We start from the raw sequence: 203,529 nt of genomic DNA, 5'->3' as shown, positions 1-203,529 counted from the left end.
GTGTGATTACAGCTACAGTAATAAAATATAATTCTGAATGATTGACATTTTGAAACATTTTTTGATCTTCAACAGATTGAACGTGATATACATCATTGTGTGTATTAGAATAATCACCAAAAATACTCCATAGAAAATTAATCGAATTAGTAGTAGGTGAAGATATCCAATTTTGAAAATAATCAAAGAAGCTTAATTCTACATGAGATTCCTCAATTACTTCATTAATTATATTTGTTTTTTCTACATCAAAATCAATATTTGCTGATTGTGAAGTTTCATCTGAGTTTGCTTGTTTTTGAGTAGGATTTATTGGTGGAGGTTTAATTATTTTTTCTAAATTTCTATTAAATTTAAGACATTTAACACCACTACAAGAATCTGGATGACCAAAAGATTCCACAAAACTTTTAGGTTCATATTTTTTTAATTGTTCGTTATCATTTGGCTTTATATTCTCATAGACATTATCAGACGAAATTTTATTTTCTAGTTTACTTTTTTCAATATCATACTTTTGGTTACTTTCTATAGAATGTGAACATCCACCTTCTGATGCACATTGATCAATTTCTTTTTTGTTAGCAATAACTGGATGAATTTCAATTGTGTTCATTATATCTTGTGTTGGAGATGAAGATGTCTTACCACTAATTTGATCATTATTGGATGTGATAGGTTTAATACTAGGATCTTTAGAAATATTTTGAGATTCAGAATCAATTTCAGTTTTGGTAATATCTGGTTGATTTTGAATTTCATTAATTACTGATATGTTATTATAATCTTGCAAATTATCACCATTAAAATCTTTGGACATATTATTTTTAATTATTTTGTCTTTTTCATTTATAATTTCTATTTTTTCTTCTGTTGATGACAATTGCTTGGAATTATCATTGACTGATTGGTTATCTATTTGAGTTATATTTTCTAAAGAACCATTATTTTGTAGTGTTTCATCAATTATTTCCTTAGAATTATTATTATCTTGTATTTCAGATATTTTAATAGAGTTTTGAGATGATACAGTTTTAGCTTTATCTTTTATATTATCACTAGAGTTCTCAACTTGATGTGGTGTATTTGGTACAAAATCAGTTTTTTTTTTATGAACACTATCTGAAATAAATTCTTTTGTATTATTATTATCTAATGAATTATCATAAACTTGGGATTCTCTTTTATTGGCTGAATCATTTACTGTGTTTGACGTTTTTAATTTTTCTGTATCATTATTAGTATCTTGTATATTAACTGTATCTTTTATATTATCATTAGTGTTCTTAAAAAGTTGATGTGAAGCATTTGGTATAGAATCAGTTTTTGTACTATGAAGACTATCTTCATTAGTAGGAGAAATATTATTATTGATTTCATCAGTTACTAATTTTTCATCGAGTTTATTATTTTTTACAGGATCTAAAGAATATTCTTTTGTAACATCATTTTCTAGGTTTTTAGGACTAGTAGATTGAGTAATATTATTTTGGTTAATTTTTTTATTTAAATCAGTTTGTTGTTCAATGGGTTCAAAGTTAAAATGTTGATCAGTATTTATTGATTCATATTGTTTTGTCGTTATATCTGGATTTAATTCATCTTCAGTCTCAATATCAATAATATCATCAATATCTTCATTTTCAGTTATGTTTAACTTATTAGTTTCATTGGTGTTATCGAAGCTTTTTATGCTAAGTTCTTTACTAATTTCATCATTTGTTTGAATATTTTTTTCATCTGTATTTTTACTAATTTGAGCATTGTTAAAATCATTATAACTTTCATCATTACTTTGATTAATAATTTTTGGTTCACATATTGAGAATGTATTTTTATGGATATTCACTTTATGTTTCCAATTTTGTATAGGATTCCAATTTTTTATACTTATTCTACTTTTTGGTTCAATTGATAATATCTAGAAAATATATTTTAAATTTTGTGTTAACAGTTTTTATAATAATTATTCAGTAAATGTTCAATACTCTATTTAAGATACCAGACACAGTGGCGCACACAGGATTTTTTTTTCTAGGGGGGGGTTAAGGTAAAAATATAACACATTTTAAAATTAACAAAATTATGCAAATCCTTTATATATTTTGACTTAAATAATAGCATTGATAATAGAATAGACCAGGGGTGGTCAAACCACGGCTTGCGTTATAGACTTTTGCGGCTCGCATCTTATCGTAACATTTAAAAAAAAATTTTTTTAATATGAATTTATGAATTTAAAAAAGTATAATATTTTATTAAATTACAGTGTATAGAAAAAAAATTTGTAAAAATAAAGTATTCTTGATATCATTTTTCTTAATTGACTATTTTCTTATTTGTTGCGTGTTTATTTTGCTTGTAAGCTTTTTAAAATCAGGACTATATGTTGTTAACGCAGTCCTTAACAATTCAATTAAATGATCACCCGTTAATGTTGATCAATGTTTAGATTTAATCATTTTCATGGTTGAGTATAAAGACTCGCAAGAATATGTTGTTCCAAAAATCGATATTAACTTTTGAGCACAAAGAGTAATTTTTGGATATTTAATAACAGGCACATGTTTCCAAAATTCCAAAAAAGAATGACAACTGTATTTGAACTGCTTCAGTCCTTCATCTTCCAATAATTCTAAGAGTTCAATTTCTAAAGCTGCCATATCCATTGAAATTGATTTTAATATTGGACATTCATTTTCAATAACGTTAATTACAAAGGGATTTTCTAGAAATGCAATCGAAGGTTTAAGTAATTTTAAGTCTTAAAATCGATCTTCAAAGTGAGTTGATAAACACTTTAATTTTTGTACATAATCTTCACAATTAAATTTTGTTGCTATTCCAACCAAATAATCCTCAATTTTTTTTAAATACGGAAAATGGTTTAAATTATTTGTTCTTAAGTCTCTTTGAAAAAGTTTAAGCTTATTTTGGAAACTAAAAATGTCTTTTACTAGGTTATTTATAAATGTATTTTTACCTCGAAGAGACATATTTAATGTGGCTAAGTGATGCACAACGTCAGTACAAAATGACATATCTCTTAACCATTGTGGGTCTGAGAGTTGTGGAAAATTTTTATCTTTTTCTTTTAAAAATGTTTTAATGGGTTCTAATAAATCGAAAAATGTTATTAAAACATTATTTACCGATAACCATCAAACTAAACAATACCATAGAACATCATTTGGAATATCATCCTCTAAACTTTCAATAAAGTTTTTAAATTGGCGATGTATTTTTGAACCTGAACGTATGTAATTCACAATTTTAAGAACAATTTTTTTTAGTTAGTTAAATTAGTCAGTTTTAATTAGTTTTGTTCTATGAAAAAGAACTCTTCTTCCCATTGTAATTTGAATTCTCTGTGTTCTTCTTCATACTTGCGTTTCTTAGACATAATAATTATTTTATTAATGTTGTGTTGTTACACACATGACGTCAAAAAACACTATGAAGACATAATATCCATTATCCATGTGTGTCTATGATATTGATATATATATATATATATATATATATATATATATGTCTATATGATATTTTGATATTTATGATATTTATGAAGATAAAATTTAATTTGAGATTATTGTACAATTATTGTTATCTTATTCTTCACATTTTATTAAATACCATACCTTAACTTATCTTATTTACAATAATACAATATCATGTATATAAATTATATAATAATATGACCTTTTTTTTTACATTTTGGTTCTTCCATATTTATTAATATATTTGGTGGCTCGCAAGTCTTTTCTCGCTGGCCACCCCTGGAATAGATTATTCTATAACCAATGATACTAGGTATTCAATATTAGCTCTTCATATTTCAAACTTGTAAAATTTGTAAATTTTAACCTAGACATCAGAGAAAATTTCAGAGGGTTACAATTCCTTAATCCCCTCCCCCTGCGTGCGCCACTGACCAGACATACGAAAAATCGATCGAACTTGTACATGCTATCTTTATCATAATTAATCGTAACACCAATCTACCATATACGATAACAGTGATTTTTTTTCTAAATAGAGTATTCATAAAGTAAATAAAACAAAAAAACCATTTACTTTTTTATTTTTAATCAAAAATAAGTCGTCTTCAGTATAACCCAAAATGTTGACTTCATCATTTGGTTTAGTTAATAATCGACCAAGTATATGTTCATCTAAAGCAAACAAATTTTAATAAATGTATGTAAAATTTTTAAAAAAAATATAATTTAATGGTTTGTTCTTTACAGATAAATAGTATAAATAGTATATTGTGTTCCAAAAATTCCATGATTAAAGATAATGGTACATATAATACTTATTTTAAAATTTATAAATATCTTGAACCACAATAAGATTGTAAATTTACAAATTGTAATAATAAAATACAATTTTTTTTATTAATACAAAATGTTGAGCAGACCTAGTTTTAACTGCAGAGTACTTACTTTCCACCTTACATTCTGGATGATGACAACTAAACTGTAATACATCATTAGAGTTGCATTGCATCGCCGAGAACCCGATGTTTAGTATTGCAGATGAGATTACAATTATTTTTAATACAAACATCTTCAATGCCAAGGATTAAATTTTCTGAAAAATTGACGAGGAGAAATTATAAAAAATTGCGTTTCGTCGTACCTGAACAATTGGTACGGAAACGATTAAACGTCCAACTTCACTCGAAAAAACAACGCGTACAACGAGATCGATGTATTAAATCAATATCAATATTAATACGATTACATGTTTTTGTATTTTCGACAAATGAAAGCAAAAAGGTACGTGCACGACATCACAGCGAAGTAGGTATCCACTCGATGTTGATAACATGATTAATGATAATACATACGTTATCCGAACACGTTGGCAAATAGTGATCAGCTGTTGTCCCAAAATCAGTAAACAAACAAGTTGAACCCGATATTATAGGGTATATTCCGTTTCTGCCAAAAATCCGGTTCTCTGATTTACGCATAGCCCTATTTCGCCAGAAATGAAAAAGGTATGATTCCAGTTTCCGTCAACATTTATTTTTGTGAAGACGTTTGGGAACTATGTACAATTGTTACATATTCTTTCATTATAAATTTTAATACAAGTAGATAATAATAATATATTAGTCGAATATAGGCACAATTTTATTAGAGTTTTTAAAATATTACATAATTTTATATTATAATATGTCTATTTCATTAAACTATTTATAAAGTATAAAACAATTAAAGGTCAAATATTGTCTCGATAGAGTTTTGAAAAAACATATATCGTCATTTTTAAATATTTAAAAATGTCACAAAAAATATAAATTATAATACAAGTATATATCAAGTTAGTGTTAGTGGTAGTTAACATCAGTGCTTGACTTGTGGTGGGACGCAGGGGGATGGAGTACCCCAACTAATTTTTAGAAATTTTAGCGTCCCCCTACTATTATCACGTTATAAATATAACGTTTAACAAGTCTTGGAGACGCTATTTTCTTTAAACTAAACAGAGTCCCCCTTCTTTATTTTTGCTAAATCAAGCACTGGTTAACATAGGCGGTTGTTATAGATTGTGTACATATATATTTCTGAAAAGTAGTAGGACGTTAAAAAATATATATGGTCCACTAGGAACATCAAAAATAGAATGAACGTATATTAGAAAGAAGTTGAAGATAAATAAGCGAACAATAAATATCATTGATTTCACTAAAAAAAATCACTAGAAAAACAATCATAACTGCTCAAAAGATTAGTGATATATATGTAATTTATTGTTACAAATCTTGTACCTTGGCAAGATTAGTATACATAAGTATCAACAACAGTGTAAAAATATACTATTATAAGTATTTTTTTTTTTAATTAAATTTCTTATTAAGCTATTATTTAAATGCATTTTGACAGGAAGTTCTTAATAAAGTTTCTTATCACACAATAAAATTAATTTACACGTGACAGTTTTCCAAAAGTTAATTTTACAGCGCGACACTAGTCGGTTGTACTTTATTAGTTATTATTAATTATTAATCCTGGTCTTATGTATTACATCTCTAAATATTAAAATATACAAGATTTTGAAATAATTATTTATGTATATTTATTACCTGAATTAATAATTAAACGGGTGTTGGTATTTACTTAACGGATAATAGATACACGAAATAGCGTGTCCAGAGGTTAGGCCTGGTAGGCCCGGGACTACTTTGTTTTCAAATAGTTATTAATATTTTTTACATCCTTATTATTTACTTTTTAATATCTATAAATAGGTATTATTAACAAGTCAAACAGAAAGAATTGTGTTGTATTTTATTATATGATAATTTTTTCTAATTCAATTTAAAAATCGTATGAAAATATGTATAGGTACCTATATAAATTTAAACAATTATAACTGGGCCTGTCCTACATTTTGATCCTAGGTATGCTTCTGGATACACGGCCAATGAATATTAAATACGAGTACAAGTCTATAGGTAAAAAAATATCCTTGTATTAAAAACACGGATCTTAATATATTCTTAGGACATGAGTTCTATAATAGCCGTGTATAACCCGACCCCTTTAGTAAATATAGAAAATACAATTTACACACACATGCTCGCTATTATTATTAAACATAATGTAGATCATAAGATCATATAGACAAGGCAACCCGCAGAAATTTTTCTCGAGGGGGGGCAGTGAAAACCACAATTGTATATGGACCATAGAATTACTCTATGATATGGATACATACAACCATGATTAAAACCAATTACCGAATAGTGTTATTGAAAACTGACGAACAATTTTATGTCACCTTATTGAGCCCTCCAAGCAGGACCGTCCCGAAGGGGGATCTTAGAGGGATGTCTCATCACCCCAACGAAAACACCAGTCAGCAGTCGGACTTGTTTCATTATAGCCTAAAAGGACCTTATTTTACTTGCGAAAAATAAATACCTATTATATATTTCGTAATACAGTGTATACACGAATAAAATTTATATAACAACTTATTATACAATATAAAATATTATTATTATATATATAATTAAATTGTCAAGTTCTTAAAAAAGTAAAAATACGACTAGATATAGTTCATTACACTACATTACTTATATTATTCACCCCCCTCTTGATTTTCATCTTCGGGACGGCCCTGCCACCAAGATTGCTTTATAAAATGTAAATAAATGCAATAAATTGCTATACAAATTATTATCTAAAGATGCCCTCCCCTCCGGCACCTCCTGTGGGCGGCCTTCAGGGCCGCATTTAGGGGGGGGGGGGCTGGCTACAACTGCCCCGGACGCTAGTTTTTTAGGGGTGCCAAAATTTTGTGGTTGGAAATTTGCTCACTTGTGAATTATTGAACTTTTAAAATTATTTTGAAATTATTATTAATAATAGTATTATAAATTAATGTTAGTGTATTATGGCTGTTTGGAACTTAAAAAACTATGAACTAATGGATTTATAACAATATAGCTATCAGCGATCAGCGATCCAGAATATTATTAATACACCTAATATTAGTTAATAATATTTGTTGTGAAAATGTCAATAAACATAAATTATTTATAATAATATGGCGTATTATGTTATCATGTGCGGCGTGCAGTAGCGTGCCTAATACACAAAAATAGCATTGATTTTAGAATACCTATCTAAAAGGTTCATGAGGTTCATCTATCCATCTATATTTTCCGTGGGTAGGCCCCTTAGAGGGGCGCCAATTTTTTTTTGCGCAGGAGCGCAAAATGTCTAAATGTGGCACTGGCGGCCTTGCATATTGATCAGTGGTGTAGATACAATATTTTTCTAGGGGGGAGGTGTTTAAGAGTCAATTTATAATATTCTTAGTATATCTTAATACGAGGTCCTATATAATAATACGAGTATTACATTTAAAATTGTATTATTATTATGCCCTGTATTTAATGAAAATGATTTTGTTACTTAATTCTTAATATATACCTTATTATAGTAGGTAAAATGAAAATATAATTTTACTACAATATGTAAATATAAATAAATAATAAATAAATATCATAAAAAAAAAAATCTGGGAGGTTGAAACCCCTTACACCCCCCCCCAATTCCACCCATTGAAACTCCTGATATAGATCGTTAAACTGCACAATATTGTAATATCGAACACACGAATTTTTATCCAGTACACTATACCGCACGCACGCACGTGTGCGCTTGCACACAAACCACATTGACACACACATGTACACAAAGTCTGTACGCGATCGTGATAACTGATAAGATCGAGGAGAAAAAAGTGAAACTACTACCGCCGCCGGTCGACGTTCGTGGTGCTAAAAGCAAACGGGTGCATATCAGGTAACGACGGACTCGCATACGGCAATGTGCGTTAAACGGCCTTGGAACGCGAACTTCATCATTTCCGAACGCGTATTTTTTTATTAAAACAAAATAATACGACTTACGTACTGTAACAGACGATCGGTCCGAAATGACGTACGTATGACTGGCGTGTGTCACCGCTGCATTTGTCCATGGACATGTGAATTGAGCGCACGTGACCAGTGGATCTGTTGCTGACCGACGACGACACTAGTGTGGCTGAGGAGGTATTGTCATTGAGATGACTGACAGCGACAACCACTCGTCGTCCATGGTCATTGGCTACTGGATGTCTGACCGCAAAAGCCAGAAACTCAATTGGATAGAGTTTGGCAAAGTGTGCAGGTGAGAGATCATTGCTGTTGTTGAACTTATTTGGCATTTGGTTACATTTGTTGATTGGTGTATAGGGTTTTTTTCATTCACTCCGATCACTATAGAATCCGGTTTGATACGGTCACTGCCATATATTGCATTAAACTGTAGCGTTTTTTACACATTTAAAAGTAAACATATGATAATGAGATGATAACAAATGTCTTAATTGCCTTATTCAATATGCAACAGTAGTGCAGTACCTAACTGTAACAGTTTGATATTACGTTCTTGAGTGATCTTCTTTATTTTAAATGTTACTTTTGTATTTCCCTTATATATTGCATGTCCTATTTTTTTTTTATTCGTTTTTTTTCTAGTGTACATTTTAATATAAATTTATAAATGTGACAAAATTTCAACTAATAACTAATTTTTTTTTAGCCAATTTCTGTGCATAAAATGATTTTATGGCAAATTTATTGATATATTTAAACAAAAGTTTTGAGTACAAGCCAAAAAAATATTTTTCTAGTATTTTCCTCTGTTATTTATTAATATTTTAATGTTTTAAATACCAAATTTTGTTAGTACATATTGTATTATTGTATTCAATAATTAATTCTATAACGAATTGAATAAGAACTTAATATTTAAAATTCATGTTAAAATATATTTTTTTATGAATCATTTCATTTACATTTATAATAAAACTTTACAAATTATAGATGATTAAAAATATGCTTAAGTAAATAATATTTTATTTTTAGATGATATAAAATAAATAGTTTTATGTATTTAAATAGTTAAAGAGTGAATTTAGTTTTGTTTTGATTTTAACTAATTATAACTAATTATTATTAAAATAAAAATTTTTATAATTTGTTATAATGAATAAAATAGTATATTTTTTATCTCAATAAATAAATAAATACCGGTATTTTTAATTAAAATAATTAGTCACTTAGTCAAATAGATGTACAAATATTATTTAAAATTGTATGAGCATTAAATTTAAATTTGACTATAATTATTTATAATGTTACAAATTTATTAATCTTATATGTAATAGTTTAGATTACTAATAGAAAATATATTTTTATTTGCAGGCAACATGGATATGAATTAGTGAAAGTAAGAAGTTACTAATTTTTTAACTTTTAGTTTTTGTATTTCCAATTTTTCTATGATTTCTAAGTATTTCCCTTAATTGGAGGTTTAGGTTTGTATTAAAATGCTCATATATTTTTAGGAAATATATTTCTATAACTATATTGTGTACAAGTTATTATAATTATTTTATAGTTATATTATTAAATTATAAATATTTTGATTTGTTAGGTTAGCAACCTAGATTTGTTTATAATAATTTGATATGTCTTCTCTCAATACAAATAATGCAATGTAGTGGTGAATACAATTTGTCTACGAGTGTTGCATACTATGACCTATAAGTTATTAAGATTTTAGTTGTAGAAGATAAGTAATACTATTTTAGAACTGAATTATTTCATAGTCACATAACATGATAATGCTACAACTTCAATTTTTTTATTTAAATGAAATTGTATCCAGGCCAACAATTTATAATTATGAGTAGAAAGCATATATTTATAAGTACATTTAAATTTTAGTAATGGTTTAATGATCTTAGTATTAATTATGGCACTTTAATTTTTGTTGTGATAAGAAAATCTGTTAAAAATTAATCCCCGGTTTGAAAAAAAAACCTTTAAAGGGTTAGGTTAGGGTTATATATATTTTTTGTAGATCAAGTTAATCAATTCAAAAATTTAGTAGAATCAAATGTTTTTAATTAAAGGTATTTTTCTTTTGAATAGGCTAGTCCACATTTTATACGAGTTCCAATATTTGTAATTAGTTGTAACATTATTACAACATTTGTTTTAAAATATTAAATTACTGATATTTGTTAAAATTAATTTATAAAAAAAGTATGGTATTGTTATAATATGATATTTTATTTCAAAGTTGGATTTGGATAAGCCATTAGAAGATCAAGGACCATTTGCAGTCATTTTGCATAAACTTACTGAAATAATTGCAAGAAATGATAAACAGGTGTGTTTGCATCAGTAATATGTTTTTTGTATTTTATTAAATTCTTTATTTTATTTTCAGGCAATTCAAATCATTGATAGAATTGAACAGTATATAAAAGATCATCCAAAAGTAATAATTATTGATCCATTAGATAGTGTACGTACCTTGCTTGATCGCTACAAAACATATAATGTCGTGTTGAACACCAGCTTGAACAATATTGGTACACCAATATACAATTATTATTGTAACTAGGTATTTTAAGTTGTCTAAATTATTTTGGTTCATTTACAATATCACACTAAATAGTACCTTGACCTGGGGCAGGGGACTTGTATTGTATTGTAAAATCATATAAAGAATACAGTAATTTAAGAAATGACTTGTTTATTAGTTATAGTTATAGACATGTTTTTGAAATCCTGTATTGTATAAAAATGTTTAGATTATTATGTTATGTTATTAAGAAAAGCTAATTTACTGCTATCTAATAATTTCTAATAGATTTTTCGGGACATCATATTATACTGCAGTTCTTTGAAATCATTATCATTATTTTCTATTATATTTACACATGTCCTTTAGACATGTGTTTTTATAGAATGTGGCTGAAGTTTTGTTGTGTGATTTTTAACAAAACGAGGTCTTTAGTATAATTCCTGACTTATTTAATTTTCTATTGATTTTTTAGAAAATAAAAGAATAAATAATAAAATAATAATAAATCAACATTTATTTATATTAAAGTAAACTTAATGTAGGTTAAATATAAATATAAATAGTGAATAATTTTATAAGTAATAAATTAACTAAATATAGTTGATTTAATAAATATACTACATTTTTATTTTTATTTCATGTTGGCACCAATACAATTGACAATTTACTATTATTATATTTTGAGCTAATGTCTCATAAGCAAATTGATTAGCTAAAATATAAAATGTTGCCAAAATCATTTGGCTTATTGCCACTAATATTTTTAATTTTTATGTTAAGATGATGTGAATTTAATTTTTTTTAAAAAATAAATTGCTGTTTTATCCAATCAATTTTACTATTCAAAAATTGTAATTCAATTGTTAGTTTTATGTTTGTTTATATATATCATAAAGTTGGAAATAAATATTAGAATATATATATGTATAAAATATAAAAACACTTTAGAGTATAATAAAACTTTTGAGGATGCTAAAATCACTTATGTTATCTTTGTTTTACAAATGTACAATATAGCAAATATGTGCCTAGTAGAACTAATTTTGTGTTGTTAAGTTTAATATTAGAAGATAGAATTGACCTATTATCAAAGTTTAAAGAAAAAACATTATATAATATATATATAACATATTATGTTTTCTTTTAAGTTTTCTACCATATTTAAATTGTTAAACGAGTTATGAATTTTTTAAATATTAATATTATACATAATCATAATTTGCTTAGAAATTAAATAATCGTTAAAAAAACCTTTGAGAAAACAGATGATGTTCTTCCTTTCAAGTTCAGTATTTATATATATAATTCTATGGCAGTTATTGATTTACTCTAATATTAAAGGTAAAATTTATTCTACCGAATAAAGATTTTTTATGTTGCATGCTTGTAAGATGGAAACAGACCAGTAAATGTGGTATTCTCTTAACATTCATGATATATATTGACAAAAATAAAAAGTTGATATTTAATAAATTGTCTAACAAAAAGTTAACTTGCTTATTTAAATATTGTAACTGTATTCACAAATGTTCATTGTATACTTAATAATTTCAAATGTATACAATTACCATCATAATGTATCCCAGTCAAGGGTCTTATCTTGTCCAAGATTATTTTAGGTTATTAACAATTTTATAGTAATTTTATTTATAATACTTGATAAATTATTTAATATTTAATTTTAACTGTGTTTGCCTATTGTATATATTAGATGTTTTTACACCAACATTTGTGGAAATTCTATCAACGGATGTGAAAGAAAATATCAAAAAGCTGAAAAATGCTGGAGTTACCTTTCCATTTAGTAAGCTAGTAATATATTAATATTTATGAAAACGATTATGAATTATGAACGACTTATGAATAATGATGAATATTGTTATTTTAGTTTGTAAGCCCTTTGTAGCACAAGGAACAACTTACTGTCATCAGGTAATTTATTAAATTAAAAATTAAATATTTATAACTATAAACAAAAAGTATACACAAAAATATGAATATATTTATTTTTTTTACAGATGTCTGTAATTTTCAATGAACGTGGTGTAGCTGATTGTAAACCTCCATGTGTTGCTCAGTCGTTCATTAATCATAATGCAATTTTGTATAAACTTTATGTTGTGGGAGATCATTATCAAATGGTTGAGAGGCCATCGTTAAAAAATTTTTATTCATCAAATGGTAAAATATTTATTTATAAATTTGCAGTCAATATTTAATATTTCCTTTAATTTGTTTTATTAGAAGATCGAGATACTATAACTTTTGACAGTCACTCTGTGTCAAAATCAGATTCAAGTAGTGAACTTAGTGTACTTGATCCATCTGAAAGTGCCAAAAGATCTTCTGTGGATCCAATAAAATTACATTCTATTGTTAAAACTCTGGGTAGTTACTTAAACATGTCTCTATATGGAGTTGATATTGTAGTTGAAAATGATTCTAATCGGCATGCAATTATTGATATTAATGCATATCCTGGTAAATTTTTCTATTTGTTATGAAAATTAATTAAAATCTAATGTTATGGTGAATTTAGGTTATGATGGATTCCCAGACTTTTTCGGTAAACTCATAGACTGTGTGGTGTCACGACGTGCTCAATCGTTGTGCTCTAAAGCATATTTTGAAGACTCTGGATTTGATACTAGTGATTCAAGCGACGATAAGAAATCTCGTGCAAAATTAAATTCAATTAATCAATATAATTAAAACTGATCAATTAAATGTTGTCTAAGAAATGTATACTCATTTATTGTCTAAATTTTATATATTTGTCAATCTGATTTTTAAATCTGATAAGTTAAATGTATTCATTTATATTCATATGTGCTAATTTTTTTAAGTGTTCTTAAAATATTATTCTATTAATCTAAACTGTTCATTATGTAAGAGAATATTAAGATCGTAAAGAATCTTGGAAAAAATAATTGATAATATTTTTATACAAATTATATTTATAGTAAAATAATAAAATTTGAATATGTTTACAACAACAATTCAATATATATATATATTTTTTTAATTAGTTGATAAAATATTTTGTATTAAGTAATCAAAGAATAATCGCTTGCCGACCTTGCAAGATTATTTATTTTTACAACTGCTAATTTTGTTACTGATTTTGCATTGTTAAATTTTATTTCGTATATCCATTGGTATGTTTAAATTCCTACTCTATCACAGTCAATTATTTAATTGTTTACATTTGGAGTAATTATTTGAATTTACTATGTAATAAGTATAATTATAACTTACATCAGTATGATGTTTGTACAGGATTTAAGTCGTTTAATATAATTTTTGCAAAATCAAATTTAACTGAATAAATATATTAATACGTACATCTTATGATCATTAATGTTAAAACCTAACAATATATTCAGTTGTCTAAAGTTTGTGTTTTTAGATTCACATAATCATAAAAAACTAAAAAGCTTAATTACTTATTTAACTATTAAATAAAAAATAAGTGTTTTCTTAATTATTTTATATCATCTATGGAACTAAAACTTATCAGATATATGAATGATATGAATATCGTTATGATGTTATGTTAATATTATTATGTCAATATTATCATTATATTAATTTGATGTTTCTGAATAGTGAGTCTATGGTCAATTAGAAAAAAAAAAGTCAGAATAAATTTATCATTAGTTATAAGTAGAGCCCGAATTTATATGCATTTAAAAAGTGTCAAATATGATGTAAATATGCAATTATATGCATTATGTTACACTTTATAAAATGTGATTTTTTTTTAAAAACCACACTTTTTTACCAAATAAAATTCTAAATATTTTATTAAAACCAAAAAAAAAAATGTGATAATAACCACTGCTTCATATTTCAAATCATATAAATCAATCTAAAACTTTTAGGAAACTTAAAAACGAGAATACAAATAAAAAAAAACAACTAATAATAAATATTTTAGATCATTTGAAGTTACCTACTGTCAGAAAACTAATAGAAAACTTAAAAAAAATTCAAATCTTAAAATACTATTTTTTAAACGTAATACTTATCATGACTATTAGTGCTCTATTCGAGGTGATTACAAAATTAACTGTAAATTAAAATAGTTAATTTATTAAATACCCATTAAATATGCATTTATGAATAAATATGCAATGACCCTCGAAATATGCAAAATATGCAATATAAAATTTGGTGTTTAAATTCGGTGAGATATGAATCGTGGACATTTCAAACCTCCATAGACGTGTACACACTTAGTACAAACATGCAAATGCATATAAATCCGGGCTCTAGTTATAAGTTAGTGATTACAATACTCTTAATTATGATACACGCATGGTTAGACTTAAAATTATGATTCAATTGTAATGAAAAAGTACTGAATGCAACAAACAAGATTAATAAGACTATATATTTTTATCTACATTATTCACTATGGTACTTACTTAACATTTTCCATTGTAATAGCGTTACTCGAAATTAAAACCAAACCATAAAAAAATTCTTGACAGACTGTTATTAAATTATAGCCTAATTACTACCTACAGTTGACAGAAGCAATTCAAATTGGTCTACATTTCTCGTCGTCGTTGGATATTGATTACATAAGTACACATTTGTTATTTCTATAATCTTGGGATGGAAAGGTCCTACACCGAGGCGTCCCTACAATTGTATATGTAGTGTAGTGTTTCCTTCAATATTGACTAAGGTCAATTAAAAACTATAGTTAGCACATTATTGAAATATTTGTAATCACTCTTACAATAATTTTCACTATATTCGTCTTATTCCTTTTATCAGTTTTCTAAGCAATGTTAAGTAGAAAAATTGTAAACCCCAACGTGTTACCATCAAATTTGTCGATGACGTGGGCGTGAAATCGTCGAGTGAACGAATATGTGACGGTGCAGGTTTTCGAATTCGCCGCTCCGCGGTCCGAAAGTCAACGCGCGATTGTTAGGCCACTGCGGCTTATATTTTCATTCACAATCGTGCCTAGTGGTTAGATAGGCGAAGAGAGATGAAGCTTCGTGTCAAAGCTGTACACCTTATAAGCATTTGCAATAGGGAAATGGTAACGTTGATGCAGGGGAGTATTTTAGAGGAGGGGTGAAGGGCGATCGTCCCTTCTGAATCTGTATTTAAGAAATTGATTATATGTGAGATACGTATATATTTTAAAATTTTTTAATGTGGATTATTTTATAACGAAATTAAATTACGCGTGGCTGTGAATACAGAATTGGGCATTTTGTTGGGTCCATACTTAGTGAAAAATCAAATAAAACACAAACGTTACTTTCAAAACACAGACAGGTGTTAAAAAAGAACTACACAAAAGTCGATTCTAAGTGGATCCGGCATTAGATTAAAAAAAAACCACAAATATTAAAGATCCACCTGATTTAAATATTACTAAATATTTTACTTGTAAATGTTGAGCTTGAATTAAAGAAAAAATTTGAGTCCCCCCTAGAAGTAAGTCTAAATACGCCCTTGCGTTAATATCCATCGGTGCACGCTCGACATGCGTGCACACAGCTCACCAGAGGTGGATCGGCCGCGGCCTATCGGGGATTTGGGAGTTTTCCCGGCGGACACGGCCGTAATTCAACGACCGTGAGTCTATCTACTTTTACCATTCTCCCGCAATGAAATGTTTTCCCGATCCACCCTTGCAGCTTACTATTGATTGGGTCGAAGGCTTAAAAAACACGTTCATCATAACGTGTATATTATATATTGTATTATGTATTACGCGTATATTATATATTAGATAGTTATATCGATTACCAAGTATATTTGTTGCTTTATATGGTAGGTACATAATTTTTTTAAAAGTCTCGATTTCGCGTGTTTATGTCATTCTCGTCCTGAGGTGAACTTAAGGTTTTTTTTTATGTGACTTTTGTTCTTATTTATTATTTTACTGCAACATTTATTTACTAAGAATAATGTGTACTTACATCATAGGCGCAACTAGGATTTTATTATTGGGGGGGGGGTTATTTTTTATTTTTATTTTATATCGATTTGTTTAATGACCTATTTTTTAATTTGTATTTGTGTTTATTATATTAAGGATGGATAAATATTTGTGAGGCTAGATAAATTGTACCTGTAAATTGTATCTCATTAATTATCTGGGGAATCTAAAATGCCCTTCACAGACCACCTGGATTTGAAAATACAACGTTGGTAATGTTCATATACTTCAATAGCATTTTAAACTGTATTTAATCATATAGGTATTTTATATTTTATTCATACATAGGTATAAAATTCAAAGTTAATTTAGTTATCACGAATTCTATTATTGAATAGTAGTTCAACGTTTTTTTTCACAAAAATTGTTAGTTAAAACTTAAAAGCTTCTATTCATTATAAAATATAATATTAACAATTGTATCATTATAATTAAGAATTTATGAGTTAAACAATGATATACATAATATTATACATATATAGAATGATAAATTAGAATAATCAGACAACATATCTAGTATATGTTAATTATTAATAATTAATCGAAAACATATAATAGGTATTAAAAGTAAAGTTACCATTTTGTGAATATTTTATATTTATTTTCCGTATATAAATATAAAAATACTAAAAGTAAAGTAAGAAGAAAAGAAATCAATAATAAAGACATTTTCGATTTGCTCTGGTGCTATATATAAAAGACAATTACCATTTCGAGTTATTGCCGAAGGGTTGCAATCGAAAAAAATGTGATCGAAATCTAAAATCTCATATAAGCCGTGTCGGGACCAATGAATAAGAAAAGGAGTCAAGATTGAACAATAAAGCCGTGAGCAAGTGCAAATAATGATTATACTCGAGTTTAAAAGTTAAGCTAAATATACGCTAGAAACCGACTATTATTCACATGCATAGAAATATTGACACTTAAAGAATAAATAACATGAAGGTGAGTTGCAAAGAGACGTGGGTGCCGAGTACTCATATACCTCACTTACATAGCATGAGTAAAAGACAACTGTTATCGCAACACTATCGAAAAAATTTAATTTTAAGTATTGATTTAATTGAAAATTTATAAGTAGAATAAAACAAGATTAATATCCATTAAAAAAAATGTTACGCCATTATGTTTAATTATGAATTATTTTTACATTGTAAATATTATGTTAGAAAGAGATACATCTGGTGGGTCCATTGTGAATTATAAATTATCTTGTGGAAAGATTTTAAATGGTGACAAATTGGCAACAAAATTATTTTTATAATTTACGCATGATATTTTTCATAAATTCAGTATTTAGATAGCGGTTACCAAACATTTAGTACAATTTGACATATTGCACGTACTTTTTATACATACATTCAAAGATTTAAATTTTGAAAAAATTAATTTTGGACATAAATAATTTTTTGTGATTAAGCTAGGCTATAAATATGTAATAATATTAGAAGTACTAATTTCTTGTAATACTTTCATCACATAGGAAGTAATACGAAAAAAATATTATGAAATATAACTTTTGACGACACACATCAGATTCTCTTGAATTATTTATTCAGCCACTAGGGTTATCGTTGTCAATCTCATTTCTATAATGTATATAATATAAGCTTGTAAATAATATTTGATATTTGAGATAATTATCATTATTTTTCTCACATAAAATGTTATTTTAAATCTACGGGTTTTTTTTCAAAAAAATAACTTAACGGGACTATAAAATAAATTTTTAAAAGTAAGAAGTTACTTAAAAAAATAACTTGTGAAGTCAGAAGTTATTTAAAAACTAGTTACTTATTTTTCCAACTTAACATTAACTTTTTAACTCTTTAATGCCCAGTTAATGCCGTATTGAAATATCTAATGGTTTACAATGGAAAACAACGTTTAGAATGAGGATCTCGGAGTACAATTTTTAAATTAATTATATTTAATATTAAATCTACTGTTATTTTTAATATAAGGACTTCCACACAAACCTGTTCAGTGGAGCCTATTACTTTTAGAAGAAATAAAAAAAATAACATTAATATTTGGTGAAAAATGAAAAAAAATTCGGATACAGCACATAAGATAATTTAATTTTTGTTTACAACTATAAACATTTTTTTACATACTAAGTATGTTATATTAAATACAAATTATTATAAATAAGTAAGGTCATGATAATAGACAATGATTAAATGGTACCAATTTTTTTTTATTCTTCAATGATGTTCTCAACATTAACGTAATTAACCATTGACAATTTCATGTTTGGAAACATAAGGTCATTCAAATGGTCATATTTTATGGTGGATCGAAGTTTAATTTTCACATGAATGAGTTTAGAAAATAATCTTGCACAAGAAGCATTAATTAATTGAATCACACAAAAATCTCTAATTATTCTTATACAATTATTATAAGTATCTTTACAGAAATAATGTTACACGATTCATTTATGTGCCCCATAGTATATCTTATAATATAACCTTGATCTAGGTGACAAGTATAGCACCCCTTTGTGCGAACGACAACGGCATATAGATGCAGTGCTGAATCTAGGGAGTGAGCAAATGGGTATGCTTGCTCCAGGCGCTGTTGGTATAAGGGCGCTCTTAAGTTTATGAAAAATAAAAAAAGTTATGAACATCATACCTCGTATTTTCACTCACATAAAGGCACTGCATTTTTATTAGTCCCGGGCGCGTCAAATTTCCTAGATCTTTAGATAAATGTTTGTAATCGTATGTACGTTGTATGAAATTATTATTAGTCAGATATTAAAAACGTCACGATGTCAAATTTTGGCTTGTTAATTCCTTATAATATAATGTATTGTGTAAATCGTTGTATAAATATGTATATGAATTAATAATGTTACTCGGGATTGCAAATCGGTTAATTAGTGTATCAGCGACAGGGTAAGTTACGTACATATGTACGTGCGTACATATTCATTATTAATCGTGAACATAGCGTGGAATTAATTCTATCCTAAGTCGATGATGTATAAATGTATGTGTACAATGTACACTGCACATACAGGAACAACAAGTGTGCGATAAACCTTCGATTGTTTGGTTATTTCGGATTGCGTTTGTCATCTGCAGTAGATGAAACACATCCGAAACAGACGTATATATGTATATAAAAATGAATACGTAATAATAAATTGAAGTAATTTTTTTTCGTTTGCCGTGTACGCTTGCGTAATTTATTTATTATGGTCGCTTATAAAAATGTATCATGTATTAATAATATGATATATGTATAATTATGTGATTGTCACAAATCGAATGAAACAACAAGATATAATCAAAAAACGATAAACGTGTGTGTACTTCTAATAATTATTAACGACATTGACGACGGGTATCCGTTTGCGATTATTTTCGTTGGTAATACAATTATGTACTCAATGGTCTAATACTCTAATAATGCATTCGATATTATTTTTAACATGATTTTTAGCGACCGTTTGAAAGCGTTTAAAACTGCGACGACTTAGATGACTTAAATATTATTGTTTAAACTCTAAAACAAATGTTATGTATTAAAACATTTTTATTTATTTTTTAAATATATCTTCTTATGTCTATTGTACTTTCAATTTTGAATAAAAAATAAATATTATTGTTAATATTTAGATGACTAAGATAATAATATCTTACAACCATGTTTTAAACAATTTGGAATGCTGGGCTTAATATTCTATACTCTTGCAGCCAGACTAGAAACGTAATTCAAACTTACCTCGACTGCACAGTATGGATCTAAATTTCTAAATTTATACCTACAAAATCCTTAAGGATAAAGCAGTCACCACTCATAACAACTTTGGGTGGCATTTAAAGGCTTTGTACAGCGTTATAAATTATGTCTACAAAAGGTCGATACTACACCTTTTGGCTTTTGGTAAAGTCACGTTTACGTATATAAATTGCATGCATCTTATTAAACTCGGTCATTCGGACTCAAGTGAATATTGTAATTATTCTATTGTGGATGAAAACGTACTCTCGTCCATTGCGTGGTGTTTGTATAATGTAATTATAGTAATCGCCACGCTCACGGTTTTTCTTGACGGAGAAATGCTATTGCGTTTTAAAAGAGTTTGTTATTAGTTATTTTAACAGATTAAAATGGTCTTTCGTATAAGTCTGAAAGTGAGAAAGCGTACACTGGTTATTGAACGACAAAATAGATCAGCACACGTGATGCTATTCCAACGATTAATTACATTTTTCAACATTTTTCTCGTATACGTATTCAAGTTGATCGTAAAAATATAATGTTTAAAAGTAATCTCCTCATCTATGAAATTGTTCTATTTAGTACTGATGAGAAAAATTGGTTTTGGTCTTGGTCTTGCTAAAAGATCAAGACCAAGACTACAAGACTACAATAACTCTGCGAGACCGAAACAAAGACTAAGTCTGCAAAACCAAGATAAAAACAAGACCCATACCGCAAGTCATGTGGTCTAGCAATTTTTATTGTAATTTTTTAAAAAAAAGTGTTCCTAGAAAAACACATTTAGTGTAGATAAAATTAAAATGTTATACAGTAAAACTCGCTTAAGACGCTTTTTAAGGACCCATCTTATTAGCGAAAAAGTGTATTATGCAGACATTGAAAAAAAAATTAAGTAATCAAATATCGAGTTTATTTTTTTATTATTGAACACAATTAAACAATTTAACTAGAAAGATATTTATAAATTATAATTACATATACTTTTTGCTATTGAATTTTAATTAAAAGTAAATAGGTACATACATTTATACAATATATATATTTATTATTATTATTTTTCTATTTTATTGCATATTAAAAAATTATCTATTTTTGTTTGTTCAAGATTCTGACAATGCGTAAGAAAGTTTTCTATTTTGTTGACACAACCTAATATTTCTTCGGAATTTTTTACGGAGAATAAAACTTATCGAATTTATAATAGGTGTTGCAAATCAGAAGCTATTGTAGTCAATATTGTATTGTCTGGATCTTTTTCTTCTTGATTGTTTTAAATCTCATAATACTTACGATAAAATACGTACTTACTTGATAAAATATTGTAGATAGTACAATAAAATAAAACGATATATACGATAAGTACATGTAAACGAGTAAAATTTTTATTTTTATCTTCACATAATTACTAAACTTTATCGTTATCTTCTGAACAAAAGAGCGTGTTATCCTATTAGATAGAGAAAAAACAAGCATTGTAACAGGTATTTTTTAAATTGATTAGTAGGGGAAATGTCTAGGGATCGACGCAAAATAGAGTTTTATACGGGAAATCCCTTTAGAGAGTGTTTTAAACGAGTTTTATTGTATTATATTTGGGAGCAACCAAATTAGTTCCCATTTGCTCGAATTGGTTCCCGTTTGAAAAAGGTATTTTATTAGGTTGAGGTTCCCGTTTGTTTTCTGGTCAAATAGTTACTATTTGAGTTTTTAATTTTTTATAATTAGTAGGTTATACAAACATATTTAGTACAAAATATAAATGTATCTAGACTATATAGTATATACGCAATAAAATGGCAATATATGTTGGAGGTTTAGCAAAGTATCGCTGATATTGGCAGATATATATAATAATATATGTACAATAATATCAAGATATTGGCACTTACATCGCTATATAGGCAGTGGCGCATTTAATACATACGCGCCCCGGGGCAAAATAATTTTTCCGCCTTTCCCCCTTACCAAAAAAAAAAATTATATATATAAATAAATTCAAAGTTAAGTAATAAAAAAATTAATTTTATGAAACAAATTATAAATTAGTTGTTTTGCGTTATTGTATTATATAATTTTATAGTAATATCATTGATTTTATATTACATATATTGTATATATTGTATATTATAAAATAATTGGTAATACATATCCTAACGCTAACTTAATTTTTTTTTTCAGTGAATATTCTTTTCTTAAAATATATATATATATATATATATATTAAATATAGAAAACGGAATTTATTCTTATTATATGCACAAGGATTTGTTTATTATTTTTTATTAGATTAAATATATTATATATAATAAAATAATCGATAGCTTATAATTTTTTTCTTGACTTTTGAGAAGAAAAATGTTCAATAATATCATTAAAATTAATAGTTTTTGTTAAATCAGCTTCAATGTTGTGGGTTGTTAAATAATTAAGACGATTTTCTCTCGTTGTTGATCTTAAATAAGTTCTGACCCTTTTTAATGTAGAAAATGATTTTTCCGTTGAACAATTACTTGAAGGTGTACATACATAGTAGCATCCTTAGAGCAATATCAATATAAGGATATACTTCAACTAAATTATTCTCTTTTATAAATGCTAAAATACATTGAACATTTTTAGGTACAATTTTACTCCTTTTGTAAACTTTTTAAATGTGCCCTAAAGTGAATACCGCGTTCTGTGCACCCGAGTCTTTATTATAAACATTGAACGAAAATGTAATATCTTATCGAATAATAAATTTAATATACCTATTTTGCTATTTCACTATTACCTAGGTGACTAAGTATAGTATAATTTTTTTAATTTCTTATTAGATGCTCAACAATATTTTTTAAAATACTAAACAATACTGAAAAAGGTGTGAAAATTAAAAAAATCATAAACACATCAATAATAAAAGTTAGAATATTTTGCCGCTCCCAAAAATTTGCTACCCGTGGCATTTGCCCCTTTCGCCCCTCCTTAAATGCGCAACTGTAAATAGGTATGATAATAATGTTAGTGAGCACTCTACAGTTTCGAATAACACATCGTAATTTATATAAATTTATTTCACATAAACATCGATCATATTTTAATTAATATTTTTTTTATAATTGTTCATTATTATGGAGTTTATATATAGTTGAATGGGAACTAAGTTGTTGATTATTGACGATTGCAAATTCGGATTCTAAAAGAACCTTGCAGATGATAACATACAGAGGTGGATATCTACAAAACGAAAATATAAAGCTTACGTGAAATTGAACGGAGAATGTTTATGTGAAGAAGTCTTGAGTATGTAAAATTAAGAAGAAAAATGTGGATAATTAAACGGAACCAATTTGGCTGAACTTAGTAAAATATCTTTTTCAAACCGGAAACAACTCGGTAAGTGGGGTTGGGGCTCGGGAACCAATTCGGTACTAGTCTTATATTTAACTTAAAACGTGACGATCGGTGAAATATAGAATAATTGAAAATGAGATAAGAAATAGGTGGATATAATATTCATTATAAAATGGTTTTGTAACAAATAGCAATCTCAGAAAGGTAATGTAATTCTTTTAAGCTTATAAATGACACAAATGTTGATTTTTGGGCATAAAAACATGTTATAATAATAACACCAATGTTACCAATACGTTACACTGGTCACCACTTATAAGACTCACTTTGGGACCAGTATAGAGTGAGTCTTAGAACCGAATGAATCTTATAGACGAAGCAGAATTATTTTTTTTAATTAATTATTAACTTAATTTTGCTCTTTTACTTTTATCACATATAATATATTGTATAATACGTATTATAAAATAAATATATTATTATTAATTAAGTACATAGGTACATTAGTATTATTATAATTTATTACAGTTTATATTATTTGTTCAGATGAAGGCATTATTTCTTATATGCAACCAAAACTCAGGATGTGCAGGTTACTTGGTCATTCCTTTGAAGTGACAAAAGACTACGTGCTTCGAGGGCTACAGTCTCGAGAACTGGCTCTGTATGCTGTTGGACGAAGACGATTTGTTAAACGACCTCTTGAGTTGGAGAGGATGTATTCGCTACATGAATCAATGGAAAATAATCTCAAAGTGAATGTGCAGTCAAGTGGGAAGGGTGCTTCTTTCCGACGACCACAGGATGGAAAATTTGTTTCGGATGGATTACATTTAAATGAAAAGGTTGGAACTGCTGTTGCTCCACCTGATGACCCGCGAGAACTCCAACTCAAACTGTCAGCAGTTGGGCATGCCGTAAGACTAGACATCTGTCTCGGAACTGTCCGGAGAAACAGAAGTGGAAGACTGTATGTTTTGGCTGTGGAGTCTAAGGGCATATCTGCCCGAACTGTCCTGATAGAAACCAGAAAAGTGTAGCGGTTGTGTTCCGTGAGACGATTAGTCATCCTTACAGGCGGACCGGCAGTATTAATGATCGCAAGGTCGACATTCTTCTAGATACTGGTAATCACCACACTCTTGTAAAGGCAAGTGTTGCTGTATGGTGTAGGACCCCAACTAATCCTGCTTCTCGACCTCTTTATGGTATCGGGAGTTTCACCGTGCCTTCTGTTAACGTGGTTGGTGAAGCTGAGGCTGATCTAATGGTGGATAGAGTGAATCCTGGGAAAATATTGATGTTGATGGTGCCAGATTCAGTGCAGAATCTTGATGTGATAGTAGGAAGATCATGGCTGGACCAACCGACAGTGGCCTATCGTAAGGCAGATGGACAACTTCATATTTATGAAGCAGAGCTGAGTACTGAAGCTGTGACTGTGGGAGCTGCGAGCCATGATCGTGAATCTGACTATTTTAATTTGGTGGAATTGAGTGGTGAGCCACCTGTACGCATGCCGTTAGTATTAGAAGATTTTGGGTATGTTAATGAACATGAGACTGTAGAGGAAATGGATCATTTGATGAAGCTGCTGAATGAATATCGTGATTGTTTTGCCAAGTGCTTGGAAGACTTGGGTTGTACACCTCTGATGCAGGTAGTTATCCATGAAATTCCAGGGAGCACACCCGTTGTGTGTCGTCCATACAAGAATTCTCAAGTCGACCGAGAAGAAATCCATAATACTGTTGCGGACTGGAAAAGGTGTGGGTTGGTCAACGAAACGATTTCTCTCTATGCGAGTCCTGTATTTCTAGTAAAGCAAGGTAGGAAGAGCCGGCTGTGTGTGGCCCCAACCTAAGAGCGATACTCGGAAACTTTTAACTGATAAGGATTATTGGATAGGTATAGAAAAATATCTAATGGGCAACAACCAGTGGCGTAAATAGGATCTTTTTCTAGGAGGTGATATAACCTTAACTATTCTGTAAATTTGGAGCCAAGGGGACAAATATCTTCTAGGAGGATCTTGTTATCATTCTTTTCCAGTTTCCGTAAAGTGCACGTTTATATAACATGATTTTATTTAAAACCATACTAACATTAATAATATTATACATTTATTTTCATAATAAGTACAAGTTAGATCACAAAATAATGTCAAAATTCTGTTCACCGATCTGTTAATTTTAAACGAGACACGATTACACGAAAGGACTGAGAGCAAATGTGAACACTGAACACATGGTTTACGTACTATCGATAATATAGTATAAATTAAATAATCACAGATATAATGATTAATAGATATATTAACTAACCATGAACATTAGGATATTAAACTATAATAATAATAATAATAATAATAATAATTCATCATGATTATTTTATGTTCACGATTTTCTTGAAACTAATAATAAATATATTGTCTACTATTGTCTATGTCTACTATTAACTTCTATTGATAACAGACTGATGGAATACTAAGAATCCATTACGGATCAACCGAAATTGATCAGCGCTCTAACCTAATGGCCGAGAGACACTGATACAACTGAAAACGACAGACGACGCGAGATATCTAATGTACGACGATGATACGGCGGATGACGATTGACGCACCGAAGAGTACAGCTAAAACATTACTAGCCGAGCGAGTGACAATCCTCTAACTAAAAGCCGAAAGGACTGTGCACTGCTAACTTCGTAATGTGATAGCAGCATGCTCCGGAACTGACGATTTGCCGGTGTGTTCGATGGGTATAAATAAATCATCAACGTATGTTGACGATATTCGCGGATCCCGGGTTCTGGTGTATTTAATACTTAATATTATTGATGATTGGTATTCATATACCATGTTGTTGACTCTAACTGTGTATTAGTTGTGTTATAATTGATAATTGTCATCTTTGTGGTGATAATTAACCTTTAATCGAATTAATATTCATCATTAATAACAGTTTTGAAATAAGGGTACTGCATATACGCCATATACCATCAAAGGCCCTCTGTACCGGTTCTAGAGCTTTGTAGACTCCCCAGTAGGCTATCCTCATCACCGCTACTTCCCCAACCGAAAACTTGAGTTTATCGTGTCGGTGCCCATCATAGCTAGCCTTTCTTCGTTTCTTTTCCCATTCCATCTATCCTCTGATGGCAGCTCTCAACTCTTCAGGTGGCTCCCAATCGTCTACTGTCTTAGACAGTTCCCTCAATACGCTCTGCCGGAACCTAGATCGGTACCCGTGCAGCATCTCAAAAGGCGTTGTCGAGATAACCTCTGTCTTGCTGTTGTTCAGCAGTCTCTGAACCTCCGGCAATGATTCGGCCCACTGGTTGGGCTCATTTCTCATCGTCATCAGAGACGAATAAGAAAAGTGAAATTAATTAAAAAAAAAAGGTTCTGGGGAGTAATATATCACTCAGTTCACCCCCCGTAAATACGCCACTGGCAACAACAATAATGATTATTTCCCCAAATTAATATATAATATTATACACGAGTACAACCCATATAAATATAAATTATATGTAAATAGAAAATATACTATCCCTGACTTATAATTTACCTAAAACACAGATACTAATAAAAATTAATCATTACAGGTTTGATGTATGAAAAAATAAATCGAGACGACGATTTTTGGAAAAATAATATGGAAACTAAAATTAAAACATTTTATTTAGAAAATCTTTTACCCGTCTTAACCAAAGAGAACTTACTCAAATAAATTTACCTAATATATTTTTTTAATCTTTAAGATATATATTTTATATATATTATAATAACTCATACTTATAAATATATCAATTGTTTTTACATCATTTATTTGTTCACTCTAAATTGTACCTACCATCATACATATTCATATAATATTGTTGTACCATGCACACTAGAGGATTGCCTATCAGGGTATTGTTTCATATAGTTATTGTCGCTGCTATCAGCTCTTATAAAAATAAATAAGGGTGCCTTAATAGCTGTATAAAAAAAAAAAATGTAAAATGTAATAATATGCTGTGTGAATAAAAGAAATAGAAAAAAATAAAATTAAGCTTTAAATGGATTGTATAATTTAATAATAATAACAGTAACAGTAATAAAAATAATGCATTAGATTGCCTGGTTGGCACAACGACTATATCAAAAGTTGTAGATGAAAAATGGTAACTTTAAATAATAATGTAAAAACAATAAAATAAATAAATGTAATGTATAATAGAAATATAATATAATTTCAGATTGGCTTTATCGTGGTACAATCAAAATATATAACAATTAAATAATATGCGGCCCACACGTGGCTGATTTCATCCACGCGACCGCACCAACTCTGTGATTAGATAATTGCCTACGACGGTACACCGCAGTGTATAAATAAAAAATAAATCACAGAACTGGTACGTGCGACCACCCACAGTCACCAACGAAAATACTGCAATGGTCCACAGCCCTGGACAATGACACAATGAATGAAAAAAACCACGTTAATCACAAAGCGACCGCTGGTAAACTGAAAAAACAATGAATTACTCGCTAGACAATATCAGATTGCCTCGAACGATACGTTACCAGACGGTCGATTCACAAACGAAAATGACACGTGGTTTGAATGAAAATGGCTGTGGACGTACGAAGATTTGACAAAAAATGAAATTAGATGTGCACACCACGAAGACATACAGAAGAGATAGAAACGGTGCCGTAGACATTTACCACGAAGACTCTGGCCGCCGGACACCAAAATGAAGATAAAATGCCTCAGTGCCACCACACAAAATTGAAAAACACTCGAAATTAATGAACTTTGTGGCACTGAGAGCATGACTTGCTTGAAATTTACACGAAACATAACCGACAAATTCGAAAACGTGGAATAACGAATACATTTACGTGCGATGATAACAGCGCGATTACGTACCCGGCCGGTTGCACACGGAGGCTTATCGCCGCCGACGGCAATGGCCGCAGATACGCACCGCACCGCTACACATCGCACGAAAATGATAATATGATATAATAAGTGTTCGCATTGTGAACAGTTATACTTACCTAATATAAAAAATAAAGTTATGTAATAACGAGAAAGCCGAGATAGTGAGTACTATCTAAGTACTATGGGTACTGTACGTACCAGACGCGGATCTAGAACTGATTTACGGGGGGGGGGGGGGGGGGATCTTAAATAAAATTTCGGCCTGATAAAAACAGTGTACATAATATGCAAGCTAATAGGTAAACATTATAATTTAAATCCCAGTTTATCAGTACAAAAAAATAAATAAAATGAAATATGAATAATTCTTAGGTTAAAATAATTTTACATGAAATATAAAACATTTTACAAAAAAAAAATTAAGATTTAGATACAAAAATTTAATTTCTTCAATAACACATTTTTTTTTTTTAAGAAAATTTTGCATAAAATTGGTACTACGCTTTGACATTTTAATAAAATAATAATACAACTATTCACAAGTCACGTTTGATGTTGATTATCGATAGTTACAGCGGCTGTGTGCGTATTGTATCGTACCTATATGTTAACTAACAAACTATCATTACATGATAATATCGTTAATAATAAAAAAATTAGGTACTACAAGCAGCCAGACATCTTATTTTATCAAACAAGTTTAGATATTTGATTATATTAGATTAGCTTTTGACGGCGACCGATAAAAACGAACATGGCCGAAATGCTATCGACAAAACAATGCATTTTATGTGCTGCCGAAAATAGATATAATAGAAAATTCACTAGTCTACGAGGAGGGGGACTCTTTTAATTGTTTAAACGTTATCACTTAAAGTTTTAAAGTTTTCACAAAACTCAATGTTTTCTTTGGTGATTTTTAACTCTTGTGGTACTTAAAAATTCGTTGTCTGCAATTTTATAACGACTACTAATAAAATATTTAAAATGTTATTTACGAAACGGATTATAATAACTACAATGATACGAATATAAATTTAAATGTTTTAAAATACTATATAATATTATTTTGATATATATATTTTCATAATGTATACCAAAGTTAATTGTATTTACATTAATACGCGTCAAAATGTTCAAAGCGAATAACATGCTCAAAAATTTGAATCAAAATAATAATTGTAATATATAACGCGATTTACAACGATATATAATTTGATTAGATGTGGTTTAATGTACCTACACATACTACACGAGTATACAAATACTCTGAACTCGAAGGATTATCGTCGGACAACCATGTCTAAGCGTAGATTAAACATAATAGTTTATTAATATAATGATATTTAATCGATGGTCTAGGAACCTAGGTCACTGGTCTGTAGTGTATTAAAATTCATTAAAAAAAATGTGCACGTCACTCATCATATCATGCCAGTACTCTGGGCTATGTGTAGCAGTGCACATAAAATAGTATATCTACACATTTACGTCCACAAGTTAAAATACACTTCAGTGTACTAAAGTATGTAGCTATGTAAATACGGTTATGCACGCAGTAAGTTTATAAGTAGGTATACGAATCATGTTTTCAACTCATATTTATGCATTTATACGTTTTTTTTAATATTTAAATTCGTCATTGTAGGTATAACGTATTTGAGATATTATCATGTTTTCTACGTGTTATTTTCTTTGTAATAACTGATTTGTGGTTATTTACATAATCTAAATAATAGAGCATTAAAATTTGAAAAATTATTGCCTGCCACTATATTTCCATTTTAATCTAAACTTTATCTACTTCTTATTTAATAATAACTACTGCGGGTTCAATATTCGGTTAGAATGTAAAGAAAATTGTCACTTGTACTGCTGAAAAATGTGACATTAAAGATAATTATATTATTATGCTGTCGTAAAAAAAAAAGTAAAATTCAGAAGAAAGATTACCATAAAAATACATAATAATAAACATATTTTTATATTTAGTTTTTAGTGAATATGTTTTGTAATGACATAAAAAAAAAAAAAAAAAAAAAATGCTGAAAAGCAAAATAAGGATAAAGACCTGTTAGATAACCTAACTTGTGTGTGCTAATAAATCGGGATAGAGTACCTATTATACTGATGAATCCATATCGTTAGAATCGGAGATTTATAGAACAATTTATGACCTTAGGATAAAATTAACACAGCAGTCCATTTTGATTTGAATACAGCGAATTATTGCAGTAGAAATAATAGTTTAATATGCAAAAAACGAGGCTGTATCAAAGTATCAGCATTGTTCAATAGAATTTGATTTTTCGGTTTTTGCGACAACGATGACGACGACAACGTTGCGGTTTTTATAAAATCCTGTCGACTGTCATCACTTCAATACGCGATTACAATCACTAATTCTTTGTAATCTGACACGATAGAGCTGTTCTGCTTCCATAAAAACGTATAATATTACATGCACACTTAACACACACGCACAATGATTACCGAAATACCACGTGGTTAATAACGCTATTACAAAGTCGGTCAATTCCAAATGGGGAAGCCAAATAAGATACATTTTTGATATTGTATATCAGTTCTACGTAAATTACATATTATTCACAAAAATTGTTATTTTCGTTTCCATGTATTTCAATTATAAAAATTTTATTTTTTTATTTTTTTAGCCGACGACATTAAATGTCGTTAAAAATTAAAATTTTTAATTTATGTATGAAGTTTGAATTTATTTTAGCTAAAATAGTTGATACCGAATTTGTAAACTGAAAACAAAACAAACATAAAAAATTATAATATACATTACAGGTAAGTATAAAACAATTATACCTAAAATGTACTCCAAAATGACATGAATAATGTGTAAATAAATTGCTTCAACAAGTTCAATAGGTCAAACATATTAAGAAATAATATTTTCAAGTGATTAAAAATTGTAATTGCTTTCAGCTAAGTGATGTTATAAAGTTCATATTTTTCTTATACATTTCAAATTACAACTATAGATGACTTACACGTGTTTTGTTATGTTGTTGTAATGACTGTGTTAAACAATAATACGTCTCATGCAAAATTATGATTTATAAGGATTATATAGTGAAGTTAGACACTATTTGACTATAATATTATGATAACATGATAATCTTTAATTGATCTTCAATAAGACCGTGGTTTCCAGTTTTCCACTTCTATGTCTTAAAACATAAAAACACGGTTATTATACGAGTATTATTTATAATGTCTGCTATAGTACGCCAGTAAAAAAATTATAGTCATTATTTTCGTGAGGTTATTGAGTAGTTTTGATCGATATTATTTAATTTCTTAAAACCTTTGAAATGTACAATTATTATTTAAAAACGGTCTTTACTTCATTGTATCCAATTATTATTAATATAATAAAAATTTAAATTTAGATTTTTTACTCGGTGACTGTAATATTATTATTATTAGTAATCAGTTTTTTTGTTGAGTAATATTATAAAATATTAAAATGTGATTCATAATTTTTTTTATCATTTTAATAATGTTATTTTAAATGACGCACTATATAATAAAGACAATTAAAAAAACAATAAATGAATTAATTATTATAATAAATAAAAATGATACAATAAAAAAAAATTAAAAACATAGCAATCCCTTTATTGTAACAAATTAAACAACTAAAAAAATAAAGATGAATAAAGATAATAAATAAATAATAAAAATAATAATAATAAGATAATAGTCTTTATAAATAAATTATATCTAATATACTCGTATTGTATTATATTATTATTTATTATATCTGATTTATCTCATAACAAAGTAAAATATGTTTTATACTTCTAAAAATATGAAAACTATGTTTATATCGGTAGTCTGTATTCAGTATCTAAAACGTTTGAATGTATTAAATTTTTAATTTTGATGACAAATTAAAAAAAAAGTTTAAAAATTGATCCAATTTAATTAACGTTACATTTTTATACTGTAACAGAATTTTATTTTTAGTCACAATTCTACGGAAATGTTAATAATGATTTTTAACTTTTGTCTTTACTCACTATAAAAAAATGTTAAAATTAATTTTACACTATAATCATTGATTTTTAATTTAATTTTAATACAACTGATAATATTTACATAACTTTTATAAAATTGGGTGACATTTATATAAAACAGGGTATTTTCATATTCATACAACAATAACTAGAACAGTATATCCAAAAAATAAAAAACATGCTCATGATTGTCACAATATAGAACATAGCTTCATGGCTTTTATCAGAATTGAAAAATGTATCAATAGTGTCGTCAAAACATAATTCATACTTTGTTTTTTCTTTTAAGTAACAAGGATTAATAACACAGGGTGAACCGACAAATAGTAATAAACAGTACAATAAATAAATTAAAATGTTTATGATTAATTTAATAGTTTCATAATTTATAAAAATGTTGTGTTGACTTAAAATATGAATTAAACTTGCAAATTGAAAAAACTAAACAATCAAATTTTAAATATTTTAAAACCAATTTATTTTCGGCAAAATTAGAAAAAATACAATTAACGTCTGTTAACATAGATAGCGCTTTCTATTTTATTTGCTACAATAAATTAATAATTAATACATTTTCTATAATTTTCCAAATATATTAAATGCAACTATACAATTATACTATTATATTTTTTAAAGGAAGGGTTAATTCTAAAAAATAATTGAACTATAGTTCTATTATCATGACAATTATTCCGTATAATTCAAATAAAATATTTTAAATATTGAGGTTGAATTATTTTCGCAAAGTGGTAAGAAAAACTGTATACTATTTATTTAATTCGTGTGATAGCTTTAGGCTTTTAGTAATAAATGAAAAGAATGAAGAGAACCAAATAAATAATATGGATTAAGGCGTTAAACAACAATTGAGAAAAACGGGTCCTAAATTATTTTTCTCAGTCTATTTTACAATTTCAATAAAATAACAAAGGATTATTACATTTGTCTCCTACCTTGTTAAAGTGTAGATTAAATTCTTTGATGTTCTTTCTTCTTAATTTTATTTTAAATAAAAGATTGAAATTATAAGTGATATAAGAAAATAAGAATTATGATTAAAAAATAATAAATCAAATAAATACCACGTATTAAATTAATGTATTATTTATAACATATGTAACTCCTTATATTTTAGATTTTGAGTGAAACAAGGATTGTATAAGTTTTACCACGATGTGTATTTTTTATTTATTTGTTGTGTCTGTATACATTCTACATTTCATTACAATTTAATGATGTATTTCATAGAAAGTATATGCATAAAGACCAAAAAATATTTCGTTCTACACTTAATTAATTGAAATAAATATATAATTTATCAACATTTAATGAATTTCGAATCATAAAATGCTAATATTAATTAATCTAATATATAAATATCTCGTGTCACGATGTGGTCATACGTGTGATCGTATTCTTCTGAAATGACTCGATTGATTTTAATGCATTTTTTTGTATATTTAGTAGGTATGAGAATAGGTCGTAAAGTATTTTTCACCATCTTACCCTCTCCTCTCCATTTTTTTAATCACGATTTTAGAATTTTTGTATGAAGTCACGTGGTAATGAGATGGTAGTAACTCGGACGACCGATCTCCTTATAATCGGTTTCCTCAGTAAAATACTAAAATAATATACTTGTAAATATATAAAATAAAAAAATTGGAATACCGTTTTTATCAGTAATAAATATCAACAACTCAGACGTTGACATTGACAATCGTTGAGTGGTACCGTATTCGTCTCTGCTAAACAAAACATTCAATGCCCATATTAATTTTGAGTTCTACAGTTCGGTGAATGTGTTTGCAATTATGTAATTAAAGACAGCGATATGGATGTGTTTCAAATTCAGAATACCGATGTAAATGCATCGAGGAGCATCGATTGAATAAAAACAACGAAATAATGCTACCAAATTGGCCAGAATATCAGCTCCAATGAAGCTGCTGGCATGTCTTTAGTTTCCCAATTCATGAAAAGCAGTTATACATTTAGCCGTCCATCTTGAAAATGGCCAGAGCGTATTTTTCATCAACGAGATAGCAATTGTAATATGGAATCTATCCTCAACTGCGAATAATTTGTGTCCATTGTCGTCGTATTTGATGTAACCGGCCCGGTACAGCTGTCCTGGAACAGAACTGCGACACACTACAGAACACTTTCAGTTTCAAATTTAATATTTTACTTTCGACTTATGTTTGATTTATTTGATAATTTACATAACAAAACAATGTTTGACGGTTCAGCTAGTTACTTATATAAAATAAGTTAATATAAAATACAACCAAATATTTCGGAATGGAACACTGTTTAATTTAGAATCTAAACTATCGAAGATCTGTTTATCAAACTATTAATTAATACAATAATTTTATAATACAGTTCATGTTCTACATAAATAAATGTACGTTCAAATGGTGTATTGTATGTTGCCATCTAAAACAACTGATATTTGTGCCAAAATGTGACATTTAATAAAAACATTATGTACTAATACAGAATTAATATATGAAATTTTATATATAATAATTATTATATAAGTATATTTCAAAATATACTTATGAATTTTGAATTATCTGCTCATAATGATCATAAATGCTTATAATTTTGCGTATTTTTCCATATGCACAAATTAAATGTCGCCGGGTTCACCTAGCATAAGTTTGGTACAGACAAGTTGGAAAATTGGGACTTAAAATTGAATATGACAAAAATGATTTAGAAATTTCAAATTGGTTAAAGTATTTTTTTGGATTAACTTTTTTACCTTTCACTGAAATATTTGATGAACTATTTTCTATTGCTCCTGACAATGATAAGATTTCATCGTTTTCTGATTATATTTTAGCAAATTTTATTGAAAATGACAGCAGATATCCATCGCACTTCTGGGCTGATTCACCTTCAAATGAGCCAAGGACTACTATTGGTCCAGAATTATACCACCCTCATTTGAAAGATCAATTATACAACCCATATCTATCAATTTATAATTTTATCGAAGTTATAAAGGCCAAAGTTTACTTAAAAATGCAATCAAATGGGCGAAAAACCACAAAACGCAGCTCTAAAGTCAACTCCAATATAAATGCAATGAACATGTATACTGAAAAAAAGATTTGCAGATTAGACTATTTGAAAAATGTTGGCTTCAAATTTCAAATTTAATATTAATATTTATTTAAGGTATTTATTATAATATTATACCTACTATTTATACATAATTTAAATTTCAAATTTTTTAATTAATTTTATAATCACTAAAAGCTTAATAATTATACGATTTTAATAAAATATACTTCCTTTTTGTAAAATTGATTTGTGCTTATGGGTTGTTAAAAAGGTAATTTTTTTTTGCGTTTTTGGGTTGCGTTTGGGTTATATTTTAAAAAAATAATGTATACAATACATACTTTCTACATTTAATTTTCATATACATGCACTCAAACTTATTACCTATTAATTCACAATTTTCCATCCCAATTATTACAGGCTTAGGACTGTCAACAAATTATCATTGTTGGCTTAGTTAAAAATTGTTTTTTTCTAAATTACGTGTATGCTAAATGTATATACTGACATGATCAATAGTCGAAATTTTTTTTATTAAAAATTATTTTTTTTTTCTTAACTGATAGTCATTAGTCGATATTATTATTATAACTATTATTAGCTCAATTAACTTTTCATATCGATTTAGAAAAAGTGAATTTTGTGAATTAATATTTTCAGTGCATGTATATGCAATTAGATGTATTGTATACAATATTTTATGTTGTACATAAATTATTATACATAGTATATACACATAATTAGGTGCGCAATTGTATTGTGATTTTATCAGGTAAAAAGGGATCGGGGCGCAATCGTGTTACAAATTTTTTGCGTAATCGTGGTGAAATTAGTCGAGTCAAAAAAGGAAAAATTGCGCAATCGTATTGTACTGGATAACAATATCTCTGTCAAAATATCTCCGGTAATAAAATATCTGGTACAAATAATTTTAAGAGAGAACAATGAATATTTTTAATGTAGATATTATACCACAGCATATTAGTAAAATATAATATAACAAGTATTAATAATATAAACCGAATAAGAGTATTTTTAAGAGAAATTTAGAAATGTATTATGTTTTTAATTATAACTCTTTCGAGGTTGTTTCTTGAAGGAAAATTATCGTTTATCTATATCGTTTTGCCGATAAAGACAAGCTGAATTTAACAACATCAATAACATTTTAAAACAGTATGAAGCGTGAGAAAATTTTAAATTTATAATAAATAATAATACATGTTACTTAATTAATGCATAATGGTGAGATAATTTAATTTTACATTTATAATAAATTATAATAAACTATAATAATTAAATCTAAAATATTTTTTGCGGAGATATTTTGACGGGGCACCCTTTTAACTAATGAAATTTACACTGAATACATCATTTACATGAATTTTATATACTTAATGAAATACCGTAAATTATTTAAGAATGTACAATAAGCCACTTCAATAAAACAAAAACAATAATGTATAGTATTCCTATTCCATCCAAAAATAGTGTGCTAGAGGCTATAATTGAATTATAATGTAATTATGTATACGAGTAAGATCGTCTGCTGCAGCGCACCAATTATAATTTAGTCGTATAAAAAAACTAAATAATTTTGAAATTAAAGCAAATAAAGGGTCGCGTATAGTTTGACAGTAAGTACAGTTAAAACAATATCACAAAACGCTCTTTTAACACCGTTAATTCTCCTGGGTTATCACCTTTAAGTAATTGCTCCCAGTAAATGGTAAATTAACGTGTTTAAAAAATAAGGAATTAAGTACCAGAAGATTTTATAAATATCTTAATAGCTTTAAACAAAATCTAATTAATCAGAGCAAAAATAATATTCAATTATTCTAATAAATAAAACCTTTCAAACATTTTATACACGTAACATACTACTTTACAAATAATGATTCAACATTTAAATAAAATTCTTTTGACTAAAAATAGTGTTTTTTAATACGATTTTAGATTTTGTTGTATCACATAATTAATGATTATGTGCGTTACATTTTAGTGCAATTTATTTTTACAATATCAGACTTAATTTGACACCAATGACGATGAAAATATGTTATTGATACATTGACATTATTAGCTCATTATTGCAAGTGTCTAAAATAAAATTACTGTAGAAAATTAAACTTATAGTATAATATATTATTATATTTAAATTTTGAGTATTATATTCAAAAATACATTCTAAATCAGGGGGGGTTCAACCTATTGTGGTAGGCGGGCCAATTTACACTTTCGTAAAATGACTAAGGGCCGCCACTGCTGCCAAAAAAATAAATATATTATCCAGTAAAACCTGCAGTCAATAATCGCCACCTAATTATTCCTATTATAATAATAATGACTTTCACGATTTCTCACCACAAGAAATCGGATTTGCTGTGGCTACTATAAAAAATAGTGAACTGAATTCAATCATGGTTTTGGACGTTATTTATTACACGTATATTTACGTTTTATAGTAAAAAATATAAGAAGTATACAGTCGTATAACGATTTTGCTATAATATTATTGTTTTTTTTTTTAATATAAGTCCTATGGAAGAGGACTAAAAAAAAAAGTCTTTGAGGGTCGCATGCCTGCCAAACTGTTACTCGAAAAACGAGACAATTTTCTGATCTTTAAAAATATATACACATATATTATATTCATTAATATTACAAATTTGGATGGATGTTGATTATCATTATTGTAATAAGGGTTTTAGTTATAGAATGGGGTGTTAATAAAACTATAGGGGCTATTATCTATCATTAAAAATATAATATTAAGGTTAGTTGAAGTATAATACTAGTCATTTATCAAATTAAAAACAATAAAATTATTAATTGAGATAGAAATAATATATATATTTTATACTACATTATTAATATATTACAGTAGATTCTTAATATGTCGAACGTCGATATCTTGAATTTTTCGTTATCTCGAACTACTTTGAATTTCCCTTGAAACTACTATTTCGCTTAGTAGTGTCTTTCGATAACTCGATATAAAATTAATCGTTTTTCGTTATCTGGAGTTCACATATAATATTTTTATTACGGTTAAAAGAGGAATTGTGCAGTACATTAGTGCAGTACATTGTGCAGTTTAGCGATTGTGATTTAGCGCGTTGGTATGTAGTCTTTCATAGTTCGTTTGTAGTGAAATGGAAAAGAAGCGTAAATTAAATCTTCTTTCAATTTCGGACAAAGTTCGTTTAATACAGTTAGTTGATAAAGGTGACGGTAAAAATGTGAAATCGCCAATGAATTTAATATTCCACCAAACACATTATCGTCAATTATTAAACAGAAAGAGAAAATAATGAAGTTCAAATGTGGAAATATGAAAAAAATGAGGATGACTTCTTATTTGGACATTGATAAATGTTTACTAAAATGGTTTACTCAGTGTCGATATAAAAAAATACCAATAAATGGAACAATTTTACTTTAAAAAGCAAACGAATATGCACAACTAGGACATACTAATTTTAGTTAATAGTGAATGGCTTATAAATTGGAAAAAAGACATGATGTAATTTTTCGAACTGTTTGTGGAGAAAAAACTTCAGTAGACACACATTGTTGTTCAAATTGGATTGAAATCTTCCTGACGTCTTAGCAGATTATTCTTCTAATGATATTTTTAATGTCGATGAAACGAGCTTATTTTTTAAATGCTTACCAGATAAAACATTAATGTTAATAGGTAAAGAATGTTCTGGTGGAAAATACGGTAAAGAGCGCATTACAATTATGATAGGAGCAAATATGTTTGGAACTGAAAAACTAAAATTATTTGTCATTGGTAAAGCAAAAAAGCCTAGGGGTTTTAGAGGAATTAAATCTTTATCAGTTGAATATAGGTCAAATATAATATTCTAAAACAAATATTTACGGTTAAAAAATAATTCAAATATTGTAAAAATATTAATATTTTCAAATTGCTGTGTAAGTAGCTGAGTCTCATTTATAGTCACTCATCGGTGTGTCTGTAATCCACCGCAGATGAATTGCCTATTTTATAGTATGTTCTCGTAGGTACATTGTCCGTGATACAACGCAGTTGCATTGCCTACCAGGTTGGTTGAGTTGCACCGAGTTACATCCAAAAGGAGTTGAACAGTCACAAGTTTTTTAAGAGTTGTTATTTTTTATGGGCAAAGAAATGCGTGATCAGATTATTTATATAAAAATGTCAATCAAAAATTCTTAATATTTATGTTAACTCCACAATGCTAACTGCCATTCACCTTCCAGTACACCAAATATAACTTTCAGTATTAGTTATATTTTCTTTTTCTTTTATTACTTCATTCAGAAATAGCTGGTATAAATGCGGATGTTTGGAAAAAAATTGCGGACAATCTTAGTGTGGGTCTTACGGATAAAATTACATCTGGATCAGTTCGTATGCGAGTATGCTGTGATGGAGGAAAGCTACTTGAAGTCTTGGGTTTGGCACCAACATCAAAATCTACCAAAACTGATGGCCAATATAATATCGGTTCAGAATCAATTTCAAAGTATAAATTTGTTTATCTTCTTTATTAAGAAAAATTGTTCATGTTTTATAATGATTTTTTATACTAATAAAAATGTATAGGCAATTGTCGCCTTACATAGTGGACGAAGCTTCAAGTAATGAAAGTGATTGTAGTTCGCTGCAGGAAAAAATAAATTTTGATATAACGTTCTCAGTTGAAGAATGGGAATTAATAAAAATACCATAAAATATAATATAATACCAATGAATAACTTTCTCTATAACAATTTATTAATAAGTAACAAATATTTAATCAAGATTTAACCTTAAATTTAAATTTATATATTTGTAGAAATAAATGTTGAACATTTTTTTTATGTATATAATTTTATCATAAATTTACATACATTGAAAATGCTAAAGTAATATTTATTATTACTAAGTAATTAATAATTCTTGGTAAGTTTGAAAAAATACTATTTCCATACATTTTACTTGTTACTTTTCCGATATAGGTACTATCAACTAATAATCTTATATTTATTTAATAAATATTCATTTTGTAATTTATATTCGTGTGTATAGGATTTAAAGTATAGATATTATATTTTAATATTATCATCCAAAACCCTAAATAAATAACCAGGACATTGAATTAGTTTAAAAAAATAGTTCTTCTTTAGTGTTCCTTTAAAATTCGTGTTTATTACTTCCACTCAGTAAATTTGATAGTTAATTGAACTGTGGTGTCATCTGAGAAATTGGTATCTGGATGTCTAGTTATTATTTGGAGCATAATTTATGTCTTCTGTGTTTGTGCAGATAAATACTCGTAGAAGTCGATATAATATAGAAGATATAATATAGAAGAGCCCAGACGAAGAATGCAACCTTGTTGACGCCAGACGACGGAATTTATACACTTACAACCGGCATTTTTACAGCCCATGAGTAGTACATACATATGTACAGAATAAACACATAATTTACCGTAGAGTTTTATAAAGGTTTTAAGTTGATGTATAATTTTGTTAAGCAACCACTTATATAATCTTATCATTATGAGTTAGGGTTATTTATACCACTTACTAAGTGATGAGGTGTGCTAATGAGTATCCAAATAATTCAGTACCTTTCAGATTATCTATGTATTTTGGTAACCATAGCTATGATTTTAAATTTACGTTATGGTAGTAAACTTGTAACTAGTATTTAAATAAGTAAACGAACTTTGTATATTACATAATAAATTACCGAAGGGCGTATTTACATTTTAAGTTAACAGTAATAATCATACTTTGTTCAGAATATGTAACATAATTAGTCGTACAACGTGAAAACAGATTAGATTTAACACTATTATCCTTTTTATTTCAATGAAAAAGTAATATAATTTAAAAATGAATCAACTCATTAAAATAAATAAATATATTATATAAGAACATTATATATTGTATTGTATTATGTATTCTAATTAAGTATTTAAATTAAAATTTTACTTTGATATTCTAAGAAAAATAATTAGTTTGAAAACGGTTTTTTGTGATTATTAATATATTTTCGTGTGGGAGTACTTTAAAGCTTTATATTCAATTGTACATCGTAATATATTATACAAGTTTTTTATGAATTTAATTTGGAAAATGATGGCATTTTAATTTTATTAAGTTAAGAAAACTTAAAAATGTTGTCAAATATTAAAAAATAATCATAAAATTTACCACAACATTTCTGTTCAATATTAAATTTAATTAAAAAGTGATTTATTACATTCGATTTTTTGAGTATGAAATCATTAAATAAAATACAATATTTTGTTTAAAATCAACGAATACCTTTGACAGTAATAATAATATAAGAATTTATATGTTGGATTAAGTATCCAATTAATTAAATTTTTTCATGTTATTATTGAATATTTTTTAATAAGAACGTAGTTGAACATGTCTAAACAGAATTTGACACATTATGGATAAAAAACATATTAACGTTTTAAAATTATGATATCATAAAAACTGTTTATAAAAAAATCATTACCTACTTCAAGTATGGAGCAAATTTTTAAGTGTTAGAACACACATATTACACTGTTGACATCATATTATTATATATTAATTTAACATCACTTGAAGGATGTAATTATACAGCTGTGTATAACTATATATGAGTACATGTACGTATTATTTTTATAATAAACTCATAATATGTAAAGAACATTTTCAGTCTAAAGTCAAACGGAATGGATACAATCAAACATAATATAAACTAATATATAAATATACTATAATTTGAAATTATATTTTTTGATATTTAAATAGATATTTACATTTTACTAAATATAAGACTTTTTTAATAATTATATACAATTTAATAAAAAAAAAAACCTTTCCTCTATAAGTAATTTTATTTTGTTTATAAACATTCCTTGTATTTTTATATAATAATTAATTTAAATAATTTTTAATTTTTAATTTGTCTTACTATTATTATGGTGTAACCTAATAGTAATATTTTTAGAAGACTAATTTTAATTTATATAATTATTAAATTAATCCATTAGAGTAAGTACGTAATATGTATTGTAGATGCTCGGTAAGTAATACAAAGTCATCAGAGGGGGGGGGGGGAATGGGATAATTTTGCCCTAGGCCCCAGTCTAGGAACATTAAAGTGGACCTCTTAAAGTTCAGATTGATTAAAAATACTTAGCGTTTCTCATTAGAGATAATTGATATTATTTCTATTCCTTTATGAAAATTAATAAATTAAATTAAATTAACTTAAATTTATATTTAAGCGCTATTATACAAACTTTATTTTCAGTTATTCTAATTTCTAAATAGTTTTAGTTGTAATTTATTATGGTTATTGTCGAAGTGTGAAGAATGACCAAATTTTATTTAAACGTATGTAAAAAATTATTAAGTATCGACGCGACAATATTTAAGTTCTAAATTTCTATTGCTGTTTATAAATTACCTAGGAATAAATACATTTTTTATTAAATTTAGTTACTAGTAATACGTTGTTAAGAAATTATAAAAATTTAATTCTTTACATCAATACACTTAAATAATCTTGATTGGTGGAAGTTTGGAAAATTAAATTAAATTAAATTACTAATATTTTGTAAACTTGGTGTGTATTTTTAATATCATATTCGTGTATTTTTGTGATGAATGAGGGACCTCAGAATTATTTTGCCCATAGGACCTAAAAATCCTTAGGACGGCTCTGAATTAATATATACTAATTATTGAATGTACAAATAAATAAAGTTAAGTAATTAAAATTATATTATTATTGTGAATATTTTAATTTTCAGTGCCTGCTAAAAAAATTATTTTCGCGTTAAATTTTAAAGGTACTAGGAAATGTGGTGGTTATTAAGTACTTAATTATAATTGTAATGTACATTAATGTATTATGTTAAATTTCGTATTTGTATGTGAATAACCTATAATATGTTACATGTTACAAATTATGTAGTAATACATTGTACCATCTATTAAAGTTAACTACGAGTATTTATTATTAAGTTTTATAATAAGTGCTTATATAAAAACAGTTTAACTGATATTACTTTGTTTTTCTATTGTTGATTCATTGTTTAACTTTCGTATTTTTCATTGCATGCGAATTGAAACCTCATATAGTATAGTGATTGAAGATATTGTATGAACACAAGAACAACGATTTCCTTTTAATTTGATCTAATTGTTTTCTTGTGTTGAAATTTAAAGACTTTTATAAAATGTTTCCATGGACGCATAAGACTTTAAGGAAATTATCAAACTATATAGAGATTTTTTATGGTATTTAATAAATAAAATATATTATGAGTGTTATGAAAAGATAATATTAGCTATTATTAAAAAAAAAAAAAATTAATAATTAATTTAAAATAATTTAAATGGAAATATTTCTTGATAAAATAATACTAATAATTTTACTATTTGTTTTATAGAAAAGTAAGGCAAATGGATATTTTAGGTCATAAATTTATGTGGAAATTTAATTTGTGAAAAAAAAAAAATATTAAAAGTATTAAAATATTTTTTGAATTTATGTAAATTATATGATCTCATATTTGTAAGGAAATGTAACAATATGAAATATTATTCAGGAAATAAGTTATAGGCTGTGACTTGAGACATAAAACTTTGTAATTGTATATATAGTTTTGTAAAAGGAATGGTTAATTCAATTTTTTTTTAAGGTTATAAAACATAAATTATTAAGATTTTTTATTTACGCATGTATGATGCGTGTAAATCATGCGTATGTAAAAGATATGTTTGAAATCATTATTCAAGACATGGGAATCATTGAACAATTTCATACTATTTTCATTAATTTAAAATACTTTTTTTTTAACAATTAACAAATTAGATTTGGTTATTTAATTACAATTTAATACTTTATTTTTTATTTGTATTTAGAACTTTTGTTTAGATAATTAAACTCAAAATTTATAGAAATACAACAAAAATATTTCTCAAATTAAATATAATAACTATTAACTTGAATTATTTGAAGATTATATATTTTAAATAATGAAATATTTTGGTAGGAATGGTTAAAAAAATAATATGAAATTTTGATAAAATATAACTTTATCCTGTTCTTATTTAATATGATTTATTAATTTTACTATTTAAAATAATACATTTAATTATAAAACAACTTCAATTTTATATTAATTATAATTAAAATTGGAAAATTAAGCTCCATTCGTTATTTTTAGGTTTAAAAGGTTAGTACAATATTGTTTTCATCGACCATTGTTTAATGATAAAAAAACAAATTTAAAAAAACATATTTTAAAGGTTTAAATGACTTAAATTGATATTACTTAAAAATCTCTACAAAATCTACAGTTTCAGATTCAAAAAAATATGAACGTTTCAGAGTAAAGAAAGTTTCCTTACATTATAATTTTTTTTTTATTTAACTTTATTCTAAAATGATTACTTACAATATTTTATGAATATTAAAATATTTAATCTAAAATTAATATAAATTTTAACCTAACCTTCATAATAATTTTCTGTTTGATATAATTCAAGATTTTTATTAATTTAAATTTAAACTTCACAAGATCAATCTAATTTATTTTATATCTGTATATTATGGTGGTCTTTAGTTATAGAAATCAATTTTTTTTTTTAAATTTGATGACAAGTACCCCAAATTTTATTCTATGTATTAAAAAAATAATTATGATAATGTCTGAGCGTGATAAGTCTACCCCTTCCCGTGCCTCAAGGGGGTTGTAGTTTTATTAATTGGGTATGAATTACCATTTTTTGTATTTATTCTCTTAAATATTGATGTTACGCAAAAAACATTAAGTACTATTATTGTAGCTATATATATTTACTAAATAAAAGTTTCTTATAAATATGTTGTGATGTTGATGGTTATCCGTTAATTTAAAAATAACTGGTCTAATTTAATGTTTTAGGAAATGTTATAAGTTTTAGGTTTGTCTTCTAATCTCTTAAATTTTAAAGTTACCTAAAAATCATATATATATATTGTTTAGAACATACTATGCTGTATTAAAAAGGTTTCTTGATCATTTTTCAAACATAAATATTTTTTATATAAAATAGATAAATAACATTTTTATACTGTTATTATTTGATTTAAAAAAATTAACATTAAAAAAAAAAAAAGGACACAAATATAATAACTTTACTATTCTGTTGCATCCTTTGTAACAATCTTTGCTACAACTTGGATATTTTTTACTGTATTCTTGTTCTACCTAAAAATAAAAATCTTAAGTGACACTAGTTATCTTAGTTAATTATTAAAATATAATTTATCTTCAATACGATTTGCTTTTGATTTTCATTTTTTGTAAATTTTGTTTTAAAATTTTCCATCAATTTGACTCCACGTTCGGCTGTATCATTTATGATGCTCAAATAGTATAAAATATTCTTGGCCTTTGTATAACTATAGATATTTGGCCAATTTTCTGGATTTTGATGTAAGAACTCCATACTTCATTGGAACCTTCGGAATGTATTTTTCGATTTAGATGTCAATAATTCAAGTGGTAAGTCTTGTTTTAGAAATTGTGAGACGTCGTCAATTTTTAATAAATATTTTTTTGAATTTCTGTGTTAAATTCATCGTCCTCATGATCGTCATTTTCTAATAGTTTTTTAGCCATTTGTTTTTTTACATAGTTATCAATCCTGTCATCAAATATCGAAAAACAAGCGGTTTCTTCTCCAAGACACCATAAATGATTAATACATTTTTTTATAGCGAGCTCAGCCACTTCCTTATCATCGGATTTATAGTCTTCAAGTTTACTTAAAAAAATTACATCATTATAAGGGCTTCAATGGCATTAGGATACCTAAACCAAAACTCTATGTATTATTTTACAATAAAACAACATATAGTTTTCAATGAAGAAATTTTTGCTCTTGTCATTTTAAATTGTTCTTGAAATATGTATATTTTCAAACAATTTATTTCCTTACACATCCATCTTGCTAGATGATAAGTTCCTGGACGTTTAAAATGAATACCTTTAGGTGGTACCCCACTCAAAAAAATTATTACCAATTCCAAAATTCTTTGTAATCATCCCTTGGCAGATTTTGGTTTAAAGCATCTTTACAAAATAATATAACATCATCGGCTATTTTATGCAATATTTTTTTTACCCCATTATCACTTACCAAGTACTAAATTTAGTTTGATCTATTTGATTCCAGTTATTTTTAAAACGTTTAAAAATAGGAATTTCGGGACCGGATATAGTTGTAAGTTATGAGTATAAGAAAACTGATTGCAAAATAATTTCAAATATGTGTTGTCCATTAGCCAAAAACAGTATTGGCCTGTTTAACATTTGTTCTAATAGCACACATGATCCATTTAATTTGCCGCTATTGAATGCTGTTGTATCAAAAACAAACGCTTGCACTTTTACCAACATATTCCAATCTTTTAATGTGTCATACACTGCAGAAGACATTTCCTTTCCAGTACTAGATGACAAATGTAGTACTCCAAGAAGTTGTTCTACGTTTGGTGCTGTTATAATAACTGGTAATCTGTCTACATTTTCTGTTCCTATCAAATTAGGAAGTATTTTTGAGTCCCAGTGAACAACTACAGAACTTAAGTTTAATTGATGAAATGCTGTTTTAATTTCGAAAGATATTTGGTAACGAAAACTTTCACGAGTTCTTTTAATCAAAGAGCGATTTATTGCATAGTCATTTACATCTACATTAAGTACCTCGGCACATGCTATTAATAAGTGAACTGCATCTTTGTCACTAACTTTACATATGTCTAAAGTTGATGCTGAACGACTAGTCATAATTTCTTTCTACCTCGTTTATTTTTTACTGGAATTATACTTTTACAAATTTCGAAATCTTTAGAGTTAAGCATATTACGTTCATCATCGCTTAATATTAATCGCTTAATATCCTAAACATCAACACAGTTAGATGGGCTAAGAAAAATATGATACAAATAAAATAATAGATATAGTCAATTTTATATTGTATATTAGGTAAATTATTGTTATTATCATTAGATAATTTTTTTTTTTTAATTACAAAATTAATTTACCCAGTTCCATAATTGATATTTGTTTGCTTAAATAATTCTCTCTGCTCTCATTCAGATCTTCGTTCTTCAATTACACATAATTTTTTGTCCACACATGTCATATACCCAACACGACTTTCTTGTCGTTGTAATGTTAGAAACTGCCTGTCTTCTTCAATTTAAATTATATTGAAAGCATCTTTGTGGGCAATATCAAACAAACTATTTAATGAGTTTTGAAATTTTTTTTTCATTGTACTGTTGTGTTGCAGACTTTCTTGTTTTATTTTTATCTAAACTTCGCCAACTTTCATATACATTTTTTTTATTTTTCGAACTATATCACAATGATATTAAGAAGGAATTATCGCCTTTTTCCAAAACAATAAGCATTCATCAGCAACAAGGCCCGAACTATCATTTAAATTTAAATTTACAACGCGCATGTTATAAAATAATACCCGAAGGCAGTCTCCATTGGAAGGTAATGTATTTCCAGTAATTTGATTGACCATATTACCTAAAAGAAAAATATATTGACGGAACATTTTTAAATCAAACATAAAAACTAAAAAATAAAAAAACGTATAACACTTAGTGTAGAAAAGTCGCACAAACTTATGACACAATTGTGAACACTGAACGTCTAAACAAACTGACAGATTTACCGATAATGGCAATTTAATATTATGTTCTATTTCTATAAATCGCTTATTAAATTTATTATAAAATATATGGCTATGGCATGTAGATAAAAATACGAAAAGTGTTATTGTCAAAGATATAATGTGTTTGTGGTTCTATTGACTAAAATACGCAATAGTCTAAATGTCTTATTATCGGAGGACAAATATCAATGTATCGATATACCGTCACCAAAAATACTAATATATTTTAAAAACAAAATTAGAATTATTTATTTACAAAAATTAAGGCGAATTGACCCTGTCAATGAAGTAGATTTGAATTCAATTTGTGATTGTTGTAGCAACACTTTCCAATGTATACACAAGACCCTACATCATGAGGGAGTAGTCACACTAATAGTATTAGTATTTAAAACCTTTATATATTAATTGTTTGAACTGCATCGTTGCATGGTAGAGCAAATAGCCATACTACTTAATTGTGTAAAATATTAGCATGTATTATAATATTATTATAATAGTACCTATTGAAAAACAATGTCATCTGTTGATTATAAATCTAAGCATCGATAAGTCATTTAAAATTGTTGAAAAAAAGTCTTGGCTGATAAATGGTAATTAGTTTTGTTAAACATTCTGTTTTTTTTTTTAATTAACAGGAAACCATCAACTTTACAACATATTAATAAGAAACTTTTATTTAGTAAATTAAATAGCTACAATAATAGTACTTAAAGTATTTTGGGTAACATTAATATTGAAGAAATAATAGGTAAAAATCTAAAAACTTATAAAATTTCTTAAAACATTAACTTTGATCAGTTTTTTTTAAATTAATGGTAATCCATTAACCTTACAATATATTTATAAGAAACTTTTATTTAGTAAATATATGTAGCTACAATAATAGTACTTGAAGTTTTTTGCATAGCCTCAATATTTAAGAAAGTACACTCATAAAATGAAAATTCATCGCCAATTACAAAAACTTCAACCACTTTGAGGCACGGAAAGAGGTCGACTTATCACGCTCAAACTTTATCATGATTATTTTTTTAATACTTAGAACAAAATTTGAGGTACTCATTAAATTTTTCAATTTGAAAAATAAGGACCATCCTACTGTACATAAATCCTGCATCCTGTTAGTTATTTATTTTTTATTTTAAATATAATACAGTTTAAAAATAAATTAAACTAAAAGTAAAAGAGTTGTTTAAATTTCTATTGTGTAAACAAATACAAATTCATTCTAGGGTTTTTTTATAGCTCAAAACGACATGCATAATATGGTAGCTAAGTTATTGTTGGTCAATAGGGCAGGTGTATATAAATGTTCTTATTTCCGGTGACGCCCGTTCAGTCATTGGAACAGTTATTTTTTATTATTTATTTACATCCTGTAGATTTTTGGAAGTTGTGTTTCACCTTAATTTCTATATTGCATTATATATTTAGTATTTCAGTTTGTTTTATAATAATCAGTGTAGGGCATTATTTAGATAAAATTGTACTCGAATAAATGATCATTAAGATGAATTGTTCACAATTATTCGAAAAAAAAAAATAATTTGAATAATTTTAAAATGTATACAAATATCAGTAAAAGCTCGTTAAGACGCTCCGGAAGAGGAAGTAGTAAAACCGTGTATCATATGAGATGGCGTAATAGTCCGCAATAGGCCACCTGATACTCTTTTAAAGTGTTTTAAATGGGATGCAGGACAGAATAAATTAATATAATAGTTCATGGTGATGCTATGTTATGTATTACATTATAAAACAAATACATCACTTACAAATATAAAAAAAAAAACACAAATTAGTATATTATACAAATTTATGTTTTTTTTTTGTTATATAAATATATAATATTGATGTTTACACATTTACAAATAGTTATTACACAAATATAATTTAATTAATTTTTTTCTTTATATTAATATTTTCTTAACGTAAAATATTTCGCCATATTTTTAAAAGTAATACTGTTAATTATCATTATCAACCAATAATATTTAAATATTTAATAGGTAATCTGTTGAGGAGTGCGCTATGCCAGAACACATACGTAAATAGTAATTTGTAATATACTCGTATATTATATATATTTGTACAGTACATAGATATTTGTGTAAAACGAAGATTAGATAAATGTATAAGATCATTGAAATTTTTATCGGCGTATAATTGAGATTTTTTCCATATTAAAAGGTACGAGTGGTCAGAAAAGAGAGCGTATTATGCGGGATTACGTATTTAGTTTATCTATTTACATATAGGAGACTGTTCCTATTCACTCATAGATGCCCAAAGTAAACCACTGGGTTTAGAAACTTGAAATTTTGTGCAGAGGTTCTTTAAGCAATGTAGGTACGTACTAAGAAAGTATTTTTCAAAATTCGATCTCTAAGGGGATAAAAGGTTTTTTTTAAAAGTTTGTTTACATTTTATATAGCTAATATATATATACATTTAATGATAGCAGGAATTGACTTGAGTGATGACTGCTTTACACATGGGCAATTTTATGTGGCACGCTCCAGAATTAGTTCACCTATAAGCTTAGTAGCTTAATCATTCTTATACCAAACGGAAAAACAATCAATGTAGTCTATAAGGAGATGCTTTAATAATAATAAAATAATATTCACAGACTATAAATATATATTAACAATGAATCTAATAGTGCTATAAAAATTACACATACAATCACAAATTGTGAATTTCACGTAATATTAACACAAATTAAATACTGACACACGGCCTATGAAAATGCTAAAAAATAAACACGGGCAACGCCGTGTCAAGTCAGCTAGTTAAGTATGTATTTTTCGATGCTTTAAGACTTATAGGTGCTAGAAACCGAAAGAAATTATTTGTATTTTTTGTAAATTTAGAGCCCTTCAATCTTATGGCTTACGACAGCACTGCATGGAGTTCAGATTAAGTATTGGATAGCCGTTTTTTTTTACATTTAGTTGCTAACTTTTTCCAAATTTCACAAAAACAAAATTCAATAAATATATTATATGTTATCTTATATGTATTATGTATATTTATGTATATTATTCTATTATATCGGTTTTTCATAAAAAACATTAGATGTATTAAACGAATGATATGAAATTTAATGATATACTTACCTATAATTCAGTTTTAATTAGAAAAAGTATTACACGGGGTTTCTATTGAACGTCTTAAGATATTTTAGAATTAATTTGACGTATAAGTTTATTTCAGAGTTAGAAATTCTAAATTGTGGGCATTATATCTTCTATAAATGTCAAGTTTATCGGTATCTCAGCTGATTTTTATTTTATATTCTATGGATAAAATACAAACAGCACAGTTTGGAGGAAAAAATTATACTCCCAATTCACGGTACAGACTATGGTAATAATGATACGGATTGCCGTCTAAAAATGTAGTGACCTGCGTTTACTACATAATTTATGAGCCATTATTATCTAAAATACAGTAACACGGCTCATATAAATTAAGCGTACGGTCTTTCTGAGATTTTCACCCCATCAAATAGCGCAGCTAGTATTATTTTTTTTTCTCGACTTCATTGGTTTTTTATGGCGTCCCATCCGAAATTGTTTGTGACGTAGTAATATTTATGACAATTCTTTTTTTATCGATGTTTTACAATGTTTTAATAATAATATGAGTAATGCATTCTGCGGCCTGCGTATTCCTAAACTCTTGCTGGACAGAGTATAGTGCCGATAGTATTTAAGTAATAATGATGACTTTTGTTAAATTTCGATGTAGTACTCATCGAATTATTTTATATCACTTTCTTTATTATCGTTATCATAAGTCATAGGTATTATCTTTGATAGCAGATACTATTCATAACCTTAAGTATTACGTGTGTATTGTTATACTTAAGTTCACTGAAGTGCATCCGCTTATTGTTCAATATTTTATTAATAAATAAGGCTTAATCACGACTGTTCTTAATGTTGTAGATCATTTTGTATCTAAGCTGTTTTGACAGCATCTGGATAATTATTTAAATTGTAAATTAGAAAATAGGAATTTATTCTGTTTAGTAAATTAGTTTAGTTAATATAGTAGTTAAATCTGTTTAGTAATTATTTTTTTTCTCGTTCATATAGATACAACGTTTTTAATTCCATATACTTAATTAAAGTATATAATATGTAATTATTAGTTTTATATAGAAGTAAAACATAATATATACTTGCTATAATAGTTTCTATGTATATATTGGTAGGTATATATTTATCTGAATCGTATGATTGTAATACCCTGTCATACTTATATTTAAAATCGAAAAAATAATTAACACTTATATTTTTATTATATTAGATTAATTAATTTTTTGTTTACTGTTGGCCGGATGTTTATGTAATCAGTGTAGTTAGATATAAAATATTGAATATATATATATTTAAATATTCAGTATTTTGTGTATATTTTACATACATATATTATATTTTATTTAATAGTTTTAATATTACTTTTTAGACTGTTACTTTAAAAGTATCGTTTATTGAAAAAAAACATAAATAACAAAAGCAATATCTTTCTTATTATTATTATATTAGCTCTCTATGTTTAGGTCCATTTTCGCACAAGACGCAATAACCAAAGATCTCTATATCCCTTTTTCATTTACTAGTTATTCTCCATTTTATACTTTTATGTTCGATTTTCATCTTTCAGCTAGAGCAGTAATGCCCAACCTAATTTCCTCTGCGGGCCACTTTGGTAAACAATTATCTTAGAGCCGGTCACTAAATATAGAAGTATGAATAATATTAATATTCATTTAATATTGTTATTTTGTTATACGTAGTTGGTATATAATATATATGTCATACATATTGAATTTGTTTTCAAATATTTTATTGACTTCTGAAAAGATTATAGATTGAGGTACACGCTGTAGGTACACATTAATTTGATCAGTACGTTCTTTTAAGTGCACGGGTTACATTGTGAAATTTCTATTTGAAAATGATCGAAAATAAATTTATTGAATTTAAAAAAAAATCGTTTTTTAAAATAATTTCTAAAATTTTCTTAGCGCAAGCTATGGTAGATAATAGATCTAAGTTGGGAAAATATTGGAATGATGTGCATAGTTTTCAGTTTTTAAACATTAATCTTTCCTTTAATAACTCCTTGAGTTCAAATTTAAATTCTCTATAGGAACACTTTTGTAAGAGACTTTAATGTTTATTATTTATGTAAGCATTCATTGAAGTACCCATCTGTTTAGTAAGATAATTAGTAGTACCAATTAAATTTTTAATTATTGGATGTATTTTTTTATTATTCTTTATGAAATTTTAGACAAAAAAATAACACCGAAATCGATATTTCAATAAACTTAGTTACTTAAAAATGTAAACAAACAAGCCCACATAAATACTCACACACACATAAATTAGAATATTATAACTACAGCTCAGTTGTTCCCAACCTTTTTCATCCTATACCCCTGGTAAATTTTCAAAAAAAATTCCCCCCTTAAATTAGAATAGAGGCGATTTTATGTCGTAAGAATCGAACTTTGTATTTAATTAAATGTGAAAAGGTCTATTTGCTATCATTATAAAATAGAATTGTTATCGATGCCGAATAATCTGAAAATATATAGTGACTTCAATTTTACACATAGTAAATGTAAAATAACATAATTATTTTCGTAATTTTGTCATCACTATATTCCTTCTTCGAGACAATTCTAAATTCCTCTTTGGGGGGAATTCTCCCCCGGTTGGGAACCACTGCTATAGATTATAAGCTCATTCCTAAATAACCAAGTAACCAAAAATCAGATTTATTATTGTGGACACTAGTACTACGGTATTCTATACTATAATGGGTATTATATTTATGTAAATAATCTACATATAAATATATAGGATGTACAATGTGAATTTATTTTTAGGTCGTATATAACGTCTTGAAAAAAATGTCGGACGGAAAAACAGCGTGTACGTACATAAAACTATCTGTGGAACGACGCAAAATCTAATTTTCGGACGGTCATCTCGAAAACAATGAGCCGACAAGGTTTGAGGTCGCGAACGTTTAATTTTTCCTTCGTGTACACCCGTGCAATGTTTTTGGAGGGAAACGTGGTACCAACGCCGTAGTACGATCTTGACCTCGGCCCTCAGCGGCGGATGGTAGCTGCGGCGGCATACCGGTTTCCCTGACACGAAAACACAACAAATTGCGCCGCCTCCTCGAAAACAGGGAAATCAAAAATATTAAAAAAACCCGCGCTACGCTTTAATATGCCGCGCACTACAAGTTCGCTATCATAATAAATAATAATAATAATTATAATAACAGAGAGAGATAGTCGAATTGCTCGCGCGGATCGGGGTGACCTACAACGGTGGCGACGTGGTCATAAACACCGCACCGACGTAAATGATACACGATGAGCGCGGTGGCGAAGAGTCAGAGTTGCGTGCGCAGACCGTGCGTGCTCTCGATGATCGGCAGGCGTGCGAAGGGGACACGGGTAGAAAACGCGGGCCGAACCGGTTAAGCGACGTTGCCGGGCTGTGCGACGTTTCTGACCGGAACGCGTTCACCGGTCGGCGTGGGGGAGGGAGCGACTTCACCTCCCACCAGGTGTACGCGTGCGGTGCGTGCGAACGTGTTCGTCCGTTTGTGGGAACGTCTCTGCGCGCTTGTGTGTATGTACCCGACGGTTCGCGTGTACGGCCGAGCGCGATCGTTCTAACGTGTGTGCGTACGTGAACGTTGTTCTCTCACCGCCGCTCGTGTCCTACCTGCGTGTGCACGACGGACGTCGACTGCCGTAGCCGCGCGCGCGATCAGTTTTGTAACGTGGCATCCCCGAACAGGTATATCTGTGCAGTCCGTCTATATTTTTTATTTTTATTTTTCCCCATCTGAAGTATAAATAGTAAAAATAAAAATTACCGTGTGTTTCACCCCTGCACCCGTTTTTCGTACGTTTTGCGTACGTGCGTACGTGCGCGCGCGCGCGCGTGTGTGTGTGTGTGTGTGCGTGCTCGAGCGTCGTATTTGTCTGTGCGTGTGATATTATTATACAGTGCGCGTGTGCGAGAGGGTTCGCCGCGTCGTACCAGTGCGAAATTTTCAAAAAATACCCGTCGTTTTGTTCGTCCGTCCGCCGATTCTTTGTTGTTGCGCTATCAAGGAGATGTCAATATAAGTTCGGATTTTTATATTATTTCGGTCCGTTTCAACTGCGGGTTCAGTGAAATTTCGAATTTTTCGGTTTTTTTCTTCCATTTTTTATCTCTTTGTCTTGGTTGTGTTGTTGTGATTGCCTTCGGGTGCTAGTGATCCGAGTGCTTTTTTTCTTACGGTCGCAATAATATTAATAATAAATTACTATTTCAATAAAATTAATAATAAGAGTAATAATATTAAATAAATAATAAGTATCACGCGCGCGGCACCGGTGTCAATAACCGGCAAGTGGGACAGCGCACACGTCGGCAAAGAAGTTTCTCCTTTATACGGAGAGAGACATTCTACGCGCTGCGTGTACCGGTCTGCAAAACGGTCAGTGTACACGAATTTTATGTTTCATTTTTCTGAACTGGCGGAATGGTACTATGTTGGTCGGGTCCTATTGCGGACCAACCGATATTGGGATCAGCTGGGATGTCCATATCACGCGGACGACCTCGGTCGACTACGTCATGTAGGTTTTATAAATAATTAATGTCACTGTCGACTAGTTTCATTATTGCTTACAAATAAAATACTTTGGATGTTTTCGTGAACAAAAACGAAAGGTCATGTTCGATTATTTTATCTTGCCCTGTGTTATTATGTTTCTCGTATGGACATGTCAAGTACCGGATTTCTGTGAAATTCCTTAAAATCCTATTCTACTATATAATTTGTAAAATAGTTTACTTTTTTTTTAATCGGTAACCATAGTTACCGAGTAACGGTTACGGTGACGTTAACGTCATTTGGAGTGAAATCAGATTTCTTATATGTTAAAATCTCTCTGACGAAATCATTAATGGTTCGAAATTTTTTTTGTTTTCTGTGAAATTAATTTAATCAGGTGTTTATGTGTATCTTTAATAGTACGACATTTGAACTATTTTAGTTTTCGCTTCGGTCTTCGCGCATATTTTGCCGATTGACATTACATTTCTCTTTCAGATATGAGCAAAGTATTGTAAAATAATGCGAATTCTGGTAAATTATTTGTGGCGTAATTTCTTAAATTTGGAGGCAAAGCCCCACAAAATTATTATCTGGAAATATTAATCTCTTGATTTCATTAGTTTATTAATTTCCTTAGGAAAAATTAGTATTTGATAAAAGAGGGTTTAGCTCTTGAAGTTACTTTTAGTTGTGTTTATAATGCTGAAAAATATTAATTATAATCAATTATCAGTTTTATGGTGTATTCGATTATTCAAGTCTTAGATATTATTTTATTTTGAGTTCTTCTTATTTAAAATATTTGGATACTATTTTTAATATTTAATAATAATACATCAAAACTTTAAGATGTCATTGGAACTTTAAAAAAGCAGTTAAGATGTAGCTCTTAACTGCTAAGAGTTGGACATTTGATAAATTTATTGATAATATTGGACATTGATGGTTTATTACCAATAAATGTGATTACTAAATAGTTTTAATAGTTAATGTCTATATTTTAAAAGTCTGTACAAAAGAAAACTAAGATAGTTAAAATATTTTCTACAGCATTGAAAATGCAATTAAATATTTTTTTCTTAATTATTCATCCAGAACATAAATATTACGTCTCCGTTAGAAAATAATAAGTAGGTAATTTTTGTTATAGAAGATTTCGTCACTTCGTTAAGTTAAACTCTAAATGTGATTTAAAAAATAATATAATAATTTACTGTTATTACATTACATTAAATTCTTGATTAAATTATACTCCGAAATAAGGGTAGACTTGAAAGAAAAATTAAGTAAAACCGATGAGTCATAGTTTTATAATATCATATAACCTCCATTTCTAATTCCCCTCTTATATTAATAACTCACGGGTAGTATTTTTTTCCGTGGTGACATTTTTTTTTTATGATTTAATTATGTTTTGAAAGTTGTAAAGGATCACGATTATTTTGCAATTATAATTACACGGGAGTCTCAATTTAGATTTATCTCATTTCTGATCTAAATTAAACATTTTCACTAATTTTTTTGAATGCTTTTAATTTAAATGTAATTTAATTCTGTAATTTCAGACTTAGTTTTCCAGTAATCGAATTTAATTTAATGCTCATTTTACGATTAAAGACTATCTCGCAAATATTTCAGTTTGACATTGTTTATAGCTCTGAATTATGCTCTAAACATATTTGACGTATTAGCTATGTATACGACGGGCAAAGTTTAAAAAAAGAAAATTCCACTTCGGGTGTATTTTCATTTTCCAGAATGATTCAACTTTTCAGGTCAAAAATGAATGGATAAATACGATTTAAAAATCAATTTAGTCTTATTGTAAGGAAATATTTTTCTTTATCTCTGTATGGAACGGATTCATCTAATTTTCTTAACATTTTATTTTATTTACTTCACAATCCCTAAGGTTAGCTGAATACAATACTTTTCCCTTAAGGATAGTTATGATTGTGATTTATGTCATTCATTGTATATTTTCATTGTATTTTTCATAGAAATTAACCTGTCGCTCTATTCTAACCCTTTTTGGCCTTTCAAATTTTAATTACTATAGAATAAAAAAAGACATAGTAGGTATAAGACCTGTGTTGATCATTGACAAGCTATATGTAATTTTGGTAAAACATTTTTTCTTTTTTTATTAATTTAGTGTATGAAAGTATCAAGTGCATTATAATTTATTTTTACCATAGTTCTAATCTATATTTTAAATAAGGTAGTAACTTATTAATGCATGCTTTAAATTTGTTATAATTACTTTATCTTAACGAAAAGGTAAAGGTAACGTAAAGGTACTTTACGACGAAAAGGTATTTTGTGTGACTTGTAATTTTTCAGGTAGGTGGTTGTCTGGTACAAATAGCTATCAACTATTCTGGATGATAGATCTCTAGTCTCACGAAGAGTAATTAACTTATTAAACAGATAAAATAATTATTTTACTTGTGATATACTTATTTTAAACTGCTGAGTAAAACTATTTCCTGTTGTAAATATACTATTTATAGTCGCATTAGTTATTTTTGTTACTATTATTATTGTTTTTGATGGTATAAATATATATTATAAAATACAGTTACGTCTATCAAATCGATTGAAATCTAAGCTGGAATCTGATTTAACAATTTAAAGAGTATAATTGTTCTTTTGATACCCTTATTAAATTAAATTAACTTTTTTTTTTGTTTTTAGTTAAAGCCAGTGTATTTTTTTTTTTCATTTTGTCATTACTTAACAACATTTTTAAATTATAAAAATATATTTAACTTATTTCGAAAAAAATCGTCATCAATTTTTAGTATGATTGCGTATTTCATCTATATTTTTTATCGTTAGAAACAGTTTTCGAAAGAATAAAGTAATCATTTTTTATTTAACAACAGTTTTAGAAGAAGTTATGGTTACGTTTATGCAAATATAACTATAAAATAGTTATATTATAACTATAAAATCTCTAAAATGGTATATTTTAAAACTCTTAAAATACTACTAAAGACGGTTTTGTTTCTCTGAGATCAGCCTTAAGTCTTAACTCTAAATATAGGAATTTATGATATGAAGTTTGTATATTTATGATTATTTTCGTTGTTTATTTTTGAACTGACAAAATTATCAAACTGTTATTGTTATTGTAAATAGGTACTGTTTGAAATGCAATACAATTTTTTTTATATAAATTATAATTACGTTAATTTGACATTTTAGTATTTAATTATCAGTTTAAACTAATTCAAAAACTTTTAAGATTTTTAGTTAAAAATTTAACTATAAATATATATTTTTCCTTACTTATATATGTTGTAAAAAATATGAGTATAAATTATTAAGTTGGGTACCGTTTTTTATTTTTAATACTGATTGAATCAACCTTTCCAATAATTATCCTTATAGCTTTTTATTTTCTTAGCACGATTCGTAAATACTTATTACTTATACGATTGATATACATAAGTAAATTTGTAGCATACGGAAATTTAATTCCAGTAAAGTATTTCTGTATTTTTTATTTCAAATTTCTTTCTCTATCGAATTGTCTGAAGATTAATTATTTATGTTTGTTTGAATGAAACGAACTGAGTAAAAGCTGGTTTATATATATATATATATATGTTTAAAAGCTTGTTGATCGATGTACAAACTTGACATTAATTAAAATAATCTGATAGCAGAGAGATTTCTACTCAAGGTTGAATAAAGAACTAGTGATGTGAGATGGTAAATATTGTTTTTACTTAGCCGTGAAGGATAGGTATTGTAACCACGAAAACAGTCACTCTTTTCTGTTCTTGGACAGTCACTTTTCACACCCACAGAAGTAAAATTACTTAATTTTGAGTTCCTCGTATACATGTATAGGTACTCGTTAATTTTACTTGCTTGGGTTTTATATATTTCATTAAAAATACCCAAACATATTTCCAATTATAACTTTTAATTGGATTACAGTTAATTTGATTTTGTAAATAAATTAATATTAATATTGTTTACATAATATAGGTTTATTAGAAATATGTTGTTTTCAACGTATCATGTTAAAAATGTTAACATATTTTAAACATAGTATTTATATTAACACCTATAACAGACCACGTATCTCATTTTACGCTTAATAGTAATTTTTATCTTTAATCAAGCTCTTAATTTTACCTATAGAAATCTTCTGCAAACACAAGATATATTTGTTATATTGATCGATTTGTTGTGTTTACTTGTGATTTCGTTATAATTGATTCCATTTATTTATTATAAATTAATGATTGAAATTCTATTCACTGTGATTTATATATATTTTTAAACCTTACTCAATATAATTTATCGAACCGCGTGCACAAATACTTAGATTATGAATTATGAATATTATGCGTATAATATAGGTGATTGTGGAGCCGGAAGAGGTGTAAACGACGAAGAAAAATGAGTGAGGTCAACTTGTGTGTCAAAGTGTCGGGTTTCTTTGCGGTTAAAAAAACAAATTACCAAATAATTGTGTGTCACACCGAGTCCAAACACAATGAGTCCCGCCAAAAAATTCGAAATGTAAAAAAGGATATAATATATTACATCTAGTGAACGGGTAAACGGCACCATTTCTATGTTCGCTTGTGTTTATTTGAAGTTCTCTGGAGGCCAAACTGTATAATGTACTATACGCACAATGTGTTTTGTGTGTGAGAGTTATTTTTATTTTATTTATTTTTTTTGTCGTTGAGTTAAGTAGTAGAGCGGTGAAGAGAGGTAAGATGTGAATTTTTAATCGTACTCCGGCGCGGCTGCAGAGAGAAGTCTCCTTCACTGCCATCGCTCGTCCGTGTGGAATTGACATTCTCGACTGGTCGACCTTGGCGTGCAATCCATCGGCAATTGTATTGTCTGCACAACTTTGGTACCGGTCGACCAATAGACTGATTCGCTCGCGCACTGGGCCTTTTGTATAGTAGTAGATTAGTGAATGCTGATTATTGTTGTCGATACTTATAATAATAATAATAATAATAGTTACATGTATTTATTATTTGCTATTATTGCTCCGTGTTTCTTCTAGTGTTCATTGTTTTTTCACCAAAAAATATTATTACCACATTCGTAAATCCTTGATTTAATTTTTTTATCCTTCTTTATCGTGAATGAACCTAATTTGGTGTGTCCAACAATATTCATTCTTCGAAAAAAAATCCTTAAAATATTTCATATTTAATTTGTTTACATTTTTTTAATAAAATATTTTGAATATATATATTTAAATATTGTCGTTTATTTTCAATAATACTAAATAATATGAATACTGTATCATATTGCTGTATCAAATAGTAAAAATAACTGAAAATGGTTTTTAATATCGGTATTTGACCTTACTTATATACTCAATGAAATGTATCTTAATTATTTTAGCTTATTTACAATAGGTATGATATAAGGTATAATTGTTTTCTTAAAATACAAAGTATACATACGATAACTATACTACTCGTACAACTAACATATCTATCTACATTTTCAAGTTCTAATTTTATTACATGTATATTTGACTTTAAGCATATTGTACCATATTACCCATTCTTATTCTTATAGAATTTATATTTTTTGACGAAGAGCGATATAATCTTGCTTTAAATGACCAAATAATGTAAACAAATGAAATAAAGTATAACAAAATGGAAAGTCGATAAAATAGTCGTCTACTTGGTTGTAAATGTAGCTATATTTTACAATAAGATATTAATGTCAGTGTAAGAATCTTAAACTGTTACTCATTCTTCTATATATTGTAATACATATGTATGAAGATCATTTGTCGGCGAGTTATATATTTTTTTCATTGTGCAGAGGGAATCTAGAGTAAATTCTTTGATAGCCCGTGAACAGACTGTAAATATTGTTAGAATGTATTTCATGTATAAAATTCGGCGTTTTTTATACGAGTAATTTGATAATTTTTAAAAGTATAAAACTCCGACATAATATTACTCTAAGGTTTTTAAAAGGAGTATAATATGCATAGATGTTGTCTGCTTTATGGTGTAAACCCCAATTTTATTAGTTACAGTAAATTTATATTATTTTTATTATACTGTTATAGGGTAAAGTATATATTTCTATTGTTAAAGAATTTTCATCGATTATTTATTTAAAGTTAAAAATATGGGTGAATAAATTATAGTTTAATAGTGTCAATAAAATATTTTTAAAAATGTGAAATTCATATAATTTAATTAGATTTATCCAAATTTAAATTTAAAAACCATTTTTAAATGTAATTTTGTTTGGTTATTCTTATCAAAGTATTTTAATGTATAATAACGGAAAATTGTTGTGTTTGGTGTTTTGATGTGAACGTTATTACTATTTGATAAAATTAAGAGTAAAATAATTTTAGACTGTGATTATACCCTTTTATAAAAACAAATAAATTGTGATCTACGGAATTTTAATGTTAGCTTATACTATTGTAGTTCGATTTATCCATGATCGAACACTCATTGTTTAAGTATCTGTACGAGTACAGTTTAAATATTTATAAAAATAAAAAGTATGTTGTTAACGTGTTTATGTGCGTAAATAAATGTATACATTCTTATTCATATATCACAAACTTTAGTATAATTAATTATAATATTATATTTAGTATTATCAATGGCTTTTTCAAGGTTTTTTTTTCGTATTTCGACTGAAGTCGAGAGTTTTCCAGTAATTTAAGATCATAATTTTATTTCCTTGTTCAATTATTACTATTAATAATATTATTAAAAATATATATTCACTATTATCTAGATTACTATATAAAATCGAGTGACTTTATACCTTTGTATAATTATCAGTGCTTAAACTCGGTCTAAATCATTAATGGTATATATTTTTTAACCTTTATCATATAATTTTACTTATTTTAATACAAATCAGAAATCAAAATAAATATTTTTAAGGTTAGAATTGTATAATAATTTCTCTTTTATTCCATCAAAAATCGGACACGGATAAATATATCGAAGGGCACAATTTAAAACGGTGTCTACAAGGAAAACTGTTGGAGTTCTTTCTGAGTTTCCCTTGATCATTTATCGATTGAACGTTTTTCATTTTCATCTGGTTAAATCGATTTTTTTATGAAAAAAAAAAAAAACTACTCGAAATAGTATACTGTAAAACAGTATTTGTAATGGTTATTAATAATAAATTACAACATTTTCCAACTTTATACTTATATATAGCTGTGGTGTCGTACAGTATAATAATATTAATTAATATATATAATGGATACTTAAGCGTTTTATTTATACTTTACGAATAAATCTTATGCAAAAACGTTTAAAGGAATTAATAATTTATAAATTAAATACATGTTTTAATATTTCAAATAGTTTATTTATTCTAAGATTAAAAATTAATAACGTAAAATGTATAATTCATAAAGGTATATTTTGTAACATACATGTTTTTAAATCGTGTTTTAGAAATTATGTAGTGCATAGAAAATTTGTTTTCTATACTATAGATTTAACATATTTTAATTTAGGTGATATTCTGGTTAATATACTTAGTATATTTTTAACGATATCTGTTGATTGTTAAGTTGATTATGTACTTTTATAGAATTATTGAATTTATTTTGAATACAGATTGAATTCTATTTTTTTCTTTCAAGAAAAATATGTTATTGGTTTATACACTAAGTGATTGATAATTTGTTTTATATATTATTATTTATAGGACTACATAGCTTTGAAAGCTATTATATTATATATAATATATAGCTTATATTCTCTTATATATTACATAGATTGATAAGAAAAATACACGCAGCTCTACATACATATGTTAATTGTAATAAATGTGATTTATTTAAAATAATATTTAATTTTGAAATAGAATAATAGGCAATTTATTTATTTTCAATTTATTATAAAAATTTTAACAAATATTTATAGGTATATTTAAATAATCAAACATATTTCATTAGTACTGATGTCTATTCATTAAAAGTAGATTCAAATGTGTGTGATTGAACACGCTATCATGTAAGATTAAACAACGATTATTATGATGTTTTCGAAGTATGATCCTATATTTAAAATTATTATTACCACGGGATATAGGAGTTTTATAAAATATTTGCTTTAATAAAGTGCAGGGCGTATTAATTAGTTTATTTATAGAAAAATGGTCATTATTCCATATTAATTAATTTAATAGATAGTGTATTCATTTTAATTATACTGTGCATGATTATAAACAATTTAAAAGTTTTTGAGAGGTGTTATAGGTTAGGTCATTTTCAAAATATGTCATTGCTGTGAACTAAATATATTTCCAGAAGAAAAAAACGTAAGACTACTTTCGATTCTTCATAATTTTTCTTTGATTTATGATTGGAAATGCTTGTATGCAGTTTTATTTAAGTATATATTTCAAATAGTATAGTACTTTTACCATGTGTCTGTAAGCTATGTTAAAGGGTTGTTACTTGATGTCTCATTTATATTCTTCTGTGTAACCATTAATATTTATTATAAAAAATATATATGACTTAATTTTAATCGAAACTTTCTTAAGTTGAAAAGTGTTTGATTATAATTAGATCCTCAACGATTTCTTTAGAGTTATCATATAATTTTAGTTTCCTTAACTTATAAAAGTTTTTATATATATATATATATATATATATATATATATATATATAACTTGAATTTGATTATGAGTTAAATTATCGATGCATGAATTTATAAGATTTCAATTATATTTATCGATTTATGTAATTTAAATAGTCTGCTATATAGTTCTCACTGATAAGTAAGACTGAAATTCGGAGTTACATACATTAGAGAGAGCTATAAGTTAGGAATACAACGATGATTTAAAAAAATTGGACGATGTTGGTAGACTACTTGATTTCATGTGTTAAATCCTTTGCATGTAAAGGAAATGTTTATATAAATGTAAATGTTTACCTCTGTAGAGGTGTTCGTTTTTTTATTTAACAATAATAAATTTAATAAATTATAGTTTTTAGTACAATTCATACTTCTATAATAATATTTTTCAATAATTTTCAAAAATATTTAATAAAACGTTCAATAATTTTAAGCATATGTTTGCTTTTTAGGTACATTTTATTTAACTCAAAAATATGTATTACTTAATTTTTTTTTAATTTGGTCCTTCCAATTTTGTGCATAACTCGGTTATATTATAGCGCATTCCTTGATTATTTTGTACAGCAATTGTAACTAAGGGCTAACGTCATTCAACGGTAAAAAATGTCTCTTTCTCGAGCAATGACGGCAATAATTTTTACGGGGTTTCGGGCATAATAAATATACCTTAAACAGGGATTTTGAATACCTTATAAGGCACTTAAAACTTCAGAGGTCTATTACTACGAGTGTGTCTAGAGAATGTTTGCTTTAAAACAAATACTTTCTCCTAAAATTTAAATAAGCCAAATAGTTCCCGGAAGACTATTATCCCTTCAAACATAACCGTGCTCTCATGCACTCGATCTATACAATCCTTCGGTGGTGCGTTTATTCGCCGTGTACATTACTACGCAGGTCCTATCATTAAAATCCAATAACACGTCACATACGAACAATGGGTCTAATGGAAACTTTTCCTTAAGCATCCGATTTGAATCTGTAAACTTGCTCGCATTTATTTATGCGTTCTGTCCGTTGCCCGACCTTTTTCGGTCCAATGGAAATGACAACAGACGTCCAAGAAATAACGTTCAGCAATCAATCACGGGTACGCCCTCGTGTATGTGTTCGAGTGCGCGACGTTGCCGGCCGGTCCTACGATAACGCCACCAGACGTCCCTCGTTTACCGTATCCGTCCGGGATACCCATACAAAAATGTCGTACACGCGAGTGCCGGTTGAATGTGTGCTTTTTTCCTCTTCACCCCACAAACTAACTTGCATTTATTTGAAAAATAAATTATTTTTTGCTTTGCTTTATTATTTTTATTTCTTATCGTTTTTTTAAAAAAACATAATTTAACACAATTCATTTGTTTATATTATTATATTATATTTATATTTGTATTCGATTATTAGTTATTACTTAACGGCTTTCACAAGTTTGTTTTTAACCACAAATTATATGATATCATAGTTGTTCTTCAAAATGAAAAAATACAAAGTATAATTTGTTTCTTGCATTACTTTTGGGAGAATATATACTCACAGTCCCTTCTTTTTAACCCCCAATTTGAACTTTATGTTTAATAAATATTATTTATGTGTGTGTGAGTGAGTGTAATGTAGTAGTACCAAATATATATTTAAGGTATACTTAATATAAGTTGTGTAGCATAACTAAATATCTATTTCGGAAATTCTCACTTGTTAAATAAGTATTATATATTATTTATTATTATTTTGTATTATTATAGATACGTCGAATTACCCTAATTTGTTTAAAAGTTATGTTTTTAGTTTTTTTTTTTTTTTTTTTTTTATCCAAGATAAAATATTTATGCAAATATTGTTTGTGGGTTATATATAATTATTCGGTTTTTTTGTTGCCTTTTATATTTCTATAAAAGAAAGCGTGAGAAGGAGAAGGAAGCGAGCCAAAGAGAAAGAGAGTGAGAGAGCGACCTATTTGAGAGAAATCCGTTTAAATTTGTTGGTCCATTTTAATGTAACTTGATAACTATTATAATTCAAAAATTTTTATATTAAATATATTAATTTTAAAAACTTTCGTTTTTTTTTTTTTTTTTTTTTTTTAGTGAAACTATATGTATTATCTTTATTGAAATTCGAAATCCTTTGTAAATCCTTAGTAATTAGGCTTTTAATTTTTTTCACATTTTCGGTAACGTGTTAATGATTCTATTTGTTAACAAAATAATTAGTGGGTTTTAAAGGTGATGTGAGATTGAATTTAAAAAAAATTATAGTGTATTTTAGAAAATTCATTTATTGTATATTGAATTATTCTGTGAACCATTTGTAAATAATTTATAACGTGTATTCTACATATAATATTGCATTTTTGGGTCTTGGCGTGTATAACTATAGATATGATTTATTCAAGTTAAGTAAAAATCATATCATGAATTTTTTTTTTTAATTGGATGAATTGACAGAATATTTTACTATTTAGATTAATTAATAGTATATTTTGCTGGACAATTAATTTTTTTCATTTCTAAATCAATTTATTACTTTTCATTATTTATAATTTGAATTGTATTAAAAATAATATCATTAAATAAAATTATGAATTATGTATATAAATAATGTAATTCAAATAATTAATTAATTTAATATTAGTTTAATTTAATAGTTGTATTTATGTTACACATGTTGTCAAAAAGTAAACAGATATACCTACTTACAATATCTTACTAAATTCTTGTTTTGATTCAAGATGAAAATTTTTCTAATTTATGGTCGGTAAAAATTACCGTGATAATTAAATGAAATAGGTACCCATTAATATTTTTTATCTTAGATAGTTTCAAACTAAAATTATTACAAATTATCCTTTAAACATTTTCAAATTATGAAAAATGAATTATCATATTGATTTTAATAGCTACCTAGATTTAATTAAATTAATAAGTTGTTCATGATCCTATTATATGATGTTTCATGATAGAATTCTTCTAAAAATAACAATTTGTTTGTTGCGCACTTTGTAAAAAATAATCTGATTTGACGATAATCACATTTTTTATTAAAATTCTGTTTGTAAATGTAAAAAATATATAAATAGCTGAAGTATAAATAAATCATTAACTAAATTATTATTCTTTTTAACTTAATAATTTTTAATTTTTATGTTCAAAAAAAAATTGTTAAAATGTCTTGATTATATAAATATTTTCTTTGAAATTTTTTATATGGATAAAATCTGCCCCTAATTATTTTAACCTCACCTCAATTTTGAGCCATAAATAAAGAAACATCACTGAAAAATGTTTATAAAGAAAATTATTTTGCTGTATTTTGTCCTTTATCTTTATTGTGATCCCATTTTTCATTGATAATAAACGAAAAAAAATTATTTCTGGCTATATACCAAGTATTGCTTTTGGCATATTTACATAGTTTTATTCATTATATATATATATATATATATAAGATAAAATCTAGATTTTTTTAAAAAAAATTATATTAGAGGGATGTTACTTAAGGTATTAATCTAAAACACTTTTTAACTAACTTTAATATTACAAATCATACATTTGTAATTATTAAGGGAAAGTACAGTCCAATGATTAATTAATGTTAAATTATTAAATTAATGATTAATCCAACGTTTGTTGAATTTCTAAAATAGTACAAGAGTTAAATATTTGATCAGTTTTATTGTTCCATAATGAAACTTGGAGCTTCTCTTATAAATGACTATCTTATTTTATGTTTTTAAGAAGTTGATAAAAAAATTACATTTTATTGACTACAGTATGTAGAGATATCGTACCATTTCTGAAAATCATTTCTATCAAACTTGAATTTTACCGTTTGTGGTGAAGATATTTATAAGACCATATTTTTTGGTAAGATATTTAAAAACAGCATGAAAGAAATTTGAAACATATTTATTTTAATAATTAAAAATATAATTAGCTAGTATTTTAATTTTGTAATATTAAATCTCTTTATAGTATTCTTTGTTTTGAGTTTATTTGATCAACATAAACTTTTAATATTGCATATTAAATAATATCAATTATTTTATAAAAATTCATATGAAAATATCATTTTTACGAATTATTTCATCTATAATACAATGAAATATTACCTATATATATTATATTTAAGAATTAACTATTGTATTTTCCCATGATATGTTTATTAGTTTGGAAAAAGTATTTGAGATTCCTAGTCAAAGTGTAAATATTTTATGTCGATTAAGTAACATTTTAATGGTTATTTGTTGGACATTTAGAATAACATTTTTTTTTTTGTTATTTTCACCAATTATTAGTGTTTCTTTACCAGTAAACTGTAAACTGTCATTACCTTCGATAAAGTTAGCGGATAAGTATATATACCGTTTTCTCACTTAAATCTTGGTTGGATTAAGGTCGGACGTGATTTGAAAAATCAATCGATTTCTAACGGACACTACCGTACGTGATCGGAGAAGCTTACTGTTTTGATTAATAAAGTACGGTATTTGTAATGCGCAGAGTATGTACAACGTAAAATATTTATTTTCTAGGCCATCACAGGATTATCTCTAAAGTACATAATATTATTCGCAAATAACCATATATGGCTTTGGATAGTTTTTCTGATACCATATATTCATTAAGAACGAAACTAAATACAAAAATAACAACGTGTTAAGCAAGATAAGTTTCTAAATTGACTTCTTACAGTGATTCAGTTTTAACTATCACCAACGTGATTATTAATCACGTTATTGAATGTAATTGTTTCTAACTGTTAGGCACTGCATTTGACGTTAACTGACTGTTGATTTTCCTAATAGTATATGCATTCGGGCATTGGAATTTAAATTTCCTTTATCTATATAAGCTGTTGTTACTTTGTTAAAATATACAAGCTTTTGGTCAACTTGGCTTTTGTTCAGATTTTTGGCGTATTAGTATGGTTTGTCAGAAATATTGTTAGGGAAGAATAAATAGGTTTAGGTACTTACTGTACGAGTCTATAGTTTATGGACCGTAAAAATAATAAAGTTTATGTAATCATTTATTCTACAAAGATTTTACTTATATTTTTACAGGAGTTATGAAGAGACGACATTCACAGGCCTAATGGAATGAAGGAATCTACAGGTTTTTTCGGCGACCCGGTAAGCAATTTATACATATTTATATACAATTATACTTATATTGAACGCATACATTTTAAATTGACCGACTGTTTTTGTTAAACACACCGAAATATCATTAAATTAATTTTACGACTTTTGGATTCAGTAGTGTAAGTATTTTTCATTGAAAATAAGAATAACTTGTTCGTAATAATTTCAATTGTAAAACTGGTTTGAGTAACATGTTGTTTATAAAAACACTAACATAAAACACTTAGGCCTATGAATTAAGCTTGTTTAGTTTCCTGCCAATATTTTTATATTAAATTGAAAAGTAAAATTACATTTTTCATTAAATTTTACATTTCGTAATTTATACTAATCTTGTTACTTGTATAATTATATGCTTTATAGATAGAAGTGTTTGGTGATTTTCAGTGTGTACCGATACCAAAGATACCAAATATATTTAATAACTTAGTTTTATTTTCTTACTATTACTCGTTTAGAAATTGTATCATATTTAATTTCGGTTAATCAATTTTAATATGAGACTTAGAAAATAAATTGGTAAGGTATGCGATTTTCTTTTAATAATACGTATTGTTAAGTTGATATTTAGATTACACAAAAGTAATCATGAAAAACTATAATATTTTCGACCATAATATGTTAAAATATAATTTATAAAATTACCAGTGTGTGTGTTTCTTGAGTATGCTCAGTAATGTATATTATCATGGTCTTTGTATTTATATTTTATAAACTAGAAATTCAAATTTCGCGACTAGTGTATTGCAGTGTTTTATTTATTGTTTTCCTCCAAGTTTCAAGCTACATACGGTCGTACATTGTACCTATTTTTAACAAGTTAAACGGATGATAGATGTGGTTCGATTGATAATATTGTATGTATTTCAGTATACTGGTTTTGTGAAATTATCTTTGTAGCACATGAATACCCATAGAAACCTATTATTTGTATACAGAGCAATTACTGTACGTGTCCGAAAGTTGGCCAACCGCAGCGGAGACCAGCGAACCGTTGTGTGTTCTTATGTGTGTTGCGATCATATTGCGGACGTGTTCGTTCTCTTCCTTTATATATTTAACGAAAACGAGTGAACCGAAAAATTCATGCACTCGAGTTAACATTTCTAAAACAAAACTAAACATATAACACTTTTATTTCAACAACATTTTTATAGTATTGCTTTCAAATACTTTCGTTTTCATAATTTATGAATTTTTAATTTTCGAAATATTTCGTATCATAGTTTGGGTTTATTCGGGTTTAAGATAGATTTCATAATTAATTAATAACTCATCAATAGTAATTTATAATTTATAATTAGTCGATTTGATTATTGGTTTAGGAAAATATTAAAGTGGATTGTATTGCGAATTCTAGTAATAATAAAATCATTTAAATGGTGTGCTCATGCGGTCTTTCGCAGAGTAATCCAATTTTTTTTAATTTGATTTTTAATAGTGTCCTCCCTTTTGTATTTAATACTATTCTCTTAATGATAAAATTTTGTGCTGTATAGTTATATTTTAAATAATGAAACTTAAATATACTTAAACTATAAAAAATAAAATATATGTATTTGTAATTTATTGACTATTATGTTCAAAAATTAAAATGTAACTAATTATACAATGAATTGGGTGTGGACATTATTAGACTATCTTACAATATCTTTAATAAAGTGTTGTATTATGTATTGATTAATAAAAAATCAATTGTTTTAATTTGTTACCTTAAAATAAAATTCCATCATTTTTTAATGCCTTACGTTGTATATGTTTTAAAATTAAAGTAATAATAGTACTTATACATAATAAACAAAACAAAAATGTACTTCTGAACTAATTAATTTCCTTTAGTTTTGTAAATTACTGATTTGCTTAGTTGATAAAATCAAAAACAATTTAATTAAGAATTTTTATCATATTAATATTAGGCAAATAAAAAGAACAAACTGTTTGATAAATATAAATACTTTTTAATATTTATATTGATTTTATTTACAATGTTTCTTTATAATTTTTATTTTTGTCAACTGTAACGTTATTATTTGTTTAAATGCGAAGAATTGATTTTTCTGTTCTTTTGTATGACTTCTTGATTATATTAATTTTTGATTATGAATAGCTATCTATCTATCTATACTATATATAAAATTGTAAGGGTTTTTCTTCGACCGCGCTAACCGAGAAAATTACTGAACCGATTTGGCTGAAATTTTTGTTGGCTAAAACCCTGCTGAAGGTTTTAGTACCACTTTTATCAGCAAAAAAGTTCATAAAAAATTAAAAACAATTGTAGAAGAGTTGCGTGTTAGCGGCTTTGTAAGCGGGCCGCGGGTTTACAGCTACCTGCAACTTGACCTTTGTATAGTGTTTGATATCTAACAGGTCATTAAATGATTTAATTGACATTCATCAATAGTACACGCGCAACCAAAAACATTTGCCGAAATTAATAATAGTTTTAATATTATAAGAAGATTATGGAAAATATCGATCACGTTTTGCGTTATCGAAAAATACTCTTATGTAATAATATTCTTGCCAACGAACGTGTTACCATCGATTATGAATAGTATTTATTAACACTATTATTTAATAGTGTTACGATCTGCCTGACGCCGAACGCGTTTTTCCGCAAATAGTGTTTTATCTATTTTTATACCTACATTATTAATCGCTAATATAATATGCAATACCTACTGCGGGTAAGTGGCCAATTCATTATCATGCCGAGAGCGCAAAGAGCACGCATTGGCAGAAGAACTGTCAATGCAACTCGAATGTATAACAGAAGGCAACAAAATAACACATCAGAACGTTCTCAAACACTTGTACAGGAGCAACGTAACGCTTTGAGTATGAAATCTTCGTTTAATTATCAATCCGAGATTGATTATTTAAATATTAAAGCGCTTCAAATTGGACGAATGACTATATTATGTCCTAAGTGCCATGCAAAAAAATGGAAAGATGAAACCCATGGACTTTGCTGCGCTGACGGTAAAGTTGTTTTACACTGATTTGAGGATCTTCTAGACCTAATTAAAAGTTTAATTGATAATTCTTACCCTCTATCAAAACATTTCTTTGATAATTCTAGACGGTATAATACTCTGTTTCAAATGACATCGTTTGGAGCAAACGAAATAGCTGAAGAGAACTTCATGCCCTCTTTTAAAATTCAGGGTCAAGTGCATCATTTAATAGGTAGTTTATTACCCGAAATTGGAAATAATGCTAAATTTTTACAAATATATTTTATGTCAGAGTCGGATCGAATATCTATTCGAACAAATATGATTCCAAATTTAAAAAGAGGTCTCATTGAATCATTGCAAACAGTTTTGCGTGAAAATATCACCTCATACAGAGCTTCAGATCTAATCTGGAGTCGAGGTCTTTTGATGAGTCGCAAAACTTTAAGTTAATTATTCATGCTGACAGAGTTCCTCAAGATGAACACAGAGGTCAATATAATGCACCTACTATCGATGAAGTAGCTGTATTATTAGTTAATGAAGATAAAGGTCCCTGAGATATAGTTCTGCATGGTCGGAGTGGACACTTGAGTCGAGTTTCCGAATTGAATAGATCTTATGATGCACTGCAATATCCATTGATGTATACTAGAGGCGAAGACGGTTATCACATTAATATTTTACAGAAAAATAACCAAAATCGAACAAAAACTGTCTCCTGCATGCAATTTTATTCTTATAGGTTTATGGTTAGAGAAACAAGTCTAAATCATCTACATTATTACAAAACATTATTTAGCCAATTCGCCGTAGATATGATGGCAAAAATGATTTCTGAAAGGTGTAATAATAAGTTTATGGGTAATATAACATTTGTTTTCGCTGGTGATTTCCGTCAAACCTTACCAGTAATCTCTAAAGGTACTCGGGCTGATGTCGTTAATGCTTGCTTTAAATCTTCTCCTATATGGAACTATGTTGAAAAACTTTATTTGCGAACAAACATGAGAGTTTATTTAAGGAGAGGGGACGATATTTTTCCAGCACAGTTGTTGAAAATTGGAAATGGAACTTTAGAAAATGAAAATGGTTACATTTCTGTCAATCACACGATTGGACGGGTGGTCAATAAAGTGGAAGAGTTGATTTCTACAGTTTATCCTGACATTTTTAATCTGTCCAATAAATCTTATCAGTGGTTATGTGAAAGAGCTATTATCTCTCCGAGAAATGTAACAGCAGGAGAAATTACTGATATCATCATTGAATAGAACATCGATGGACACTCACGTGAATATCTATCTATTGATACAGTTACATCAAAAGATGATGCTATTCATTTTCCGCAAGAATTTCTCAATTCTCTTTCTCCTTCGGGATTTCCTCCTCATAAGCTAAAATTAAAAATGGGTGCTCCAATTACATTATTACGTAATCTTCAACCACCGAACTTATGTAACGGTACAAGATAACAAATAAAATCGTTGCGAAATAATATTATAGAAGCCGTAATTCTTACAGGGCCAGCAAAAGGAGAAATTGCATTTATTCCAAGAATTCCCATGATTCCCTCTGACTTGCCGTTTTTTTTTCAAACGGCTTCAATTCCCGGTTAAAGTTTCTTTTGCCATTACCATAAACAAAGCGCAAGGTCAAACATTCAAGTACGTTGGCGTAGATCTTCGTACAGAGTGCTTTTCACATGGGCAATTATACGTGGCATTTTCTCGAACTGGGGACCCGAATCATCTTATGATTTTAATTTCAACAGGAAATATAACAAAAAACATCATATACTCAGAAGTCTTATAAAATTCTTATTTTAATTCTTTTTTTTTCTATCTTTCTTTTCTTTTTTCAACCATAAATTATTTCTTTTTTATCTGTATTTATTTTTATCATTTATAACGTTAGAAAAATTTCAATTCGTTTTCATTAACCGTTTTTTTATATTTACTTTCCGATCACATTAAACAATAATATTTGAATAAAAAATTAACGGAGTTCACGGGTGAAGCTGTGACGGGTCGGCTAGTTATTTATAAAAATATTATGTGATTCGCCAGAAAAAAATGTAGAGACTATACTTTTATTTTTATAAATGTTGCTTTTATTGTAAATACATTTTGTAATCCGTTGGTCAGTGTATTATATACTCGTATTATCGAGAGTCTGAAACTCTTGGCTGGAATACCTTAACCATTTAAATCTAATCGTGGTTAGACCACTACCGATATTTAGTATTTTGCTCGGTATTTTGTTATGTATATCTTTATTTTTAAAACATTTCATATATTATATATTTATGTTAATGTTATTAATAAAAACTTAATATTAGTTGATTAAACAAGTAAAACATGAATTCATCATGTGGTTTTCTTGAATTATTATACGCTTTCTTTGTTTTGTACACAATTTATGTTGAATAATTTGCCGGAAAAAGTGAAAAATTCACACTCATAAATCATTGCGTTTATTTTAATTTATTATTATTAAAAAAAAAAAAAAAAAAAAAAAAAAAAAACAATAATAATAATTGTTGGATGATGCAATTTACTAGAGGTAGCTAATATTATTTTTTTTTGTTATTCATTCCCAATAGTTTTTTAATGACTAAGATCTACTGACTTTGCCAAATGTAAAATACAAAAAAATACTGAGTATTTGAAGGCCATATTCGATGATGGTTATTGAGCGTATACCTACATTATATGTCAGTATTTAAACATTTGTCCTTGAATAAAAAAAAAAAAATATACGTTAATTTTGATTAGGAACTTAAAATAAAAAGTTAAAAGAAATTATAAACGTAAATTAAAAAAATGTTATTTTTGGATTTAGAAATAGCTTAATGATAACGAATGACTAAAAAACCTGTTTCATAGTTGAAGCAATGTGTTTAAGTGATAAATATCATGAATAGTATGTATTTAACATTAATACATTTCTCAATTTTTTTACGTATTTTACGGGTTAATATAATGTAGATTTTTGTAAAATAAATATTTAACTATGAATAAAAACGTATTTTTGGTGATATTAAAATCAATTAAATTGTATTCTTGTCTATAAAAAATTTAATAATTCTTATAGAAATTTATATTTTATGGATATTATTTGAATGATTTTTCAAAAAGTGTATCGGATGTAATGTGGAATTAAATGAGCTGTGATGGTTTAATTTTATTGATTTTTATTTTTATTTTTAATGTTTGAAATTTGATATTTAAATTAATCGATACTATGAAAGATATTTTTGTGTGAAAATTTTATGAAATTTATTATAGCTAGTAATGTTTTGCATATTTATAAATAATTAATTTGATTAATAACGCATTTTCTTATGCATTTTTTTAGGCTTAAAAAAATGAAAAAAAAAACTTATGGAAATAAGAATTGCAAATTTCTTTACCCGCAGTTAAAAACAGTACCTATGATATTGTTTGTTTTTTGTTTCAATATATTATTTGTATACATTTATTTAAAGGTTTTTGCTCAATAGTTCTTTATATAATATTTATTTATACTGTCAGTAGTTATTACAATGCGAATGAGAGTATCAATATAAATGTAAAATAAATACTAAAGAGAGCTTGAGGAACGGTTAAACATAAACCTCGACAGAAACATGCACAAATAATAAAAAAAAAAAGTTTCGGAATGCAAATACACTTAAAACCCGTAAGTATTGTTTTCCGCTATTCTTGCAGTGTAATTTTTTCGTCGACCATCATTATAAACCGGTTGTTAGCATATTAATTTTTTTTTGACTAGATAATTAATGAGTTGATATTTGTAAAAGTCATTAACAGTTTGTTTAGTCATCGTAGGTCTGGACTTTCCTATAGTTATATTCTATTGTTACAAGATGTTTAAATTTAATAAATATTTGACGATGTAGCAGATATTTTCTGAGTACTTATCCGAATAGCTCAAATTTTACTTCAGGATATTGCATTAAAATCTGTGTGTAATTAAATAGTTGATCAAAGTTACAATGATCCCGTGATGTAAATTCTATCGTTAGTGTACCACATATATATAGTTATAGTTAATACTATATAGTTACAACTATAGTTAATATATCACAAGTTAACCTAAGTTATTATCTTAACGTGAGGAGAATATAATATAATTTACGGGCTTGTGAAAAATAGCGAAAAAAAAGGTCTACGAAAAACTGGATTCAATCCGCCGGAAAATCTTTGAATAAAAATAACGATATTTTTCTCTTTGCTCGATGCGAACATTATGCCATGACACCTGTAACCAGCGATCTGTGAGTAAATGATTCCGAATTGTAGAACTAGGAAAATGCCAGCAGAGAGGTTGAAATGTGTATTTTATTTTTTAGTACTATAGTAGTTATTTTCGAGTCGCACTTATATCCGGGGAGAAACAAAAATCTACTTCGGCAATCACTTATCAACGTTATTTTAAATTATTATTCGTATCGTTTCTTAAGCAATACGTTTTCGTTGTCATTTTCATTTTTTTTTTTTTTTTTTGAAACCAATTAATCGTGTGCACTTATAGTCGTAGATCTCCGGTGTGTTTTGATTTCTTAGACATATTAAGCACATCCCCAAAAAAATTGACTCGACTTCGTCACCGAACAACAATAACAATAATAATGAACGATGCACGCACTCGCATGTGTGCGTACAGTAATAATAATAATAATAATAACGTGATGTTACTGGCGGTCCGCGGACGACGGCGACGTAAAAACACACACACACACACCGGCTGCGGCAACTCACCGCGCGCGCAGGCCAACCTTGCTCCACACAGATGACCCTCGACCGCCGTCGCGGCGCATTCTTGTTGGATTATTGGAATTCCACACCTGAACGGACCGCAGATGCATGCGGTGCGTGCGTTCGCCCCACCCCGGATCGGCCGCGATCTTGTGCGATGGTGCGACGAGGAAGGGGCGCGCGCGAGACTGGTGGTGCCGGCTCGGTCGGCGGCGACGAAGGCGATCGTTGCTGTTCGCGGCGGCTGTCTTACTCTTTTACGGCACCGTATCCGCACGCGTGTCTCGTACGGTAATAGTTGTGCGCCGCGTACCGGTTCCCAAACGTATCTGATCGCGTGCGCGCGTTCGATCGCCAGACCGTGTGTGCGTTTCGCGTGCACCGACTGCGCGCATTTCACCGCACCGACACCGCGTCCGTGCCTCCGTTTCCACCGCGTTTCGGGGCGGCACGATTAGCCGTCGTCCCGCGACATTAGCCACTATCGCCGCCATCGCCGCCCGTGTCGCGGGTTCCCGCCGTTTGCGCTTTGTTGAATGCCGTCGGTACGCGATCGTTGCTGCAGCAGCCGACGCCGCTGCCTCCGCCACCGCCGCCGCCGTCGTCGGAGACGGATTTGCCGCGAAACGCCGCCGTCATGGGCATGTTTCGGTGTCCGTTGATCAGGTTCAGTCAGCGCCGCGCCAGACACCGGCCGCCGTCGGAACAGCAGCGATTACCGGAAGAGACACGGCCATCCAGAGGCGAGGCTACCAAACGTCCCGGCGCGACTGTCCAGGCTTTCCTTCCGCCGACAGCCGTCCGCACCACCACCTGCACCGCGTACACCGCCGCTACCGCTAACGTGTATTTCGCACCTAAAGTCAGTATAATGTCGTCAAAACTCACGTCCTATACGTACCTTGTAAAACATTTCAACGTGACTTTTAATATTTTATTACGTTTTACTTCACCCTTATCCATTTCAAATTTTTTCTCGGCCCCGTTCTTAGTGAAGGCCCGCTAGGCCTTTTAAAGGAAACTTTAACGCTAGGAGCGCGCAAGTTTAAAAACAGTGTCCATTGGTTATCAGAACGTTTTCATAACGTTCACGGAATGTGACGTTTATCCTTACTTGTATTGTGTTGTACCTGTGTAGTATCATATTATGTCGTATTTGATGTGTGGTTTTTGTTTTCTGTTGACGTGGTTTTTAACAATATTTTCTGTGCGTTGCAGTTTAATAGTTTCCTCGTTGGTGGGCATTTTGAAAAGTTAATTTTTTTTATAGATTTTATCGATGAGTCGTAACATTTCTCAGGAAACCTCAGACGTTTCTATAGTTTAACATGTAAAAATATTGGCCGAAACGATTTATTAATAATGTATCATATCGCATTGCTGTTTTAATTCATAAGCTTTAGGTAATTGTTGTCATTTATCTTGTTGATATTGTTTTGGTGGCAAAGGTAAACCGAGATAGAAACACTTAAATACTATCAATGTATACATTTTCCAAGTTTAGTAATTTGATATTAACACCGGCACGTGACATTTGTAAGGCAGTAGGTTTCTGCATTGGAAATTACAGTTGATTACACGGTAAATTGTTGTTGTATCAGATATAATCAGTATATAATAACGATATGTATTTATGCCAGTGGTGTTTTAAAATTCAATTTAAATGCCAAAAAACACGAAATTAATTTTAAAATTTACATATTTATTGACCGTTATCGTTTGTTTTATTAATTTTTTCATTTAGCTTGCTACCATACTCTTTTAATTTTAAATAAAAGTGAACTCTGTACGAATGTATCATAATATTATATATTACAATCGTAAATGCATAATTATTGTGTATTGTGATTATAAATATGCTCAATATTTTCTTCTTATAAGTCAGCACTCGTTTGAGATGCGTAAAACAATATTTAATTATAGATTGATATAGAAAAACACTGATTTTTTTCATAAAATATTAATTTTCATTTCTAAATTATGTTAATTTAGTCCACATTAAATGGTTTTCATTCGAATGGACTACACGGTTTAGTGTAATATGTAATGTGTGGGATTCAAAATTGGTCTAGAAAAATGTATGATCTAAATTATCGAGTATAAAATAACAACTCTATTATGTAGATCCAATGGCATTGATAAACATGTGTTGTTGTATGTATACACGCGCGCGCGTGCAACAACCAACGTTCGAGAATATGCGTGAATAAGGATTGACGTGTTTATGACCAAATCGCTGACTACACGTAGGTACACATATACATGTGTGTGTGTGTGTATCAACGACATCTATAATATCTGTTATTTAATGGAATAATGTAACGCGAAGATCTCTCTGTAAACAACCAACACGCCGTAACGTTTCCAGCCATGCACCCTGTATACACATTACACGTAGACACATACACACATGCGGTACAATATATGGCTTTGGAATTTCACGTCGACGCACCCCCGCCTACCACTCAAGGACCCTGTTGGACGTTTAAAAATCCATTTGTGTACCTCGACGAAGGTTCAGTATTTCCAAAACCGGTTACAACACGTGGTTCACGCTGTGTTAACCATGTGTGATTACCTTTTCCATGGGATTCCGTAGCAACAAGTCTACCGGGAGATTTGGGTCCATGTTATATTTTTTCACTTCTTACTATTATATTACTTTTTCTTTTTGGCGCCACACCGCACGCCAATTGACTGACACAATGCAGTCGTTTACGCCAAGAGGACAGAATGTATATCAAGTATTTACAAAAAAAAAAAAAATGCGGCGGGTAAATCAATAAACTCCAAATGGAATCTATCTTTTGAATGTATGTACTTAAACTATTTTAGTAATTTTAATGGATTATTTTAAAAGAAGAAACCGCTATACGAGTACATAATTACGGAGAGTATTGAAAACTATTAATTTAATGACAGTTTAAAGTATAATTTATTATCGATGTGGGAATATATGCAAGATATTATTTTAAGTTATTTTTACTATTATAGTTACAGTTGTCTATTTAGTGGGTTCGTAGTGTTTTTATTTTTATTTCTAGGATTGTCACAATTATTTTTAAAAAAGACATTTACTGATATAGATTTGTTAGTGATTATAATTATAATTAAATTTTAATCATTTAATTTCGGTGAAATATTGCTAAAAATTAATATTTTTATGTAAAATGGTTGATGTTTTTCATTTTCATTATTAAATATCTTTCTTTTAGTAAACCATACACGAGTATTTCAAGATGAAAAAGTATAAATCACTGCAACATATAGTTTGAACATATTTGCCTTCTTTAAAATAGTTTCTTTTGTCTGTAGTTGTATAGTAAATTATTTTTGATTTATTTCAATTTGTTTCTTTATATTATGCAAATATAAGTTTATAATATATTAAGATATACTTTTTGAAATATTATTTTATACCTCTTTACTTATTAATAATTAATTAGTATTTTAATAAAAATGTGTACGATAAGGATTAGAATGTTTTATTTTGCCAGTACGGACCACTATAAAAAAAATTTAGTAGTATATAATGTATAATGTAATACATATTCTATTTTATAATATAATTACAGAAAGATTTATGAAGTCATTATTATTATTTTAAACTATTTTCTGAAAGTCTAGTAATGAGCTAGATACTTAACTATTAAAAACCAACTAAATATGTATATATTTACATGTATATGAAATTATAAAAATAAAAAAAAAAGAACTTAAAATATAAATTGTCTAACCATAATTATTTTTTCAACTATTATCTAATAAATAAAAAATAAATAAAATAGGTACCTATATTTTATTTTATACGTTTTTCTGTTTTTTTTTAAAAATAATTTTCATTTCACTACATTAAAATTGAGTTTAGTTGTATTTCCATGTGTGAACTAAATGCAATATACTAACTTAAAGTTAAACAACATATATCTTTATTTTAATTTCTATAAGATGTAATATTTAATAAATATTATAGAAAAATGAACACAGCACAAAAAACGTCTAAAATCTATAACAAATGGTATATTAATATTATACTTTTCAATTGTTTTTAGCGATTTATTATTTTAATTTTAATTTAAACCTTTTGATTGATTTTATTTATTTAAAAAAAAAACAAAGTTACCAGTGAATTGAAACAACTATTTTATGATGGATAATCGATGAAAAGATTATTTTGGCAGTATATTAAAAATTATTCAATTTTAAGTACACTTGGTACTGTGAGTAAATAATGGTGTTTACTATCATACAATTATTTTGTTTCTGAGAGATTTATCGGTGTATTATATTTTTTAGTTATTTTCATAGTTGCTAGGTATACTTTCGATATTTGATTTTATTGTCATTTATCGCTTGAATATATTAACTTTGAAATGAAATGAAATTATTGAGTTAAATTGATTGACATTTATAGTAAATATTATTTTATATCGTAAGCTATTTTGTATTGTAAAGAATAAATCATATTTTTATTTGTATTTATTTTAATATTGTTCTTTGATCTTGTAAATTTGATATTTTTTATTCATTTTGAAGACCCGGTTTTTATTAATAGTTGTAATGTTTTCGAAGATAGCAGGTAGGTATATTATTTGCTTCGGAAGTCGTATACCCACAAAAAAATGTATTCCTCCAAAAAGGACCAAGAAGGTCAAGTATTTATTTCCTGTATCGAACAAAAAAAAAAAAAAGAGTAGTGAATTTCAAAACAAATTACAATTTGTTTTTTTTTTACTTATTGTAATCCTTTATTGTGTTATCTTTGATTTTTATTTTTAAGTGTAGTGCTATTTTTGTTTGTTAAAAAAAAAAAAAATGTTTTATTTTTAATAAGTTTTAAATTTATCCAGTAAACTTTAATATTTATACCTTCAAATAGTTAATTATTATTGTTCTATAGTTAAATGATTTATCAACATTTTTAATTAATATATATATATATTATAGTAGCATTTAATTTAGTTCTTTCGATTTAAATCGGTATTTTATTTCCAAAGTTAGCTATTGTTTTCATTTTGATATATTTATTTATTTATTTAATAAACGCCCGATGGGCATAGAGTACAGAAATATACATAAAAGGTATTTTTAACATAATAACATAATAAACGCAATTAAGATAAATACAAAAAACAACTATTAATATTTAAGATAATAAATGTAAGGTAATATGCTCTTGATTATTACTTAATAAACTTTTAGAAAAAAAGATTGTTTTTGAGCTTTGTGTTTGTATTTGAATTGGCTTTATGTTTTCGTTATTAACCTGGAGAAACTTTCGTGCGCAATATATTGTGTTGATACTAGGGATTGGTTACAAAGGAAGGAGTACCGCCTAACACTTATTTTTAAAGTGTGTTTCACGTTGACAATTTAAAGAAGACCGAATTAGACCCGTCTCCCTCTCTAGTTTATTCCACCACGTCCTACGTGTCTTCTTGCTGATACACACCAGTAGGTTCAGTTAATTTTTCTCCTGTTGTTGTTAATGATCCGTCGCTGTTTTCTGGTCCTGATTTTTTCTTCAGTGGTCGACAACCAAGTATCTTATCATTTTTTTTTTAACTTTTTCATTGTGCTGACTGTTTTGATAACGCCCAACGATGACAAAGAGAAAACTAAAATTTAAATTTACACAATAAGTGACGGGTACAGAAAAAAAAAAGATTTTAGGTAGATATTTTATAACCGGAAACGTTTTTTGACCCTTTGTATCATCCTTACACTAGTACATCCACATAAACAGTGATATTTTTTTATTAACCACATTTTACGTATGACTATTGTTTTATATTTTTATTATAATTAAATCGCCGAACAAAGAGATAATGAATAAAACGCACAATGAAATATCCATTAGCATTGAAGGGCCATGTGGATAGTTTATACATTTTTTGCCTCTGGGCTTTAATAACAGATATCATACACTTGTATTTTCTTCATACATCGTTTGGCAGTCAAGGCAAGTAAATAATTTGTTAATTACGTTTACTTTGTAAATTATACATATTGTAGGTTCTAATTGTGAACTGTTCTTATGTGTTTGTTGTTGCCTATTGTTTTTCCTTTTAATTTTTGACGTTTTTCATATAGAATGTTAAATACATGTTTTTTTTATTATTTCTTATGTATTCCATTAATTATTTTCAATCAAACATTTCATATGGAATTTTTAGCGTTCAAAATTTAAATTGCTTAATACATTATTAAATGGCCTTGAACTCGTAATTTAAACCTAAGAAAGTTAGTCTAATGTTAATAAGTGTTTGCATTTTTTTTAATATTTTTTTTTCGTCATTCTAACCTAGAACAATCTGGTAAATGTGTATATAATCTGTATACGCTAAGATAAAATTATAAGTAATTTATTGATGGCTTAATTTATTTGTATACAATTTTTATAAATGTGTGTAAACGGTAGAAAAATTTTCTGATTATTCATGACATTGTCTTATGAATTTTTTTTTATAAAAGAGTTATAATTTTATTAATGATTTTGTTTTATATTTATAAAATATTATGAGAGAAATATTAAGGTTCTATTGTTTTAGTTTATACAATGTGTTTAAGATATTGAATGATATTTACATATAACAATCTTTTTAATCATTATTACTTCTAATATTATTTACATACATAGGCTATACGTATATATGTATTTAAAACTATATTTTAACGCACGAACGTAAACATTCACTTGTCGGACTGTTGTCGAGGTCGTAACCGCATCTTTCCGTTCCTATCCTTGCTACGATGTTATAGAACGTCCGTAGATGACTCACTATACTCGTCTATAAAATTCTTTCTCATCGTTTTAATAATATGGCATGTGCATCAATTGCTGAATCGTTGGGTGAAGAGGTTCGCCGAATGAAACGCACGCTCAAATGGTCTGGATACAAACACGTGAGTTTTCTTTATTGAAATCAAATAATTTAATATTATTTTTCTTACTAATAATACGTAAAAAGAGGTAGTAAGAAGAAAAATAAATTAGAAGGAAAATCCGTTGAATAGAAAAGAGAAAGTAATTTTTTATCGGAAGGTTTATGATACGGATATAATGAATTTTCATGTTGGTGAAACAATTATACGGTGCGGAGGTCCAGAGCGAAAATTGGTTTTGCTTTGCCTATTTATTTATGAAGGCGAGAGATTGGGGAACGATGATTGTTTTTTTTTTACCTACCGCTACTGGTTTCTCTGCCAAATATGTAAGAGTTCAAATCTTTAATGTAGGAGGACACCTACATATACCTTCATCGGTGGTCTAATCTATACGGCTATACTGATAACAAAAATATTTGACAAAAAATTATGTGCAAAATGAGTTTTCATATTTTATTCCAAAATATAATAAATTTGATATTAAAACTTTTATTATTAACATTATAACGTGAAGTAGTATTAACTATACTGAAGATAAAAATAAAAAATATGTTTTATGATTCCAACATTTTCCTCAAGTTTACGTAAACTCTTATATGGTATTTATTACAGCAGTTGTTCATATGTATTAAGAAAATGTATTTAATGTTATAGCCAATCATATAGATACGGTGTAATTAACATATTTTCATATTTTTCTTTGTAGTGAAAATAATTAAGCATTTTTTAAACTTTTCACTAAAATTACGGTTCTATACCGATCTACGATCTATGATTGATGATTATTAAAACATTAAATTCATTTTAAACTCATTATGGTTTCTTTTAAAAATTTAAAACTCACCCCTCATTTATAAAACAAAAATATATTGAATCGTAATTTTATATTCAATTATAAATTAAAATAATAAATCACAAACTGTAGTTACTATATTCATTTTTACAAAATTAATTTTTTAACCAAAAAATGTTTAAGTAGTCTAATTAAATTATTAATTTTAGGGTAACCTTATTTCGTAATTAAGGTTTTGGTTATTTTAACATGAAGTACTTTATATAAAGTTTCTCCTTTGTGTAATATAATGTTAACTGACCATATAATGTATCAGGCAATACTGCGTTTAATTTATTAACGGAAAAAATTACACTAGCCTTAAGTTTTGTATTATAACACAATATTTTTTTCGGAAATTATTACATTTTTAAAACTGAAAACTAAGGGTTCAATTAATTAAAATATTAGATTAAATAATTGTATTAATTATTAAGAATTTTTCATTTATAGAAAACAATTAAATAATCTAGCTGAAAATGTATGATACAATGATATATTTAGATCTGATTTTTGAATTTGGAAATTGAAAACTTTTTTGTTGAATGATTTATTTTGTAGCTTTTCACATTATAACGATACAACATTTTTTAATGAATTTCCAATTCTTTTTCTTCTGAAAAATAGTTTAATGCACAGAAATTATTTTTGTCTTATAATCTTTTTAGATTTCAATATGATTATTTTTGACCATTCATAACAATTCTGTTTGTTCATAAAAAAATTAACAAAGCGGATTTTACTTTATAGAATGATAAAAATGGTTTTCAATTTTGCATATGGAATAAAAGATCCTATAAATATAATCATGGAGCATTGCTAACTCGTATAATATGATGTATCTACCTATATTATAGGTTTATTGTTCTTACATATATATTTTTTCTTACTTTCTTCTACAAGATAAATTGTTATCGACTTCAAATTTTTTACATGCTAAATTTTATCTACACATGTCATGTATGTTCGGTAAAGTTGGACAAACTGTAATTTGTATGGTTCTTATTTTTTGTTAAGGTTTTATTTAAATATTAATTGATTTTGGATGAATTTACCATGGAACAAAAATATATTTTAGTTCTGAGTTTGTTTTTCTAAATTGTTTAAAAACAAATTAATACCTATCTTATATAATAAAAAATGAATTGATAGTCTAATTCAGTGGTTTTCAACCTTTTTAACAATGCGGCACACTTCATCTTCAACAAAATTTTTGCGACAACCAATTCATATATTATGTGAACCATATTTTATATATATATATATATATATATATGTACCTATACTATTTACAGTCTACTCTATTAGAGGGTTATTTATTGTGAAATATATTAATACAATCGATCGATCGAGACGGCTGTGACGGGCATACTTACAATAAATAATATTATATGTATCTACGATTAGTTTGATCAGTTTTCATCTCGAATATCATTAATAAGCTGGTAAATACATATTTATAAAACAATTTATAGATTCATCGCGGCACATTTAAAGGGCGCTCGCGACACACCGGTTGGGAACCACTGGTCTAATTGTATGCGTTATTGTTACTTATTATTTTAATTATAGTTTAACATTTTTGAATTTACTTTTTACTACGATTATATTATTTTTGATATAATACATGCGTGTTGTAATATTAATTTATTCCAAATGTTTTCTTGTCATATTTAAATTTATTTTGGGGTAAATGTATTGTTTTATTGTATTATTTTGAGATTGAAAAATAAGTGCGTTACTATAGAACCGTAAGTAAAATAATAATTTCATCTGGACGTTTCACAGTTGACTTGTAAGACATGTTATACTAGACTAAGCGGATTAATTTATATATTATTGTGGTCTGGCTGGGGAGATAAAACACCGGTTTTATTCGATAAACGAATCGGCTTACCAATTGATTACTATAGAAGTTAGGGTGGTGCATTCACAGACAATCCAACACAGTGTTTGTGAACATTTTTGGAATTGCATCGTAAAGAGGCTAAATGTACAGGATTATCTTTCGCTTTATTCTTTATAAATAAGCTTTTGTTGTCGCTTATAAAATATATATATATATATATATTTATAGTATATACTATTGAAACTAGTAAGATATTCATGAATGAGAGAGTACGCGCTCATTTATCATTTATCGAAACTTTTTGTTAAACTCGTGATTATTTTTATATCTTATCATTATTGGTTTGTATAATAACAATGGTTGTGCCCAAAAGTATAATAGTGTTCGGTAGAGAAAAAATGTATGATCATACATTGTATTATTATATTTCATAACCGTGTTTGCGTATTGCATTCAATTTTGCATACATCTTTTAAATATAACGCATGCTGTGTTAATGAACTCTTATAAATATATTGTATAACTCAACGTTGTGTTATCCATAAGAATGTCGTTCGGCAGATCTAAAATAAGTGTACTATTATTATTAGGTATACATTATATTTATAGGCGAGCCGAGATTTCTGGTGTGTGCGTGTTTGGAGGAAGCCAAACATACGAAACGTGAACCTTCCCGCGCGTCCCACACATAGTAAAGGTATATTATATATGTATAATTCTTGTTCGAAGTGTACGCGTAGTATTGTATTACAATAGACAAATATGATGAACACATAGCAGGATGGTCTTAAAAACATACACTGGAATTCATGTCAGTGGCACGCCCAAAAATATCATATACTTCTGCTATTTTTCTCTTATTAGCTTTTGCTTCTACTAGTTTATACTAGTTATCAAAAAAAAAAAAAAAAATTATGTTTAAATATCTGATGGATTTCGAGAGAAACGTCTTTTTTTTTAGTTTTTATGCCGATTACATTTGTATAGTAATATACGTATATAATTTATCCACAGTTATTACGACCTGAATCAGAAAAAAGTATATGGTGATGAAAAGATTTTTGTGAGATTAAAGTTCTTATAAAATCTAAGTAAATTGTTTTTGCTGTTTGATTCGGTGTTCGTTATATTTTGAAGTTTTTATTTTAGTTGGCGTTCATGATATGTTGACGAGGAATAAATTTGATAGTTTTCTGAATAATTGAAATTTTATGAGTTAATACATATAATATTTACATATTTAAATACTGTATGTATATTTAAGCTTCAGAAGATAATCATATAAGTAAAGTTGGCCAAAGTATAATGTTTTACATATGATTTTTAATGGATACTCAAGGTTGTCTTATATTTGGTAGAAGTGCTTGTTACTGTTTAAGTAAGAAGAATGTGATGGTAAGAATACATCTGTAGTTATCTTGATTTAACGATATAAATGTGTAAATTGAGGATTTTCGATCTTATTTAATAATCAAATAAATATTAGTATTTTTTAAAGCTGGCTTTGCAATTTTAAAAATTTTGGTACACACTCATTTGAGTCCTTGTGATATAGTTTTAGATTTATAGAGGAATGAGAATATGAATGTAAGTATGAAATTTTTTTCGACATACATAGTATTCTCTGTATAATATTGTATTATAAATCAACAATCATTGTCATAATGATTGTCAGTTACAATTACAATTAATGAAACTTTTACTGACGTAGATGAGAGTGTATTCGTATATTACAGTATTTAAAAAATCGATATCACTAATGACTACAACGGTATAATCGCTTTCGATTTGGAATACGTATTGTGTATTGATTAATTTTTTTTTTCGTACGCAAGTCTGAACTTTTTTATGATCAGATATTGATATGAAGTTGGTCAGATGGTTATGGGTTTTTATAGAATTTGCTGAGAAAAAAAAATGTTCAGTTAAATTATTATAATATTATTTGTAATATGTAATTTAATAGATTACATTAAATGCTATACATTTTCCTACCGCTTAAACTGTACGTAAAGCACTTTTACTCTAAGGCCGTTTGCACATAATCCGATATTATCGGTGATTTTGTCGGATACATCAATAAAACGTTATTTTAAATCAATCATTTGCATACTAGTTCCGATCCGATAAAATGTTTGATTTATTTCACCGATATCGTTGTGCATGTCGGACAAACGACTAAAATCGGATGATACTTTATCGGTCCGGTTTTAATAATTACTAAAAAAAAAAATGGTTAGTTTGCACACTCTTCGATATTTATTGGAATAATGAAATAAAATGTAGTTTTAATTCATCGCATGCATCAAGTAGACGTATTCAATATTTTTTGAGTAAGAAAGTGTTGTAAATTTTGAAAAATGAGTTACTTTCCCTATGATATGCCGCTCCGATTGAATTAGTGGAATCAAGGCCATGGCTTTGGGATAAAACGATAAATGAGTATACAAAAATCTAAAAAAAAAACCATGGGAATTTGTTTAACGTGTAATACAGCTAAGAGAGCGATTTTCTTTTTATAATTCATTTTTAATTGTTAAACACTAGAAATAGTAAGAAATTAGTAATAGATATAAGCGTAATAATTTGATTTTTATTATTTTATCGATAATTTTGACTAATGTGCAAAATAGATCCGAATTATTACCGTCACCGATAATATCGTCCGATGTTATCGGATTGTGTGTAAACGGCCTAAATCATATTCTTTTGCATCGAAATGTACAAATTACTAAACTATAAGATATTTGAATGAAATCGATAAGGGAAAACAAAAACAAATAAATATTTTTAGAAACTTGATAAATAACTCTCCATGTCCTTGTCAAATGGCTCAAGAAATCTTTGATAAAGTTTTTGGTTGAAAGCGTTTAGTCTGTATCAGATAAGATATAATTATTCATTTGCTGTTATGTTTATGGTGATATTACAAAATTTTATATTAATTTTTTTTACTTTGGAACACGATTTAAGCCATTAACCCCTGTTATCTTTTCGATATTTTGAGTTGTTATTATTACTTATTACTAATAATTATTTAAGTATAATATATGCATAATTCCGAATAAATTTAAAGTAGATATTTTATATTCTTTTAAAATATAACGGATAAAAGTAAAAACGGGTGATTCTCCTTGGTTTCTCTTAGGTCGGGTAAGATATAGAGATAGGTTCTGTGTTGATATTTTAATTTTTAAACCGTTGTACTATTGTTCAGAAAAAATGGTTCTGTGTGATAGAAGTTCAGTTCATATTTCTAAAGATGATTGATATAGAGTTTTATAAATAACTGTATCATTCTTCGAAAAATAGCTAAGAAAACAGAACATTTTCAAATATTTAAAAATAGTTTAGAAAATATACGAAATGTTTTAAAATATACTATCCATTGCTAACAGTGATATAATCATTCAGTTACAATTTCAAGTGTCTATTACAATTATTTTAATATGGTGCAGGATTTGCATAATGGTAGATTTTTAACATTTTCTATAGTCTGGCTATTTAAAATTAATTTGGCGTCACTGCAGTCTCTCACATTACGTTTGAAGTTAAAATCAAAAATAAAACCAATGCCCATTTTTATTATAGTTGAGTAGTGGCCATTAAGTGGTTAAAGTTAAAGTTCGGTAATTTGAACTCAGTGGTTGTTGACATAGAAGTCGACCGAAAATGGATAGGAGTTTTAAGATAATTGGTCCACTCAGATTAATTTCTGGGGATTAAAATAGTTACCGAGGCCTGATTAATAAAAGAGTCTATATTTGTATGCTGACTATTCTACTGTGTCCGTTATAAAGAATACAAAAAGTGTTCAAATTTTTATTTTATATTAATTTATTTGTTCCTTTTGAATTCGAAAAATGTATGGTATTACGTATATATTGTAATTGGTACACGCCTATTTTGTTGACTTTTTACTGTAGCCCTGTGTATTAAAATAACATTTATTTATGCTCATATATTTTTTTTTCATTGTGTTGCCTCAGTTGATGATAGTTATAGTTATAAATATTCGTGGGTTTAATGAGAAATATTTCGATAATATCCTGATCTCTTGGCTGTATAGTCAGATATTCAAAGTGCATATGTATATAGAAATCCGTAAAAGAGAAACTAGAATTTAATTAAAACTCATATCAAGCAGTGTTTCAATGGTGGAGAGTGGTACGTGCTGCCAGATAGGGTTGGAAGATATTTTGCGCATTCCAAAATTTGTAATTTGGAGGAGAAGGACAGTATAGCCAGGAAGAATGCAAAATGTAAACAGGGATGCAAAGAAAAAAAACAATTATGAATACAATAAACGTTGAAAATATTACATTGGTTTAATATTAACATAATTGATAGTATTTTAAGGGAGATCATTATTGTAATTTTGTTGGGAAATATTAATTTATATTTATATGTATGTTAAATTAAAACATAAGTTTTTCATTGAAATAATTTCAATGTTATGAAATAAAAAACTTATTATAAGTGTAAATCATTGGTATTAATACTATAATTTTTATATCTTGGTGTATTTTATGTGCGTTTGCTTGAATTCCAATTTTATATAAGCCTTTTTAATTATTTTTAATTATAGTAGTATGATTTAATTTGTAAGCATCTTAAAAAAATATAATTTTTCACTAATTCACAAGAGTTATATAAATTTAAGATTCTAAGTAAAACGAGGAGGTTATTGATAGGAAATTATATCTAGTTGGAATTTGGGAGGAGGGAAGTAGTAATTTTTTATATTTCTAAACTATTTTCCAGTTAGTTGAAATAAATGGGAAAAAATGATAAAAGTCTAACGGTTCACTGGTTTTTATTATTAGTTATTCCCAAATTATAACTGTAAAAAAATTATTATTTTGACCGTTTATTATTATTTACTTATAATCTAAAATTATAAGTTTAATTTTTTTTTGTAATCTAAAGTCATGCATAGTTTGAACCGTTAAGGGGATTAAAAGCCATGATTTTCTTTCTCTTTCTATCATACGCGCATTATAGGCATTTAGACGTTTTCTATTTTCAATGTACCGATTAATCTATTAAGGCAATAAGAATTTTGAAAACTGATTTGAATTTGTCGAAAAGACTTATTTAGATCGACTTTCTCACATTTTTTAAATTTTGTACTTAATATACCTAAAAATTAATTTTTGTTAATTTTTATGTTTCCAATTTATAAAATTTTGGAGACAAAATCAAAAAGTTGGAAGTCGATCTAAAGAAGCCTTTACGATGAATTTAAATTAGTTTTCAAAATTCTTATCGCATCAATCGATCGGTACGTTGGAAATAGAAAACATCGAAATATACGGTGCGTGTGATAGAAAGAGAAAGATAATCTTGCCTAGCAATCTCCCTAACTGTCAACCATTAATATTTGAAATTAATAAACAAAATAATTAATATTTTCGTATTTTCCATTGAATAATTAATAGATACGGTTGTATTATATTATTATAAAGTGCAAATCTTCGCTGAACGATTTTTTATCTAGAAGTATAAAGTTATTTTCATATTTATATGTGAATATTGTACCAATAGTATTTACGTATGCTTACAGTGTAGTATAGCTATAAAGATTTAATTTTTGTGAAATTTTTTTAGTTTTTACTTCTTTATTTATTTCGTTGGTAGTTAAAAATTATAATAAATATTAGGACCTAATGATCTAATTGTCTCACAAATTACTTATATTTAAATAATATTTCGGTTGGTTTATGTGTATTTGTTTTTACAATGAAGGTACCTATCTTAAGAAAAACATTTAAATTAATTAATTTGATGGTCCATATATTTTCATCTGAATTTTATTTTCTGTATGGTTTTTATTTGTTGTATTAATTATGTATTAAACGCGAGTAATATAATTGTTTTTAAAATCATTATTTTAATACTGATTATTATCAGTTATAAAAATCGGTGATATACGATTGTCCCTTTTAGTAAAACGATTGTGTACGTTTTTACGATTGCGTACGATTTCTCTATCTAGGCCTTAAAAACATTACGATTGCGTACGAAAATGAGTGTAACGTTGCCAACATGACTATTAAATTAAATGAAATTAAAAATAATAATAATATAATTTAAAAAAATCATTATTATAATATTATAGTCAATTAAAAACAATATAAGATATTTAGGCATAAAAAGTACAATAAAAATACACAATATATGTTTTAAATTAAAACCTTGGTATCGATAACCAGTCCCTAATAAAAAAATTAATATATTACCATCTATTTTAAATTGGTCGTATAGTTTTATTACATGGTTAATTTTTTGCATATCTTTAGATGGAATAGCTTTGGATATATTTTTTTGCGTAGTGAATATTTTTATATTGATTTCAGCCTGCATTTCTTTCAATGCCTCAAGCATAAACTATATTGGTGGATATTCGTTATAGAATTGAGCGTTAAAAGTTCTGTGGAAACTCTGGACCATTTGTGTTCTGACATTAAAATACGTAAAAATTACGGTATTAATAATGATCTAAATATTTTATAACACTTTATTTTTATGTATCAAAACATAAATTTTAAAGCTATATTGTATAAGAATACTTCAAAATTTTTCTTATAATTTATAAAACTGTGATACCTTTTATTTATTGAAGGTTCTCCAGCCCATATATTAGTTGGAAATATACAATTTGGTTGTATATAATTGTTGTATAAAAATTTATAAATTATATTGTTTATAAAAATTGTATAAAATATAGGCAATCGTTTCCTAAAATAAGTTATATTACACATTTTCACGATTTTGAACAACGGCAATATTGCACTAAGTATTGGTAGGTAGAATGTACGGAATCGTAATGTTGAAAAAGTCTATACGGAATCGTATCATACGCAATCGTAACGCACCCATAAAAATGTACATGTATGATATTATATTTTTTTGACTTAGATGTTATTTTTATGCTTTTTATAAATATTTGTTTAAAATTTGTTTCGAGTGATTTTAATGCAATGCTAGCGGGATCAATTTCAATATTATTTTTTTAAATAGACCTTTATTCAATATATTTATTCATTATACCTTAAGTTATATTTTTTCGTTTTCATCCATGGTATAAAAATGTTCATCTTATTAACATGTTTTATCTGTTAAAATATTGTATTATGATTGATTATCTATATCAAAAATGTATTTATTTGTAAACATTTAGTAACACTTCTTTATGAGAATTTATATTTTAAATTGATTTATTATGGTATCAAAAACAGATTTCAATATTAAATTGTCGTGTATTCGTTGTAATCTGTGTTAAGCTTTCTATTGTTTTAGACTTAGACCTTTCGAGAAAGACAGGATTAGTTTGACTTAAATAGCTAAAGTTTCACTTATAATTCAATTTGCTTTTGAAACATGACGTGTATTTTGAATAAGTAATTCGCAGCGTTATTATACTCGAGTGCTATTATTCAATATAAATTATTGTATATTTATTTTATGAGCGAAAATACAAATAATTAACACAATTTTTAACAATAGTGGAATATAATTATTTTTCAATTGAATATGTACATTTTAAAGTCATGTAAGTGATAAACATTATTGTTATTTACCGATTTAAAAATATCTATGTATGCAATTGTATCAACATATTATTGATTTATGTTTTGAGTCGATTGATAGCGAATATGAAAGTTATACTCGTATAAGATAAACAATCTAGTAATATTAGTATTTGCTACATAAAAATTTTATAATATTTCTGTATTTTGTAAATTATTTATTAAGCCTATGTATGTAGTAGTAGATATCACAGTGTTGATTTTCCATTACCCTTTTGTGCTAGTGAAAATAATTAAATATATAAATTAAACTTTTATGATTAAAATATTATTACTATTATTATACTATTATTTATAATAAAAATAAATTTAATTATAAACCCAATTGTCTTAAATATTAATATTTTAACGTTCATGAGCATCTATTTACTTATAAAAACTAGTTATAGTTGATAAGGTTATTTATCAATAATAATTTCATGCAATATCAGTGTTTTAACAGTTTATTTGTAAACATTAATTTAAAAGTTATTTCTAAATAAGTGTTTATTCTAATATTATTGTGAGAAAAAACCTTAAATATTTAATACTTAATAAATTCATATAAATAAATAACACTGAATTTTAGTTACATGATCATTATTACAATTTATGTTTGATTTAAGAAATCTATGATTATTTATATTCGCCTAATGGTAATGGCTTAAGAAATATGAAACATTATTGTGTAAATATTCTAAGAATTTAAGCCTTTGTTAATTTTTTCAATGTGAATGTAAATGTAGATTCTTCTTTATCTTAATTTATTTATTTTTTTATAATTTTGTGCGTGTTGAGTATCCGATGAGTTTATTATTTCCAATTCAATATAATTTTTCCACTATAAACGAAAAACAAGATTCTTTTAGATTACATATAATAGATTTTGAGATTTTTGTATGAGTAGAATTCTCGGTTTACCCAATTTACGACTTCTGATCAAATATTGAACACGGTCAGGGGTTGTTCTTAACGAATAAGGAAAAAAAGCTTATGACATAGACAATTGGTTTAGGGGTTGACGTCCTTGAAAGTGAAAAGTACAAGGGAGGGATGGAAGATAAATGATAATGATCATGGTACATTCATGCGGAAAATACAGTGCCTGGGATCAGCTATTGGGTTTTTTTTCCAATTGAGAGCACTAGAATTTTTCTGTTTTTATATGTTGGTCTGTTGAACCTTTTTCAAAAATAAATCCGATGAACACAATGGGTGCAAATTAGAAATTGGATGTATATAGGTCTTTTTTAGTGTCTTGGTATACATATATTAATAAAAAAAGTCGTGTCTTAAATAAAGTAATGCAATAATGGCTTTATACTTTTTAATCAATCAGCTCATTTATATTTATAATACTTCACTCGGGTATTTTTTTTCCACAGTTTATATAAACTTGTTAAAGAAAAAATATTGCAAGTTTTTTGGTATAGCAAATTGATATTTTTTAAATAAATTATTGGTTTTGAGAGTTATTTTATATAAGTTTTTTAAATTATGATAAAAAATGAATCCTTACATATGTTCATTGTAATTACGTAATAAAATAGTATTTTATTAATATGAATACTTATATCGTTTAAGATTAAAATATTTTGTTGTAATAACTATGTATAATTTGTGTTATTTTACTTCTTAAAATGTTACTAAAAATATTTTAAAAGTTTTCTTGATTAGTACGTAGTTATAATAATTACTGATACTTAAAATAAAAAAATAAATAAAATAAAATAAAATTAAGACAATTGAACAATTTTAAAAAGTTTATTTAAGTGGATATGTTTTAAGTGCATACAGAATTCTAAATTTTTAATTATTGTTATATCTTAAAAATGTTAATTAAATCGTGTGAAAGTATTCAAAATATCAAATGGTTATTAAATATTAAATGTGGCTATAATTATAACTAGTATATTAATTTTTTTTTTACCGATAATATGCATATTTTTATGGATTATTAATTTGTAAGACGTGTAAAATTTAATTTCTTGCATTTTATCTATAAATATTGAATTCATTTTTATATTATATTTATATTTCATATATTATTTAAATTTCGGTGTATAAAAATTCAGTTTAAAAAACATAATTGGTATTCGATGATTGAATGGGGAAAAATAGTGGTACTCAATTTTTAAAAAGGGATAAATAGAATAATACATGTTGTGTAACTGTAATATTTATGTATGTGAAGTTAGCCTTCCCCCCACTATGAAAAATACTTTCCAAAATAATTGTAACCTTATTTTCTTAATTTGTAACTATTTGTACCCAAGTTTTTAGAATTTGTAACCTCATATTTTTCAAACTACGGGTACTTTCTCAATGAGGGGCTAACTTCACGCAGCCCCCCCCCCCCCAATTCAACGAAATCGCCCAAAACAAATTGTAACTTATAAAATCCAATTTGTAACTATTTTTAACCAACTTTTTGAAATTTGTAACCTCTTCAATTTTGAGTAGTTATCGATTTCCCTATGGAGGGCTGCCCCCTCCAATTCAATGAAATCGTCCAAAACAAGTTGTAACTTATAAAATTCAATTTGTAACTATTTGTAACCAATTTTTTAGAATTTGTAACCTCGGCCCTTTCGAATAATCGTAAATTTCTCAACGAGAGTCAGGTTAATGCACGTACAGAAGCTGTTACACGTGTTTTCTGTTATGGTTTGTCTAAGATTCAATACTGTGAAATGAGTTTGAAGATTCTTCAAGATAAAGAAGATGGTTTAATTGTTCCAAATTCTAGACTAGATATTTATGTGCGTTTGTATATTGCCCATTTTTTTAAAATGATTGGTAGATGAAAATATTTTAATATAAGAAGTCAGGGAAAAATTAAAGAATTTTACGTTAGAGCCATAATTCTTTTTATAAAAATCAAAAACACTTAATTAATTTAAAACAATTTTAACTGCAATTTTAGTCATTGCATCTTCAAAATTTGATGGTAATATAGAAGGTACAAAATATTACACTTCGTCAGAAAAATGCGGGAAAAATATTTTAAAACAAATCGAAAATGTTGATTTCAAAGGAAATATAATTTCAGATGACAAAGAAGTTCCAGAAGAAAATGAAGAAAAATAATGTTACAAGTTTATAATATTCAAAGTCTTAGTAATATTTAAAATAATATAGATACATTTATTAAAAATATTAAAGAACGTGTAGCAGTTTTCTCCGATGCATGTTTGAATAGGTACTTTTTACCTGGTTTATGTGCTTCTTTTCTTCATATTATAAAAAAAATTTCTTCTCTGGACAAACATAACGGCTAGACACTACAAATCAAAATACGAAAATGCCACTTCAGCACCAGTCAAAGGATATTTTTCTCATGCCAAAAATTAATTGAGACAATTACTTAGGACCATAGACCGTTTTGTTAGTTCACATTTATTATCAATAAAAGGAGAATTGAAAATGGCCAGATCATTAAAAGTCAACAAAAATCAAGAATATAAATCAAAAAATGATATTAAATCAAGTAACAGTTCTGATATGATATATAGTAATTAAACAAATAGGGAAATTGATATAAATAGCAATGTAAGTAATAATTTTGAATTGGAATTTTATAGTGATGATGATATTTCTATCAATTCAGATTAATCTGATATCAATATAATGATAACAGATGAACTAATGGCACAAGAAAATTGGAGAAATAAAGCAGACCGACTTATCAAAATTAAAAAAGAGAAAAAAATTCCAAACGATTTTCGAAATGTACAAGTCCATATTCAATTATTCGCCAAGTACTAAATACTTCAGGATTATAATCAACTTCATTATTAATGATAATAAATGGAAATCTTTTACCAGCTCTTAAGTAAATAAAGAAAAAATTCTGATACTTAATTCGTGTGTTTTTGATTCACTTTTAGTAGCTATAACAGTAATCTACATTGATAACAAAAGGTATAAGTTGTATATTGATAATATTAAAATGAATCATTGTATAAAACGATGAAAATATATCCTCTTCGTGGAGTTACAAGCATAACTTATGATCAACTTGTTAATTTGCTGGTAAAAATTGAACTTTTTAAAATGTGACCAGTAGAATCTGAACCTCAATATTGGACGCAAATATCAATGTTATTGCTCTATGTAACAAGTTTTTTTCTGATATACCTAGCAGTATACAAATATTGGAATGCACCATTTGTACTGCAAAAACAGTATTTTATAATGCAACAATATTATTCAATGAATTGTTACATAGTAGTGGACGCTTAGAAGATGTAAATACATATTTAAATAAATATGTTACGGAAAAAAAATAAAATGGTGACCAAACTGCGAAAATATAAGTAGAAATTTTATAAGAGTACTGCAGGAACATATTATATTGGAAACAGATATTTTTAAGGATAATACGATAAATGAAAATAAAATCTTGGTCAATAATATACTATCATATACCAATCAAAGTTGTTTGTTGGAAAAGAAAGGTAAACAGTTAAATACTAAAAAGAACTATTCATATATATTTTAGGAGGTAATTTATTATATACTACTAAGTTTTCACTGCAGTCAATAATTTCATACATTGGAGATGTAGATATAAAAAACATGGGCCACTACGTATCACACCGTAAGCGAATTAAAGGTTATTGGGAAATACATAATAACTTGGTAAAAAAAAGAACAATATATAAGTGTACAGAATCCAAATATGTGAAACCAAATTTATTATTTTATAGAAAAATGTCAGATTAAGTATGTTAGATTTGTAAGCGTTATAAAATTGTATTAATTTTTTTCTCGAAATTTATTTTTTTATTTATTTTTGTGAGGTTCTAACAGGTATATATTTATTTTTAAAAATAATTTTAATTAATCATTTTAATAATTCAAAGAAATATTTACATTCATTTACTTTATAGTTTATTTTATATTATTGAATTAATAATGAATGTAGAGAGGCTTCTTATAATAAGATATGAGTGCTAACAATTTATTATATATGTTCATAAATTGAGTATGTTATAAAAACATTTTATTTAAGATTTTAGCCTAATCGAATAAAAATAAAAGTAAAATTCTAGTTAATTAAGACATACTTAATCAATTTAGATTTTTTTTTTTATTAAATATAGATATCTTTCTTCAACTTACGATATATTCTAGGCGAATTAATTTAATTGGGTGATATTATAAATTATAATCTTAACTTTTTTATAAAGATATCATCTTAGGGAAATCCATTGGGATTCAAAATTGATGAAGTTACAAATTCTAAAAACTTGGTTACAAATAATTACAAATTGGATTTTATAAGTTACAATTTGTTTTGGACGATTTCATTGTATTGGGAGGGGGGGCAGCCCCTTATTGAGAAATTTATAATTACTCGGAAGGGCCGATGTTACAAATTATAAAAAATTGGTTACAAATAGTTATAAATCAAGTTTTATAAATTACAACTTGTTTTGGACGATTTCATTGAATTGGGGGGGGGGGCAGCTCCCCATAGGAAAATCGATAACTACTCAAAATTGAAGAGGTTACAAATTTCAAAAACTTGGTTATAAATAGTTACAAATTAAGAAAATAAGAAAATAAGAAAAATAATAAAATACAATTATTTTGGAAGGCTATTTTTATATTTAGGGGGGGGGGGTGGCCAACTTCACATACGTGTAATATTTGTAATATTTTTCAGTTTTAAATTATTTTATTTATTCAAAATATTATGATATTGTAATGTATATACTAAGCAAATGTTTTATAAAAAAAAAAAATTTTCTCAAATGAAAGTAATCATATAAAACATGAAATTGTTATTCATAAACATTTTTAGTATCGAATAACATTATAAACGTTTTTATTTTACATAATTAAATCATATGATAAATTATATTACTGATATAATATATTCATATCAAACATTTTGATAGTAACTTAAACATTAACTGATTTTTTTTTCGAATTATTTAATCCATATCGGTAAATTATCGGAAGAGGAACAACTATAAAAAATTTAAATATGAAACCAATTATCTTTTGTGCCGTCAATATATAATATAATGATTTTCCCGATATATTATATCTAAATACATTAATTACATGGAGTATATATTCGGTTACAAGTTACAACTAATAATACTAATAATTTGTTGCAAATATCACCTTTGAGCCTAAATAACTGTGGAGATTTTTATACAAAGAACTGTTTTTGATTTATTTCTCAAGAATTCCATAAAGCTTGTAACCTCGTTTAAGTTTGTATACAGCAACACACACATCGATAATACGTGCATATTTCAAGCTGAATTCTTTTTTTGTTTGAATAATCATATGATTAATTGCACTGCGAATTAATGAATTCAAAGTTAAAAAGTAAGAATTCACTTAAATTATAAATAGTTCAACTCATCAAAACATCAGAGTATGAAACTACATCCACTAAAGGTGCGATTCAATGCGTTTTTACTAAAGCATCTTTGAAACGTACGTTAATCCATTTTTGTGAAAAATCTTCGTTTAAAGTAAATCCTTACTTTACTTAATTTTTTATATTCTTAATGACGCCAAACACATACATCTATAATATTAAAAAAATATAAAATATTTTTCCATACGTAGGTACCTCTTTTGATAATATTCAATGTGCAAATATTTATCTAGTGTAATTGTTACTGTAATAACAATTTGAACGTGCTTTTGATAAAGTAACGGAAAACTTTTTACGTATTACGAACATATATATGTATATTAGATTATTTTGATTTGAAATGAATGTTATTGATTCCGTACAGAAATTAGGAGGAATACTCGCTATGCTCGTTAAACATCAATTGACTGTGTGTTCTTTTCCTAACTGGCTCATAAAAAAAAAAACTACATCATCAAAAGCCTTTGGACCCGCGTACACATATTGTTATACTTTTGATTGGGTTGTAATTCAATATAAATAATTATGGTGAGTAAACACAAAATGTACAGTTTACTTTCCTTAACTACGGTTATTCGTAATCGAAACTGCGAGCTAATTCAAACTCGAGATATACGATTAATACGTGTGTATATATGTATATATATAAAGTTTCAAGTATGTTTAGATATATATATATATATATATATATATATACGTACACAAATATACGTGTCTCAAGAATCGTTGCGTACTCATAGGTATTTAACGAGCACGGTCAAAGACGTTTGGAAACATACGAATTTCTCTTTCATTCTCACTCCCATTTTAAGTATGGTCTACATACACAAACGTAAACACGCTGAAACAAAGTAGTGCACAGAAAAAGATGGATGTATTTTGAAGTGCACCTTGGTGGTCCGTCGTTGTCGAAGACTATCTTCTAAGATGGTAAGCAACAACGGGAAAGTATCCGTGAGATAGTGTCCTAGCTATCCTCATCAGCGCCTCGAGACAAAATATATATTTCGCCCTACCTAATATAAATTAGACTCTTCGATCTTTGACATTAAAACTTTACTGTGACCAAATTTATGTTTTTTATTTATTTTTTATATAAAATTAACCCAACCATACTTATATCACATTAAACATTTAATCTACCTGTACATTTAATAATTATATTAAAATAATTAAATAGATAAATAAAATTTATCATATATTATGTGCACCCCAAAAAATTTTGCTTTCCGTGACAACTGTTTCTGTTGCCCTTGCGGTAACTACGCCACTGCTGCGAGAAGTCTCGTTCCTACACGTTTCATGTACGCCTATACGCAGAGCCGGTATTTGTTGGTATAGACCATAAATGGTATACTGTGAGAGGCGCGCGCTGTGCAAAGTGCATTTTTATACGTTGTACGTGGGGATCAAGGAGAGCGGTGGTAGTTGACAGGTGCGTGGGTGGGCGGGCTGAGACAGTCGTCGGTAGGGGGAAGAGGAACTGTTTGAACGGTTGGAGGGGGCTGGTCGAATTGCACGCGACTGATAGGGTTCACTCATCGTCGCCGCACCGGCCGCTACGGTTACACTCGCCAACCCCCGTCGCGGCGCGGGCGTACTCGGTTCTCCAGTGACGTGTGTACGGTTTTCAGTGTTGCGTCGACCGTACCAGCGAACAAAGCCGAGCAGCGCCGTGTGCTGCTCTCGCCGTTGCCGCTGTCATCCGAAATATTCGCGTGCGATACGACATGGGCAAAATCGCGTGCAACCGGAACCGGATTGCAACCACTGTCCGGCAGTCTAGCCACTACGCTCTGACGCGCTCCGAACTATTGGCGCGCATCTCGAAAATGGTTAGAATTTCTCAGTTTTTCTCTCATTTTTTTTTCTCCTTTCGAAATAATCTAAATATACGACAGAGCTCAACCGAACGTTGTTTTTCGCTCTGCTAGAATGGTCGGAATCGGATTTCTATTAGAAAGCGCTTAAAGAAATAGAAATTAAAGTCCGTTAATTATTTCTTGAGCATTCCATTACACCAAGCATACTCTTCGAAAGTGTACGATATATTGTTATTGACATTATTAATTTATAAAATACTTACTGCATGTTTGTGTATGTGTGTGTGCTTTAGTGTACGTATTGGATTTCTACTACAATGATATTACTACTTGAAAAACGTCGCTTGAAAAATATAACTCGTTCGGTTCTTACGAGTCGATAAAATGTTCCGTGGGATTTTTTTAAATATATTTTGTACTCCGACGTTCTGCGGTTGGTTCAAAAAGTTTTAGTGCGAACGTTCTAAGGTTTCGACTTCTAGATTTATTATTATATTTTTCATCCTTAGAAATTTCTTGCAATATAACTCTTCGTTTTCATTTATTCTCTAGAGAACAAGTTTTAAATTACGTTAAATTTACACTATAGTTGGGCGTTTATAACGAATGATTCAAGATCAATTCCATATGATCTTGAACAGTTTTGCGCCTTTTAAAAATTTTCGTTTTTCTTTGTAGTTATAAAACATCTTAACTGCACAGTGAAATATTTTAACTATTACAGCTACAATTGTATTCTGGACTTAATGGTGGAATCTGGGATACCAAATTTATTATATTATGTCATATTATAGATTTTTGCTTAATTGTTTTTTTATCATAAATCTCAGAGATAGAACTTTTTCCATTATTCACTAAAAACTATTTAAGTTTTTGTACCTTTGTTGCGAAGTAATTGATACGAACAAATGAAACATACTATTTGTTGTTTAATCAATTCAATTTTTAAGATGGCTGTAGCACTAGGGGGTGTTAATAAAATAGATATCTTGCAGTCTTTTTTTATTTTTGTTTTAAATGTAATTAAAAACTAGCGACTAACTTAATTAAAAATTCGTTTGAACGGTTAACGGATGGCCAATGAACGAGCAGTATTATATATATATATATATATATATAAACCATATTATTATTATTATTATTATTTTTCTTTTTTGTTTTCTCGTGATAACGATAAATTTAATTCATCGGATATGCGGCTACTCTGCGTACAGTGTATTAGAATCCATATAGCGGAGTCCTAGAAAAATGAATTTCTAGATCCCAAAAATGTGATTTATGGACGTAACTTTGTGCATATAAATTAGTCTTTTTGCGGTTTTTTCGTTCTAATTAATTTACTCTGGCTATAATATTTTTCTTTTATAACACTTTTCTATTCAAATATTTTCGTTTGTTTTTCTTTAATTCGGTTATTTAGAATTTCTCAATAACCTCTAATCAGTTGATGAATACGGATAGTAACCAAACTTGACGTTGTTAAAATAGATAATATGATTTTTACTTTTTTCTTAATAAATTGTGATAGTATTGCTTAATTTTAATAATATAATTATTCTAAAGTTTTTATAAAATAAAATAAAATAGATACATTTTCCTATGAAATATTGAAGTTTATTATTCTTGTTTTATAATTTGATTAGAAGTATGTAGATATTAATTCCACCGTTTTACGTAAGAAGAAAATACAATTTCTAATATAAAATTTGGCGTTCAGAAGAAACTACCGAAATTCATTATTTTATTTACAGCGACAATAGAGTTTACCAGGCGTTTTAAAGTAGGCAATTCAGCTACTTTCCGGTATTTATTATACCAACTTCGAAATTGAAGATTTTGATGGGAATCATTAGGAGGACCTTTTTGTACTATTCGATTTAAAACTATGAACTTATTCGCTTATTTTCTTGATTACACTTTTAAGCATTCAACATTTGTCTGTTTTAATCTAGAGATTTAATAAAATATTTAACGGTAAATTAAATCTGAATGTAATTATTCGATTTAATCTAAAACGTAGTTAATATATAAAATATTTTAAAATATTCATTATTTTGTGTTTTTTAGTTTTATTGTAATAGGTTTTCCATAAATATATTAATGTCATAAATCTTTAGTATTTAGAAAAATACTATTTTAATTTATATTTGGTGTTAATTACGTTGTGTTGTATATTACGTAAAACGTTGTTTTAAAATTAAATTCCAGACACATTTATCGCTAACTGTGGTTTCAACTTTTTGTTATTAATTGACCGTAACTGAAACTAATCTTTGTCTACCTGTTACCTAATTTTTAAATAAGTCTTATTTACATTAAAAATGGGTTTTTCTCGAGTAAAGTCGATTTCTACATCAAAATCGTTACAAATTATATTTTATGATATAACATAGTTTTCAGTTTCGCCTCATTTTAACGGGTAACCGTTAATAACCAGTGATCTGACAAATAGCGTGTTGCGTGTAATTTATTTTGCACCATATTCCGCAACTTTACAACCTATTTTAATAAAATAAAACCCTTTCCTTGAATTTGTGTATCAAAGCCACAATTATTTATTACAGTTCTCTTGACGTTAAAATAAATCGGTGAGATGAATGTGCCACAGAAAATTTAACTCGGGCCAAGTGACAGTTTATTTAAAATGTAGTCTTCATGAAATGTTAATCTAAATCATTGAGTGTGTTATTCATTAATCTCAATTATCATTACTATGAAATTATATCTAAATGAAATTATAGCTGTAATTTTTCTCTTCACCCATTTTCCGTTGTGAAAAATTTTGTTTGAAATGGATTTTTTTTTTTTTTTGCAAGTTTATTATGCACGAATAAAAATGATATAAGTTATCTCGATTTAAACATTGTGTCTACGATTTTCTGAAATAAAATTTTTCTACCAAAAAATATCAAAATATAATTAATATTTCAATTTGAAAATCGAATATATTTATATTTTTTATAAGTTTTTCTGTTTGATTGTACACGCATAAATCAAACAGTATAATAGTTAAAACCTAAGTTTTCTAGTTAAAATTATATTAATAAACGGTGGTACGTACATCATATTGAGTACTACAATTGAATTGAATTCTGATATGTAATAGAGTATAATGATTTAAAATAGATAAAATCATCGTTTGTTTTCAGTTTTATTTCGATGAAAGAAAAAAAAATAATAAAAGTAAAACATCTGCTGATCTAAGAATATATATTTACACACATATAAACCAGGTGTCAACGTTTTAAAGTTTAAACCTAAACCGGTGAATCGACGAGATTATTTTCGTCCCCACGAATACAATCCATGCGTGTACAATATGTGTTTATTCAATGACACTTGCTAAAATTTCGACGGCGTCCCATATTTTTCTACGTAAACAATTAAATCATAACGTGTATGTATGCACACGTGTGTACACCATTTCTTAGCGGGATGTTTTTTCTTTACTCATCCCAATAAAGTACAACTAAACAAGCGTATAGTTATTATATTATTTTATCATTGCGTAAATATATTCATATATTCTTGTTGTGTGCGTGCGTGCGTTTAACTTAAAATTTAAAAATAATAAGCCAAAGATGTGCACACACAATCGCTTTTTAATGTATATATATACGTACACACATGTATATATAATACACGTATGTGTGTGTGTGCATATATTATATTTATAGTCTCAAGAAATGGGTGTACGGCCAGAGCGGAGAACGTGTATGTATAGTAGGTGAGAGTGCGAGTGCGCTTGTGTACATGAGTTTTATTTACGGTCAGTGCCATAGAAACCGATGGTAAAACAAAACGTTAGTCTCGAGTCCTTTTTTCCTATACACGTATGTATGATATACACGCACACGTATACTTTACATGTATGTGTATATGTTTAATACGCTATTAACTTTTCTACGGCGGAAAACTTGAACTTGCATTGTTCGCGATGACGATGGTGACGTACTATGTACTCGTCGTTTTCGGTCGACACCTTGATATAAGTATATTTTTCTAGTCCGTCCGATATTGTTAAACTCGTGACAGACTTTTTTCATACATGTATCTAATTCGTCCTTGCTCTATGTACACGTCCGCAGTCGTTGTCTTTAGCTAAAATTTTGGCACTTGATTTCCAATTGTTTGAATTTGGATTTTAGGAATAATAGAAGCGGGATAGATTTAAAAAAAAAATTTATTTGTGAGATAAATTGACCGAAACTGACGCGAAAATATACAATAAATAAACACATGTGAACTTGTATCTAACGTACAATTAATAATTTTGAAAATGCTTGTACGCACACACACACACACACACACACACACACACACACATGCAGATTATACGGTGAGCGGAAAGGGCTAGAATTTGTGTTTTGGGTTCGTAAGTTATGTTAGAATTGCGAAAAGCATGCTGTAGGTGGAGAAGTAGATAGAATTTACTGTGTGACTATATGTATAAACGCGTTTGCTTGTATACCGTGGTATACCTATAGTACCTGTGTGTGTTTGTATATATTTATAGGTGTGTATGTATATATATATATAAATTTGTATTGTATAATACATAATTATGTATACGTGTATGTACTAAAGATAATAAACGTATGCGGCGGGTGTATTATCGTCGCCTCCGGTATGATGACGATGGTGTAACGTGTGGGCGACATAAATTTACAAGCACCGTCATCAAGTGACTGAGTGCTCGGTCGGATTTAAGTATTAGTAGTCGTAGGTAAAAGCAGCCCCCCGAAAGTTTGGTTTTCCAATCGCATTGATTACGGCACTTTTAATCGAAAGAAATTTTAACGGATCGTCATCGTTGTCGTCACACCAACTATATTGTATACATAAATGGCAGAATCGCATTACTCTGCAGCTTTTGCTCACAACTTAATTCTTTTTTGCACATATAAGCACTTAACGTGAAACGAATATAAATGATTCGGTATCAACGGCAGAACCCGGTGGTAGGTTTTTATCACTAGGTAGATTTTTATTTACTTTTTTTTATTGTTATTGTCATTTTGTCTTTTTGCACCATATGAAAAAAATACTTGAACATTCTCTAGCACGGTACTTGACATCCATACAATATGTTTTCACGGGTTCACGTGAACAACTTTTACCGTTATAGCGAATCGATAACGGACCAACTTAAACTAACGATAGCCGTTTTATTTCAATTTTGCCACAATATTAATACGATATAATATATAATATACGAATAATTCGAGTTTTTAAACATTAACGTTTAGAGTTCATCATTTCCAATGCACACGTCGTTAGGTGCGCACGCGTTTTTGTTGCTCTCGTGAAATGTTCAGTTTAACGTATCTAATCTTGACAGATTTTATCGAGTGTCATACCTATCGGCTCATCTTCTAAAGCGGCACAAGTTAGCATTCTCAGCTGACTTCCACCTTCCTTCCGAAGAATACAAGTAATAGAAACTTAATTTGACTATTATAATAAATAAATAAAATCCAACCGTATAATACCAACAAATTTAACATTCTCCGAGGCACCGTCCACACGGTGACCTTTGGACTCAGATAAGATATACTCATTATGTCAGCTAACAATTCTACAAAACCGAAGCGAACCGTATCGCCTATACAAATAATTAACAAGTAGTTAAAACTAAGCCCATAATGAATAAGAATAATAATTCTCAATCACAATCTGAAAATAAACGATCGCTTCCGCAATCACCAAAAACTCCCACCTCTACCACCTCCGCTACCACTTCCAAGAAAACAAAATACTTTATCTCTCCTAACCGATACTCTGCTCTCGCCGAGACTGACCTAGTGACGACCGACACCGCTAATGTAAACAATAATAATCAAAATGATTTTGATGCACAAAATCAGGGGTCACATTACTCTACCACACATAGGTACATTAAAGAAAAAAGATTTGCCACCACCAATATTCATTAAGGGTGTAATACATTTCTCTGAATTAAGCAAAGCATTCTCAGATTTAATTGGTCCTGATAGTTTTAGTTGCAAGTCAACTTCTACACACCTTAAGCTCCAACCCAATACACCAGAAAATTACAGAAAAATAATTCATTTCCTTAATGAAAACGAGGCTCAATTTCACACGTGTCAATAATTATTAAAATTATAATGTATATATTATTATAATTTAAATATATACCAATTATATTCAAGTATATTGTAGACAATATTTTATAAAAAGATTTAAAGTTAACTTATATTTGTATACCTATATTTTCATAAAATTAAAAATTATATGTGTTAATAAACTTTAGGCCCACTAAGAGCATTTGATATTTTTTGTGGCCCTTCAATAAAAAAGTTTGGAGACCCCTGATCTATATTTTTAGTTGGTTGATTTTTGTTACAGATCCAATATAAATGTATTTATTCAACATTAAAGTTTTTTTTCGTCATTCTCGTGGTATTCTGCTGCAGTGTAATTTTTGTTACGCTTAGACGTGCGTATCTATATTATAATTGCATAACAGTGCCGTTTTACTTTATTCAGCCTTCTTAAAATACTCTCCATCTGTATAAGTGGCGTATAAAGAAAATATTTTCGGGAGGGGCTACTATGGACAGAGTTAAATTACCATTGCTTTCTAAGAATTACTAACAAGACACAGTAGGCATTTATCTACATTTCATTTACAGAATGTCCCAAAACGATTTGACGTTAAACGCAAATTTTAAATAAGCATAAAGCACCATTAAAATATAACATACGTTAAAATAATTTTTAAGTTTTTTAAAACATCTCAGAGGAGGAGACTGTAGCCCCGCCGCATATATACGCCACTGGTCTGTATACAGCATATCAATTCGAGTGATAATAAGCAATAATAAGCATAACGAAAACAGTACAAATCGTGTTCATCATGTCGAATAATTATGTCACCGAAAGTACGTATCAATGTTAGTAATTAACGAGGACATATAATGTATTGTAATTATACGTAAATATGTATGTACTCAGCAAACGTTGAAATTCAAGTGTATTGGTTATGCAAATCGATTCCGTACAGTTCGTTATCGAGTTAATAGAGAGTTTAACCCGTCCCTCGCAAAGAGCCATTTTAAACTTGCCGCTATATACCTTTATAGATATATAGGTATACTTCTATACAATACGAACACGATTACGTCGGAGTCGATTAGCTACAGAAGCTATCTATATACCTGGAATTGCATGGGTTTGAGTTTTTGAAGTTATTTTTTGATGTTCGTGTTATATTGGTAGTTAATATACAATGTATTTTGTACAGTGAAAACCGTTCCAAACGGCAACACTCGGAAGCAAAGAAATATTTTGTTTTAGACAACATGAAATCATTATATTCAGTATACAGTATAATCTACGGTTTGATTTGTGACGAAATCAAATAAAATTACCATCTGTTTATTTATTAATATGAATATTTAGGTAGATAAGGTCTCAATAACGTATATTTATATTAAGTTTTAAACTTTTAAAATGTGTACAAAAGTTAACAATCACAATTAAGTGGTAGAGATATTCAGACTGGCCATGGAAAAAAGTCTCGTCTGAAAAGCATAAACTAAAAGAATTTTAGGTGCATATTATATACAGATAATACCAAGTTTAAGTTTAGATTTGTAACGGACGGTGACTAATTTTTAAATTTTAAAATTTTTCTTCAAAAATTCCAAAAAAGCTATTGTGTAGGTATAACATTTGTGTATAACATTTTTATTTTATTTTCTCATTGATGTCCAATTATGGTTAACATCTCAAATTACCACTTTGAAAAAAAGTCACTAGCTGCACACCTCTACATCGATCATTGTCTTGAGCCCGATTGGTTTGTGTCCGATTTTATTTATCGAGTTGCGACTAAAAGAAACTTATGCGCGCATCCAATCTTTAACGTTCGACTATCTACGTACGAGGGAAATAAGTTTGGGCGCATTTACCCAAATCAGAACACTTTAGGGTGTAAATCTATTAAACGTTTAGGCGTAATATTTCCCTTCGGAAATTGCGTTCGGGCGCATTTATTTTTTTACATATATTAACATTTTGTACCTAAATCTCAGCCTATTATCGTTATCCAGAAGAAACCACGATGAGGTTGGCTCAATAGTTTCCTAAAATAATTTGAGATTTTTTTATTTATACGTTTTAATTTCATTTTTGTTTATTATTAGTTAATTATTTATTAATATTATTTTATAATGTGATATTTTTATATATAACATTTTATGTGTTTAATTAATTTTTTTCCCACAAAACGTGGTTCTAATTTTTTTATGTAATTCAATATATTGTTTTCAACTTCATAAATTTCCCAACATTTTTGTACAAATGTTTGTTTTCTTCAGTTTCTTTTTTTAATTTATTAGTTTTTTTTTTCAATGCTGTTTATTTTTAAATTGGTCTCCGTTCGAATTGTAATCAATACGTTTATAACATTTCGATGATTTGGATGTTGCTTATAAAATTGTTGGTTATGATTTGAATGAAAATATTCTGGTCCATTAGTTGTTCTTGGGTATGTTTTTGGCTCTTCAGACCAAATAAGAGGTGGAAATTGTGAATCTTCAAATATATAATTATCAATTATATAATCAGTAAATTCTGTCACATAGGGTGGAGCTATAGACATAAGCTCAACAAAACCAAATTCAACCTCATTAGACAATGTTGTAGTCAAACTCCAGTATCTGTATCCTCGGTGTAATGTTTCAATAAATGTTTGCAACTTTGTATTTTACGAAACCAACTCAATTATACAAGACTTTCGATTACTAGTTACCTATTGTGTCCAAAGGTGTTTTCATATATGCGTCCAAACGTGTTAACAATTTTCAAGTAAATTTCTTATACTACGCCCCTAAACGGGTTGTCCCCCTACGTACAGCATAATTATATTTAGATAAATTTTTATTTGATTCTGTGGTTAATTTTGTTGGTAATTTTTGTAATAGAATATTCTACTTGCATGAAATATTTTTCGGACAAGACAGCGGTGATGCTGATTTATAACAGTTAATTGTGTTTTGCATTACGTCATTAAGATTTTATTATTGGGCGTCTTCTAAGCGTATATTCAATATTATTGCATGTAAACGACCCTCCTAATTTTACAGTTTTTTAATCGTACTCGGTCATCGTTTCCGGTCAAGGCTATCCCCGTAGTTTTTTTTTGTACACGAGATCCGGAGTTCGTAGTTTACAACACATCATTTTTCGTTATTGTCGTTTTGTCGTAATCATTGGATACGTGTAATTGTATTATATTGTATAACATTGTTGGACGTTTGTACGAATTCTGCATACTATACGTTGTATTATGTATATTTATATCAGAGAAAGATTAACGAAAAAATAATATACATCTTTATAGTTTTTTTTTTATTTCTTTGAAATTTTTCCTATTCTTTATATTTCTTACATTGGGTCTTGAAGAACGTGAATCTAAAGTTGCCACTAACCGGATATGCTTAATTTCTCTTTGCCTTATTTAATTTTGCGAATGGCCAACGACGGAATAATTGCCATTTACAGATACATAAAATATACCTACACGTATGTACATACAAATACGTAATGTACAACTCGTGTATGTGCGCGCGTGTATGGATGTTCGTGTGTTATTACTATTATAATTATATAATTATTATTATTATTATCATTTAATACTTTTTATTGTACTCTAAAAGAACAATTATATGCGTCCCTACCTTCCTTTCGTTATTTATTTCACAGTTAAGAAACAAAATAAAGACATTCTATCTTTAAGTTTTGTAGATATGCACATATCACAATTGTTGTATTTCATCACTGACAAGACCTAATAATATTATAATGTTTTTTTCATGAGAATGATAAAATGTTCATCTCACAACTATCAAATTGTATTAAAATTAACATTTATTACTATGGTACGTAATTATAATTGTAAAGAAAATATCCTACTGGTCAAAAAAAAAAAAAATAAATAAATAAAAATATTTAGATATAGTTAATATACTAGCTATTACTATACCTAAATTTTCCACTTGTTTATTATATAAAGTCGTTTTCATATTTTTGATTTCCATCGGTATGATTTAAAAGTTTTAGTAAAATTTTTTAGTCATTTTTTGTATAATTTGTACACATTTACCGTTGGTCATCGATTCTTTCTTATCACATCCTTATACGTTTTTATTTAAACAGTCAGTGTCTGTATTCCAACTCTTAAAACAATTTGTAATTAATCCATTAATCTATGATAACTAACTTATTTGAATTGGATATTCTAAAAGAAAATTAATATTTAGTGTGTATGTTATTACAGTTCTGTAACTGCCGCAATTTAAACCTTTGTATACAGTTGTCGGTCATTTAAAAATAATACTAGGGCACATGTGATACACGTTAAACAAAAAAAGGTTAACCGTTGGATTTCTGCCTTAGTGATTTTTTTTCGTTCATACGACCACGGTCGGAATAGTTGACGGAATTCTTTGGAAAAACATGTTGTTTTTTGTAATTCCTATTTTCATAATCACTATCCATTGAATGATATCGTTGCGTTGTTATGAGGATTGATCGTATTGTGAACGTGCTTTCAACGCATTTGGGATTTTACGACTGCATGCTCTCCATTTGTCCATCTTTCTTCGCACGTTTGGAGACTTTTGCATATTGTTGTTTTACGAAAGTTGGTGATGGCAGTAGTGGGATTATGTGTCGTTTATAAAATATATATAACATGTTAAGGTCGATGTCAGCCAACTGTTACACGTTTACGTATATATATATATATATATATATATATATATATAACTCATACTCAGATTGAAGTACGAGATAAATAATTATTTTATTGTTTCCTAGTAAGCGTGGTTTTTCATCTCACCGATTAAATTTGGCGTATGTGTATGTCCAAAGAGAGAAAGTTAGAAAAGTGCTGTGAACCGGATGCGTTTTATTTCTAGTAGTCGTTCCGAACTGAGCCCATCGAAAGAATTTAACTCTTCTAGCAATAAATATGAAAAAATTATTTCTTTAAGTACATTGGCACGTAAATGTGTTGAGGATAGTATAAAAAGTTGACGAAAAACACAAGATTGATATATAATTCCATTGCGATGAATCAATTATTCATTATCAAGTATTTAATACCATTCTGAGGGTATTCGTTTAGTAGTATTGTTTGTTGCAGTTTGTGTACACGTGTTCACGACGTCCAGACGCATATGTTGAGGTTATGTTATACTAATAAAATAGGGTTCATAGAATTTTTTCTATAGGTCACATCTCTTTCGAGCAACTGCTTGTCGATCACTCGAGGTATTTTATAAACGTATTTATAAGTATACGAGTATATATATATATACGTATAAAGTTTCCAGTCTCTAGTATGTACAGAATAAAATGAAGAATCATTTAACTTTTTTTTGCAATTAGACCGAGGACTCAAAATCTATGTTGTTGGATCTTTTAGGTTAGGTTAGGTACTAATAGTTTTCTTTTTTACAAATTTTAAATATCTTATTTATTAACGCAAAACGAAAGTGAACATTCATGTACTTAGATTATTTATTTTTAATCGCCAATTTCTATTAACATTTTATTTTTTGTGTACTTCTATTATGAATTATATATAATTATATAAATTTAACCTTTATATAAATTCCTGATAAAAATGATGTTCTTTCCTTTTGAAAGTTACCAAAATTAACTTTTAATTTTTATACAAATTCTGAATGTGAGTAGCTTATTATAATTAAATATTTATGAAATAGCCAATGTCATAATTAACATGTTTATTGATAATAATATGAACAATACCTTCGTACATTATATTATACAATTAACAGTTTTATTACTTCACCCAAATCTTTATAAATAAATTTTAAATTTATACAATATGTCATTAATAAAATACACTACACTTTTATTCATTTTATTCTATTCTATTCATTTTGGCTATTTTAATTAGTTAACTATATTTATTTATGTTTGTATTTTTACATAAAAATAGGTATTAATATTTTTATTTATTTTTTTTACTTAATTTCTATGCATTTTTTTACTCGAACAGTATATATTATTCGTTATTTTCACGATTTCTCATGAAACATTTTAATTATTGTAATTTTTTTTGGAATGTAAGGGAAGTATATATATATCTATATATGTATTTTTTTATATTTTTTTTGGACGATATAATGTGTAATTAGCCTGGGAATTTTTCGATTACAATCAGGTTTTTGTGTGACGTTATGTATATTATTCTTGTTACCGTAATTTCTAAGCGGACATTATGTGGCAACTATGTACTATTATAAAATGTTATGAACATGTTAATATAATCTATCAAAATAAAACAAACCTACTCTCCTTAAAATCAATAATTTTGACGATGATATAATTATTAATGTGTTATTCAGATTACGTGTAAATTCACATGTTGTGTTAAGAGTATTTTAAAAGGTTTCAAGTGTAAAAATAAAATTATCCCACACAAATTTGGCGATTATTTAGTATGAATGCAACACTCAAATATAACTTACTAGGTAATAATATTAACACAGCGTGTTATAATTTATAACGGTGTTGTCACGCTTTAATAATAAGACCCGGAAACGTCCATTATGCATGCTTTGTGGAATTTAAAACGAATTGTATTACGAACATCTACGAGGCAAAAGAGAAATTCTATGAAAAATGTACGTTTGCCGATTTAAGTTTTCGAAGGAACATCATTTTTATTTATTTTTTTTATTTTTATTTTAACTTTTTGTCACCCGAGAGCTTAAGGATCATTTTTATATTATTCTCTCTCTTGCGTATCGCGGTGTGTTATGAACGCAGATATATGGAGTTCATAAGAGATTGATAGTTATCTCAAGTAAGCATGCCCTCTACAAATCTCAGTTTTTTGATTCCACGTATAGCACGAACAACTTAAAAAGATGCGTACATCTAAAATTACTACTGAGTTGCGCGAAACTTTTTTATTTTATTTTATTTGAATAGAGATAATTTTTATGTGTATTAAACTATACTAATTAAATCAATGACTTTTCGAAAAATTATTTCTATGATGTACAGTTGTTTTAATTTTAAATATTAATGTATTTAAAATAAATCTCAATTTATATTTCTAATTTAATATACGTATTTTATACTTCAATACATTATTTTTGAATATTTGTAGTTTTGAATTAGCATTTTCAAATTATATTTTTTAAATTATAATTGTTTAGGTCAAGATTAAAAAAAAAAAAATCATTCCTCGTGTATAAAATGTTCTCCCTTTTAGACTTAGGTACAACAGATATTTCTTACACGCTCATGTAAATTATTTTATTCACGCAATATTTATAGCATCAATGTTTTATTTTGATTTCAGTCGATAGTTCAAAATAAAATATCACACTGTTTGGTGACGAGTTTATTGTGTTATGAAAAAAGCTAAAATAATAACGGACATGATAATTTTTTTATTCCAATGCAGTTGTCGTGACTAGATTACTATTCATAATCAGTTCTGCTTCGTGTTTGCAGCGAGAAGTATACGCGTGATGATTTAGGAAAATAATAATATTACGTGAATCCACCTGTGGTTTATCAGCTATATACTATGTGTATGTCAATATGTGTGTAGTAGTACGCAGATCTCGACGAAATCACTAATCCCAAAGTGAAACCGATTACTAAACGTATGAAAAGTAATTTAGCTCCTATTTTTTATAATTTTCAATATTTCAATAATCGTTGACAGTGTAGTTTATGTTTAAATGGTAGGCGTGGGCGTTGTCGGCAGCGAAACATTATAATAATTCATGTCGTAATGTCTCGGTTGTACATTTTGTGTACCATTTCCCGAAAAAAAAAAGTTTCAAATATTCATTTTTGGTTTTTTTTCTTTTCACGCAACTCTAGCGTTTTATTAATGTACATATGTGATGTATGTGTTTGTACATATTTGGTCGTATGTTTTTGGGCTGTAAAATCAATTGTCTGACCTCGAGACTAAACAAAAATTAAGGCACGCATTACACACAGAGAGAAAAAATAATTTCGAAAAGGACTCGTTTAAAAACCATAATACTACATGCGTGTAATGCCGTCACCGCTATTATATAACCGCCTACAACTATATAAAATTGTTTTTTATGGGCTCACATTTGTTATTTGACTTATACTTATACAATTTATGAATATATATATATATACATATATATACAAAATAAATCTTTTTTTCCTATTGGGCTTGTCTACCGAAGAAATCCTATAATTTATCGACATTTCTACTAATTTGTTTATTAAGGGTGCCTCAAAAATAATGCAGGATTTAAATCTGCTATATAAATTAAATGTATTTATTTTAAAAAAACAACGAATATATTATTTTCTCCAGAAAAATTTAAGGTTTAACAGTGAAAAACAATATCGGGCATATGACCTTCCTAACTAGCCCTACAGGTGATTATTCTTTCCATAAAATTTAGTATCACTCGATCATACATTGCCCCATCAAGTTCGTTGAGAACACAACGAATTTCTTGCTTAAGTTCCAAGATATTTCGAACTTAGTTCTAGTAAACTCGTGACTTAGTGTATCTTCATAAGAAAAATTCACTCGGCGTCAAGTCGCATGATCGAAGTGGGTAGTTTTGGTCTCTACGAAATGAGATTAGTCTGTCCAAGAACTTTATGCAGCAGAGTGATTGTTTCTCTTGAAGTGTGACAAGTTGAAACCAAACATTTTTATGTCCATTTGGTCCAAATAAGGTCAAAGGAAATTACTGAGTTCAGTAGGTATTCTTGTATGGTTACAACAAGACGGAGCAACTTGTAACACTTCAAGAAAAAAAATCCCTCTGCTGCATGAGAAGTTCTCGGACAGACTAATCTCAATAAGTGACCAAGCTACCCAACTCGATTTTGCGACTTGATGCCGTGTGATTTTTTCTTACATGGTTACATTAATTCGCGAGTGTACCAGAACTAATTTCGTAACGTCTTGGAACTTAAGCAATAAATCCGTCGTGTCCTCAACGAACTTGATGGGGCTATGTGTTATTTAATGATGGTAAATGTTATGAAAAGAAAAATCGCCTGTAGGGCTAGTAGAGAGGGTAATATGGGTAAAATATTGTTTTTCACGGTTAAACGTTAACTTCTCCGGAAGAGAATGATATATTTGTTATTTTTTTTTTAAAGAAATAAATTTAATTTATAGCAAATTTAAATCCTGCAATCTTTTTGAAACACCCTCTATAATATATATATATATATATATATAAATCTTTATATTTGTTCGTGGAGTAAAATTTTCCTCATCCGACCAAACATTTATTTAAACGGGTAATAATACCACTTGAATTCATACTTGGAAATAAAAACTTAGTCGAAATATCAAATGTTTAATGTATTTGTTATCGTACACCGTTAATTTAACGACTCATGAGTCGCTGCAGCACTATTTAACTCGTAGCAAACGTGCAAGTATTCGATTCTGATCATATTTTTGGTTCGACGTTTTTATTTATAATTTATTCCTTTAGTTTGTGTAAGTATTTGGATCGTTGTTTTTGCAGGTTGTATATAAAAAACATAATACTTTGAAATAAACTTTTGATGCAGCGAAGGACGGACATATTGTGTTTTAATTTCTATGAAATATTCTCAAATTCAGGGCTTGTAAAGAAAAAATACTGTTAATAATTAAAAAGATATCAATAATCAAAGAATTATATAAGTAGGGAATGCTTCATTACTTCCTATAAAGTAACTACACTTATCGTGTTAATAAAACAATAATTTTCGGGAATTTTAAAGCCATGCACATTTAATTCATTTGACATTCAAGATGTTGATGTACAGCATAAACATGTAATAAAATATCGTTTTTATCTCATTTTTTTCTATATGTTAACAATACAATTTTTAAAATTTTGTTTCACAGTTTTTTAATTTTTTTTTTTTTTTATTATTATTAGTTGATAGTATAACTATTCAGCTCATATTTATTCAGTGTTTTCATTTTAAACTATATCAAAATGAGATCATTTTTCCTATATTATTATGATGATTTATTTAATTTAAATTTTATACGCAACTATTTAGGAAATTACGGTCACAAGTACAACGAGCTAGTTTAATTTAAAAATTAACTATTACATATTTTTGCGGAAAACGTAAAGGTTCTGTGTACACCCGTCTTAAAAAGGTATCGCACACTGCACGTGAACTACAGTCACGTTGAAACATTCGTGACAGTTATTTTTATGGTTTCGTTGCACTGTGTATTAGTCGACGGTAAGTTTTGGAAGGTTTCTCCCAGTATTTATTTTTTAACACATCCACATACAATAATTACAATAATAACTTTGAACCGTTGAGGTCGTTCATTATTACTGTGGTACGAACCTACGAATAAAAAATAAAATTATTCGCATAATTTCTAAAATAATGCAACCGCCCAGTCACCATTAATACTGCGGCAAGAGAGCTTTTGAGAAAAATATTATATGAAAATGGTTTTACATTAAAAGCAAATACTTTGGGTTTTTAGAAAACGTTTACATGCATTTGCACATGCACAAACATCAACATATACTCACTAACTTTTTTATCTCTTACTTTTTTTTTCTATTTGTTTCCCTTACTTTTCCATAAATATACATGCACTACCCCGTGTTTGAGTTTCTAAGCTTGGTTTATGTTTGTATTGTAATTCCCTCCATTGGACCGCCGTTTGAGCGTATATGAATAAAATATCTGTACCTACACTATTACACTCCGAAATAAATACACGGAAGAGAAACACTGAAAAGAAAAAACGTTCGCTGGTGACAATATAAGTAGATTATACACATACACCACGCACACATGAATTATACCTCGAGTCAAGGATTTTTGTTTTTAGAATAAATAACGGAAAACATTTTAACAAATTAAATAAGATGACAATAAGAGAAAAGAGGGTGTAGTAATACGATGATGAAAGGAAGATATATGTTCGTATGCGTATTTATTATGCGGTAGTAGTGTTACCTATCGGATATACTCAATTGTCGTAGACTGAAGGAAATCATATAGAATTATATGGTATAAACGAACCACGAAACGTGTGCACACAATACGAAGATTATGTATGTTTTAAAAAAACGCTTCATATGCGTATAAAAGGTTTTTTTTATTTCGGACGAATTGATATGTTGTTTGTTCATTCTAAATGTTCTTTGATTATTGATAACGTTTAACACGTATTCACACTTAAATTACATAATATATATATGTATTATTAAAAACACTTCTTTGGAGAGATTATCGTAGGTTCTACTCGAACAACTAGCTTACACTTTTTGACTCTGGTATTTTTCTTGCATGATATTAATTTATTCACGTAAACGCGTTTCGATGGCTCAAAGATTTATTTTCTAGAGTGGTTAAAACTTTCAAAAAACGCTTATTGGTTGGTGTTGGTTGAGACGGTATTTTGAATACTTTAGTATTCTGTAAAATCTTAAAATTACATGATTAACTGAATTTTGAATAACGTTATGAATACCAAATAACAGCTTAGTATCGTTGTGTTTAGTAATTTATTACTCGCATGTGTAAATTATATAGATGAATATTGAGCTTGTTAGTACGTTTACAACTATTTATCCGTATTATGAAATCAATGTTTTAAATATTGACTTATGAGTTGTTCGATATATTAATTGACATTACTTCGTACACTACAGTGGTGGGTTATTTACGATATATCCAATGTATATTTGTCTATGGACATATTATTTAAATCAAGTTTTAATTTTCTTTTCGCTGTATGTGTTCACATAAAAATATTATGCATGAAAATATGTGAACACTACCTTACTAAACAGCGTTATTATTATTATTATTTACCATCATTATTATCCACATTTTACGTCTGTCAATCTAACTTGTTCCTTGGAAAAATGACACTTTATAGGTAGTATATATTACAGATGTATATTTATTAGTACTTTTACGTTACCAATAGTTTTTAAATTCAATGTTTTGTATTTTATTCTTCCCCTCTTATGTTAAGTGAATATAAATATTGAAACGTTTGACGACCGCCGCGGCGCTCGTTTCTTTATTGATAAGGCACGATTTGGGCGTTCTACATGGGTTATGTACCTATATTATAATATATTATTATACGTACCTACTGCAGGGTTCACAAACCATGTTATTAACTGTAATGGCGTTGTTTTATTTTTATTTGCTCTGGAACTTGGCAAGTATTATTAGGTGAAACTTGTGAGTCTGTGACCAATAGACTTACGCAGTTCACTGGAGTCAAGCGTGGGTGTGCGCGTGCGTAATCAATCAAAACATAAAATGTATACATGCATATACGTAAGTGACGTGTACCTACGGAATCCATATTTAAGTCTTTATGTTGGGTTAGTGGTTTTATCCGTTATAATGCATGTCATGTTGTTGGCATACTTTTAGGACATATGCGAAAAAAATGATATCTACGAAACGCGGTATTAAAATAATAAGCATAATTAACCTATATTAGTTTATTTTATTTTTAATCCCGTATTCAATTTTGAATCTGTCATATTTTTCATCGAATTATGTAAAAATAGTGGTGCATTACACTAATGAAATTCTTCATTGGTCTTCGTAAATGTTTAAAATATCAAAAAAAATTATTTTTAAAGGTTTAGCATGTTTTAATTAAATAAACACTTCTTACTCTAGCTACTCTATATTTTTTTTATTTCCCGAATAATTAAGATTTTCTTAAATTTAATGTAGGAAAATTATATGTATATATAAAACAACCCATTATATAGAAATAATAATAATAATACAAATATAATTTGTGAGCAAAACCAACAGCCGTTTGTGATAAAAATTTATGTAGCGGTTCAGGTTGTATAGTTCAGTTCTGCGGAAAACGTATGCGTTAAAAACCTTTATAATTAATGATGTAGCTTTATTATTGATCACACCTTTTTCATTTTTTTTTTTTACAGTAGTAAACGTTGCTATTTCAATTAACATGTGAATCTCCATGAAAATAAATAAACATTAATATATTTCAACCACATATATATACCTATAGCATACTTGGAATTTTACTTCTTCAAAACGTGTTCTGATTACAACGAAAAAAGAAAAAAAATATTCTCTATGCATGCTTTTTTTACCATTATTATTATTAATAATAAAAACTACAATAATAATAATGGTAATAATAATAAATATAAATATGTGTATATAGGTATGATTATTTTTTACTCGACGCTGTTTTTTTTTATTACGAATGAGTGGTTTACGTATACTGCAATTATTGTTGACCGTGTTTTTTCTCCAACTCGCTCTAAAAAATCTATTGTTCTTCGGTTGGAACTCTAGTATAGTATATGTTGGCCGTAAATAATAAGTACGTCGCTGCAGTAAACTTTCGTCGGAAAACAAATGCAATAATTGTACGTAATTATTGCCGTCGGAAACCTGCAAATGGTACGAGAATCGTCTTAAAGCCGAAACGATGATTGTGGTATAATTTTTGAGCGAAGGTAACTCGTTAAAAAGCATTTCAGACACCGGAGAATTCGTTATTACTATTATTATTATTATTATTACTGTTGAGAGTGTTATTATTTCAGCGATCGCAATTATACGTGGACCGCTCGGCTTGTTTATTTTCATTCGTATTTATGAGGTCGGATTTTAGAACAGTACGTACATATATGTATAATATAAATACACATACACAAATTAACACACAGGCACTCGTACCTATAATAATATGGCATATCTACATAGTATGCGCATGAAAATAGGATATTGAAATGTAGACCGTTGATTTTTGCACGGAGATAGATTGCTGAACGAGCGTGAAATGGAGAGGGCCAGAGGACGACCAAAAGTTACATTTTGATAATACGCCACGTTTAATGGATTCATCATGGACACGGCATTAAGTAACGGTATTATGCATGTAGTGCTTAGGCGTATTATGTAGCCGCGTGAAACGTTTTAAAAAGGTTAGAAAGCGATGGTAATGGTTGTGTGTACAAAATAGACAGCCTCTATTTATAAGTGTAAAAAAACACGTCTAGCACATATATCATCGTCAATAATAAATAATAATAATAATTGATGACATGCGTGTAATAATAATAATAATAATAATAATAATACATATGTACATAGTATAGTCCGGTATGTATACCGTCTAAAACGACTCTGGTCTGTAAGAGTGACGTGGCGTTTTTTATTTTTCCTCGGTGACGCCTTTTTTTTTTTAACGAATCGTAATTAATCGGTTTGAACACTTGCTTTCCGTGTTTACCTTCAATAATATTTGACTCACTCGTGTAATTACCGTGCGGCCGTACATAATTATTGTATATTGCAAAGGGCGACCATGATCGTCACGTCCGTGAGTGAGAACGAAGGGGTAAATGTAGTTCACAGTCGAAGTCTTTGATCGCGGTGTTGTTTTACTTAGCTGTCATAGTCAGTGCTTGTTTCAACGTCAAAACACATCCTATAAACTAAAGCCTATTTAGGGTCTCGATTTTTTCGAGAATATATAGGTAATTCGCGGTGGAGCGTATTACTGGTTCGTAGACTTTTATTCTTATTTATACGGGTACCTGTTTATATATGAATAAGTATACATAACCTATACGTGGTTCTTTCCTTTTAGTTTATATTATAATCGTTACTAGACACATTGATGGACGTAATGGTGATTGATTTAGAACACTAAGGTATCTTAATCTATGATATAAAGGCAATTTGTTATCGTTACAATTGACTATCGAGAACTGAGTGGCTACATGTACTGTTGCTTATTAGCATGATACATTAGCAACGAGAATTATCACGTTGATGAATTACCACGGTTGGCTATATTCAAATATGTTTATAATGTGTATACGCGCATTATGTGAACATTGAACGTCATAAAAGCGTTTCTATTTCCGTATACTTAGTATATTGAAGTCGAAGAATATCGAATCGTTGATTATTTTATACATTGTTATAGATTACAGATAACAATCGTTTTGAAATGATCTATATTAACTTGTATCGTATTATAGCTTTAATAGTTTTGAATTTTTTTTTTATCAGTGTGTTCCAATATTATTGCGACGAAATGGACGTGACGATCGAGGGGGGGGGTAAGTGGTTCGCGGGGATGGCACGAGGTTTCTCAACAAGTTTACGAAAACACCCCTTACATTAAGTCGCATTGTTCCTACTAAAATTCGAAACCGCTAATCACGCGTATTCGTCCGAGACGTATCGCGTTTCACATTCGTCCGCTGTCTTCAACGCGCAACAACAACGATGCAGTGATTACTTGTGTTACGCGTAACGGTTATGCTTCTGGTTAGGCAACTGACGTGTATATTCAGTTTTTCCATAATTCGATTGTTTTCTGTTGTTGTTCAGTTACCAACGACGAGCGAAACAGGCACGGAACTGACGGTTCGGGAGCTGGAGGAGATGGCGTGCCGACAGCAGCACCAGATTGAGTCGCAGCGGCAGCTGTTGGCGGCCAAGGAGCAACGGCTCCGGTACTTGAAGCAGCACGACGCCAAGCACCATCAGGTGGCGGCGGAGCACGAGCGGCTCCGCCGGCTTCGGGACCGGGTCGAGGCGCAGGAACAAAAGCTTCGCAAGCTCCGGGCGCTCAGAGGTCAAGTGGATCAGACCAAACTCAACAACGTCACACTCAGTGAGTACCTGCACCTGTTCGCATAACGTGTACAATTAATGCTGATTGGCATCACTACTACTGCACTTCAAAACAACTTCTACCGCGGAGTGATTTGGTCGGGTTAGCCAGGGGATGTATATAAGATGTTCGGGGAGTACGATTGTACCTGTAGATTAGTGGTTCCCAAACTTTTATGGCCACGGAACCCTTAAAAAATATTTTTTTTTCGTGGAGCCCCAACATCTTTAACTTCAACTTAACACCAATTCTGCAATTATTTATTGAAAAACCAATAATCAAAAAAATGTTTTAAAGATAGTTCATGATTATTGTTTACTACAATTACTGTTCTCAATAATCAGGTACATATCGCGAAACACACTTTGGGAATCGCTGCTATAGATGTATGTTTACCGTAGCCGGCGGCAGATAGATATGGAGATACGTGACTCTCGATTGTTAGCAACACAAAACCAAATATTTTAATAGACACATAAAAATGAATGCCGTCTGATAGCTATTCGGAGTTTCTTGTATGGGTGGGTAGGAGGGTGACCACCGTTAACTACCGCATTTTGCAATCACCAACACTAGACCCCCTCACCATGCGTGCTCGCAGGGGAGGGGAAAGAGGCTATTGCTCCTTTTGGGAATTTTTGTTTCAAAACTATTATTAATTTAATTCCACGCATATTAATTATAACACGATTTTATTGAGATCCATTTATAAAGTTTAGTAAAATTTGTTATATTTTTAGATAATTTAAAATGTATAATCTTGAACGTATATATTGGTTTAGAATGTTTACACAAGACTGCATATCGCTTTAAGCTACAAATTCTCTTGAGTACCGATTTCTATGGTATTTGATTTTGTTCTCATCCATTTTTAGATACATGTTGTTTCGGCCCTTAGAATTTTAATCTCGCCCAGGGTGGGATTTTATCCTGCGGGCGCTTGTCTTCCACATTGTACCATCATCTGTTTAGTCCAGCGTTATATTTCACCTATATTTAATTATACCATGTTGTTACCACTATAATAGTTATAATACCCATAATATCATTGCATTGGCCTTTGTAATAGTACGCGCGCATGCGTATACCGCACGGAAGATCCGCTAACGTGTACGCCCGTCGCTCTTGGAACCACTTCACCTACAAGTAGGTACACTCTCATCGGTGATGAATTAGTCGACCGACGGAGACGATGACAACATCGTACGCATTTAATCGTACAACACATTTTTTTAATATATTTTTTTATATGTACTTAAACCGAAATGTTATCGTCACGCAACACAATAGGACTTATTACATTGTTGTGTTAGTCCTATTTATGTATGTATATACACGTATCAATATAACCATGTACTATATACGTTTATCGTGTATAGAAAATGAAACACTTAAGCAGGATTTGGAAAACGTCCCTCTTTCCGAAATACATATTTATTGGTTTTCTTTTCTTCCAATTTTCATTTTTTTTTTTTTCTCGTTTGGAATACGGTTTTAGTACGACACGTCGTCGTGTATATTTATATTTATGCAGTGGCTGGTAGTGGATAGGGCTCTCCGCGTTATACGGCCGGTGGGATTTACCGGCTCTTGCGAATCCAACGTTTTTCCGATGTGTTTTGCAAGAGATAAACCCGTCGTCCGCGCGCGCTTTCTCTTATGCCCGTAAGTAACGCTGTTTATTTTTTCCGACATGCTCTGATGAAGAATAATTTATATGTATATATAATGTTGTGCTTACATAAAAAAAATTATCTAGATATAGATAGATAAAATCACTTTTATCTAGATATTGATAGATAAAATAATTTTTATCTAGATATTTATATAAGGCATCAACGTTTTCATCCGTTTGTAGGCGAACTCTTTTGGTCATGGGAAAAGATTGTATTATGTAACGATCCATTACAAAATATTAAATATTTCACCAATAAAATAAAATTGAAAGTCATAGACAGTATAATGAAAAATATGATGACGGTCTGACGATAAACACTAAACACGTTGTGGATGAGGGTGTGCTACGTGCAGTACAAGTTTTTAATAAAAACGGACGTTTCACGACTAATATTTATTTTGTTGTACAATAATATTATGTAGACACATCAAAGTGCAAATTCATAGAATTGGAGTCCGGTAATGACAATTATTTAGAGTACATGATTGCATGCAGTGGCGCCGATCCTTATATCCAAGTATGGCGACTGCCATAGTGAATTATGTGGTGGGTGGGTACTGGGTGCTGGGTAGATGACACATAGCGTGGTACCCACAGCCCAATGTGTAAAATCTACTATGAAAGTCTTTAAACTATTTAATATTTAACATTATTACATAAAAGCACATCAGTTGTGGTACGCTGATTACGTCGATACAAGCCAGAAGACCGTAATATTAACACAGATGTGGTGAAAAAAAATATTATTTAATATATAAAGTGAACACCTATATTGGCTATTTCATAAATTATTGATAAGTTACGAAACGAAAAAAGATATATAAATATATTAATTTATATATATAAATATATAAATTAATATCAATTTTGAATATCATATTATGGTAGGGTTTCAGTCTCCCCCACCGTTTACATCAATTGGTAGGTGGGTAGGTACTATTAAAATTTGATATTCGCCATACTGCATTTTTTGTAGTTCGGCGCCACTGATTATAATATTGTTATTTTCTTATCGAAAATGATTTCTGTATTTTAGTATTTATAAACCATCTACCGCGCAGCTGCAAAGCTTTCCAGTTAAAACCTATGGTGCGTTATCTCTAGATCTAATATTCTTGTAAATGCTCTTTCGGCGTTCGTAATACCAAAAAAACAATAGTAATACAAGCATAAGACGTCCCCGTATGGGCCATACTATGAAATTATAAATAATTCTCACCTCCCATGCATATTATGTAGGTAATATATGTCTATATACATAATAAATGCTATGTAAAACTATTTTAGAACCAATTTTTGCAAGTAAATATACAAATGAAATTTCTTATTTAGTTATTTATTTTATATAGAATGATAAAATTTTAGATTAGTTATTACTAATGATTAGGTACAGATTTTGTGAATTATCTAGATAAATTTATCTAAAGCACAACACTGTATATATATATATATATACACATTCATATTCATTGCTCTTCTTTTTCGTTTATACTTATTGTTGTATATAATACATTTTTCTGTTGCGGATGTCGCATCTTTGATTGAATAATCGATACGAATACACAATCACTCACATACAAACGCAAAACACACACACACATATATATACACATATATGCATACATACATAAATACCGAGAAACGTATTATAGTGTACACTATATGGCCAACGTTGATTTCTTCTTCCTCTTTGTAGTTGCGTTTCCTTGACACTTATACACATGCACAAACACACACACACACACACACACACACACGTATATAGGTACATAAAACGGGAATAAATAATGATATCCATCCATGTATATATACGATGGCGTGTTCAAGTACGTTTTCGATAAAAGCTTTCATTTATACTCGTTCTAACGTGCAGCGTTTAAAATAAACGCAAACGACCAATGTGCACGTCGTTGATCAAAAGAGAAAAAGAAAATAGTTTTTTTGAAATATCATTCATACGGTGCAGCAGCAGCAGCGGTCTTACTCTATTTTAGAAATGACTGGCTGTTAAACCGTGATATTTTATTCTGAACTCTGTTAACAATGTATTTGATCCACCCAAAGTATATCCCCTGGCAACCATATCTCGCACCTATTTTATTGTATTATTTTTTGCGTTTAGAAATAATTTGGTTTGGACACTCTTGAAATAAAATTAAGTTTGTCAATTCTAGTTCCATTTTGGTTACTGATAAAAAAAAACATTTTGTAGTGTAGACCCTGTCATCGGCGCTCGAATCAAAGTTCATCCATGGTTCACTGATTCGTGGTTCATGTACATGACTACTTTAAAATAAAAATCCGTAAAAATCGGAATGATAAGATTAAATTATATGCAGTACACATTCAAATGTAAATTTTTAGGTCGTGTTTATCAGTTATCCACCGTTTCATGGTTTATGAAGCGTTTTATCAATTAACGCTAACGATCGGAAAACAATTTTCGTTTGTCATTTAGTTTATTCGTATTAATCGATCGATGATGATTCGTCGTTCGCCATTTTTCTAATTTTTAGTGATCAGTTAATTTTTATTCGAAGAAGGCTATAGACTATAGACTATACCAAAAGAGAATGGTCCCTTTCGCGCATACAACTAACGACTGTGGTAGTGCCAAGGCCAAATTTCCCCTACCTTGCTAGCCGACGTTTGTCGAAGACGTTGACGATCTTGTACCATTAGCGAAACGTATAGCTGCTTTAGTAATTACTAATTAGCATTGCGCTATACCGCGATCGTAGTGTATAGATGTTGTTTATCCATCATTTGGCGATAATGTGATGAACACACGCACTAGAGATGGGCAAAATACATCGATGTTTTTATTGCGATGTATTGAAAAAAATCGATTTTTTCTAATCCGAAGTCCGATGTTTAAATAACGTATTTATTTAAACATTTTACAATTTATACATAACATACATACATTTAACATAGATACAATTTTTCTTAAAACTTATTAAGGTACACATCAATAATTTTAAACATCGATGTTTTTATAACATCTATTTTTGTCGAATATATCGATCACCAACATCGATGTTTCAAATGTAGATACACCGATATATCGGAACATCAATGTTTCAAACTTTTTGCCCATCTCTAGCACGCACACTGAATCAGGCATAAACACCGTCCATTTACGATTCGTTGGTGGGAAATGTGCAACGACTGACGAAAATCGACGGATTGATCGTTTTCTTTAGGTATAGACTATGGTACTAAATACGACTGGACCTATACTCCGACACGGTTTCTTCGTATTTCCCCCCTTCCATCTGGCTTTGTTTCACGCAATGAACTTTATAAAGTCTATTTCCGATCATTGCCAACGATTTATACACCGTAATTAAAATGCGGCACACAATAGTCGTGGATAGGGGATGCGTGCTGCCGAACGAAAACCTGTCGCTGCTTCGTGTTTTCTCTTTTGGAACGGATTATAAATAAAAGTGTAAGCAATTTAGTGTTGATTATTCGAAGTTCGGTTTCATTCTATCATTGACAAAGCCTACGCATATTCCTTTTATCCAATAAAGTTTTAAATAACGATGTTATAAAACCATCCATGCTAGAGGATCACCTGAGAATGTATCACCCAAAAAAACAGTTAAAGATTTAAAATACTTTCAAGCACTGCAAGAAAAACTTCAGAAAAGACCCACAGTGGATAATATGTTCACTTCCACGTTAAAAAGAGACGATGATGGTTTGCAAACGTCTTATAATATATCCATGATAATAGCAAAATCTGGGAAGCCACATATTATCAAAGAATAACTAATTCTGCTAGCAATTAAAAAGATCTTAAAAACTATTTTTACACAAATTTCCATATTCTCAAAAAATTCCAAAACGACATTTTTCAAAAACGTATTGATGAAATGGGTCATGACGTTGAAAACTTCTTGTGTAACTATTTGCAACTAACATAACATATTTCTCCATATAAATGAACTAATCAACTGTCTGGTAATGAAATATTATTATTGTCATATGTTCGTTTTTTTATGAAACAAGAAATCCATGAAGAACTGCTGTCCTCGAGAATTTTAATTGCAAACACAAAGAGCGAATCTATATTTCATGTTTCAAAAGATTATTGGAAAAAAATTATTTATTATATATTAAATATAATATCAGACAAATGAAATACCTACCATATTTGGGTGTGATAATGGTTTTATTAGTAATTTAAAACAACATGTATTTTGACATATGTAATGTCATCGATCGACAACATTTAGTTATGAAAAATTAAATAAAAGGTTACATTAATCTTGTTCGACTTGTTGAATTCCAGTTTATTTGCACAGTTATGTGAAGAAAATTGCAAGAACTTTCAACGATTACTCCTTCATACTGATGTACGATGGCTGTTGGAAGGAATAAGTTAGACAAGATTTATTTTCATTTTTTGATACTGCTTTATAGTTTTCGGATGCTAAAAATTCTGTTATAATATAAAATTTAATTCAAAAGAAGCAAGACAGCCAATTTCACAGATTTGTTTGACAAATTAAATTAAGTTAACTTACAGTTACAAAGTGATAATCTAAATCTAATTGAAATTTAATCTAAACAAAGCTAATCATTGCAGCTTTTTTTATCAGAATTTACTTAATAGAGCAAAATATTGAACGGCGTGAATTTTATCAGTTCCATTATTTGTCATAAACAAATGTCAAGAATGATGAAACTTCGATCTATGTTCAATATTTAAATGTCCTTCACACGAACTTTAGATTAGATTTGAGGATATTTTGACAATGAAATTATCAAATATTTTTAACTGGTATTGCTTGTCGAAAAAATATGTTTTTGAAGACAAGTTATCAATTTTTATAGTAAAATATTAAAATCACTCATCCTAATACACACGATAACCTACGGTGGATTATCGATTCATAAGTGTATCAAAAATATAGATTAAAAATAAATAATGTTAGTGCCATGACCAAGGTTTCCGAACGGAACGTAAAAAAACGGTTAAAGAACATTATTGTTGTTCATAAACCAAAATATAATGGAAACCAATTATTTAATTTAGCTTATAGGTCCTTCATATGAAATAGCAATATAAATTATTATGTTTACCGACCTTTTTCACGGAAAACGTTATAAACTTAAAATTTCTTTAAAAAATTGATTTGAGGAGCATCATAACTAGGGCTGGGATTTCAATGCACTTTGTATTTTTTTCTGAAGCTTTCTGTACGATGCTCGTTTTGTTACAAATATATTTTAGATATTGTTAAATTAAAATTTTATTTTGCATTTTTTTAGGGCATTTTAGGGGTTTTCAAGTCATATTTGGTGTTTTTAAATTTAAAATTATAGAATATAGATTTTCTATCGATGAATTAGTGTTGTTATTTAAGGTATGCAATGTAAAAGTTACTGTTGAAAAACGTTTTACTATACAACAACATATATCAAGAGACAAGGATATTAATGGAGTACAACAAATTGAAGAACAAGAAAAAAATATGTATAATCTACAAAAACTTATTGGGGAACAACAGGGGAGACACGCTTTCGTGATTTATTGTAACAAAGAATTATTTTTATTTTTTAATATATGAAGTAAAATAAAATATTTATGTACACGTTATGTAATTTTTGTAAAATTTTAAAGGCATTTTTTAATGCATTTTTTGAGTTTTTTCAGTCATTTTTGCATTTTTGTATGGTAATTTTTCGCGATTTTTATGGACATTAAAATCACAGCCCTAGTCATAACCTATTAAGTTCTTCGAACAATTACTTGACAAACGTTATAACTTATTAAGTTCTTTTAACAATTACAAGATAAACGTTATAACTTATTAAGTTCTTTAAACATTTACACGAAGAACGTAATAAGCGAACACGTTTTTTCAAACTTTTAACACATTGAACAACACAAATTAAACCGTTTTTTTGACGGTTACAACAACATTATGAATCAAAATTATCTTTGATAATATTTAAAATTTAAAATTATTTAAGAATAATTAGTCCTCTCTTTATTAATAACTAATATAAGGATTAAAAATATACCCCATTAGCATAATGTGACTTTGAAAGAACTAAAGAATCAATTAAAAAAATTTATCGTTTTCTATTAAAATGTTCGGTGAACTATTTAGTTTATAACGTTATAATCTAAAACCGTTTGTTGAACATAACTTGATTTAACGTTTATTACAAATAAAGTTCAAAAATAAATTATGAAACTGAACCAAAAATGAACGGTTAAAGCAACCGTGGCCGTCATGGTATCATCATCATATCTGTACGTAATATACGTATTTATAATTAATTGAATTTGTAATATTATAACATTTTTATATTATTAAATTATACTAGAAAAATTAGAGAATAGCATACTATTTACATACTACTCAAAATACTCTACCAACTTGCGTTTAAAATGATATATATGTATAAAAGTTTTTGTGTAGCTATAAAGTTTCATACAATTTGCTTTATTAATAAATGTTAGAAAAAAATTAGGCAGTTAGTACGAAAAATGTTATTTGTTTACTCTATAGTGATAATGATTAGGTTACAGTAAGCCTTTTGATTTAACAGGTATTAAATAAACTACAATTAAACTTTCCAATGTATTAGGATAAACGCATATTTTTAGTTTAAGAAAAATACATTGTCCATATCTACGCTGTAATTAGTGATGATTTGATAAACATAATCGAAAATGAGTAAACTTACTACAATTTGACATTGGATTTGCAACAGTCATACTGCTAATTTGCTTACATAGGACTTTATATATAAATCATTAATTGGGAAAACTAAATTTTTAACAATATAATTTCATGGACCTCATTCTAAAAAATAATTCTTGTATCAAAAAGGTTGATGTAGGTATTCAAATGTCGTGTGACGTTAGATAGTATACATTTAAGGATTCATATAAAAAATAACTCGATAATATTACACTGACGAATAAAGTATTAGCTACCAACACTATCATTTTTAACGAAACAGTTCATAAATATTAATTTTATACTTTTTTTTATGATTTATTTAATACTTATAAAATAAATATTTGATAATATTTTGAGCTACGTAATGAATATATTATGCAATATTTTATTATTTTCTATTTAAGTAGGTCCCGATATATATGAATACGAATAGGTATTCGAAAGAATTAGAAAAGAAAGTTGCAATTAGTTTTTTTTTTTTTTTAATTGAAATAATATATACAATTTTTAACTACCTTATGTATTTTTAATTTTTAAAAATGAAATTTATAAACAAAAATATATACATTTTATTTTTTATACTTATATTATACGTGTAAAGTATTAAAGTTTTATACGTGTGTATTATCAATCCTGATTTATTATTTTATCAATTAGTTTAAACAAATTGCTTAATTGAAACGTATTAATTGTATTTAAGTTGTTAATTCCAGTATTAAACTTAATTGACGTTACTTTCAATCAATACATTAGATATTAATGTTATTAATATCTAATATATTGATCTAATTATTATTTTAATAACCATAATATTTTTTTAAAAAGTGCATTAGATATCTTTCTTAACTACTGTAGCATACATATCTGAGACTATTAACACGTGTAACAATAATTTTGTAACTTATCCGATTAAAATAATAAGTATGCTATTTGAAAATGGTATACAAATAAATATCATTATATTTTTATGGAATTTTCGTTTATGATGAATTGTACCAGTATAAAGTTATAGTATGGATTGAACAAAGTATTATAATTTTATAATTTATTTATTCTATATTCTTATTTTTACTTTTGGTTCCGTAAACATTCCAGAATATTCAATCAATGGAGCAAAACAAATAAAACAAATATTTAAATAATAAAAATTGAGACAAATACACGCTGTTTATAAATATGATATTTTTGAGATTATTAGTTATATGATATTAATTAGTAACGTATATTGTATGTATACCATAGGTCAAAGTTTGTTCATAATATTGCTTGTTTTGTTAATGACAAATCATGCGAGAATTACATTTTATGAAAAATAATTACTTATTCATTTTTTTTTTTTTTTAATAATGATTTTACAGTTCTATGCACGCGATTCGATAAGTAAAAAAATGAAATGTTTCTATTATATTTGCGATCGCAAAAATAGTATGACCCAGTTGGGTTATGTTTCTTATTATTTTTGTGAACAATCACGTGATAAAGTTCAATTCTATGAAATGTTATAGATTATTCGAAAAGTAAAAACAATATGTCATTACCATGGAAAGTTTGGTTTCAACTTTTTCATCTATTTCATAATCATGCGTATAATATCTATAATATATTATATATATATATATATATATATGTTAGTCAATATTTATTTTCCACGTCTGTTGATAGAAAATATTTTATAGTTTATTTTTTTCGTTATACTTAATACCAGTAATTTCATCAATTATTTTCGATACGTGTAAAAGCAAAGTATAATTTGTACCAAAATTATTCTAACATAAAGTTGGTTTTTATCATCAATCTGTGTCAATATTTTATTTAGCTATGTATAGCATATTATTAATTCACATTTATATAACTCTAGTTGAGTTTTGTTAATAAGTTCTATGCCTATTTTTCTAGTTTTGATTAAAACTTAAAATTCATATATTTGTGACGAGGAACGACCTTTTAAAGTCTATAAATATTAATTTCATTTGAATATAATCTAAAAATAGCTAAAATATTTTTAATAACCCAATATGTGTAAAAAAATGAATACGTATACCTAAGGGGAATAACTTACTATGTATGGTATCATATTTGCAAGTATTATGTGCTTGTTAGAAACATATTATTTCAATTTAAAATTTGCTATAACGCTACTACTGCGCATAGCGCTTTAAAATGAATCACGTACTAACAAAAATTAATATTTAAAAAACAAACATTTTAAAAACCAAATCAAATTTGTCGTTGAAAGTTTCAAGTAAAATAATATCGTTTAGGTTCTTATTAATTATTATGTACTTTGCGTAAATCATACGATGACGTGCAGAATTGCTATAAATATATATATATATATATATATACTTAAAAGTTTATCCGGGAATTCAAAACGATTAAAATCTATTGTTTGCAAACTTTATCATTTCCTGCCATGTACGTATTCCAATAAACGTCATAAGAACGTTGGCATTTTTCCGTCAGCCGTTGCTACGCACGCAGGTATTGTGCCCGTGAACGCGTGTAGTCGTGAAATAATTTCATATCTCTACAGTAATGGAAAAAGTAACCACTATATACATTTATCTAGTATAACAGCAACGGTTTTATATTCGTTTTCTATCGCTATTTTCGGGAAGTCTCGCGGCGACAATTTGTTGTTTTATTTTATTTCTTCCGTCTATGATATTATATTAGATCTTAACCATCAGCCGCCGCCTCCGTGTTGTATTATAATTGCTGTCGTTACTGTCGAGTAACTGCTGTTGCTCCTGCTACTGCTCTATTACCGCGCGTCGGAAGGTCTACGCACCGTTTTGACTCGGCCGTTTTAACGTTACATCATAAAAAAAAAATAATAATAATAAAATAAAAATAATACTAAAACCGTTTTCTGTATATCTTATGCGTGCATGCTCATAGGTGCCGTATCGTATTAGCGTGTTTAGTTGTATTCAGGACCTTCTGACCTCCAGAGTTTTTCGATATCTTTCGTCTTTGTCACTGTCGATGCGTACGAAATGTTTGAACACGCACACGGTATAATATTACGTGCACACGAGATATATTGTCTGGCGCGCTTGTCGTATCTAATTTATACTTATATATTATACACTACAATGTATGTATCTCAAAACACATGTATAAACATAAATATACACAGATAGTTTAGTCGATGGTGGAATTCGCTGCAGTAATATCTTGTATAGGTAATAGTTATTGCAGGCGATACCACCTCGTACAACGTAATTGCGCGCAGCAAGCGTCGTCGTCTCGGAGGCGTCTAGTGTGTCCTATACACGTACATATCGGCCGATGTGACCGAAATTTTATTTTTATAGTCACTGATTGCCGCGGCGTCGGCTGTTTGTGACTCCTAGAGGTTTTGAACTAATAACGGACGACCAAAAGGAGAGAAGTAATATGACGCCACGTTCACATTTTCGATTCGTTAAACTAAACGGTTTCTGGAAAAACATGGTTTCACACGACGTCATGGCGTTCCCTTAAAGTAATTGGATTTTTTCCTTGACGAATAAAACAAAAAAATCTTGAAAGTCTTCGTACAAGTTTTTCTTGTTATTACGTTTCGTTTACTTTTAAATGACGATACACAATACTTGTCTCGTGCACGGCCTATATTATTGTCTAACATTTTATTTTCAGCTGATATTATTACTTTGAATCAACGAAAATAGACATTAGTATCAAGAAAGTACCATGTACGTTTATAACACAAAAAGACAGTCAAAGTGCTACTTTATCCAGTTAGTTAACGCTTAGTGTTAAAGTGAATGCTCATTTCGCTTACTAAATGTTTTCAAATGATTTAGTCATTCATCATTGATCACAGAATTGTTCATGACATTTTTACGTAAAGGCATCTTATATTTAAGACGATTAAACTTTTTACAGGATAAGGATTTAAAGAAATAATATTCTAATGTTATACAAATTAATAATATTTAATTCATAATGAAGTACTCACTGACTGACGTGCTCTTTGAATTGTTTTCAAAATATTTTGATTTCATTTTCGTCGTTATATATGATTAAATCTGATCGTAAAGAGCTCTAACAGGGTTTTGAATGTTTTTTAAATATTATTTTTTTCCAATTGTTGTTTGTACATCAAAAAAATAGTATGTTTTAAACACGACGGAATATAATTAAATTGTTTGGAAAAATCTAAATAGAATCAGCTGCTCCCTTCCTTCATAAGCTTGTAAAATATTACTTTCTGGGTCAGTATGTCCTGTTAATCTCTGTACTATAAGTCATGATCGGAATACACGCATAAGTTGTGTAGGTAACATTGCCTTCATATATTGTCGCTGACATCCTGTTAGAATTTTGCGTATAATATAAAATTGTAATTTAATTTTGACATTTTAGTTCCGCGCAAGCAGTCCGACAGTGCGCACGCTTTTCGATGTTTCTCTCTCGGATTACGCTCCATTGTACCTGTTACGCATCTGAAAAATCTTACTTTGCTCCACACGATTCTTCTCTTTCAACACCTGCCAACGGTCAATCCACACACTACGGGTAAAGATACATCCCCAAGTACCTACAGTAATAAACTTATTTACTAGTCCTACTTAGTTGTAAGCATCAAAACAAATAATTTTCATTAAACCACCACACGATTACATAACTATTACGCAAAGCCACGGTCGCCGTATCGCGCAGCGACCTTTGGACCTCAGATAGCAACAAATCTGCGATATGCCTAAGCCAACCGTATCCCCAATTAAGATTGTGAAAAATAAAATTGTCACTAATAACAATGAAAATAAACGTTCCCTTTCATCATCATCCTCCTCTCCATCACAATCGCCGCACATAGTATCATCTAAGAAAACAAAACTTTTCTTCACACCAAATCGGTTTGCGCCACTCTCCGCTAACGACAACGATACCGTCGCCGACAATGAAGCCGAGATCGACACACAACCAGAGACCTCAAATCAGGAGAAACAGAATACCACCAATGCTACACTTAAAATAATTTTGCCTCCACCTATATTTATTAAAGGCGTCCATGACTACCTTGGACTACGCAACCATCTAACAGAAGTCACTGCCCCTGACAGTTTCTCGTGCAAGTCGACCACTAATCACCTTAAAATCCAAGTAGACGCTCCCAACAGTCATAGAAACATAATCCATTACCTAAAAGAAACCAACGCACAATTCCACACCTATCAGCCACAATCTGATAAGCCACTAAGAGTAGTTATCCGAAACCTCCATCCCTCAACTCCAGAGGAAGACATTGCATCTGCAATAGCAGACATTGGTCACACTATAAGAAACGTCACTAATGTCAGACACCAACAAACTAAAACATCGCTACCTCTTTTTTTTGTCGACCTAGACCCAAATGATAGTGATAGCGATATTTTCTCCATAACAACTCTTTTACACACAAAAATAAAAATTGAAGAACCCTATAAAAAGCGACAAATACCATAGTGCCAAAATTGCCAATCCTATGACCACACTAGTACCTACTGCGCTCATAACCCCCTATGTATCAAATGCGGTGGAAAACACCTCTCTACCACTTGTTCAAAATCACCAGATCTTCCAGCTAAATGCGCTCTCTGCGAAGGCGCACACCCAGCTAACTATAAAGGATGTACAGTATACAAGCAACTGACTCGCAAGCACAACTTCTGAACCAAGAAACCTCAACAACCACAGTAATTCAACTCCACCGTCAACGTCGAACAATCACAACAACACCCAGCTACTGAATTCTCGTCCAAGCCACAGACACGCTCATATGCTAATGTAACTGAGTGTCACCATCCTCCCAAACCTAATACCACGTCTCTCAACAACAATGAAGGTGAGCTTCTTAAATTCCTAAACGAGTTTAAAGCCATTCTAAACCCTCTTATAGCACTCCTCACCACGGTCCTCTCAAATCTCACAAATATCAATAATGCAAAGTAGCCCTACATCCCAGTCTCTTCTTATCTTCACTTGGAACTCGAATGGGCTCATGAATCATAAAAATGAAATTTTAGCTACACTCCAAAACAATAGAATCAATATCTCGCTCATTTCTGATACACACTTTACTAATTGCTCAAACTTTTATCTACCTGGATACCAAATCTTCAAATCCAACCACCCAGATGGCGCGGCACACGGTGGAGCCGCTATCATAATTGGATCATCACTGATCTACTACCCTCTTCCCAGTATCCAATTACCTCATATTGAAGCCTGCGGCATATCTCTAGCATTAAATAGCATACCTATTAACATTTACGCAGCTTACAGCCCTCCTCGCCATACAATAACCCATGTCCAACTTAATGATTTCTTCACCACCCTTGGACAACATTTTATAATACAGGGTGATATAAACGCAAAACACATGCAATGGGGATGCCGTAAAAACAATTCTCGTGGTAATACCCTCAAAGCGCTAGCTTACATAAAAAAAATACAAAATACATGCCTCTCCCTCTCCAACCTACTGGCCCTCCTCACCCAGAAAAAGTCCGGACATCCTTGACATTTTCATAACAAAAATACCAAACGGTCTATATTCTACGGTAATCAACCTAGATGACCTATGTTCTAACCACTCTTCTGTCCTCTTCACAATTGATACAGCTCCTCTTCACAAACAAGATAGACCTAGTCTTATCCAAGGCCAAATGGATTGAGGTGAATTCAAATCAACCATTGACACCCAAATCAACCTCAAAATTAGTTTAAAATCCATTATCGACATTGACGATGCCGTAAACCATCTCACCAAAACGATACAAGATGCAGCCTGGTCTTCCTCTTCTCCACTTCCTCCTAAAGACCATGCTAGGAACCTACCCCTCCATATTAGAGCCCTAATCTCAGAAAAAACAAAAAGCTCGCACCACTTGACAAAGAACAAAATATCCTTCCGTTAAACGTAAATTCAACAATCTAACGAATAAACTTTGGTCTCAATTAGGTCAGAAAACTTTACTAGGCACCATGTTTCTCTATCCACTACTGACAATTCACTGTGGCAAACTATAAGAAAAATACTTTGCTCCCAACCTCATCTTCCTCCTCTGAAAAAAACTGATGGATCATGGGCCATCACTGATCTGGAAAAAGCAAATTTATTCTCCTACCACCTCGCCTCTACCTTTTAACCACACAGCATATGATCAACCCAAATTGAAACAGTAAGCCGCTCACTCTCCTGCGCATTGCCTATGACCCTTCCATCTAAACATATTCGCCAGAGCGAAGTTGAACATGCAATACACCACTCTCCTCGTCGCAAAACCACAGGTTATGACTTAATCACATCTGAAGTAGCTATAAAACTGCCAAAAAAAGCCATACTGATGCTCACGTATATATATAACTCCATGTTGAGGCTCTCGTATTTCCCAGTCCTATGGAAGTTTTCTGTAATCATCATGATTCTCAAACCAGGTAAACCACCAGACTCACCTAAATCATACAGACCAATTAGTCTTCTTCCGCTGTTCTCAAAAATCTTTGAAAAATTTATTTTTAAGCGCATCCTGCCCATCATTGAATCTAATCTACCCAACAACCAATTTGGATTTCGACATAACCATTCAACTATTCACCAGATCCATCGCCTTGTTGATAACATCTCTTACGCTTTAGAAAAAAAGCTAATATATACAGGTGTATTTCTAGACGTGGCACAAGCCTTTGACACAGTCTGGCATAAAGGTCTCCTCCTTAAACTTAAAACCATTCTCCCCCCTCATTACTATTTAATATTCAAATCTTACCTTCTAAGCAGACACTTCTCTGTCCGTTCAGGATTAGCCATATCTAAAATTTTTCCGATCTGTGCTGGCGTCCCCCAAGGAGCAGTCGCAGCTCCACTACTGTTCAACATATTCATCTCTGATCAATCTATCACTGTCCATACAACTACTGGAAACTTTGCCGATGACAAGGCACTCCTGGCTTTCCATTCAAACCCTGAAACGGCCTCAAACTTTATCCAAAACCACCTTAATATCTTATGAATATGGTATAAAGATTGGGGGATAAAAGTTAATGAAACCAAATCCGTCCACTGTACGTTCACGCTTCGACAAGCTGTTTGCCCTCCTGTGTACTTAAATCACCTCCCGATCCCACCTGCCCAAAATGTTCGCTACCTAGATCTTCACCTAGACCGCCGGCTAACTTGGGCAACACATATCCACACCAAACGGCTTGCTCTAAACAATCGTTCTCGACAATTACGTTTTCTCTTAACATCTAAATATCTTAACCTTAAAAATAAACTTTTATTATATAAGTTACTCCTCAAAACAATATGGACGTATGGCATCCAATTATGGGGTGCCACCAAATCCTCCAATATTAATAAAATTCAATCTTTTCAATCCAAATGCCTACGACAAATAACTAAAGCTCCATTTTATATCTCTAATGATACTCTTCATAAAGACATTTCCATCCAAATAGTTAAAAACGTTGCCAAAACTTTTTACAAACGCATGCACTCCAACCTACAGAATCATCGTAACCCCTTGATTTCGAAACCATCTTCTCCCACTATTCCTGGTGACCCCAGAAGACGTCTAAAACGAACATGGTGTCGTGATCTACTTTTAGAATAACCCCCACCACAACATGTCACGAAGTCCTATCAATGAATGGTCTCTTCGCTCAAACCCCCTTTCTGAATAGATGTAAATAGTAGTAATTATTTAACTTGTCTGTTAATTTACCCACTATTTGTCTTTTCTATACAAACTCCCTTATCACTTGTGCTTATTGTAAACCGTAATTTAACAGATTGTACAATTCTCTAGCTTAAAAAAAAAAAAATTGACATTTCATCCGCCTAATTTCAATAAAAAATATCACCCTAATTCTTATTGAACGTGATTTTCAACATTGATCAATGCATTTTGTATATTTTACTCTATTATAAAGATTTTTGCAGTTATTTTTAAAGTATCCACTTTCGGATTTTATTAATAATAAATAAGTAAGAATAAACGGGAAACTTCGTCTGTACTGAAAAATGTTTTTTTTTGTGTATAACAATCTAAAATATTGTTGTAAAATCAACATAATCGTTGCACATTTAAAGATAAAGAATAAAATTGAACGGCTTGGATAAATTCAGATAAAACTGCCCAATTTTCATCCTCCATAAACCGGTAAAATATTACGCTCTGGGTCAATTTGTGTTTTCTGTAACTTAGCAGTGTAAGCGACATCATTAAACACGAGCGATCAGTGTAGATGACATTGACTTTATATCTTGTCTTTATCGAGTATAAAGTGAAATAATGAAATACTTTCATTTTTGCCTGCATCTACAATGGTTAGGATCGTGTAGACTTAGCAGAGGTGTTAGTTATTGGATGTCAATCAATTTTGTTTGTTTTTACAGCAGTGGTCTTCGAATTCCAATCGGTCTGTCGATGCATTGATGGGTGAAATCTGTTTCAAATATATTATTTCGTATTTGTTAAATTTTTTTGACATCCTCTATTTGCTGTGGTCGTATGAGTGCGTGTATTGTTATGTGTTACACACACACACACACACACACATATATATATATATATATATGCACGTGTGTTCATATAGTCAATAGTGTGTCGCAAACATTGAAGGGTATAAAAGATAGTTATTATTTGATTTATTAAAAATGCGATGGCGCGTCAAATAAATTGCTTCTTCTACTGCTGGTCGGCGAATTTTCATTAAAGGATAATTGAATTTTGTATATATGTTACGGGCAAAGTAGAAAGTCGGTCATTGTACACAATGACCAGGCACAGTGCACAATGCCCAATTTTCAAGGGCAAAGTTGGAATAAGTTAACCTTACCCGGGCATTGTATACAGTGCCCAATTAGATTTGAGCACAGTAGATTTAATATTGAATATTATATAAAAAATTAAATAAAATATCATTAACTTGCACAGCTTTAATATTTAATATATTTATTATTAAATTATAACTATTTAAATAATTATCTATTTTAATTAGTTATTACTAAACAATAACGTATAACTAGCATTATTTATTACTACGTACACCACTATTATGGCACTTTAAGGTGCAAAGACGACCAGATCTTTTACATTTACACCGATTGGTCTTACACAATGTATTCCAAGTACACTTATCGTACCCTTGGCCACCCAAATTAAAAGATTTTCTTGCCACTTCTCTTAATGAAATTTGTACTGGTGGTACATCATTAGCCTGGATAAACACTTCTTTACATATTCTGAATTGGTTTCGACTGTAGAGTTGATGTAATCTGCCCTCGTTTGTTCCAATTTCATATAAATTAATCTTTTACTATAAAAAAAATTATTAATATAAAAATTATATTATAATTAGACTTATTTTAAAATTGATTACCAGAAAGTATAACTTCCAGAATACACCGAAGATCACATCTTGCTCGATTCACATCAGGAATTTTTATTTTAACATTTTCTCCTTCTTTTCCAGGAAAAAAACGTTCTTCAGACAAATTTTGTTAGCTTGTACGTTAAGATTTTCAGCAGCATTTGATCGATTTGAAGAAATTGATTCTATTCTCAATTTTATTCGATCGTTTTCATCTTCATCACAAAAAAGTTGTTTTGCACTGTCCTTATCGCTTCCATAATTTTTTTCGTGTTTCTCGTTTATGTTTTCGATATCAACTCCATAACCTAGATCTTTTTCTAAATCTCCCTCTGATTTTAAAGTAAAAATTAAATCGGTTGGTATTTGGGTTGATTTTAGGCCAACTTTAGCATATGTTTCGAACATAGCTTCGTATGGCGAACGTTTTATACCATGGTGAAAACTCCGATTCTTTATAAATTGAACCTTCGCTCCACTTTCTGGAATTATTATCGGCTAACTATGTTGCGAGTATATTTTGAATATCTTGGTTGGCCCTTTCAACAGACCTTTGACTTTGTGAGCGTCTAGGCTTACCGTGGACAATCTTAAGTTCTTCCCACATACTAAACAACTCAAAAATAATTTTATTGGTGAATTCCCTTCCATTGTCACTTTGAAAAATTGCCGAGGCTCCAAATGTTTTAAAAATATCAATTAACACGTAGGCTACTTCTTCAGCCCGTTTATGAGTTAATGGTCTAAGAATTATGAACTTCGTAAAGTAATCTTGATAAACCATTATGTATTTGTAATCGTCATCAAGCTGAGCTAGCATGTCTATTAAATCAACTTGACAGCGAGAGTTCAATTCTGGTGAAAGTAGGTTTTACAATTAAAACTTTTTTAACAGTGGTCACATAAATTTAAAATATTGTTATATTCTCCCTTGTTATATTTTTATATTTCAAGTTCAATTCATACTTCATACAGTTTATACCTCCATGTCCCATAGATATATGTGTTTCATTAAGAAGTTGAAACAATTGTTCGTTGTAAACATAATACTTAATTAAATTATCTTAGGATACTAGAACTACTAACTTTTCAATCCTTGATATATTTACAACATCGTAATTTTTAATTAATTTGTAATCATCTGCAGTCTTTTTTGTGGTTTTAGTTTTCATATTATTCACTTTTAAAATTAATTCATTGTATTTTACTTTATTTAAAAATATAGCATTTGCATTTGTGTTTAATAATAAATTGTTAAACTTCTCATTAAACTTTTTTTCATTTTATGTTATAAAATAGTTCACAAATACTTAGAAATGCTGACCAAAAGAAAAAATAACACTACAACTGCACTACACTATAATGACAGACTACGCGACGTCGCCGTTGTGACAATAATCATTTGAAAATATCGAATAGGAATTTAACGATTCGATTATGAAATATTATCTACAATAGTGTGTGATCATTTTATCGTTTAAATTACGGTTCGGTTCGTATTATTGCAGCTGTCGCGTTGTCGCGTACGAATAAAACATCTAATTATAGTTTTGTAGTGATATTGTTACGTATAAATGCAATTTGATATAAGTGTGCAGCGCACTGTATTTAATTCACTTTGCCCACTTAAATCTGAGCAGGGTACACTTTACCCAGGCAATCTAGTACAAGCTCGGTCAATGTATGATAAATTTGAGTGTTAAAATTATCATTCTTACATTGGCCAAAATGTTCGGGCATTGTATAATGATGCCCGGATTTCCTACTTTGCCCGTAACATATAAATATATAATAAACCACTCCCGAAAACTGCAGATCACTATAAAATCATAATTATGTACTTAATTTTCATACGATGATATCGCGAAATGTACTTGACGCTCTCCGAAAGTTCATTGATATTTTTTTGCAATGAATTCGCCAAATACCTTTTATTGATTATCATCGTACCTATAAATATTTACGTTTCGATGTATTACCTTGTTTTTTGTTGTATTGATCTATATAGGTAATTTGAGTGTAAGATTCAATAGGCAATGAAAAATTAATAAAAAAATAATCAAAAAATAAATAAATTTGAATGCTCTAATAATTGCTTATAAACGTACATATGCAAACATATGTTTAATATAATGCTGTTTTTGTTAGTATATCTTCTTTTTTTATTTTCCTTGCTTACGAGTGATTCTCATCATCGTATGGATCGCCGTATACATTAATAATAATAATAATAGTTTATTAACTCCCATATAGAGCAATTGAGTTTCAGCATATTTTACAAAAATTATAAATATAAGTTATAATGATAATGATGATAATAATAAATAATAAATAATAATATCTAATAGTAGTATTTAATTTTAATTACTTATTTCTATGTTTGTGTATTTTAAAAACTAACAATTATATATAATTTTAATTATCTACAATTACTTATTTATATTAGAGTTGTACATAATACAGTTTGGTGATTTTCTATTTGAAACTTAGACATAAAAGCCGAAGTTTAGATTCTTCATCAAAATTAAAATCGAAATTAAATTCATTACAGTTTCGAAGCATACGACATATAGGTCCATTAAAACAATATAGTTGTGAGTGGAATGGCTCATTGAAAGTTAATTTAGATCTTGAGTAAAAAGTAGGGACCAACCAATCTATTTCCCCCAAAATTTCAGGACATTTAATTTGATTATTTAATATTTTGTAAATAAAAGAGATATCAAAAAATTTACTTCTGGAAGACAGGGTGTTTAAACCTAAATTTGACGCAAATTCATCAATTGTACAATGAATAGCAAATTTATTTGACAAATATCTTAAAAAGTAGGATTGTATTTTATTTAAACTATTTATATGACCAGATTGCGAAGGGTTCCATAATATGGACCCATACTCAATATTTGATCGAACTAGCGAACAATACAAAGTTCTGAGACATTGAATATTATTGAAGTTCCAACATTGTCTCCTAATAAACCCTAACATGCGCATCGCTTTATTATGAATATATGATATATGTTCAGAAAATGTAAGATCAGATGATAGTATGATACCTAAGTCTTTGATAGAAGAGACTATTTTGATTTTATGGTTGTCTAATGAATAATTATGTAAAATTTGTTTATTTTTCCTGGTAAATGAAATTTGCGCACATTTATTTACATTAATTTTTAAGTGGTTTTCTTTACACCAATTAGAGAAACGATGAAACTCTTCTTGTAGTCTAACACAATCATCTATTGAATTTATTGTTAGGTATAATTTTAAATCATCAGCGAATAGAGAAAATTTACAATATCGGAATATACTTTTAACGTCATTCATAAATAACAAAAATAATAGGGGGGACAGATGTCCCCCTTGTGGAACGCCTGAATTAACCTTATAAGAAGACGATATTGTATCTATTATTTTAACTTGCTGGAATCTATTAGTAAGGAAAGATCTTATCCATGATAATATAGGATCATTAACACCAAGAGTTTTTAGTTTTCCTAACAAAACCTCGTGATCAACTGAATCAAAAGCCTTACTAAGATCCGTATAGATTGCATCCACTTGCCCACTATTCTTCATTGTTCCGAGCACATTAAGGTACACTACCAAATTTGTAACAGTTGATTTTTGTGGTCGAAAACCGTGTTGCTCATTTATTAAAATGTTAATAAATGAACATGATAACTTTGGCTCTATTAGCTTTTCAAAAAGTTTTGGCAATAAACTTAATTTTGAGATTGGGCGATAGTTACTTATTGAATTACGGTTTCCGGATTTAAATAACGGTATTACGAAACTGGTTTTCCATAGAGTTGGAAAAACACCTACAGAAAGTGATTTATTAAACAAAGCAAACACTGTGCGTGCTAAAGAATAACAACATTTAGATAAGACAATAGGGGGTAGTCCATCTGGCCCATATGTGCTATCTAGACCCATATTTGTAAGACCCTCAAAGACCTCAGATAACGAAATATGTATAGATGAAATATTAACTGTTGATTGAGATATAAATTCGGAAGACTGAGAAGCAGGAAATTGTGATTTTTTGTAAACCGAAGAAAAATAATCAGCGAATGCATTAGATATGGTTTTGTTGTTATCAAAAGTTTTTTCATTATAAGACATAGAGGATGGTAACACATTAGTTTGTCTTTTTTCCCTAACGAAACTCCAAAAGTTTTTAGGATTGGTAGACAAATTATTTTGAATATTATATAGATATCGATCATAGCATTGTTTAGAGAAATATTTACATTTCGCTCGAAGTTCTGAGAAAAATGCATATGTCGCTGGACAAGGATTTTTTTTATAAATCATATGTGCTACACGTTTTTTTTTTATCAGTCTACGTAAATTACCGTCAAACCAATGAGGAAAATTTGGTTTATATACATTAATTATAGGTACATACTTGTCTAATATTAAATTTACCACATTATAAAATTTATCGACGGCTATATCAATATTTATATCGGAAAATAATTTTTCCCAATCGATATTATTCAAAGCTAATGAAATACCTTCGAAATTGACTTTACTAAAATTTTTTTTTTTTTGAACCATTGGCAGTTTAGGCAAATTTTTAATTCCAGTAAATTCACAAGTTATAATTAATGGAGGATGAGGTTTATCTACAGGGACAAGAGGGCTGGAGCATAAATCAACCGCTACTAAATCTAACGTAGAAAAAATTAAATCTAATGTATTCCCAAAGGAGTTACGTAAATTATTAAACTGAGATACATTACAAGTTGAAAATTCGTTAAAAATAACGTTGACTGACGAAGATCGAAGTCCGTTTACAATTAGACCGGTGTGGTCATGTGAAAAGAACGTATTAGGAAAGTTATAGTCCCCCCCCAATAATTATATCTAGGTTATCACCAAATTTTGTAAATAACCAATTAACCGTATCTACGTGCATTTCGTATACAGATAAAGGACTGGTCTCTGGGATGTAACAAGCACCGATAATGAGTTTCTTATTATTAATACTGACAGATACGAATACCTGTTCGACTGATTCATATGGAATGCTGATTAATTCACAGGCATATTTATTATGTATAGATATTAAGACTCCTCCACCACGACCTCTCTTACTCGTAAGAACATTTCTATCGTATCTAAAAGTATTATAATTATAGAGACCAAGTTCAGAGTCTAACACATCGGCTTTTAACCAAGTTTCTGTTAAAATTAGAAAATCATAACTATTGTATGGGACATTACACGTTAAACATCGAAGTTTATTATTTAGACTTCTTATATTTTGGTAATAACCTATTAAATTATTAATGGATTTTTTGTGACAAGTATTTACATAATTATGATTAAAATTATTTACATTATTATAATGATGGATATTTACTATATTACGATGTTATATAGCTGCGAACGCAGCTACTTTCCTGAGTTTTTTCGCCAGAGTGGGGGTACCATTGATGTATTTGATGAACCATCCGTCTTCGCCTAATTTACGCTTTTCCTCTAATTGGTGTTTGATATCGTTGAAATGTGTGCGTTGTAGTGTCGTTAAATCAGTACCGATAAATATATGTTTAAGTGAATCAATTGAACGTAATTTCCTCTTCGCTTTTAGAACAGACATAACTTCCGATGTACTTTTTAATTTAACCATTAAAGGACGTGGTTTCGAAGACATTTTTCCTAATCGAGCTGTATGTACAATTGATATATTTAAATCAAGTTCCTTAAGAATAGTATCAGCACGATTAACAGGATTGGTCTCACTATTAGTAAGCTCTTCTTCAACATTGAAAATAATAATATTATTCGATTTTTCCGTACGTTCATGTACTTCTAGGAGTATGGTTTGTAGATCTAGATCTTTACCATTTCTATTATTTGTAGATGTATCCAAAACGTTAACACGTGTACGCAAGGTGTCGATTTGTGTTTTAAGTTCCTCATTTTCTTTTCTTAATTTAGCGATATCTGAAGTAAGTTCCTCTAGTTTGATCATGATAACATCAGTTTTATTTTCATTAATAATTAATTTAGAAGATATTGTGCTCAGTTTATTATCCTGAGATTTTAATATTTTCATAATATCAGTTAATGTGGGTTCATTTTTGCTAGGCAAATTAGGAATAGGAGATTTATTAACTTTAGACATAATGATAAAATTCACGAATTAGATCAAAATTGAAATAAATAAACCGAAAATATTAAGTAGGTATAAAATAAGTTTTTTACTAGTCACTTGTATTTAAATAAAAATAAGTAACGCCGTAACATGTTCACTGTTCAACTGTCAGCTGATAACTGATAATTACACCGTATAGTCGCTTTATATAGTGAACGTAATGGTTTTTTTTGTTTGCGAGAATGTGTAGAACATATTCATCACGAGTTATTTCACTAAAAAAATATTACCCAACAAATATATACATAGATTCACACCTATATATATATATATATATATATATATATATATATATATATAATTTCATCTGTAAAAAATTGATGCTAGGACTCCCCAATTTTATTTGATACCATATAAAAATAATTTTTGTTAAATTTGGTGATGATAACTCACTCCCTTCCCGTGCCTCAAGAGGGTTGAAAATGGTTAAATATGGTAGTTTTACGGTTTTCCGTATTTTAATCTGAAATAGCTACAGTTATAATAAAATTACAATTGAGCTTTATTAAAGAATTTATAATTTTCTATAAGTGATCAAATGACAATATGTTACCAAAATCTAATGTTTTCTCTAAAAATAAAGAAAAACTAAATAACGTAGTTAATTGGTAAAAATATTGGAAATACGGTTTTTTAAATATATTTTATGAACGGTTGAAGATATGAAAAAAATGTTTGATATATTAATTAAATATAATTTAATTTTCTACAAATAATATTATAAGTAAAAATATTATCAAATCAACAGTTTTGTTTCTACTGTTAAATTTCTCAGTTTAATTACTAGAGTATTATATACATTAAAATTAATATACAAATTTCTTTTTTAAATTTCACGACTGCAGCCGGAAATTGTTTTGCGATATTCTTGAACAACCTGAAAAATATATTAAATTATTAGCTATTTTTGATTGAAGATTCGATTGATTCTTTATATTTACTTGTAAAGTAAATTTTTTTTGTTTTTCATTTTTGGAAAATTTTTAATGACGATTTAACTTCTTAAGCTTATTTATATTCTTCTATGTCTTTCCATGTACTTGGGTCTGCTCATAAAAATATATCAGAAATTTGAAATCGTGTAAATAGTTTTCACGATTTATTAGTTAATAAATCAAATGGAAGATCTTTGTTTAGAAAATGAGTTAAGTCATCGAACTTTAAATATAATTTGTTTTTCGATTCCTCAATTTCTTCCTCACTGTCAAAACTATATTGTTTTTTCCCTTCTAAAATGCAGTTTGCCATACGTTGTTTTGTTTCATTATTAACACGATCGTCAAATATAGAAAATACGGCACATTTCTCGTTCAAATACCATAAATGTTTAATAAATTTTCTAATGACGACTTCTCCTAATTTACCATTGTAGTTTTTTAGTTTTTTTAGAAACAACAAATCATTCATGAGTGCTGTAACTGGATTTGATGCGGTGATCTACTCTTGAATATAGCATTTAACTATGAAACAACAAACTTCTTCAAGAGAGTTTTGTTCTCTTGTAGTAATTTTAAATTAATCACTGAATAATAAAATTTTAATACAAAAAATAGCTTTTGACATCCATCTTGCCAAGTGATAGGCACCTGGTTGTTTAAATTTAATTACACGAGGAGGTGAACCTCCTAGAAATATTAAAATCAGCTCAAGAAATTCTCTGTAGTCATCTTTCGAGAAATTATCGTTTAATTTTTATATACAAAATAAAGATATGTCATTTGCAACGTCTTTTAAATTTTTATGCGAATTTTGAAAAGTAGAATATATTCTAAAATTGCTTAAATCTATATTTTTTCAGTAATTTTTAAACCGTTTAAACAAAGGTATGTCAGGGCAATTTTTAACAGTAATCTTCACATGAGCAAACACAGCTTGCAAAACTATCTCAAATATATGATGACGACACGCGAAAAATAAAATATCACGCTTTAATAATTTTTCACATGCCCCATAAAGACGACCACTATTACTTGCCGTGGTATCAAACACAAATGCCTGAACTTTATCCACCAAATTCCAATCTAATAATAAATTGTACACCGCTGAAGATATTTTTTCTCCAGTACCTGGAGTTAGAACAGGAACCCCTAAAAGCTTTTCTACATTCGAAGCCGATACAATTACAGGAAGTCTATCTATATTTTTATTACTTAATATATCAGGCAATAGTTTAGAATCCCAGTGTACAATTATATAATTTAAATTTTGATTAATAAATGTTGATTTAATAGCTTCAGATGACCGCCTACGAAAATGTTCAGGGGCTCGTTTAATAGTTGACCTATTTATTGTAAATTCCAAACAATTTACCTGAAAACTTTCAGCTGCAGTTGTTAATAAATGCACTGCATCTCGATCACTAATTTTGCATTTATCTAGAGCTGCCGATAAGCGAGATGTTATAATATTTTTTTAGCCCACATTGGTATTGAAGAACTAGGCATTGGTAATAAGCAACTAGGACTTTCATTTAAAACTTCATCTAAAAGTGTATTATCTTGATCTTCAGAACTAGATGAACTATGAAGTTGAATTCTTTCTAAAAAAATCATTATTTAAAAATAAATTATTATACTAATAAAAATTAAGAAAATATATATACAATTCAATTTTCTATATTTAATAACTTACCGGTGAATTTTAAGGTTTCCATTTCTTGTCGTTTTTTTCGTTCATCTTCATTTTTTTAAGAATTGCTTTACGTTTTTCAACACCCGCTAATTTCATATCCGTACTAAGAATACAACCAGGACGACTTTTCTCTCGTTATTTAAATAAAAATTGCTTATCTTCTTCTATTTTAATTAAATTTAAGGCATTGGCGTGGAATATATCAAATAAATTGTCTAATTGTTCTTCGAATTTGTTTTCATGTGTTTTTTGTAATTCTGTTGTTCGTGTTTTATTTTTGTCCAATTTTCTTCTTTCTTCATATAATTTTTTCAGTTTCTTAATGCAATCTGAATTATCATGTATTGTTATTCGAGCTTTTCTCCAAAAAATTGAACATTCATCAATAACCAAGCGTGAACTATCATGTAAATTAAGGTTTACTAAATGCATAATATTATTATAAAATAAAACAGATAAACAATCCCTCTTGGAAGGCAATTTAGAACCAGTTATTCGATTATTCATGGGTTCAACTAAATAAATTTGTTGTCTAGGCATTTTGCAAAATAAATTTTGATACAGTAACTTATAAATTATAACTTAAAATAACAACTATAAAATTATAAAGACGCGAAACGTTTTAATGAAAACAACTAAAATATTAAATTTTCTTTAATAACTATTACATATATTGTTTATCCGTATAATTCATAACTTTTATTAAGTTTTATTTTATTGTTATCCGAGTTTTATCTATTTGCTATAACGATGACGGAAATCGCACATTATTTTAAATATTATAATTAACATTTGATCGTATCTTCAACCGTTCATAATATATTTTTAAAAACCGTATTACCAACATTTTTGCCTATTAATTAAATTATTTAGTTTTTCTTTATTTTCAGAGGAAACAATAGACTTTGGTAAAATGTTGTAATGTGGTTACTTATAGAAAATTGTATGTTCTTTAATAAAGCTCTTATGTAATTTTTTCATAACTGTTACTGTCTTAGAGTAAAATACAGAAAACTCTAAAACTACCCTATTTGGGCATTTTCAACCCTCTTGAGGCACGGGAAGAGGGTGAGTTATTATCACCAAAATTAACATAAATTATTTTTATATGATATCAAATAATAATATAAGTTCCTGACTTATGAAAATTAAAGAAAATATTCTGACCTTATAAATAAGAACCACCCTAATATGTATGTGTGTGAAATAAGTACTTTTATGTAAATACGTATGCGTGCTATGTATTGTTGTACCTCTTATATCTACCTACTGTACGTATTTATAATTTCATAAGTATATATGTATATGAGAGTGTTAACGATTTCTTTTATACACGAGGAATGTTTTATATATAACATATATATTGCACTTAAGCTACTCGATAAATGGTACCGATATAATAGAAAGAAATCGAGTAAAAAATTTAACTTCACAAATGAGAATATATACGAATATGACCATTAACACGTTAGCTTTGCTTTTATTTTTTTTATTTAAGATGTATTCGTTGTTTTATAAAAAATTTACTTCGTTACTCAGGTTACAACAAATGTAGCTAAACAATGATTTAAAACCATAGGTGTTTAGGTAACTAGCGTTAAACGCCGTAAGACATTTGGAATATCGGTTAAAATATAAATTATAATAACGTTCACTGCGCGAAACCGAATAATTTGCGTTTGAGTAATTCATGGATTTGGTAAAACACACTTTACTTGGATCTCCGATATATGAAACCTATCTGAAATAAAATTATGAATAATTATATTGTTAATAAGGAAAATTATATTTTCCTTAATCCCCAACATTTTATATATATATATATATAAATCATAACAAGCAGTGTAAACTGATTGTTATAATGTATATGTTACGCCAAATTTATGAAATTGCTGATTTCATGAAATCAGCAACGTTGTCGCCGAATACGTGAAATCAGTAATTTAGTTAACAAATTCACAAAATCAGCAAATTTTGATAGCCGATTTCATAAATTAAGCAGCTTTTTTCTGCCGATTTCACGTAATCGGTAACACATTATTATGATATAATAATAAATAGTGGCTTATAAATAAACAATAATTGCACGCGTGCTGATCGGCATTACCACGCCGTAGTCTTTATTACTAAAACTTTCAGCAAATTCTTCAAGAATCCTCATTCGTTGTGTGGGATGAGTGTACAATGAGTCATAGATCACATATCGAAGCAATTGATCGAACATTAAGAGATCTTAGGTATAATAATAAGTTTATGGGTGGCATAACATTTGTTTTCGCTGGTGATTTCCGTTAAACCTTACCAGTAATCCCTAAAGGTACTCGAGCTGATGTCGTTAATGCTTGCTTAAAATCTTCTCATATATGGAACTATGATGAAAAACTTTATTTGCGAACAAACATGAGAGTTTATTTATGCGGAGGGGACGATATTTTTCCAGCACAGTTGTTGAAAATTCGAAATGGAACTTTAGAAAATGAAAATGGTTACATTTCTGTCAATCACACGATTGGACGGGTGGTCAATAACGTGGAAGAGTTGATTTCTACAGTTAATCCTGACATTTTTAATCTGTCCAATAAATCTTATCAGTGGTTATGTGAAAGAGCTATTATCTCTCCGAGAAATGTAACAGCAGGAGAAATTACTGATATCATCCTTCTAAAATTCGATGGACACTCAAGTGAATATCTATCTATTGATACAGTTACATCAAAAGATGATGCTATTCATTTTCCACAAGAATTTCTCAATTCTCTTTCTCCTTCGGGATTTCCTCCTCATAAGCTAAAATTAAAAATGGGTGCTCCAATTACATTATTACGTAATCTTCAACCACCGAACTTATGTAACGGTACAAGATAACAAATAAAATCGTTGCGAAATAATATTATAGAAGCCGTAATTCTTACAGGGCCAACAAAAGGAGAAATTGCATTCATTCCAAGAATTCCCATGATTCCCTCTGACTTGCCGTTTTCTTTCAAACGGCTTCAATTCCCAGTTAAAGTTTCTTTTGCCATTACCATAAACAAAGCGCAAGGTCAAACATTCAAGTACGTTGGCGTAGATCTTCGTACAGAGTGCTTTTCACATGGGCAATTATACGTGGCATTTTCTCGAACTGGGGACCCGAATCATCTTATGATTTCAATTTCAACAGGAAATATAACAAAAAACATTATATACTCAGAAGTCTTATAAAATTCTTATTTTAATTCTTTTTTTTTCTTTTTTTTTCTTCATCAACTTCAATCAAATTCTTTATCAACCATAAATTATTTCTTTTTTATGTGTATTTATTTTTATCATTTATAACGCTAGAAAAATTTCAATTCGTTTTCATTAACCGTTTTTTTATATTTACTTGCCGATCACATTAAACAATAATATTTGAATAAAAAATTAACGGAGTTCACGGGCGAAGCTGTGACGGGTCGGCTTGTAATATATATAATATAAGAGAATATAAATTATAATAATAATAATAATTATTATTATTATTATCATCATCATAGTAGAATGTTTGGACTCTATACTGTATTCGCTAGCTGTCGTAAACAAAATCGTTTAACCGGCCTTGACTCGCGTTCAGCATCACATACCACATATATGCACTCGGAAAATATCGTTTGTGCATTGGACAACGAAATAATTATTTTCAATTTGGTCGTTGGCAATGGTAGTGATTTGTCAACGCCACGCCGTCGCGAAGAAGTGTGTATGAGCATCGACTGAGAAAGAGACAGAATCCACACCATGGTCGACAGCCACGTGGAGCAACAAATTATATTAAAAAACTTTTTTCGGATAACTATAAGTAACATGCATAAATATAAGTAGTGTTTTTCTTTTTTATTTCGTCCATTCCTCTTCGACAATTAAGTCGAACAAATAAATTTTCGTTCAAAATATGTGGCTGGGTAGAGTGGAATAAACGATTATGGTTCGTGAATCACAACACTATATGCACACACAATATTTTATATACTAAATTACCATCCCAAAATATATTGGGCATTAATGACATTTTTGAATCTCTGTGATGCGACGTGATCGAGAAATACATAAAAATACTTTATAATTTTTGCTTTTCTAAAAAAACATCGACATGTCTGAGGCACTTACTCAATTATGATTAGAAGAGTAAAACTAAGCCTACCGTATTCTTGTAAACTTTACATCGTTTTTATAACATAATGTGTGCAATACGATTTAGCCGATAATTTTTCGACAAAAATTATGTAAAAAATGTTTTTCGGCATATGATTGTTGTTAAATATTTATGCGAAGGAGCCGATTATTATCATGGACGCGTTTGGGCCAAATTACCTCGGCAAATAAATTTAAATCCTGATTTTTATTAGTCCGTTGTGTTTAACCGCTACTGCGCTGCTTTTACCGCTGCCATTATTAACGGTTGGCTGTCAAATGTAATTATATTAATATAATACTATGACGCTGCAGCTTTTGTTATTTAATCATTCATTCAATGCTTAGGCACCTATTATAATTACACATAAACAATAAACATACTGCAGGGGCGCCGACGACAATTTAATTTCAATCTTAATAATATTCGAACGCACAATAAACATGTATACATAATACGTCATAATGTTCTAACGATTTCTCATAACGACCACCCTGTTGAATCCCCCCGCTCAGGCAGCTGTCATAATTGATGAACTCGTGTCGACTCTCAACCGCAATATAAAATATATTTTATAACAGTATGTATGCAAATGATGACGTTGCGCGTGCGATAGGTGTTCAATAATTTCGTTGAAACGTTTCGATGTGTACGAGTATACGAATGGGAAAGCGGTAGTTTTGCGTGCCAGAGACATTACCACGGGATTGCGTGTTCTATCGAGACCAGAGTTTTGCAATATTATTTTAGTTTTATTTTGTTTTAATATTTCCATCATTTTCCACCTCATACTAATTGATTAAATATTTTGCGTCACTCTATATCGTAGCTTTCACGTTTATTATTGTTGCTAACATTATTATTATTATTTTTTGTTGTGATTTGGTCAAGTGCTTACCACTACTCACTATTTATACGGATGGATATTTATTCTTATATTTGTACATTTGACAATTATTCAAGCACTTCACAGAACATTAACCCGAAAGTTCAAAAAATAATCGCAATGTTCCAAAAGTAATTTTAATGTGGGCGTTGGTAATCTTTGGGGGGGCGGTAGGATGCCCGAAGAAATTTTGGGGGCGTTGAGTTGGGTTTAGGGGGGCAATACAAAAAAAATATATATAAATATTATATTATATTAAAAAAAAGTCTCATTTATATATTTATATTATATTAATATAATATGTAATATAGTAAATCTATATTTATTAAAGCAAAATACCACACATTCACTGATCGCGGATTAACTAATAATATAGCTAATAATATACCACCAATACGTAATGTGCGACGCGGCGGCCCACGGGTTGCCTAGAAGTTTCGTCGACGTCGTCTTCCGTATTTAATGATCATTAGCGTTATCGTAACGGCGACAATAGCCAACAACTTAGTATTAACATTGATTAAATAATATTAAATATATATTTAATCAATGGTATTAATATTTTATAATATTATATTGTGTCTAATTTACGATGTATACTCAGGCTTTAGTATACGATTTGGTGTCGAACCGTGTCGATCGCGTTTTTGATTTTGTTTTTATTAATCATTTTGTGCACGTATAAAATATCTACATATTTCTGAAATGAAAACTATGTCGGAAGCAAAAAATAAAAAAAGACAATACAGTGCGGAATACATAAAATACGGATTTATTCAAAGTCGGACAAATTCATCATCGCCAATGTGCCTCATATGTCAAAAAACATTTTCAAATGAAGCAATGAAGCCTTCTCGACTACTCGATCATTTTAATAAAATGCATTCAGATATGAAAGACAAAGATGTGACTTACTTTCAAAATATGGAAAAAAAGTACGTAGCTCAACCTACTTTATCAACACTTTTTTCTGCGGCTTCTAAGCAAGACAATGATGGGCTTCGTGCGTCGTACAATATATCACTGTTAATTGCTAAAACAGGCAAACCACATACCATTGGGGAAGACTTAATTTTACCAGCAATAAAAGATGTAATAACAACTGTGCTCCATAAACCAGCGGCAGATATTATGCGAAAAATTCTTTTGAGCAATAGTTCTGTACAAAGACGAATTGATGAGATGACTGAAAATATTGAAGAATCATTGTGCAATCATTTGAAGACTTGTCAATTTTCAATTCAGTTGGATGAGTCCACTTTACCAACTAATGAAGCATTATTGTTATCATACGTAAGGTTTATAAAAAATGAGAAAATATGTCAAGAATTATTATTTGCGAGAAATTTAGAGACAGATACAAAAGGAGAAACCATATTTAATACATTGGAAAAGTTTTGTGATGAAAAGCAAATCCCTCTGAAGAATATTACGTCAATTGCTACTGATGGTGCCCCAGCTATGACAGGGCGTCACAAAGGCTTCATAGCGTATTTTAAAAATAAAGTTCCAGACGTGCTTGCTGTACATTGCGTCATTCATCGCCAGCATTTAGTTGCAAAAAATCTGAGTGAACGCCTGCATACATCACTGCATTATGTTATTAGAGCAGTTAATAGAATCAGAAGCAACTCACTAAATGACAGATTATTTAGTCAACTTTGCGTTGCTAATGATGAAGATTTCAATCGATTGCTGCTTCACACAGAAGTGCGCTGGCTGTCAAAAGGTACTTGTCTGACTCGATTTTACAATCTGTTTGACTCTGTGATTGAGTTCCTGAAGAACAAAGACACAGGACTTCGCGATAACCTCATCACATCAAAGAATGATATTTCGTACTTGACAGACCTCTAAAAGTTATTTAATGATGTTAATCTCCAACTTCAAGGTGACGACTTGAATTTGATTTAAACAAAAACTGTCATTTCTACATTCGTTGCCAAACTGCTATTATATAAGAGAAATATTGGTCGACGTGAATTTAATAACTTTCCTAATTTAGCAGCAGCATCTTTTATCAACGATGACTTGATTATTTATTGTCAACACTTGGAAAACCTCCACAATGATTTCAAAGAACGATTCCAGGACATTTTAAACATGGACATACCAGACTGGGTATTAGATCCTTTTTTCAAAAGTCAATACAGCAGAATCATCCCAGTTAGAAGAACAACTTTTAGAATTGACCACAAATGAGGAAATCAAATTCAAATTTAAGAATGGCTATCAAGAATTTTGGCTGCAAAAGCCAATCATGGAACTGTACCCTAGTTTATGGTCGATTGTTCAACGATTTCTGATAGCATTCCCATCATCGTATTAGTCTGAACGTGGATTTAGTGCTGAAGCAACACTGCTAACAAAAAATAGAAATCGGTTGCTTGTTACTGAACACGTGATTTACGGCTGTTTTTAAGTAAATTTAAGCCAGATATTAACAAACTCGTTAATGCGCATCAAGTTCATCCATCACATTAAGTAAATTTTAAATTTTGAATTCATAACTTTTTTTATAGCATGATTTTAATAAAAATACTTTTAATATGAATAATTTTAACAATAAATGTTTCATTTTAATAAAAATACTTTTAAGTACGAATAAGTATGCGTTTTAATTGCTGTCATCCAAAAATCTAATTTAAAATTTATGTTAAAACTTAGAAATAAGATATAGCATATTTATATATTATAAATTTTAATATCTGTTTTTAAAAGAAATAACAGATGGTAAGTTAAAATATTTTTTTAACGGGGGGGGGGCTGGAAAATTATTGATTCTCAAAGTGGGCGGTGGATGAAATAAGTTTGAGAACCTGTGATGTAGAGCGTACGCCAAAAAAAATTATGCGATCTTTTTAGAATGCAATATATTAATAAATTGCTCAGACTTAACCATGTATGGGGCCACGTTAAAAATGTAATACTGTGGCATGTTATATTTCTGTTGGCCATAAAATCGAAAGATATTTGTCCAATAATTTTGCAATTGTACTGTAATTTGCTTTTTCTATTACATCACAATTAAGTAAAAATATTTTCCTAGGTTTATCCATTTCTAAAGTTCCAACAATCACGTTTGCTACATAAAGTCCCACTACAACTGTAGTCTTGTTTATAAATCCAAATATTTTTATTATGTGTATTTTTCCTAATTATAACATTGGTTTTGGTTTCTAATCGTAGATTCGTTAGGTAAATTTTTCTAGACATTTTTGAAAAATGGAATGATCAAATTGAATTTATGATATAGCGGTATATTAACAGATAGAAATTGATTTGTCAAATTTTCAAAAATTGACGATTTTGATACTCTATTAGTAAAGTTTAATTTTTATAGCTTAATATTTATATTTCGTTGTAATCTTTATATATATTTATCCCGAAAAATATGCTGAAAAACAATGAATTTTTTGTCAGCAACAATTTCACTCCTTTGATTATATTCTCTATATTTTCTGGCATATGCACATAATCTGTTATTTTATGCTATTTTTATATCATTTTTACATATGTTTATTTTACAAAAAAAAAAATAAAAAATAAATAACAAACACTAGAAAATTAAACGCTTTGTACACAAAACACACCACTATCAGTACGACCACAACGATAAGAAAACAAATTTAAACTATTATATTTATTTATTTAGTTTTTTATCATCGTAAACACATTGACAAATTGGCCATTTTATCTATTTTATTATTCAATTAGGTATATTAGTTACTAGTTAGCATATATTACATTAAGATAAATTTTTAGATCAGTTAATATAAAACTCAGATTACTTTTTTTTGTTGTAGTAAAAAAATGTGTATTTATATTTAAAATTTTCATTGTTTTCCTAATATTATTAGAAATACGTCAATATGACCTAAAAAATATTAACGATATCATTAAAGCGTTAAAAATTTGAAAAATGCAAAAAAAAAATTCCCCAAAAATGTTCGTTGTCTGAATAGTGTGTACCTACTTGAAACATAGTTATATATTGAAAAGCATTGTATCAAGCATTCCAGAAAAAAGATGCAATGCATCAAAATCCAAGCCCTAATAATAATTAATTATTTGTTATCTTGTTTGAATGAATCAATTAATTTCTGTTATTTAATATGAAAATAGTTTAATTTTTTGAAGGTTATCGTAGTATATTATATTGAGCTACAATAAAACTTTTTAATCCACCAAATATCTTGTTTGAGTATACAAATTATTAGTTTATATATTTTTTTGATTGATTAAAATGCCAAAAATTACATTTTAATAGTATCTTAGTAAAAAAAATAAATGTTGTTTTATTCGGATATAATTAAAAAACCATTATGTCTTTGGCATATGTATACTTTCAAATCACTGTCAACCATTATTAATGCTTACCCCGCTTTCAATTATTACTCGACTCGTTAATTTCGTTATCACAGGGTTTACACATTTCTGCATTGCTGCGCATTACTCTTACCAAACAAGAACTAACACCGCCATCAATTGTTTATTTAGTTCATTTATTTACTTGTTTAGTCCTATCTACTACTGGATGTTATTTAGTAAAATTAAATTAATTTTAAAATTTTAACGAATCTTATAATATAAGTATGAAAATAAAATAAATTATAACCGAATAACTATGAGTAAATTTATATTTTAATAATGTTATTATAATTAATCATTTTCAATTTCGCTCGCTATGATAAGTTGAAGAAAACTGTTTATACTATACTGAAGTACAGAGAGTATTAATGGTAAATTATATTTTTAGAATGTATTCTTATGCATTTTAGTGAATGATGGTAAAGTAGACTTTTATCAGTGCCTAAAGAAGAAACTGAATTATTGATCATGTTAATTAGGAAATCATGGCATTGAAAATACTATGACAGATCATACTAACCACTTTCCTATAGCCCACTACGTAGAATCCAACCATAAACAATCTGTTTTGATTTGTCGATTTTTCGTGCATATTTATTACCATTTTTGATAGGTCACAAAGGGGTTTGCGATTATTTTCTATATAGTTTGATATACAAACATCTCATTGTAATTTCATCGAAATGCTGTTTTATATTCGATTGAATAATAATCTCGCAAAATGTTGACAGTTTGGTATTAACCCTCAGGTAGATTTTCCAGATAGAACTGACTCCACAACTATTTCCTTACGCACTTTGGGGTTGGGTATGCTAAGTGTAATCCAATTTTCTATTGAATGTTTACATAGAACAAATTTTTACTTTTCACAAATTGTTTTAGCTTCTGACCTGGAATCAATTCGTGCGTTGTTCAATGAAAAAGAAAAAGAACTGACCATGGCCGTAGCCAAAGTGGATGAACTAACTAGGCAACTCGAAGACGTTCAAAAAGGACGAGGACATACTCAACCCACGTCTCCGGCCTCCATGGAACTCGACAAACTACGATCCGAATTATTAGTGAGTCGTGTTCATTACTTATAATTATTTTTAATTGGAGCATTTCAATCAAGCTTTGTAAATCATTCCAACCCAATCTTAATGATGCTTAACGTATGAAAACCAATATTATTTTTTTTCTTTTAATATTTATATGTTATATATATTATTATAAATTGTTATAAATAATAAATCATTTTTTTTAAATAATTTAATATATAACTGATTATGTTATTGAACTTTTTGTTATTATTTTTAAGTATCGAAACAAATTAGGTGAACAACAAACGGTTAGACTAGTGCAACAGCGTGAAGTTATATCCAAAAGACAAGAAGAAATGGCATCAATTGATAGGCGAATATCGGAACTTCAAGCCAGGTTACATAGAAAGAGACTGCTCAACCAACAGTTGGCTAACCAAATTCAGGCTAACAAACCAGGACAAAATAACAGGCGAGTAATCTTTTCGGGCGCAATAATGCTATTGAAAGGCTTCCGTGGCTTATTATTTAACAAGTAATTCAATTTTGGCCGTTGTGATACTGTAAATTACACTGTAATAACGATTATTGATTTTATTCTTGGCACTAGTGAATTTGCTGTTAGATTATTTGTGGTTTTCTGCGAAGCGTCGAGCATCCATCTAAGTTCCACTAAATTTAGTCGTGATAAAATTTACTGCCTTATCCGTTTCTCGTGGGATTTGTATTCGAATTCAACGCACCAGTAAAATACGATTGAGAACGTTATTTTTGGTTACACGATTGAGAACGCTCGAGTTTTTTTTTCAACTTTGCCAAATATAATCGATCGATAATATGAGCACAATAATCTGCTGATATTTATCGGACTTTTATCGGATTAGCTGGAAGTTAATAGTAATTTAGATATCAGATAAGAGAAAACGACGGTTAGGCTTTTTAGTCGTCGCACAAACTATTCGTCTATTCGTATTAGATATTTTTATAAGTTCTACATATTTTTAATTTTTTTATTCATATTATATATTACATATTATTAGGCGCTTATTTGTATACGATTATAATTATTAATTTATGGCTTTTTTCAAGGATATTTATTGTATGTATAATGAATTTTTCAAAAGTCAAATAAATATAATATAGCAAACTATATGGCAGCGTTGCACATAAATCGTTCTCAATCGTATCATTTTTTGGGTTTTTTTGGGGTCAGTGGTAAGTTCTTTGTTCATTTCAATTGTTTTCAATCGTTCGGCAAAAAAGGTATAACTTTCTCAATCATTCGATAGTCCAACACACTGCTAGTAGTATATCCGTTATGAACCTGAATAGTAAATAAAAAAAATTCCAAATGATAATCAAATTAGATATTTCTGTTTTTAGATCTCTCGGTGGACCAGGAAAACAAATGATGCCTTTGTGTGATGGCAAAATGAGTGGTGGTAATGTTGCGGCCGTGGAACCATTCAACCATATACCAGATGCCATGAACAAAAACTCTCAGTTACGTAAATCTGAGGATAATATCTTGAGCCACGCAACAGGTGACCCGCAGTCTTATGGTGGTCGGACTGGTAGGTCTGAGCAAAAATCAATTTCTCAACAACCGTTGATCCAAAAATCTATAGTAGATCCATACCAACAATACCAACAATCTAATAACAACTATAAAGTTGAACAGACTAACGGAAATCCAGGTGATCTCCCGTACTTTGGAGGCAGCAAATTCGATCCAAAATACCAGACTCTACCACATAATACTAAATTCTCACCATTAGTAAACTACAACGGTAATCAACTCCCGCCATCACAGCAACAGCAGCAGAAACAACAGCAACAGCAGCAACAGCAACAGTGGTTATGTCAGCACGACGATATTGCCGAGGATAATAACAAAGACCTAGTTAATAACAACACCGGTTATTGTGGCGATCAAAAACTTAATGAGATAGCGCAAAGTAAAAAATCTGTTTTGGCCGGTCAAGTATTAACAAACCTAGGACAAAACCTACAGATGCAAAGTTCCAGCAGACCAATCAACGCTCAAGTGTATCATACAAAACCGCTTTCATCATCCAACCATGTGTCTCAAAGGTAATATACTTACCAAAGAGAAATAGTGGAATTTTAGTGCCATGATTCTAACAATATATAATTTGCACATATTTTAGACCACTTAACTATTCGATACATCCTACGGTGCTGTCCACTAGAAGTCAACCAGTCGGTGGGACCGGTATGAGTAATCATCAGGTAAGCATGCGTCTGTAAAAAAAAACAATGTTTTACGTTTTTCAATTGTTGAATTTTTGAGTCTATGGGTAAATTTGATAATTTTTCGTTGAACTACGCACATTAAATGGTTGTTTTATTTCTACATTATTTCACAGCGATAATAAAGTATGGAACATCGAAATAAATCATTTGGAATACTAATAATGTTCATAGTGCATTTGCTCAGTAAATATGTGTAACATATGAATAATAATTACAGGGAATTAAGCATTCCAAGTGATTAATAATATTATCCTTATCGCGGTTGTAGTTCGAACGTTGGCTTGGGAGTTGTACGAGCACTTCGGATTTTTAAGTGTAGTTTAAGAGTAGTTAGCGCGTGTTAGACTAAACGTGAATGCGTGAAAACTTGAAAGAGAGAGAGAGACTGAGAAACGGCGTTAATTCGATCGTCCTGGAAATATTTTGCGCGCAGCTTTTGGGAATCCTAAAAAACACTTTCGGCAAAATGTCGTCGAGCGGGGTGATGAGGTCGAATTTATTACGGAACTTTTTATGATTTTATTCGCAGAAACCGACGAGCAGCGTGTCGCCCATCTACCAGACATCGTCGACCAAGGTGCAACCGGTGCAGCCACAAGTGTTGAACTCGGTGACGGCCAACCAAGTGGCGATGTCAGCGATGACCAAAGAATCAAAACAACCGATGAGGACGGAACAACCGCTGGGCGTCGACCAAGCCGGTAGCCCTACGACGACAGTCGTCGGCAAACCGGCGCTGCCGCCAAAACCACCGCCGCCGCCGCTGGGCAAAACGTCCACGCCGCCACCCCCGCCCAGACACAGCGCGTATCATCTACCTCAATACCATCAACCGGACACGTTGTCGGATGACGGCAGCCGCTTGTACTACACCGACTGCAGACCAGCGCAGCAGAAGGATCTGACGCCACCGCCGTCGCGGATACCTAACGGCAACGGACCGGTCAAGTCCAACTTCGGTGATTCATCCGAGTCCGACAACTCGTCCAGTTCCGCGTCCATGCGATCCGTGTTTGGCAACGCCGCCAAGTGAGTGCTTGTCGTTTGTTTATTCGTGTCTCGCGTTTCGGGTCCGCTAGGGATCAGGAGAACAATTTCGATCCGTCAGGGAACACACAGATGTTCATCTGTCTGTTCGTTTTTGAATGGTTGTACCTGTCAGGATGCGAGTACGTAATATATAATCGTAATATTGCTTTTAGAACATTTTATTTATAATACGGTTTAATATGATCAGAGATCGAAAATACTCGTTATTGAGTGGTATGAATTTCACTTAATACGTGATTATGTATTGAGTGCGATTTAGTTGTAAATATAATACAGTAAAATACATTATAATATATTAGATTCACGATGATATGTTTCAAAGATTTTCGTAAATATATAATTTTATTTCTGCGATATGCACGTGAATTTTTCGACCATCATTGCCGACACGTCCGTTATAATATTATAGTATCAGCCCTACATTGTTGCATCGAGGGTTTTCTAATGCACTTACCGTATAATATAACCTTTTTAGTTTATGAAAAAATCATATTTTTCTCCATCGATTTTTTTCTATTATCGTTTTGATAGATTTTAAATATTAGACATCGCGCAAGGATCCCTGTGCCCTCCCTACATATTGACAATATGCTTTTCTTCTTGCACTCGTATGGACAAAATTGCCGTATACTTTAAGTGTATGATCATATTAATTTCTATTTATTTTCGCCTTGATAGAAACGATGGACATCAGCTGTTGGAGAGTGTACGGTCAATGAACTTATCAACCAAAGGAACGCCTCCACCCCCACCTCCACTGCCTCAACCGTCCGCTGTCTCCACCGATCCCATCAAAGAACATCATAATCATCATCATCACCATCAGCAGCAGCAGCAACAGCAAATGCAGCTACCCAACGAAGTAAAACCACCGCCGTCGAGACTGCCATCGCTTCTCCTCAACCGGACCACTTCGTATCCGGTTACAGAAATCACCTCAGATACGATCAGTGGCAAAAGCAATCTGATCACCCATCACCCTCACCAGCAGCAGAACCGTACGTCCGTTGCGTTACCACCGCCGCAGCAGCAAACGCTGTCAAGCGTACCTGTCGCGTCGGCCGCCGCCAAACAGGAGCAGACTGCGACGGACGAGACGGACAGGGTGCATGCCGTGAGCGTTGCGCAGCGCATCGACGAACTAGAGAATCGATTCGGCAACGGAGTTGGCAGTGGCACCGTGAGCGGTGTCGGATGCGGAGTGAACGGCGGATCTTCGTCCACTGACGAAAACAGCACCAGCAACCACAGTTCGTCATCCCCGGACTCCGGCCAAGACTCCGGCAGAGACGATATATCCGGTAAGTCGACAAATCTCGATTCACTGCTTCAATTTTCATTTTTCTTGGAATATTCCGTTGAGTTATTCGATGTTACATAATTACGTCTTAGCGTTATTTTCCCTTTGTTTAAAATACACTTTCGTCGATTGTTTTTCCTTACAGACATGAGGCTAAATTATAATCTTCAGTATATCTGTCCGATAACGTTTCTCTCGAAAATTTCTTCTACTCAACCTCATTTCTACAATATATAATATGTAATATTTCATTATTACATTGATAATTTTTCTATTGGCACATATCGATTGACATGTACCAATACTTAAAGAAACCAATAATATAGGAAATGTTATGTCGATCGGTGTGAATTTTATAATCCCTTATAAGCTACGTACTCGTTATTTGTTATTTCCCCCCACGGCTAAATTATAGTACTGTCATGTGCACATAACCTTTTATTCTTTAAAAATATATTATTATTGTTAATATTATTTTTATGATACTAAAAACATCCATATGTGGCGTATTGTAACAATATGAAGGTGCAAAATGAAATATCTTTATATTATTTACTTCCCTAGTTAATTCTGTTTCGAAATATAATTTTTCTCGTGGGAATCTATAGGTATTTATTATTTATGCGTACATCAGACGTTAACCGACTTTTACAAACGATACCAAATTGAACATACGAACGAAACACTATGTGTAAGATCTGTAATTGCAACAACTTTAATATCGGAATAATAATATTAAAATATTTTTATATTATTTACAGTAACTCAATTTTAGTTTTCCAAGTTTAATATTATTTTCAAAAAATATTAGCTACAATGATCACTGCATATATTGTTTTAATCAATTTTCTTAGAAGAATAAATAATTCAATTGTTTTTATAACAACAGTAAATTATGAAGTAACGCCGGAAATTCTATTTTTTGATAAATATTATAATATTATCGCCAAATCACGTGAGATTTAAACAAATGCGTTTTAAAATATGAGACCAGAATTAAATAATCAGGAATTATGATACGCAAGTGTAATATAAATAAGTGTATATTTATCAAAATTTGAATAAAATATTACATAATTCTTTTTTATAGTAATGTAATGACATAAAATAAAGATATCTTCGATGTTTTACAATTTCCGTTTTACAATTTTTCTAAGTATCACTGGGCATAAGACGATTTGGAAATATACAGCTCGATAACCACGTGGTGTATTGTGTAATAAGTATAATGTTTATAAGATATTCTATGGGTCGTTTTAGGTAATGGATTTTGATGTTGAACTTTGTAATGTAGCACACCACTGTCAGCATTCTAGTATGCCAGTATATAACCTAACCTATATATCGCAGGTTCAAATTCGAATATGGTTTGGATTTATTTCACCGCTCATCTCTCTTTTTCCTTCTTTCTCTCTTTATAGCCTTACGCTTAACGTACTTTCGGCGATTTCCTATACATCGATAAAAGCCACTACTATTTCTTCACAAGTTAGTTTCGATAACGGATAGCTTACTATTTTTTATTCTAAAATGTCTTACGGCATTTTCAGTAAAAACTATTGTAGTTATTTGAAGTTTGTTCAAGTTCGGATACCATTTGTTGTCTGTAAGTATATATATCTAAACAAGCCGTTTTTATGTCTATATATATATATATATATATATATATATATATATATATATATATTCATATATTGTGTTAAGTTAATAATATGTCAAAAAGTTATGTTTTATACAACTTAAAGCAATTATAATTAAATCACTCCTACAAAAAATAGAATAAATTACTTTTGGAGATATATGAACGAAAGTATAATAATGAGGGTTTTTGTGTACAAACAAAATGTTACCTCTTCGTATACATGGTATTCATATTCAACGATTATATTTATTTATGATAATAGGTAACCTCAGTATTTGATATTATAATGCTCAACCGTTTTAATATTAAAAGGTTCCGTGTTGTATAAAATTTGTCTCGTTTTTAAATAGCCGTACGTTAATTTGTAAAAACAGACATTTTATGGGCAATAATGATGAATACCAAGAAAATTAAAGAAACAAAAAGTTAAATGGTTTTTTTTTTTTTTAAATGCAAGTTTAATTCAATATTTATTTTTTTATAAATACTTTTGATGGTCGATTGTTTTAGTATTCTTCTGCAATACATTATTTTGGTCTAAAAATAACCCTAGAACGGATTAGCAGATTGAATTTTGAAATCAGATTTTCATCAAATTAAATAAACACATATTTTCCCCTTGATGTTACAGCATTAGTTTTATGTTAATTGAAAAAAATAACCATAAGATAAATATTAAACACTTTCAAAAACTAATGGATAACTTTTTTCTAATAAATAATAGCATTAAATAAGACTATACGGGCTATGCTATTTTTAGGTGTCGAGTTCTCATTTATCTTGCAGTGGTTAGAAATATTCCGACTTTTATACATGATTGATTTCGTGAAGGAATTTGTAAAAATGATTTATTAACAACTTTGATTTGACGTAAATCAGATAGCTTCGTTTGTTCACATTTTATCTAGTAATGTATTACATTATATTATTTAATTAAAATCGCGGTAACGCAGACCTCTGAACACGTTTTAATCCTTATTACCTAGAATTTTAACTCAGTAAATAGATGTGTGTGTATGAATGTGGCCCATATCATCGCCACCACACGTACCTATATACATAACACTGCGGTAACACGGGAAACAAAAACAGCATATTATTATGATACGAGAGAGCGCATGTTTAACATTTCACATATAGTTTTGCCTTTGACTGAGGTTCATTAATTTAAACTTTAACTTTTAACGCTTCCTTGTTTCCGTTCCGATCGTGTAATGTTGGTACATTGTAACGTGTAAAAGTTGCGACATCCGAAGTATTTCCATGGTGAATTATTATGTACTGTACACACATGAGACTGTAGCAATAATCTTCAATTTGACGCTTTTCAATTATATTTAGTAACGTTGTGTAAATCATCATAAGCGTATCGTTCGAAAATCAAATCAAATATAGTTAACTAATTTTCTTTAAGATTTTTATTGAATTAAAAGAAGGAAAAAGTTATTAAAAAACAATCGAATCTCATAAACTGGCTGAATTAGAGGGCTGGTTTAATATTATTGAAGAAATGTATTGGGAGATTGATGATATTTTAACAAATAAGATGATTCTTCAAAAAATTAATATTTATTATAGTGACCTACAGTCAAAAATTATTTGAATACTTTATAGCATGCAATAAACATAAGAAATAAATAATATTACCATTTTGGTATCGAACACATTTAAAATTAAAATAGAATTTCGGTTAGTATATTTCATTTAAATTAACAGTGTATACAGTAATTTGCATAAATATCAGTTTTAATTTTGGTTTATTTAAATTTAAATTTTACATTTATTATTAACAAAACTTATAGCCAGGGTTTTTTAAACTTTATCGACTTCTATTATACAGCGTTTTAAATGATTTTAAACTGTTTTTAAACGACTATATACTTAAATTACAATTAGTACCAAAACCCGTCTAAGTAAAACGAATTTGCATCTCATTTTTTAATACAAAATCGTGAAATACCATGTACCTTGAACTAATTATAATATCGTAACAGCTCATTTTGCTACCTCAAAAATCTCAACAATAACAATTTACTATAATTATATCCATAAAGGCATGTTTTATTAGCATGATTTTATGCTTACAGTGGAATGCAGGAACAGGCTAGTAGTGCGCAAAAAGGGCAATCTCAAGGAGTCGGGTGGAAATATCGGTCACAAACGTCGGGTATCATTTGACCCACTTGCATTGCTGTTGGACGCCTCGCTGGAAGGAGAACTTGAGCTGGTTATGCGGACCGCCGAACAAGTAAGTGTGTTCGACTTCGCTTTAAAGTTTTACAATAACATCGCCGCAATATGAATATAACTCGATGAGAGGGTCTTGTTCACCGCATTTTATTTCCGGGCAAATAGGTCTGGAATGTAAACGTGAATGTTTTCTGAAGGTTCCTAAACAAAATCGAGTTATTTTGGAGTTTGCGAATACTTTTCGGGGGTTCCTTCGTTCGTCGGCTTAGTATGCAAAAAAGTACGTATACATAATCGTATTTACACACAGGGTGAGTTTGGTATCATCTTGTCCTGCTATGTATAAATAAGATGGATATGCTATCTTGTGTTAACTGTTTTGAAGGGAAAGAAATGCGAGGGATTGTTATTTATAGACTACATATTATGAAGAAATGGTAATTTTTATATTAAAACTGCGTAAAAATATATGCCATATCTTCGTGATACTTATATATATTCTGTATAATTCGAACGCTCCCGTATTATAATATATTATTTTACATGTGTAATACTTATTTTTATTGCCTGAAACATTTGTTCGTTGTTGCATTTTAGGTTGGAGACCCGAGTGCGGCCAACGACGAAGGGATAACTGCACTACACAATGCCATATGCGCCGGCCATATAGACATTGTTAAGTTTTTAGTTAAGTTTGGCTGTGATGTAAACGCTCAGGACTCTGATGGATGGTATGTATTGACTCGTATTATAGTAATGGTATACGCACGTCAACTTAAATTTGAAATACTTTTCACGTTTAACTTTTTTTTTAATTTAATTTGCTTCTGTGAAAATAAAAATACTTATTTAAATTAGTAGTGTTCATGAATATTCATTTATGTATTATGTATATTTGTTGGGAATATCAATTTAGTTTTATAAATATAAACAATTATATTTTACAGCAGCGATAACGACAACTGTCCAGTGTAAATGACTTTTATAGGTTTCATTCTAGTTATTAATTTATAATCGTATTATATGTATATAATATTCTATACATTTGTATTATTTTTTAATTTAATAATTAATTTAATTGAAAACGAAAAGACGCGTTTCCGTGAGTAATAGTTTTGCATAAAATATAAATGTTCACCCATGCATATTATTTAGTATAACTATACGTATATAAATATAATACGTATATAAATCTTGATTAAAATGTTCTACCATGAGTATTAGTATTTTTACATAAATAATCATTTTAATTTCCGTAATATGGAGTAAATTTGATAATTTTTCTCAGTGTTTTTATTTATACTTCATTTAACTTTTGTTAAAATAACTATATAGTTTTATAGTTTATCTAGTTCAATTATATGATTTTACATTCTTAAAAAAAAAAAATATTGATAATTTCTCATATATTTTAATTATTTAATATAACCATTGATGCTAACTGCCAAATAGAGTACCTTCAATAGCCTTTATATTTTTGAATTATACCATTTGCTATCAATATGACCACATTCATCTTTTCCGGAATTGTAGTTTTTGAGAAATATTAATTTACATGAGGGGGTAACTTTGATAAAGGTTTATTATAATTATAAATCAACCTAAATGAATAATTTCTTACTAACTTTGATTTCCTTAAATTTAAATTTAAATAAACTTCTCTTAATATTATGATCATTATAATTGTATAGTCATGATTTAATAATAATAAGAGATAATTTCATTAAGTCACTCCATAAATCCTACTATACGATATGAAATTATAACTGGAACATTTTACATAAAATAAATCTGTACAAAAAGGTTTTCATTTTGGTTCACTTTCTATCTACGATTGCCACATTTCTCTAGATTTAAATATAATATATAAAGCCAAAAGAACATCAGCAGTAGACTACAAATCAAGGATGTTACTGATTTTGAGGGTTCTTGGACATGCTCAGGAATATTTTGTTTCTTTTGTAAAATGCATCTTGATTTTCCCTGGATAATATTACAAGTTAATCTTATCGTAGTTGTAAATATTCTGAGCAGCAACATCTTCAAACATTTTTTGTAAACTCTCAAAATATTCAACGGTTATAATTCGTCAATGTTCTGTAAGGAATATTATACAATTTGCTGGTCGCTAAAATATAAATTTAGTCTTTACCTATATTTTTTAAGGCTTTTTCCAGCTCAGTAACTTTATAGTTCTTATAAAGCCGAGTCCCAGGAGTCTTTTTTAGAGTCATTAAGAAAAAAATTATATAATACATAACAATATATTTTAAAGTCTGTGACATTATCATGTTTTTAATGTAATTAAATATAAATAAATTACTGTACTTGAAATTTACTTAGCACAGATCTTAATTTTACCAAAGGTTTAGTTAATTTTTGATAAAAATGTTTAATAACAACTGATTAAAAATATTAGAACGGTTTATCGAAACCGTATTTTAGGATGTAACTCTTTTATTTCATTTATTTTTATATACAAAAAAATAACAATTCATAAACTTTATATATGGTTTGTATCAATATTTTGATAAAATAATATTAACTGTCAATGTTAACCCGAATTATCATTGTTACGCCATTATTATTGTTACCCCATTTTAGGGTAGTTTGCGATCACTTGGGCGATAAATTTTTTTTTTTTTTTTATTAAGGGGAAAAAAAAGGAAAGCCTCGATAACGGGACCATTGGCTTTTTTACTAGGGTGCTTAAACTAAGTTGTACAATTTAATAATTTTTATGAATAATATGTTTTGGATGGCTTCTATGTCCGTGCCGAGTGCGTCGTGAAGGTGCTCAGGTATGTTGTGTTTTATTCGGGCCTCTTGAGTGTCTCTGCATTCTGTGATGATGTGTTTGATTGAAGTTGGGTGTCCACATGTATGACATATTTTGGGAGGTTCTTTTTTTCATGAGATGTACGTGCGTGTAGTATGTATGCCCTATTCTAAGGCAATTTAATATAACTTCATCTCTTCTTTTGAGGAAAACTGAGTTATTCCATTTTTCTGTAGTTCTTTTTATTTCGTTTAATTTAGTGTCCATTTTTACCCATTCGTTTTGCCATTTGTTTTTAAATCGGTTGTATATAATTGTTTTAATATCTTTGTCTGAGTTTATATTCCAGAGAGTTTGTTGATTTAGATTGTTCGCTTTTTCCTTGGCTAGTTTGTCCACCCTTTCGTTGCCAGTTATTCCGCAGTGTCCAGGTATCCATGAAAAAATTATGTTGTTGCTAAATGTATGTGTCAAGTTGATAATTTTATTGACAATGATATTATCGTTATTAATATTACTAATGCTAGTTAGAGTGCTCATAGAGTCTGTAAAAATTACATACTTTTTATTTTGCAAGTTAGTACTTATTATATAGGATAGGGCTTTATATATAACGAGTGCTTCAGCTGAGTATATGCTACAATAATCGGACAGCCTCTCTGAGAGTTCGGTCTGTTGGATGACTGCCGCAACACCCACGTCATTGTCTGTTTTTGAGGTGTCTGTGTATAATTTGTTTGATACTTCATAGAATAAATTTTTGTATGCATGAGTTGATGTTTCTTTTTTGTTTTAGTGCGCTATTGACATGTCAAATAAGTATTTTGTCGTTGTCCAAGGTGGTTTTATGGGTACTTCTCTAGTCATTATATTATTTATTTCTAATTTAAGTTCTCGTTCTATCTCATTAATCCTTTTGTATATGGGTCGTATTAATTTTTGGTTGTTATTAAAAGTATTTTCAAATCTGTTGTTGAAAATTATGGAGTACGTTGGTTTATTCGGGTCAGTTGCTGTTCTTATTGCGTATTGAAGTATAAGCTGATTTCTTCGACTACTAAGAGGTTGTTCTCCCGTAATATTGAGTATACTATTAATGGGGCTACTTCTAAAGGCACCTGATGCCATTCTTAGGCCAGCATTATGGATAACATCAAGTTTTGCCAGTATTTAGTTTTTCGCTGTCATGTATAGGGTTGATCCGTAATCCAAAATTGATCTGATGAGAGATTTGTATATATTTATAAGGGTCTTAACGTCTGCTCCCCATTTCGTACTTGAGAGTACTTTGTTAATATTCAATCTTTTTTTTGCTATGTCATTTAATTTTTTTATGTGTGCTGTCCGTGTACGTTTTTTGTCGAAGATAAGGCCTAATATTTTTAAGTGTTTTGTATAAGGAATTATTTTGTTGTCCATTTTAATGGTAAGTTTTTTATTAATTCTTTTGTGTGTAAAAATTATTGATTGAGATTTCTCAGGTGAGAATTTGAATCCTGTGCTTTTACTCCATTCGAATAACGAGTTTGTGTATTTCTGAAGTTCATTTTCTATAGTGTCAATACATTTATGTCGGACGAAGATATTGCTGTCGTCCGCATATAATGTAATTTTTCCGGGGGATGGTATACGTTTAACTAAATCATTTACTGCTATTAGAAATAATTTTACACTTAAAGAGGAGCCTTGGGCAATCCCGTTGTTGAGATTATATAACCACGAGTTTTGTCCGTTGACAGCAACTTCAAATGTACGATCAGTTAAAAAATTTTGTATAAAGTATAGAATGTTACCTTCTCCATGTCATATTGTATGCCTTTTGTATATCGAAACTTATCAGTCCCATGTATTGATTACATGCAATTTTTTCGCATATTTCTGTCTCAATGTTTATGAGGCAGTCGTAGGTAGATCTGTTTTTCCGAAATCCAAATTGTTCTTCTGCGAGTAGTTTATTTTTCTCTAGGAACCAATTAAGTCGGACGCTGATTATTTTTTCAAATATTTTGCTCATTGTACATAAAAGTGATATTGGCCTGTATCCTTGTACTAAGAATTTGATTTGGTTAGGTTTATGTATTGGAATAATGGTTGCATGTTTCCATTTTTTTGGGAACTTGTGTTGTGTCCACATTATATTGAATATTTCGAGTAATGTAGTTTTTCCTATTTCGGGTAGATTTTGTATAAATATAAATGGAATGTCATCCGGTCCACAGCAGTTGCTCTTTTGCTCACTAATAATTTTATCAAGTTCTTTTCTTGTTATCATTAAATTTAGATATGGCGTGTCATATGTTCAGCTGTGATTGGTTCTCTGAGATTTATATTTTGTTTTTCAACTTCCGATTTGTAAATTAAAAAATTGGGGTCAAAGTTTTTATCGTCGCTTACTTCCTGGAAGTATTTACCGAGTGCGTTTGCTATTTTTTTAGGTTCTGTAATAATGGTTTTATTATTATTGGTTCTAAGTGATTTGATAACAGTTGAATTTTGAACATCTTTAATAGATTTAATTTTGTTCCATACTATATTAGGATTATATTAGGATATTGATGACGTAAATTGGTTCCATGAGTTTGTTTTGCAATTTTTTATTATGTATTTAGCTTTAGCTCTTTGTTTTTTAAATTCGATTAGGTCGATTATATTTCTACTTTTTCGGAATTTATTTAAGGCTTTATTTTTGGTTTGGATTATGTTTTTACATTCTTCCGACCACCAAGGTACGGGTTTTTTGATTCCACTGTACTTTTTTTTTTTTAATTATATTCATACCAGTGTCATGAATTATTTTTGTAAAGTTCTCAGCTATTTCGTCTATGTTATTATTATCCAGAGGAGAGCATTTTATAAGTTCAGCTTGAATTGTATTGGAAAATAATTCCCAATTAGGTTTTTTTAAATTCCATTTATTTTTGGTTTCACATACTAATAAAGTGGAATCTCTGTTATAGATTTTTATGATAATAGGCCAATGATCACTGTTATATAATTCTTATTCTACCCCCCATTCGAGATTGGTTGATATATTTACTGATGAAAAGGATAGATCTATGGCGGATAAGGATCCATTCGTAGCATTGAAATGCGTAGGACTTTCGTCGTTTAGCAGTGTGATATAATTATAGTCTAGCATTTTTTCTATTTTTTTTCCTCTCATATCGATATGATTGCTTCCCCATAGAGATTTATGGCTATTAAAATCGCCGGTTAGTATGTAGGGTTGTGGTAGTTGATTGATTATATTTTCTAGATTTTCAATTTCAAAATCGTGTTGGTTTGGAAGATATATGTTACAGATAGTTATTTTTTCTTTTGTGAAAACGGTTATTGCTGTTACTTCAAAATTGGAAGTGATTTTAATTTCTTTAGAGGGGAAGGATGAGTTTGCGTAGATTGATGCGCCTCCACTGGCTCTACTTCTAATGGAGCGATTTTTTGAGGTTAGGCTTTAAGTTCGGGTGTGTGATTTTGGATGAAATTTGTTTCTTGTAGGCAGATAACAAGTGGTGAGTATTTAAGAATTAATCTTTTAAGGTCGTCAATTTTTTTATGGAATCCTTTGATATTCCATTGTAGTATATTATGATTCGTATTTATATTATTTGATATTATATTATGCATGTTAAGTATTGTATTATATGTGGGTATGGGATACAGGTTATTTATGTATGTGTTTCGGTATATATTTTGTATGTGAGACATTGTTTTGCGTTGTGAAGTGATTAATTACCTAATTAATTGGTTAGGTAATTATTGGGTGACGAAGGTAATCCGTATCGAGGACGGTTGTTTCGCTATTATCTAAATCCATTGATTCTAATAATTTGGTTGATAAGCGAGTCAATCTATTTTTCAGGCTATGAGATTTAATTGCTGGTCTGACCATCTCTATCGTGTTTAGCACAGTTTTGTTATCAGTTCCATATTGTTTGCATATATCGATAGGGTCTGCGTTTCCTTGTGTACTTATTACTATGTTCTTGAGTGTGGCGAATATGAATTAATTTATTTTGTATTTCAATTGTCTTATGTTTTGATATTAGTTCGGTAACTAGTTCTTTGGAATTTAAGATGATGCAGAATCTTTTTTATATATTCGATTTGCGATACTTCATCTACTGCGTCGAAGACAATTGCTTGTTCCTTTTTAGGGAACAGGCCATTGCCCAATTTCTCAGCGAATGTTGTTGTAGGGTTGTTGTTGAAGGTGGTAGGTATAGGTTGAGGCTATTGTTTCTGTTGGCTGGATAATGTTATATTATTGTTGATCGTATTGGTTGAGGTCTTAGATTTGTGTGCTGCATTTTCGTTTGGTTGTGGACTTTTTGAGGAGGTGCTTAGTTGTTTGGTAGGAATAAGTCTATTAGGTGAGGAGGGGGGTTTGGGTGACTTAGGGGATCCTCGGTTAGGAGGATGTGCACTGTGTTGAGTAAAACTCATTTTGTACGGTGGTATGAAATCAATTAGCGTTATAATTAAATTCTTACCTTTAATGCGTACATGTTAGATTTATTTGTGGTGAAACCGTATGACAACGTTGTGATGTAGATAACGCACTGAACCTTAACTTACACGACTGTCACTATCGGAGTGTGCCACGGGACTGATAAAAATTTATTTTTCCTATCTTCGAACATAAATAATTTTATATTTTTTGTCTCATTCATATCGTAAGTATGTATAGTGTATTAATTGTAATTATATTATTGAATTACGAGCTAAACCTAATTATAAATATAGGACGAAGCGTGCATTTGTTGGATTAAATTTTATAACACATCTATATATCCATGTCTACGGGTTTATTTTAAATCTTTTCTAAAACACAATAAGCTATCCATATATACTTATAACGAAGTTATTAAAAGTCATTAAAAAAATATAACGTTATTTCCTATGGACTCAACAAAATCGATACACGTATCTTAATTTTGATAGAAGTTGAACTGCGTATCATGAAATTAATTTTACGATAATTAAATTCATATTGAAGTAACATATCAGGAAATAAATTTCTAACTATAATAGAATTATTGCACTGGTATTCAAAACTATCTTGTACTACACTACATAAAAGCTTGTGTGTACAAACACAAAATTTAGGGGTAGAAGCTATCGTATTATAGTAAACACGAATTAAGATATATTAAGATATACTACTTTATTGCACATTATTTAACCCCCAATCATTTCGATGGGGATTAACCGCCTTCCCAAAAATTAAGTACATAATTGCCTAGTGCACTAGGTACACATGTGTAACTCTGTACGTACACCGTACACATATGATTTTCAGGATTATATTACTAGGTTTTCCAATATTCTCTACATTTTTAATTTGCATAATTTTAATTCTTTCGAAGCTCCGACTAGATAATGGGTTGTAATTTTTAATAAGGAATTTAATTTTAAATACACCATTCCATATTACGGAACAGAAAAACGAAGTTACTGATTTTTCATCGTAGTTCCTAAACAACATTTCTAATTTTTATTTTTATTTTGGTTGTACTATTTTTAACTATTTCAATAATAATAATAATAATTAAAAAAAAACCCGAAATTGATACATTGAAGGATTTCGTATTTTTTTTCCATAATCATACATGTTCTTAAATTATGTACCATATGTGCTACCAGCACAGACACTATGTACTGAATTTTTAAGGTCTGCAGCCATGTTTATAATTTCATAAAAATACTAAGTAAGCATAATGTAGAATTTCAATTTTATATTTTATCTTTTTTTTAAACAAATAATAACCACGGTGATTTAATTTTTGAAAAATTTACTTTACACCATGCGCGTCTTGCCCTCGTTGTCATTGGCTTATGTTTTTCCTTTCGATGCTTGCAGGACACCGTTGCACTGTGCCGCTAGCTGCAACAACTTGGCCATGGTCCGATTTCTGGTAGAGCATGGGGCATGCATATTTGCCACAACGTTGTCTGACCAGGAGACAGCGGCGGAGAAGTGTGAGGAGGACGAAGAAGGTTTCGACGGGTGTTCCGAATTTCTTTACAGTGAGTTGTACCATGTCGTTATTTATGTATATTCAACAACCTACGACTAGTGGGTACTTCCACTCAGTACTATGTTTTGGGAATTATCTTGGAAATTAATGGTCGATTAAAATATGTATACAATAATTTTACGAAACAAACCGTAACATTATTTAAAAACTCACGGAACGTTGTTGAAAATGTCAACGAAAATTTAAAACAATTAACCATAAATGTTTTTGATTCCTCAGGCATCCAAGAGAAATTGGGCATAATGAACAATGGCGTGGTATATGCGGTTTTCGGATATGAAGCTCACAACCAGGACGAGTTGACTTTCGACAATGGTGACCGGATTGTCGTGTTACGGAAAGGTGACGACACCGAACGGGAATGGTGGTGGTCGAGGATCGACGACCGCGAAGGATACGTGCCGCGTAATCTTCTCGGGGTGAGTCGATTGTCGTGATATATATATATATATATATATATATATATATTTAGTACATTGAAAACGAAAAAAAATGTTCACCGAATCAGTTATCCAAAAACAGTATTTGTTTTTATCGCCGTCCGCCCATACGATATTTATCGAAACCAATGCCAAAAAAATAACCATTGCCGTTATTGTTATACGTTCGTGGAAATGCTCTCCGAGGTTTGACTATTTTTTTTTTAGGGTTTTAAAAGTATGACGCGTGCTCTTATGCGTTTTCGTTTTTTCGCTCCAGAAACTTCTGCGTAGCTATTGGAAAATTGTGGCGTGTTAACGCAAATTATCGATCGAAAAACATTTATTCTGATAGCGAAAAGAACATTTATGTTAAAATACAATTCAGCGGGTCTCAATCAGTTTATTATTATTAACAATTAAGTCATACTTTTGTGCATATTTATGTACATAAATGATAAATATATATAGTACGTATATAGTGTATAAGTATATAGTATAAGTGTTCAGTATTAGGAATTGCATTCTCGTGCTTGTGTATGCATAATGTATGTATGGGATTTAATTTAAAATTTTTTATGTACAGCCGACTGGCTGACATTTTATATATTGAAGCGATATGGTAATGTACAGATATTTGTTGTTTTTCGTTTTGCAGCTTTACCCAAGAGTGAATGGCAACAAAAAATCGTTGGTGGAATGACAATCCGCTTTAGCGTCAACGATATCACTGGGACCCATCAAGAAGTTGATCGATTCTTGGATCCTGCCAACATCATATCATACAACGATATCATTCTTATTATGTTAGACTTTCTCATATCTATTTTAGATTATTATTATAAATATATATTTTTTTCATTTCATTCTGACTTATTGTTTTTTTTTTTTTTTTTTTTTATTATTATTATTTTAATTACGTGAAAAACACTTAATTTATTTATTTATTATTTTGTTGTAATTTAAGACCAAAGTTTATTTATGCGTTTTGACCATGACAAATTTTATGTAAGCATTTTCACGACGTAAAGATATTATCGCATAGTAATTTTATAATAATTAAGTTGAAAAAAAAATGAAGAAGTTAAAATTAAAATAATATTTGTTCTTACAATTATCGAAAAGTTCATGCGTGACATACATAATATTCACTATGTGCATAAATATTGTATTCGAATGTTTTTTTTCAAGTGTTTTCATATTTGTACGACTATATTGAACATCATATTGTATTATAAGTATTTTGACTAAAGAATTTTTTTTCTGAAAATTGTGATGTATAAAACATATTTCTTTTCTTTGTTGTTTACCCAATATTATTGTTATTGAAATACATTTTTATTATTATACGATTGAATGTACGCGTTATGTTGATCATGTGTCCGCAGTATCCACTATTATTTTATTACATTAATAATTTATTAATCCCTTTTTTAACGTTATTGTGTAGCGATGTCGGGCAGGGAAATAATATTCGACGTTCGTATTATTTTGTAAATTTACATCATTCGATACGATTTGGTATCGGTGGCAATACATATCAAATGATTTTTATTTGTTGTATTACCGATCTGCTGTGGTTGTCCGATCAAAAACGTCCAATTAGTGTACTCGTCTCCGATGCTATTCGAAAAAAAAAGTCTTACCGCTTCCAAGCCTACGTCGGTATTTATATTCCGTACACGTATAATGAAAACATCGCAACGCAAATAGGCATTGCATTTATACTATCGTATCAATTGTAACCCGATTGAGATGCATGAAATTAGGACATATTTTGATAAACTTTTGTACTGCAGTTATAGGTCTTAAAATGACATGCGAACAATCAACGGAACAAATATTCGTAAAAACTGCAGTCTGGATTCCGCCGTCTTTCAAACTCGCAACGTTAACGGAAAAATAATCAACCAGCCAGGTCTTCCTTAATTTGAACGCTAAAAACGTAAAAGTGGGAATATCGATTTCAGTCGACGCCGTCATCCATAAATTAAACTTTTTTTTTTTTACCATAACATATATTACACCAAACGTTTGAATACGAACGGAACGTTTGACATTATTTTCAAGTCTTTCCTATTCATTTTATCTTTCGCCTCGGAAAACCCTCAGAAAGTAACGAAAAACCGCAAATTACTCCGATCCAACGTAACGCTAAGTATACAAGACTTCGGTGCAGATTTACTGACGAAAAAAAATGTATTCCACAAAAACAAACATTACCGCTAGTCCAATAAATTCTTCGTGCGCGTCGTTCGAAATTCGAAGACGTATTCATTTGATCCGGGTCGTCAAATTTATAATATCTAATTTATAATAATTTAATCGTCAGAACGCATTGTCGGTGTAAGGTGGTTAAGATTTCGTCGGAGCCGAGACAAACACGAATCGTTAATACACGCTATCGACGGCGGCACGTCGTAAATCAATGATCAACACGCGGACCCACAGCAGACTTAAAACCACAGACACATCGTCGTAAATTATTACAGCAGTGGCGGTAAAGTGCAATCCTCGGTAGGAAATATAATAAGCGTGCGCACACATCGTAATATCGTATATATTTATATATATACGATATATATATATCGTAAATATTTTATCGGATAAAAAAAAATTGGAAAACGCTGTCGGAAGTGAAGCTGACAGCCGGGGATTCGATTCGACCGGTGCCATTACACTATCGGCTTGACTTACAATAATCGCTATAGTGATGATCGCTTTGTTCAACCTTCAGTTGTCATTTTCTCCGGTCGACGAACGTGATTTGATTGAATTATTTATAGGTATATTGTTTGGAGCGTGTGACCAGACCATGCAATATGATTTCTTAAACTTTTTTTTATTTTCTAATTTTCCACTATTTTTCTAATATTTTCAATGTACGATAAATCAGAAAACGAACTAGTAATTGTAGTTGTTTACATTTATTCGAAATGCAAGCAATCGGAGTGCAACGGAATACCCGGTTAATGTTGGTCAATTTCCCCGTTCATCTAAAATTTAAACGAAATGTATAAATACTTAAGTAACTATAAGCTTATGGCCGGATAATAAATTATATATATATATATGTATTAATACAAAGATGGTTTAATATGATGCCATTTTACGAAAAAATAACAGCCATCACGATAAAATGAGTAAAAGCTCGTACGTTTACTGTAGAAAATAGAACATTAATCTGTATGCTTTAATTATGATGGAGATCGATAACTTTCTTTTTTACACTATGAAATATATTATTTTAGATATTTCCTCTGAGAAAAAAACGAAACAATTATTAAAATTAAAGTTCGCTCGATGTCGGCGGTAGTGACGGATGTCTTTGAATTCAAAAATAACTATAAGAGTTTAGTTTGCATTTAAATTTTAAGTGCTCACAGGAGGAATAGTTGATCGAGGATTTCGATGTGTTCGAGACGTATAAATCGGTTCGCTGTTGAAATTTCGGATCTGGTCGTCATGTAAACCCTAATAATCGAAGAAAAACATTTAATGTGTTCTTCAAATGACCTGCTTGTTCATATGCAAATGAAAATGTTTTCAAAATCCAAAATGACAAAAAATAAACAACCATGACTCAAATGAAAACAATTAATTTCGCTGTGATTAAATCTGAACGTAAATATTGTATATAAAAAAAATAAATAGATAAAGCTAACCATAATTTTTGAATCGTACTTAAAATAAAGCGTCGTAAACAAGCTGCTCGTAAAAACAGTATGTATATTCTAATACGTATTTGGGTATATGTCGTAGGCATATAGTCAAATCAAATAAAGTTAAATGCCTAGTCATTTAATTAAATGACTAGGAATATGATTAAATGCCTATTTCACGCCAGAGAAATAATAAAAAAAAACATTTGGTATTATTTTAAAAATTTAAATATATTTTCTATCAGTTATTTATTGCTATTTTATACATAAATAAGTAATGTATTATTTATTAATATGTAAAACTCGTTGGTATATGAAATAATATATTTAATTTCATGTTCATTATTACTATTGTTTTAAAAATGAAATCATAAATATGTACAGGTAATAACTAATTAAATATGATAGACGTAGATGATAGTACGAGTATATTGTATACCCTATATTCAGTATGATTTGACCATATGCCTACGAGACATATGTAATACATAAAAACGACGGGTTTGTGTGAAAAAACCATGCAGAGGTAGTCCGAGAGATCGATAATAACCGTTTTGAACTTCGTATTCAACGCCCTGTGTTATGTGACATATCACTTTTATAGAGCTGACGCAGAGATAATTAGTCCGATGAATCCGTTAAAAGAATAAAAGGGCTAAGGTTTTCGGTGCTCGTCAAATGCACGTGTAATGAAACAATATACATTTACAGTACACCGTAAAAGTCAAAAAACGTCGAAATTGTGCTGATGGGTGGTTGTATAAAACGACCGTTCGCTAGATGTGATTTTCGAAAATGCGAATGACAGACCTTCACGTAAATTCGACCGGAGCATTCCGTATGCCGCGAATGGGAAAAAAATAAAAATAAAACAACGGTCATAGCCCGTATAAATCAAACACATTTCCGCGCGGAGCTCCGGTCAAAATCGGAAATCGAAAAGATCAAATAAAATACACCCCTATGAGATTACAACGCTGCATGCCCGAACGATATATACAGCGTTTCATGCCGGGGTTTTGTGCAGCGCAAATATTTGACTTAGGTAAAAACTCCCAGCGGATTTTATTTATCTCCACAGATCACATTCGTGCATACATGTACAACGTAATATAATCTAACGTTGAAACGCATGCCGAGCTCACGATTGGATTTATTGAATTTTTGATTTTGAATGCGGCCGCGGTGTAATAATAATTGCGCCCCGAAAACACCAGTCAGAGGTCACTTGTAACGCCCGTGCGTCGTAATAATCGGTGTTCGTGCGAAGGATTTCTTCTACACGTTTCTATCTCGGAAAGAACGTACATTTCTTCTCCCCCCGGCGTTACCGTACACTGCAGGGAGAGTTCGAATTCGAACGTACGCGCCACGGTGGTACTACTCAGTCCCCGTAAAACTTTCGCGAACCCGTTGCGTGTACACATGTTTTCCCTGTACACGTGTTACAGAGTAAGCGCACTACGGCAGCGGTTCCCAATTTCTGTACAGTCATGAAATACTATCTGGTCTGAAATTGTCCTTTTAATTATTCATGCTATGACTTGGGGAAGGGCACCTTGAAAAAACCTTAGATCAAAAATGGTGCCTTGAGTCTAAAAATGTTGGGAAGCACTGCACTACGGTATTACTTTTGGTGTATGGTGTAGTTTGAACCGAGTATTGGGCAATAAAACGAATGCAAAACATCGGGGACACCACGGAAACGGGATGAAATCCGAGACGTTTGATTTTTCGTTCGTTTTCGGTGTTTAAAACGAAGAAAATCGAAAGCGTGTTATATTCGGTGTTCGAACTAAAACCATACAGTTTTTAGATTTTTTCAGAAGCCAATCTTTAGTCCATTTTCATTTTTTTTTACCTTTGGTTTTAAGAAATAATGCCACGGTAATAGCTACAAATGCTAAATTTACGGTGCGCGAAACGGAATCCATAATATGTGAGTACCGCGGGAACTAGAGCCAAAGAAAAATAAACGTAGTGTATGATCAATTTCAGTATTCGAATACAACGGTGTCGATGTTCGAACACCATAAAAACTTCATATCGTTAGATAACAATATTCAATTTAATTTATATTCTTGGAATTCTTATCGCAGTTTATTTTTATTCTACCGGTTTGTGTATTGTGTACAATTTAGTATTTACCAACGCTATCTATTGTCACATAGTCCGTACTAAATTACGTGTTTCCATCTTGCGTATAGCTATGGGCTATCTATGTATATTTAATCAATGTTGTTAGTGTATAGAGCTCGGTGCGTCCATATTATTATATAAAATAAAATGCATTTGAACATAAATATTTATAATTAATAATATTTTATTGGGTTTTAATCACATGTTATAATTACACTTTTTTTTTTTTTGTTAAAAAATAGCACTCATACAATTGTCATGAAAAAGGTAAAAATTTAAATTTTTTTCCCTTAATATATATTTCCAAATTTCAATAAGTATTTTAGTAAGTTGTCGGAATTTTTAAATTCATAGTACTCACGATAAGCTTTTATAGGGGTATTTTTAACGCACTATAAAGTCAAGGTGCACGCGATAGTTTTCGAAATATCGCGCCAAATTGTACTGCGCGACACTCGTGTGTTGTGCACTATTAATTTTAATGTACTTTAACAAAACGTGCAGTAAAACTACGGCGCGGTAAAATAACGCTAGTGTGTTGACAGCCTAATAGTTTTCAATCTGATACCGTTGTACACAATATTTTTTTGAAATGAATACTTCTAATACGACTCCGGACCCGTTTAATGCTCAGCGTTAAATGCCCCCTCCCCATCACTCCTACCTACTACGAGTATGTGAGAGTAGAGTGTGGAGTGGAATAGCGCGGTATAGTTGACCTTGCGTGCAGTCTGATTGATGTTAATACTTCTCATAAAAAAAAAATCTCAAATGTTTAATAATTGTTGCAAATCTGTAACTCAATCAAAACTCATATTCAAAGCTACATAAAAGCTACTAATCAAACTGACAGAGAAATCGTTGTATCAAGTTTATCAAGAATTGGGGATATATGTGCTGTAGAATGCAAAAAGAAAAATTATTCGGATTGTCAACTGATATTGATAGCTATATACATTTCACCCGTCGTATGTATGCGAGATATAAAGCTCTTTGTGAGTAAGGCGTTACTATCATTAACAGTCGCAGGTTCCCGAGCACTCGAGGAAATAACAGGTGAACCAGTATATTATTGCGATCGATTTGTAGTTTTGACAGGAGATTTTAATGTTAACTTTAGAGGCTCAACCATTACTCGATTTCCTTGAACAAAAATTTTCTTTAAGAATGATAAACAGTAGAAATTATCCTATGGCTAAAGATGGTACTACCATTGATGCTGTATTTGCCAGAAAACTTGAAAATATAGAACTAAAGCATTTTGTATCATACTTCAGTTATCATAATCCTATCAGTATTACCAGACTGACAGAAAAGCAAACTAATGACAATTCCATAAATATTTAAATATTTATTACATACATTTTATATTTGCCAATAAAACGAAAGTTAATGAAAATGTGACAGAATGTGTTGATTTTCTTATGTAATAATATTTTACTGTTATTATGTTTAAATATTAGATAAAATCATTCCCTTCCTTACTACTCCGTAATGAAAGTATTCACTTCCCACGTGAGTGATTGCACACACACAGTTATTTTTTTACCGTGCTCAATCGGGTCGTCAAAAATGTCGGCCGATAACGACCGTGCTCAATCGGGTATCACCGGTGTGTGTCACCCGTCGGCGTACGAACAAAAAAATGTTCGAACTACACCGTACACAGACAAATAAACCCGTAGTGGCCACCTCAAAAGATCTCCGTAAATACGGTCGTATAAATAGTGTTGAAAAAAAAAATCGCGACTTTTCATGACGATTTTATATCGTAAATTCAAACGGTTGTTTATTTATATTTTTGATTTATTTATTTATTACTATTTTTTTTTTTTTTTAAACAAATACAACCCAACCCGAGGCGATGTTCATCGCGTAGCACAACGCTCTCGCATGGTCGTACGCGGTGGGTAATCCTAAAGCGCGATTTCTCGTGCATTGCTATACACATACACTTGGTGCGTATTATTTCTCACCGATCGACCTAACGGATCTATACAGAGGCGGACGCAGAAGAATAAATTTGGTGCTCCCCCCCGGGCATATTATTTATGTCCCCCATCAAAAAAAATAAAATAAATAAATAAATAAATATCGGGTTTGCGAAACCGGGATTCGCGTGCGTTTTAAAATGCCAATACACGCACACTATATGTTGGTATACCTATCGGATATCGGTGGCATAACGCTTGGCCGCAGTGCCGTTGTTAGCGAGCAAACAACTTAGGCGATTGCCAAAGGCCTCGCACTTAAAATGAATTCGGGGCCCACAATTTGTCAAGTTAGAACAGTTAAGAATATTTAGATTTAATGAAATTGTACTACATTTGCCTAGGGCCTCGCAAAAACTTGTGACAGCTCTGGCTGGCCGTGAAGTTTGTTAAAGTATCGCGTTGACGCGCGTTTAAAGATGTGCGTTACGCCAGCACCGCCCATTAGGAAAATTTGATTTTTTATACTATCAATAATTAGCACGTTATTAGTATGAATTTGCATGACCTATTTCGTAATTTGTCATCCATTTCTCCGAAATCGCAAAAATTAACGGTCGGTGTTAGAGAAATATTTCGTCAGCACCGTCCAATTGCAAAAATGGAATTTTTATATTTTTTCATAGCCATTATTTAGCATGCAACTAGCATAAATTTGCACGACTATCGCCAAAATTCGCTCGATCGTTGTTTCCGTACAATATCAAAGATAGTACAGTATCAAAGAATTTGCGCGTTTCGCCAGCACCAACCCAAATTGAAATATTGTATATTGTGTTAATTTTGAATGCAATGTTAAGTATCATTGTATACGAAAAACGCTTCTAAATGGAGATGATTTATCAGTCGATATATTATATTTAAATAGTGCTATATATTTTATTTTTAATTTTTTCAAAATTATTATTATAATATTATTATTATTATTATTATTTTTTTTTATTATTATATTTTTATTTAATTTTTTTTTTTAGGATACTTAGATATTTCAGGATTAATCATAGTTGAATACGGCATGGTTAATCAAATTTTTCCGATAATGTTGCATGTAGTTATTATATTTCCTTATATTATCATAAATATACTAGTATTATAGAGTGACTATAGAGGAAAATTATATTACCATATAAATATAACAAAAATAAAAATTCCATTGATAGTAAATCGTTATATTACGTGTGAATTTTTAATTTCATGAAAATTTAAACACTCGTAAAATTTTTTTAATTGGATATTCCTCAATCGTTTTTATAATTACTCTAAGTTTAACTTATGAAAAACCTTGTATTTAATTTTTAATTCTTAGTATTTAATAAAAAAATTTTTAAAAATCTTTAACTATAGAATTACTTGCATATTTTCGCGATTTTGACATATTTCGTAAAAATTTGAACTTTATGCGTTTATAAAAATAAAATTGTGACTTACGCTTTTTGTTTTTTTTTTATATCTGATAAGGAAAACTTATAAGACACTCTGTATTAAATTTTCCGATTTTTTTGGCGACCATTTTTTAAAAATTTTTAAATCGATATTTCAAAAAAAAATACTTAAAAAATCCATAATTTAAATTGTCACTAAATAGCTCAAAAAAAGTCAAAATTCTTTGAAAATTTAACTATCTATAGCCAACGCCAATTCAAAATATTTGGTGAAAATTTCAAGTATTTTAATTTATTATTTTTTAAGTTACAGTAAAATAAAATAATAATTTTTTTGAAAACTGGGTTTGCATAAAAATTCCCGTTTTCTGTTACTTTTTTAGGGTTTTTCCTGACGCTTTTGAAAACTATTGGAGATTTTCTAATTTCGACCTCTATAATGCACAATGGGTTTCCAATTTGCTACTGGAAACCACCTCTGACTTTAAATCATTAATTCGAATAGTTATGGTGTATACAGACACAAAAAACACACATCATTGTTAAATCATTACATTCCTCACTCCGTTCAGAATCTAAAAAAAATTTACTATTTGTTATTAGCTGGGACTCAAAAAAATATTGTAAAACCAAAATTATAGTACCTAGTAAGGCCTGAGAGAAAAAACCGACAGTGCGCTGACATCCTCCTCACACAATATTTAAATTGGATTAATTTAAACTAATAGTATAGGTAATCACTAAAATATTATAGTAAAAATTTTACTCAAAATATTGAGGAACAAAAAAGCTCATAAGAAATTCGTAAAATTTCGATTTTGAGTGATGATGGCGAAACGCGCAAATTCATGCTAATTGTGTGCTAAATAATGGTTATGAAAAAATATAAAAAATTCCATTTTTTTCGATTGGGCGGTGCTGGCGAAATGTTTGTCCAGCACTGGCCGTTAATTTTTGCGATTCCGGAAATATGGATAACATTTAATTGCGAAATTAGTCATGCTTTAACGTGCTAATTATTGATAGCATAAAAAATCAAATTTTCCTAATGGGCGGTGCTGGCGTAACACACGTCGTTTAAAAAGGTCGGACGTGACGAACTTCACGGTTACCCGTGACCTTTTGCAATACATTTACACGTACCACGGGTGGAGGAGAGGAGCTCTCGATCGCAAGTAGACAATAATTATTGTTCGCGGTGTGGTGTTAACACCCGTGTGGCGAATTGCTCGTCGTTACGTTTACCGTATTGACTTGTGCATTGTAACATTTCAAAGCAGTCCGTATGGATCGTCCACGTTTGAAATAAGATTCGGGTAACGGATTGCTATACGTGTTTATGCACGAACGGAGTGCGGCAGACGATGAACAGATATTGTATACCGATACGATTACGTGACTGCAAGTGTTCTTGTCGTCAAATATTCCGTACGACTGCAAGTGCTTTGTTATTATAATTACGTGTCGAAGAACACGCAACTACAGATGCGTGTTTCATGTGTCCGGATCGTGTCAAAAGGCCTCGTTTAAAGACGTCGGAAAGCAAAACATACGATGGTCAATAATATCGTAAACGATCGGTAATGGCATAATATATTATATGGATGAAAAAAAAAATCTAGTCGAAACTTTATAATTTTTAACATCAGACAAAACGCTTGAGCTGTAAATGCTATTATTTCGTCGTATCTGTAGTGCAGTCTAATTGTTGTTTTTTCGAAAAAATTACAAACGATAGTTCGGCGCAAGCTTCCGTGTCGGAATATCACTTAAAGAACCATAAAAATAAGAAATAAAATAAAATAAATACTTAAAATTTATACGAATGTACGTAAACGTATTCATATCCATCAAAAGAATATCGCGATAGGGTTGTAGGCGGTCGTGAGTGGTGTGCATGTCGGAACGGCGCGAAACCACCGTAAAAGTTTTACGCGATTCGAGTCCATAACGCAAGTGGGTTTGTTCGAGTTTTACATTACGTTACTGTTACGATATTAGCCACGGGAATGCGATCCACATTCGTTCGTCCTTTGGTGCGCGCGTGTCCAGGCAGACGAATAAAGGCGATGACGGCGTGACGTGCGCGAAGAGCAAAAAGAATACCGTAGCAAAAAATAAAACGGTCCCGTTTTAACGGCCAAGGCGACGGCGATAAACGCATGTGGAACGTAGGACGAGTGCGTACTATACCCTATACCGATAATAATAATATTATATAATAGGCACATCTCAGTCCGTGCTTGACTTAATATTCTCCAATACTACCAACGTTCTTGTTGAAAGGTGTCTTAACAATCGCGTACCTTGTGATTCTTTCAACCCTGCCTTAGAGATTTATCTTCAGACAGCCCCTTCTATCTAATTTGCTTTCAACTCTCATATATTTTTTGACTTTCATAGGGTAAACGTTTCAAAAATAATATATTTCTTAAATTTCTTCAATTGGCCAGCAACGTTACAGAATCTTGATGTTAACTCTGCCACTTATTGCTTTTATGACGCTTTGCATTACTCCATACTAAATGTCGTCTATGAAAATCGTTTTACTCCGTCTAAGTTTCCCTCCTGGTAAACTAGTGAACTGAAAACGTTGGTGTTCAATAAAAAACGAGCGTATGCTGCCTATAAGAGATCACGTAGTCATCAAGATTCTTTAGATTTCTCGCAGCTACGTGCTCGGTTTAAATATTTATCTAAACAATGTCATAAGGACTACCTACTTCGTACGGAATCTCAAATTCACAGCAACCCACGTAGTTTCTGGAAATTTGTACGTAAGAGCCGTTCTAGCTTAGGGTTACCCTATCACATGTACCTAGACAACCAGAATTCCTCAGAAAGGGAACAAATAGCTGATATGTTCTCTACTTACTTCTCTTCCGTCTATAGAACACCTAGCAGCTCTTCTGTACCCATAAATCCGTTCCTGAACCACACGTTACCCAGTAACTCTTACTTCTCTGTTTCAGATATTGAATCTAATCTCGACAAACTCTCTACTAATACAAGTATTGGGCCCGATGGTCTTCCAGGTACTTTCTTAGCAAACATTAAATTAGTAATCTCCTTCCCACTATGGATAATATTCAGGAGCTCTTCAGATGAAAGTATCTTCTCTGACATTTGGAAATTATCGTCCGTGACCCCAGTTCACAAATCCGGATATCAAGATGACATCCGCAATTACAGGAATATCTCCATATTAAGCCATGTAGCAAAACTTTTCGAGCATCTGGTTATCCGTAGTATCCATTCTCCGGTAAACTCAATTCTAATTGATGAACAATACGGCTTTCGGCCAAATAGATCTCCCACTCTCAATAGCATTGTCTTCAACAATTACACTCTAAATGAGCTAGAAAATCATTAACAAGTCGATGTTATTTTTATTAATATCTCCAAAGCTTTCGACCAGTTAGATCATACTATTCTTATTAACATTCCATATAAAACAAGTTTCGGTAAACCGCTTCTATCTTGGTACAAAACGTACTTATCTATGAGAAAGCAATGGGTCAAAATTTTGATATTCACTCGGTTGTCACGAACATAACTTCGGGCGTCCCGCAAGGTGGCCACCTCTCTCCTATAATATTTGCTCTCTTTATTAACGTCTTGAGTACTACTCTTAAGCATTACCGCTTCTTGGCATTCGCTGATGATGTCAAATTATTTTTACAAATAAATTCTGAAGATGACTGTCTATGCCTATCGTCGACGGCGGTGATAAGCCTCCGTGTGCAACCAACCGGGTACGTGATCGCATTGTTATCGTCACGCGTAAATTTTTCGTTGGTGACTGTGTTTTGCTGATCGCACGTACCAGTCGCTGTGAATTATTTTTTATTGGTACACTGCGGTGTGCCATCGTAGGCAACTCATTATTATTATTCATTGTATTTATTTATTTATTTATATTTATTTAATTGTTCTTGTGCCAATCGGGCAGCATAATACTTTTTTATACATATTCTATTTTTCTCATTTTCTCATTATTGTAATTAATATTAATAAACTCAAAACCTCAAATTTATAATATTTAAACATTTTTTAGTCATTGGTATTGTGTTGTGAGTTATATATTTAGATATTTAAATATTATCATTTTAGGCAAAAGAGATAGCCTATTATTGCTGTGGGCTCTTGATTAACCGCACAATAATTGTTGTTATAAAATATTTAAAATATATAAAATAATCTCGCAACGTAAGCGCACTTATAGAACCGTTCAACGTTCGTTCTTCACACACTATTAGCACCAGATCGAAGACTGAACATTTTGGTAATGTTTGTAGTCACTACATTATTTTATCAAAGCAATAAAAAAGACCTCAATAAACAAGATAAAATAGTTATAATATCATCAACTTTCGAGCCCTATTTATAAGCCACTATTTATAATTATATCATAATAATGTGTTACCGAATACGTTAAATCGGCAGAAAAAGGCTGCCTAGTTCACGAAATTATGAATCAAAATTTGCTAATTTCGTAAATTTGTTAGCCAAATTGCCGATTTTACGTATTCGACGTCAGCATTGCTGATTTCATGAAATCGGCAATTTCATAAATTCGTTGTAACATATATAAAGATACGTTTACGTATATCACATGCGACCTAATAACTGTCGCAGTTCTTAATACTTTCTCATAACTGTCGCTTCACTTTTGTCCCCGAATAACGTCGTCCTTTTATTACTCGTACCGGCACACGGCAATATTCTCCGATTTTATCTTTTATCGGCTGTCTACTCGGATCATGATTAAGATTCATAAAATGATCGAGTTTTCCAGATGATTTTTAAAAACCGGAAATTTAGTTAGAAAGTTGAAAAAAATGTTGTTTTTTTTTGTTCAACTCTCCCGTAGTAAACATTATTTCCATCGCATAGTACCATTGCTTCTAGATCGATACAAGGGTATCCGGCCAAAATAGCGAAACAATAACGGCGAATATAAAAATCGCGAATTAATTATAGCGAAAATAAAAACAGCGAATTTTAAAATAAGCGATCATGCATAATAGCGAAACTTAAATTTAAATTACATATATTCAAAAATTTTCAATTCATTATTTATCAAGATAACTTACTGACATCATAAATTGGAACATATAAATTTCTTTCTATTTTTACCAGCGTTATCTGATGCAATTGACTTATGCCCACGGACGTATTAAGTCGTCGTCAATGTACTATCTAAATTACTATTTAACTTAGATATTATATATATATATATATATATATATATGTTGGAAATTTAGATAAAATTGTCAATCATATTTGAGTTGACACAAGTTAATACAGTTGTAGTTCAGTGCGTCAGTGTGTAGATTGTATTATTTATTATTTTTGTTCGTTAGAAAAATACAGTGTGAAAAAAAAACATATTTATTAATATTTTCAATGGAATTTGTAAAAAGTAATAAAATTAAAGATTTATTATTGTATAGTGGATTCTTGCATCGTGTAGATAGAAAACAAAATAACACAATATATTGGTGTTGCGTAGAAAGTTCATATAAAGGTAGAATAATTACGATTAACGGAAAAATTAAAAGTCAACCTAAGGAAAACTCTCATAATCATGTTCCCGATCCGTGTAAAATTCAATGCAAAATGGCTGTGAATAAGATTAAAGAAACGGTTGTTCACACACAAATTACTCCACATGATATAATCAGTGCTGTACAAATAGTACCTGGAGTAGCCGGTGCTATTCCTTCAGTTCATCATTTGAAACACACTATACGTAGAGTTCGAATACGTAATCAATCTATTCCGAAAACAGTCAGTGACTTAAAAAAATTCTGATGAGTATACTAAAACGATAAAAGGAGAACAATTTTCAATTTTTATTTAACAGTGGAGCATCACAGGATCGAATTTTATTATTTTTGACCGAAAATAATTTAAAATTGATGGATCGATCAAATAATTGGTTGGTAGACGGAACTTTTAAAACGGTACCTTCACTTTTTTATCAGTTATTCACTATTCATGTATTTATTCAACAGGGTGACCAAACAGTTAGTCCTACCATTTATGCATTATTAACCGATAAATCTCAATTAACATATACACGTTTTCTTAAATATTTATTAGAAATAAGACCATCTTTAAATCCTACATCGGTAATAATACAAGATCGTAGATTTTGAATATTTCTCAATAAATGCATTCAAAACCGTTTTTCCACATGCTGAACAAAAAGGTTGTTTTTTTTCATTTTTCTAAATGTATGTGGCGACTAATTCAAAATGTTCGTCTAGTCGAAAATTATGTTAATAATCCTAACTTTGGTCTTCATATTCGTATGCTAGCTGCTTTGGCCTATGTTCCTGATAACGTTACTAACACTTATGAAGAAATTTTAGAAACACAATTTTATGTTGAAAATGAAGACCTGTTAATTCCATTCTTGGATTATTTTGAGGAAAACTGGGTAGGAAAAATAATAGGAAGACGAAAAATTCGACGCCAACCAAGACATCAAATTGATATTTGAAATTGTCACTATTCTGTCAAAAATGGTCTTCCAACAACAAACAATGCTATAGAAGGATGGCACAGGGGATCTGCATCTATTATTGGTTCATATTATTTTATTAATAATTATTATCTTTAATTATATAATACAAAATCTTTAGGAGGAAGCCATCCTACTATTTAGAAATTTATTGATGGAATAAAGAAAGTTCAAAATTTAGAAGAATTGAAATGGGAGCAGTAAACTGCTGGAGAACAACCGCGGAAAAAAAAAGTGCAAAGACTGTGTTAAAAAAATGTATTCATTAATTCAAAATTATAGTCTTAATGACAATAATAAGAACTTTCTAAAAGGTATAGCGTATAATTTGTCACTAAATGCCTAATTATTTTATTTAAAATAATAACTAAATATTATTACTATTATAAATTAAAAAGATAGATATTTTCTATAAACCATATTTTCGCTATTAATTACTTTCACTCTTTTTTAAAATTCGCTGTTTTTATTTTCGCTATTATTAATTCGCGATTATTACATTCGCCGTTATTGTTTCGCTATTTTGGCCTAGATCCCGATACAAGAAATACGAACGTTTCAATTATTATTCAGCGTCAAATATAACTCAGTGCTTCTTATTCTACATAATAAAGATTTCTCTATCCAAGGTATAAATTATACCATTAAAATACCATTATACCATTGTTAAAAAACAAGCCTCAGACTCGCCAGCCCATTATATATAAATAAGCTCTAGACATTCCAATGTAAAATCCTCGAGCAAATTACAAACCATCCCTTTTATGTATCCCATCATACCCTGAACTAAAATCATAAAATTCCTCTTCTCCTTTCCGATGTAACCGAATCACAATATTACACAGAACCTTTCACTCTAAACTACTCAACTATCCGAACCCACTAGTATCAAGAAATATACCCAGAACTTTCGTACCTTTGCCATAGGTGACCGGAGTGAAGTTATTAAGTAAAGTGCACAAATCTGAAAATAGTTCAAAACAATTATTATTACTCATCACCAGGGTTCATAAGTTCATGCACTAAAAAACGCATAAGTAAGCATTCAATAATATACTAAAAAGTTTAAAATATGCATTTATATACACTAAAAGTCTTAAGCTATGCAAGAAATAAAAAGGAATAAGCATTTTTAAAATAATAAGAATTATCCATTCATATTTGTAAGTTATATATTATTTCTTCGATTACATTTTATAAAAATTATAATTAATGAACACGCATTACGACAAAAATATGTTGATAGATTGTAACGTGTACGTCAATAGGTGGAGCGTGGTAGCGGTGAGCAATAACATTGTTTTCGTGATACTACTTTTAACTTATAAAACTCAATGTTATACAAAAATAAAAATTCTGATTAAATACTAAGATTTTTTTATCATATTCGGAAAGTTAAATAAGAATGAATCCAAGCATTTATTGATGTATTTTTTTTTAACTTCCATGAAAAACCATTTTGCTAAATTCACATAAAATAATATGTACTAATAAAATTCTCTATTAAACTTAAGATTTTTATTACCATTGTAATGAAACGAATTTGAATCTCATTTAGCATGTTTTCCAATGTAGCAAAAAAAAACATGCAAATGCATGAACCCACTTATTGTAATTAATTTACTATAAGTCACATAGGTATTACTAAAATGGATTATTACCATACAATAAATGATAAACTAATCTATTTATTTTTTAATTATGAATTATAAAAGTTATATATATATATATTTTTTTTTTTTAATGTTTTTTTATTTATTTAGTGTATGGCATGAAAACTTCATTACAGTAAATAAATAATAAATAAAAATAAAAAAATTTAATTTATTAATAATTAGGGCTTAGAAGTTGTAGGAGTTACATATTTTTCTGTATGCCCTTAATTTATAACAGGCCAAGCTAGGAATTCATTCTATACAATGATAAGCTTAAATAAAAAAATTAAAAGTGAATATTTTTGCATATTTTGTCAATTTTAGAAAAAAAGTGTATATTTCTCAATTTTCATATGTTTTTTATGCATATTTCTCAATTTTCATTGGATTTTTTATGCTCGTTTAATATTTTCTAAACAAATCGATGTTTTTTTTTAGTAATTATTGTTTTATTATTTTATTTCCGATTTTTTAACGTTGCATACAGTCGCCATACCTTACCGTAACCATATAGTCACTATATCGCATTAGTCATATGCAAAAAAAAACTATATCGCATTAAATTAACAGTCGCGACGTATTAACGGAGCGTATTTATCTTTATTGCTTTGTCTTTATCTAGCGTATATGTTATCGACGTTATTGTTAATTTAATAGCAATTGGTTGTATACAATATTGTATTTATAGGTGTATGACTGAATTATATGGGCATGTATATTTTTCCCGTCAGTCGTGTGTGAACTGTCGCGCGTAATAAATTCGTCCGTGCTCTGTAAAATCTACCTAAGTGTTTTAAAAAATTATAATATGCCGACAATTTCACAAACTAGAAAATTCGTTTTAGAATTCGTTAATGTTTTTTCAACAGACTGTACTATTCTATTTTGTAAGATCTGTGAGGTTAAATTGAATTGCAAAAAACGATTTACAGTTATTCAGCATGTAAAAACGAATAAACATGAGCGGTTGTTAAATATTCAACGAAATAGTATGAAGGCATCAACTACACATTAGTTTTTCTCTTAAAGTACTTCCAAAAAGTGTGAATTTTCAAAAGATTTATATAAGTCAGTGATGTGTGCTAATATTCCTCTTAATAAAATTATGAATACTGAATTTCGGTCATTCCTAGAAAAATACACCCTTAAAGATATTCCATGTAAATCTACTTTAAGAAAAACGTATTTAAATTAATGTTACGAAGAAACAATCGATAAAATTAGAAAACATGTCGTTGGGAATACAATTTGGGTATCTATAGATGAAAGTACTGACGTCAAAGGTAGATTTATTGCGAACGTAATAGTCGAAACATTATTGGTAGATGAACCTGGTGACATATTTTTATTGACATCCGAAGTTCTTGATAAAATTAATTTTTCAACAATAGCTAAACTATTTGATGCATCAATGTTTATTTTGTGGCCAAATAGAATCCGGCACAATGACGTACTTTTATTTGTAAGTGATGCGACTCCGTATATGAAAAAAGCCGGTACAGCTATAAAAGCATTATATTCAAAAATGATACATGTCACATGTTTGGCCCACGGAATGCATAGAATAGCAGAAGAAATACGTAGTCATTTTCCAAAGGTAGATAAATTAATATCGAGGGTAAAACAAGTGTTTTTGAAAACACCGTTTCGTATTATATAAAACTGAAGCTCCTGGAATTCCACTTCCGCCGGTGCCCATACTAACACATTGGGGGACATGGCTATAAGCAGCTTCATACTACTGTCAATATTTTAAAGAAATATACAAAGTTTTACAACTTCTAGATTCGAGCGATGCGGTTTCTATTAGAGAAACTAAAATCATTGTAAGTGACCGTTCTGTGAAAATGAACTTAACTTTCATTCATGCAAATTATGGTTTTTTACCGACAACAATAACACAACTCGAAAAACAAAAACTCCCGTTACATGAATCAATAGCGACAGTGAAATCCGTCAAAAATAAGTTAGAGCACATTATTGACGAGGCACTGCAATCAAAGAAAAATTAAAAAAATGTTTGGAAAAAACCGTGGTTTTAATGATTTAAAAAAAATAATAAGCATTTTAACTGGTGAAGCAACGTCAATGGAAGGACTACCAGAATACTTAAATGGGAATGACTTAGCGAACTATAAATACGCACCCATAACTTCATCGTATGTGGAAAGAAGTTTTCCGCGCTACAAAAATGTACTTACAGACAACCGTCATTCGTTTGAGATATCAAGAAAGTTCTGGTTATTCAATGCAATACATTTACAGGTATGACGGTTAAAATAATCTATATGTTTAATGAATTAAAAAAAAATTAATATAATTTTTCAAATAACTTTTATTCAATATATATTTTTAGATTGAAAAATTACAATCTATCAAACACAAAATACAAGTCAATACATTAAGCCAAATAAATTTTATTTATTTTATTTTTATATCAAATAAACAATCTATATAATTTATGCACAATAAGCTTATATGATAAAAGAATAATGATAACATGACGGGTGTGATTTAAGCAGCCACCCATTAGTGACTCTTGGCTAATTGATCAATTATTTTAATTAATTTTTGTTATAATTACATTTTTTTTTTTTTTTTTTTTGACAGACGTTGGACATTAAAGCTTATATAATAAGTCGCGGCACCACTTCCTTTTTAGTCTGCGGTTAGGATTTCCTGGTAATGTAAGGATAGAAAGATCATTTATGAGAGGGTTAGGGTGTGAATGGAGTCATTTGTGGAAACGAGTGTAAAAAAATACGTGCTTCTTTTTCCATTGATTTAATATGGAGATCGCTGTGCAGAGTTTGGTTCGAGATGATTAGATTTGATTAACATTTGATAAACATCGGAGAAATATATTTTGGAATTTTTGGATTCGATAAGTGTTGGATTTTTTTGCCACCCCCCAAAGTTAAAGTCGATACGTCCAGATAGGTTTAAGAAGAGATTCACAGATTAGTAATTTGGTATTTAGAGTGGAGTACTTATTTTTAGTTAAAAGAGGTCTAAGCATACGTAAACGATTATTTAAGGTTAGCATTTTGGTCTGTAGGTGTTTATTCCATGTCAATCTCTTGTCAAGGATTAATCCTAAGTATTTGACTGTGTCGGAAGTGGGAATTAGTACATTGTTAAGGGTAATGTTTGGGCATGTTCCTTGTTTGAGTGTGAATGTTGTGTGCTGAGATTTATTTTGGTTTATCTTAACTCGCCACTTTGCATACCAGTCAGACAGGAGGTTAAGATGCAATTACAAATTTAATGAGGCAGTTAAGGGATTTTCGTTTATGGATAAAATAACTTTGTCATCAGCGTAATCAGCTACGATGGTTTGTTGCATGGAAGGTTGATTAGCTACATAAATGTTAAAGAGGAAGGGGGAAAGTATGCTGCATGTGATACACCCGCTTTAATTGGTGCAATACCTGATGTTGATGAATGAAATTGTACTTGAAAGTGACTATCAATGAAGTATGATTTAATCAATGGGAATAAGGCAGAGGGGAGAAATTTTTTTAGTTTGAATTACAAACCTTCATGCCAGACACGATCGAAAGCTTGTGATACATCTAAGAAAACACAAGAGCAATAAAGTTTTTTTCCAGAGATGTAGAGATAACATCAACAACTCGGTGAACTTGATGTATCGTGCTGTGAGAGTTGCAGAACCCAAACTGATTATTTGGGAGTATGTTGTTAGAGGTAATATGCGGTAATAAACGTTTTAAGATAAGGCTTTCCAGAATTTTTGAGAGGAAGGGCAAGAGGCTTATAGGTCTGAATGAAGTAGGAGTGTCGAGAGGTTTTTCAGACTTAGGGAAAATAATTATCTTGGAGAACTTCCATAAGATTGGAAAATAAGACAATTTGAAAACAGCGTTAAATATATAAGTTATAAGAACCATGGCTTTTTTGGGGAGTCATCTCGCCACTTCAGCCGTAACGAGATCAAAGCTAGGAGTTTTTCTTAGTGAATATTTTTGAATTTTTTGTTTAATTTCATTAGGGGTAAAGAATTTTTCTGGAAGACAAATAAGAGGAAGAATGTTTAGAAAAGTAGTAACCTCATTAATCTGTTGGGGTATGAATATGCCATGATTGAAACGTTTCATGTAGATGAGTTTTGAATAATTCAGCAATATCGAAATCTGAAAAGACATATGAATTATTGGAATTTCGTTTGGCTTTTATAAGTATAGCTACACCACCATGAGCTGTGCCATCTGGGTGGTTAGATTTAAGTAATATATAACCCGGAATAGAGATGTATGAGTACTTGGTAAAATGGGTTTCGGTGATTAAGGCAATGTTAATGCGTTTATCGTATAGCACACTTTTTAATTCATTAACATGATTTTTTAGACCGTTAGCATTAAATAATATGATTGAGAGAGATTGATTCGTGTAAGAACTGTGATTCATTTATTTTGACTTAGAAAGGATGAAATTACTTGTGTTAGGAATGAGATTAGAGGGTTGACAAGAGATTTAAGCTCGTCGATAAAGAATTTAAGACTTTGGTTATACCGGTAAAGGGTGGAGGTGGTGATTTGGGCGATTGGTTGAAAGTGGCCTGAGCGTATGTATATGAAGAGTTGGGTACATTTTTATTAGTCGATGAGGGTAATGGGTGGCTTGGTTTTATATTCAAATTATTAGAATTAAAACTTTATAGTATCATGTAAAAATTTACTTTTGGTATTAGTTGATTTTCGATGTTATAGTTCCTTATAGACAGTGCATCCGCGATAATTGGCTGGATGGTCCCCTGAGCATAACACACATTTGGCAGGTGTGTCACGTGGTTTGGTGCATTCTGAAGAAGCATGATTGGCACTGCAACGAACACAGCGGGCAGGGCATCCGCAGTAAGTTCTCGTGTGGCCATATTCTTGATAATTGAGACATTAACTTATTATCTTAGTTTTGTAGGGTTCTTCGACTTTGACTTTCGTGTGTAGCAAGGAGGAAAGTTGGAAGATATCATTCGAGTAGTTGGTTGGTTCAAGGTCAATAAAGAATAGGGGTAGTGGACATTTGGTTGTCTTATGAAGGGCGTTGGTGACTTTCCTCACCTCGAATAGGCACAACTCATGTTCGCTTTTAATCAAATCAGTGGATGTGGACATGTGTAAATTCCGGATAACGTCACGAGTGGGTTTGTCTTCCTTTAATTGATATGTGTGAAATTGGACTTCCTCAGTATTTAAGAAGTGGATCAAAGCTCTGTAGGATACTGGATTAGCAGTTTGAATTTTTAGGCATTCTGACGAGGACTTGCTGAAAAAGTTATCTACCCCAATTATCTCTATTAAAGATGAGAATAGATCTGAGAAATTTATTATTCCTTTCACAAAAATTTGAGAGGGAGGTTTGATTTA

The 203,529-nt window shown here is 29.5% G+C and overlaps 4 protein-coding genes across 9 annotated transcripts in view; 2 read left to right on the top strand and 2 right to left on the bottom strand.

Annotated features, from left to right (window-relative positions):
* Window positions 1-5,046, bottom strand: part of LOC112687235 (protein PFC0760c-like) — a gene marked incomplete in the record, with an annotated part of 18,114 nt that extends 13,068 nt beyond the window's left edge. The window contains 4 exon segments of the mRNA XM_025559826.1: window positions 757-1,921; window positions 4,078-4,175; window positions 4,449-4,596; window positions 4,856-5,046. Coding sequence (XP_025415611.1) covers window positions 757-1,921; window positions 4,078-4,175; window positions 4,449-4,572 — 1,387 coding nt within the window.
* Window positions 2,331-3,466, bottom strand: LOC112687237 (general transcription factor II-I repeat domain-containing protein 2-like). The gene has a single exon (XM_025559828.1). It carries the CDS (start codon window positions 2,667-2,669, stop codon window positions 2,442-2,444), a length of 228 nt encoding a protein of 75 aa, XP_025415613.1. The 5' UTR covers window positions 2,670-3,466; the 3' UTR covers window positions 2,331-2,441.
* Window positions 5,047-8,143: 3,097 nt separating the features above from the next.
* Window positions 8,144-13,778, top strand: LOC112687246 (inositol-tetrakisphosphate 1-kinase-like). The gene is made up of 10 exons (XM_025559845.1): window positions 8,144-8,330; window positions 8,450-8,699; window positions 9,779-9,803; window positions 10,662-10,751; window positions 10,812-10,956; window positions 12,664-12,756; window positions 12,841-12,884; window positions 12,971-13,133; window positions 13,197-13,433; window positions 13,492-13,778. The coding sequence occupies exons 2-10, from the start codon at window positions 8,596-8,598 to the stop codon at window positions 13,662-13,664; spliced, it is 1,074 nt and encodes a 357-aa protein (XP_025415630.1). The 5' UTR covers window positions 8,144-8,330; window positions 8,450-8,595; the 3' UTR covers window positions 13,665-13,778.
* A 41,701-nt stretch (window positions 13,779-55,479) lies between these two features.
* Window positions 55,480-181,647, top strand: LOC112687249 (apoptosis-stimulating of p53 protein 2). 6 transcript variants are annotated; one of them, XM_025559854.1, is made up of 14 exons: window positions 55,480-55,665; window positions 70,193-70,261; window positions 124,801-125,086; window positions 162,944-163,122; window positions 163,362-163,555; window positions 164,467-165,177; window positions 165,255-165,336; window positions 165,890-166,389; window positions 167,089-167,711; window positions 171,440-171,600; window positions 172,140-172,273; window positions 180,185-180,351; window positions 180,582-180,781; window positions 181,440-181,647. In XM_025559854.1, the coding sequence occupies exons 2-14, from the start codon at window positions 70,229-70,231 to the stop codon at window positions 181,482-181,484; spliced, it is 3,315 nt and encodes a 1,104-aa protein (XP_025415639.1). In that variant the 5' UTR covers window positions 55,480-55,665; window positions 70,193-70,228; the 3' UTR covers window positions 181,485-181,647. The 6 variants fall into 6 exon arrangements, with proteins under 6 accessions (XP_025415639.1, XP_025415637.1, XP_025415638.1 ...); XM_025559852.1 differs by having other exon boundaries at window positions 55,480-56,356; XM_025559853.1 differs by having other exon boundaries at window positions 55,480-56,498.
* Window positions 181,648-203,529: the final 21,882 nt, after the last annotated feature.

Source organism: Sipha flava, unplaced genomic scaffold, assembly GCF_003268045.1.
Source record: "Sipha flava isolate LNK unplaced genomic scaffold, YSA_version1 338_pilon_pilon, whole genome shotgun sequence".
In the NCBI taxonomy this organism is placed as follows: Eukaryota; Metazoa; Arthropoda; class Insecta; order Hemiptera; family Aphididae; genus Sipha; species Sipha flava.
The sequence above is the reverse complement of the archived record's forward strand: the minus strand, read 5'-3'. Positions and strand labels throughout refer to the sequence as shown.

What these genes read in the sequence shown, in the direction of transcription:
- LOC112687237 (XM_025559828.1), bottom strand. Translation starts at nt 2,669, where the DNA reads ATGGATATGGCAGCTTTAGAAATTGAACTCTTAGAATTATTGGAAGAT.
- LOC112687246 (XM_025559845.1), top strand. Translation starts at nt 8,596, where the DNA reads ATGACTGACAGCGACAACCACTCGTCGTCCATGGTCATTGGCTACTGG. An exon ending in TGGAGTTACCTTTCCATTTA is followed by an intron (nt 12,757 to 12,840) that starts GTAAGCTAGTAA and finishes TTGTTATTTTAG; the next exon opens with TTTGTAAGCCCTTTGTAGCA. An exon ending in AAATTTTTATTCATCAAATG is followed by an intron (nt 13,134 to 13,196) that starts GTAAAATATTTA and finishes TTGTTTTATTAG; the next exon opens with AAGATCGAGATACTATAACT.
- LOC112687249 (XM_025559849.1), top strand. Translation starts at nt 78,634, where the DNA reads ATGGGCATGTTTCGGTGTCCGTTGATCAGGTTCAGTCAGCGCCGCGCC. An exon ending in ACTCAACAACGTCACACTCA is followed by an intron (nt 125,087 to 162,943) that starts GTGAGTACCTGC and finishes AAATTGTTTTAG; the next exon opens with CTTCTGACCTGGAATCAATT. An exon ending in CCGGTATGAGTAATCATCAG is followed by an intron (nt 165,337 to 165,889) that starts GTAAGCATGCGT and finishes TTTTATTCGCAG; the next exon opens with AAACCGACGAGCAGCGTGTC.